General features: G+C 43.8%; 7 protein-coding genes across 8 annotated transcripts in view; 2 read left to right on the top strand and 5 right to left on the bottom strand.

The window, feature by feature from the left end:
* The window catches only part of ncor2 (nuclear receptor corepressor 2), a gene marked incomplete at its 5' end in the record, with an annotated part of 86,160 nt that extends 65,394 nt beyond the window's left edge, over positions 1 to 20,766 (bottom strand). Inside the window, 4 exons of the mRNA XM_080004680.1 lie at positions 1,262 to 1,444; positions 9,161 to 9,338; positions 19,307 to 19,419; positions 20,662 to 20,766. Coding sequence (XP_079860806.1) covers positions 1,262 to 1,444; positions 9,161 to 9,338; positions 19,307 to 19,419; positions 20,662 to 20,766 — 579 coding nt within the window. The remainder of the gene's footprint in view (positions 1 to 1,261; positions 1,445 to 9,160; positions 9,339 to 19,306; positions 19,420 to 20,661) is intronic.
* Positions 20,767 to 69,526: 48,760 nt separating this feature from the next.
* ep400 (E1A binding protein p400) lies at positions 69,527 to 105,713 on the bottom strand. The gene is made up of 54 exons (XM_080004057.1): positions 105,578 to 105,713; positions 102,562 to 103,898; positions 102,360 to 102,467; positions 102,139 to 102,214; positions 101,757 to 101,876; positions 99,558 to 99,937; positions 98,844 to 99,143; positions 98,457 to 98,642; positions 98,234 to 98,374; positions 98,060 to 98,138; positions 97,744 to 97,781; positions 97,596 to 97,650; positions 97,424 to 97,513; positions 97,026 to 97,136; positions 96,718 to 96,896; positions 95,828 to 96,005; positions 95,582 to 95,718; positions 94,950 to 95,119; positions 94,276 to 94,450; positions 93,574 to 93,710; positions 92,964 to 93,150; positions 91,663 to 91,832; positions 90,987 to 91,177; positions 83,981 to 84,274; positions 82,526 to 82,699; positions 82,154 to 82,306; positions 81,593 to 81,663; positions 81,207 to 81,496; positions 80,839 to 81,041; positions 79,895 to 80,064; positions 78,405 to 78,601; positions 78,098 to 78,209; positions 77,602 to 77,898; positions 77,388 to 77,462; positions 77,160 to 77,294; positions 77,030 to 77,074; positions 76,684 to 76,837; positions 76,040 to 76,275; positions 75,722 to 75,895; positions 75,594 to 75,641; positions 74,820 to 74,956; positions 74,570 to 74,626; positions 74,388 to 74,466; positions 74,016 to 74,201; positions 73,865 to 73,910; positions 73,645 to 73,751; positions 73,366 to 73,567; positions 73,138 to 73,277; positions 72,468 to 72,698; positions 72,066 to 72,240; positions 71,780 to 71,934; positions 70,745 to 70,906; positions 70,508 to 70,585; positions 69,527 to 70,360 (listed from the first exon to the last, which is right to left on the bottom strand). Exons 2-54 carry the CDS (start codon positions 103,864 to 103,866, stop codon positions 70,052 to 70,054), a joined length of 9,405 nt encoding a protein of 3,134 aa, XP_079860183.1. The 5' UTR covers positions 103,867 to 103,898; positions 105,578 to 105,713; the 3' UTR covers positions 69,527 to 70,051.
* Positions 105,714 to 105,900: 187 nt separating this feature from the next.
* On the bottom strand, positions 105,901 to 120,201 carry ulk1a (unc-51 like autophagy activating kinase 1a; the record flags this gene model as incomplete). The annotated part of the gene is made up of 27 exons (XM_080004285.1): positions 105,901 to 106,896; positions 107,010 to 107,145; positions 108,053 to 108,210; positions 108,345 to 108,463; positions 108,560 to 108,735; positions 108,876 to 109,030; positions 109,288 to 109,404; positions 109,734 to 109,813; positions 110,064 to 110,185; positions 110,331 to 110,416; positions 111,982 to 112,124; positions 112,423 to 112,548; positions 112,802 to 112,873; positions 113,004 to 113,064; positions 113,154 to 113,292; positions 113,898 to 113,989; positions 114,086 to 114,136; positions 114,242 to 114,324; positions 115,641 to 115,699; positions 116,517 to 116,618; positions 116,714 to 116,787; positions 116,935 to 117,108; positions 118,344 to 118,380; positions 118,490 to 118,522; positions 119,659 to 119,700; positions 119,875 to 119,967; positions 120,112 to 120,201. The coding sequence occupies 27 exons, from the start codon at positions 120,199 to 120,201 to the stop codon at positions 106,835 to 106,837; spliced, it is 2,682 nt and encodes an 893-aa protein (XP_079860411.1). The 3' UTR covers positions 105,901 to 106,834.
* Positions 120,202 to 121,263: 1,062 nt separating this feature from the next.
* On the bottom strand, positions 121,264 to 148,509 carry adgrd1 (adhesion G protein-coupled receptor D1). Of its 2 annotated transcripts, XM_080003337.1 has the most exons (26): positions 148,173 to 148,509; positions 148,036 to 148,072; positions 147,187 to 147,303; positions 146,469 to 146,567; positions 145,900 to 146,022; positions 145,624 to 145,800; positions 143,857 to 144,114; positions 142,497 to 142,564; positions 141,960 to 142,115; positions 141,779 to 141,829; positions 141,010 to 141,136; positions 140,441 to 140,548; positions 138,484 to 138,559; positions 137,534 to 137,675; positions 129,056 to 129,129; positions 127,929 to 128,052; positions 126,057 to 126,160; positions 125,518 to 125,629; positions 125,158 to 125,311; positions 123,533 to 123,599; positions 123,340 to 123,406; positions 123,141 to 123,232; positions 122,907 to 123,033; positions 122,779 to 122,820; positions 122,592 to 122,684; positions 121,264 to 122,509 (listed from the first exon to the last, which is right to left on the bottom strand). In XM_080003337.1, exons 1-26 carry the CDS (start codon positions 148,224 to 148,226, stop codon positions 122,414 to 122,416), a joined length of 2,745 nt encoding a protein of 914 aa, XP_079859463.1. In that variant the 5' UTR covers positions 148,227 to 148,509; the 3' UTR covers positions 121,264 to 122,413. The 2 variants fall into 2 exon arrangements, with proteins under 2 accessions (XP_079859463.1, XP_079859464.1); XM_080003338.1 differs by lacking the exon at positions 146,469 to 146,567.
* Positions 148,510 to 153,201: 4,692 nt separating this feature from the next.
* Positions 153,202 to 160,645, top strand: stx2b (syntaxin 2b). The gene is made up of 11 exons (XM_080003661.1): positions 153,202 to 153,255; positions 153,400 to 153,474; positions 153,819 to 153,918; positions 154,579 to 154,653; positions 154,822 to 154,895; positions 155,133 to 155,241; positions 158,137 to 158,210; positions 158,371 to 158,508; positions 158,687 to 158,797; positions 159,133 to 159,253; positions 159,377 to 160,645. The coding sequence occupies exons 1-10, from the start codon at positions 153,226 to 153,228 to the stop codon at positions 159,226 to 159,228; spliced, it is 882 nt and encodes a 293-aa protein (XP_079859787.1). The 5' UTR covers positions 153,202 to 153,225; the 3' UTR covers positions 159,229 to 159,253; positions 159,377 to 160,645.
* A 1,504-nt stretch (positions 160,646 to 162,149) lies between these two features.
* rimbp2b (RIMS binding protein 2b) lies at positions 162,150 to 262,832 on the top strand. Its single transcript, XM_080004113.1, has 30 exons — positions 162,150 to 162,208; positions 163,246 to 163,339; positions 163,463 to 163,594; positions 180,011 to 180,148; positions 220,873 to 220,956; positions 229,833 to 229,922; positions 232,716 to 232,838; positions 234,276 to 234,380; positions 236,012 to 236,062; positions 236,819 to 236,839; positions 238,757 to 238,961; positions 239,874 to 240,022; positions 241,005 to 241,084; positions 241,630 to 241,739; positions 241,842 to 242,729; positions 245,759 to 245,910; positions 246,629 to 247,276; positions 247,378 to 247,515; positions 248,127 to 248,288; positions 250,605 to 251,381; positions 252,940 to 253,048; positions 253,708 to 253,833; positions 255,082 to 255,266; positions 255,808 to 255,976; positions 256,164 to 256,226; positions 256,545 to 256,648; positions 257,130 to 257,156; positions 258,229 to 258,300; positions 259,416 to 259,550; positions 261,680 to 262,832. The coding sequence occupies exons 2-30, from the start codon at positions 163,274 to 163,276 to the stop codon at positions 261,872 to 261,874; spliced, it is 5,304 nt and encodes a 1,767-aa protein (XP_079860239.1). The 5' UTR covers positions 162,150 to 162,208; positions 163,246 to 163,273; the 3' UTR covers positions 261,875 to 262,832.
* Positions 262,833 to 271,014: 8,182 nt separating this feature from the next.
* Positions 271,015 to 288,358, bottom strand: part of piwil1 (piwi-like RNA-mediated gene silencing 1) — a gene marked incomplete at both ends in the record, with an annotated part of 20,355 nt that continues 3,011 nt past the window's right edge. The window contains 17 exons of the mRNA XM_080004579.1: positions 271,015 to 271,131; positions 271,208 to 271,355; positions 271,444 to 271,569; positions 271,641 to 271,794; positions 271,874 to 271,944; positions 272,023 to 272,126; positions 273,073 to 273,273; positions 274,395 to 274,467; positions 274,577 to 274,764; positions 277,080 to 277,194; positions 277,583 to 277,700; positions 282,728 to 282,854; positions 282,980 to 283,088; positions 285,005 to 285,202; positions 285,746 to 285,826; positions 286,104 to 286,225; positions 286,329 to 286,543. Coding sequence (XP_079860705.1) covers positions 271,015 to 271,131; positions 271,208 to 271,355; positions 271,444 to 271,569; positions 271,641 to 271,794; positions 271,874 to 271,944; positions 272,023 to 272,126; positions 273,073 to 273,273; positions 274,395 to 274,467; positions 274,577 to 274,764; positions 277,080 to 277,194; positions 277,583 to 277,700; positions 282,728 to 282,854; positions 282,980 to 283,088; positions 285,005 to 285,202; positions 285,746 to 285,826; positions 286,104 to 286,225; positions 286,329 to 286,543 — 2,267 coding nt within the window. The remainder of the gene's footprint in view (positions 271,132 to 271,207; positions 271,356 to 271,443; positions 271,570 to 271,640; positions 271,795 to 271,873; positions 271,945 to 272,022; positions 272,127 to 273,072; positions 273,274 to 274,394; positions 274,468 to 274,576; positions 274,765 to 277,079; positions 277,195 to 277,582; positions 277,701 to 282,727; positions 282,855 to 282,979; positions 283,089 to 285,004; positions 285,203 to 285,745; positions 285,827 to 286,103; positions 286,226 to 286,328; positions 286,544 to 288,358) is intronic.

Raw genomic sequence — 288,358 nt, 5'->3', positions numbered from 1 at the left:
GCTATGCATCAGCCACTGTTGTCACCAGACGAGCCTTTGGTGGTGGTGGTGGTGTTACAGTGTGGGCAGGTGTCTAGTCAATACAGAACTGCCCTACACTTTGTGAATGGTACAGTGACAAGCCCATACTACCTGAATAACATCATTAATCCAGTCATTGTGCCCCTGCATGAACAACACAGGCCTAAGTTTGTCTTCATGAATGACAATGCTCCAGCTCATCGAGGTCGCATCATTAGGGAACGGCTGCTGGAGACTGGGGTACCTCAAATGGAGTGGCCTGCACTTTCTCCAGACCTGAATCCCATAGAAAACCTATGGGATCAGCTGAGTGGCCGTGTAGAGGCTTGTAACTCCGTACCCCAGAACCTCAATGACCTGAGGGCCGCCCTTCAAGAAGAGTGGGGTGCCATGCCTCAGCAGACAATAAGTCGACTTGTGAACAGCATGAGACGTCGTTGTCAAGCTGTAATTGATGCTCAAGGGCACATGACAAGTTATTGATAATAATATAAATTGTTTGAGATGAGGAAATCACCATTGCATGCTTCTACTTAAATGCCCTACTTTCATGATATAATATCACTGGAGTGTGAATTTTTACATTTTCCATAAATGTCACCCGAAAGCCAAATATCCCTAACTTTTTGTGAGTAGTGTATATATATATAAACTTTTTCAACCTAACTTTTTCACTGGCCTTCATAATAAGCCAGGGAGAAAGGAAAGCAGAAATTGCAGCTTCCCACAGTCAAGTGTGAACAGCGCAAGATCCAGCCACAAAGCTTTGGTGCAATTACGAAACAGCAAAGATTTTGATAAAGACTTTGCTGTATTGGCGCCAACTGAAGTCTGGCCAGAAAAATTTGGGTTGGAAAACCACACATGAGCATCAGCAAGCAACAAGCTGCAATTAATCCAATTGAATGCTGATGACACAGGAGAAGACAACATCTACATGCTTTTCGGATAAATACGTGATACACAGTTCCCATCACAACACTTGTTTAAATGTGTGCAAATCACACAATTAGGTGGTAATTTATGCAGATTATAGGATAGCTGGCCTTACAGTTGCAGTAAGTGTTTTATAAAAACAACACAAACCACAATTACTTGTGGTTTTTGCCGCAAACTAAACTCATTCCAATCAGTTAAGTGACTGTGTTTGACAGCTTATATAGACTAGAAGCAAGCATCAGTCTGAAATCTCCATGTCCATCTGAACTAAAAGAAACATTTGGACCAGAAGTGCACCAACCTGCTTCTTGCGTAGCTTGCAGATCTGCTGCTCCACCATTGTGATCTCTCGGTCCACGCGGTCCATGTTCTGGATCAGCTCCTCTTTGGAGAAGCGGGCCGGCACCAAATCCAGGTCCGGGTCCATCTGAGCCGGGCTCACAGGGGAGATGGGTTCCAGCTTCCCGATAGAACTGCCACGCTCCTACAACGAAAATACAGAGACAATTAGACCTGGTTGGATAAATATTATGCCACCAAATAAATGCAGAGAAGCCTCATATCATCATGGCCCTGCAGCCATACAGTCTGTGCACCTACATCTATAATTGACACAGTTTCTCTGTTTGGAGGGGAAAATCGCCTATTCCAAAGAAAGAGCAGCTGGGTTACTTCACTAAGCACAATTCTAAACACTGCCTGTGCCTCCTTGGGGAAGGCACCACACTCCAGTAATTATGTCCTGTGGGTAAAGGAAGGCTGTGTCAGTGCCTCACAGTTACCACAGCACACTAATGAATATGAAGTTGCAGCCTCTCTCGTCAGGATTATTTAGGAGGCCGTTGGTGTCTGATAATCTGCGAGCGTCTTTGTTTAAAATGTGCAACTGTTGAGACAGCCGGGGAGATTAGGAGGAAGTGGGGCAAAATAGAGATAAAGCTCTTAGTTCAAGAAGCAATCGTTAGTCATGCTTTCCAGCTCAGAAATGGGAATTGTCTTTTGATCAAAATAACCGACATCTCATCAGCTCATCAGCTGAGCAGCAAACCTGATCCCTCTTTGGTAAACCAGAGTCACATCCCAGGGTATCCCAGGTGAGGTAAAAAAAAAATACAATTAAAATAAAAAACTTAATGGGAGATTCATGCAATTAATTTTTTTGAGCCTGAACTGTGAGCCGGTAAAAAAAAGAAATATATAAAATCTCACAACACCAACAAAAAGAACCTTGGGGCTTTTTGAGAGATAGCACCATAAATCCAGACTTAGTATGAGGGGGAAAAAATAGCCCAATAAAACACATCAGGAGGAAACAGACTTCAGGGAACTTGTTAAAATGTTTTAAAAGGCGAACAAAGGAGGAGGTAGAACAGGTCGTCTAGTAATCTGACATTTGCTGGTTGGATCCCCGAATCCTCCTGATAGCATGCTGTAGTGTCCTTATGCAAGACACTTAATCGCTCCTGATGGCTGCCTGCATCGGTGTCTGAATAATTGTAGGGTCGCTTTGGACAAAAGCATCTGCTAAATGATGTAATTTCATTTTTTATATATCTCAATACACTGTAGTGGTCTCTCTGAGACCTGAACGTACATTGCAATTACAATAATAAATAACGTATGGAGACGACACATAGAGTTGACGGTGGCAGTAAAGCAGTTGCTGTCACGCAAAGTTACCACCTCGGCCTTATTTTGAGCCAGGAAAAACCCTGCATCCTGTGTGTGAGCGTTTGGCTCGTCTTGACTTACTCGTACATACTATCGTTCTGTGTGATCAGGCCAAGTTGTTCAGGGTTATTTTTAGATGACAGGTTATATGAGAGGACTTATATTGAGGAGGCTGGCTTGACTACAACCTTACGGTCCTGCTGTGAGGAAAATGCCTGTGCCAAGGTATGCTTAGAAGAGCTGTGCACTGTTGTTTCATAACTTGCCTAAAATGAAAATATCCTCCTTTGTATGAACAAATTACTAGTATCTGTAGGGCTGTACCCGACTCAGGATTTTGTCAGCCCTAAATCTCTGTAAGAGCTCTGCATGCCAGGAATTACTAACTAGGCTCTACTGGGGCAACTCGTGGTGATGTAAAAGTAGAAATCATGACATAACATAAACCACTCTGATCCCTGAGAGATACACAACATAATATCTAACTTTAAAAAAAAAATGTATTCCTGGTTGCATTGGCAAAATATTAAAAAAAATATATATCCAAGTTTCAGTTTAAATCATTTTCATTTTCCACTCTCTTCCTCCACCCCCTCTCCCCCTCCCTGCTCCCGCGATCAGTTTCAGAACACAGTGAATTGCACTTACATGGTACAGTTTCAATGCTCTGTTTTTTTCTGGTGGATTAAAAAAAAATTAAAATTGTCATGTGTCATTAATGTCAATTGCTGATCGATGGAGTCGATTGCCCATTTCATTGTCATTCTCCTCAAGCCTACATCGCATCATAAGGCACCAGTACCCAATGGTTTTAATAAAGCAGGCATTCTTGATATAAAGTCAGGTTTCACAGCCATTTTTAAAATATGCACACACGCGGGGGGCAAAAAGACGTGCTCAGAACAAGATAAGAACAAATTAAGGGGGTGATCTGGGTTCTTGTGGTGTTCTCAGCGCAAGCCACAGAGGCAAACCTTGTCTTTTCTCGTTCTGAGAGCTCCCCCTTGTCACGATCGGTCCAAATGCTGTTGTGTTATGGCAGGGGATGAAGCTTTTTTTTATTGGAGCTGCCACATTCAGAGCATGTTATATAGATATCGTATCTCCTCAAATATAACCTGTTAGTCAAATAAAAACAGGTAAACAAGGTTGAATCCGAGTCAGTATGTTTTTTTTGGGGGGGGGGGGGTTTTCTCCCCTCTAGCACTGCGCTGCGGAGCTTCATTCCGTAAGGTTCCCGTGTCGGTGTTCCTGTGTTTTTATTTTAGATCTATTGTTTTTGTTTCTACTTGTATGGTACACACATTTGAAACCAAACGAAGGCACGTTCCGCCTGGTATCAGGACAGGGGATTGCGAAATGGAGCGAGCGAGCCCCGTGTCTTCGAACAAAAAGAGAACAATGCAAGTTTATTTTAGGTGTATTTGTTCTGAGGAGCACAGCACCCAGAGAGCAGTTGAGGTAAATAAAAGCCCTGGTCACTACTTCAGGAAATACGAGTACTGTCAATAAAGGGCACTGAATTTGATTTCCCTATATATTTTATTTTTTTGATCTATATGTAAAGGAAAGCCACTGCCAACTCCTCTCGCTGTCGAGTTCGTGCTTCTTTCACTGCTGAGTTATTGACTTCAACACTTATTGAGTGTTCTGCTGACGGTGTTCTGGGACATCCTTCCCGGTGGTTCTTACGTCTTTAAGTGTATCTCCTACTTCAGTCAAAGGACCCCTGACTTCTCCGAGTTCTCCAGGACCACAGAGTCCCCCCCCCCCCCCCCCCGGCTCCAGGCTGCGAGAGCCTCCTCTCGAGAGTAGAAAAACACATCTGTCCAAAACCACTACACCTGTGACACAATGTGAGATTACAGTCGATAGCTAATCCCCACGGGGTCAAGCTCAACCGCACTTCTCACATGTCCTTGACAACCCTTGTCACATTTAGAAGATATTATTGCAGGATATTCATGGCTGTGTGTCTGTGTCACGGTTGTTTTTCTCCGGCAGTGCATGTTCTGTGTGTGATGCGCCTGCCAGATGTGTCGTCTAATGCCTCATTCAAATGGTAGCAAGGTGCAGTTAATGGCCACCAACCAAAATCATTTTCTGCTCCAGTGTTAAATACAAGGCACTACAGATGCATAGACACTACAGAACATACATTAAAATTCAAAGAATAGAAATTCAGCCTTTGCCTTCATGTGGCACAAACCAGATGTTTTACTGGAGACAACATGCTCTAGCAATTGTAGTTAGTTTACAATGTTTTCTTCTGATTTGTAGACTAGGCAACATAATGAGAATTTGCTTAAGCGACCCTTCAAAATCACCACAGCAACACTAATAGGAAGTTTGCCGTCTTGTTCTGTAGCTTACCACTCTGGCCTTTACCCTCATTAACATGAATATTAAGGTTGATTTTTTTCATTCTAGCTGATGGTTACAGATAACTCCAAAAGGCAGTGGACATCCTGTTATCACACTCTAGAGGGTGTTCACAAAAAGTTCACAATATTCCCTCTGGTTCAGATTGTGCACACTCCTCTGCATAGCAGAACAGCACACAACAGCAGGTGCAAGAACTTCTGCAAAGTATGTGAGATTGCAAAGTATTGTTCTATATAGAAACTTTTGGCAAGTAGCAACGGAAAGCCAATCAATTTGGACGATCTAAAGCTGACCTTTCACCTCCAGCCAATTAGGTTTGTCGATATAGAAAGAAGCCCCCCGCTTCTCCCTCAAGGGAAGGTTGGGTTTGTAAACACATCGCAGCAGAGACAGAGCGGCGGTGTCCAAAGCAACTTGGAGAAGGAGAAAGATGATGGGGCGTTGACAACAGGGCCACATACATCCATAGCCTGGTGTTTTTTGGGATATTTCAGTTCCGACCCAAAGCAGACAATAAATGTCCACTGTGTCAAATATGTAGACAAGACATGCCGAAGAAGACGGGCGACACCACAAACATTATTATTTGTTTAGATTCAGGCCGACTTGCCATATTTATTTTGTTTTTGATTCAATCAAACTTTCTAAAGCAAATACTCTAAAGTGAATCAAAGAATCTGAACTTCTTAATTACATTACGAGTTCTGTGCAAGCTCATTGTATAAAATACTATTCAGCTTTTTATCGTCTTATCTTCAGATGATCGGAAGACAATCGTAATCGGACAAAACACAATATCCATGAAGGATAGCCGCTCCATCCGATCAATCGGCCCACCCCTATTCCCCATGACGTCAGTTGAATTACTTAAACGCTAGCGCTATAGCATCACTGTGGAATGAAAAGTATTCTTATTCACTGCCAGAGTGTGGTGACTCATTGCTCGGTTGTTCACCGAACACAATGTGCCAAAATAGCTATCAGCCCAGATACAGAGCTACTACCGGTGTTATGACTGGAGATAATAAAAGTAACCTTCACCTGGGAGGCAAGCAGGAATACCTACCAAGCGGACTGCATACATGCACACAACAACTATCTAACCTGCCTGACTGGTGCAGCCCACTTGGCTTCCACACCATTCACACACATTCTAGTCAGCCTCCCTCCGTGCGGCTTTCCACAAAAGCCTCACTATCCTGGCCACGCAGACAGCACCGCCCACACAATGACCTTTTTTTTTTGTGTGTATGTGTGGCACACATTGAAATGCAAGCAAGGTCACAACTGAGAGGTGTGAAGAACTGACAGTCAGTCCCGCAGTCCTCCTCCTCACCAAACACTCCAGGCTCTTGTTCAAAGACACACACACAGCTCACCCATTCCAATTTACGTTGCCCATGGGCCAGGGCCGATCAACAAGCGAGGCTTAGACAGCAGACCACCATCACCCCATCTAATCCAGCCCTCTTTCAGGAAAGAAAACAAGGCCCCTTATTGTAGTGCGAGGAGGTCTGCTGTGCTTTGTGTGATTAAGCCATAGGCTCTGCCTGTTCCCCATTATACATCAAGACACAGTAGGGTGAATCAGAGGCTTGCGCTTTGTTACCACAGGAGCCTGGTGACGGTACACTGGTGTAGGAAAGTAAAATAATTCCCTTTTGTGCCTGCTGTGCAAACAATGTGGCCCGAGTCATGATACAAGCATCCATTTAGTCTGGAGGTAGTCTGATAGTAGCAGCCCACTCGCACTTTTCCTGTTGGCCCTGGTCTCTCCATTCTTCCCTTTCCCTGTTTCTTTTTTTTTTTTTTTTTATCTGCGATTGTCGAAATGTCTAAATGATTGTCTAAATTTGCCCTTCGGCCTGCTGAGCGGCCCTGACTATGCCTCCCCCCTTCTTTGGGTTGGCTCACTCTTTCCATACAATGATTGCAACTGACATGACTTATATAATTGCTTTACAGCACGCCGTGCTCTTGTGGGAATAACTGACATTCCAGAGTATTTCTCTGCTGGCTCAAGAGTGTGTGTGTGTGTGTGTGTGTGTGTGTGTGTGTGTGTGTGTGTGTGTGTGTGTGTGTGTGTGTGTGTGTGTGTGTGTGTGTGTGTGTGTGTGTGTGTGTGTGTGTGTGTGTGTGTGTGTGTGTGTGTTTCCTGCTGCCCTTTATTGGAGTATCTATTTACCATTCCTTGGCTGCCTGCCTTCCATGGCAGTTTGAAGTGCTCTGCGTAATGTTAGGAACATCTTCCCATCAGCGGCCCCTCACTGGAAAGCTGCCTGTTTGATCTGCCGCTCGTAGAGTTTCATATCCTGGCAGTCTTTTGAAATCTAGGTCAGCTCTATTATTTATTAATTGCTCTTTCACAACTGCCTCAGCCTTCCCACTGCTGGTGGCGGAGCTGCAGCTATGCCACGGTAGAGAAATCCGCTCCTCTGCTTGTGGTGTTGCATGTCTATATTGATACCAGCAGTCTCTACAGAAGCCAATTTAGAGAAAAACATTTTATGCGACTTTACTTTTTTGCCAGGGTCCTTGAGGGTAATAAAGGTTTTATTTGAAAACATAAATAATTCATGTTTAACCTTATTTGTTTCCCCTCTGTGAAGAGGAGGGGTACTCTCTTTTATGAAATGTTATCTCATGTTAGTGAGTTATAATTAGTCAGATGGGAGGAGAAGACACAGATTTATTGCAATTGAAATGAGATGATGGCATTGTATTCTCAATCTGTACATGTTTAAAATCAATTAAGATCTCAAAGCAGCAGAGGACTTGAACAATTGCCCAATTCTGCACAGTGCTCATGTGCCAATTACTGACGCATAGTTTACACACACCAAATTCACTAACATTTCTATAATAAGATACAGTACGTTAATTTTATCCTATATGTTTAAGTTTATTTTAACAGCATTAGGGTTCTAGAGGTAAAACAGTTCTCAACAAGATGTACCTCAACATTGGGTGCTAATTGTATTGGGACTGACCAAGATGGCCACTGCAGCAGCCGCTGTTCGACTTGAAATATCTAGGTTAGGTGATAAAACTTCACAAGGTTCTTTAACACTCGCAGCTTAGATATTTGTCCCTGCAACCAAGCTCAACAACAACGTGCATGAAAATTAACCGCTTAAGATTTAAAATAGGGCTGCCCAGTGTATGGTTGTTGATTCTAATCGCAATATGAATACACACACACACACACACACACACACACACACACACACACACACACACACACACACACACACACACACACACACACACACACACACACACACACACACACACACACACACACACACACACACACACAGTTCTGTCTAAAGAAAACTATCAGAGATCGACACAGAAGAAATGGTTAACTAAAGGCCAACTCGTAATCTCATATCCAACCATAGGGATTGACACGAGAAATATTTGTGGAGAAAGACTGAAATGAGTAGTGTTCGTACCGCTCAGACTGCAATTTCTACATAAACAGGATTACGACATATGATGAATCATTCATGAGATATCTACAACAGGCCGAACCAGACAATATCTTATTTATAAGTTATGCCCCAGATTTTACACCAATTTTTTTAAGTTACATTTCACAAAATATCGAAGAGATGTCAGATGTCTGTGAAATCAAGACAGACAAATTCAATACTTTACAACTGATCTTTGGCCAAGAAGGACAGGTGAATCTAACGTCAGCCTCACTGTGCACTCCGTCACAACAATTTTATAAAGTGTTTACAGATGGCATGCTCTCCAAATAAACATACACATCTCCTAACCTTTCACTTATACACAAAATTTTGATTTTGTTTTTGGCCTCCACTTTTTCAACATCTTCACCACAAATTCTGCATGAATTGCACTGATATTCTCATTTAGAAAAATATTGACTGAAAGTTGAAGCAGGTGCTTTTCCAGCGTGTCTTTTTTATGACTGGCCTACTTAGACAAGTGGAATTCAATGGGTGGGGGGGTTTTGTTTGGAGGGGACTTGCACCCAACTGGAGGTTGGGTTGCACTGTTAGTCAGGTGTCAACACCAAAAGTGCAGACAGTGATAGATAGCACTAGTAATTAGAGTGAAAAGTAAAAAGATGGAAGAAAATAAATGAATGACCAGAAAATCCAGCACTGACCTTGGCCATGTCCTCGGCCCCGCCCAGAGGAAGTGGAGGACGATGCGCTGAGTGCCTCATCAGAGAGTCTGGCCCCATCTCCAAACGAGGCCGTTTCATCTCTGCATACTCCACCTCTGATTGGTTGTTAGGTTCCGGCAAGTATATGTGTTCATAGCGGATGTGCTGCTCCTGGCCTCTGTTGGGGCAAGTTAAAGCACAGTAGGTCAGAAAGAACCACTCAAATACAATGTGCAGCACAGAATCCAGGTATTAATACAGGATGACTTTGCTCTGTGCTATGTCACTGGACCCATATGGTTTCCAAGGTAACGCAATCAATGTAGAGGCTGTAGAAACTTTTTTTTTTTTCTGTTTGTATGTTTTCATTGAAGATTTATTTTCTCCACAATACTGTGACAAAAACCTAATATTTCAGCAAAGCCAAAAATATCAGCCCTGTGTTTGAAGTTTGGAAATGTTATCCGACATGTGCTCATGTGTATAGTCCATGCAGGTATCACAGGGCAGCTACTGTTCACGTTTAAGGAAGATTCCAGTCAAAGACAGTGCATATCAAGCGGTAAAAAAATTATAGGGGGGAAAATCAATGATTCAGATGGTTCTGACGTTGCAGTGTCATCTTTGCAGTTAAACAATCTGAGCTGTCTAGCCACCAATATGAATGTGACAATATTGATCTGACTGAAGAATGAGGCGTGCAATGGCTTTGTTCAAACATTAATAAAATTTGCCTCTTTTGGACAAATGCTGGATGTAGCCAAACAAACAGCCTTTTGCACACAAGCCAAATAGGATAGGTCACAGCCAGGTATTTGGTTTAACTACGAAAAATAATGCAACACTTTTGTGCCTTCTCTGTGCAGGAAAGAAATCAGCTGGTGGACTTTGGTTTGAACATGAGCAATAGAAAGTAATCATAGAAGACAATTGCTCAGTAGAGTGGGAACATGAAATGGGTCACTGGGAGCTGGAAGTGGAAAGAGAGGCAAAGTAAAAAAGTGGAAACAGTGACTCACTGGAACGCTACCATCTAATGGTCTTATATATAGTACTGAGTGGAGGGTTGAAGCACTCTGTGGCTTGTGCATGCCGTTATTGGCCAGCTAATGGCCAATGACAGAGGAAGGAATAATGCATTCCCTTTTGACCTATAGTGGGAGCCATTGTCCCTGCACAGTATCAAGGATAAGAAGAAAAAAAAAATCATGAGAAATTGTTAACAAGGAGTGCTAACAAATACAGCAACACAATCAATGGAGGAGGGGAAGTGGCTTGACATAATGTGATGGGCCACGATCTGCTGTAAGTGTGGTACTGCTGTAACCACATTACACACTTGTTAAATCACATTCATGAAAGTCATGGGTTTATTGGAGGGGAGTGAAAATAGAGAATGCCACACACTAGAGCGCGGCAATAAAGCATGCTCTCACCACATAGTCAAATGACAGCTTCTGAATGTTAACTTCACAAGCTACCTAGATCTGAGAAAGTTCATCAGCCCACTCATAAATGGTGCTCTGTTCGATCTGAGGAAATGGTTTTCTCAAGCTTGGCCTCGAGGCAGATGCCAGAATGTCAGAGACTTTTCTGCCAATGTCAAAATGGAAGTGGCTGCTGAAGAGAAGAGGGAAAGCTGGGAAACACAACCATAATTGCTGGTCCAGGCCCACAATGGCCTACTGTGTGGTTTTCCAGTGTGCCGAGGAGCATGGAGCCTCTCTCTGTCTCGCAGGGTGCCAGTGCTGCTTTAGTGGTTTAATGACGAAGGCCCTGTCTGATAGACCTTTCTCTAGCCGCAGAATGGGTTGTATAGCATAGACTTATGTAATATGTGGTGCAGGATTTGCATAGTAAAAGGTGTCATGGGGTGTTATGGACAGAGATTAATTGTGGCTATATTTATGTGTAATTGCCTAAACAGCGCTTGGAAAAAGATAGGTGGCAAAAAGATGAATGCCCAGATGGTGTGTGAAAGAAAGCACTTCCCCCACACAACATTTTTCATGCTCATTCACTCACACGCTTCCACTGATTTCCATAGAGGGTTGACACTTACATAATCACATCATCAAGCTGTCTCTCCCTCTCACTGCTCCCCGTCTCCCTCTCTCACTCTCCCTCTGCAGAACATGCAACATAATCTGATCCCTCAGGAGGATTTGTAAGGAGTTGTGTGTGTGTGTGTGTGTGTGTGTGTGTGTGTGCGTGCGTGCGTGCGTGTGTGCGTGTGTGTGTGTGTGTGTGTGTAGGGGGAAGGGCAGCAATAACATATCCAACAACAGCTCCATTTGTTTCTCACTGGCTTGGGCTCCATTATAAGTACAGCAGAGATTGTGCATGCCGATAGCAGCGTTATCGTGAAGCTTGACACAGTTGGTGCCTCTGCCAATCCCCACCACCCTGGCTGCTGTGTGTACAGCCATGGAGGGCTGGGTAAGTGAGATGCCCAGGCAGGCAGCACCGCAGCTGGGATGGGTGAAACTGAAAAAGCAGAGGATGGTTTAAATACCGAGAGTGTCTAAAAATGATCCAGGACGCGTATTCTTAAAGGGGACCTACTATGCTGCTCCTTTTTACACATGTAAATATAGGTCTCTGAGGTCTCCAAATAACTTTGATTTTTTTTGCTGAAAATACCACTTGGATTATACATTTGAAACACTGTGACACGCCTCTAAACCTAGAGTTTTCCAAACCAGGCTGTTTCAATGTCTATAGCTTTAATTGTGAATGAGCAGCCAAGCCTATAGTTTTAAGCCGATGAAGTTTAAGCACAAGTTCTGGATTCTGTGAGCCAATAGGGTTTGAGCTTGACTATGGGCTCCATTTTATTATTATTTATTTATTATTACAAACTTTCACTGATTTCACCTCATCAGTCCACTAAAATCAGTTTCTGAACAAATTGAGACAAGAAATAAGCAGTGGGACAGGGACACCACACCGTGACTCTTGCACACCGGGATTTTTTGTTTCATGTAAACGTCAGAAAATAAAATAAAAACATCGACAATAAAAACACTATTTTTATTGGTTTTGTTTGAAGAAACACACAGTGGATCGAGCAGATGACCATATGAAGGAATCTGTGACGAGCTGACGTGGGCTCGTGCAGAGAGGAGAAAAAAAACCTTTGAAAACTGAGGGTTCAGAGCGTCAGAAGCCTGAGTGTTCACAGCGATGACTTTGTCATTAGCTTACCTCATTATTTGGCCACGTCTAGTATGAACATCCAGCACTGTAACATTATATACATATGACAGAAAATAGGGAAAACCATAATAGGTCCCCTTTAACAAAATAAAAAAACATTGACCAGGATAAAATGATTTTACATGTCCCTCATAAGCCAAGTAAAGTAAAATAACATTCACTAGTGCTCCACCAATATTGTCCATCAAATAAGGCCCAAACCCTGCCTCTTTGTTTTTCCCAATATAGCTTTAATGAAGCTGAAATAACGGAGCTTTCTCTTCAGGATTTAGAAAGGGAATATCTTTTTTTTTTTTTTTTTTAAACCTGTGCTGTCAGCATGCTGGGCATACAACACAGAGCGTTTGTGTGCCATTGCATTCAGGACAGAGTTAGTCTGCAAGTGGAGTTTAAGTTCTCAACCTGTAATGCAACTCTTTATTAATTCTTATATCATCAAGAACTGCTGCAATAACTCTGTCCTGTGGACAACCTTTAGAATGACAAGAGCACAGTTTTTGGTTATGGAGAGCCACCACCAACCCTCATCTTTGGAGAACTATTTATCATGTTTGAGTCTATAAATAACTGATCACTACTCCAAGAGGGGGAGAATCCCCACAATGAGACAAATAAACATAGAAACAAACAACATTTACACAAAAACATGAACATTGAATGACAACATGTATCGAAAAACTGTGAATTAGGTCACGTGGCCTCTTCCTCTCATAGTTATGGCAGCAAATGAGGGAGGAAAGAAGAGGAATGCAACCAGGAGGGTGCTGGGGTGCACTTGAAGCAGGTGTGATGGTGAGTGTGTAAGATGTCCACCGGTGAGTGTACATGACTTATCCCTATTGGCATTGGTGAAGAAGGTTGGTAATATGTCGCGGCGCCTCCGAGCAGTAGAAGGGGCCCCGAAGCCCCCCTGAACTCCGCAGCTCTGTGGACACCCTACGGCTGCAGGAAACCCCCGAGTACCCTGCCCTGCGGGCACAGAAGACCCCCAGGCCCCCAGAGAAGCCAGAGGGCCATGGAGCAACCCCACGCCCAGCCTCGAGGAGCATGACCCAGTCCCAGGGAGCACGATGAGACCCCGCACCCCAGGGGCGCACACATACAACCAACGCCCGGGTGCAGGCACAAGACGCAGCCGCCGGCACAGAACCCGGGCCACAGGGGCAAGGCACGGACCGCGGGCCCGGATCCCAGCCCCACGGCGACACACCGACACCCCGCCCGAGCCGCCTGCTCCACAGGCGAGCCGGCAGGACTTCCATGCCCACCAACGGCCAGCACAAGGAGGAGGCCCACCCCATCGCAGCTGACCAGACGTCAGCCCGGCGTTAGTGCCATGTGCCCATACACGTAGCAGCGGGTGCCCAGTAGGGCACCTCGATGTTACACCCCGCCCCCCGGATGCCGGCAGGTATACAGGCCCTCCGCCACCCCCAGCACCCGGGGCGCCCACTGCAGAGAAGCCCCGCCGCAGAAGCAAAAGGCCAACAGCCGCCCCCCCACACCCCAACCCACACCGGAAAACAGTCCCCCCCAGGGGACTAGAAAGGGAATATCAACAGAGTGCCTGAGAGTTGAAAGACTCACATTTGCTGCAAAACAACAGTACATGTTCGTGCTATATTACATCACAAAGGTTAACTAAATCAGCTTTAGAGTAGAGCTTTACTCTACTCAGACAAAACACACAGGCCACTACTTTTATTGTTTCCCGGTCTCCCACAGACATTAATCAAAGCAATGTTAAAGACAGAGAAGAATGCTGTGTGATCTCAATCAATCAACAAATATAAAATCAAGCTTGAACCACATCTTTGAGTATCCATATTGTGAGAGCCACCGCTGAAAAGAAAACAAGGTTCCCAAGGACCTCTGTGTTTAATATTTCTTAATGGGTCTTCGTGGCAGACAAAAGCAACCAAAGCCACTGAGGGTCCAAACTAGCCCAGTTTGGCTGACAACTGAACATCATTTTCAAGAACTGAGAGCCTTGAATAAATCAGTACGGATGAGTCATAATTTAAAATGACACCATTAATTTACCAACCACAAGCGGTCTCATCGGTCATTCACCCACACTCCTACTGCAATGTAGAATAAAATTATTATTGGTTAGCGTGTTGTTAATTTAATAAAGATAAATGATGGGGTTTAGTTGAGAGAGCTGGAGAGAGCCCTAGACACCTGGCCCGCACTGGGTGCGTACAGTGAAAGCTATTAATTACATTAAACAGAACAGAATAACCATAGCCATTAAATATAATTTGGTAGCACCACGCAAGTAGAATGGTGACGTGATGTAATGATCTGTAACTTCAATTTCCAGCCAGGAAAAGGAAGTAACTCGCTATGTAGAATGTCAACAGTTGAAAACCAGCAGATTCAGAATCAGCCCGTAGCCAAGGATCCCATGAGATAAATTACCATAGTTAATTAAATCAACGATTACAACTAAGGCTGTGACAATAAATACATTACAGCAATACTGCTGTCACATGACGTCACCGCGGGGTTGAGCTCATTACCGTCATCACCGCAAAAAATAAAAAATTATATTAATTTAATTATTTATATTTATTTGGTTTTTGTATTTTTTTTTTTCCTGGTGAATGTTACACGAGTGCATATTGTGTGTGAGATGAAATATCAACACAATAATCATTGTTTATTTATCATCATTGACGGTTCAAGTCGCTCTGCTCATCACTTCAGCTTTTAAACATATGGGGGATTTATTTTGTGTGTGTCTGATCATTAATTATTTCTAGGGCTGTACCAGCCTTGACCCGAACTTTGTCAGTCAAATCGGATTCGGCAGTTCAATGCGAATGGTTAAATGCACAGTGCGCATGAGGAACGGCTCCGTGCCCTATCCACGTTCCCCCAAATAAAAATAAAAAACTCAGCATTATTTGGAGGAACTGTTATTTTAATGACTGAAATTTTATTTTTTATAAAAAATGAAAAAAAGGGCCCTCCACCCGTGGTAAACTGTAGTACCGCGGTGATAGTAGCTTTTTCACCGTGGTGAGAAAAAATACCTTCCTTCACAGCCCTAACTTGTAGCAGCCATAGGTCATTGCAATTTATAATGGGCAACAAATAAGATTTTAAATGACAGCAGTTTTCCTCCTGCATTTCCGGTGGCCGTTACATTGAAATGTAGCTAAAACAACAATGGAATTTCGACAGTATAAATCTCCCAATGTTGTTACTAGTTGCCAGCTAGTGGGGTATTGTCAGCATGACTGTTAATAATTAGAAGAAGCAACACCTTTTCAGTGTGAGAAATTCCATTTCAAGGAGTTTCTTTCAATTTGTGGTATATATACACTTTGTTTTCTGGGATGTACCTGACAATTCCGCCTACACTGTTCCACCTACTTGTGTGCCTATCATGCAGACACAGAATAGGCTGCTGAAAATAAAGAGTATACCCAATTTTATTAGTGCGTTTTTAGTCGAAGATTTCCTAATATCAATTAAAATTTAGTGTAAACTGTAATAGTATGCCCAGCAGCTCCAAAGTATTCCATCTCCCTTCTTTGTAATATACGCACTGTGCCAACTATCACTACTATGGGTGGGAATCGCAGAGTAACTCACGATACTATCACGATACGTTGACCACGATAACGATGGTGTCACGATACAGCGATTCTGCGATACTTGATACATTGCAAGACAATTCATCTACGATACATCACGATATCTGTGTAACTGAAGAAGAAAAAATACCACTAAAAAGGCAAAAAGTAGGAAGTATGTATTAATTCACTGCAGCGTGGTGTCAGTTTCACAGAAATTGACAACTGAGATGAAACAATGTACAACAAAAAGATGTCCAATGTTTGAATATCATCTTAAAATATATAAAATAATCAAAACTCAAATGTTAAATTAAAGTGCAATATGAGGCACGCATGATACCTTCTTCCTTTAAACATGGTAGTGAATGAAAAAATATGAGTCGATCCACCTCCAGTAACTGAATTTAATTCCAATAAGAACCCAGTATGGTTCTTATTGGAATCAAATTCAGTTACTGGTTGTACATGTTCCATTTCTCACGTTTATAACAAACTAAATTTCATGTAAATCAGTTCAGAATGAAACAGTTACAGTCGGTTTTGTAGAGAAGTCTGCATCTCTCAATACACATTGTATTTGTTTACCAGCGGATCTTGACGGCTCCAATATGGCGGAAGAGCAGCTGCATCGCAGCGACGTACAGCAGCTCATTCACCACATGTAGTGAAGTAGCAGCAACAGAGCGCAATGTACTGTAAACCAATCATTGTGCTTCAGAGTAAAACACAGCACGCATCTGTCTTGTCTATCTTCTTTTCACTGCAATGCTGCATCCAGATTTTAGGAATTATGTTAAAAAGTAACAGCGGCAGTAAAAGTGTATTTCACTATGATGGTTAAATTTTATATTGATCCAGGGTTCACATGCGTGCTGAACCGTGGGGGGCGATCCGCACGGATCATCTACGTTCCGTTACACCACTAGTTTAGAGCGCCACCATGTTTTAATAAAAATATCAATATTTGGCGCCAGTGTATTGAAAACATATTGCAAGAGGAAGAATCACAATATAATGTATTCCAGTATCAATATTTTGTCCCAACCCAAATTATTGCAACCCTTAGCATACGGTATATGCACTTATTTTGTGTGTCTCCGACTGATTTAATGAAATGTGGTGGAAATGGTGCCGAAAAAAGTGACCCTGTAATTTATAAGGTCTTTTTTTTTTTTGGGCATATGAGCCCAATGAGCAACTTGACAACTGTGTCTGATCGGCATGGAGCCATGTGTGCAGAATTATGGAGGCTTTTGTAAAAGCCTGACTGCATCTAAACGGAGAATAAACTAATGGTTTGCCAAGGCCAACGCGGCACTATTCAGAGTACGAGAAGGAGAACAGGAAAATTTGCTTTTATGAAAGAATTCTTAGCAGTCTGATATTTGACTCTAGGCTCCCACACACATACCTGGCCGGCGGCAACACCGGCAGCTCATTTCACAGTCCCTATAACTCTTAGGAAACCAGCTAACTGCTATTCACCTGATTAGATACAATTATTATGTTTGAAGTCACTTGAGAAGTAAAAGTCTTACAAGCTGTGTCTGTCAAAGAAACTGACTGATACACGTGTTATTACCAACCACTTTAGTACACACCAAAAAATTTGTACGCCTTAGTAAACTATTGTATGGTGCTGTTTTCGCAAACACACAGAACTATCAGGAGCTTGACTTCTATGTATGCCATTAGTTTGCCTGGTGCCGGTTTCATCAGTATGGTGATTTGTGGGTTTGTCTCCAAATTGGGAACATTGTTTTACAGTGACCTATAGTAGTGGCAAAAAAGTCGCCGGAAATACATCCAACATCCGTATAAATTATGGCCGACCGGCCACCACTTACATTTTAGGAATTTCATTTAGAAAAAGCCATGCATTCCCCCGCGCTGTGCCCAAGAAATATCAAATGTATGAACCTAGGTAAGTATCTGTATTTCAGTATCTGCATATTGTGTAACTAGAAGAAAACTGTGTACCTACCTGACACCAGCACCGACACAGCACCACATCCCCCATAGCCTACACATGACCTAGAGTTTCTTCACTGTTTGTTAAGGCTGGAACTAGCTACTACTGGACTTAAACAGTGCACATCCATATGCTTCACGACAAGGGCACAACACAACCATGATTCTATCAGATTGATAGTTAAAATCGCAGCCACCAAACACTAATTGTCCACGCACTGTTGCTGGAACACTCCACCATCTGCTGTCTGCAAATGTGTCACTATAGCATTCCTCAGGCTAGTGTTGCATGCTTCATTTGATATAGCATGTTAAACGCCCCCCAGGCCCCACCTAAAAAACAGAACTTCTAAATATACCCTTTAAAATTAGTAGAGACCAGAGTGGCAAAAATGAGCACTGCCTAGATGGACCTCGTAATAATACCAATAATAAAGGCATTTCAGTTTCTTGCATTCTTTAACATATACCCCAAAAATGCCATGTCAATCAAAAAGAATAAAGTGTTGTTATAATTATCTATTATTATAAAAATAAAAAATATTTGCGTCATATCCTCTGAGCATCATGCAATATTCATAGGAAGCACATCAATAATTAATTGCCCTTCATCAAGAGTCATCCTCAAAAAGCATGACTATATAAATAATAAACCACTTTAGTAGGTACAAGACCCGAAGCACTATGCATACAACGCTGTGCCTGACTTGCTCAGACTCTACTGAAGAAAGCATAAAAAGCTGCATGCTTCACTGCCCTGCGGAGCAGTTTCACACTGCATTACAGAGAAACGGTTTGCGAATGCCAATTACATAAGGATTACACTGGGCGGAGGTTAACAGGCAGAAAGCTCCATCAAATATAATACAGCACAAAACAATGCAGCATGGTTGAGGCTTTACTGTTGATTTCTTAGCCAACAAATATTATTAAGATGAAAAAACATGACAGGACAATTAAAAGCATTAACATGTGGAGACTTTCATTTGAGTGATCGTTGGGGGATTGTTACATTTCTGTGGAATTAAAATATATTTGGTATTCAAACTGTGAGCATTGCAATTATTTTTGAAAGTATCAAAATTGACATCTTTCAGATTGAGAAAAATGGAAATACTGCTTCCCGCTGTCTAAAGTATAAACAGGACCTTGATTTAGATTAGTTTGATGAATCAAGAAAATAAACATTTGACATGTTTGAGAAAAATATACACTAACACAGGCTTGGTATTTTGAACTCAAGGCGAATTATTTCTGATATGATTTTCAGGTCGTTTAATATTTCCTTCATCCTTCCTCCAAAAGGGTCTTTATTTAACCCGTATTCTAGACAACAGGATAAGAGAGGGTGGGATAAGGTGCCTACCTTTCGTTCCCAGGTTGGAACTCTGAGAGCAGGGAGGGCCGGCGGCGATGGGGCTGGGCTAGATGGGAACTGTAGTCCCTGGCATGAGGGTGGAAGTCCACTAGCCCAACCTCCTGGAACACAAAACCACAACACGCCGTCAGAACAAACCCAGGACTCGCGTATGCATCAAACCAATCCTTTTCAAGAAACATTCCGAAATCCTCTGAGAAAGAAAGCCTTCGCTCTCTCACTTCCTTTAAAATTACTCCTAAGCCTTTTCTCCTCTGTTCTCGATTCTCACTCCCTTGAAACTGTCCACTAATTCAAGAAGAGGGGTAACCCGTGTGGCTAGTGGCCCTTACACCAATTCCATATAGATTGGGGAGAGGCTGCACGTCTGCATTTGTCGTTCTGAGTGTTGATGATTCGTGATGGGATTAACTAGAAGTGCAGCTGTTGTAGAACACGGGGGGCATTCTCAGATTGCCCTGCCCAAGAAGAGACCACTGAATGACCTTCAACACTGACGAGAGCGCCCTTCTCAGAAACACAGGCAGCTTTGCCATCGCTGCTTTAAAGGATAATTGGGACGTGTGGGTGAAAACAATGCGCAGGGACCTCAATATGGCTGCACAATGACATGAACTTTTAACTCAAACATATAATGAGGGCGCCGATCTGTGTGCACAACACTGTAACATGGGAATGTTGTTTGAACAGAGGAGAGCGGGCCCTTAGAAGTGCAGGTTGATGCCCTGTTTACTAAATATCTGCCACGCTGGCATGGTCAGGACTGCGGATAAGAGTTGGACTTATATGACGCATGGACAGCGGCAATGTTGGATATCAAAGTCGATCCTGGTCGAGCCAATCTTTCTGAGTCGGAGTGATTCCAGACTCCTGAATCATTGAAACGATTTTCTTTCCATGAACTAATAGTTTGGAAGACTAGCATCACTAAACTACACGCTCAAAACGTGGCCATGCGGCTGTAGGAGGCTGCTTACCTGGCTGGAAGATTTTTACCAGGGAGCCAAATGCCTCAAAAGGTATACAACATGATATGCAGGTACCTTGCACGTGATCCAAACAAACGTTGTGTCAATCGGAATTCTAAAGTACGATATCTATGATTGTAAGAAATTGCTGATTTTACTGAAAATGACCAATTTTACTTATACTGAAAACTATATACTACCAATATAGATCATATATGATCAAAATTGGTAAAATAAAGTCAATAGTCAACATGCCTGTATTAAAGCTAATATTTCTATAAGAATACAAATACAGAATACAGAATAGAACAGTTTATTTCCAAATTCTTTGAATGGTATTTCAGGGACAAATACAGAACACGCCAGGTCTCTTACCGTGTGTGCCCGTTGCAGCTGCAACGGCAGCGTGGCCGGGTTCGGTAGATGGCGGGTTTCCACAACCCTCCGGCCCTGTGGCACCGGCTGGGGATGAGAGGACATCCTGGCACAGCCGCTTCCTCTACAGGCAGGAAGTGGGTGGGGCTACAGAGCAGATGCCGTGCATTATTGGCGGTGCCTCGGAGCCAGCAACCTGCAGACAGAGAGTAACAAGAGCCATAAGATACACATGTGATCATCATACACACGAAATAATTTCAAAGGACAACAAAAAATAAAATAAAAATATATATATATTTTTTAAATCAAGCACATTAGCTTGGCATTCCAATGATGCCGGCCTGCTTTCGATGAATGCTTGTGTCTGTGCCGTCTCCACCGGTGTCTGAGTTTTGCACCTCTATGCCACAGCTGCTCCTCAACTACCAGTGTGAATCTGCCTGCACCTGCTAGACTGATCCTTGCTCCCCTTTCTACTGAATAAGACCACTGTCCTTCATTCGGCAGCCCCGAGGACAGAGTCCTGCCAAGACAAGCAGCAAAGTGGTAAACCAGAAATGCCCAGGGTTCAATGGTGCTTTAAGGGCACCATAAATAACTCCACGGCAGATTGAGACATAGACAGCCACACACCAAGTCTTAAGTCAGGATGACATTTTGCAAAGCGAGTGTGGCCTCCATTCCTATGAGTGCACCATATACGGGTGTGGATGATTGTGTAAGCAAATGCGGGCCCACCATATGAGTGAACGCAGCCCAGCAGACTGAAGGAGAAAAAGATGGCGTGATAAAAGTTGAGGAGGATGACAGGGCTGCAATCCTGCTGCAGTTTTCATTCAAACCACAACAAAAGCTGATAAAAGCAAACTCCCTTCAGGTAATAAGCGGAAGAACAGATGAGAGAAAGGAACTGCGAACCCTGGACCAAAAAATAAACAATGATGCAGGATCTGAAAGTTTTAATCCAAATTTCAAGTTTCTGTTACTAGAGGTTTGATTTTTTGGCAGTGTCGTGGCCGCAAACTCCCAGGGGAAGGGCGTTCCTAAAAGCCTGTGTGTTGATAGTAGTAGTAGGCCAGTGCTCATGACATGTGTCCCAGTGAGTCCTGCCAAAACAGGCATTAGGACTCATGCCATTTCTCTGGGCCTCTCCGTGATGGCGCTCAGCTCTCTGCTCATGTTTCAGCGCCATGTGAGGAGGGGGGGGGGGCACCGGCGGACAGGCCTGGTGTCAGAAATATGGGCCATCAACACTGCGCTGAACTTAACCAAGACAGGTGAGGTGGACAAAGGAGTTACTTTGTTTACTTTGACAATAGAGTTAAGTTGATGTTGAGAAAAATACGTAGCCCCAATCTTCCCAAATATCATCACAGCGTGGGGGGGGGCCTTGGGTTCGAACAACGGTTCACCAGTTGTTCTTCCTTGGACCACTTTTGGTTGGTACTAACCAGTGCATACTCGGACCACGCCACAAGACCTGCCGTTTTGGAGATGCTCTGACCCAGTCAGCTAACCATCACAATTTGTCCCTTGTCAAAGTGGCTCAGATCCTTACACTTGCCCATTTTTCCTGCTTCCAACACATCATCTTCAAGAACTGACTGTTCACTTACTGCCTAATATAGCCCACCCCTTGACGGGTGCCATTGGAACGAGATGAGCAATGTTATTCACTTCACCTGTCAGTGGTTTCAATGTCGTGGCTGATCAGTGTACACCAGCCTCATAAATTCAAACATTAAATACCTTCACAATCATCACATTGATGACAGAAATTGTATTCAGCAGCAAATAAGATGGTAGAGGTAAGCATTTCTTGACATTGAAATGTCAGGTTTCATAGGAGGCCAAAAAGTTGGGCTAGTTGACTGGTCAGTAAGCAGATTTATGGTCCCATTTTTGTCATCCATCATTTTTTTTTTGTTTACTTGCTTGCTTAATAATCCCATACAAAAATACACAAACCCTTTGCCATTATATTCAGTTCCATTCCTTAATAGGTCTTAATGAAGACTGGAAGGGCATTACTGCATGAAAAAGTCACCAAAGAACAGGTCGACTAATTCTACATGGTTGGCTTCTGGACCCTTTTCTGACAAGTAAAAAAAAAAAAAAAAAATACAATAAATGTTAAACAATTAATGCTCGATAATCTTTGATCGAGCCACTGGATTCACTTTTAACCTGTGGTTTTTCTTCTCCACATGTAGCACAATATACACAGGGCTCAACACTAACTTTTATAAGTGGTTGCCAGGATGGCAACCAGGCCTCAGCTTTTATATATTATATGGTTGCCATTTTAACTCACCTTGTATTTTGCGTAATTAAGATATTATGCAGTTATATGCCAGCTTAATAATGAAATTGTAACATAAAAGAATGTTTAAAAGCTTTATTCAGTAACCGAAACAAAAGTCTTTGAAGTTAGTGTTTTATCTGATACTTAACAGAATTTGAATCTTCAGAGGGGAAGAAACACAAGACGGACAGCAGTTGTGATAACACTAACTCCTCTGGTCACAATTGGCGAAGAGTGACTCTTTTACACCCTTATGCTTACCACACAGACAATAATAATCTCAACAGTCCCGTTTGTCCCCTCAATGTTAACAATAGCAAAGGGGGGGCGCCTCGGTGGCTCACCGGGTAGTACGCACCATATTCGAGGCTGAGTCCTTACCGCAGCGGCCCGGGCTCAATTCCGGCACGGGGCCATTTGTTGCAATTCATCCCGTCACTCTCTGTCCACTGCCTTCCCTTTCTCCCCACACTGTTGCTATCAAATAAAGCATGAAAATGCCAAAATAGATCTTTAAAACAATGGCAAATTCTAATTTGCATGTTTCCATTTAAAAGTAGCTCTCTATCAGATGACGTCTGAGCAATTATAAATGCATGTCTTCAAAGATAAGAACTGGTGATTGTACTATAATGTGCTATATGTTGACAAATTTGACCAAATTGACTAGAAATACAACTGAAGACATTTCCTGTTCCTTTTGTTTTATTTTAGTTAGTTTAAGTACACAATATAGTTTCAGTTAATTTGGTTTTTTTCTGTCTAGTTTAAGCTAAAATGTTTTTTTCCACACCTAGTTTTAGTTTTTAAGTTTAGTTTTATTTACCTGTACAGGGATGCAAACACATGAATGGTGAAAAAAGGTCTGAAAAATAGGTATGGTGGTAGCTGACGGTGTTCCGGTTTCCCACAAACGCATCACTTCTGACACAATTTTCCGAGCCTATGAAGGCAGCATCGCTTTGCCAATTGTCTCAATCTGGTTGCCGAGGGCAACCGTTACTGTCATGCCCCTGATACAGGTTTGGTTTTAGAGATGAAAACAGTGTGTAGACGATAACTAGCCGAGGAATAAACCCTTCATCCACCTTAGCTGTTCGTCACTGTGAAATCACAAAGCAACTCACCACATATGGAGTCTATATTTTCACAGCAATAAATACAGTCAGACTCAACTGTGACCTACGGTGAAGTACGACTTACTAGAGTAAAAGGGCCACAGTCCTGTCTGTGTCCAATTTCACTCTTCTAAACGCACAAAGAAAAGCACTATCTGCCCTCTTTTCTGGCTGGTTGTCACAAAAAAAAAAAAAGTGTCATTTGATTTCACTGTTATGCAAAGGGCTGCATTACGAAAGGCTGAGCGTGGCTCTGTTTTTTTTTTTTTTTTTTTTTTTAAGGAACAGAGGAGCTCTGTAAACACCAGCTCAGAGTGGCCTCGAGACAAGCACAGACTGCAGTCTGCGCACGCTAAAAGACTATTAGCTTGAACTCTATACTTGGTGCAGAGGACAATGGCGATACACTTGTGTTTTTGTCAAAAGGAGCCGGATAAACAAGCCTGCATGCAAGGAAAAGTTTAAATGGCCCTTGGGGAGCTGTCGCTGAAGAAGTAGATGAAGGGGAAGAGGGAAGTTATCACATTGACGTGATATGACAAACCACTCAATAAAGAAAAGAGAAATAGGCCAGCGAGACAAAGAGTGGGTGAGATAAAGCACCACCCCCCTCTCGGAAGCTTCCCTTTGATAAGGGTCCAGGCGAGAATCCCCAGTGATAGAGAGCGAGCGCAAAAGAGAGAGAGCGCAAAAGAGAGAGCGAGCGAGAGAGAGAGCAAAAATGGGTCTGAAGGCAGTCACAAGATCTGTAGAGGACGGCCGAGAATCACGATGAGAGAGCCGACGCAATGAAAGCGCTTTGACATAAACAGTGGGGCGAGTGGGGGGCCTTTCCAGACAGGAGGCTAAACACACATGCACTGGCACTGCTACAGACACCCACAGGCAGAGCCGCTGGCTGGCTGCCATCACTGGAAATGAACTCAGTCACCTCCCCTCCGCGCTCCAGCGTGCTTCTCCTTCGACCCCCACCTCCCCTCCTGCCTCCACTACTCTTCAGGGAAAGAGTGGGCCCCAGCCTTCAATGCGAGCAGATACTTCATCCTCTCACATAGCCCCCAGCACCCCCCCTTCTCCATTTTAGGAATAGCTGTGGAAACACAAGAGCGGAGCCCATCAACAGCGACCAGCATGCCAAAAAGCCGAGCAGGAGTCTCTCTTCAAGCTGCAGCTCAGTTCCACGACGCGACGAGATAAAACAGTCGATCAAATCTCGTCTCTTCCGACCCGGTAGCTTTGACTGTGATGCTCTCAACGCGAGTGTGAGGGATTTATTAACTCCCGGCAGCTTTTTTTTTTTTTTTCTCTCCCTTGTTAAGAGTAGAAATGCTTGGTCGATTCATTGCCACAGCAACAGTGATTACACCATTGATTGTCCTGCCTATATTTGTACACAAAAAAAATGCAATAGGGTGTTGAGACAGCAGCATGAGTTGCTATAAAGAACAAAACAAAAAATCCCAAGTGCATTTCTGTAGCTCTGCGTAGTTTTAGGGGAGGTCGCTTGAAGGAAGGTAGGTGTTTGGACTCTCAGCCTAGGAATGTGGCACCCTGTCAGGTCTCATGAGGATTTATCTCTCAGGATCCTCATTACCAAAAGGAGCCGGGACGAGGAGATTCTCCCTTGCTCTCCTTCTCTCACTCACTTAAAAACCCCATTGCCCATTTAGAATTCACACCAAGGCTAAAGATCAACACATATTGTTGTGTTCTGAATTAATGCAGTGAGTCTATACACTATTTCCATCGTGGCTCCATCTTAGCCTTTAAGCATTGTATTTGTTCCATTTGAAAGACGTTTATTAATAACGGCATTGAGAACATTAGATTTAACGCAGTTTGGTAAAAATACCACATAACAATAGGATTAAATAATATTATGCAATTATGAGGACTGAACAACTCTTCCTACAAAACATTATGATTGGTAGTGGTAATATGGGTAATAATTATGATTGCCCTGCTAAATAAGTATGGATTTATTGGTCACCTTCAGTGAAATTCATTTGTATCAAGGATTAGGAGAGCAGGGTTAAATTGGATAACCCTGCATATTTGCTGTGCCACAGGTCAAGAGACACAGCTGCTCTCTATTTTCATGAATTACAGTATTCATACCGATCGCCTAAACAATGTCCACATGTTTGAATCTTCAGAAATCTTTCAACTCCTTCCATTGGCCAAAACTACCACCAATAACAACCAGTGTACGTGAAGGCCCCTTGTTATATTCGCTTTTAAAAAGGCTTTCACCGCACCTTTTGATTTATGTCAAAAGAAGCTGCAGTCTTACCAATAAATTTTTGCATTCTTGCCGTTTTGTATTCTTAGCTGGTAGGTTGTGAGTAGTCCTAACCCGCAGTGACCCCCTCCAACACCCGCACTTCATATGAAATCCAAACAATGCAATAATTCATTCGAAACCGCTATGTTAAGGGCTTTAGCGCTAGATTATTTTTCAAGGTAAGAGATATGATCAGCCCCTACAATGAATACGGGATACTGTATCTTTACAATACTGCAATACCCCAAAGAGAGGACATTTAACTTCGGAGCCTCAAAAAGATGCATGCTTTTGTGTGGGATAAAAACCCCAAACGTAATTCGTTTGTTGAGCCCATTCCTCCTGGCCAATGTGTTGACAATAGCAAGCCAAGAGCAAGGTAATCAAAAACACACCACATAGAGAAGGAAATAGCAGAGTTAAAACAACTAGTGAAAAGAAGCTGGGAAGGTGACTGGAAACTCCTTTGCCTAAGCAGTTGGGGGAACAGCAGGAAAAGCACTCAGAGCTCGGCCAAGCCGCAGCACGGCCCCCACTACACTGCCAAGCGCTGGCTCCTAAAAACAATGCCAAGGAGAAAATGCCTCGCACACTGTCACTCTCAGGGCCGGCTCACATGAAGCGCCCTGAAAACGCGAGGCGCGCCGCTGACTCATTTTTATCAAGGCATTTGGAAGGTTGCGCGCGGTTACGCCTGGAGAGCGGAGCTGCATTTACAAACAACCCAAACCAGAACTCTTGCATGAACTTCTTCTCAATTAAACCTCTTCAAATATACAACAGAAAAAGGCACACTCTTATATCACAGTATATAACTGAGCAATCGCACGTACAAATGGCTACCTGGGCCGTTAGCAACCAAGCTCTCGCCCTATCGCGACCACTACAACCTGCGTGCGCATATACATACAGAAACAGGACAATATATTTTTATTAATATCAAAATTATTCACCTTGAGTCTGCACGTAAGTACAGTGTTTCCCCTAGATTTTTTTTCAGGCCTGGTGGCATGCACCGAATAAGCCCTAAACAGACAAAGCGCGATGGCATATTGACCCGTCTGCTTCGGTCAGATGCCGCAGCGGGCGGTCTGCAGTTTATATTTGCCTTCAAATTTTTGTTTGCTCGGTTATATTCAAGACTTAAAACAAAGTTATCACAAGGGGAGGATGACTTAATAAACTGCATTTATTGAATAAAAATAAGCTGTGTAATCAATAACCTTTGCAAAACAAGAGCACATCGTGAACCCAGTGTGCATGATTCATTGCTGCACTTTATCTTCCTTGGCTTGGAGAAAATTTCATCTTGGCATCAGGATATGGACATTTTGCTTGAGAAAGCCCATTTATTGAAATCTTCATGCAGGGGCCCCAAGCGCTCTCCTTGCAGCCTGTTCCTGAGGTCTGTTTTGACCTACCAAAAGTTAGAGTTAAAGTTAAAGATTTGTCTTTATTTCGTAAGTTCTTAAATTTAGGGATAGATTGCTATCAAAAGAAATCATGAGTTGCGTGAGTTGTAGCCTGGTACCCGATACTGGTACGGTACCTGGTACATGGTGGAGAAATCACGTTCACACTGCCCACAGTGACGGCTTTAAGCGCACACGGTGAGAAAGCCAAACTCCTGCAGTGCACACTGCGGTGCAGGTGCACACACTCGCCCCCTCTCCCATTTGGAAAACAGTACTGTTCGTTTTTTATTTTATTTTCAACGTTTTGAATCAGCTATTTGGGAAAACAGTAACATTTTGAGAACGTTTTGAATATGCCATAAAATAAAAAATAAAAAATAAATAAAAAAAGATTTTCTATTTTACTGTTGACACGGTGAACACGGAGACAGTCTGTCTTTTAGTCTGCACATTTTAACATCCCTAGTTTGTACATGTGTTTAAATAGCATAAATGGACTGTAAATTCCAATAATAAATACACCCCCCCCCCCCCCCCCCTCCCGGAGACAGTGCCGTTATTTTTGGCATTGGCCTGCCGGGGGTTCTCGCTGGCCTGCCCGCCAGGCCTGTACAGTTATAGGGGAAACACTGAAGTAAAAGTGACCACTACGTTGCTTAAAATGCTGTATTGGGACATTTTGCCTGAAGCTAACGGTTACTTGGCCGAGAGCTAACGTTAGCTTAGCCCAGAGCTATTAAGTTATTAGTTCACACATATTACCGTGTGTCAAGTCAGCGCTTAACTACCCGATACAGCCTCATAACACCCTTAAGGTGGAGGTACGCTTAAAAAGAAGTAGACGTTTTTGACTAAAAACACGCGTTCAGAACAAAATAAGGGAAAAGAAATTGACGTGGTGGTGTGGGTTCTCACGGTGTTCCCGGCGCAAGCCCCTGGGGCGAACTATGTCCTTCGTATGGCTCCTGTCGCGATTGGTCCGAATGCCATTGCGTCATGGCAGGGGACCGACTTCAACCTCCTTTTCCGAGCCGCAACATTCGCAGCATGTTTTCTATATACTGTCAATAAAGGACATTGCTTGAGTTTGATTTCACTAATTTTTCTTTTCCTTTTTTTTTTTTTTCTCATCTTTATGTGAAGCAAAGCCACTGCCAACACCTTCTTAAGTTCCACAGTCTCGCTGTCACATTTGTGATTCTTTCACGTCGCCATTGTTGTTTTGCTCGGGCAAAACATTGCTTGCTTTTTTCTGTTTCCGGCAACTTGCTCTGGATATAGGTGCTATGGAATCTGCGTCGCAAGTGGGATGGAATGGCATCTAAAGAAGGTAGACAGAATACTTATTGAGGTCCTATTGAGTATTCTGTTAATGGCGTACCGGGACATGCTCTCCGGTGGTTCTTACGTATTTTGTTCTCACGTCTTCTGAAGTGCACCTCCACCTTTAGTGAATATGGCAGTAAACCTCTGAAACTCAAATCTTATCAATGGCTTCACACCGGCTTCCCATGCAATATGGCAGGCTGGTGGCTTGTGATGAGTAACAAACAGTAAGAACATCCCGAGCTGATCCAAGCCAGCTCCTGCTAACTTTTTGGACAGGATGTGAATTTGCAGTCACACCACACAGATGGCAAGTGAAAAGGACTGTGAAGGGGGGAGGGAAGAAACAACAAAAACACAAACGCTCACACATGACGGCGCTGTAATTTGCTCGAAAAGAGAGTGCGTTACGATCATCACCTTAGACCACAGCCTAGCACAGCTTTTATTTTGGCCTTACTCAATGGCGCACATGATGTCATCTTGACAACATTATGGTGAGTATTAGTGCCTGCTAACACATGTTAGTATTGTTTGATCGCAGTTTATGTGTGGAGCAGAAGAAAAAAAAAAAAAAAAAAAGGCAAAATACACCTGCAAAAGGAATTACAATATCTGCTCAACCAAAACCTTGCCAACGTCAAATTGGCAAGTACCCTCCTGACACACGTGCTAAAAGAAGACTTGGCTTACAAGAAATGGTTGTCAATTGTGATTCTTTGGATGTCTCAAATAAATACTTGCCATACCTTCCAAAAAACATTCAGAGTTTGGAAACATTGAAAAAAAACAGTTGCGTTCATTAACTTCAATATCAGACCGACTCGGTGGTAACTCTACGTGCACAGAAATATTTCAAAATTGAGCTTTTTGTTTAGTCTCTCTCACACTGGCATTGGTTAATGCATTATTCAGCAACAAACCTGTCTCACAATCATCCATAGTTTTACTTTTGAGTACTTTTGTTTATTTGCACAAGGCTTTGAACAAGCCATTATCAGATCAATCTCCAGATCTGGAGATTGATCTGATAATGGCTTGTTAAAAGTGAACAATCTACAGAAAAACAAACTGTTGCGTTTGTAATGTCAAGTGTGACCCTCTGATAAATGCATTTGTTTGGTTATGGCTCTTATTTGTCTGATGACTTTTTCTCCCCTCCTATTTGTTTTAACAGTGCCTACTGTAAACAGGAGGAGAGCTTTTCATTTGCTCTGTTGTTCCAAAGGATCTAGAGAAGGACCAGGCATACAAGTTGCCGCTCTTCTAAACCTCGACAATCAGCTTGACCTCATCCATTTTTAACTATGCTACAAAGTTAAAATACTGGGCTGACATCAACAACAGACAGCCTGTGGCTTCCGGGGTAAGTCCACCAGCCATGGGTCATGGATTATGACTGTGGTTTGAATGGCACTTTCACTGGTAGGCCTTTTCTACTTCTGATACACAAATAATAAAAAAAGATGTCAATATGATTAAGAAATGAATTAATCTATCAACCGGACTTTATGTAGTATATTAACTAAATATTGTAATGTGGCGTGGAGACTACTGATCCATGTAACACATTCTGTTTGGGTCAGAACAAATATCTTGAACTAGGGATGTCACGGTGAGACCGTGTTAACGGTAACGCCAGACATTTAGCGGTTTAACAGAGTTTCCTTGTTACACACGGGCGCTAACTACAGATGGAGGGAGACAAATCCCGATCTATACCTGATCTTAAGTCTCCTATAGCCTTCTCTCCTCCCGTGATAAACAGCCTGTGCTGCGAAACTTTCACTTTTGTAGCGTCCGACTAAGTATTGATAACCTGTTTAGTATTTTACAAATTACATTATATATATATTTTTCTATATTATATATATTTTATATATGAACATCCCCGCTGGTACGCAAAAATTAACTAAACGTTTATATTACGGTTTTATTTCTATTTAAAAAATAAAAATAAAAATAAAAAAAGCGAAACGACAGCGGGCGCAGTTGATAATGTCATCGGTGTACGCACGAACACCGTGGAACACTGGTAACACCGATAACCGCGGCAACCCTATCTTGAAACCTTGCACAGAGCCTGATGAACTGCTGTTGGAACAATTATGGCAAATGGAATAATAGAAATATGGAAAAATGCTTCTTCACAGCTGTGGCAGTACTACAGATTTGGAGCAAAAGACTGCAGAGCAGGGATGGGCATTTTCTTTTTTTGTGGTCAGCGACCAACAAGAATTTCAGTCGATTATTCAGTTAGTTGACCAGTCGTGACATCGTCACGCCTCGGCTCCCCAACATACAGACCATTAACCATACGCAACTACTAGGGATGCAACGGTACATTGAAGGTTATCGAACCGATTGGTAAGCCCCCCCCGGTTCAATACGCATACGTGAACCGCCTGTATTACTATTTAAAATCGGTCAGCAACACACAACATCCAATGAGTAATTTCTGCCACATCTGTTTACACTCGCTTCTGTTGTTCGTCTACTTTGCCTTTCAGTTTAATACTTTTGTAATGAAGTTGCAAATGACTCCGCACCACAAAAGTAGGACAGCTTCACCCCACACAAGGAGCACTCCCACAATAACACCACTTCGCTCCGTCTCGCCGCCATTAGGGGTGTCACGATTCTCGAATTCCACACTTCGATTTGACTTTCGATTTTAAGGTCACGATTCGATTTTCTATTTCAACATAATTTTTTTTCGAGCCCTGACGGCAATGCAATTGTTAGACCATTGAGTCTTGATTTGCAAACAAAAACACTTGTTTCTGAATAAGTAACTTATTTGAATATTAAAAAAAAAAAAAAAAAATGAGAATATATAAACAAGACATCTAAACAGTTAAGAGCTTTATCAAAACTAGACTTAACAATAAGTTACTAATTCCACTACTTTAAGTTAATCACCAAAATAAGCGCCAAAAAACAGATGCTATCTTTGCCAAAGGGGAATGCTGGTAGTAAAAGGCAAATTACTACCTGCAGCGCCGATCAGAGCGGTCTTTTTTCCAAACAAAGCAAATAAAAACTCTAGATGTATTTAATTTACTCCTTTTCATGCGGCTGCTCTGCTACGGAGTAGATCACAGATCGCTCCTGAAAAAAATCCCACCCACATTCTCACAGCCCCGTGGCATGTACTCCAGGCCCGGCACGGTCTGCGAGCCTTTGGTTGGGAACCTTTGTACGAGAGGACATTCCGTCGGAGATGGTCGGGTTTATTTCCTTCTTTTATCGCTACACGTATGAAATTACTGGTCTCCAGCGACACGGACTTCGCACACCTTTACCGGGGATATATCTCTCTAATGTGTGTTCACTGTGCAACAAACTGGATGAACTTATACTAGACTTTCTTTTAGTGCCAGGTGGGCAGATGCAGTGTGCGTTGAGGGATGCGGCACAGCGGACCCCTCCACCAGACGTGAGCGCAGCTCGCCCAACTCCAAACCAAATTTCATGAAGGTCGTTCGGAGCGGAGCGAGCCGCAGTCGACACCCCCCCAGTGCATGCTGCATTTGTTTACTGGCGGCTCTTGACCGTCCCAACATGGCGACCAAGTCGGACAATGTTACCCACAAAAATCAGTGATAATCGCGAACCTGCTTGTGATTTCGAGGTTCGTAATCAAACGCTCATTTTGATCGATTTTTAATTTAGGATCAGAAACGTGACACCCCTAGCCGCCATCGTTCTCTCATACAGGCACGTTCCTCTGTGTGCTATACTTATTTGAGTCTGGGCGGATATATGTGTGCTACACTTATTAGACTCCGGGCGGAGAAGTCCTGTTAAAAAAAATCCTCTCGGCCCGAGTTGACTAATCAATTAGTCAACTAATCACGCCCATCCCTACTGCAGAAAACCAAAATAATGAGAATGAAGCAATTTACAAACTTTGTCAAAAGATGGGGGCAGCAAATGTTTCCACCTGTAAACCATCTAGGCAGGGTGAGAGCAGGGAGAGAACAAGAGGGATGAAGTGGGCCAGTGATCGACTGGCCCATTGGTCCAGATGCGGTTGTCCAGCTGCATCCAGGTTGGACAGCAGAGGAGCTATTGGATTCAGTGCCCATTCCCATAATGCCAGCCACCTCAGCAACATCATGTGGATTACATAAACCCCCCACCCCCTCCCCCTCCGCGCTAGCAGGCCCATGTTGAAGGCTCAACACTCCACCCCAACAGCGACAACAGCCAACAGTGAATCCCTGTAACCATGGAGGCACAGGCACTCAGCCCAAAACACATAGGGGGAGGTGAAAACTATTCCTTCTGTTCACTGAGACACACTGACACATAACCATTCTTCAGATCAATGCACCCTCTCAACAGATCCCTGCACATTACATAGAAACAGTCGACTCCCCAGAGACACAACCCAATGGTAGAGCAGCTGACGTGCATCGTCGCGGATCTGTGCCTGCGCCACCGTCAGAGCCCACCTGTAACCCAGCTCTCCGTGCTGTGGAGCTGGAAGAGCTCAGCAGAGAACTGCTCTTGGCTATTGGGCTGACCTACTTCCTCCTTACTGCCGATTTATAATTCAGAAGATCTGAAATGTGTTTCTGCGTGCAGCCCCTAAGTGCCTCCATTTGCTCCTCATGGCAGCAGTCTGCGTCTGGCACCGCTTCCAATCATGCTCATGCAGGTTGAGGTGTGTGTGTGTGTGTGTGGGATTAAATTGACAAAATATCTTATTAACTGACTCCAGAATTATTTTTTTTTTTAAGTATCGCTCTCCATTTATCCTGTTTTGTTTTTACTCATACCTGGGTTAGAGATAAACTTTCCACAGCTTGCAGTATTCTGTTTCTCTGAAAGAGCGTGTACAGTTAATGAAAATACAATACGCGTCCTGCAATGCAATATTTATACTCGGAACTTTCAACTGCGTGGTATGTCATTTTGTGGGTAAAGATATACCGATTGAAATTGAAACCTTATATATTGTAGTCACTATTTTAACGCTTGGCATCCATCCTTGACATCCACAACACTGGATGGATTTACTAAGTTGTTTTGTGTACCAAATACACAATCTGGGATCTGGAGTTTAGTGTCCTCAAAACCTGTAATTATATGAAACATTAAAGTGAACTTTTGTTCATGTTAAATTTCACATTTAACTGTTGTGAGGAGGAATAGTGGACCTCCACTATTCGTGAATAAAGGCCAAGTCCGTCCACTAATGGCTATGGAAGGGGCAAAACTACCATTTATACCTTCTGGGGCAATACTTCAATACTAGTCTTTGAGTCCATCCACTTTTGTACATCATGAGAGAGAGAGAGAGACAACACGTCATATGTAAATTGCCTCTGTTCGACATTACTGTAAGATATTGTGGAGGGACTATTACAAAATAGCTATTAAATCCTCTATTATATTATCACTATATTGCTATGTATTACTGTGCATACATTTTGCTCTTTAACGCAACTGACTGTCTTTGTAAATGAAATTTAAATTGCCACAGAAAACTGAATTACAATTTAGAATTTGAGCGTGAGCAAAAACGTCATTTTAAATTGCAAGGGCTTAAAAAGACAAAGGTTTAACTATGAAGAGAATCAAATTGTGAGACTTATCCGCAGAGAATCGATCTAGTTAATAACCTTTATTTGTAAAGCACCTTTCCAACACAACTCAAAGTGCTTTACATTAATAGTAGGCAATCACATAGCAACAATAGTCATCATTACTGCATATAATTAAATCATCATTACTGCATATAATTCAATCAAAATGAATGAAATAAAAATAGATGGGTGTATAAGGAAGCACATAATGTTTGTAATGTAATGTAACATGTATACCAGCGGCAATATTCATTATTGCCACTGGTAGTTTACAAAAAAAAAACATTTACTTCAACTCTTACTACCTAAATGTAACAAACACAAGTTAAAAGGCTGAAAGTTTGACACTGTCCAATACCTTCGTCCTAACTTCATGGATGAACTGTCACTGATCTGGTGCATATGCCAAGACGAGCAGCTTATTCTCTGACATATGTACAATTCGCAGCTAATTCGCTGACATATGTACAATAACTTGTACACTCCACTACATACCTTTTACTAATAGTCGTCATTCAAACTCCTGCTGTGAGTTAATCAGCCCATGCCCTTGGCGCCCCTTTACAAACAAGCTTTCCAGAAGATGAAAAACAAACTGTCCTGTTGTAAACTAGAAGACAAACTTACCACAAATCAGACATCGATAGCAATCCTAAAGCGTTCATAACCAATGTTGAACAAGAGTCCAGCTAATTTTCAAATTAAAAATAACTCCACAGCTGTGGCCTACGCACAAGAGCAATGTCCTATAAAATGCTGTCATCTGTGTTGCATAACTGAGTCAAGTGAATCACTTACCAGAGAGCCATTTCTAATCTTTGCTAATCCTGTGTGTGTGTGTGTGTGTTTATCTCTCCCTTTCTGTCACACTCATCTACACATGTCTAAAAATGGGTGCCAAGTCTTTAAACTAGAAGAACGAGAACACCCTCACATGCAAATATACATTATTTCGTTTACGTTTATTGATGAAAGCATCATTATGAGGATCTCAGGCAGGGACGGACTGGCGCTAAATAATGGCCCTGGCTTTATTTTACCCAGCACACCACATCCAGCCTGCGGATACTCCACCACCCCCACCCCATCCATGCACATACAAACACACCAGGCCTTGATACCACCACGTATAAGCATAATGGATGGATACTCTCGATTACTATGACACTAAAACAGAGCCATTATAAGCGCAAGTGAAAGGTTTGTTGCCAGCAGGCCATCACTGTCAGGATACCATGATAGATTCAGGCAGTCAGTGTTTTATGAATGATTTGAACAGACTGTATAATCTATTTCAACACAGGAAATAAGTCAGTATTGTATAATGCCATTTCCAATTTGATCACTTTAACCTTGAAACTTGAAGGAGTTACTCTTCAGGGCAAGTCTATAAGAAATAAATAATTACAAACATCAGGTAATGACTCTAAACATTTGTATTTCTAAAGTGCAGTGAAGCAATACATAATATTAAAATAAACAAACTCAAAATAATATGTCAAATTGAACAAAAATTAAGTACTGCACATTTTTGGGCCTGCTGCTTAGGTACAGACCATTACTCCTGGTCTGGGTCTTACTTTTCTAGAAACAATGAAATAATACTTAAATAAACAAACACCAGCTTGTATATATTTGTACCAGTGCTAATGTATTGCCATTCCATGAATCTTAATATAAAATATATATATATTTCCAACACTTGAAGGCATCGCAACTTAGTGTTAAACGCCACTCTCACAAACCATTAATGTTGCCGCATATTTCCAAGATGAGAAGGATCCTTAAGTGTGCGATTTCATTTCATGAATCGATAGTTGCGTGGCTGGATTATTTGGAATGGAGAATTGGTAAGTAAAGTAAATAATATTTAGCAGCTTATCCCCCGTTTTTTTCTACTACCACTTACGTTTTTAATTGTATATGCGATTTACTAAGTGCTGCTGCTACTTGCAATCATTATAACTAGCTTCATGTTAGTTGTAGCATCACCTTGAAGTGATTTTATCTCTAGTTTTTTCAGTGTCGTCTTTCCTCTTTTTTTTGATATATGGAGGGATACATATAAAGAAAATGGTTTATGAGGGATAAACAAGGTCACTGGCTCTTATAGAAATCATTAGTCCTCACTGATCTACCCCAGGGACATTTCAGAATGTATAGCCCCTTTCCCACTTGCACTGAGCACCGTAAATCCACCGCCAATGTTTCGTATTGGCATAATGTGGGATCAGGAGACCGTCTCGATGTTCCATAAAAGTCGTTCCGTAAATTTCCCTGCTCTCAACATAGTATCATTTCCGGAAAAAAGCTGGTACGGCTGTGAAAGGAAGTGTGTGTGAATGGAAGCAGTAACATTGCCGTAAAGTAGGGGTGGAGCCAAATCTAAATACCAGCAAGCAACAAATTGTGGGTTTTTACGAATATTTATCTCGTACAAATATTTCAAAAGTCATTTTTTTGGGGGGAAGAATAAAAACATTTGGAAAAAGAGTCTGACCCAATCCGTGGTGCTGGACTCCAAAGACGAGAAACTGCAACACGTCCAGGCTCGACAGGGACAGGTCTTTGTATCATTAAATTGTTCCTTTTTCTAATTAAAAATACCACTCACACACTAGATGCGTTCGGGGTGCGGTGCGGGGACACAGGACACAAGCGCTTTGCCTGCCCGGCGGCGGCAGCAGAGCCAGAGGGAACGAGCGGAGAAGGAGAGGTAGAATGGGCGGAGAACGTTCCTTCTCCGGAGGCAGAGAGTGTGGCACAGGTTTAAAATGATCCCACTGATTTAATAACATTGGGTTAGGGTTATTGCGTCTGGGGACGGGGCCTCTGTACCCGCTCTGTCAGCGGAGGGAACCAGGGTCTGTCTAGGAGGGGCGGGAGACGGGGAGGTGGAAACCGAAGCACTGGTCTGTGAGAGGCAGGAAAAAAATAAAAATAAATAGATTCAGATTGTACGCTCGTAACTGAGATTATCCAAACGATCGCATCTACACTGGACATAATGTACCAACCCTAACCCATTACGTACTGTATCAGCAACAGTCATCTAATGTGGGAACAGACTCCATACAGACCTTTTCCATAAAGGAAGCCAATGTGTGAATAACTACCTACTGCCTTTGCCAGATATGTTTTATCCAGCAATGTTACGGATTCCATGTGGGAAAGGGGCTTATGAGTCTGACTTAAATTGGGTTGCATTTTTGCCAAATACCGGATCTGAATTAGACTTTTTTCTTCCAAAATGGATATTGGCAAGAAACGAGAAATGTTTGTGCGCTGATTTGCAGTGAAACATATATATTCACATATTTATATATTATTTTAAATATTAAATTTGTATATATTATTATATTCATATATTATTATGCGTGAGCAAGCACCCATTTGACTGCGATCTAGGGCTTTGGTGGGCGATCACCAAATAACTGTCTGCGACAGGAAAATCAGGCCAGAATCACGTAGTCTGAACTCGGCATAAGTAACCCACACAATGAAACCACTCTTGGGAAAACTGAACATTCCACCGCTATTGAGATCTTTTCTTTGTAAAACAGTATGTTGTTTCCAATAAGCATACAAGGGTTCAGGGTTGTCATCAGCTCAGTCGTTGGGATTCTCTGCAAGTCGTAAACGAAACCGCCCTTGTGTTTCCATTGATTATGGGATGGATTCCATCCAACACTACTCCAGGTCAGTCTATTCCGTCTGGTATGTCCACTGCAGCACTGGCCCAGGGTCTTGAAAGTGATTTAATCAGGGAGATTGGCCATATGCTTCCAGTTGTAAAAAGTAACTGATAAAGAATCCATAGCACTGCATCACTGAGATCAGGGCTCGACGCTAACTTTAAAAGTGGTTGCCAGGTTGGCAACCAGGCATCAGCTTTTGGTTACCGATATTAGACAATATAGTTGCCATGTTTTAAAGAGCCTATATTTGGAGCAATGAATATCTTATGTAACCATACCAAAACAAAAAAAAATTGATAAGGCATGTTTAAAACATATTTATTACATAAACACTTGTCTTTGTTTAACAGCTGCTTTGCAGCAATTGAATCTGTAAGAGTTTTAACTTAAAATCCTGGTATAAAGAACCACCAGTAGTGCTTGTGTTTGTTATGTTCCTCACAGCTCCACCAGGAAGGAATCCTGCAAATGACTGTTTGCTTGATCATCCGTTCTCTGCAGTCCCGCATCAGATGCCGCAAAAAAATAGTGATTTGCAGGTGCTTTGTCTTAATTTTATTTCCGGGTAAAACAAAGGGCGTGCGGGTCTACTCTGCTTATTCTGCGGTCAGTTGCTTAATTGCATTAAATACTACGGAGGAAGAACAGCAATGGCGAAAAGTAGGACCAGAGATTTCTTTGCCTGGACTCACGACGAGGTGGAGCGGTTACTTGTGTGTCGGCTCTGAGATATGACAGCGGCGTCAATCAGGGGCGTTAATAACAGGCACGTTAACTGTGGATATGTACCGCTCAATATTATGAGAAGCTAAAAAAAAAATATTCATTTAAATTGTATTTCCTAAATTTCTTCCGTTTTAATTATCTTAATTTCACATGTATAAAATGGCCCATGATGACCATTTCAAACATACTTGATTAAGCCTAACCTAATTATTTAAACAGCGATAGGATGTCCGTTTTTGGGTCGGGCGGCGGATCTTGTGTCCACAGGTAGGGTCGGGTTGCGGAACTAACTGGCCATATGTGCGGGTGGCGGGCGAGTACGGTATTACTTGTCGCAGGAGCGGGTCTTGAAAATCAGACTCGAGCAGGACGGACTGCTGTGCACGTGTGTGGAAAGTGGCCGCACAATGGCCGAAATGTGGTGTTGCGCACAAACATGATTACAAACGTAATGTCAGTGCAGTAGTAACTTTACAGAGGCAACCAAATAAAAATGTTGACTTTTATTGAAATTCGATTTTCCAAGTTTTATAGGTTTTGATGTATTGTTAAACATTAAAACATTTAAAATCCTGAAGAGGTGGCTGCCAAAGGGCACAACCGGGGCCCATGGAATGGTCGCCAACTGACGAAATCTGGTTGCCGAGGGCGAGTGTTACTGTCAAGCCCTGTGAGATGTATTCAAGGATTGGCAATGGATCGCAAGCTATTGTTGTTATCTAATGAGTTCACGTGTAGTGGCAGGCTGTAATGAGTAACCTTTGCGACGCATTATAATTTATAAATGTGTCGAATGTAAAGCACCTTCCAGGGCAAGGAATTAATTTCAAACATGACATATTGTTGTTGCCGTGTCAACACTTAAACACCACGTTGTGCGTTCTCTCAAGTGTATGAGAATCACAGGGGGTGGGGCATTCACAATTAGTGGGTAGTGCTCACACTAATGTTTTTTTAAGCATTAACACTATAAGTACTTAAATATAATTTAGTGAAATTTAGTTTGCGCTACATTAGCTAGCAAACCAGAGTCTATCTTGTCAAGTTATTGAGTTGGCTCTGTAGTGAACTCACTACACTATCGTCATAAGAAACTCAAAATAACTATGACATCCTGCAGATAAAAGTTCACCAGATTAATGAAAAAAGTAACTGGTCTTTTTATATTATTATAGTAAGACAGCCAAGTGATTTGCTGAATATTCCACAGTATTGGGATGAAAAAAAAGTCTAAACTAAGAGTAGTACCATAAAATACTAAAAACAAATTATTAAAGTTGGTAAAAACAGAAAAGCAGTAATGACTATTTTCTGTCTTGTTCCAACAGTGAAACTGTGTCTCACACACACACACACACACACACACACACACACACACACACACACACACACACACACACACACACACACACACACACACACACACACACACACACACACACACACACACACACACACACACACACACGACGCCAAACATCAACTCCTCAGCGGGACAACTCCTAGCTAGACAGAAATATAAGTTGCAGACTGCCTGCAATGCCATTGGACCATGAAAACATGCCATCCCATAGGTGTTTAGAGGATTTTCAGCGAGTACCACCAGTCCTGAAACATTGACAGCGCCCGACAAAAGAGCTCCCTCTCCCAAAATATGATGTTGCTGCCAGGGGGGTGACGGCATGATTTATTTTCTGTTGTTGGTTGCAGAGAGCAGCACAAATGTTTTAAAAGAAAGAGGATTTAATACAACTCTCCTTGACAAAACTGCAAACAAGGGAAATGTTAGTGTTCGCTGCGTTTCTTTCCGTGTGTGTGTCCACAGTAGGTTGACTGTACTCTACAGTAGGACGTGGTGCGTGACCCGCTTCGCGCTTCTCCAAACAAAACCAAAGATGTATTTATTTATTTTCCAACATTTCCGTAATTGAATGAAACAAAAAAAGGTGCCGTATCCCGCACTGCTCCAAGCTCCGTGCTGCTCCAGACGCCGCGGTGAATGTCGGAAAAAAACTTTTAAATGAGGCCTTGTAGATTTAAAGAGTGAAGATTCAGCAACTGGATTTCTTATTTCTCACCTCAAATTTGTTCAGAAACATATTTTAGTGTACTGATGAGGTAAAATCAGTGAAGGCCATGGAGTAAATACAACACGGAACTCAGGCTGAAACCCAGAACTGTTTGATGCGAAAACGCCTTACGATATAAGAGGCATATTAGAATAGCTCAAATGCATAATCTGGTAAAATGAGAGTTGCATTTTCAGCAAAAAACTTCAAAAACATGTTTTGGGGACCTCAAAGACCTATATTAACTTGTTGAAAAGGAGCATAATAGGTCCCCTTTAATAATAACAATAATAATCGGACACAAACAAAAGAACTCCCCCATATGTTAATTGGCTGTCCCTCATGCACGGCACACAACGCTGAAGTGACGAGTGGCGCAACTGAAAAGTTTTGTTTCTCCCGAAGCCCTTGAACATAGGTTGGAAGACAGTCAATGGTGATAACCAAACAATGATTGTGTTTATATTTCATATCACACACCGTATGCACTCCTCTAACTCTTACCAGCAAAACAAAACGCAAAAAAAGAAACTGAGGCGACGACAGTAATGAGCTCAAGGCTGCGGTGCCGTCAAGGGACCACAGTGTTGCAGTTATTGTCACAGCCATAGTTGCTGCTGTTTTTGTGTAATAATGGATTGATGCAAATGACACCAAAGACTTTGAAACGTGAGCCCTCAAACTGACATTATTCGAATTATACCGGGCGCAGAATACATGACTTCCAAATTGTAACGTTGCTGTGCCATTCACACTACACAACCTTTTTCTTGTCTTGTCTTTTTTTTTGTCTTTTGGATGTAGTGGTGCACATACTGTGGAGAAGCACATTATACAATCCTACAATATGAGTGACCCCCATACCCTGTTGTCTCACGCTAACAGCAGACTTGGCTATTTTGTGAAGTGACTGTGGATCGGCTACTATTTTGAAGGTCGCTGGTTCGACCCCGGCCCTTGAGTAAGACACTTAAGCCCTAATTGCTCCTGATGGCTGCATCGTGTATCAATAATGGTAAGTCGCTTTGGACAAAACGTCTGCTAAATGATGGTGTAACGATCATGTAAAGACTTTGCAAAAAGTAAACCAAGATGAAGCTTTACAATGAAGAACAGCTTGCTGTTTTAGTTGTGTGTGCACTCATTTGCGTGAACAAAAAAAAAATAGAAGGGCAAGACAGAATTTGGGGGAGAGTGATTGGGGAGATGTGGAGTGCATGGATTGTCAGAGACTGGTCAATTAGTCCTAAATTAAATAAATAGTAAAAGTCCTAAATAGTGACGTGCAATAAAATTTTTAACATTGTATACATTCTATATACACTGATAGATTACTCCTCTCACTCTCTCATTGGTTATCATTGATTACCGATCTCCAAATTTGCTGTCACATAGCTCAAACTACAAGATGCTGTGATGATAAAAATCAGCTTTACTTCATATCAATAGATTACTGATGAATTTGTAAGAAAGAAAAGCTCTGTAGGCCTACATTCTTTCTATTAATATTTTTGGCAGTAAATATCTTGAGATTACAAAAAAAGGTTTCATAAAACATCAAGATTTCCATTGAACTGAGAGAATCCAAGAAATGAATAATCATGTTAAAAATTAAGATTGCAACACCACTGCAATTTATGCATTTTAAGAAGTAATTGAAGTAGGAAAAAAATGTGACTTAACAGCTATGCAGGCCCTCGTTTTAAATATGTGTCTTTTAACTGAAGACCTCTTGCACCAAACAAAGGCAGCTCTTAATCTGCTGTAATGAAAACTCTCCATAAATCTTGCAGTGGCCCTGGTGAGAACCACCAAGTGACAGGTCCAGGGGCCATCCAGCCACCAGACCCTATTAACCTCTGGGCAGGAAGCCCCAATGTACCAACTCCCCCTTTGTGTAACAAGCGCCACAGTATAGTCATACTATACCAGCAACGACGGGAGAGGGAGTGAGAAAGAAGCAGGCAATCTTGAAAAGAAGAGGACAAAACCATGTGGCAAGCTATTGGCTGGCTGGAGGGTGTGGCGGTGGGAGCATGAATTGAGCTGTGTGCTGTCTTTAAAGTAAGCAAGAGCAGCCCACCCCACCCGTGACCTAAAAAAAAGACAAGGGCCTTTGCATCTGACAATCCCCCAAAAATTGTAAAACTGGTCAAAACCATAACCAACGCTGCTACTGGAACTGAGGTGGCAGTGTGTCCAGCTCAAGCACAGCTGGGTTTGATCATAACACTCCACTACTCTGCTGCATTCAAATATTGTACAGTACACGCAGTGAATGCACCAGGTGCAGTCCAGTCCCAGCAAGAAACACCAGGCAGCTGCTGGGACTCAGGCAGGAAGAAGCTCGATGAAAAGGAGGGATCGGTCCTGGGAGATGGTTCCAGTAACATGCCTGATCAGTTCCCTTCCCTTCTGGGTTCCTCCATCTACTTGAGGATCCTTGGGAAGAGCATGATACAATACCAAAGTTGTGTTGTTTCAATTAAAGCCGTCCTGCGGCCAGCTCGTCAAATACCAGTGACAGCTACGGATGTTCATCTTCCCCGGATAATAACCAACAGCGTCACTATCTCGGCAATCGATGTGACGTCAATAGTAGTATACAACTTGACACGATGTTTTTAACCGCCCCCAACACATTCAAATTCTTCTCTTGATTTAGGATTGAGGAGTCGTCTGAGAAGTGGTTTTTTGACACGCGTCGATTGACTGGGCACTTCCTCTGAGAAGACCGTCTCCGCTCTGATTTATGACGACGCTCTGACATGGACGGGAGGCGCTTCCCTTTACGGTTTCATAACTGCATCATGTTTCATAATCTTTGTGGAAATTGAACTCGTAGCGGAGCAGCCTCCCAAGGCAGCACAGTGAGCCCAGGATTATCTCTGCCCCCCATTACCCTTTTGTATGAGGGGGGGGAGATATCTCCTCACGCTCCTTTAACCCTTCCCGACCCAAAAACACTCCACTCTCCGCCGTGCCCCAGGGAGCGCACGCTACGGCCGAGCGGCGACCATCTCGTCTCACACCGCCGTGGATTAACGGAACACTTTGTTTTCTGAACCCTGTGGCATCTGACCCAGTTTAAGAGACGAACACTTAGGGGGAAGACAACAAACACAAAACAACATCTCTCAGCGCACGTGTTATAATGTGCGGTCAACTATTTCATCCGTTTTAAGATAAAATGACAATACACCAGCAGTGACACCTGCATATAAACTCCAAGAGGCTTTGTCGCAAGGTATGTTATACAAACAGTACAGGGGGAGTGCAATTCAGTCGAAACAAGCTTGGCCTTATCAGCTATGGTTTACATGCTGAAGTAAAGGTTTCCAAAACCCCCATGTACATTATACCGATACATCGATATTTGTTGACCAATAGGAAAAAAAACGTAATATATTCAAAACCTTGTTACTTGTGTTTCGCATATTTATTGCTGTTAATAATTAAGAGTTCCGAATGCCTGTCTTCTTAGGATTGGTGAAGTAATTAACTTAGCAAAACAGCCGTCTAATTATCTTCTCGCATGGACGTCACCCTCTCTGCACTTTTTACTCAAAACCAAAACCGCTGCTTTACAGACTTAGTCGTGTGCGAACGTTCAACAATATCACTCAGTGGCCAAGCGAGACAAACGATTCTTTCCGAATGCGTCTGAAAAATAACACCACCTCGGAACAAATCCCTGTTAGAAATATTCGAGTTAATGGCAGTTGACAGTGCCACTGTCGGCATTTAACCACCGCTGTATTTGACATGACATCGCGCTAAATGGAAGCTGAAATACAGACGCAATACGTAGACATTATACATTTCCTTTAGGAATTAAAAAAAAAAAAGGATATCACTCCATTGACAGCGAAACTCTAAGCTAACGGCTAACAGCTAACGGCTAATCGTAACTTAAAACCAATGTTTACAATCGCAGCTCGGGCTATTGTGGCTAGCCGAGTTGGCTAACTTAACGTCGACTCGGCCACTTCCATCCATCGGACCACAAACACGGGACACCGGTCCGTAGCGAGTCAACAGCGACAGTCTCCCGCCCGTCAACCGCGGAGCGCCAGGGCACCTTCACATAAAGGGAAAAAGCCCTCGGTCGCTCCCTTCGGTCCCCGGAGCTAGCGCCCCGACGCTAGCTCGACCTAGCCGCGTTAGCCGCACAGCACGTGTTCTTCATTAACACAAATAAATAACTGGCTGACGTTACCGCGCGCACGTCTCCTTCGCTGAGCGCTCGCGACGGGCGAGCGACGGAGCGGACCTCCGAGCGGTTCCGCGGACTTATCGAGGCGGCGGTAACGGGCGGAACGAACACCACCCCCCCACCACCACCACCACCACCACCACCACCCGCCGCCTCGAAGAATACCCCGAGCCCATCGTCTCGAGGAAGCAGGCGGACCCCCTTCCGAGCGGCAGCCAGCGGGTGCGAGCTAGCCTCACCGTTCCGGTCCAAAATCGTCGAGGTTCCCTCGATGGTGAACGCCTTAACGGCTTCCCCGGGGGACGCGCGGGTGTCGTCGTCGTCGTCGTCGTCCCCTCGAGATAATCCACATGAACGGCTCGCTCTCGTTTGCTCCGCCGCGTTGCCTGCTCCTCCTCCAGCGCACAGCGGTACTCTGCTACCTCCCCGGGTCAGTGGGTCTAGTGCTGGAGCCGGAGGCTGCGACGTCTCTCTGGGCCGGGCCTCTCCATAGGCCGCCCGCCGTTCGCTCCTCCTCCTCCCGTCGCCCGCTCTCCCTCCTGCGCCACCCTCCGAGAGCACCTAGGCGAGGTCGCCATCACTAGTAAACCCTTCATTATATGCATTTAATTCACTTGTTCCGCGGCAATTACGGTTATTGAATGCTCTAAAGCTGCAAGGGGTCCCAAACTTAAACAGACACACGTAAAAATTAAAACAAAATATTTTAAATATGAAATTCAATTGTATGAATTAACGAATTAATCGAAATGATCTACCCATAATAAACTGTTCTGTATATTGTGTGAAGTGAACAATCTGCAGAACAAATCTATCAACGTGCAAATCTTATAACGAAAAGAAAACATTCACCTCAATAGTGACGATGATGAGTTTACGTATTTTAAATGGAAAACAAACAAAAGCATTTTACCGTGGACCCTTGCATTTATATTGGTATATATACTGTATATATACTGTGTGTGTATGTGTGTGTGTGTGTGTGTATGTATATATATATATATGTGTGTGTGTGTGTGTGTGTGTGTATGTATGTATGTATGTCAATACTTGCATGCTTACTGCCACGTAGACCCGTCATTGCCTTTTTTGTGATGTGTGTAGAGCACATTTTATACGTCCTGTAAATATTGTCTTTGTTTTGGACTGTTAAACATTATTTTTAACGCTACTCATCTGTCTCCAATACAATTCACCAACCCTTGCCAAGACAAATTATTTGCATATGAAATGTTCCGGCCCAACAAACCGATTGTGCTTCGGCAGACCACAGTTTGAGTTTCTAACCCTGCTCTAGAAAAGCTTTTATGGGAACAAGAACCCCACCCCCATCACCCATCACCCTTTCTGCCTAAACGATGAGATTCCATTAAGGGTAATTTCAAGAACTGACACCCCAGGAAGCCTACATCTGTGCCGTTTGATGCCCACAGAGGTACAAGCTGTGAATACAGTGACTTAACGTTGAAGAATAGTATTTTGGGGCGAACACAACATTCCATGCTGGGAGCGTGTAGTTGGGTTTGAAGGGGCCAGTGCCCTCCACATGGTGTGAATCCTCTCTTTCTGGTTCAAATACTAAGCAGCCCTTCAAAGCCAGCTGCCCACGTATCGCAGCTTATTAAAAGATACAAAGAGACGCTCTCGAGTGCATTTGAGCCCACAAATATCCCAAAGAAATGAAGGGCAAATCGACACCAAAAAATTCCAAGTTCTGACAGGGCGGGTGTAGGTGTGTTTATTTCGAAACACAGACAGAGAATTGGGTTAGGATAATTCTGTTGAGACAAGGTATGCACAGCTGTACTAACTGGCACATTTCAAGCCCAGTTTATCTTGACCTAAATTTCCACATCAAGCTTTTCAATGATGTCATTGGGGATTGTTTTTCTTCCCCGTGTTTTTCTTTCTGTTCTGCGGTTTGGGAGGACCCCCCCCCCCCACCCACCCACCCACCCAGCAGTGTAAGCATCTCTCCATCACGCCATCCCAGAGCAGGAAAGAGAGATGTTTACTTCAGCTGCAGGGTTTTCTAGACGCTGGTTTGTACAAGAGTAATCTATCCCCATCTTGGCGATGCCCAATTAGTTATATCGCAGATAAAGCGCTGGTGCTTCTCACTTGTCAGTTTTGATGTCCACAGATGTGCTTCATCTGCAGCTAGAACCCCTCAAGCGTTAACCAGTACTCTAGGACAAAGCCAAAATGGGTGGATAAAAGTATCCGAGAACCTAAACTCTAGCAATTAGGGTATACTGAATAATTGGTAAAGGGAAACATTATTGTGATTGAAGAGGAATATACAGTCAGAAGGCATACGAGTAACCTACCTCTCTTTCTGCATTTTGAAGTTATTGAGGGAAGAAATAAGGAGGGTGGATTTTGGGGGGAGCCCAAAAATCAAATACAACAACTACTGAGAGTGACTGCAGAAGCTGAGCAGACTTCAAAAATGCCTTACGCAGCCGTATGATAGAAGTGCAACAGTCAGTCGTTAACTGGAATAAAGGATAAACACAAAATCCTCCAGAAAAGCAAGATGGTCTGCTCGGATGGAGGAAAAGCCTGGATTGCAGAGGTATAGTCTGATGACAACAGGCCTTCAAGGACATCGTGCAAGCCAGAGCTTGGCAGGTACCTCCGCCCCCCACACCCCTCTACTGAGGGCCAACATTTGATTTCAAATTCCAACAGTCCGTTTTGGAAAAGCACAATCAAGCTGTCATACTCATTTACATTGTCCCCAGAATCCTTAGTAGTCTTGAATGTGTTTTCAGATAGATGTCAGTGCTCAGATATTTTGCCATCAGTTTGCCTTATCTTGCTCGATTGATTTGATTATAGTAAGAGGTAGTAAAACCACCGAGTGCATCTGCATCAGTCTTCTTGACAGTTCAGTCGAGTTCATTGCTCATATCTTAAGTCTCAGAACAAAACATAATGTAGAGATAGTCATGATGACAAAAAATCATACCCAAACTCAAGATGATGCTCATATTGAAGATAAAATATTGTATGAAGTAATGGGCTACAGCCAAAATGTGACTCCTTTTTTTCCACCAGAGTTGATTGATTCTTGTCTGGCACATGTTTCTATTTATAACATGGTTATAATTACATGCCAGGTTATTTCTTGGTTGTGATGTACATTTTTAGCCAAGACATAACTCATTCTGTCATTGCGGCATTTATTATTGTCACTGGGTCTGCAGTCAGGGAAAATTGTCTTCCCCCTCAGATACTGAAGACAAAGAAGGAATGTGTGTTTTTGGGCATGTGCGTCGGTGTAGGGAGAATGATGGTCCAAATAGTGATGGTTACAGTTGTTGTATTTCACACATAGGATCTCTAGTGATCAGTCCACATCTCCCCCATGAGCCAGAGCTGATATTCATTCACAGTTACAGGGCTGTGCTTACTGGAACTGCCTTCACACACACACACACACACACACACACACACACACACACACATTCATACAATACCGCAAGGTTAAGGATGGCAGCCGAAAGAGTATAATGACAGCCTGCATTGTTGGAATTCCAGCTTTACTTCCTGCGTCTGTCAACATCGGGCCTTCATCCAACACACACCTTTTTACAAAATGTTCCCTTTTCTGTCATTTATGAAGATGATAGGTGAAACATTTGCAGTGAGGTTGGTGTTTCCGCCCAGCCACTGTGTCAGACTCTCTGTGGTGCAGTGGGCACGATAGAAATCTTCACACCTGTCTCTTGTCCAAATGAACCCCTCTCATAAAATTGGCAGTCACACGGCTGGACCGCTGGACCTGAGTGCCGTGAGCCATCTGTTAGCTTGTATGGATTTGGGCAGAGTTAACTAGAGTGAACCTTGGATGGACATGTTCCAGAATGAGAGCCATGACATCGGTGTTCTTTATGAAACACAAATATACAGATTTCCAAAAATAATGGAAAATGACACCATCTCTGTTTTTCCCTCCCTCTCCTTCTCTCTCTCTCCCTTCATCTGAGGAAAATGGCATGCAAAGAGTGTGTGATAAATGATCTTCCCTCTCCAATAGCTAGTTCAATGAGCCATTTGGACATGACGCAGTCTACACATTGTCAGCTTATCAGTGGTAAGACACCAAAGAAATATCGGTGATATTAAAGTGTGTTATCTTAAATGCAAACTCTTATGCAACATTATAACATCAGCAAACATCACTAAGAGTGACAATGTATATTACTTTTGTTATGGATGAAATCAGTTAGTGGGATTATGAGCTTTTTCCTGTTAGATTTTTGCAGTGGATGTACTGATAAAGGAGCTGAATTGACGTGATATTCTTCTGCCATGGGGATGGAAAGACTCACATTACCATGCGATGGTAATGTGACCATGCCATTAAACCAGCGCGCTAATAATGGAAATCATGTCTCACTAGATGACTGACAGAGAAATTTACATCTGACCCCGCGGTGAGGATAAGGGCTTGATTATCCCTTTAGTGTTTCCACTAAGAACATAAGGACACGGCGATGACTTCCTCTCTCTCCTCCCGGGACAAAGCTGGTTTGGGGTTTTCTCTTTAAGTGGCCAAGCCATAAGCCCTGAGGTGAATTTCTGCTGCTGCCCAGCCGTCTCAACTAGGGCTGGAAGTGCTGAGTTGTTTCTCTGTGCAGAGTACATCAGCAGAAACACGCCACACTGGATGGACTCACACAGCTGCTCCTGGCGTTAAAAGCCTGGGCCAGTGCTGATCCCTTCACCTTGAGTGCGAGGTTTTTTTCCAAGACATGTAATCTATCAAGCTCTTTTTTCAACATCACGATAGAGTGCTGCAGTCTTCACAACCTGCTCACATCTCTTTTTCCCCATAAAGCAGTCTTCCTAGTTCCCGTGAAGAAGTGTGGGAGGGAGCCAACCCGGATTTCCAGGAAAGAGGAGGGAAGAAGGAGCATGGTGTATATGGGTTGCCATAGCATTATATAGGGGAGGGAGAAGAAGAATACCAGCGTTTTTTTGGGGGTTTTTTTGTGGGAGGATGAGAGAGGGAGGAGTCCACGAGAGTGCAGAACCCCCATAAATAAAGCTAATGAAATGGCAGTTGAGTCTGGAGAGAGGTGGAATGGCTGGTTGGGTCTCACCCACTGTCTGATTTATCCTCAGTGTCCCTGCGAGCACAGCAGGGAGATCCATTACCTCACCTCATCAATAACATCCCAGGGACAGGGAAAAAGGCTTACTTTCCACACCAACAGCCACCCCAGAGACCAGCTTCACAAGGCTCACTAAGCGGGGGAGGGGAGAGAACCTGGCGTAATGTAGTCGCACATTGCAGTCACACCCTGAGTGCAGTGCAGTACACACCGACAAGCAAATTATTGCAGTTCTGTCTAATTAGCCATCTCGATTACACTTAACTTAGACAGAACTATAGTGTCACAATTGTCTGACTTGAAGGTGAAAAGATAAGTGTGTCAGAGTGAGATATCATCAAAGGGAAGTTTGCTACGAAGGCTAGTAAATGGTTGACAGGACGCCCTTTCACCCAATTCATGGGAAGCGCCGTCTACTAGATAGAGCAGTCCACATGCCTGAGATGATGATGCATAAAGAAATGTTTGAACATAAAAGTGATCGTGTAGGAGATCCCTTGGAGCAGACAAAGACTTCAAAATGGTATTTTATAACAACAGAAAGACGAGGAACGAAAGAAAAAAAGTTCTGATCACGACATTAGAGCAAAAGCAGTATTTTACTCAGAATTTAGGAAGAAGTCATTGATCAGAGTCAATTTTATGTGTTCGGTAAATAGCGCCAATGGGGACTCAGTGAAGTATTTCATCCACTGTCTTTCCTTGTGTGTGTGTGTGTGTGTGTGTGTGTGTGTGTGTGTGTGTGTGTGTGTGTGTGTGTGTGTGTGTGTGTGTGTGTGTGTGTGTGTGTGTGTGTGTGTGTGTGTGTGTGCGTGTGTGCGTGCGTGTGTGTGTGTGTGTGAATCCGATCTCTTTGTGCAGTCAGATCACAAGGTGGTGGCAGTCTCTGTGTCGAGGCTGAGTAACAGACCCTGAGGGAAAGGCCTTTCAGTGGCAGGGCTGAGAGGAGAGAAACAGTCAGTCAAACAAGCCTCGAAGAGACACAGAGTACACTCATTGTCAATCCATCTTGTTTCCTCAGCTCCCATTTCTTTCCCTGCCATGCCGTGCTAGTGTCAGCTACACAGATGTTGGACTTGGATCATGCTGCCCAGGGTTTCACAGCTTTTCTCTGTAGCATTCACTGGTACTGGCAGGTTTGAACCCAAAAGCACGACAATGAGACAGACCAAGTAGGAAGGAGAGTTCAGTTTACTTAAGTCAACAGGCCAGGTCAAAACTAGGAGATCAGTCACTCAGGCAAACAAATCCGACAAGGAGCAGGCAGGGAATGGAAGGACCAGAAAGCTGGCAAGCTGGGTCAAGAACAGGCAGGTTAGGAAAAAAACAGGATTGAATAATGTTGGAATGCTTGGTAAAACACACAAGGAAATCTGCAAGAGGGAGTGACAGCACCTGAAATGACAGGAGTGAGATGCTATTTTACACCAAAATCATGCCATTTTTTTTAAACGCGGGAAAACCCGCTAAAAATATGGGAGCGTTCCAGCTTCCAGGTTACGGCACCGATGATGCATGTCACGGAAGGACACCTTCGGGTTTTGGAGGAGCGTTTTCAGTCTGGAACTGATGGAACAAGGTGTCGGATTTGATGTTCTTAGAGCTTGGTAGGTAACAGAGAGAGTGAAATCAAAACAGTTGAAGAATAGGGCCCACCTGGCTTGACTGCATTCAGCCGTTTAGCTGAACGGATGTATTCCAGATTCCTGTGATCCGTCCAGACCACAAATGGCTGCTCTGACCCTTCCAACCAGTGCCTCCATTCCTCCAGTGCAAGTTTCACCACCAACAGTTTCCGGTTATCAATATTACAATTCCTCTCCACCGGAGACAGCTTCCGGGCGAAGAAGGCACACAGGTGAACCTTCTGATCCTCAGCGGACCACTGAGACAGGACTGCCCCCACCCCGGTGTCCGAAGTGTCCACCTCCACAATTAACTGGCTAGAGGAGTCTGGGAAGATGAGTATGGGTTCAGAGGTGAAAGGTGAGAGTTTTTTTTTAGAAAGGTTAAAAATGCATTAAAAAATATTTAAATGGGAGGACAGCGGGAGAGTTGCCAGATCCAATCAAATAGGTGTCGGTAATCTGGGAGGTCCCGGATCATGTTCCAATAGTCAAGTCAAGTCACACTTTATTTATAGAGCGCATTTCATACCAGGGCAACACAATGCGCTTTACAAAGAAATACAAAAAAGAAAGAGAGAACGTAGTTGTCAGCTGGTCATAACAAAAGAATGCCCCTGAAACAACAGCAACAACCAATAGGATCTAGCACAAATGAAGCCCTGGACAAATCCCGGGAAGGACACTTCTGAGACGTAAAACAGACAGTTTTCGGCCTTTACGAAGAGCTGGTTCTCTAGAAGCTGCTGGAGCACTCAACATACGTGCAACACATGTTCCTGTTGGGACTTGGAAAAAATGCGTCTGTCATCCAAATACAGAAAAACACAAACATTGGGCAGGTGTCGGATCACTGACCAGCCCCTGGAAAACTACGGGGCCATTGGTAAGACCAAAAGGTATGACTAAGTACTCATATTGTCTGCTAGGATTATTAAAGGCTGTCTTCCACTCGTCCCTCTCCCTGATCCTCACCAGATGATAAGCATTCCAGAGATCGAGTTTGTAGAAGATAGTAGTTCCTTGTAACAGTTCAAAAGCAGTTGATAGTGGGAGTGGGTACCTGTTTTTGGTACGGTCATTGTAGTCCTCTGTAGTCAATGCAAAGGTGTAGGGACTTGTCCTTCTTCCCCACAAAGAAAAACCCATGTCCAGCAGGGGATGAGGAAGGGCAGATGATCCCTGCTGCAAAATCTGGAAACTCAGAGGGAATAGGCAGACTGGAAGCAGAAGACAGGGCACATCTGAGACAGACAGCATGTTGTGAGCACTCCACTACAGAATAGTTCCCAAAGCTCAGTCAAAGTGTAGGTTATGTTTGTTATGTTTCATAAGCCAGTGGTACCCCAAGATGACAGGCTATTGTGGTGCATGGATGAGGTGAAAGCGTTTCAATGTGGTTACCAGACAAGCCCACTTGGAGGAGTCAGTCAATGGGTAACCCGGCAAAGGAGACGACCGTTGAGTGCAGTGGCGTGGATGGGCTTTATCAGAGCTTCCCGTCCAATCTCAAGCTGGGAGCAGAGTCAATGAGGACCCTGAACGTGTCCGGCCGAGCTGCATTGACTCTGGGAAGTGGTTGGGACCACCAGAGATGGGTTCAGAAGAGAAGAGAAGAGGATGGGATGACTGCAGAGCAAAGCCTGCAGAACAGCTGACAGGACTCTCTCTTTCCTTCATTCTCAAAAATGGCCATCAATGCAGATGGCGAGAGCGATAAGCTCATCAAGGGCCGCTGGGAGATCTGGGGCCGCCAGTTTGTCCTTGATTCAGTCAGAGAGTCCATAATAGAAGACGTCAAAGAGTGAAGGAGCGTTCCAGTTGCTCTCTGACACCATGGTTCGAAACTCGATGGAGGACGGATGGAACGCTTGGCGAAACACATAAGACAATCTGGCGGCGAACAAAGGGAAGGGGACTGGTGTATAGGGAGGGACAAATGAGGGAATGGGCAGTGCCGGTTGCTCTGTGGACCGCCTGAGCGGTCCATTATACAAAGACAAGAGCGAGAGAGATCAGAGAGATCTGCGTCGCCGACCCACTTTGATTATGCACCAGCCCTCAAAATCAAAGGGGCAGACGACACGCATCTGTCCGCCAAATGTCCCCCACATCCGAGAAGTCAACAGGAGCGCATGAACAGGTGGATGATTCATGACCAAGTTCGTCAAAATGGACAACAATCTGAGTAAAAAGAGGAAAAGTGGCGTAGGATAAAGAAATTAAGTAAATTCAAGCTGATGATACAACTTGCAAGGTAAGTGATATATCGCGAGAACTTGCAGCAGCAGCACTGCCGGTGGTGCTAACGAGGGTTCTCACAGCCTTGTTGTAGCCAGGAGGACCAGGCTCCAAGCACAACGCCAGCGGCAGCAGTAAGTAATGCTTTGGTCGGTAAAAGGTCAGAAAACTGTCCAAGGTGACTTTTACAACCTGCTTGTTTTATCTGACCTACAGAAAATATATTTGGGAACCTGAATTGATTAATACATACTTAATAAATTACTTATAAGATTAAAAGTGTAAGTGGTGGTGAAAAAAAAAATGGAGAATCAGCCGCTACATATTATTATTATTTATTTTACTTATCAATTCTCTCTTCTAAATAATCCAGCCACGTAACCATTTATGAAATGAAATCGAACACTTTAGGATCCTTCTCATCCCGGGAATATGCATTAACATTAATGGTTGGTGTGAGTGGCATATAACACTGTAAAGGGACGCACAACAGCATTTGTTTTTCCAAGTTGCGAGAGATGTCTTCTAAAGGTAGCACAGCTGCATTCATGGTCTGTTGGAAATACTACCGTGCTGCCCTTAAGCATTGAAAATATACATTTTAGATATTATTTATAATTTATGCACCGGCAATAACCTAGCACTTGTACAAATATATACAAGCTTGTGTTTGTTTATTTTAATATTATTGTATTTTTTATAGACCAGCAATACCCAGGCCAGGAGTAATGGTCTGTACCTTAGCAGGCTAAAAAAATGTACAGTACTGAGATAATATTTACAGTTTGTTTGTTTATTTGAATATTTATTGTTCCACTGCACTTGAAATGTGTACAGTCAGTACCTGATGTTTGTAATTATTTATTTCTTATAGACTTGCCCTGAAGAGTAGGCCCTTCAAGTTTCAAGGTTAAAGTGATCAAATTGGCAATGGCATTATACAATACTGACTTATTTCCTGTGTTAAAATAGATTATACAGCCTGTTCAAATGAAGTATCCATCCATCATGCTTATAAGTGGTGGTATCAAAGGCTCGTGTGTTTGTATGTGCGTCGATGGGGCGGGGGTGGTTGAGTATCCGCGGGCTCGTTGTGGTGGGCATGTCTGTGTAAAAATTTGAGGGTTTTTTTTGTCCCTGTCCGTCCCTGCCTGCAAGTGAAGAAATGGGCAGGCAAACTAGGTGAAGGGAGTGAGGTGACTGCATGGCAAGAGGAAGTGACAGGATCTGAAATGACAGGAGAGTTAATGACATGGAACTGCAACGAAATACTAGTTAGGGGAATTCATGACACCCTCAGCTCGAGAATGCAGGCTTGCCCTTGGAACATATTTGCAATATTACAGATTCTTGTGCGCCGTCCATGCAGAAAGCACATTTTTTTTTATAATTTTTTATCCTTACATAAAGCTGGCCCATATCCTTTGTTAGATCTTACAACTCTATATTTCAAGTAATGTAGTGAGCCTTGACAAATAATTGGAGGGTTACTACAGGGTTCTGGTTTGTTTTTCAAGTAAAACACCACAGTAACAGTAAACAGATCATTCAAGTTTTACAAAAAAAATATGTAATGAAGTGTGGCTGACATACCGCAAGATGATTTGCGTGATGTGACGTGCGATTCAGTCTTCTCATCGAAGTCCATCTCTCTCTCTCTCTCTCTCTCTCTCTCTCTCTCTCTCTCTCTCTCTCTCTCTCCCTCTCTCTCTCACTTCCTCCCTCTCTCCCTCTCTCTGGTGATCCATACCGAAGCGCTCCTGTGACTCACTGCTGCCCAGGACTTAGACCTCAACAGGACAATAGAAGACTGAGCTATTTTTAAGTTTCCCTGTTGCTAGACAGATCTAATGGTTTCACTCCCAGCCCCGGCACCTCCACTAGTTCCTTGTGCTGTTAGACTCTGTTGTGGACTAGCCCTTCATTCTCTTTGTGCTAACTGGTGGTTTCTGCAGCCAAGTGCCATTTAAGTCTCAAGGCTGTAGTACTGGCAATGCAGTTGAAATGTGTCTCTGAAAACTCAGGTGAGCCTTTAAGTTTGTACTGTCCTTAGCCATAGAAATTCTTTACAGATCGCAGTGCTCCGTTCCCTGCTGTAGGACTTAAAAAGACCCTTGACCTCAATCTCAATCATGATTTATATTCCTGTGGATACAGCGGCACTGGCAATTCCAAAGGACCATAGAAAAGGTCTGCAAAAATATCACTACACAACAAGCAGAAGCGCGATTCAGATCAGCAACACTTTGACGATAGGAGGCCGAATGAAGCTTCTGTGCAAACACCTGGCCTAGATAAGATTATAAGCAATGCTATCTTTGAGCAGGTAAACTGAAACAGTGTAGACGGATATCAAACACCTTATTTATATCCTGTCAGTTAGCACATATTTTAAAAAATGCATAAAAAAAGTCCAAAAGACTGGGTCAAAAATGTTTTGATTTTTGTTTTGTTTATTTATGTAATCTGCATGGATAATGTCTAGCGTCTTGCAGCCGGTGACTTTACATATACAGTGTTCAAAGTGAGACACACGATAGAGACTCTTGTGTACACATTCATTTGGCCTTCAAAAGCTGTGTGTGGAGCTTGGCCTGTTCAAACTTTCAAGATTCAAGATTCAAGAGGTTGTGTATACTAACACATAGTACGGTACAAGGACTGTCTTTTTTGAAAGCCAGTCAAAGAAAACCCCCAAAAAGTGACAGTGTCTCTGGAGGACGGTGGGGAGGAAGAGGGAGATGTGTTGCTTAGCAGCTTCTGTCTGTCTCTGCTGACACCAAGGTCAGTGCGTGCACAGCCTCGCCTGGGAGGGAGGAAAAACATTCCATCAAACCAACGACGAAGCAAGTGCCCGCATCCTGGAAAGTGTTGATGCAGGCCTACAGGGTCCGCAGGGAAAGGAGGCCAACCTATAAGCATCTACCATACTGCCCGAAAGACACTTAGGGGCGAATTGCACATCAATTGCAATCGCTATTTGCCCCGTCTCGACGCCCGATACAAAAAATATATTTTGCTAATGATATAACAGTGCCAACACGGCCATAAAGTTTTGCAACTGAGGGGTGCTCTTGTGATGTTTATAATAAATTCATTCATAGTAGTGTATGCCATGGAATGGAAAAACCACACCTCTGTGGTTGTGGTTTGTATGCATATAATTGAAATCTATTTTGACAGAAGGAGTATTATTAAAAACTGTATTTTGTTCACTTGGAACAAACAGCCACGCATAAAAGATAGGTTTGCTATTTAAAAACCCAGACCTCATTAAGATTTCGGTTCCCATCATTGATAACTGTTCATAGCACAATCTGCTGAACGCTTTGTTATCGAGAAGCTTACCAATCTGATGCAGCTTCTCACTGTTCTTAAATGCAGTCCAGTGGGGAAATTGAGTCCTTTTATGGAGTACAATGATGCTTAATCTCTTTATAATCCACACATTAAAGCTATGTGTTTCTTTTAACATATTTTGACTGACAGCTGTATCATATTTCATTTAAAACGACTTTTTGCAGGAGCCACTATAAATAAAAAACACAATATAGGCTATAATAGGTTGCAGTAGGAAGCCAGGCAACTTCCTGTTTCTAGTCTCTTACGCTAAGGTAGATATAGCCGAAAAAGCTATATAAAGACTTCCTGGTTTGAACAGGGGATTTAATGTTTGTTCAAGGTTTAAATGTTTTCATAAGTTATATTGAAAAAAATTGCTGCAAACTGTACATTCCTAGTGGTTTTATTGACTCTTTTGCACTTCAGCAAATCAGCTCTTTTGGCTATATCCGTGGTAACATAAGACACTAGAAACAGAATGCTGCGTCGCTTCCTAATGGCAAACTACTTTAGCCACATTACGCTTTGGATGTACTGCAGCAATTGCAAAAAAATTTTTTTAGATAAAATGTTACTTTAAAAATACATGAAGACACATGGGACTGTAATGTTATTTTCCTGTTTTCGGAAAGGAGATTGGAATTTTTTTTTAATAGCTTCAGACTGTGTTTACGCACGGTGAGCAGCTGCAGCAGAGCAATATGTTTCTCAACAGTAAAGCTCAGCGAGTTTGAATTACGGGAACCAACACTTTAATAAGGCCTGGGTTGAAAAACGGCAGACCTATCCTTTAAAGGAGGACTCCTCTATTGAATCCCTTCTCAAGGCCAAGAGGGAGAAAATAGGCAATGGAAAAGGCTGAGTGGTCACTGCGAGAGTTTCACACAATAGGAATTTAGTCATCCCCTGCCAAAGGTAGTGAGTCACATCCGATCGGAGAGATTCTTGTCAGATGTGGGAGAGTGGGAGGTGTGTGCGGGCTGGAGAAATATGATATTGAAGTAGCATTCCAGCCTCAAAGCGTTTATCTTCAACAGCAAGAAAATGAATCCATCCTCTTCAGAAGGTCCCTAGGCCCTGAAGGCCTTTCCACGTCACATCATATATATAATTCTATATGTGCGTGTGCGAGAAAAAGAGATGGGGGGGCATGATATAGGGAGATGAAAGTGTACAGTATACTTGCAGTCAAGTTTGTGCAATAAGGCGTGGATCAGATGTTTGTTTGAATGAACCCCAACGATAACAAGATGTACGGCTTGACGCATGTGCCCTGCGTGCAACTCGACAACACCGGCTTGGGTTGCTGTCCGGGAGCACCAGCATACCGCTCTGCACTCATTGACATCTGGGTTCATTTCATGTGACCAGAGGCATTAATGCCACTATCACAAGTGTCGTGTTTATCTCTCTCTCTGTCTGTCCTAAGCGTTTTTCTTTTCGCTCTGTGATCCTTCTGCCTCTCTTCTCACATCTCTCTCTCTCTCTCTCTCTCTCTCTCTCTCTCAGCTGGACTTTCCTCATTTGGATCTGGGTAATGATTGGTGCCCAGCCAGGTGGCAATAATGTGCCCATTCTAGTGTGTTTCCTTCCAGGGTTCAGGGGTGCCGGGTGATTAACACACAGGATGTGACCTTTAGTCCGTAAGCGGCTCCTTGCAACATTAATCTCTCCCACCCGGCATTCAGCTCTGATAATGACATGTTAATTAATGATGCTCTTTTGAGGCAGAGCCTGCCACCACACATAGCTATTTTGGCTGGTTAACCCTTCACGCTCTCACATGTCAAAGTGGCTGCTCTGACTCACAAATTGGTTGAGTTGATTATCGGGCACGCGATTTAAAGTTCCCTGAACTCGCTGGTGTAAGAAGTTCACTCGCCAAGGCACTCATCCGCTGTAAATAATCCTCCTTTGTGTCAGTGCTCATTGATAGTTGATAATTTATCGGTGTAGTTGCATACCAAACCGCCTGTGAGTGCCTGTTTTAGCAGGCAACATTCAACATTTCAGCCCATTCCTTCTTCCCACGTCTCTGCAACCGACACACCCGCTTACTCAGACATAGGCGTTCACACGCATACGTGCTCCCAGTACACCAAAAGGGACCCTCTATGGTCCCAGTTTATACATATTTCATTCAATATTTGTGTTCTCTTGTTTGCGATCCCCAATCGATGCAGGACAGAGTTGTCACTCTCTGGGAACGCCAACAAGATTTATAGATCTGCATGTTCTGGAGCGGGGGAGGTGGGGAAAAGGGGGAGGGTAGACACTCCAAGGCAGATCCCGCCCCCCACTGCGGTCTCCTTTCCTCCTCCTGTCTGTCTGTGGCGTCTGGCCGTGGCCTGTGTAACCATGATCACAGCACTGCCTGTCTGGATGTGCCATTATTGAATGAATAAATCACTGCTCCACCTCTCTTCTCCCCTCTCCTCTCCCCTCTTTCTTCTGACTAACATTTTTAAGGCAAGAGCAGAGGCCTAGATACTGGACCCCTTTTGCTTGTGTGACATACTAGTACTTGTGTGTGTGTGTGTGTGTGTGTGTGTGTGTGTGTGTGTGTGTGTGTGTGTGTGTGTGTGTGTGTGTGTGTGTGTGTGTGTGTGTGTGTGTGTGTGCGCGTGTGTGCGTGTATGCGTGTGTGTGTGTGTGTGTGTGTGTGTGTGTGTTTGTGAGTGATTTACGTGTCTTGTTCAGACTCAGGGGGAGCTGGGAGCGGAAAAAGCCTGTTACCCTCCCCCCACTCTCCCCTACGCAGCTCTCTGCAATGTGTGTGAGAGGTTTTGAGGGAGGCTCCCCCGAGAGGCAAATAGAATTAAGGAGCCGACTTGAGTCTCAAACTGCCATAGCTCATCAACTGGCAGCAGCGGCACACACCAAGCCAGTCAGCACTTACTTTCATGGTCCATAAGAGCTCTCCAAGGCTCTGTTAAGACGGCAAGTTAAATCCAATCCTTTGTGTCTCAATTCTGATTTTGTATGAAACGTCTAAACAGCAAGGACAGAAAGAAAGAAATAAGACACAATCTTGAAAACGTTCAAATGCGGTTCTGAATCCAATTCCAACCAATACTGCGTAGTAAGTAAGTAAGTAAGGTAGCTGCATCTGGATGCCCAGATTGGATTTTAACCGAATGTTGGTAATCTTTGCAATTCCACAGAGGCTGTGCTGGTGGTGATTTGAGCCAGTGTAACCAAGCCACCACAGTTCTACCACAAGGTGCTTTCGCGCACCGATGGACTTTCGTCATGCGCGGGTTTGTGTGCAACAGCAATGGGATTTGGCACTGGTACAGGTATTCAGTGGTTCCTCTACATGGAAAATTGTGAAGCTGATCGCTCTCTATGCAAATACATCCTGGTGCCACCACTCCTTAATTCTCACCATCATCCATAAACCTCTCTGTGTGTAGGCAGCTGAAAAGATCACACTGATAGCAATGGAAATAAACAACGTCACCAATTTGGTTGCATTTTGCTCCTATTCTTGTAGAGGCAGCCATACTGTACAAGCGTTGGCCTAAGATAAAGACAAAATAGTATTTGTGGATTTATGGATCATAAACACAAAATAAATTTGGCATTATGGGGGGCCAACGCAACCTTGCAAACATTATACCCACATTATAACACTGCCCACACGCCGTGGGCAAATACCCTTGAAATACCCTGCCATGCTTGCCAACATCATGCCAAAGTTTCAGAAGATTGCCAACCAAACCACACTGGCCCAACATTGGTTTGTCACTTGGGTACCAATATGGCCTTTTGTCTGTGTTTCACTGCACTTCCAATGAACAAATACAAGCTTTGCCAGCTTCCAAGGCATCCAAGGCACAAATTCAATCTGTGCACCCGGCCCTCGGGTCATTGCAGTCGTTCTCTCTTCCCACTTATGTCTATGGTTTTTCTTGTGGGCGGTTTGGGCAGTGTCATTTGCACATGACAATCTCTTCAGTGCACAGATTTGTTCATGCTGCTATTGGATAGAGGTGATAATAAGAAATATGAACAGTCCTCCAAAAAAATAAAATTGGAATCCGTTGACAATTTCGATTTTACAATTTCCCAGCATTGAAGCCTGAATTGTGAACGTAGCCTGAGTACGATTTGAGGGACGCGGTTCCCAGCGAACAGTTTGTTTTAGGTCATTACTTTCTAGAAAATCAAGCACAAACACCGTGGGGATTCGCTGATTTCACACAAACATTGTCAGGGTGTGTTTCACCGCCACTCCCACATCCAGACACCTGCTTTGGTAAGAACACGCACACGTGCACACATCCAAACACAAGACGTCTGCACACACACACACACACACACAGACACACTAACACACACACACACACGCACGCACATTCACACACTTGTGCAAAGCAGTGCTTCCTCTGACATTAATCTCCCACATTTATTCTGGCCAGTCTACTTGTGGGCTGGAATCCACCAGGACATCTCATGTTGCATATCAACACTTCCATTTCTGCAGCGTGTGGCTTAAGTAGGTTAGAGGCGAGCATGCACACTCCCCCTCTTGTCTCCGAGCCCTCCAGGCCGTAAACAATTCTGTCAGATAGGCTGCCACTCGTTATCGACGTGCTGGCAGGATGGAAGGAGGCTTTTCACGGCACCTATACAGCCTCCTCGCCAGATACCAGCTGCTGCCAAACAACAACAAACGAGACACGGCAAGGTTCCGTTACTGGCGGCCATATTGTCACACAGAAAATAAATACTGTCAGATCCAACAATGAGACCGTGACAAAGGCAATATAGCACTGATCCACAGACGGCCGTGTCACATGCAACATGTACGTCTCTTCATACCGAATACGTTGTGAGTCATCGAAGCATGCAACGTTTGTAAGGTGCTGAGGAGAAAGACTGATTGTTTATGAATTCTGCAGAGACTTGCTGATTTGCATTGTAAATACTAAAGTCTAAGCGTGAGGCCCTCCTTAGCGCGAAGACTTGAAAGAAGAAGTATAATGGAGTCTCCCTACCTGAGGCTATATCTGCTCGTCTGAGAGCACAGCAGTGTGGGGGCGGGGGTGGATGAGCAGAGGCAGTTGGCCAAGAATAGCTACAGTCGAATTCATTAACAACCACCACTCCAAATGTGGGGGCTCCACTCTGTTTTTAGACTGTCATTCGTAGATGGAATGTTTATATATTTAGAACACGCATGTCCCGGTGCTTGCTTGGGTTTTTTATACTGTAAGAATAGTGCATGTCGAGAGGCCCGCCCATGCCCCTGCTCCAACTCCCACGATATTAGTAGTGTACCATATCAGAGCATGCTATGGGGATGGTTGGTTTATACCAGACCTGGCCGCCGACCTTGATGGTCTGCGCACTGCGCCGGGGTTCCTTGAGTTCTCCGACTGCAGCCCCAGGCTTATGACGGCAAACTCCATTATCTCCTGGCAACCAACCCACTGAACACACCTGTTTCCTATCATGGTCAGGACATTCCAGAGAGACAGAGAGAGAGAGGGGGAGAGAGAGAGAGAGAGCGAGAGAGAGAGATGTTGGAAGCAGGAAAAATGGACAGGCGTAAGGATCTCAGCAACTTTGACAAGGGCCAAAATGTGATGGCTAGACGACTGGGTCAGAGCATGGTATGCACGGTATGCAGTGGGTTAGTAACTCCCAAAAGTGGTCCAAGGAAGAACAACTGGTGAAGGCTCATTGATGCACAGAACACACAGTGCATCGCAGCTTGCTGCGTATGGGGCTCCATAGCCGCAGACTGGTTAGAGTGTTCATGCTGACCCCTGTCCACCGCTAAAGCGCCAACAATGGGCACGTGAGCGTTAGAACTGGACCATGGAGCAATGGAGGTGGCCTGGTCAATGGAAGGTGGCCTGGTTTGATGAATCAGGTTTTCATGTGGATGGCCGGGTTCATGGTCCCATCCGATTGAGCATCAGTGGGATGTGCTGGAACAACAAGCCCGATACATGGGGCCCCACCTCACAACTTACAGGACTTAAAGGATCTGCTGCTCACGTCTTCGTGCCAGATACAACAGGACACTTTCAGAGGGGTTGTGGAGTCCATGCCTCCACGGGTCAGAGCAGTTTTGGCGACACAAGGAGACCTAAAATATGTTGCTACACAATCTTAGTGGTGGTTTTAATGTTGTGGCTGACCGGTCTATGGTTTGCTGAGTGTGCCCCAGACAGGCCCAACCACTCCAGAAATAAACAGTGGCGAGAAAATGAGGCCAGTAGGGGATAGGGTCCCTCCAATTTGGCCCTCGTCAAAGTCACTCTGATTTTTCCTGCTTCCAAACACATCAACTTCAAGAACTGACTGTTCACTTGCTGCCTAATATATCCCACCCCTTGACAGGTGCCATTGGAACGAGATGAGCAATGTTATTCACTTCACCTGTCAGTGGTTTTAATGTTGTGGCTGATCTCTCTCTCTCTCAATCTGCGAGGGGAGGGAAGAGGAGGCAGGAGGGGAGTGATCCACACTGTGTATGTGTGTGTGTGTGTGTGGGGGGGGGGGGGGGTGTCAAGGACAAGATCAATGGGAGTGACAGGGAGTGCAGGAGGCAGCAGGAGATTTGAAGTAGGCCAATAAATAACATCCTAGTGAGACAGCCCAGCCCACCCCCCACCCCAACCCTGCAGAGGGGGCCTCCTTGATTATCGGTGGGAGGAACGCACAATACACCTCTCATACCCGGGCCCTCACTTGCCCCCTTCGCCTCCATTTGTTGGACATCCATCTTTGCACATGCGTGCATTAGTTTGTTCAGTGGGTGGGGGTATGGGGTTGTGTTTTTATGTCTTCCCATCCCCCTAAACACCATTCTACTCCGCGGTCTCTGACTCCATGGGCTCCCCCACATCTCGGCTCTGAGCCACGCGTTCGGTTGGTGAGAGAATTGATTTAAACATTATGCGTCTCTACCCTCCTTCCAAACTGCACAGAGACATAAAGAGCTCGTCTTCTCCAGGGCCATTCTGTTGCTGATCTCATCTTCTAGCGATCCTCACATGCATATTCCATATGTATGCAATAGGCAAACATACAGTACCGGTGTGTAATGAGTTAAAGATTATTTTCCCTTTGAGGTTCTCACCAGCGCACCCGTAATATGTGTTGACATGGTTAACTTCAATCGAAACGTCAATCAAAAGCCTCACCATGAATTAATTTCTGGAAAAAAGTGACACTGCAAGCCAGATGACTCACTGCAAAGATCACAGCGGTTCAGGACATTGATGTGTCAACGCCGACTAAAGAGGCTTTTAATTAATTTGCACTTCAACAACGCACGGCAACGGATATATTTAATGATGGCAATACGCCTGGATTTGGTCTGCTCCAATGAGAGAGGGACCCTAAGTCGGAGGTTCAAATCAGGTCAGGAGACTTGGCTTCTTCCCCTTTGCCATGGTAAATAAACGATAGGAGGAGCTATAAATAGCTGCGTTAAACCCCATTGGACGGGAGCGGCCAGGCGCATCCGAGCAGATCTAGCGATTCACGCCCTACGCAGCCCCGGTGCAGGGCGTGGCAGGCGGAGCTGAGTCACACCTCAGGGAGGGCTTACCAACAAGACGAGCGAAGGAGGGACGGCAGCAGGAAGAAAAGGGCGACAGGGGTAGAATGTTGAGACAAGAGCAGGGACGACGAAGAGAGGAAGTAGAAAGCAGCGGGCGAGGGAGAAGTGAGAGCAGCTGAGGGTCGAAGAGACAGCGAGAGGGAGCTACCGTTCACCTGACCGGCACGGGCTGCAAAAGTCCAGATGACGCTCGCCATCGCACCGAGGGGAAGTGGAAGCGCGTCAGCCACCACCACCATCTTGTGAGCGGAGCGATTACCGCAAGGCCACATCTTCCCCTTCCCTTCTTCCCCACTATTCCTCGGAATCCACCGGACCTGTGACTCAACAGTCGGTCATGGTTCTGTACTGAGCTTTTGTGGTCGGAGTGAGATAACCAAATAAAGCCGAAAAGCACCCAGAGTACAAAAATATTAATAAGCGTCCAATGATGTTTGGCGTGAAGGCTCCGCTGCTCGTGCGACGTAGCCAAAGCAGCCCACCGTGGGCGGCGAAGCGATGCATTAATGGCGACTCCGTGTTATTTTCAAGCACCATGGGCGGAGGCTGGGTCGGTGGTGCTAAGCTCCTTTGTGCAATCAGCTGTACGAGAGCGGTATTAAAGGTTGCAGGACTAGGCTTTAAATAGTCTGTCTTATTGAGTGAATGAGCCCGTCATAGGTACGCATTATGGCTGCCGGTCGGCTGATGTACGCCGTGACCGCACTGTGTCACGGAGAGAGGAAGAGAGAGGGAGGAAAAAAAACCACATCTTTAATCTATATCCTCATCAAGGGGCTGGATATGCCGTGTCGATTATGATTAGAATGCTTCCAGCGTGATGCCGGCCTGCAGGGCAGAGAGATAAACTGCAGTGTATTACTTTTCCAAGCGTGTGTAAAATGCCGTATTGCCGGGCCGTGTGCGTGCGCTCTGCCAGCCATTGTTCCACCAGCACTGTGGTGTGCTCTGAAAGGGGTCGCAGAGGGTTGCCATGACAACCTTTCAGTATGGATGTAGGTCTGTTTCCTTTCCAATAACGACGGCAATGATGGGCTTTGTTGGAGGTGCGTCGTTAGCGGCAAGGCCCCCCGGGGGGGGGGGCCGTGCAATCAGAGCCTGCCGGCCCCGGCGCCGGGCGTGCGTGGAGGGAATGACAGATGGAGGATTTGCTCTTTATCATCCCGGCCCGTCCTCCGGGGGGATCCTTCGTACCTGGATGCTTCCCTTTCCCTGTGAGCGGAGCGCTGCCTCGGCTCCAGCCTCCATCTCAGACAACAACAACACCATTCCCCCTCCCCTCTGCACCCATCCCCCCCCCACACACACACACACACACGCACGCACGCACACACACACACACACACATACATACATACACAGAGTCGCGGTGTCAATGCGACGTAACGATTGTATCATTCCGACTTTTGGAAAATAGGCCGTCACTGCTGCGGCTTATATCCTTGGCAACGCGCTCAGGGCCCCATGTTCCTCGTCTCCCCCCCGTGTAAATGAAGGAAAGCGTATGAGAGCGAAGCCGCGGATTGGACACACACACACACACACACACCACACACACCACACACACACACACACACACACACCACACACACACACCAGACACACACACACACACACACACACACACACACACACACACCGTTCAGCCAGACTTTAAACAAACTGCAGAGGTTGCCGTCGAGGTGGCGGCTCTGCCTTCTGAGCAGGGAGATAAAGCGGCAAACTCTGACGACTGGAAATAAAGAAATGAAAACAGACGTCTCCCCCTCACCAAAGCATCGCCGCGGGGGGGCTCCTTCACACGTGGAACTTTTTAGAAAGCAAAACCTCTGGTTCTCAGCGGTTCCCCAGATCACAGAGCCTGAGATGTAACCTCAGATTTCAGAAAATCGAACACTTTGCCTTTGCATTTTTTATGTTTGTGTGTGGATAAAACCCCTCGTTTAGTGTGATGACGTTCAAATAAAATAGCGGATGACGCTATTCACTATGGTGCGCGAACAGTTGTGCAGCCCGTGAGGATTCCTCAACTTCTGCTTCCAAAACATGTATTCACACAAATACATTTTGTGGCTTCTGTGATTTTGAAATACCTCTAAATGCTATTGAGTTAGTTGGCTTTCTATACAGATAAATCCTCAACATCAAAATCTGATGTTGCCATACATCAACTTTTGTTCTCCATTGGTCTCCATTACTGTCAGCGAAGCAAGCCTCGTGTTGGTGGGAATCAGCTTTGAATAACGACTCATTATTTACCACGCCCCGAAATTCGGTTCTGAGAAAATTCAGCGGCGAAAAGCGGAACGTGAAATTGACTGGAGGTGGCCTTTAAAAGACTTTCCACTGCAAAGCACCATTTAACCCATTATGATGTTAATAGCATGTCAATAACTTGTCTAATAACCCGACGCAGGTTTCCTTTTGCTGTAGCTTTGATGGATTAAGGTTCTTGTAGTTTGTGTTGTCCTCAGCTGCCGCATCCTTGTGAGTTTAGGCAGAGCGACAAACCTTTGGTTCCGTATCAGCTTCAGCCGGGAACGTAACAGGGGCTGTAAAAGCGATGGCATTAAACAAGTTAATTACGCTGCATGTAGGCCTACAGATATTAAGAGCTTATTGACTTGCACCAAAGCTACCGGATAGCGTTCCCCGCTGAACCAAGCAGAGATTTAGTTCATCATTTGCCGGCGTGCACGTCACCCCTCTGAACGATGGCTTCCCAGAAACCCCTTCTCTGAATTGTCACACGCTGACATTGAGACTTTTGTTGCATCTTTGCAGAAACACGTCCCAGCCTATGTGGGTATCTGCGGTCCTGTATGCCAAAGAAACGCTTGTATCCTCCGGTGGTGAGCGCGGTGGAACTAAAGCAAATAACCAAACAGCAACAGCACACAGATCGAAAATGGAAATGTAGAGTCGGTGCAAACATTTGTTTTCTTTTTAAAACATTCTAAAACCAGCTTGGGGCTTTACACTTCTCATTTTGAGCACACTGAGATCAGTCGATGTCACATTGCCCTCTGGTGCACACACAAGTACGAAAACACCAATTATCACAACGCATAGTGGATATTCATGCTTCAACTTATTCTGCAAGTAACGTGAAGCCGCTTGAGATGAGTTCCCCTTGAATCTCGGCAGGTCTCCATGTCTGGCAACTCCTGCTGGGATGACGTGATCCTACAGTAAATTAAGCTGCCTCATATACCAACCAAATCTGTTTTGATGACTATTTATTAACCTTCCTCTCACCTTTGAGTACCCAAAGCCGTTAGTGTGGGGTCGACATATAGACAAAATATCATCCCATACAACAGCGTGGTTTCAGATAACAGGCCTGATATGTTTGCTGTATGGCGATACCGCACACAAGCTCGGTCCATCTGTTTGTCTTTCTGTCCTTTTTTCCACTTCAACTACCTTGTCTCACTCATTTAGTGGCGAAGGCACACTGACCATCCAACACGGAAGACGAGAGATGGTGGATGTGCAAGGAGTGGACAGGAAATTTCAATGAGCTGGAAAATCCTGGGTAACAGACTTCTTTGTGGCGCAAGGTGTATGAGACTGGTACCACAGCACCCCCACCTGGACACAATCGACCTTAGCTGCCTCATAAAACAAGAAATAGATTTTAATACAATGCATATTGGGATCTTTTTCACTGGACCATCGGCCTCGACTAAAGATGCAGTCCGGGATGTTGGAAGGAAGTTGCCTGCAGAGCAGCTGCCAGGGTGTGAGGTTAATAATCGGGCTCCACCGCCCTTGCACTGTCTGAGTGCACTTACTCTGCTCTGACAGTTCTGCCGCCATCAGCAACCCGCCAGGCGGCCATAAGCGTTGAGTGCTGAGGAGGCCTTTCTTGCTCCCCAGTCCTCCCTGAGACGACCTTGAGGCGAGACGCGCACAACACAAAATGGCCTATCAACCCAAAATGTTGTTGCTGTGGCCTTTGTGAAGTGTTTGTTTCCCAGATGGCTCTGCTTTTCGTTTGTGTAAAATGACAGCCAAGGATACTGGACCTCTACACTGCAAACTCATCTACAGATTACGACGAGCCGTGAGTTCGAGTTTCAAGGTATCGGAGGGACCAGGTACTAATCACAAAATAAATTCTAAAGAAAGAGAAAAAGCTGAGATTGTGTATAAAAACAACACTTTATTACAATTAGGCTGAAAAACTCTGATGAAAACACAACTACTTTACAAGTACAAATGCTTTCCATTGTTATTTACAAGGTTTTTTTTAACATCCATTTAAAAAAAAGAATACATTTATGATTAAACGCAAAATACTAAAGTACATGTTTACAGAGAATTTGTTACAATAAAAAAAACAAAAAAAGTGACTAAAGGAACGTGCATTATTTTCCATCAATATCTATAAACAACAGGGGAATTACAGACATCATAAAAAGGTACTAAGTATGAATACATTTATTCTAATGGACAGTTTACTCTCCAGGGGTGGCATTACCCACAGGTCCTGGAAAACAGGAGCTCTATGGATAACAAGTATAGTCTCGTGTCTAGGTGTAGGCATGGCTCTTATCACCTTCAGCTCTTCTGATGTTTATGAAACAGAATATCTGAAATACATTTATGGAGAAAAACCTGATGACACGTGTTCATAGTCACATTCGTTTCCTCAAATAAGATCAGAGATAAGCAATTATCTGAACATCCCGGGGCTGTATTCTAGCTCCTAGCTGCTGCCCCCACTGGGTTTGGCTGGGGTCTTGGCCCTCATACCGCCCTGGCGAGCCTGCCCCTTGGCGGGCTGCTGCAGCTGAGTGGGGGGCTGTGCCGGGGACTCGGCGGGGGGCACAGCGGGCTGCTGGGCGGGGCTGTGGGGGGTCTGGATCTGGGGCGAGGCGGCAGCCGCCGCCACCACCTGCTGTTGGATTATCTTCTGCTGGACCACCTGGGCCGTGGCAGTGCCTGCCGGGATCATCTGGACCTGTGCCGCTGTGGACGTGGCGGCCTGCGTCAGGGCAACCGTCTGGGACTGGATCTGGGGTTGGGGAGCGATAAGTGCACGCACGCACGCGCACACGCACACACACACACACACACACACACATACAGTCACTATGCTGTGTGAAAATGTTCAGAGCGGAGAAAAGAGTGTGGAAGGCAGTGCTCGGGCCGAGGTGCTCACCTGCTGGGGGGACGACACGATCTGCTGAATGTTGGCCACGGCAGGTTGCTGCTGCACAATCTGCGGGAGCTTAGCCACCTGGTGAGAGAAAGAAACCTCAGATGAGAACACAGCGCGCGGTTTGAATGGGACTTGGTCCCATGCAAGAATTCAGCGGTGAGGTCAAAATCATTTGATATTTTACATCGTCAAAATATGTGCGTCTGTTTTCAAGAGGGGGAACAGAGGAGGGTGAACCTGGATCTGCTGAGCCCCGGTGGGCTTCTGAGCCTGGGCGAGGGAGGTAGTGAAGAACTGCGTCTTGATCCCTGGTTGAAGTTGGGTGGTGGTGGCATAGGTCACCTTCTGCTGCTGCTGGGCTGGCTGGGCGGCCTGGACCGTCACCTGCTGGGTGCCGATCTGAAGGACACAAGGGCGGTCATTTTTAATTCATATTTAGATGTAGTCTGGAGTTGTTTTCTGTGTGATCGTTGCGATAACATTTTCAAAGTTTTGCGGGGATTTCTTTGCAGCGTAACTGTGAAATTCATGTCCTGTTACAATACATATTCTGCATACCACAGAAATATCTTAGTACTCATCTTTTTATCCTTTCTGAACGTAAGGAACCCTGGTTGGAAAGTTTTGAGTTTAATGCGGAAAGGTGGCAACAGTTTTGAAAACTCTCGCAAATATTGCAGAGATGAGCTGGTTGAAATAGCGTTTTCCTGGAGGGACAGTGGAACAGTGGAAAGTACTGGCTCAAAGTACTACCCAACCAATTTGTTAGTTTCAATTTGAGGCTTCGACCCTTCATTTGGGCTCAATAGAACATAATGGCTGTCATATTATTTTTATTGAGGAAGAACCATATGCTGTTTTGCACTGCAGCTTGGGCTTGGGTGATCGTGAAAAATTCCAATCTCGGATCGCCGGGGGGCAGCGATCTAGGTGATGTGGAAATGCGGTCTCCTTGTTCCAGAAGTACAGGATTTATTATTTACAGGTAAAGTATTTACAAAAAAAACCTTGTAAATACTTTTTTCGATTTTAAATACATTTTGTATATATTTTATAATAATGTTTACAGTTTTTACTAAATGAAGTCTCAAAGCAAACAAAAGCAACTGGGAGACGTGCGTCCCCCACTGTCCTGTCAGTTCGGCCGAAGACTACCGCGGCCTCAACTAAACTGTACATCACACCGGAGGAAGAATACTGAAAAATCTGATACAAGAACAGATTATTTGTAATGAGACTGAACAAACTGTCGCCATGCCACCAACACTTTACCTGGAGCGCTGTGGTGACCTTCTGCTGGACTGCGGCCTGCGCTTGCTGCGGCTGCCCTGCTTTCTGCTGGGCGGCCTGCACTGCGGCCTGCTGCTGCTTCTTCATCTGGAGCAGCTGCTGCACCTGCATCTGGGGGAAGGGCGGCACGGGCCCGCCTGGAACCAGAGGACAACAGAGTCAACACACACTCAACTGAGCCCATGGAACAAAGATGGAGCTGTGGAGCCAGTGAGAATACCCTGAATTCTACCTTTCTTATTGTGAAATACGAAAGGGTTTTGCGTGCCTGTTTTCTGGGCCTGTCCGATGGCCACGCTGATGCCCGCCACAGTCACAGGCAAAGTGGTGACTCCTGTGGATGAGACCACCGCTGGCACAGAGACCACAGGGGGCTTGGTGAGGGTCACTTGGGCTGTTTGAGCAGCCTGAGCCTGGATCTGGCCCTGGGTGGGTACCCTTGTCTTGAGCAAAGAAAACAGTCTTATTAGATTTTGATCCACTTGGAAAAGATTATTGTGTTGTACACCCACAAAAAACCTGGGGTTTTTGTGAGATGAGGCCATTGGAGTGGATATAGAATATAGATGTAGAATAACAGAAAACTTTCAGATATGTTTGGAACAACACCATGGAATCAGACATAACACGCAAAAAGTAGAATATGTGGCTGCTACTAGCCGGGTCTCACCAGTCTGGCCACCTGCAGGCTGGCCACAGTGGCGCCCGCCAGCACAGCCCCTGGTCTGGGAGCCGCCACAGCCGCCAGCTGCGGGTTGGCCTGGGCTACTGCGGTGGGCTGCACCTGGGCGGGCTGCACCTGGGCCCCTGCGGCCTGCTGGCCGGCCGCAGCCGCCACCACCGCAGCCACCTGCTGCTGCTGGGCCAGCTGTAGCTTTTGCTTGTGCATCTTCAACAGCTCCTGAAAACAGTTCACATGTCAAGTCCATCAGCCCATGTCACATTGAAAATTATAGAAAAAAAAAAAAATAGAAAAATTGTAGAAATAGTACAAGTCGAAAAATAAGTTTTCATCTTATAACACAGAAGATTGTTTCCTTGCTTTCTTGTTCGAAACACAGTATTTTAATCTAAAATTCCAGATTTTAGGTGGTTTAAGGTGTTTATGATAATATGAACTAATTGGTTCTCAATTATTTTAAGCCAGGTAATTTTTGACCTGAAATGCATTCTAGGGTTAAATGAAGGTTTATGAAGCAGGTGACAATGCAACAACAGGAGAGGACCATTGATATATATTCTTTTTATAATCCATAGCATTGTAAAGAATGTCAAGGATGTTTCCATGTTTTTTTTCCTCATTTCTTGAAGCGTTTTTTTATCATGGTGAAGGCGTTTACCTGGGGTTTGCTGACAGCCTTGATCTGCGGGGAAGCGGCTTGTTGCTGCTGCTGTTGCTGCTGCTGCAGCTGCTGTTGGCGGAGCATCTGAAGGTGGGCCTGGGTGAGGGGCTTTCCCTGGGGGAGCTGCATGCCTGTGGCTGGGGAAGGACGGCGGATGGGGATCAGCTCTCTGACAGACATGTTTACCAGCAGGTTGTATTCAGAAGACGTGTTGTATTCCACTACCTGGTGTGACCTGGGTGACCAGTGAGCGGGTCTGGGACTGCACTGGGCTCAGGGTGGTGGACACCACGGCAGACGCGGTGACTGTGGTGACTGCCCGGACACCCTGGCCTGTCGCAATGGCGACAACCTCTGCTGGGGCCGCTGCGGCAGTGACAGCCCTCTGCTGTCCGTGGACCACCTGCGCTCCGGCAGCACCAGCGGGCTACAATCACAGAATATATCTGAGTATGCAAAAACAACTGGACTATTATTTACATCTCCCATGACTAAATTACTCACAGACAGGGTGCCCGGTATGACAGGAGACGCCAGGCGTTTGTTGGCCTGGAAGGAACTTGGAGGAACTCCAGCAACCGTGTTAACAATTACGTTTCCCCCAACGGTGGCTGGGAGGAACAAAATAATTGACAAAAAGGAATGAAAACACTGGAACACCAAAGTCCTGTAATGGGGAGTTTGTACACATGTGTGTTTGTGCGTGCATGTTACATAAACATACCAGCCTGGATGGTTGTGCCTACAGTGGCATTTTTTATGGCTCCAGCCTAAAAAAACAAAATATGAAATACCATCATAGGTTTCCCCAAACAGGCAGTACAGACGAAGATGGTCCTTGTGATCTCAGTATGGAAGTGCGTTTCAGGCCTCACCAAAACGGCTGCGTTGGGTACAGCAGTGGCAGCGGCCACAGCAGCGGCTTGTGGGACCCCCGCTGCATGGGCCAGGCCTGCAGGGGGGGCTTGCACCTGGGGCTGGCCTGGTGCTGCCGGGGCCTGGGGAGTGCCAGCCTGCTGCTGCTGGGCCAGCTGCTGCGCTCTCTGCTGCTCTGCCAGGGCCTGGAAATAACAAAATGCATACTTAAAAACACTGCAGCTACCTGTACATTCCAAACATGACTAAGCTGTATGTCATCAAATGCCTCAAACTTTGCTTTCCCGATAGACATCATTGACTATTAACGCACGCACGCACGCACGCACGCACGCACGCACGCACACACGCACACACACACACACACACACCTTCTTCTCCTTGGCAATTCTTTCAGCACGTTGAGATGCCACCTGAATGGGGGGGAGGGGCTTGTCGTAGCTGATTCCACTGCAAAGAAGAAAAAAAAACAAAAAAAAAAAACAGGCATTTTAAATTCCAGACCGGATTAATTCAGATTTATACAAAGCACAGTGCATTAAAGATCCGTCACCTTTCAGCCAGGACAGAGGCATGTTTGGGATTCTTCTGGAAAGGGTTCATGCCAAGCCTGTTGATGACAAACCAGAAGGTTAAACAATGCTGTGTATTAACAACAAATGGTTTTGATTCTCTTAATCTTATTTAGATCTTGTTTCCTTGAACAGTCTTAATTCTGATGTCACTTAAACGTGTGGGTAAGGGTTGAGATCATTTCGGGGTTCTTATTTTTTTGGGGGGTGGTGGGGGAAGGTATTGCTTACAGTGGTTTGATGGGTGGGCTCCTCTTGCTGGCGATGATCTTCATCAGCTCAAAGCGGCTGTTGTAGAGCTGGATGTGTGTGGTGTGGTCATCCTGTGTGTATATCTGACATGTCCGCAGAGGACGGCTGTTCTTGGACTGGAGGAAACACACACACGTCAGCTACAAATATGGATGTAATGGTTTACAATTTTAAGGTAAACCGCCATATCAAGCAACCATGGTTCTGAACCGTAAGCCTTTCCCTGTAATACCGTGCCCACGGAATAAATGTATGTTTCAAAATTGAAGATGCGTGGTAACCAACGGCCAATGCGTGTGCAAGTAACGTAAAGCAAAGTTGTCATCAAGTATCGCTATTGCAAATCAGCAGCAGAACTGCTTTACGGAGGAGTTATTACAATTTGGCCGTCTGCTACCGCACAGCGGCAACATAAGGTGAGGTGAATAAAAAGTTTACATCTTCAATTTTGCAAAGGATTTTGATATGTTGCTCATTTTGCCTCTCCCGTGAATTTCAGAGCCCCGACAAGCGCCTTCCTGTGCTGCATCATGTCAGAGTCATAACGATGTGTTTTTCTTTTTTAATAAAAACTATTTATAAATTGACTGTACAGAAAACAAAGAGGGAAAAATGTATACTGTGAAATACCCTATACTGCGGTATTTCGGTTAGATACCGCACCAGACTGTGAAAGTTCATACCATTACATCCATAATTACGGAGGTTAAAAACCAGCAGAAAACACACCGCTGCAAGAGATTCATGACATACCTTATATATGCTCTTTGTTTTCTTCTTGGGGTTAGCTTCATACACCAGCTGGAATCGGTGAGACATGTCGGTCAAGTAGCCATTTTAAGCTGTGAGATCAATACTGCTCTGTATAGTGTGTTCCTTACCTTGCCCTCCTCTCTGGGAATGATAACGTTCTCATAGCGGTTGCGACACTGTTTGGGCGATCGGTAAATGCGGCTGCAGGAATTGACCACGTCACTCACCAGGTCCCAGTTGGGGGTGTGGGCGGGAGACACGATGGTCAGGTTCAGAGGCAGCTCCAGCAGCTGCTTCACAGCCTGCCGGTCACACAGCAAACGTACATTATAGAGCAGAACTAAAAGTGATCTGTTTGATAATTCTGTTAAAATCTGTTTTATACTTTTTTCAGCTGGCACTTTACATGCTTTTTTCTCATAAAACTGTATCTTCAAAGCCAGTACCTGCAGGAGAGCCCAGTCCTCACTGATGAGCCACTCTGGGTTGTCCTGGCCGGCCTCCATGGCTGGCTTGACCAGCGAGGGCAGCGGCTTGGCAAAGGGCGCCTGCTGCTTGAGGGAGAAGTTCTTCTTCTGGTCCTTGCCCTCGCGGCGAACCTTGAGCATGCTGGCCTTTTCAAAGAGGGAGCGCGGAGGAATGACCGTCTCCCCATGGCCCTTCTTCTTCTTCCTGGCTGCTACTGGATACAAGCACACTGGTCAGAACAGTATTGATACAGATACAGAATATGTATAGTAGTTAGTTTAGTAGTTAGTAGTATATAGTTTTGTTCATTTTATGGCACTATCACAGTCTAAGCTTATAATAGTAAACACATCTACCCAGTACAGAACAGCTATATATTGAACATTGGCATCTAAAAAGATAGGTTGGAAGACAGTTCATTCGCCTCAACCCAACTGATGGCATGCACATTGTATTTATTGTGACATTTCCAAGATTGGTTTCAAACCCCTATGACAATTGGATGGAAATATGATTGTGGAATCGAACAATTTAACAAAATGATCAGGGTCTGCTCAAATAATAGTTATAATTACAATTATTGTAATGTATGTAATAATGGTGACAGCTTTTCTCTGCCCACCTGATGGGTCCATTTTAAGTCTCTTATGTTCCTTGCGAACATAGATAGGAGGCAGCTTGGACTCTGGCATGGGTGTGTTGTCGTACATCAGACACATCACAGAGTCAATGTAGATGTCATTGTCATCTTGGGGTGGAGTGGGTGGAGTCCAGAGCTGCATTCAGAAAGAATATGTTAGAACATATTTGATGATGTTCATAAAAAATGTATATTCCAATTTTTTTGATGAAGTTTTATCGGTTATTTTTGTGGATGACTATAGCTGCGTTAATAATATATTTACACACACACATATTTACACAAATGAATAGTTGCTGAAGGTAGAAAATAAAAAAAATCATCCTACCGGCATGATTTCTGTGTGGCCGTCCTCTGCATCGAATACATATTCCTATAAGGACAAGCAGAACAGAGCTTTGAAAGCTTTGCTTTCTGCGTGAACAGCAGAGGCGTGATTTGACAGAGAGATTCTGTACCATGTTGTAGGCGTCCTCTCTGGTGTAGGTGAAGAGATCATCGTCTCCCTCTGTGATCAGCCTCTCCTCTTCCTCTGTCTTCAGCTTCTGGAGCTGTTGCAGCTCCCAGCCCCTCTTGGCACACTCCAATCGCTCCTGGGGTGGACACAAATGCAGATAAACCTCACTGTTCAATTCACACCGAGATTACTACAACGTTTTATTTTTAAGTTCAGTATTGTTGGTTACCTTGACGATGCTTTCATCATCGATGACGTGAATGTACTCAAGGTAATGCAGCGCGTACCTTTCGATAGGCGTGAGCTGTATGAGAGACAAGAGTTAGTGCCGTTATTGGCAGCATCAGTTCCTGAATTTCCCCTGGGCGATTACAAAAAAATCATAATAAAGTGTATTTTAGTGTCTACTTTTCCCAAAGGTAAAGGAAAAACTGATCAATCACCTGGTCCATGACGGCATTGAGCTCCTCTATCTGGGTGGGATCTTCTTTGGGCTGCATCTCCTTCTCCTCAAGGTTTTCTGCTTTTCCCTCTGCACCTTCCTCTTTTCCCTTCTGCTGCTGCTCCTCCTCCTCCCTGTGTGGGCAATCCAGGTCGATGCTGTGGAGGGCCTGGATGTAGGGTCGAGCCACTCGGGGAGAGATGGCTTCTGAGGGGGATGGCTCCTGGTGCAGCACAACAAACTCCTCCACCTTTTCCCCTAAACCTGTCTCCACCTCAAATAGGTCCTGGATCGTCCGCTACACATTAAGACGTGCGTGCACACACACACACACACACACACACACACACACACACACACACACACACACACACACAAGCGCTAAAACCAAACCTCCATCCTAGAACCCCTTATGTAACGCATATTATGCGTTACATAAACACACAAATGGTTTGCATGTGAAGTATAATAGGTTGGTGACGGTGACCTCAATGTACCTGCGTGAGAAAAGCCAAGGTGTAGTCCGTGCCTTGAGCAGCCACCTCTCTGATCAGGTCCTTGGTGCCGTTCTTAAGCAGTTTCTCTTCAATGGAGTTTCCGCTCTCCAGCCTGTGTGACAGGCAACACAGTAAGTCACAGCAAAGCAGCAACGTGCTTCCTGAACATTCAGTCATTAAATGATTGAAACAGAAAGGCCAATCTGGAGCATAATCAGGGACACGGCCAGAAACACCAAATACACAAAGTCAATCTTCCATTTCAGCTGGATGAATGATATCACGGCAGAGTAAATTCAGTTGTCACCTGTATATGTGCACGTCTTTAGAACGTCCGATCTTATCGCACCACTCCTGGGTGCGGGCGTCTATGCTGGGGTTGAGATCCGTGTCGTAGAAGATGATTGTGTCAGCATCAAAGATGGTCCCCACAGTGGAGCAGCAGCGGTTAGTGAGGATGCCACAGAAAACCTGCCGGTTCCTGTTGAACACCTTCATGTTCTCCTGCAGGTTCAGAGTGGACAAAACCCTTATAAGAGCAGTTGAAAACTGTGAAAGTGTAACTGTGAAACTTCAGATGACGTGCCCAATTTTACACACACACACACACACACACACACACACACACACACACACACACACACACACACACACACACACACACACACACACACACACACACACACACACACACACACACTTTAAGGTACACCTGTTCAAATGCACAAATAGCTAATCAGCCAATCACATGGCTGAGGCTACAATTCACACAGGCCTACCAAAAATGGACAAAAGAAGATTGGAAAAACATTGCTTGGTCTGATGAGGCTCGATTTCAGCTGCGACATTCAGATGGTAGGGTCAGAATTTGGCGTAAACAACAAGAAAGCATGGATCCACCCTGCCTTGTATCAATTGTTCAGGCTGCTGCTGGTGGTGTAATGGTGTGGGGGATATTTTCTTGGCACACTTTGGGCCCCTTAGTACCAACTGAGCATCGTTTAAACGCCACAGCATACCCGTGTATTGTTGCTGACCATGTCCATCCCTTTATGAGCACAGTGTACCCATCTTCTGATGGTGACTTCCAGCAGGATAATGCACCATGTCACAAAGCTCAAATCATCCCAAACTGGTGTCTTGAACATGACAATGAGTTCACTGTACTCCAATGGCCTCACCAGTCACCAGATCTCAATCCAATAGATCAACTTTGGATATGGTGGAACGGGGGATTCGCATCATGGATGTGCAGCTGACAAATTTGCAGCAACTGTGTGATGCTATCATGTCAATATGGACCAAAATCTCTGAGGAATGTTTCAAACACCTTGTTGAATCTATGCCACGAAGAATTAAGGCGGGTGTGAAGGCAAAAGGGGGTCCAACCTGGCACTAGCAAGGTGTACCTAATAAAGTGGCCGGTGAGTGTGGGTGTGTGTGTGTGTGTGTGTGTGTGTGTGTGTGTGTGTATATATACACACACACACACACACACACACACACACACATATATATATATATATATATATATATATATATATATATATATATATATATATATATATATATATATATATGAAGAAATAAATAAGTAAATATTAAAATGAACAAAAGAGCCTAGCCTAGTGGGATTGCTTCCCTGACCCATGATCAATGGAGGAAAGAAGTACAAGAGGCTAGCTAAAATGAGATCGCTTCAGGATTTAACAAACAAATAAATAATAATAATTTAACAAACAAATAAATTAATAAAGCAGATAGACTGACATTTGACATCCTAAATGGATGTCTTACCTGTCGTTCCCCTGAAGAGAAGCTTTCATCCACCCGCACATAGGGGAGGTGCCTATGGTCCAGGAAGGCCTCCAGAATGTCCAACATCCTCACCATCTGAGTGAAGATAAGGACCCGGCGGCTCTCCAAACGCATCTTCTGGAGAAGGATTGCGAGGGCTTCCAGTTTACCTTTTTAGGGAGAGGTTGACAATATAGAAATAAATATGAAGTGTCAAAGTCTTTGAAAGACTAAAAACAAAACAAAAAAAATAATAAGTCCCGCAACCAGACAGAATGTCCTTCATTTGGACCAATTGTCCCGCATCCAGACGGAATGTCTCGCATTTTGATCAATTGAAGCTTGTCAATTGAAATACATACATTTCTATTATATTGACATATATTCCCATGCATGCTGCGCAGAGTCAGCGCGGTGTCGGGGGCAGGAATGGGAGAGTGATTTGCTATAGTTACAGGGACGCTCCGCACGCACGCATGCGCACGCGTGCACACACGCACACACGCACACACACACACACAAACACACAGTCTCTCAGTCCCCCTAACGAAAAATGTAGCCTACTGAAAAGTTCTTAATTTTGCATCTACTGAATAATTTAACCGAGAGAATTATTTCTGAAAAATTATTCATATTTTTGAAAAAAAAAAAAAACATAAAACACATTTTCCTTCATGTTTATAACATCATTTGGAATCCCCCCAGGGGTCAGGAGCCATAGGTTGAAAAAACCTGAGCTAGGGTAAAGTTCGAATTTTGTAACTGTGTGGATTCTAAGCAGCACAACAATAAATAAATATAACAGTTTCTCCTTTTTACATTTTTTTCAAGATTTCAATATCCTTTTACATTTACCCATACACCCGATTACATTTTGGATACCGTGCTGCCCATTCGTGTGGCAGGTGAAGCTTGAAGGAGGTACGCTGTATTGCTGGGCTAACCTGAATCCGTCTGCATTAACTGGAGGTCAGGAAAGGGAAGGAGGTGTCTTGATGCCAAGTTATGGATCTCAGCGCTGTGCGGGGAGAGGGCCTCCTGGAGCCTACGGCTGCTAGACTTCTGCTCAAGGGTGTAGGCCACAGGGGGGTTGGCTGCGTACAGGTTAGGAAGGGGGGCTACAGCAGCAGGCACCACACAAGATAATCTGAGGGACGGATGGGACAAAATGGACATGGAACCTATAAGCATTCATTAATTCATTAATGTGATCATGGTCATAATTCTTTACACCCTTACCCCTATTGAGGGTCACGAAATAGGGGTTGTAATTATGGTATAAAACTCCTCCAATTAAAGTATTTCCACATACCTCTTGACCAGGCTACTGCCAGCCTCAAGGCGCTCGCCAGCAGAGAGCACGGTAGACTGCAGGTAGGAGGTGGTGGCCACAAAGGTCCTCTGGGCCCTCAGGCAGCTCTCCCTCCCCACCCACCTCCACCCCCCAGCTGTGAGGGCGGAGCGGCCAGGCTCAGAGTCCATGGTACAGGCCTGCAGCAGATCTGAGCCGTAAAGCACACTGCGAGCGCAGCGCCGCTCATTGGCCGAAAACAGGCATCTCAAACGCTGCTTCAGGGCCTGGGTTTTCTCTTCGGAAGACTCCTGAACATAAGAGGGGAAGACAGGAGGATGAGCATTTTCCAATGCGCTACATCTTTAGACAAGAGTAATTTCAAACACACCCTTGGTTAAACCTACCTGAGGTGCAGCGGGAGCAGCACCAGCAGGCTTGGAGGGGGCTGTTGTTGTGTTTGTGGTCATGCCCGATGCTTTGGATAGAGAAACAAAACTCTGTTTCAAACAAAATCAGTTTGGGAGGATAAAGTTTATTAAGTGGCATTAACCAAGGTTAGATCTGCTACACTGGAGTAATAATGCGTGGTTCAAGGGGTGGTTTGTGCAACCGGTTGCTAGTTGTTTGAGCAGATATTTATGAGAAATAAGAGATACTGAAAACGTTTGTCTTCTCAGTTAAACTTCAACCAAACAAGCCAGTGAGGATGCTGGTTAACATGAAGGTATATCTACAGTTAAGGCATCAATACAATGATCATAGAAATGTTTATTAGCACCAATAAGAGTGTATGATTCAGAGCTCAGTCTACTCTTTTTTGACCTTCTAAGAATCTTGTAATAAGAGGAGATAAGAATTATAGGATGTAGATGTTTTTCCTCTGAAAATGGAGAAAAAAAGACAAGACATGGGAAGAAAGGGTAAGACGGCAAATGCTAAAAGGTGTTTAAAGGTACAGCACACACCTTGTTGGGCTGCAGAGACAGCGGGCGGCGGTGCGGCCACTGGGGCTGAAGAATTGGAGATGGGGGCGGCTTGTGGCACTGTTTGCATGACCATAGAGCCCTGCGGCCTGAGGATCTGCTGACCTGGGGCAGACACGATCTGAAGAATGTTGCCTAGAAACCATAAAATATGCAGCACACAACCATTAGACCACTGCTCACATCCAAGTTTTTCAGCTTTATGGAAATGAGGAATAGGAATGTGATCCTTAAATCACAGCAGACTGGAATAAAAAACAAATGAGGTTGTCTTTATTGACCTGAAAAATGACAAAAGGAAGAAAAGAAAACTAGACAGATGAAAGGAGAATATGACAATGGGGTGTACATTACCGAGTGTACCTTGGAGCTGCAGCGGCTGCCCGGTTGTGAGCTGACGGAGCTGGCTGGGAGACAGGGTGAACTTATTGCCCTGGAACTGCAACGTGACGGGGGTCTCCGGCTGGGAGATCCGGTTCTGACTGCCTGCTATATTGGCCAGCTGGGCAATTTTCACCACGTCTCCACCTTCAGTGGGAAAGAACAGATTCACTGCATCAAATAACAGATTCAAAGGCAAGCCAGCAAGAGATCTAGTATCACAACATTGGATTAGTTAGTTTTGAGGGTGAAAAAGGACACATGCAGAACCGGGGTGGGTTAATCGGTGGAGCAAGCACAGCTGCCTTCCACAACAGAACCAAAATGAGTCCTATTCTTTAGTGAGCCTAAGGGGGGAACAAAATGGCTGTCAGGTGAGACAAAGAGCCTGAAACAATGATTAAAACACATTGATTAAAAAGTGTTTGGCGCTAAACTGCCTTTTCAACGGCAACACAACAGGAAGACTGCTGGATGGGTTTCATCAAGGACTGGGTTATGAAAACCATTTCAAGCCTTTAAAAATGAAAAATACTGGTTTGCTATAGATTTAAATGACATGATAAATGCTTATTTTTATAGCCAAATATACAATGATTAGGAAGGCAAAAAAAAAATTGAATCTAATATGAGGACAAATGTCTAGAATAAAAAAATGTCAACTTCCAACAATGCAAATAAGCTCTGTAGTTATTTGCATGGGGAAGATGTTTATTTCACTGTGAGATGCATCTTTCAAATTTTGTATTGTTATTGAAAAGTTTCATATTTGAGGCAGCGAGTGATCGTAAGCCGCAATGTGTGGGGACATTTGTGCATGCTTTCAAGGCAACGCTCACCATCCAAATGCAACCATAACATCAGCAACAAAGACAGATAGATAAGAACCAAAGCTTTGGTGTTTCTTCCTGTAGCTGGGCTGATGCAAGAGAAAGGAATATTAGTAAACTGGGGAGGAATAAATAACATACTTAACAAGTAGGGAGAAAAGGGTAAATAATCACGTTTAAATAATGTCTTGTGAATAAAAAAGTTGACATGCAGCTTCCAAAAGGAGAAACTTGGGCAAACTGAGGCTTTGGTGATGCTACTGATATGACCACAGTTTTGACTTTAAAGCATTGAGGAGCTGACTTTGTTTTTATGTATCATAGAGTTTTAGTCGCCACAAAGGAAAACAACACATGGATGGCTTGAAAATTGTGAAAGTGTAAATTTGTGTCTTAATTTCATAAAAATTTGTACTATTACTACTAAAACTATTATTTGAAAAACATACATTTCACTTTGCGCCTCTTGAGAAAAGCCATGACTGGAAGCCACATCAGCAGCATTAGAGGGAAGAGCCTCTTAGTGGAGCAGCCCGTTCTGCTGTGCCAGAAGTGGAGGGAAACATTGAGAGGGAATGGAAGGGTGGAGGCCACTTACTAGGCAACCGTGCCTGGGCCTGGGATGTAAGAACCAGCCTCTGGGACAGCAAGCTGGGCTGGATGGCATGGCTGGGGGCTAGAGCTGGCCTGGGGACCTGCGCTATGCCAGGCTGGCTTATGGGAGCCATGGGGCCGACAACAGCGCCTGCCAAAGCCTGGCCCAGGGGCACAGGGGCAGCCCCCAGCACATGCTGCCCAAGGCCAGTGCTCCCAGAGGGGGCTACGGTAGAGGCGACAGTGCTGCTGCTGACAGAAGAGGTAGCCTGCGCTCTCTGATTCACTGTTCCGACTGCTGTAAAGCACAAGGGGATTGGGAATGGTACTGTCCGTTACAGGCTACTCAATGTTTCCAAATTGTCAGCACTATGCCAGCATTCCCTCTAGATTCAAACAGCACTGGTGGGCAACCATGGCAGACATGGAGCCAACATTGCCTGAAAATAGATATTTATGCTTTTGGCTTGTCTCCACACATCATACAAATGAGCATAAACTAAATGTCATGGAATAATGCTTTTAGTATTAGTACAGGGACACAAAAGCGAAACCTTATCAAATCGCTACTCAAGGAAATGAATAACAGAGGAAAAGCTGCAGCGAGCTGAGCAGGGGGTTTATTATGAAGGATTACTTTTAGGTTCAGGTTAAAAAAATTATTAAACAACTCTGTAAACAAACAAAAGACAGCCTGAATTTCCCTTTTTTTTCCACTGGCTGCAAGCAATATCAACTGTATTTTAATGATATGCATGTTATTCGAAGAATACATTATACATTGTCTACATTGCAATTAATATCTAAAGACATATAATTAAGGTATCAAGAGAAATACAGATTGGATCATATACATTTAAGTCTACACATGCAGCATAACCATTAGAGACCAAAAAACCTCCTTAACAAAGCAGTAAAACCAAGACAGGAAAATAATGCCAACAACAGACTAACTACCGTTGTTTGGTAAAAGGGCAGGGCAATAACTTCATTATACCATTTAATTGTGGTCGACCTATTAATTGGGCAGATATCTGGCATTTTGAGATATTCTACACTAGCCGATGCCTAGGCTCATGGGGCCGATAAATAAAAAATGTCTGCAGACATCTGCAGTTTGGCCTACCAGAGACATTTTGATCTAATATGAGTGAAGATTCAGCAACCGGATTGCTTATTTCTCGGCTCAAATTTGTTCAGATATATAATATGCATACAACAGGCTCACAAACTGGAGCAAACAGTTCTGGAGTGGGTGTGGGGATTCATTGGAGATTCATTAAAAGCAACATACACTGAAACAGCCCATTGAGAAACAGAGCGTTACATGTTAGAATGGCTAGAATGCATAATCGGAGTGGTATTTCAAAGACATAAAACTTCAAAGACATGTTTTGGGGACCTAAGAGACCTATAGTAACCCATTGAAAATGAGTATAATAGGTCCCATTTAAATTCTAAGCCTTCAAAGCCAACATAACATTTTTGCATTTGTGTGGGTCTCTCTCCCTCTCTGTGCCTGTGTGTGTGTGTGTTTTGCTTCAATACACCAACCAAACTTGACACAGTGTTTAATGAGAGATAGTAGTGAATTTGTGGGACAGAATCTCCACTCTATCACATTGTTGTCACCGTTAGTCACTTGGTAGAGGATATGAGCAGGCTGTGCGCCGCGAGTGAACAAAGTTATTATTTTTGCATGTGTTTGATCGCTTATATTGGCTATTTGGGTTGTAACTGAGTCTATCAAACATAAACAAAAAATATACAGTTTTGGGACAGTTTTGGGTAGATGGTGAAAAAAATTATTTCCGAGCCCTGTAGCTACTCTAACTCTAAATGTTAACAGGTGTCTCCCATCCTAAATGACAACAATTCTAATCTAAAACCGTTACTGGCTAGTGTTAAATATATATTATGTTATAATTTATAGAATAATGCAAGAATAATAATAGAATAGAATTATACTTCTGACATACTGTACCTCGCGCTCCCTGAAATACCAGTCAAGTTCTGAAATGTAAAGCATAACCCATGTCTTTTCCTATTTCATTTATTAACACAAATTCCATCTAAAATAATTGTGGTGTGGTTTACGCAGCCACACCTGCCTTGGATCTAGGTAATTGGGCCAGGGATCAGGGTCATTGTGCGCCTGTTGCTCGTTAGAGCAATCAACGAGCAACAGCTAAAACCCCCATCCTCAAACACACGCCGGGAGCGCCTCTGTCATGACAATGTTCCATCTGCTCCTGGCTTGTTGAATCTTGCCCGCTCTCTGTAATAAACTGGTGTGTTTGCAACATCTCTGCCTGTATCGCTATGTCGGAGGGCCCTGAAAACACCACTCGGGTGGCGTGTGACAGGCGGATCTGCCACAAACATGTTACTGGCTAAGATAACCATGTACATTAGATTGTAATGTGCATGGAATAATTTCATTATACATACCTTGCATTTTTTCTATTTTAATAATTACAGATGGCTGGGCATAAATCAAGTCCTATTTGGCATAATTTCACTGAGTCAACAACAACAGGGAAGGCCAAATGCAATACTTGCAGGGGATTGGTGAGCATGGGGGCTGAAACAGTGGGAAAAAAAACACAAACATCTGGAATCACCTGAAGTGTCACCACCTCTCTGCTTATAAAGAGGCAAAGAAAAAGTAAGATGCCGCTAGAGCTGACTCACTTCAGCCTACTATAACACAGATGTTTGATGCTCAAAGAAAATGGCAAATATCTGATCCCAGGTCAAAACACTTAAATAACAGAAATGATTGCCACAGACAACCAGTCCTTTACGGTTGTTTCAGAGGTGGGCTTTCAGTGGTTGTTGAACAAAGGTACATCCTTAAAGTGAGAAGTACTACCGCACAGACATGCTGGACAGTGTGCACACAAAGGTTGTGAAGAAAATCAAAGCACTGACTGCATCAAACAATGCTGACCTCCATTTGTCTTTCCCAACACACTGTTTCTAGAGAAACTGAATCATTCTTCTTTCTTCTTTTTCTTTCGGCTGCTCCCGTTAGGGGTCGCCACGGTGGATCATCTGCCTCCAATACCTTCTGTTCTGCGCGTCTTCCTCCTTTACACCAACCGCCTGCATGTCCCTCCCTCACCACATCCATAAACCTTCTCTTTGGCCTTCCTCTTTTCCTCTTGCCTGGCAGCTCCATCCTCAGCATCCTTCTCCCAATGTAACTCATCTCTCCTACACATGTCCAAACCAACTCAATCTGGCCTCGTTCACTTTTCCACCAAACTGTCCAACCTGAGCTGTCCCTCTAATGTACTCATTCTTAATCCTGTCCATCCTTGTCACTCCCAATGAAAATCTCAACATCCTCAATTCTGCCACCTCCAGTTCAGCCACCTGCCTTTTTGTCAGTGCCACTGCCTCTAAACCGTACAACATAGCTGGTCTCACTTCCGTCCTGTAGACCTTCCCCCTTAACTCTTGTTGGAACCCTTCTGTCACAGCTCACTCCGGACACTCTTCTCCACCCACTCCACCCTGCCTGTACTCTCTTCTTCACCTCTCTTCCAGACTCTCCGCTGCTCCCTCCCATTCAGGCACATGTCTTCTGTCTTACTCCTGCTGACTTTCATTCCTCTTCTCTCCAATGCATGCCTCCACTTCTCCAGGCTCTCCTCAACCTGCTCCCTACTCTCGCTACAGAGCACAAGGTCATCCACGAACATCATAGTTCACGAAGACTCCTGCCTGATTTCATCTGTTAACCTGTCCATCACCATTGCAAACAAGAAAGGGCTCAGAGAAAGAAAGAAGAAGAAAGAAGAAACAGTCTTTAATCATCACACGACACTCCACAACACATGCTTGCACACACACACACATGCACATGCTTGATGGTGGCCGGTGAAATGGCTCCTCTGCTTTTGACCCATCCTGGCTTGTCCTTCCTCCGGGGGCACAGCCAGGAGCAGTGGGCAGCGTACGTGGACGCGCCCGGGGACCAGGTGATAAGTGTCCATCGCTGGTCAGACGATGATGGGTGCATGTTTTTGGTGGGGGTCCTTACTGACGTGAGGTGGAGGAAACCCCATGTGAGCACGGGGAGAACATGCAAACTCCACACAGAAAGGCTCCTGTTTTTTGGAAGATAACCCACCGGAGCACGGTGCCAACAGCGCCCCAGGCGGGAATCGAACCCAGGACCTTCTTGCTGTGAGGCAGCAGTGCAATGCACTGCGCCACCGTGCCACACGAGAGCCGATCCTTGATGCATTCCCAGCTCCACTTTGAATGCCTTCGTCACGCCTACTGCACACCTTAATACTGTCTGACTGCCCTCATACATATCCTGTACCACTCTTACGTACTTCTCTGCCACCCCCGACTTCCTCATGCAATACCACACTTCCTAGAGAAATGGATGGATGGATGGAGAAACTGAATAATTAATGAGTCTAAAATGTCATTTTATAGACAATGACTGGGAAAATAAATGGGTAGTCTTAAATGTCAAGGCTATGTCTGGCTCCCATACTGAGAACTTCATCAGCACGCTGTTTCTTAACATGATGGACCATTGGCATATGAAAAGGAAAAGTGGTGCATGATAAAAGGCATGAGACTGGCAGAAATACTGGAGCTCAGCTACAGTGCACAAAAATTGTAAATTGTGGTAAACGAGGGCACCGGCAGTCCGAGCAGTGGGGGACATTATCAGAAAGGTGAAGACAGTGCAACGCACTTCAACCACTCTGTGCTAGCAAAACAGTGTCTGAGAGCCATTAAAGAAGACCTTGGCCTACCCCAGCATGGGATCATTAAAGCTGTTCCCACCTGCTGTTACTTCACTCTGCACATGTTGCAGAGGATGCTGGAGCAGAAGGGTTCCCTGCAGGTGTGTTCAGGAGAACATGGGAAGTTAACACATCCAACCGTGGAACAATTGGATATTGCGTCAAATTTTATTGAGACACTGGGCCCTATTGAAGAACTGACTCTTGAGATGAGCAAGGCAGAGGCCTCTGTCTCCTGTATCATCCCAAGCATTGCAGTGCTTAAGATGCTGCTTCAAACAGTGGCTCCCACTACTGAGACGACCAAATGTTTGGTGCTGGCAACATTGCTGGATCCTTGATACAAGGGCCATGTCTTTCCAGCAGAGGACACACTGAACAAGGCAAACAATGGCTAAAAGAGGATCAAGCCATTGGCTGAACGACAAGCGACCACTGGATACTAAGGATCGGATCCTAAACGAATAAGGATGGAGGAAGAGGAAGCCTCTGGTCTTGCTGACCCATGTACGCACAGTTATCATGGAACTGCTGAGTAAGGACATCTGACGAGCTGAACATAAAAACTGGTCTGCTGCTGGAAAGGTGGAAACAGAACAAACCCCACCAAGGCGGAGGTACACTTAAAAATAGGTCAAAGTTTGTCACTAAAAAGATGTCTTCAGAACAGATAAGAACCAATTAAGGCGGTGATTTGGGTTCTTGCGGTGTTCTGGTGCAAGCCCGAGAGGCAAATTTGTCTCTCTCTTGTTCTGAGTGCTCCCCTTGTAGCGATTGGTCCAAATGACCGTCCCCCTTTCCGGGTCAATCAATCTTCTCCTTTTCCTGGTTCAACAAGGTATCCCCCCCCCCCCCCGGGTCGCAACATTCGGAGCATGTATTTCCTCAAATATAATCTGGTACTCAAATAAAAAAACGGTAAAAAAGGCTGAATCTGAGTCAGTGTGTGTGCTTTTTTTCCTCCTCCAGCGCTGTGCCATGTGCAGCACGCGCCAAGTGCACCACACCTCCTGTGCCGGTTTTCCTGTGTTTTTATTTTACATCTATTGTTTTCGATATGTTTGTATTTGTATGATACAAACATTTTAAACCCAACTAAGGCACGTTCCACCGGGGATCAGGACAGTTGCTTGCGTAATGGAAAGAGGGCGATCTCTGGTCCACTACGCGTCCCATGTCTCTGAACAACAACAAAAACAAACAAAAAAATGTTTTTTTACGTTTATTTTAGATGAAGAGCACTGCACCCAGATGGCAGTTGAGGTAAATAAAAGCCCTGGTCACTTTGGAGGAAATATGGGTACTGTCAATAAATGACATTGTGTGACCCATTGTTTGAGTTTGATTTCATTATTTTTAATTTTTTCATCTTGCAAAGCCCCTCCCAACTCCTCTGGCTGTCAAGTTTGTGCTTCTTTCACCATTGAGTTCAAAATGAGTGTTCTGCCGGCGTTGTCCTGGGACATGTTCTTAGGACTTTTGTTCTCAAGTCTTTAAGTATATCTCCTTCTTAAGCCTTCTTGGACCATTTATGAGAAGAAGAAGAGGAACAGGCTCAGTTGAGAAAATGCAGAGAAACTTTGGCTCCTGCATTACAACTTCTAGCTCATAAACTGGGACTACTGACTGACCATAAACAAAGAGATGCTGAGATTCAGTGAGGGTAGGGCCATTTATGAGAAGAGGAACAGGCAAACTGGAGGAAATGCAGTAGAGAAACTTTGTTTCCTGCATTACATCTTCCTGTTGTTAACTGCGGACTGGGACTAAAGACAAAGATGCTGCTACTGTGTACTACACTAACATTGTTTTTTTATTTTTAAGTTATGCAAATATTTCCAATTGTGTCTCATTTGTTATTATTATTATTAAACTGTTTAATTTTATCAGATGCAACCCCCCCCCCAAAAAAAACCCATTATACATCATAAAAACATTATATATCGGCATCGGACATTGAAAAACCCATATCGGCCGACCACTACTATTCATAGCATTTCAACAATATACAACTGCGTTATGAATTCTTCCATGACTCTGGGCCTAATTAGTAAATGGTATTTCCCTTTAGTTTGTACACTTATTGAGCTGGTGAAAATTTTTTAAACAGAAACATCTGCCTCTGCAGCATCACTTGATGTTTTCCTACCCCTTCAGATTCACACCACTAGATCTCCCCCATTGTGACCGATACAGTGTAGGAGAGGGTGGTGAGATGCGGTGTGGACCTACCGTGAGTAGTAGTGGTGGTAGTTGCAGGGGTAACAGGGGCCTTCCCCCTGCTCTGTGCTGCTTGGCTGGTGGTACTGGCAAGGGTGGTGACAGCAGCACTTGTTGTTGTAGGACGCTGGTGTACTGCTGTACTCGTCATGGCAACAAGACGACCTTCTGGTTTTGTACCATACTGCACTGGCTGGAACAGCCTAATAGAGGGACAGAAGAGTTAACAGTGTAACAGCATTATATTACATGTATATACAAGAGCAGTGTTTCTCACCATGGGGTTCAGCCGCCCCCCCCCCCCCCCCCCCCGCCCAGGGATTGTACAAGAGATTCCAGGGGGTCCTCAGCAAAATTATTATTAGTTAAACTTCACCATTATTACATACATACTTTGTCCAGGACAGGCAGCCAAAATATGAGTTCTGGGGCCACAACCACCAGCATTTTGTGGAAGCTGGTTATCCAAATTCAATCACTCTACTCTTTTAAGGAATTGAATAAATTGCATCAACACAATGGAGCATAGAAAGAATCTAATTATTTCAATACCAAAGTACATCTCCTAAATACCAAAGTAATTTCCTCAGTAGTATCCTTTCGGAAGCGTTTAAGGGCATGGTAGTGGTAGCTTAAAATGCTCAGCTTTAATCTTGTGTCACCAATGGAGGTTATGGTTAACACTGACCTCGTAGGTTTGATTTTGCAGGGCTTGGGTCTGGGTGGTGGATCCGGAGCGCTGTGGATCTCCTCTATGAGCTGCTGAGTAATCTTCAGTTTGGGAACTGCCTCTTCAGTCTGATAGCGAGTTAATCTGTTTTCATTGCTGATCAGGTCAAATATCGACAGGTCCGCAGTCTAAAATGACAAATTGGTGAAGATACACATCTTCAGTGCTACACATTTTATGTAGCACATCAAAGCCCGGAACACACAATGTAAAAAAAGGTTTTCTGTAGGTATCAGAGAGTTAAATGTAATACTTTTTAAAAACCTTTTTAAGACAAATGTTAACAATACTTAAGACAAATCTTTGGACAAATCGTCTGTCAAGTATTTGATTCAGTGGTCGGCTTAGTGCAGTGCTTCCCAATATTTGTTGTAAAAACATCCCAAACATGTATAACTGTGTTTATCACGGTGGCCTACAAGTAGTGATAAAAGCCTCGCAAACGATTAGTTTGTGTCAAACAAATATTTTAAATGACTCGAGATTTGGGAGTCACTCTGTCAAGAGAGTGAATCTTTGACTCAAACTGAAAATATATTAGTCAGGACAAAATTGTCCAAGTCCAAGGTGGAAAAGGTCAAGGCATTTGGCACAGTTACATTAAATGTGACTGATTTACTCTTTGAATTCCACTAAAATAAGCAATTTTGGCAGAATTAAATGAGTATTGTGAGAATTCCACAACTCAGATCCAACCGACTTCTTACTGAGACTCGTGAAGAAGCGAATCTCAAAAGAGTTGAGCCTTTGTCATTACGAACAGTCCTCACTCCTAAAGTGAAACTTGCTCTACTGGTTTTCTGTCTGGAACTGATGAATTAGTGCAGTCTTGCAATTTTGATCTTGCAACACAAAAGTTAGTTTTGATTCTTTATTTTTTAAGTGTAATTAGAATTGTTTTCACGGCACACCTGGCAACACTGCGGTTGAAAAGCACTGGCTTAGGGTTTTATAAATTAGAACTCTGAAGCAGAAAAACCTAACCAATTGTGAAAAAATATATATGGATAGATAAAATATGACAAAATGCTCATGTTGAAATTGACTCCTTAAATTCAAATGAAGGACTATTTAAGGTTTAATATTTGTAAGACCTATTAAGGATCTACGGACAACCTGAAAAAGAAGAATAAAAGTTAAAAGGGGCAAAGACGATGAATAAATTAGGAAAAGGCAGCCGACATTGTCAAAAGCTATTCAATTCCCAGAAATCCATGGGGGAACCTAGTGTTGGCTGTTTGTGTATGACGGTGGTGTACCTTCCAGCGGTCATTCTGCAGAGCTCCAAGCACCAGGGACGGGGTGGTATACTGCAGAGAAGGGCGCCAGTAGGAGCTGGCCGTCTCTCTGGGGGCCACCAGCTCGGGATGGTTACACACCCGCTGTAGCTGCATCAGCACCTGAAGCACACTCACAAAGTGGCCCGTCTTCAGAGCCTCCTGGGCCCTGCAGGAGGACAACACAGCCAAGTTAAACGACGACAAGAAGGCCTTTTCATGTCAATCATTTTTTAGTTATATGTTCCCTACTTAACAATATCCTAGTAGGTTGATCCAACTTGTCTGAGTGAACAACGATGTAAGATAATTCAAATTCTGACATTTTTCACCTTCAAAGAAACCTTCAAAGTGGCATTCTGCTGTTCCTTTTGGTTGTATAAAAAAAAAAGTTATAAACTGACCTCTATGCATTCTTCTCAGCTACACTCTACTACTCTACTTTGCAGAAAGAATTAGAACATCTCAGTTGTGGAACATTGAAATGTTCTAACACAACCCACAAATTGTAAGTTACTTTGTGAAAGAATTCATGTTCTGAGTAAATCTTCTGATCAAGTAATCAAGTACTGAAGCAGGTGTCCAATCTCACCCTGGTTGGGTGAGGATGTCTTCATAAAGGCTCTTCTGTCGGCTTGAGAGGCGGCACTTGAGGATGTGCTCGTATTTCTTTGGGAGTTGCTTCTCCACGTCCCTTTTGGAGCGTCTCAGGATAAATGGCTGGATCATCTACAGAATTGCAATATCAATATTTTATTCAGAAGCTATCCAACCATTTTCCAATTAAATCAAATACCAACAGTCACAAATCTTATTTCTGTATTTGACCAAATTAGTTCTGTGAAATATTTTTGTATCGTATGTAGCAATGAAGAATTGTACCATGAGCCATCTCATAGGCTTTTTTTAGTTTCTTACTTTCATGGAAAATGAAAAACATAAAGCTAAATTTCTCCGCAAGACAACGGTGTGGCGCGCTCGCCAGTATACAACTCCTGTGCCAGTTTTCCTGCGTTTTCATTTTAGATCTATTTATTTTTGTTTGTTTCCGACTTGTATGAAACAAAAATTTTACAGAACTGAGTCAAGGGACTGTCCGGTTCCTCCTGTTCCAAAAAAACGTGCGTGCCCCCCCCCCCCACCACCCCCACTGTCCCGTTCTGCGTCACACACGTCAGATCCTGATCCTTTGTATCAAAATCAAATAGAATGGTGGGATAATCCACAACACCCAGCCCTATTTAACAGGGATGGCAGAGGAGCAGGTGTGGCATTGGATGGGCGCTGCACCCACCCTGTGCAGGCGGATGACCAGCTTGTGGCAGTAGTCCTGGTTTTGGTCTGTGCCCGGTTTGATGGGGAAATCCGAGTAGGACCTTGTGATTCCTGGCAGAAGGAAATGGATCATGGTCCACAGTTCCTTTAGAGTGTTCTGCAGAGGACTGTTGATGAGGAGTATCCTCTGCACACTGGAGAAAGCAGGGAAACCAGAAAGTTAGCTATACATATTACAGGGTGTCTGCAGGTGTCAGAGAGTTAAATTTAGTAATTTTTAAAGACCGTTTCAAGAAAAACTTTGGTCAAATTTGTAACTGATTATTGGACAAATCATCCCTCTCATTAAATGAAGTATTGAAGGTAGTGTATAAAGGTAAGTACTTTATATTTGGTACATTTTTATTTATTTATTAGAAATAATGTAGATTATGAACTGGATGATTCTATGAACTGATTTTATAACAGTTTCCTTTAGATCAGACAGCAAGGAAAGTGATTAGGTACTAGCATTTACAAAAATATACACATAATCAGAGATCTAATAGGGGTGCACCAGTGTACCAACCATAATGTGTCCCTAAAACCATTTTTGCGCTACTACTATTGATGTCCGACAAAATCATTATAATTCTTATAAATATTTCTACAGCTGTGATCAAACCCACAACAAGGCAAGGAGATCACTCTGACCTTTTGAGAGAGAAGACTGTTTCCCAGTGTTTTTCTGACATGTTTTTCAGGTGCTGCACTTCGTCGAGGACCAAGTGCCTCCACCTGCGCCTCAGGAAGTGGCTCTGGTCCTTCAGAAGCAGCTTGTAGGAGGTCAGGCACACGTGGAAGCTGTTGGGTTCTCCCCACCACTGGAGATAAACAAATACATGGTTACCTGCCACATTTATCAGAGGTGACAGAATCACTCAGTCCAGAACACTGAAGTTACTGGACATTGCCCTGCTGCTCAACCTTCTTTGGAATTTAACTATTCCTTCTGATATTAATATTTGGTTTAAAAACATAATTTAACAAATGTGCCTTTGTAGCACAGAGGGTTTAAATGGAACAGATTTTCCCAACACAACGGAAAAAATGTGGTGAGTATGTAGGAATAGGCTTTAGGTTTTTAATGGAGAATAATTCAACCACTTGGGCCTTTTGATTAGTGATGCAGGTGCTAGTAGGAGTAGGCTCTCCAGCCTTTGTAAGACCGCCGGGCCCACTCCACTCACATATTGGAGCGAGGAAGCATACATTATCGCAAGGGTTTTGCTACTTAAATGAGTATGTAGCAAGGACAAAAAGAGAAAGATAGTGCCAAACGTTACCGTTCTTTTAGATCTGCGCTCCCGCCCATTCCCAAGATAAAGGAGAATCTTAAGGCCGGGACACCAACGCTTGAACTCCATTTCCCAATTTAACAACTTGCAAGTCCTCACAACGATGAGGTGGGGTCCCCAGATCCCTGTGGTAAAAAAAGAAAGAAAATAATGCGTTCATTCCTGAATAATTAAGCCAGATATTCTTGAAGAAGTCAAATACTGTTTGATTGTTTTTTTTTGTTCGACTCCTACCATCTTGAACAGCTAAGTGGGCCATGTAGGCCACAGTTTGGACTGTCTTGCCGAGGCCCGCCTCATCTGCCAGGATACCGTTCAGGTGTTTCTTGTGGAGGTTCACCAGCCAATCGACACCAATTTGCTGATACTCTCGCAGCGAGCCGTGCAACAGGAAAGGCACTGGGCTGTGGGTCTAGTATCAACACCATAAAGATGACAGCTTACCTTTAAACTATTAGTACAATATATACACACTCTGTGAGGCACGGTGACACAGTGCACTGCACTGCTGCCCCACAGCAAGAAGATCCTGGGTTTGATTCCCGCCTGGAGCGCTGTTGGCACCGCGCTCCGGCGGGTTATCTCCCAAATAGGAGCCTTTCTGTGTGGAGTTTGCCCGTGCTCACATGGGGTTTCCTCCATCTAACATCAGTAAGAACGCCCACCAAAAACATGCACACATCATCGTCTGACCAGCGATGGAACCAGGTCCCCAGGCGCATCGTTGAATGCTGCCCACTGCTCCTGGCTGCCCCCCCAGAGGAAGGAGTAGCCAGGATGGGTTAAATACAGAGGCCACATTTCACCGGCCGCCATCGAAAAAGCATGTGCGTGTGTGTGCGTGTATATATGCATGTCTTGTGGTGTGTCGTGTGATTAAAAAAGATTCTTCTTCTTCTTCGTACTTTACTTTAGCGTAACTTCCACCTGCTCATATTGGGCTTACTAGGCAGCACAATGCTACTCATTATTTAATGTCTTTTTTGATCTGTCAACCTCTGCTGCTGCAAAAACTGAATTAACCACCAGGGATTTAGAGAGTCTTCACCTTAATTTAGAGCTTTGTCTTTCTCCTCACTAATAACTTGCATATGCATCTGTGTGTGTGAGAGAAGGCGACTTACAGAGGAGGTGGTCTTGGCGCTGCCCTTGGGCAGAATAAGTTCTGTGGCAGCTGCCACCTCAGCGATATCCCTAACGGGCTTGCCATCGGTGTCTGAGGTGCTGGCCTTATACTGGTCCACACTAAGCAAAGAGTCAATAACCACTGCCTCAGGAGGACTGGCCTCAGGACACTCCGTTTCTAAAGAAGACAGACAACGACAATGGAAATACATCGATAGACAAAATATGCCTCAGGGCAAACATTAAGACCTTATTGCTATATAATATGAAGACATCCCCAAAACATGTCATATTATTAAAAGGTTACCTGTACTCTCCATGTCATCCTCGTCACTTTGGGAACTAGGCCGTGGCCAATCAAAGTTGTCAGTATAGGCGCCAGCATACTGCTTTGCCAAAGCATCAATTGGCATGTCAGCTGGAAATAAATATCATGGTGGCTCAAGATTTACAAATACACAAACAGTTCAGTTATTTCTATCAGCCCATTGAAACAATAGTTGTGCCAAAGCGCCAAAATTAAATCACTCAAATTATTAGAGATAAACCAGAAATATAAACCAAAAATTAAGACATGGTTTTACAAAGGAAAAATGTTCAATGTTTGAATGACAATTTGTATTTCACCCCCTAGCCCACCCTTCCCTCAGCAATGGAAACAAGGACACAGCAAAAGACAGAAGCTAAATAAGAGAATAAAAATACCGTCTTTGGCCAAGTCGGCCAACTCTGCCTTGTGGTCCGCTTCCTGCTCCATGGCTTCCTGTTCCTCGATGGTGCCCTCCTCATCTGGCACTATGAGAAAATACACAACAATTAAAACACAAAGGCACATAATAACTTAGACGCAAAGTTACAACTCTAGTTTGACACCTACCGTCTTCATCAAGCAAAGAACTAAGTTTTCTTTTCCTGGTTGAGATGCTCGGCTCCTGTAATATATGCACATTATGTGTATGGATACATCCACATATTTACAACACTAACAACAGTTTTTCAGTGAGAGGATTTAGTACAGCACTTACCTCTTTTTCAGATTTCTCTACCTTCAACTGAGCAGGCCCTGAAAAAAACAACAATTATTGTTATTTACTGTATTTAATCAGGCATGGATGGGCCAAATTCAGACCAGAACTTATCATTTAGTTTCAACCACTATTGAACTGGTGGCTAATGCAGGGTTAAAGAAAAGCTAATAGTACAGTTTATCTTCTAGCACAGTTACAACATAGTAATGCCAACAGAAGTGTTATTATGATCCCAAGAAACATAACAATCTGATGTTTTGAGGGGCACAAAAATGTCTCAACAACTGTCTTTGACTGAATCTGTGGGTTATACCTTTGCTGGAGGCTTTCTGTAGACCGAGGGCTTTCAGCCGCTTGTCATAGATTTCAAATTGGAGTTTAATTTCAACAACCTAAAAGACAAAAAAAGAGAATTACTCATATGAACGTACAATTATTTATAAATTCGAACATATAAATTGCTATATTGGTAACACAAAAGATATACCTGTTCAATGTTAGACCAGAAGAATTCCACCTCTCGGGCAATGGTGCTGGCAACGTGGCGGAGATGGATTTCCTCCTCTTTCTTGGAACTCTCTTTGTTTTTCCTCTGCTCTTGGTGGTGACGGGCACAGGTACGTACAAGCTGGAGCACATGAGTGAGATGAGCTTTATAGACGGCAACACTGTTTCTGAATAATAACTGACACAGGCCTCTGCAGCCATACCTTTTTGGCTGCTGCCTCTTTCCACCTCCTCTCCTGGGCAAAGTCAGCCGCCATCCACCGCATCTCCTCCAGGAGGTAGTCCCAGTGGGACTTTGGACGTGTGGCCTCCATGAGTTTGGGGAGCCTGCTGGCTGACCACTGGCCCTCTTTCCTCAGCTCAGAGATACGTTCGTGCACCTGGCTCTCCTGGGGGGTTACAGAATGTATGAGAAAATGAAAATAAGAACCTACAATTAAAAGAGAAATTATTCTCCAGGTTCTCCAACATAACTGTTGTAGAGATTAGGCTTACGCCACTAGGAATCTTTGTACTGTCACAACATTGTGAATGATTTTGTTTCTGTGAGTAAGAACACAACATCAGCGCTATAAACATCTGTTAGTTACCAGTTTGGCCTGCTCCACCTGCTTATCCTGGGTAACCTCCTGCGGGGACTGCATGGCTGGGCTCTGACCAAAGCCTCCCATCTTCATCGCGGAGGTGCCGTTGGTTCCAGCTAGTTTGGACTGGGTGCCTGGGTTGTTGTTGGAACCCGTTATTCGGAGTGGGCTCATGGTATGCGGGGATGGGACAGAGTTTGAAGTGGAGAGAGGGGCAGGAGAAATAGAGGACATGGATAAGGAGTTGGTCATCATCCTCTGTACCGGCTGCGCAGTCTCTGTCATAGGTCGAGTAAGAGCCACGGTCTGAGGAAGAGAGACAGGGGATAGCTGAATAAGACGATGTGTAAAACATTTTTTTATACTTTTGGCCTAATTAGAAAGGAATTTGGCATGGATTCAATAGATATTGAGATGGCTCACGATACGATTGTACATCTATATATGGACTTTTACATGGAATAACAATTGCTACCAATGTTTCAGCATACCATGAGATACATTGCTAAAACACATTTAATCTAATACAGACATTACATATTTCTGATTTCTGACTATGGTGGTATTTCATTTAAGCAGAAAACGGTTGCATAAGTTCCAAACAAATGGTATAACAATTTTCTAAATCAATCAGAAATTGAAACAATATGAATTAATTGTATTGGAGTATCACATTTCTAACCCAGCCCTATACATTGGGTTGGCTTCCAGCAGACTGACCGCTTGTCCTGATTGCAGCAGAGCCTGAGACTGCTGCTGCGCCTGAATCTGGAGGTGCAGGCCAGGCTGCATCTGCTGTTGAAGCTGGGCCTGCAGCTGGGTGTGGGGGTTGACTTGGGCCAGGATGGGCCCAGCTGCCTGGACCCTCACCTGAGCCTGGAGCTGGCCTGTGTTCTCCATCAGCTGAGACTGTTGGGAGAGGGCCAGAGGCAGACCTGCCATGGGAATGGCACCCTGGGGCAGCCTGCCAGGCAGCTGTGGGGGAGGGGTGTGTAGGCTGGCAGCGTTCTGGACTGGAGGCCCCTTGGATGGGTCATACTGCTGCTGGTTCTGTTTCTGTCCTGCAATTTGGACTGCTTGGGGTGTTGGCGGCATTCCGCCTAGGTTACAGTAAACCAAATTATAAGAAAAAATAAAAGGGAAGTGTGGAGAATGAGATAAGAAAGAGGGTTATAATCCTTCTTTAAGTAATCATCTAATCTTTCTGTTAAATCTATTATCATCATATATTTGCTCCTTTTGCTAGATTAAAATGTTTTAAATGCAATGAAATGTTTGTTCTGGCTTACCGTTCAATATAAAAGATCAGATAAAAAATAATCGTAATGGTTCAAACACAACTATTAAATTCGAAAAGATAAGGAATTGTTCATCTCAATTCAGTGAATCACTGTTAGCTTCGGCTATTAGAGCTCCTCAGAACCTCGCCTCCATGAACTACATGTACTGTATGAAAAACCAGCAGGGAATTACCTCCTGCTGGTTGCAGAGTGGAAACTAATGAAAATCATACAGCAAAATGATTACAGAAGAAATGAAATCAATGTGACCATCTACAAATCTCAAATAAAACACTACTTTGATTAATGCAAAAACCAAAACATTGCATTTTAAAATGCTGAGAGGATGTGGTTTTAAAACATCAAAAGTAGTCATGCAGCAACACAGGTTTTAAAGGGAAGGTCGGGGAGGGGTGAGCGAGAGAGAAATTTGTTAAAAAAAAAAAATTATAAAAACTAGACAAAGTAAAAACACAAGGGGAAGAAAAGCAAAAAAATTTTAAAAAATAAAGAAAAGAGGAAAGGAGCAGACACTCACGAAAACACCATGTTTGGCATGCATGAAGCAATGTGGTTCTAGCGGAAACCGAGGCATCTGAATGCCTACTGGAGGACGATGCACAGCGACAGAAGCACAGAGGCGAGCAGAAGGACACACATGGGGTCTTGCAGATAGCAGGCCTAAGCGGAGCTGTGCACACTAAAGCAGCGCCTGCCTTACCTCCCTGCCCGTCAAAAAACCACCACCTGTCCTAGAGGACATCAACGCCTGCCCCCGACACGCCCGCATCGCCAAACACGCCAACAACGACAAAAACAACCTGGGTCGTAAACACAACTTCTCCGTATGACTGCCCGTATTTTTAAACCGAGGGAAAGAAGCCAAGTCAGAACAGAATGCCATGGAATAACACGTTGTGAAACCGACAAAATGAGAATGTGATCTTTAAAAGGAAATTTAAACAAAGATAAAGAAAAAGACAGCACTCCTGGTGATGAAACAGATTTAACTGAAGATTGATATGATTTTGAATCCATGTTGACAATGCGAGGACGGACAACGGAGAACAAGGAATGAAGAAGTGACAATGAGAAACCAAAAAAGGAAGCACGACAAGTGAACTTGTCGGATGACGAAAACACCCCCCGCTGGGAGGAAAATCAGTGATTTTCATTTGTCCAGCGTTTCCACTTTCCCAATTTATGTCTATCTGCCTCCAAATGAGTTGACAAAAGCCATTGGACCGGGAAAAGGCCGTCCAAACAGAGACGACTGAGAAGAATAAACTTGGGATGGATAAAGACTGATGAAAGATAGGGAAAACTAAAAAAGATAAATCAAATCATAAGACATGGCATCTTCCCAGTGTGTGGCTACTCTTCTTCAGAGTTGAAATGTCTTCTTCCCACATTTTGACAAGACTGCTGGTGCTGGTGGAGCTAAGCCTGAACCCGTGGCCTTTCGGGAACTCCAGCACATGGATGAAGATCGGTTTGTCGATGCTGCTTGGAGAGCTTTTTTTGTTTGTTTGTTTTTGGAGACGATGCACGGACTCAAGTGTTTAGTTTAAGGAAGTACTGGGCTACGTCCTGCAGCATCGATAAGGAACACACAGCGGCCTGGTTGTAGCACTCCTACCTTGCGCAGTTGGCATAAGCTGCTGGAGTGGAACGCCAGGTGATCCTAAAGGAGCTACACCAGGATGCTGGAAAATCAGCCCATGGCGACCAACTTCAATCCGGGACCTCTTAGCCTGATCTGGGATTTAAAACACACAATACCCTCAAAACGCACAGAAAGCACTCGGTACAGAGCAATGACCTTCTTCAGACCACACAGGTCACCTCTCCTTCCTCGGGTTAAGACGTCTCTACACAGAGCCCTAGTAGAGGATGCCAATATCTAAAAGCAGAAGCAATTAGAGGGGGAGAAAAAAAACAAAAACAAACAAAAGAAGAAAGCAAACAGGGGGGAAACAAAGCAACATATGAGACACAGGAGTGTAGGATCCTTGCCCTACCTGCTTGCATCATAGCCTGTTGCCTCTTAAAGGCATCCATGTCTCCTGGGTTGGTCAGCGTACCAGCAGGGTGACCCTGTGAAATACAACCTCTCGAGAAGTTAGTGAGGGACTTTCTCTATCAAAAAAAAAAAAACAACTCGATTCCATTCGAGAGGGATTCATTTAAATAACATCTTCAATTCTGTCAAGGGCTTTCAGACAAACATTGCTACTGTCACCTGAAACTGCTGCTGGTTTGAGAAAGCCGCAGAGACATTAGGTGGAAGCTGAGTTGCTATAGCAACTGGCGTTACTGCCTGGCCATCCTTTCCAGTAACGACTTTAACCTGCAAGAAGCCCAGATTTAAAAGTGGCATCACATGTGAGATTAACCAGATAAAAAATATATATTCCCCCCATGAGAAATAACCACTGGAATACCTCGTCATTAATGACCTCAGATTGTTCTTCCTCCTCTTCTTCATCTTCAAGGTCCAGGTCATTTTGTCTCAAATAAGTGTAGAGTGGAACACAGGGTTTCTTCTTGAAGGCCAGATAGTCCATCATGTTTCCCTGAAGGTGCTGGAGGAAGAACAGCTCAATCAGGTAGTCCTTGAAGACCTCCTTCAGATTCTCCATTTTCTTAGCGTGGTGCTCCAGGCACTGCCTTCTCAGCTGGGTGACCTCTGGGTTTGAGGGGGCGACTTCCTCTAACTTCTTGGGTGTCTGCTTTTTGGTGGTGCCCACAGTAATACTGGTGGGAGTGAGAGGTGGGTTGGGGATCCCCTGGGAAGGATTGGAGAGTGGAATGGAAGAGGGCACAGTGAATGACGCTGTGGTTGCTGCCCCTACTCCTGTGACGACACCCTGTGGGGTCTTCTCAAATATCATTGGCCGTGCCAACTGTCCTTGAATGATACTGCTGATCTGTGGAGGTAGGTTGGAGGTAGTGATGTGGCCAGGGCTGCTGAGAGTAGACAGAGCTGTGCTGGTGGCAATAGGGCTTTGAGGTCCTAGGTGGTGGATGGTGCCGCCGGTTTGAGAGTGGGGCTGAGAAAGCCGACGTTCCCTGACAGAACCTGGTCCCCCTGACGTGGCAAGCTGAACATGTCCAGATGTGGCTGGAGCAATCTGGGCCAATCCCGTGCCATCCTGGTAAACAAAGTGGCCAGTTCCAGATGGACTACCTAGACTGATTTGTCGCACCAACATTCCAGCCTCAACAAACCTTGTTGGACTCTGTGCACAGACACCCAATGCTGTTGCAGGGGCTCCCGGTCGTGTCACTCCCTGAAGGGGGACGGGGCTGTGCTGCGTGGGGCTCTGGGGCTGAATGGGCTGTGGTACCGGCGAAGTGACTTGAATGTAGGAGGATGGAGCATGCTCAAACCTCCACTGTTGAGTGGTATGCTGAAAGCCAGGAGATGCAGGGTTCTGGAGTGGGAGTGGGGTTAAGGTGATCTGTTGGTTACCAGTCACCATTTGACCCACATTCTGTAGAGTGATATTCATGTTCTGGCCTGTGACAGGACTCCTACTCATGATTATTTGGTAATTGGGGGACTGTGGGGCTGAGGGGCTGGCTGCAGTGGTGAATGTAGTCACTGGTGACTGAGGGAGATTGACAGTAGCCTGCTGTTGAGTAACAACAATAGCTGGCTGCTGCTCCTCTGCTTCAGACCCACTGGCAGACTTCGATCTCTGGAGCTGGCGTTGCATGTTTTGTGATCCACTTCCATGGTGCATTGCGTTACACTGTTATTGTGCCTCTGTACAATCTGTGGACAGGGACAAAACCATATAAAATGTCATAATCACTGCAATATTTTCACCTCTGCCTAGGAGACTCAGGTTTTGACCTGCTTTAACTTGATGGCATAGAAAGAAATATATAGGAAGAAGGCAGGGGTGGATTTGAATCACATTTTATGGAATGGCACCATCAATGATGAGGATGAAATGACTACAAAACGGTACAAACCCAAAACCTGTCGGTACACAGGAATTTTGTTTCAATAGTCTCTTCATTGAACTTCATTCCGATTTGCATATCATTAATCAACGGAATGCTTTTAATTAGATAATGACCTATTGTTTACACCTAAATGTGGTGGCAGTCCTTACTCTGTTGTAGCATCTCATGCCAAGAATATGTATGTTTTTAATGTCCCCCTAAATGTACAGCTATCTATGGTTTGACAGCTGTCACATTTAAAAACAAAATCACCATGCACCGGTGCAGGTGATGAAATAAAACAAGGTATTGCACTTCCACTGTTATTTGAGAGTATACCCAACGTCTATATACAATCCCTACAACTGAGGTTAATTTATATTTACATGAAAAATATTGTATTTTTCTTGACTGTGTAAAAGCAACAATTAGGACTGCCACACTTACATAGGCATAATATATCTCTTGTAATAATACACTTCTACCTACTGAGTGCGCCAATTATTGGAATTGAACAATGGAACAAACATTCAGGTAGCGATATTTCTAACATTGGTTTAAATGTCCATTCAGTTTGGATGGAAACTTTTTTTTAAAAGCTCGCGATTTGCTCAAATAATGACGATCAGGCGATTATTACATTATCATTATCATTATTAGTGACAGCTTTAGCGGCGATTGTGTCGCCTGATCGCTGGAATCGCAGTATGTCACAAAAATGTCACAAAGGATGTTTCTAATCGATAATGGCATTCACGACGGAACAAATATTTTCTTCAGAATAACTGGCTTCAGAGTACTAATAATTGTGGGTCATGTCGTAATAACAGAATAGTTTAGACCTAAAATCCTTTGTTATCCGTGCCCGCATGTATACATCCTACATCTTCTTATGGATCGAAGAATCCATATATACATCCATAGCAACCATACTGCCACCCAGTCCCTGCCATAGCCTTTTAATTTGATGCAGTGAATAGAACGCATTATGTATATTTTATAAAGGTTTCTATATTTTAATAATCTTCATTACCTTTTGTTTTTCTTAGATTGGCAATCATTGTATGACAATTGTCTGTACAACAAGGCAACAGCTTTTCACAAGACATTCCTTGTGTATGATGATGTACTTGGGCTAATAAATATATTTTGATTGGAATTCTGACTTCAATTTTCTACAGTCTCCTGCTCAGTGGGACGTTCATTGTTTGCTAACGGCGTTGACTCCCACCTCAAAACCGAAACCAGCGATACAAATCCAACATTGCGTGGTAGACGTGCGTCTCTGCGACATGTTACGGTTAAGGCAATACAAATACGACATACATGTTGTAAATATTGGGACGCTCACATCCGTAATACTGAGATTCATGTCATTCCAGTAAATAACACCTAGCCGTGCTACTGGAAGCGTGCTAGCTGATGCTAGCTAGTGTTAGCTTATTCCCGCTAACAGGCCAGCGCTGGATAATTGTTTTAAAAACCACAACAGAGGCAACTTACGGGGAGCGGAGCATCAGACGTCGTTTCTACAAGTCCTAAATCATATTTACAAAGAACTCCCAGCTATGACCGAGGGGTGTAGTGTGAGAAATAAAATATCGCTATTGCCGGTAGCTCCTCAATGTTTTGGGCTGAGCTCATTGAGAAACATGGCGACGGTTGCTCCCTCTCGCGCGACCCGGATGTGCTTGTCCCATATACGGGAAGTAGCGCAGCCATGAAACGGGGCTCTAAACTATAGAAAGACAGAGACAGGCGGCGATACCATAAATATTTATTTCCATCAGCCTGCAGATTTAGGGCGACATGAAAACGTTGGCATATTTGCGTGGCAGTGCTAAAATACAGTAAAAAAAAAAAAAAAAAGTCAGAAAATTCAACATCTCTTATTTGCCAAAATACTGTCTACAATCAGTGCAGGGCAAAGCTGCTCAGCCATGAATGCATTTACAGACAATATTTTCCATCTCAATAAAACACACACACACACACACACACACACACACACACACACACACACACGTCAGCTATCCTACAGGGAGGGCGAGTTTCAAACATCTTCATTAGAAATTAAACTCAATTAGACATTAGACATTCAAACACAATGAAATAAATACAAGATAAAAGGTGAAAAAAACAAAACAAAACCCTCCAGTTTACTCGTACGGTACTAGAAGCCATGAAGAATGTAAACTCTACTTATAATACCTTATTAAAACCTTGTTGGCGGGCCAACACGCTGCTGTCCCGCTCTTCATCTCACGCCTCGCAGTCACGGACATAAACAGCAAATCTGAGCAGCTTTGCGACACGTGGCATTATTTGGTCTTTGCAACATTCTGACTCTTATTAACCCATAGATTTTATACAGTACACGGAATACACCAATGTTCCAAACACACGTAAAAAGAATCAGCAGTTTAAGGCTCATTTCAAGTAATACAATTAAAGAAAAAATAAATAAAAATCTTGCGGGGTCATTGTCCTCTGTACAAAACGCTAGCGTCCCGTATCCAGTTTTAACAAACGTAAGCCTCAGAAAAATATCACTCGAGGGTAGTAGGAGAAACAAAACAAACATTTCGACCCCCAGCAGCCCCGTGTCACGCTCCCTCTCAGTCGACTGTGCACCACCAAGGGAAATGCTGATGCTGGTAGCGGCCGTCTTCCCCGCCAGGATGGACAAAAGTGCCTTTTTTTTTTTTTTGGTGAATCAAAGACTCATACTCGCTGGGCGTGCGTCGCTGCAGCCTCAACTCAGGGCACCGAGGACACAGTGGTCTGCAGCGTCAAGAGTCGTCGCTCAATACACTGTTTACCTGAGGGATGATAACACTCACAACATTAGATAAGCACCACCGGTTAAAACAATCTGCCGCAATCAAATAGCATCATTTGGATTCTTTTTTTTTGTGTGTGCGCCGACTCGTACATTTCTCGACGCTGCTGACATCCTGCTGCTGTGTGAGGATGCGGGACAAGCCCTCCATCAGCACCAGGGCTTTCTGGTAGTGCTGGACCGACTCCGCTCCGGAGTGGAACATCTCATCGAGCGCCGCAGACTGCACCTGCACACAGCGACGACACGTGTGTGTATGCAGATCCCAATGGCATCACGACCACTAATTTCACATTCTGTCGATACCTTGTCGCGTACTAAAACCTCATTGGGCAGTTCCTGGGGAGTGGATTAGGCCTAATCTTGAAACTAAATCACACTTTTAATCTGGTCTAACCGAAATGGCCTTTCACAGTCATGGTTTAAGATAGTCTCAGACTTGCCCTAGTCCTGGTTTAATAGATCTGATTTCCAGAAGGAGGATTAGAGATAATCTAGTTCTAAGTGAAGTCTTGAATTAAACCTGGCCAGAGGCAGGCTTATCTTTGGATGAATGGATGTGGCGTCCAGATTGACCTTGATAATAGAGAACATGGATGATATGGACTAACAGCCGCACCAAGACCAGACAGAAGGACGACATGACTAGTCCTTCATGACCTTAGTCTAGGACTTACTAGTCTAGAACTAATTCATCTCAAATCAAGCAATCTCTCAGAAAGGCGTTTTTTCCCATTTCTAGATTGGATTATATTAGTCCTGATTTAGATAAAACCCTGTCTGTGAAACCGCCCCAACATGTTCAATAACAAACAAACATGGGCGCAAATGGTTCGCAGCTTTTAATGTTCAAAGAATGTTCTTTAAGTTGACCTCCCTTTCAGTATACTTTACAGTACACTGAAAACCTCGTCTCACTGTTTGTTTTCAACAAGCAAGTTCCTCACATTTTAAAATGCTGACATGGGTGATCCAAAATCATCCTGTCCTGACAACTGAGGACCCTTCAAAATGCTGTGTGGTAGCATTTTAATTCGATTTTGGTCAGAATAGAAAATGTCCAGGCCTATCCCTTCAGGATTCATTTTGCACACATCAGTTTTTAAATCCTAACGCTACTTGTGACGTGAGCTCACCATGTGCACAGTGTGGCTGTAGATGAGCTTCTCGGCTGTGATGCCGTCGAAGCGATCCATCAGCTTCTGTTTGCCGAGCAGGAAGCTCTGCAGCTGAGCGTTGAGGGAGCGGCAGAGCGTCACACAGGTCTTGTACAACTCGTTCAGCTTCCTGATCACTGCAGCCAGAACACACAAAGTCTTTAGAAACACTGGATGTTTCAAATGAACCAATCCGGTAACATTGGATATACTATCAAGCCTTGTCTTTTTTCCCCCTCTGAATATAACCATTGCAATAACAGTCGCTTACCTTGCTTTACTGTGGCTGAGGGGACGAGTTGGCCCTGTTGTATATTCTCTCTAGCCGTGTGCAAGGCTGAGGATAGAAATTCCTCAGCCTTCATATACAACACCAATTGCTCTGCATGGCTGGGATATGAAAAAGAGAAATAGTAAACCACACTTTTTCCAGAAAATTGGTTCAAGATTTCGGTTTTGTGTGCAATGCCTCCCCATGCGCCTCACCTCCACTCTCTACTCAGGAGGCTGATTTGATCGGCCACCAGGCTCTGCTCCAGGAAAGAAACGTCGGGACTGGTGCTTGCGCCCAGCCCGGGGTCTTTGAAGGACGCCACCTCCATGATGCAGTGCACAAAGGCCAGCGTGAAATAGAGATCACTCAGAGTGTCCGTGTGCACCTGCTGTGGTAAGCAAGTGAAAAGCCGATGCATTACTGTCGATATTGAAACCGAACCGCTGCGGAAGAAGTGCTATTACTTCCACTATGGCAAATTGCCTCATCTAGGAAAAAGTTCCTATGTAAGACTGTGTGTATCACTACCTCCATCAGCATATCTTCTTGGAACTCTGGAGGATGAAATTCCGGAGCGCTTTGCGGAGATGCGTCCATGGCCTCGCCATCGCTCTGTCTGCGCGGCCTCCTCTGAAGGAAGTGGCTGCTTAATAGCCAGTTCGAGCTCATGTAGCTGGGAGACTCTAGGGACAGGTTGACCGCACACAGGCTGATTGGAAACTAATAACCATGTTACGATGACTTTATAAGCGTAAAAACCCAACAACCCAACCTAACAATCTAAATTCTAAAACATTTAATCTCAAATAATTTAACAGATTGATCAATCAATCAATATATGATAATTATAATATTCCATAAATAGGATTTGGACATGTTGTTTTGACCAATGACATTGTAATAAGTCTGTGTAAACACAGGATAATGTCTAGGACTCTACCTGGGAACATCCTGGCGTCCGGGGGAGTGTTTCCTCTGGATGGGGTCCCCACAGTAAACACCAAGGGTGTGGGACTGTGAGACCCTTCCAGTACTCTGAGGTAACCACTAGGTGGAGCTGTAGAAGAACAAAACATGAGCCGCGATGAGTCACGAGTAAAGCTGTGGCTGAGGATTTGACCCGTAAGTACACACGGCCAAGGCCACGGCCCAGGTCAACTGCAAATTGGCAGACTCACTTCTCAAACCGCTGATTCACTCTCCATGGCTAATGTTTACGAGGGTCAAAGCGAAGACAAGGCTTTCAAGGCTCATGTCATGTTGTGGCACTTCGTTTTTTGTTTGTTTTGCTTTTATCTATTACCACCAGAAGTTGTCGCTTGGTTCTTATTTATATCACACTACACATACATAGCATATCATATAACAACCGACTTCCTCCATTACCTGTCACGGCTCCTTCCGGCAGCTGAGTTCCAAAGGCGGCCTTCAGAAGCATATCAGACAGCCGGCCCGCACTCAGTGACCTGGACATCCAATACAGCCGTGGAGGCCATCAGAGGCATTTTAATGATTCATTAAATGACATACGGTACACGCAACATCTCCAGGCCCCAATGAGTGTCTTTCCAATTCCAATGATACACTTATAATTAAACACTTGTCCAAGTCAATACACAAATGTCCAATTTCATGAGATATTGATTAAATCATGTATTTATTAGAATGCCTCAAAAACAGCATGACATTTAATTGTAATTGGAGAAAATCTCTAACCTTTTGAAGGGGCCCTTCCTATTCTCCTGTGTCCGGATGAGGACGGCCTGGGAGCCGGGAGAGGAGCCGTGGACTCGCAGGTTTGGGACTGTCCTTGTTCGGCTTGGAACTGATGGTAAAGCCTGCTCGTCAACAGAAAATTCCAAGTTACAGAGATACATGTCGTTGCTTTGTGAAGGCATAATGAAACATTCATTCTCAGTCATTTTAATGAGTTGCTTGTGTCTGTGAGCTGAGGAGAATGGACTGTGTATTCTTTATGTGCACCTTATGCCTGCAAGTGGAGCTGTGCTGCATTCCAGTCCTGGTACTGAACGGGCTGTTGGCTTCGAAGCTCATAGGGGTGCTTCCCGCTTAAGACACAAGAGAGTTTCCAAAGGTGATCATTTAGATTAGAATAGAGATGAGAATTGAATGAGCACGGTGTGTAAAGCAAAAAAACAAAACAAAACATGAGAAAGTCCTTGTAGCCTGCTCAGCACTTTGATATGTGATATCTAATAATTTAAACATATGTTTGTTTTTAGGTGAAAGGTTTAGAATTTCCAGCACTCAACAGCCCGATAAAATCATGGCAAAAAATGGCATGGCAATCTCAAAGATTTCCGTTTCATTGTTTTTTTGGCGGCAAGTATGGCAAAAAGTGGTAATTGCAGGTGTGTTTTTGGACCTCACCTCCCAGAGATCCAAACAGTGCCTCACCTGTGTGACATCAGTCAGGTTGGAGGTAGTATCTGGGTCACGCCTCCATAACAATTTTGAGGTTGCCAGTACACATGAATGCCTGAATTTGAATGCATGGCGGGAAAGTTGCCAGACCCGCTTCTTAATACTCAGAATACTGCCAATGCAAGGGCTTTCATCAGTGGGCCATAGGGTCAATCGCCTTTGTGGTACCTCATTCTGCGATAATGACTTAACAGACATTTAAATTAAAATCTTCGAGACTAGCACTTTAAGACAGGTCATTAAACCGTCATTGTGAAGTCAGGGGCCATAAGCTCAAGGTTAGTAAAGCATGTTAATGACCAAAAATAACTAGAGAGGGTATAAATGTTAAGGCTAAAATGGCCTTTTCCCTATGAACTTACTATGCAACTGTACACATGTGACAAGGATAGCTGGAAAGTAGGCTTGGGCGATTGTGTAAAATCCAAATTTTATTGGGAAGGTGGTGTTGGTGGTGCGCCCGCGTGAATTGAACATAAGGTAATGTGGCAAATGGGGTCTCCCTGTTACAGAAGTGCAGGATTTACACAAAAGCATTAAGTTCCACAGCAATAGGAGACGTGCGTCCCCCGTCAGGACAGTATGTTTTATTTTGGAACGGGGCGGAACGGGACAGTTCCTTAACTTGGCTGTGTTTAAAAATTGTGTTTCCTACATGTAGGTAACAAAAGAAAAAAAATAGACCTAAAATAAAAAGACAGGTATGGGGAGTCAGGAACCGGCAGGCGTGCAAGATGCACCGCTGTCTGGAGGAAAAGATTAAAATCTGCTCCAATTCTGAGTGAGGTTTATGTTTTTCATTTTCCATACAAGTAAGAATCTAAGGAAATCAAATAAATCAAAATCATTCTCTATGAGATTATATTATATAATGCTATATTAGAATCACAAAATTTGAATATAGAGCGAGGAAGTGAGATCCCATCACAAGTGGTTACTCGACAGCGCTGAGTGGAGAGGGCGAGAGCCTCCACCCCCTCTCTCCTGCCCTTACACCATTTCAAAACTCTTCTTTCTCTTTACTTTCAATACAAGACGTTTTACCCGGCAGATAAATAAACTGTCTGTCATCAATGTCCATTGCGATCGATGGAGTCAATCGCCATCGGTGGAGTCGATCGCCGACTGAATCGTAAATCCGTCCGAGCCTACTGGACAGTAAATAGAGCAACAAAACACCACGGCCTACCTTGTGGAGAGGACTGCGGAGGCTGAGCCCCTCCCAGCTCCTGCCTGGGGGAACGGAGGACAGGACTAGGACAGGTCTGATTGCCAGCACTGGCTCCTCCTGGGGAGCGTCCACCGCCGCTGCTGGCACAGTAGAGTGTGGCCCTAGTAACAGAGGCTCAGAGTTATAGTCCAATCGTTTGTGCCATTGTAGCCATTCATCACACACACTTTCTCTGAGGACTTTACAGGCCTACGTTTACAAGACAGTTGGAGAACAACCCCCGACGCTTAAGCCATCAGACGGACAAGGGAATCCCTCAAATAAATCCCCATCAGGAAACAACCCTCTCTCCCTTCTAGGATTATCCAAGGTGCAACAGTTGACAAGCGGGTGACATATCACTCCAATAGAAAACAACAACCACAGATAGAAGAGTGAAATGGGGGGGGTTGTCCATGCCTGGTGGAGCCATGCAGGCCAGCAGGTTGTAGGTTGTGCTCAATGCGCTGGTAGTTGTGGATCTGGGTTGGGACGGGGATAGGCACCGACTGGTGGTAGTTGCTGCCGCCGAACTCCACTGGCTTGCTACACAGAGAACCAGAGGAAGGATAAAAAGACAATGAAGAACGGGCAGTGGAATATTTCAAGGGCAGTCCTGAAACAACCATGTCATTAAGTGCAACTGAAATATAAAATATAAGAAATATAAAAACATTATTGAAGGAACTAAATGGCACTCAACTTGATTCTCTCTATTAATGATATATAATAATTCAATGCACACAACACTATACTATATTTTACAATGCCTATTTAGTCTCAAAGACCTTTCTCTTACCTTCTGGGTTTGTTGACAGAGGGAGAAGTCCTGTCTGCAAGGCTGACATCTCTCTCCGACTGCACTGAAGTGCTGGGAAACCACACAAAGCAACACCTTGACCCACTTGTGTATCAAGACAACCTCACTGCATTTATGCTTTTACTTATTAGTTGTAAAGGGGTATTGTATGGGTAGTTGTAAAGTATTTTGTATAACTCACCCACTGTATATGAGGCTGCCTTCTAAAAGAGACCCATCTCCCATTTCACAAGTGTATTCATCTGCAAAGCAGTGAACATAGTGAGTGACCACAGGGGACTGATGCAAAGGGAGCTTCATGGTAGAACATTTTGAATCAAAGTGATCTTACTGGCAAGGTGGGCCGGCACCATGACAAAGTCTTCCGTGTAAGATGAACCATTGCTGCTGTCCTGCTTGGCCGCCTGCTTTGGCAGCGTAGGGGAGGGCAGGGTTTTTGGCTTGACTTGCTGCAGCTCTCCATCGGAATGCTACGGAGGAGTGGAGAAAAAAGTAAAGGGGATGTTCGATTGCAACGCCACTTCCAGCAAGGTTCATTCAGGTGAAGTGTATTAATATTGGGTCTTAAACAGACATCCTTCTCCTGATCCTAAACTACGACAATCCCATAGCAAAATGTAACTAAATCTAACATAACACCTAAACATCACAATTAATTTATAAAGAAGGATTTCCACAACTAGGATTCACACTTTACATCATCACAATTACTGTTACGCCACAAGACCCAATAAACGTAACTGACTTTAACCATAAGCACACTGGCGATGTGGAGGGCAGAACAGAGATTGTTTCTATGGTACAGTAACACCAATTGCAGTCCATGTGTACAAATTTCTCAATCCATGACGCTCGATAAGGTGAACTAAAGACACAATTTCACCAAAAGACATGAACATGATAGTGGAAATTATGTCACAAATGAGTATGTTCCAAGGTATGGATAAAAATGACACGCGAGTGAATAGTGGGACCTCACAAAATGATCATTGATTCGATTTCATTTGGTATGAGGTTCTGTGCCAAGCCGCTTTCTAAAAACCTTCCAGTAAATGAATACATTGGGTGTACATACTTGAGGGGAGGCTAGGTGGGAGGTGGATGAGCCGCTGCAGGAGCTACCAGAACCCGAGCTGGGGTAGGACGGTAGCATGGGCACTGGGGAGGCTGCAAAATGACGCAAGGAGGTATCGGTGTTAGGGATCAGAAACTCAGCACCTTCGTAGATCCAAATTTATACCCTTGGTCAATGCATCTACGTACACTTCTTTGGAGATGGACTCAATGCCAGGAAAGGATGATGGAAAAACTCATCTGTTGGAAATGGGAATTTAGAAATCGACACAGATTCTGCAAAATCTGTGAAATGTGGGGAATTCTTTGATATTTTGAAGTCTACGCCTGGGAGGAAAGGCGTACCGAAGTTCATGCGTTCCTTGTGGTTCCTCTGCAGTAAGCCCAGGAGCAAATGTCGCAGGTTGCTGGAGGTCTCCTGCGGGATGCTGACAGAAGGACATGCAAAGTTTGTCGTTCAGGTTATATTTTCACTGCCTGCTAGTCCATATTAAAAAAAACAAAAAACTCTTAAGGAAAAACAACCGTACAGGATACATGCGAGAAACCAAACAAACCTAACAAAATATATACTCTGCTTTAGAGGAAGTTATTATGTGGGGTGAGACCTAGGGCAGGTGGGGAAGAAGGTATCATTCTCAAGAAGAGCTCAGAATATAGGAACTGTAGGGGCTGAATCGTGCCGGTGTGGTTAAAGAAAGGAACTAATGACCTTTAGTTTAAAGTTGCAATAACATAAATGACCTCTCTGTGCAGGTACACATAATATGCATTTAATATACTTCAGCTGCTATTCCCAATGATTCAATCACACAATCAATCTTCATAGAGCAATTTAAAACAAAAACGATTTAGCCCCAAAGTGCTTTAGACAGGACAGGGATACAATTACAATTTTTTTCAGGTTTCTGGGGTTTCTTTGTATTTTTGTGCTGTGTTAATGCAGCTCAGAATACCATTGAGGTCAACATGAACTTCAAGTACAGTTATGTATATGTATTTTGTGTTTCTAAATAAATTCTCAGGGCACCATAACACCTAGAGTTAATATTTTGTGTATTCTGTTTACATCTGCTAAGCTATGTGGGTCATGTGGAAATTGATCGCAGTGCAGGGCACTCGCTGACAGCTCAGAGCAGTTAAAAATAGAGTGACAAGAAAACAACAACACACACACACACACACACACACACACACACACACACACACACACACACACACACACACACACACACACACACACACACACACACACACACACACACACACACACACACATTATCATGGCTGTGAGCCAAATATGTAATCACAAAGCAAACAATGTGCACAGCGGGCCATTTGAACAGTTTCCAGCTAGGAGGAGAGAACATCAAAAGGTGAAGGATTCTCAGAAGGAATCTCTTATAAAACCCAAAGCAGGCCAACAGGAATTTACCGCGGTGACATTGATGCACCCTGCAAGGTTTACCACATGAAATAAGCCATCAGTAATGCATGAGGGATTAAAGCAAGAGGTCCCAAAAAACCCTTTTAGTTGATGTAATGATAATGTGTTGTGGTGCATTACTACTGTGTAGGCCATGTGAAAGTACTGGGAGAAGATTGTCTGTGCATGTGCGTGTCAATACATGTGCTTGGAGACAAAGGACCCAACCGCCCATCAACCGGACGGTCTGGTAACATACTGTATTACGACATCATGCCCAAAACACCTGCGTGTGGGTGGGACTCCGGAGGCACTAACCTGGGGATGGGGTTCCTGTTACTTTCATAGAAGAGACGGAGCTCCTGGGGCGTGCTGGCCTACACACACACACACACACACACACACACACACACACACACACACACACACACACACACACACACACACACACACACACACACACACACACACACACACACACACACACACACACACACACACACACACACACACATACACGATCACTTACGTTTGAAATTCATTGGTTTAAGCCGCAGCTAACCCCAAAACAAACAAGTTGGTTAATTTCTGTCAATTCACTCTACCATAGATCGGAATGGTAGCTAAATGAATGAAGTCAACAACACCGCACCGTGGTGGACAGCTCCAAGCTTGCTGTCAGGAATAGCGCCCTGAGTCATTCTCAAGGAATACGCATTCAAGGAAAACTGCAACATGAATAACCCCAACAGCTAAACAAAGATTGCGAAACAAGAACCGTTACCTCCGTGTTGACTCCTGACAAAGATAAAAAATGGACTTTGCAATAAACGAAGCTAGCTCACTTGCCAAAACCATGCACATGTTTCCAACGGTCTTGTGGCAGAAAGTAATACTCAGAGCTGTGAGACAATATTTACCCTGAGTTCACAGTCTTGGCCCAAAGCCATTTCCGCATGTTCTGTAAACAAGGCTCTCTCCTAGCGAGTGGGCAAGTGGTTCCAGCATTTTCCAAACAACAAGTCAGGGGTGGAGATGTGGGGATCGTGACACCAAAGATGGCAGGTGATGTTTGCTGGTTATAACTCGGATTTTGATTGGGATTCATGTTTTTGGACTGAAAGCAAAATAATGATGTTAAGGACTTTCTGTGTGTGTGTGTGTGTGTGTGTGTGTGTTGTGTGTATCACTCACATAAAAAGGGGCCTTTCCAGTCAGACACTGATAGGCTACAGTTCCTATACTCCACAGATCAGCCTTGGCATCATAATTCTGAGACATGATGACCTCAGGGGCCTGCATCCAGACAAGCACAGATTAGAGTGAAGGAACAGCATGACACTCGTACCTCGCTGGCAAGGTAAACTAGGCCAATAGGCAATAATCCTTACCATGTACATGGGAGAGCCGCACAGTGTGGCCGCCATGGTGTTGGTCTGGAGGTGGCGTGCAAACCCAAAATCGGCTGCGGACGGAGACAAGGGAGGTAGAAATCATCACCAAACACCCCCGACACCAGAAACAGAAACTCACTAATCCCACAGCTCCATTTTACGCTCCAGTTCCTTTAAAGGGTCGAGCCAGTGGAGCAGTCTGCAAACAGCACACGCACCGATCTTGATGCAGGTGGTGTTAGGGCTAGACCGGCGGCCCTCTGGGTGGCAGAGCAGGATGTTCTGGGGCTTCACGTCTCTGTGGAGGATGCCTTTGCTCTGCAGGACCTTCATGGCCCGGGCGATCTGCTGCAGGAAGACGCGGATGGTGTCCTCGCTCAGGGTTCCCCGCACTACAGGGTCAAAGGGCAGAGAGCACACATGGACATCTGGCATGTTGGTAAAGACTAACCAATATGTATATAGGGAAACATTACTGCACAGAGTTCATAGAGACCTGTTTAAATCACATTTCAGCGTTTGGCTATTTAACCAAATCCAAAGGGTCCATATCTACCCATATCTATCATGGCTGTGTTGCCATGAAAGGCTTTGAGTCTCCCAAAAATTAACAGACTTGTGAAAGGGTAACTATTATTGCAGCATGGCTTCAGGGTTGGCTCTATTCTGTGTGACCATGTGACCACATCAGACATGCTAGATTCACAATATTTGCTCACAAGATGCAGTAAATCTAAGATGACGACGGGTGAAAATACACAACACTTAGCGGAACAGAATAACAACCTCTGAAGCAGTCATTTGGAAAAAGGTCACCCCCCACCCCAACCCACACAATTCCCTTCCTTCCCACCCCAACCCCGCCCTGTATCTCTATCTGCTGTGTTTTTCCACCCCAGGAGATAAGTGAGTGACAGATGGTACAAGATCACCCGGCAGCTCGAAGAACCTTTCCCAAGCATGACCGTGAGTGTGAACGGCAGAATGTGTCTCCTGGCACAGGCAGGTGGCGGGCACATGCATCCAAAATAAGGCGCGCTGGCACGCCGGCAGAATTAGACGGGATCAGCCATTTAAATAGACACATCGACAACGCAAGTGAAGTAATTTTAGTCCGGTGGATACCTTCCCCATGGCCTCATTCTTATTATTATCATTCCTGGGGAGGTTGTGTGAAACTGGAGCGGGGTTGTCAGGGACTTAGTTCAGAGAGAAAGCATTAGGATTCTGTGAACAAGGAGCATCCGTAATGAACGGCAAAAACAAATCAAGGTTGTGACATAGTGTCGGCAGATTTGAGCATATAGAGGGAAAATTGTTCACAATGCGGCGCACAGTGAATCTCAATTCCAAGGTGACACCGTCCTGCCTTGCCTGACCCGACGCTGTGTGCTCAAACAGAGTTCATCAAGGCTACGGAACACAATGACCCAACAACAAAGGTAAAGGTAACTTGCCAACAGATTGTTCTACAAGTGACGACCCGTGAGTTCCATCAGCAGGTCAGAGTCTGGTGAGAAGGCCCCCCTTGACACCTTTGCCTTTGACCGTAAAGCCTCGAGCACAACGCCGCAAAGAACCCAGAAGATAAACAATGGCGTGGGAGCCCAATATAAAGAACACTCACAGTGAAGATACTCGGCCAGGTCACCTCCATTGCAGTACTGAAAGACAAGAAAACAAGCAGTCCACGCCGGAGCATTGATTCGATTGTACATCATGCACAGAACCATGACAATGAAAGGAATTATTATCCATCTACATGCAGCTCACCTCCATCACAAGGTAAACACATCCCCCAATTTCCTGCGGGTTCAACCAAGGAAAAAACAAAAGTTTTCAACACTGCAAAGTACCTTTAATACACTTTGACTGGGCATCACATTTATTAACTATTCAGAGGGTCGTTATGGCAGCCCATACATAATATATTGTTTTAGGGAGAACCCTAAACACCCTTGCAATGTACAGTATATGAACAATCCATCAACGCCTGGTGACTGCACGCCATGTTACACAACACGTAACGTCAGCTCGCCACGATCCTATTTGGCCGAGCTCCATGGAATAAGTCAACGAGAGGTCCTCACCAATTTCACTTATTTATAGTGCCTGTGTGTTATATTCAAAGGCAGGTTGGTTTTATTTCACAGGGCAATGGACTTCTTCTAAACCTGTCTATTATACAAGAATACTCGCCGCTTAAATAACAGAAGAAATGAATGAGAGATTTTAGATGCTGGGTCAATTAACTTTAATCAACTTAGGCCTGTCTGGGAAGGTTCTTCCGGCCTCTCTTGGGACAGGTGTTAGATCTCCACATTGTGAGCTGACACTTAATAAGCCCATTTCATTTAGCAGCCATTGTTGAGCCCGGTAGGTTAGGGCTGCACCCGGCCATCTGTTGGAGATAGTGTGACCAAAAAGATCACTTCGGCTAAATGTCTGGCTGTCTGACAGGTGGCTTACAATTAAAACGGGACGGCAAGGACTCCTAAAACCAAGCACACTGTAAATGCAGGAAAAGAAAGAGCGGCCCTGTGTGAAGTTAAAGTTTGGAGGCAATACGCATCGGAATCTTTTTTAAATGTAATAAACGAATACTCTTCTTTTTAGATTAGTATATTTGAATGCTTGCTATTATTTGAACGCTCGCTGTTACATAGAATGTCTGCTAGTTGGCCTACAAAACCTACAAAAAAACTAAAAAACCCAGTGACACAGTATTGCCAGATATGCCATGACTTGCAATGTTTTGCACGTGTCAGCAAGTGTTTTGTTTGTTTTGTGTGTGTGTGTGTGTGTGTGTGTGTGTGTGTGTGTGTGTGTGTGTGTGTGTGTGTGTGCATGCGTGCGTGTGATCACGGCAGGCGATTGTAGTTTGTTGGAAAAATAAAAACGTATTAAAAAGAAAACACCAGTGTGAGGCTATTGAGGAGTACCTGGTAATCAAGGAGACCCACGATGTTCTCATGCTTGAGTTCCTTGAAGAGGGACACACACGCGCGCACACACGCACACACACACACACACACACACACACACACACACACACACACACACACACACACACACACACACACACAAACTTATCACCATAGATTGAGACAATACGACGCACTTCTTATGAGAAGACAGGCCTATAAGCATCTGGTTACCTTGAGTATCTTGATTTCTTTACCCAGCAGAGACTGGGACTTGATCAGGTTCTTCTTGTTGATGCACTTGATCGCAACTTCCAAATCGCGTTTCTTCAATAGAAACCACGTGGTAGCAGAAAATACAAGACGTTATTCAATTATAATTGTAATTATTACCATATGAATATAAATAATAACAATCATAATGACAACAATAATACAATTATAATAATGTTAATAATCAAACAGTCCTACCTCTCTGTGTCTACCTCTGAACACCACTGCAAAGGCTCCATGACCAATCAGGTCTTTCCTGTTGAACTCAAACTTGCCAACAGCCTCCATGGATTAAAAAATAAAAATAAAAGATAATAATAATAATAATAATAAAAAACGAGTTCCAGTGAAATCAAGAGTTTAAAGCAGCCAGTGAAACAGATCCGTTACTCCGCGCCTCAATGGTTCCCAGGCCATTGGTGAGATATTGCTCTGCACTCATGACCGAGCGGCTCCCTGATATATCAAATCAACTGGAAAGTATGGAGGGGAAAAAATTAAAAATTAAAAATAATAATAATAATAACAAATACAACGGTTGTCTCCCCTGACTATAGCCCGGCACACTGAACAACTTGAATGAACAAATGCTTTCCGGAAATCTGCGCTTCTTCAGACTGGAGCTTTGGGCAAGTTCCTCAGCGGAATCATGCGAAATTAAAACTCTTATTCCGGCTTCGTCTGTACTGCGCTTTCCTTCCTCGCCAGCCGGCGGCCACTCGAGTTATTCATACGGGACGCGCATGCGCACGCAGCGAAACCGCGAGTGCCTTTATGAAGTGCGTCTGCTCGCTGCTGCATTCCAAGGGGCTCGGAAATCAGCCAGTCCCCTACCAGTGTCCCTACCTCTGTTTGGGGGCGGCCGCTGCGTGTGTATTGGTTTGGCGAGCGTGCGAGCTCGACGCGCGTCCGCACAGGAGCCCAGGGGCCCAGGAGCCCAGGAGCCCAGGGGCCCAGGAGCCCAGGAGCCCAGCAGCCCAGGAGCCCAGGAGCCCAGGAGCCCAGGAGCCCAGCAGCCCAGGAGCCCAGCAGCCCGCGGAGTTGTCTTCCTATCGACGCCGGGCGCGTTTTTGAAGTAACAGAATACACGCAACGGTGAGAGCTTCGGACGCCGCTGCGGGTGTGCGCCGCATCGCTGCTGTGACGTTGGGTCCTCTCATCTCGACAAACTCGGGTCAGGGCGATCTTGCGGTCCCGGCCCGACATTCCAGCTGGGAAATTCCGGGCTCTCCGAGAAAGAAGTGGATTTTCCGAGTTGCGACCTCATAGGAAGGCGGCACGTGTCTTTCTCAATACGTTTGCAACGCCATGGATTTTTTTTTTCAATGAAACAAAGTCAGTCGATTATCTTACATCATTACTGGTTTTTTAATACACATAATGTTGCAGAACAGTCTCGGGCAAGTGCCTTCAAAAAATAAAATGAAATGGGATAAAGACATTATATCAACTTTGATATACTGGTAATTTAAAAATGACTGTTATATTAACAATTTATATATATAAAAAAAAAAGATGACATGGAAAGTGAGCACGGTGTGTTTTTACAGTAAAACTAGTTGCTGGTACAGTGTAAGATCAATCGAGAGACCAATCTCCCTTCCAATCCAATCTCACAGTTTGCTTAGTGGAAAAAAAAGTATGGACTAAAATTAAAGCCCTCTTCCTATTTTATCATTTTATTTTATTAGTACATAAAATAGGTATTTCCTTCAAATCAAAAGTAACAGCACAAAGGACTGAAAAGACACGGCAATAATTCACAGAACTGTGTCTAAAAGACAGGCATGTATTCGCTCATTCGCTCATCAAAAAGCATAAAATACTGTAGCTTGCTAATATTTGAGGTACTGCAAAATAGCAAAGTCATTCAATTAAATTCAAGAGGAATGAAAACATACGAGTCGCGAAACAGTATTTCACTACATTTGATTCTTGAGCTGTGGTTATATGCGAATGATACAGAACAATGATTTTTAAAATAAATAAATACACTGGAATGTGTGGTTCAATTTACTGTTAAATCATCCACCATTATCTGATTATTATTATTATTATTATTATTATTATTATTATTATTATTATTATGTTATGCTGTTACAAACATATGGATCAAGTTCCATTTTAGTGAAGCCTGTATTGCAGCCTGAACCAGAAAACAGGTAAAATAGGCATGTGTCATTGTAGATTATATATCTACTAAATACTATTAACAGCTGTTTTAATCATTATTATTATTACTTCATCTTTCGAGTCACTACTCAAACAATATTTCTCGTGAGTGTTTCATTACTCCTGACGGTGATTTTTAACCATAGACAATAGACTTTGAGTCTGGCTGTCCCACTAGGCAGCGATCGGCACAACACACAACTTTGTTTTACTCAACATTTCAACTGGACAACAGAGTGGCAGTCTTCAGATTAAGTGATACCCCGGTCGACGGTTGCGGTCGATCCACTCTACGGAGTCGCAGGGTCGCTCACTTCCATCCGGTGCGTCAGACGGCGGAGAGGTCGATGCGATTGGCGGAGTTGGTGCTTTTGTCCCATGTGTTCATCTTGGTGGGAGTGACGCCTTCCTTGTTCCCGTTCATCTGGAGGTCGGAGGGGACACGATTAGACTCGGGCGGCAAGGAGCGAGAGCGGCGATTACAGGCCGCGGCGGGTGACACTCACGATGTCGGAGTTGAACGGCTTCACGTTGATGTTGCGGATGGAGCTGCTGGTGAGAGACCACACCTTGGTTTTGTGTTTGAAGGCGGCTCTCACCTATGGGAAGAAGGTCCGTATGTGAGAACAGGTGCCGTAAAAAAAAGGGACGATTGTGAGCTCGTCCAACAAACCCAAGAGCACCGGGTCTTACCTCGGAGTTGAGAAGACAATGAAACAGGAAGACGAAGAAACCCTGCGCGGATTGAAAATGCAAAACTCTCAGTGGAAATTTCGCAACCGACATTTTATATAAAGAAAACTTTGTATTTGAAAACCTACTTGTAATGAGTTGAAAACAGCGAAAATATAAAGGAACGGCAGAGAGTGCGTGTTGATGGCGAGGACGCCAAAGATCCAGGAAATGCCGAGGATGGGCAGCAGCACGGCCACCGCCTTTGCGGTTAACCTGTTGGGAACCAAGGAGACGGATCCATTTCAGTATCAGTGTTTGTGATGTGGGAATCACATGATTTAGAACAGCATCTATTTAGTCATGATGACGAAATAACTCACTTGACTGCGTTGGCGTCTCCATGAATCTTGTAGCTCTCCGCACTGATGCGAGATATAATCCTTGTCACGGATATCAGGATGCCAATGTTCACCTGAAGGAAAACAGACGCCAGGTTAAATATAGATATCCGATAATGGACTGAATTCAATTATGAAAAAAAAATCACTTAAATAAAAACACTTTAAGTCAATTTCTCACCGCAATGACAAACAGAGCCGGTGCCACAAATGCCCAGATGGCTCCGTTTTGCAATGACAGCCAACAGCTAAGAGAGGGGGGGGAGGGGGATGTAGGGGTTAGTCGGGCTTTGAATTTCTTAAGAGAAATCTATAATATCCATGTAACGTACCTCCGCACACCCTGATAAGTTTGCTCTGGAAGTGCTACTTACTTATCGACTGTGCCGTAGCTGTTCATGGATGAGGTCATGGACACGACGCAGATCACCAGAGGAGAACCTGACGGTACGCAGAACACAGGTGGAGGGGAAGCAAAAGGACTTTTTTTTAGAATTTCAAAATCGGAAACTGGTTGCCAGACGTCGCTATGATCATTTATGAGCAAATCGGCGGGGGGGGAAAGAGCTAAAACAAGAATCGTCGCTGGAACAGCTATCGGTAAATCCCCTTCCTCACCCAAGGGGGACGCACTCCAGCAGAAGTATTTCAGCAGATATTGAATAGGTAGCACAGAGACGGCAAGAATGTGGCTCCCCTTAAACGTGGCACAGACCGAGCGGTAACTTTGTCCAAATCTGCAGCACGGAAGCACTTTGTACCTTTATTAGGATCCTGAAAGGGAAAAGGGCCAAAGCTAAAGCAGCCTTTTGTTCTAGTCTTTAACCATTTTAATCCGATTTGTTTTTTGTTTTTGTTTTTTTTTCCTATTTGGAAAAAAAACAAACAAAAATAACACCTTCTAGCGCTTTTCTGGTTTCTATGAAGATGTATTTGCAACCTTGTAGTAACAGATAGGTGGGGTCTTGGGCCTGAACCTTCTGGCATTCATTACGTCGTCCTGCATTGGCCTGCCTCACCCATCTGGCACAGGCACACGCTGAAACAAATTAAGAGACGCCTTGAAAATTCACTCGGACGCCCGATCTGTGTTGTAACACTATCTGAAATGTACTGTACCCCGTCTCGCTCACTTAACCACGGCACAGCTCTCGGTACTATGACGCCTTGATCCTTTCGCCATTTCAAGTTTCAGGGAAATTTAAATGATACCTTGGAGTAGGGAATCAAAGCTAAGCAGGTTTGCCGGTGTTTATCGCTCCTCACAACAGGAGCCGTTAATTACAAAATGAGCTTTCTCCTCGTGCATGTCTAACCACCATATGAGTCCCCGGCACTCAATTTGCTGCTGGCCACACAACATGAGGAATTACTTTGGCCAAAAAGCGGGGAAGTCATAAAAGAAGGGATCTTATTTCCACTAATAGCTTCAGCGTGTGGAGGAGAGACTATGCATTCCCCGCGCAGGAAAACACTTGATATTGTACAGTGCGTCGCCATTTCTCTCTGGCGCGCCCCACGTCCACCCTGGGAGAGAGAGCGGCTGTCCATGTAAAGAAAACAGCTCACTTAACTGGTCTATACTGGAGAAACGTTTTCATGGAACATGTTTTTCTTTTTTTTTTTTATAGTTTTTTTTTTTTTTGTTTGATTTTAAGCATGAAAATCAAGCAGAAGCCACTTTTATTTCAATCCACCGCCGGGAAACAGTCGTTACAGGAAGGGCGAGGGAAATTAATATATGCACCGCTTGGGGAAAGATATTATGTTTATTCTAGGAGACATCACTCGATGGCTGAGCAAAGGTTCGGGTTCCAGTTTTTGTTTATGCAAGTGTGTGTTTGTTAAGTTTATGTGGGTTGTTTCTGTTTGAGTGTGGGTGGAGTTGATGTGTGTTTATAAGGTTGGCCTTTGCTTTGGCCTCTTTTGTGGTTATCCTTTCCTGCGCCGTGGACAAGGAAGTGTGTTGTTTTGAATACAGGCGGCAGTTAAAACCTACCCCAGCCAATGCCGTAGTAGTACAGGTGCTTGCTTCCCTCCGAGCCAAACACCTTGACCACCATGCTGTAGAGGTGGAGGCCCTCCACCAGCATCCAGGCAAAAGCACTCAGGAAGAAGAAGTGGAGCAGGACCGCCATCACTTTACAGGGCAGCTGGGAAATGCAGACACATATTAAGTGTCAAAAAAACAAGAGTAACACACAAATAGAATATGAATTTCCTTCATCCTCCTCTTCATAATTTTGTAGCTTGTCAGGCTTCCAGTTATCCAAAGCAGGGACCAATCAGTGGTCTTCCAGCGGTTCAACATCATAATTACTTGCAATAAACACACAGCCGCAAACTGAGAAATACTTACCGTGCCCGGGTCGAACCGGGAGCTGATGAGCAGCAAGATTTCCGCCATTAAAATGGCGAAGGACAGATTCGCGTGGATGTGGTAGCGCTGGTTGCGAATGGTGCTTACGGACCTGCCGGACAACAGAGGGGACGAGGCTCTCACAGCAGACCAACTACAGTACAGCAGCAGTTCAACTGCTTATGTAGTTATTTGTATTTAAAATATAGCATTACAATAATATGTCAGCAAAATAATGTAAAAATTATCAAAGTTGTAACAAATTTGAACAAAAAAAATAAATAAATAAATATATATATATATATATATATATGATATATATGTATATACATTTATATAATCTTAATGAATATATAATCTAAATATAAACATAAATAAATATATAATCCATGTTATTGATATAAATATAAGAAAGAGGGTAATCAAAATATCAATTCAATCTTAAAAGAGATTGAGTAGATAGGAAGTGTACATGCCAGCATGTACACTTTCTACTATAATATAATATAATATAATATAATATAATATAATATACTCACGACAGGATGGCAAAGGTGACCAGAGTGATGGCCAGACAGAAGATGGAGATGGAGCAGCCCACGTATCCTATGGTTGACAGCGCCACCCGGTGGCCATTGGTGAGCTGTACACAAACAAGAGAGAAGACGTTACTAATGACAAAGTCAGATAAAATGTAAATACGCGATTATCTTGTTACAAGCGTTTTAACAATCAGTCACACTGCCAAACCGCATGCGAGGGCCGAACAGCAAAACAAGCTGGAGGGAAGTAGTGCAATGCGCTGTTGTTTTCACGCGACACATGGAGGCACTGCTACATTCCAGGAGGCATGACAGCCCCTGGTACATCATCGTTTCAATGTGGCATTGCCAGCGTGTACAGAAGGAAGCGTTTACAGTGAGGTCTGACCCTGTGTGTCATTAGCCGGTCTACCCCCTGGCATGTTTCGTCCAGTCTATGCAGACAGACGGAGTAGCCAGGAAATGTAAAGCTGGCTCTGAGGAGATTATGTTGATGATGTTGAGGACCATGACAGTGACCCTCATCAGCGCACTTGGCAGATGGTTTCTCCAGGCCTGGGAAACGCCACATCATTGTAATGAAGTTTTCGTAGCATGGGATGGATCTTATATGGGTCTGATTGCTTCGCCAACTATGAGTAATGGCCACATGTTGAGTGGAATGAAGTCCTGTTTTATAGGAAGGAATGGGAAGGAAACACTAATGAGAGAACTCTTTTCTGGAATATGTCTACGTAGATCAACACAACGTGAGATGTTGAGACCCTTTGGAGTTGCTGATTCACAGTATCGAGGGCAATAGAAATATAAAGGTTTATCGTGTGAGCTGACACTGTGAGTTCCGACGGACACTGACAGATCCTTTGTCAAAGTTATAGTTGTTGTTTTATATGCAAAATACACATTGTCATAACCAAAGCCTATGATAACCGAGGCATGGAGCAATGTTGTTGTTTGTTTTTAGACCCAGGCTATTTCAAGGCTTTGGCTTTGACTATCCATTAACCCTCTTCGCTGTGCGCCTTGTCATTAGGAGGGCCTAGAAGCTGTAGCAATCCAGAAAAGGGATCTGTGGGATGAGGTAGCCCACTAATTAGAGACTAGCCAAGGGAAAGTATAGCATCAAATGGACTCCTGGTGCCTAAATACAGCGCTGGTACCACACAGTTGCAAAAAAAAAAAGAAAAAAAAGGACATCTCTAGCCTATTTAGAGAAGCCATCTGCAATTCTGACCGTACTCGAAAGGTGGGAGCACCGTCAACATCAGACTGGGACAACAGCAGAAGGTTGCTCTGGAGAAGATCCAGCTTCGTGAAGCAGCTATAACGCCAAACTGGATACACCGCAGGGTGAGGGAAGGGCTTGTTCTCCCTTTTTAGAGTAGTGGCACATCATGGTTGTTTAACCCAAATCTTGCAAAGTTTGGAGGTTTTGTCCCTTGAGAGACTGTGGTCCACAGCGAGTGGGCCGCCGGCCTTTTCCTACGACCTGAGCAAACCACGCTAAATAATGGTTTTCCCCACAGTATTTCCTTCACAAAACCGCCAGTGAAACCGACAGCATACCTCCCCAGGTCCGCTCGCAGTTCACCTACGGGGAGTTAGAACCAATTGTCCCCAAGCAGCCGGCGCGGTGGGTTAGTGTCTGGTGGTGAACCGCGGCTGCCTCCTGTCCCATTACCCTCAAAGGAGTCTGGCGTAGTGCAAGGAGACACAGAGGAAGAAATCCACTCTGATGGGGCGGGGGGGAAAGCATCAGAATCAGGGTCAAGGGACGGAAAAGAGGAAGTGGAAGCTGCCGCCCCATCAGAGCGATCCGAAAATGTCTCGTGATCCTTACTGGCTCGTGCAGTGCCGTGAGGTTCCTACCTTTATGGGCACGACTTGCATCAGGATGGCAAAGTTGGTGAGGTGATTGCACAGACACACAGAGTAGCTCATGTTTCCACTGGAGCGCACACACCCTTGGTTGGACCACACCCCCTCCTTGGAACTGACAGAGTGAGAGATCGGAATCAGGATCTGTTTATTGAGCCAGGGACATTTTTGATTGCATCCGGTATATATAAGGAATTTGCCTGGTGTAAGGAGTGGTGCGCTGCTATACAGACAATGAGCATGACAAAAGCTTAACAGTCTAACGGCAAACAAAATATACAGAAATGTACAGAATATACAAACTGTGATTCTATGCACAAGATCAATTAAAATGCTATTGCAGCCAGTCTGGTTGCTTGTGTTGGCTCTGGGTATAAATATAAACATAGATATTTCTTTACAGGATGAAAAAATATGTTCACAAGAATACAGACATGGATAACTATAGATCTAAATAATTATGATGTTATTACTATGTATAACTATGTTAATACTATGTTATTACAGTGATTTATGGAAGAGATGTATGGGGTTTGTTCATGGATACATGGAGACGTGCCTACTCATACAGAGCACACAAGAGTATGCAGGATTGACACTTCTAGAAAAAAGCTTGAAAATTCACAAAACAAAGTGAATTACTTATACTCGGCACACAGATGGCAGAGGCACATCTGACATTTATCACTTTGGGAGGCGTGCTGAGTGTTTTTCTGAATAAAATCTTTGACAGGACAATCCAATAATTCACTTTTTTTTTGAGACTCAAAAATTGGATCAGGGAGAGGAAGCCTTTGAGTCCAAAGAAAACCCGCTCCCTTTTAAAATGATTGATAATGAGTGCTCTAGCTCTTTTTCTTATCAGATTATACAGTCTTTAGAGAAGGTGGTTCATTGGTTCACTAAAACTTTTTCGGGGCTTTTCGTTGCAATTCTTTAGGTGGAGCTCTGAAGATTCGGAAAAATGTCTACTTGGGACGATGTCTTTAAATTGAAAAATGGAAGAAAAAAAATACAACCTTTCAATCGAAACAATATCTGTACTTTGGGACTATGCATTCAAGATGGATATAATTGGAACCTGCTGAATCAGTGTAGAGCAGTACAGTGAGACCCACCTATAGTCCAAGAAGGCACAATAGAGGAAGACTTTATTGCTCTGGTTTTGAGCTTGCTCTTGCTGGTCTTTGGTCTGAAAAGGGGAAAGAAAAAAACAATGCATCGGTCGTCACAACACAACAACAAAAGATTTATCTCATCGCTAGGCTCGGATATGCGGTATGGACATGTAGACATTGCACTACGTCAGCTGATTTGCGATCAAAAAGCCACAAGCTTTTATTTATCTCATAGTGATTGAGAAAATGTGCTTTAATTTCAGAGAGGGTGTGGATTGTCTTGGATCCAAATGAGTCTCTCTCTCTCTTTCTCTCTCTCTCTCTCTCTCTCTCTCTCTCTCTCTCTCTGATGGCTGGCACACCAGGGTCATTACGGCGTACTTTATTGAAGCTAAAAATAATGTTTTCTTTTGGATCTAGCGGCGAGGATAAACCAGCTCACTGCTTTTGTTTCAGGTGAGGAAAAAAAACAACAACCCAAAACAGCCCCTTTGACTCTTTGTTGCTGTTAAACATCTACAGGCTCCATAACTATCAGAACTCCACGTGAGAAGGTGACCGTCACATCCAAAGAGACTCTCGACTCGTCTTCATAGAGTTTCATTTGATTACAACTCACTTTTTCTGTGTTTTGGTAATTCCTTAATATGCGATTTGGAGTCCCCAGGGGCGGTGATCTAATGGCTAGAGTGCCGGAATTGGGTAATTGGGACTTGGCTGTGCGGTTCCAGTTTAACCTCTCCCCTCCTCGATCTGTCATCCGCGGAAAACAAACATTCCGAGCGGCTGGCCGGCCGGGGCGTACGCTCGGAGAGACGACGCACCTCAGGCCCAGACTCCCGAGGCCGGATAAGTGTACGTTGAGATGGTTTGTGACTGCACCGTTTCCTTCTGGAAAAAGTGAAGAGTGAGTGAGACGCTGACAGGCAGGCTTGTCTGTTTCCTGGCCCCATAGGCTCCGCGATTCGTATTGCAAAGCGCGGCTCAATACGTTCCCCTCATTGCGTAACCCGAGAGTTGTTCTCATTACGTCTGCCTTGCACAGGCAGGGTTTTGAAGTCGTCCAGCCCTGGTGACCCTCAAGGTGAACGTGTCCATGAATATGCACGGCGGGCCCCCTGGGTCCAGTCGAGCAGGAACGCGCTCTACCCACCACGGGGGGAAGCCGGCTGTATTTTTCAGAAACACGGATCGGCCTGGCGGGTGAATTTATAGGGCTCGAGGAACTCGCATTTCTTGTTGGGTGTAAATAAAAACAGATGGAAGAGCGGCACCCATTCACAGCCGAGGAGGGCATTACATTTCACACACTGTAACCCGCTCTTTACAGTCACACATTCGCTCTCCGCAAAACCGCGAAAAACCCTTTTAACGTTGTATTATTTCAGAGAGACTAATTACTCCCCATTGAGCTCCCAAGCTAAACTGCTCGTCGTGGGGCTCGATCTCTCATCATCGGACCTTTACGCTGAGAGGATGGAAACTAAAAAAAAAAAAAAGAAGTAAAAGGGGGAAAAAAGAAATACATCAGCCGACAGATCATCGCATATGTGTGGAGTGCTGCTTGGCCCGCGTCCCTCTGTAGCAACTGTCTGTTTGCGATACGTCCCACACGTATTTTTTTTCTCAGGAGATATCTCAGGAGAGAGAGGGACATGAATCCGAAAGTCGCTGGTGAGTGTTAGAATGCGCACAGGGGTCTGGCTTGGCTCCACCCACCCCCACTCCGCTTGCCCAGAGGCCTCGGTCGCTACCAGCCAAGACCACGGCCGTCCCTCCAACTCTTTATTAACAACAGAGAGATCAGCAAAGGTCCATCGCACCAGGAGAAGCAATGGAGAGCGGGGAAGTGCCAGGAAGGAAGAAGGGAAGGAAGGAACAGCCGAGCGGAAAGGGAGCTAAAAGGTGGACAGTCCATTAAAGAGGGTGCTGATAACCCAGAGGCAGCCAAGGTGCTTCTGGAGCTTCTGCTGGGCTCTGTCTTCCTAGGACATCTAACAGCGTTTCAGTCTTTACGTGCCTACAGTATAACAACTGACAAAGTCTGGATTTTCCTCAATTTGTATCATCTCTTTTCTAACTTTTTTTATAAGTGCACCACTAACCAAGCATGACAAGCGCATTCGGTCGAGACTCAGGTGCAGTGATATAACATGAAACAGCTGCGGGTCAACGCTGTTAGTGATTATGGAACTTTTTAGGGGCTTAGCCGAGTGCTCGATGATGTCACCGCTATGTGCCCGTCATGTGGCAGCTCGTTGCGTAACGGTGAATTGTGGACCTCCGAGACGCACTTCAGATCTGACCATCCCGCTCTGGTGTTTAAAAGGCAAGAAGGCCAACAACCCCCCCCCCCCCCCCCCCCACCCACCCCCCCCCCCCCCGACACGACTAATTTATCTGATGGTGAAAGTTACGGCCCTCGCTAACTTCTGGTAAGTCTATCCCTCTAATGTAAGGCAAATGTTGTCCATTGGTTGCTGGATGACAACATTGAGAGCAATGGAGAAAATGTTGGTGAAATAAATCCACACTTTTATTCAGCACATCTGTGGATAATCTCGACATGACATACCCGGCAATTTGTGTGAACTCGGGGAGCTCCTCTTTTTCGGTGTGGTGTCCTCCAGACGGCCAGATTCATGACTGGCAGCCGCTGGGTGCCAAGACCCCAAATACCGACGCCAAACGCTTTTCCCCAATCTGAAGATATCACAGATATTCCGGGGCCAAAATGAGTCTCAGCTCCTGACAGCTGGTTCTCAAGCGAGGCGCCAAATGGAAAGGCTACGGACGAAGTGCCAAGCGTTCGTAACGCCATTCCTCATTTACATACACCACTTTATTTGAATATATATATATTTTTTAGGAGAACTTAAGTCTAACTCGCAATATAACAATGTTGAAAAGCATAATATCCAGGATTATACTATGGGGAGTGACTGAAATGAGAATGATGGAGTGATGAATGAAGTATGCCCACGTTGTTTTACCAGCTAATAAAGAGATATCCACACATCACCCGCACATATCCCATAACTACGAAGCAAATACCCACAACATGAGGCAATGTATTCAGCAGGAGAGGGAGAACCTTGTACCAAGACAGCCCATTAATCTCAATCATTCAATCAACTTTTTTCCAGCGCTGGTTGAAGTCCCGCAGGCGCCCACTCATTCCACGCCGACACTCTCCGTACCTCTGTACAAGGCATCTTTCAGGGCCAATGCATTCTAAATGAAGGCTGCTGTTATCCTAAAATTGATAACAAAAACAAAAAAAAAACAAAAGAAACACTCAAGAGTTACTCAACGCATTTTAAAACGGTGAGCTATCTTCTCTTCTTACCCTCAACCTACAAATTATGCTAGAAAGCCAGAGTATAATTTGGGAAAGCACTTTTCTTAATTGTCTACGTTGCAGATATCATCTCTGAATAATCCGGCAGCCGGCGGGGACCCAAGGAGCAGTGAAACTCAAACCTCTGCTTCATCAGCCTCTCCGTAGCCAATTTATTAAAACTACGATGCACATCGCTCCACAGCACAGAGTGTTTACGACAACGGGGGGAAAATGATTTGTTCGAGTGATTCGCTTAACAGAAAAGAGATGGAGATGTCGGCGTTTCCTTTCGCATTGTGTTACACCACTAGAAAAGCTCCAATAATTTCTTCCAGACAGCGACATGAACTAATGGTACATTTAGTAAGGAAAGCCGAAACATTTCTTTTTTCCTCTGTAGGTTTAGGGGCACGGCGACGTATGGTGAAATTCGAGCAAAGGCCCCGGTTACGGCACGCGGTGCGGTGCCTACATGCGGTTACCATTAGAATTAAACTGCGCTGCTACATCTGAGCAATCTGACCCAAGGTCTGTTAAAGGACCCTCAGGAATTGCATTCATATTACTCACTCGACATAACTCGGTTGACTTTTCTTCTTTTTTTTTGTTTGACGAATGTATACAATAATGGACACTTTAGGAAAACAACATATGCTTTTAAGCATTCCCCAAAATCAGATTACAACTCAGAAAAGACGTACTCAAAACCTCAGCCAGAGGTCACGAAAGGCCACTCAGCACCCCGTAGAGCAGGTAAACCGACGACAGAGCGACGCTCGGTGCTCAGTATCTGGAGGGGAACGTCCTCGAGCACTGTCGGAGAGAAAGGCAACCGGCCATCCGGTGAGGTCATGATATCAAGGGAAATGTAATGAGACACGCAGCTGTGGTTTTTCAGCACCGTCTCCCAGCTAAAGCCTCAAAACAACCGTTTCGGCGCTGATAGGTTTCAAAGGGTGCGAAGAAACACCCGCACCAATTAAAAAAGTTCAATCCAGTTTTCACGGTCGGGCAACAGCTAAGGGCGTGCAGTCACCCCCTAGCGTCTCTCTCCGTGGTTGAATCCATTCAGGGGAATTCAATCACCAATTGATGCTTTCTTCTGCATGTGGTAATGCTATTGTCAATAGGGTGTCCTCCATGGAGTGGCTGCTACTGTAACTACCAACCAGCACGGTTCTTCAATCGCCTGTGTTGGCTTGCATGTTTGGACACATCTTGATGGGATTGTCTTGGCCCTGAGTCGGCGATACGACGATGAAGACATCCTGAAATTGATAAGTCCATTAAAAGTACTGGGAAGCCGCCAAAAACGAAGCATTGATATGACCGTACTGTACAATCTCTGTACCGCAGACAGGACTGCGGCTGGTTGCAAGATGGAGGGGGAGTGACAGTGTATGGAGAGGTTGGGGGAGACCTGAGGGTGGAGGCTGTGGGGGCCTGTTGGTGGTAAAGAGAGATTCAATGCTGGCAATACTTTTGGCAAACGGAGTCTCGCAATTGCCAGACCTCCATCTGTGATTGATCAACACGCTGGCTGAGAGAGAGCAATGGGAAAAATAGAGAGAGAAAGGATATGTGTGTGTGTGTGTGTGTGTGTGTGCGTGCGTGTGTGTGTGTGTGTGTGTGTGTGTGTGTGTGTTTGTGTGTGTGTGTGTGCGTATGTTGGTGTATGGGTGGGTGTGGGTGTTGAGAAATAGAGAGAGAAAAAGAGAGAGGGGGGGGCGGCACAATTTGCCCAGCAGATTTGGGATTTGGGCGTGTGCTGTAGGAGTTATAAAAAGACTGGCAATAAAAGAGTGGTTATTATTGTGGCAGAAGGGACTGATACCGGCGGAGGCTTACACGATTCAGGAGAATGGATATCAGAAAGCTTTAAATAGCCGCGGTGTGTTTACTTTCACAGTTGCCGACAATGAATCTATTATTTTCCTCACTAAATAGGAAGCCCCGACCAGTCTAGACATCCCCGCTCAACACGCCGCCCCTATCCCTCTTTCTTCCCCTGACCTCTTTTCAGGTTCCCTCGAGAAACTCCACCTTTCAGGGCCATTTGAATTACTAGGGAAAGGGTGGATGAAACCGTATACATAATTTAAGAGTATTCTATAAGAAGATTGGCAGTGCAGCCTCTATCAAGTGTCGATGAGGTCAATCAAATTCAAATTCCAACACAATCCATTCAGGAATTTCCCTTTCTAAACGACAGTCAACGAAATGACAGTTATGAGCACGGTCACATGCTACTCCAACTCCAACTTCCAATTGGAAGTCACATTTCTTTATAATCACATTTTAAGAGCAGGTCCTTCCCTGGTCGTTAGGACACACTCGGGCTCCTCAAGCTGCAGAGTCTCCATCCCTCTGTCCCTCTGCTCCCGTCGGCCCTCGTCAGAAGCCAAACTAACAAACGGCTTTATTACCCCGTAAAGTCAGGTCCCGCTTGTCAAAATCTGTTTTTTAAATCCTCTCGGTTTTGACCCTTGAAAAGAAAAGAAAGAAAAAAAATGTGGCCTCGCTCGTGAAATCAATCTTTCCATTTGTTCATTTCATTCCATCGGTATGATGCTTAGAGAAGAAGAGGGAGAAGAAGAGGAGGAGAAGCGAATAGGAGGAGGTGCCGGGAGTTTTTTTTCAATGTATGTATTAATGTTTAACTACAGAACCCCCACCCCCGCCCCGCCTCAGTCACCCACCCTTCCTTGCTCCCCTCCGCTCTTCCCTCTGCTACTCGGTTTCTTCCATCAGCCCCTCCCACGCACAGTCCAAGTCGGGGGTCCAATCAGAATGCCGTGAGAAAGCTGAAGCTGACCTGATAGCACCTTTGCCGGGGTATCAGGACCCACTGCTCCGCACCCACCCACCTCGGACCTTGACGCCGGCCGCTGGGAATGTCCTAACCTCGGGCCGGCTGAGCTCAAAGGGCATCAATCACCAGAGCAAGGTCACACAGACGGGGAACGCGAGGCTCTGACCTCGGATGGACGCACCGCTACCTGCCTCCACACAAAGCCGCTACGGGTCAGCGGATTCAGCGCTGTGGATAACGGCTTTTAATGGCGGCGGGTGTCAGGTGAGGAAAACAGATGGCCATGGGCATCTTCTGTTTGAGTTTGAGTCATGGCCGTTAGCCAACAGTGTGTTTTGTATGTGTGTGCCCAATGTGAAAAGCACACAGGAGGACCTGTTGTAACCATGACAGAATGAGGAGAACTAAGAAATATGGGCGAGCTGACGGCTCTCTGCCTCCAATACGCGCCCCCCCCCACCCCCGCCGTCTTTTAATGAAGTAACTGGGGGATGTCTACTCTCTGGGGCCACCTTCTGAAGTCCAAGCAGAGAGGTCAATAACAAATCACTTACTCCCAGCCACTGGACCGCGGCCATGGGAGGCCATTTTGGAGGCTTGGACTTGTGCAGATAGTAAAGAGGGACATAAACAATGAAGGGAAAGGTCTGCCGCACACTGTGTGAGCTGTTCACCCTGCCTCCAGGCTTGGGGGGGCGGGGGGCTAGGTAGAGCCCAGCTGCCAAATGCATTAAAATTCCCGAAATAGTAAACTTTCTCCAGATCCGTTTAGTGGACTCCGCGAGCGGACCGGCGATAGCAAAATGACCCTTATTTCTGGATATGGTCAGTCGAAAAGGGATTCCTGCCTGAACACGACACAACTTCCAAATATAAAGTCTAAGCTTGTATATACGCCACCTTCAGCTGGAGGCTCGATACGTTCCAATCACAGCGCGTTAGCCGTAAGCATAACAGCACCTCATCTTATTTGTAATGGGCTCGCGAGGAAAGAATGTGAGAAACGCTGATTTATCCCTCCTTCAGAAGGTGAGCGTGTCCAACTAAAATAGAAACACCTTGACTCGCCGTGAGCATCTCCAGCGCTTCCACAACAAAGGATAATACGAGCCCCCTTCCCGTGGTGTCGGCTAAAACAAACTCAGTAATCATTGTCACAGGCACCGGGCCAGATAATTGCAGCATAAACATTTTTTTCACCAGGGAAAACGAGGGCAAACAAGGCCCCATTGCCATGGTTTCGCAAAGACGCATGGTTTTCATTTGCGCCCCTTAAAGACCGAGGCAGGAAACAAAAGAATATTGGTTGTTCACTCTCACACCAAGTGAATTTATTTTTCAGTGGAGTCCATAGACGGCCTCATATTCCTGGATGAAATGTGCTGCGTAGTTAGTATTTCATTTGATGCAACGGTTGAACAACAGTATATGTTAGTCCACTGACTTTATGTGATGGTGATGATGTACATCTTCATCATATCATGATCACCATCATCATCATCATCACATAAAGTCATCACCATGACCATCATCATCATGACCATCATCATCATGACCATCATCATCATCATCATCATCATCATCATCATCACAGAGTCATGATGATGAGGACATACGGTAAATCATGAACAAAATTAGTAGAGTAGTACCGGTCACAGGTCTATGAATCGATCCACTGTGTAGGCTGACTTTCGAAACAGAGGCAGGCAAGCACAATACACATTTTATAAGTTGATTTTCATTTCAGGTTTCCAGTTGCATTTCCCATGGAAAACTGGCAACATGTCCTCAAAGCGGCTGCCACATAGCTGAGCAGAAAAAATATGTTGTTCATAAAGGCGAGTTATTGTTCCCTTTTAAAGGGCCCTGAGCCTGCGGTTCAAGTATCCATAATCACTCTGCTCTCTGGAAGCCACATGCTTTGTAAGGGAACATTTAGACGGGGTTAATGAAAACCAAAATGTGTTTCCTTCACCGTGTTGGTGAGCACGCCCAGCTGTACGAGCCGGCGTCTGTCACACTCAGCCGGCTTCTTACATAAGAGAAAACCCTGACTTAAGAGTAGATGGATTCTATGAGAGAGGGGTAGGGGTATTTAAACCTAGTCCCTCTTCCTCCTGATAAGGTGAGGGTCCCACACCCCAAAACTATGTGGAAACTATCAAGACAACAGTTTCCCAGCATGAATCACTCGGAAAAGGAACCTGACTCAGTCGGCACGACGTGTGGTTTTATTTTTAATCGATAAGGAGGCACCGAGGAAATAAACCATTTTTGAGCACGTAGACCCTCCTTTGTCGTACTGAGCGTAAAAGGCTCTCACCAGGACGTGAGTGAGGACGATCTTGATGAGCGGCGCCCCGGAGAGGTTCACTGACAGGGCCGGCGAGGGCTCCACTTTCAGGGAGATGAGGTAGCTGGCCACCTGGATCTTATGGTCCATGAAGCCCGTGGTCTCGTTAATCCTGAGGGAGAGACGAGGAAAGACGCGAGGGAGAAAAGACAGCGAGAGCAGTAAAAGCGTCAGAGAAGAAATGGTCACAGAAATGCAGAGATGTACTGTACGCGGTGTGCGGCTGGTCTAACAGTCCCTGTCCAAATCACTATGGCAACACGCAATGTGGAAACAACAGCTTTTTTTGGGCTGCCATAGATCTTAGGCATTAAGAGTCATTCTTTCATGATACCGAGGAACCTTGGGACCTGGAGTGGAGGCGAGCACAAGAATGCACAGATTGAAAACAATCAATCATCATTCTCGCTATCAAACCCAAAAGTTGGCACTGTGCTGTCCTAGATAGTTTTCATTTTTTTGTAGATGGCTAGAAGAAATTTTGTAAACAGTTTATTGAGTGTGCCAAGTTTGCCCACTAATGGAAAAATAACTGAGAGACCAAATGGATGCGTGCGTGGAGCTAATAGCAGGGTGTATCAGTCGTTGGAGGTTAAGTGGTGAGATAGTAGATAAGAAGGGGGGAGAGGAGGGGGAGCGATAAGAGCCTCGCCTTGGGCATTAGCCGTCCTGAATTTCAGGAAACGGAGGGGGGGGCTCTGCACCAGGGGACACAGACCTCACCACTCCACGACCCAACCCCCTGAAGACGATGACACTCAGGGCGCCAAAGGCGGTGGCTTCTTTATGAAAAATCATTTTGTTTGGAGGACCCTTTCCTGATTCACCCCGATCCCCAAAAAATGTAGACCACAAAATATTGGGTAAAAAAAAAAAAGGAACAGGACTTGGAAGTTGACGTCGGGTGAGGCGCCGCCTACCTGGTCTTGGCCGGGCTGATCTCTTTGTAGTAGTTGTGCATGTTGTGGTAGAAGAGGCCGACGATGATCGTTTGAGCTGTGGAGATGAGAAGAGAGAGAGAGAGAGAGAGAGAGGAAGAAGAGGAGGAGGAGGAGAGAGGAAGAAGATGAGAGCTCAGCCAGAGGTCAAAGCCATAGGCGGAGGGGCTGAGAATGTGATGCGGCACTGCGAGAATGCTCACGGGGGAGGGAAGTTAATTAACGCCGCCGCGCTGCTGCAGGTTGGCACCGGCGGGCTAATGGGAGAACTGTGTGCTCACATCAGGGTGAAAGGGAGGGGACGGAGACGGGGACGGGGAGGGGGGCTGCGAAGACCACGTGGATGTTGGGAAATATTATGAAAAGCTCCATGACTTAACTGGTGGAGCAGGAGCCCCGCCCCCCCACACACGCACCCCGCATCCCCCACCCCCTGTCCTCTGATCCAGGCCAGGATCCAGCTCGGTCCGGTCCCCCTTAAACGCTGAAGATAAACAATAAAATGAGAGGAAGTCCTTGATGGTCTTGTTCCTCTTCCTTTCGAAAGGCCTTAAAATCCCAGGCCGCGCAATGTGACTGCAAAATGTGGCTAATGTCTAACAGATGCACTGCGTATGCATATGTAACCAAAATATAAGCGTTCTCCGAAACCCTGCCACTTTGAACCCACGGCACTGAGAAAAGAACGATCCTACGGGGAGATTGCCTGATAACCGGCGGGAGACTGACTGTGACATTTTTTTAAGTGAGCGGAGAAAACAGAGAAAACTCAGGAAAGGATTTTCATGGGTGAAATCACCCTGATGTTTAACACTTTCTGCCCTTCGTTAGGAAATAAAACCCCCTTCTAACCCCCCTTGGAGCAGTTTCTACCAGCAGCCCTGTACCCAACAGCTTCGGTCCTGGCTGTACCGTGCCGGCGATAACGTCCACATTACGTCTGCGCTAATGTTCTTTTAATAGATTATTAAAACAGGTTTTTCACATGTAAGTGCGGCAACTCTGGCCGTGGCGGCGCCAAGGGAGTCAGAATGGAACACAATGTTGAACAAACACTGAGTTTTATTTCATAATTACTCCCCTTTTCTCACTCACACCAGTAAAAAGTGAGCTTAGTAAGTACATGAGCAGAATTGCTTTTTTTATGGGAGTTACTGGCTTTCCTGTTTTTCTGTTTATTAAACAATAAGCATAAAACATGTTGCCGGAATATGAAGTGTACCATGAAGCTGAACAACGAGAGACGTCATGGTGCTTTTGTCCTCTACTTTCAGTCCTAACTCTCAGCGTATAATATTAACAGGCATGGAAGGGAGCTTTCCAACTTGGGTAATTATTGTCTTTGGAGTTACAGCTCAGGATCGACCTGCGGTATTAACCCTTTATTTATACAAGCTACTGCCTCCTGCTAGCCCAATGAATCCCGAAGATCTGGGGCCGCTTTAATTTCTTCAAGTGAAAATTCACAAGATGTGAATTTTCTGTGTTGGGTGGATTCCACTACAAGTCCCGGAATTTTATTTGAAACATCTTTTCGCTAAAGTTGGCCTTCTTCTGATGATTGTTTCTTGGTCACTTGCGGTGGTAGGGATCATTTTTCATTCAAGGGTGATTCATTCAAAGGTGTTTTCAGTGAACGTTCTTCCATATAGACAGGTTACTCACCACAACTAGCTACGCTGCCTTATCAAACTGTCTTTAACATTCATTGTCTTGAACATTTAACATGCCTTTCACATTCATTGTAAATGGCAGACCCCACCATCAACAATGGAAACAGCATATAGAGGAGCACATATACAATATAACATAAATACATTTAATGACTATTTAGTGCCGGCTAAATACAGTATCAAATATGGGCTTTTTTTTTTTTTTCTCATGGATTACCACTTTGAAGCGTTAAAAGCCTAAATTAAGGTTCGGCTACTATACTCACACTGCATGGTGAAGGCCTCTCCGGGCACAGAGATGTAGTTCTTGCCTTGCGTGGGGAAGCGGTAGTGCTGCAGGTTGTAGTTCTGCGGTAACTTCATCAGAGAGTAGTCTGCGGGGTCAGACGTCATGAAAGAGGGAAGATCTGTTGAGTCTAGCAGCAGCAGCAGCAGCAGCAGCAGCAGCAGCAGCAGGCTGCTTTATTTTTTATTTTCCGAAGGGGGAGGCGGATCAAAGATGCAATGAAAGGCCTCGGGAGAAAGACGCCGGCACACTTGTCTAAGTTGGCAAAGAAAATAAGAAAATATTGTGCGAATGAGAGACCCACACCCAGGAAGGGGGTCGGGGAGGAGGTGGCGGCGGGGGGAGGTTAAATGGAGGTTTCATGCTTATCTGACCCTGTCTGTGCTGCGTCAAGATTCAATACTGGAAAACACATGAGGTCAGTTTGTTGCTCGGTGCTCCTCCACAGCCCCCAACCCCCCCGTTTCCTCGTCACCGTGTCTCCCACGCGACACAAACCGGGTCCGAGTCCTTAAGTGACCGTATTGGGGGAGTTGACCTGGCACTAACCTGCCACGAAAGACGTTCCGCCCAGGGAGACGAGGGACTGCAGACTGGGCTGGAGGTTCGTCACCATGTGCTCCATCACTCTGTCCACCGTCTCGATCAGATCGCTGACCACCAAGCTGGAGTGTTGCTTGACCGTGTGGGACAAATGACACTTTGAGAATCACTCACATTATGATATGCGGGCAACATTATAATAGGTAACCAAGACCAACCGAGATCTACTCATCATGGAGAACGCTTTTCCATCACGTGGAAAAAGCCCCAGGGCTCTGAACTTCTATGATTCACACGGCTAACGTCAACGGAGAAGGTGATTAGCAGGGACTGTATCAAACGGCATACTGTATCTACTGTCTGAGTCCATTGTTCTCAAACATCTGTTTCAGCTTGTCTCCATAAAAACAAGCGTATGTGTTCAGAGCGCACAGTACACTTGTAGCCACAAACTCCCCTAAATTGTCCTTCTTCAGACAGCGAGCATGGGAGGGAACAAAAATATTCTGTGTGAACATGTAAACTATCTTTACAAAAAAATTGGACCATAAAAAGTTTGACCAGAAAAATGTTTTGTGGCTCGTCAAAAAAAGATAAATCTCTCTGAAAGGCCTGATCAAACTTACTGAGGGTATTTCAACACTGTCTGGAGGCAGTGTTGAAATACGCGGGTCTCCAATACATGCTTGTGCGGTAAGGTAGGCACTTGGGCTAAACGCGTGTAATGAACAGCGTGCATTCTGTAATGACCTTTTTCCAACGTGAACTTATTTACCTCCGGCACCGCTGGAGAAGACAGCACTTCCTCAACGCTTTTGAGAAAAGCCTGGTGGGAGGAAAGAACACAGGCCATCATGGAACACTCACATCATTGAGTGGGCACAAGTACCATTGTGTGAACTGGATGTGAGTGAGCCTTTTTGGGGGGGGGGGGGGTCGTATATGTTCTCCGGTACCTGTGTGAGGTTGTTGGCGGTGTCGTGCGGGATGGTCTTATTGGGGAGGCTTTGCGGCAGCGTCTTCAGGAAGCCCAACATGGGCATCGAGTCACCGGGGCTCGGGACCTCCTCGCGCCGACTTCCGTCCATGACCAGACTCGCCTCCGTGGTTCCCTGGGGAGACGAGGGCACGAAGACTTTATCATGCAGAAAAAAAAAAGAAAATGGAACAAAAACTTCTCCCTTCTCTACTCTTAAGAAAGAAAAAGGACATATTTCATTGGCAAAGGGTTCAATATCCCTTTTTCGCTATTTTCCCTATTCCTGAATCTTCACAAAGAAAAACTATTGGTTTTGTGAATGGGCAGTTACAACAAAAAGCCTCGACACACTTTCAAATGTTATCAATTATCATCATGGTAATTTCACCACAGTTTCATATCAGAGCATTTCCATTAACAGATATGTGTGAATTAAATGAGAATGAGGGGTCTCCTCCTGCCTAAAAGCCTTTATTCATGAATCACCACAGAACCCTTGGAGGTAATGACTCACGGGCGTCGCTGCATCCAAAGTGATTCCCTGGGAGACGCTGGGCGTTGTGGGGGAAGCCAAGTCTTGACCTGACGCCGATAAAAAAGACACAAGTGGACAATTGGACAGTGTGTACCGTGGTACCATACACACCAATTTGAAGCATGGTGGCATGTCATATAAAGTATCGTCTTTAAGATAAATCTGGTTTTATGTTACCAGGCTCGCTGATGCGGAGTGACGATTTATTTGACGTCTAATTTACTACTTTAGAAATAGAAGCTCAGACATAAAAGGCAACAGAAAGTTACCGATAATTCCACTCTGTTCATTTTAACACTAGTGGGAGCTACCGTAAAAGTAACACATACTGGATACATTTTACGCCTTTGCTGTGATTTAATAAACTACCCCACCAGCAACTAACTAATGGCCATATATGGATGCAGATTGAAAGCCTTGCTCTCACCATTCCTTTAGTTTTTTGGTTATTTTCAATGTTTTATATGCATGCTGCGAAATAAAAACATTTTCTGTTACCACAACAGTCCTACTCTTCATGTCTGGTAATGGTCTGTGGAATATATTGCTTTTGGTAACGACTTCAGAGAGGAACTTGAGGCCGTGTGCTCCTTAGGCTTAGCCTTCCTACGTTGGACCCAGTTGAGGCTCTAACAGCACACGGTGATAATCTCACACCATCAGGAGAAAACGCCGCGGATTAGGAATCCCCTCGCTCTGGCTTTCTGTTTTGTTCCAAACAAAACAAAACATCTACCGGCACAATGAAAATTTCAAAGGTTTTTGAATTTATAATCCAGGCTACTGGCGGAGAACAGTGGTTACTTTTTGTATGTTTAAGAATTACTATGCAGCAAAATAACATTTCTTAGCTTGTAAATACTTTTCCTGTCCATTTATGGCTCTCTCGCATTCTAAGGTCTACAGTTCCACATTTTGAAAAACACTAAAAGTCATTTGTTTTTGTTGAGGTGAAAGTTATGTCTATTAGAACCCTGTCATTTTAAATAAAAACGATCCAACCCCTGTAAATCTCACATGCGTGTAACCTTCCTACGTCCTAATACATACTTATATGGCAAAAATATGCAGGACCCCGGGACTTAGATGGCGGAAGGTCATGAAATTGGTTTATGCAAGACGTACGAGAGATGGCTCTCAAGTGAAGGGAATATTTGTACAGTTTAATGCCTTGTTGTCATGCACGAATGCTGCGGATGGAATGCAGCAGGGACAGCGACGGAAATTGCCTGTTAACCCCTGTCGGCCGCCTCAAAGCCCGGGCCGAGGGGAAAGGGTCAGGACATCAGCAGACGTTTGACATTGCCGAATGCAGAGCGACACTCTGCGGTCGTCCTACCTATGGCGGCGTAGTAGTACATCAAGATCTCAGGGGGTGAGAGCGCCTTCTCCCAGATGACGAACTCGTCGAAAGCCCCGGTGACATAGTGCCCGTAAGCATGGTCGTTGCGGGTTCCTATGACCAGGTCAGGGTAGGGGTCGCCATAGTTGTCCGACTCGTCGCCGCTGGGGTCTCCGATGCTGAAGGTCCCGTTGATGTAGACCTTCAGGCCGTCGTTCAGCTTCCATGTGAACAGAACGTGAGTCCAGAATGGTCCTGGAGAGGTAATCGATAAAATGGCAAAGTAGGGTGAGGTGGTGGTTCCAACTGTGAAAAGCTGCATTTTGTGGAATTAAGTCTAAGGCAAAGGACCACCTTTTATGTCGCCAATTCCCCGAAACCCGTCCCTGTCATTCTTTCTCACTTGTCTATAAAATATTGCAATTCACATGGGGAGGTAAATGTGTGTTATAAAATCTTGGGGGGAAGTCAGGAAACTTAGCAGTTTAGTAGCTGCTGTTCGAGTCTGACAACATTTTTGAAAGATGAAGAGAAGAAGAAGGCCATATCATAACAGCCTGGCCATGGCCATGGCCGGTAAGAAAGACCATACATGACAATTTGTTTTGTAACTTAAAAAGTGATGAACACAAAACAACAAAACTTCATATAGAGCTCCAAAGTACTTTCTAAACAATAATATAATTATACATCAAAACCCTCCAGAATCAATGCACAAAAATGCAGTGACCGCTAAGGCCTATCTGGAAGTCTTAACGACTAATCTAATGACGACTTCCTTTCCAGCTTTCTACGTCTACAGCCTTTCAGCCGTGATGGTTTTCCGGTCCCATCCGACCCCACGCACCCCTGGCTTTCTGCGTCATCGCAGCTACCCCTCCGGGCCTATGACGGCTGGCCAGGGTTCGGACCTGGCCCCGGACGCGCTCGGCGATCGATGTTTATGATTTCAAAAATCCTTCTGAGGAGAAATGACTTCGCCCCTCGCTTCTCTGATGTAAAAATTGACAATAACGGCGCTCCCAAAAGACAATACGTTCACTGTCTGAAAACACTTCTGCCCGAGGAAAACGGCCAATACGCATTTATGCCTGCGTGGCTTAGCTGAAACACAAACCATATGTGCTGCAGACCACCCCTCATTTACACATCTCGGCTCGAGCTTTTTTCATTTTCGGCAAAAAAACTAAAAACAGATTCCGCGCACGGCGTCATATTCGCAGCCTCCAGTGACATTCTTATTATCCTCGGGGTGCTTTAAGGTTTCACATTCTATGAATTTCAAAAAGTTTTTCTTGCGTCTTACTCACAAGCTGCAAACCAAGACGGAAAAAGAACTTCACATTTTTCTGCTCGTTAAATTTCTTTCTTATGTGCAATCACAGCTTTACTTGGAAGCAAAAAAAGATGAGCAGTTGTGTGTATATATATATATATATATATATATATATATATATATATAAGAACATCGACTCGACATTACAGAGCTAACTTCTCTTCCCATCCCTTGTATTTGGGGGTATTAAATCCTCACTTTTTCCAGTGAAAAATGTAAATGACAACAGTAGATGCGCACTCTTTGTGAAATCCTTACTTTAAAAATGGTTTGTCAATCTATTTCAAATGAAGACGATTAATACCACATGTGAAAAAGAAACAAAATGATCTCAGAGATTTTGCATTGAATTAAGCTAAATTTGTTGGTGGTGGGCTGGTGTAACGGGAAAGGGAAACGATCAGAATCAGAAATCCATCCCATGGTACCTGGGATGATGATGTTGGCTTTCCATCTCTGGCGGTTCCGCCTGGTGTAGAACTCCACGTAGCCAGCGTAGGCGTTGGCGTAGACGGAGAAACCGTTGGAGATCACCTTCCCACCGGAAGCTATGGCAAAGCGGGACTGTGTCTCCTGGTTTTTCCAAAAGAAGGAGAAGGTAATCCCTGCGGAAGAAAAAAGACAAAACGATGACCAGGCCAACTTCAAGTATAACGAAACGATGCAGTTTGGACGTGAAGTTGGAGCGGTAACTTGGTCCTTACCTTCCGGGCCACACAGAGAAGGGTCGCTGATGCAGGAGTTCTGGTAGCTTCCAAAGTGAAGAAATGTGCCGCCGTTGTCTCCGTTTAGGAAGATACCCTTGTTGACCATTCCTTCAACTATATCTATAGGAAAGGTAAAAGGCCAAATAGATTTCCAAAAGGGGTGTTTTACCAACGGAAGCACAGGGTTCAAACTAGGATTCAAACCTTAAGCTGTCTGCGTATTTAATTGATCCGTAAATCAGAACTCTCACATTTAACAGAACACTAAAAGTAAATACACGTTCTTAAAGTTGATTTACTTTAGGACTGGATCTGACTGCGTTGACTTGCTGTAGACTGGACACAACTGCCTTCCATGGCCAAAGAATCAAAGCTCATTTCAAAGTGAAGATACCTCATCCTTCACCGCTCTTCCCGCAGAGACCACAACGGTCTCTCAAAAACAACAGCGTGACACATTGATCCGTACAGCTTGCAGGTTCACAGACAACAGGAGACGAAACGGCGCGTGACAACAACAAAAAAAAGGCATAAATGGATTTTCAGTGAGTAGGAGTGATCCTCACCTACGGTTGCAGAAATGTTAGTGTAGGCAGAGTCATTGGTATACACATAGGAAGAGTTATGGGAGGAAGGTAGCACAGTGTGGTTGTGGATTCTGAGAGCTGGACAAACAGAGAGCGGAGAGAAAAACAATGATTCGCACGTGAATGGACAACGGGAACAGGAGACACAGGACGGCAGTGACAAACATCAAATCAGCCAAAAACGAGAGGGATGTGGTGCGCGAATATGAGACTGAGAGATGCTGAGCTCAGGGCCCGGTGGCGGCATCTTAATAAGGTTCATTCCTCTATGGTTGTCTTTTTAAGCAACAAAAAAAATAATGAGTTTTGAAGAGGACTCACACTCTACAATATGATTTGGAAGGTTCATACCCGATCCCTCTTTGAATTCATGTCTCGAGAACAATGTACAATTAAATGCTGTGTAATCCAAACGTCTCCCCTCGACTTCTCCGCCTTGAAACATTTCCCCAAGATTAAGATAAACATAATAAAAAATATGTAATAACAACCGTATGTTTCCACAAACATTTTCACATTTTTCTATATAATTCAATATATGTCCTCTACTCTGAGCTTTGAACACAGCAGCACTCTCTGAGGAGACACTTTGTGGCTTGAGGGCAGTGAAGTGACGGTGAACATCAGCTGAAGACCATGCAGACCGTGAAGACACTGAGGCGTTCTCTCTCCCCGTCCTGAACCCACTAACACATACTTATGTTGCCTCCGTTAACATGACCTGGCCTGTTGCCTATCCGGTCCCACAGCTCATGGATTCCGTCCACGGTGTCCAAAGGCCAGTAGTGGGAGGCCGTTTCCAGCACCTTAAGGCCTGGAAGGAGAGAGGCCATGGATCAGCGAGGCTCCACAAATCCGGCCCAACCACATACAGTAATTTAAAATCTGGCATTTTCCTTGTCAGTGCAGTCATACAACTGCACCTGGACAACACTTGCACTGACCTGTCTCTACCTATCTCATCAGGTTTGCTCTCCTTTCTTTCTAACTTACTTTCCTGTTAAAAAAAAGAAAAAAAGAAAACTAACTCTACTACAGTGGCTTATTCCTAGATAATGTTTAGCGGACTGTGACTGTGATATACAGTGGTTTAATTGATATTATGACAAACTGTACTCCTTGTAGGTGGCTTTGGACAAAAGCATCTATTAAATGACGTAATGTAATGTAATGTAAAGTAGAGCACAGTGAAATGATAAAGGATAAACTCTGAAGACTGTACAAAGGTAGAAAAGTAAAACGAAATAATGTAAATATGAATAAATATACAAGAAAAACAAAAATATAAGGAGCTATACAGTACATATATATATATATATATATGAACAATGACATACAATGATATATAACTATGAACATAATAAAAAATGGAACAAAAAAACAGGACAGAGAAAAAGGTAATATAATAAAAAGAAAAGAAAATAATAATAAAAGTTGTATTTTCTTTTACCAGTTTGGTTGCATTAAATATAAACGGGCAACGGAAGGCGAGAAAAAGAGAACAAATAATTACGAAGATTCCATCCCAAAAAAAAGGTCTTGTTACCTGGATGCTTGATAGTTTGCAGTCCTTGAACGTACACCTGCAAAAAAAAACAACAACAACAACAAAACAACATATCAGAACAGATTTATGCCGAGACAAGAAGTTTCTACACGTTCTCCTTCTTCTTGTGCGCCTACCGTGACACACGACACGAAGGCTGCAAACAGGTGGCAAGGAAATGATCGTTCCATGGTGCGGCAAAAACAAAATCTGACATCAATTATTTCTCCTTTGTCTTTTTTTGGGGTTTTTTTTTTTCTTTGAAAATCAAATCGCCCGAGAAAGTTCCACCCTGGCCGCGCCGCTCATCATTCCAAGCCGCCGCACGCCTCTCGAGAAGTCCAACACAGCAGAACACTTATTGACAAAAAAAAAAAAAAGGTGGAACGTAATTGAAATATGTCTCTGTTATCCGGCGTCAAGCACTCATGACAAAATGTGTTTGTCCAGCAGACCCCTCTATTCATTCAGGGGTTTGTCAGCTCTCTCTGTGTCTTTTAAGTGATTTATTTCCCCTGGTGAAACTTCTCTCCCTTCTTTCTGGGGAGTAACGGGACTGAGACTCAGTTTGCGCCTGGACTGGATGTGGGAATTAGCAATGCGAGACTCCGGAACGATCCGTTCATATCGAACGAATCTTCAAAATGACTCATTTCATCTGACATGGAGGGTGGACGACACTTTCTCCAATCTGACATTCTGTAATATCCCTGGTATTGTTTCAAAAATAAATGGTTAGGTTCCAACCGGGTTTATGTCCGAGATTTGGAACCCTGAATACCCATGCCACTTTAATGCACATATCTGTATATACATAGGCATATTCCCTCTATCTATTCCATTTTATTTCATTTTATTTTTATTGTATTTTATTCTATATATTTCTATCTTATTCTATAAGTATTCAACTTACTGTATTACGTTTTAGGAGTCAGTTAGTCGGTCTATTAGAAAGGAATTTTTTTACTTTTATTTTTTTCCTAGGACATATTGTGTGCTATCACCGGGTGCATAAATGTATGAAAGTATGTATATGTATGTGACAAATGAAAATCTTGAATCTTGAATCTTGAATCTAGTGGGGCGAGCGAGTGAATCTTTGATTCAAACTGAAGCAGAGGGGTTAAATTCAAGACCAAGGCAAAAAGGTGAAGACATTTGCCAGAATCCAATTGGTGGAATGTGAGTGATTGACACTTTCACATCCCACCAAAGTAAATACATTTGACAGAAGTTGTTTTTTTTAATTATTTTTCGTTTTTTTTCCTGATTCACGCCTCTGCATTTCTGGGACGAAACATGCATCGTCGAGAGAGGGCTTAGAAACAGTCTTTATTCGTCACGCAACACACCACAACACAACACATGCTTGCACACACACACACGCACATGCTTTGATGGTGGCCGGTGAAATGGATCCTCTGCATTTGACCCATCCTGGCTTGTCCTTCCTCCAGGAGCAGTGGGCAGCATACGTAGACGCGCCCGGGGACCAGGTGATAAGTGTCCAACGCTGGTCAGACGATGATGTGTGCATGTTTTTGGTGGGGGTCCTTACTGACGTGAGGTGGAGCAAACCCCACGTGAGCACGGGGAGAACATGCAAACTCCACACAGAAAGGCTCCTATTTTGGAGATAACCCGCCGGAGCACGGTGCCAACAGCGCCCCAGGCGGGAATCGAACCCAGGACCTTCTTGCTGTGAGGCAGCAGTGCAATGCAGCAGTGCAATGCTCCGTGCCACCGGCTAAAGGATATCCCTGGACCTGTATCTCACTTCTTCCGCCTCAACAGGCAATTTCGACAGAACTGAGTGACTCCCGTGAGAATTCAATTCGCAACTCTCGTCCACGGCTCACCGGAAGTCCTCCCGAACGCCAACTGTGTAAAAATGAAAGTCGAACGACTCTTCTTAAAAAAACCGAGTGACTGTCAGGGCACCGAATCTAAAAAAATGGGTCGAACCTTCCATCACTAGCGGGACTCCGGTGCGGGGCGTCACCGCTGGAACAGCAGAGGAGGGGCGTACACCTCGTGCGTAAAAGTCATTATTTGTGTGTAATTACAGGGTTATACGCGGCGCACGAATGAGATCAGGCTCTGCACAACGTAACCCGAGTGTTATTTAGACAAAACGCATGTAGCCACCAACCCCGCTGACTAGTTTTAAGAGTTGGATCAGTTGCACTTGAACTTGAGTTACAGGACGAATCACCGTCACCGCACCGGAGTAAAGTTAGCTCCATATTGGAGGTGGGAGCGTACGTTCCGCTTTGATAGTGAGCCCTTCAAAATTCAATCGCTTTTGATCCACGCAATATTTAAGTCAAAGCGAGAAGAGCTATGACTAATAAACCAACCAGTTTGGAAAGTTCGTTTTTTCCTTGAACAGTTCTGTTGTCTGTCATAGCTTGGCCCAATCAGCTCAAAAATGGGTGTAAATACTCTTAAGACTGACATTGGCCCAAACAGCCACTCCTTCACCCCACTTTTATAGATCAAAACAGAATTCACTGTAATTCGACTTTGCATTCCTTTATTTTGTGTTGTGGTTGAGTTCAAAGACTGAGTTTGAGCCAGTGTCGACGAAGCTTAGCAAATTGAGTCAAGTCAAACTCTGACCGACATCCACCCTGTGGCAAACCTTTCCAGTGAATGCTGGAGATCACAGTCTGATGAGGTGAAGAGGACAACGTCATCTGCCAAAAGCAGAAATTCCACCCTCGAACCCCCCAAAACTGCACACACTCGGGCCCTTGGCAACACCTTGGTATTCTGTCCATGAAAATCACAATCAACATAGGACACAATGCATTATATACAGTATTATACTGGGAAAGGCAGAGGAAGGAAAAGTTGTGTAAAGCTAAGAGGGACAGAACATTTTAACAATGAGGTGGGAAAGGAACAAGGAGAGAAAGCACAGGGGAAGGGAGGAGGTTTTTAAATTTTGTTTAGTTAACACAACTACCTCCTCCACCCCCGACCCCCCCTCCCCTCCACACACACACACACACACACACACACACACACACACACACACACACACACACACACACACACACACACACACTCAATTCATTATTTTACCGTTGCTATGGATACTACGCCATTAGGATGTCACAGCAGAGTAGATGTCTAAAGTACTGATGGCCACTCGTCAGATTTCATTTGCAGTTCATGCACCTCATGCACAGTTCGCTCAGGGTAGTGCAGATATACCCAACTTGAGCTCTTCTGAATGCAAGTTAACAAATGTGGAAGTGCATCAGTTAGTCTGGATCTATATTTGGGCTTATTGATGTTCATAGTGGAGTATAGCTTCTTACATTGGCACGTTACCTTTTCCCACAGTTTGGACAGTTCTGAGTAGGTGGTAGGTCTCTCTCTCAGGAATGGTCCAATACGCTCTGTTTTTCCTGCCACATACTGTATTTAAACTGGACTTTGTGGTCGGAGCTGGACTGCATTTCTGTGAGCTCCAATTGGAGCTCAATTGGAGCACTGTCCACCTCACCTGAGAAGTAAAACTATTAAGTCTTTCCTGCTCCTGCTTTAGCCTTTCAATGGCAGCAACAAACTCTGCACATTCATCTTGGGGGTCTTGCACGTTGGAAAATGACTTGAGACTTGTATCAGTGAGCTGGGATTTCCATAATCTCATTTTTCTGGCGAATATTTTCTCTGAACCAGCCACCAGCCCTTGTCTTCTTGTCACTCATGGGGCTCCATCCGTGACTATTCCCATGGCAGCCAATTTATCCCAGTGGCCGTAGCCCAGCTCCGCCACCTCAAAATGATCTCTTGACGCCACTGACAAATATAGCCATTGTCGCTGAGAATAGTGCTGCAATGTGAAGCTAACTTTACTGTAGTAGAGATTTCTGTGTTGGGGTCTAGGGGTTCTGAAATTGATATTTACCCATGCTGTTCCCATGTAGACCGGGGGGTGTTTTTTCAGCATTGCACCGCTCCATTGTCTTGTTTACAATGGTGGTTCTCAACGACCAATTATCAACAATCTCAACCTTCGAAGGACCCCCCGGGGGGTCCTTCGAAGGTTGAGATTGTTGATAATTGGTCGTTTCAGGGGGGTCCCCAGTAAAAATGTTTAATAGTTAAACTTCACCATTATTTCATTTACAAGATAAGAGAATCTACAATCACCCCCCGGGGGGTCCTTCGAAGGTTGAGATTGTTGATAATTGGTCGTTTCAGGGGGGTCCCCAGTAAAAATGTTTAATAGTTAAACTTCACCATTATTCCATTTACAAGATAAGAGAATCTACAATTATGACTGTTTTGATCGTAAATTCACTGCTATGTACTATAGTATCGACAGGTGTGGCAGTCCGGATGAAATCCTAAAAAAAAAAATCGTCTCCGATTTGGTTCCCCCAGAGACGAAATCCTGTCATCAAATCGAGGGTCCTCGACATGGAAAGTGGGTTGCGAGCTGTTCGACAACTGTCGTTTCACCCTGCCGCTGGATTCAGACGACGGTCGCCTCCGCGGCGGGTTCCGCTCGTCGGTTACGTCCAATGCAACGCGCCTCCCCGTCTCAGTGAAGGCAGGTCACTGGGTGAACGGCGACACCGTGCGGTCGGAACCATGTTCTGTCGCGCACAGTACTCTTTTATCTTTTATTGATGGGAGCGCTTCCAGTGTCACAGGGTCTTGTCGGTGCGCGGCGTGTCCCGCAAAGCGGCATCCTTCGATTTAGGACGTGCTCACATCAGGGAACCCGAGGCTTCTCTTTTCTACTTTGAGGCGAAGAGGGAGAAAGTAGAGGAAAGGGAGAGGGAGAGCGCCGTGCGTGCGTGCGTGCGTGCGTGCGTGCGTGGCGCGCTGGCTCAAGAGGCGTATCCAAAGCGCCAACAGCTCCAGCGGAGCCGTCGGTGCGTGCTGTCCGCTGGGATAGTTCTTTAAAAGCGTCGAGCGGTGGACTAATAACGGCAGATCATCTTTTCTTTTTCTTTTTTTTTCTTCTCCATTTTAGAGTCCCCCCTCTTCTGGATTCAAACTTTGATCATTCGTATCACACCGAGACTTGCAGGTACATGGTTGAATAATCAGCCTTTAATAATAATCATAATAATCATAATAATAATCATAATAATAATGAGGAGGTGGGCATTTTAATTATCATGACCGGAGGATTTAAATGGTCTAAACAAGGTGATCGGTGTGATGAAGGACCGACTTGGAGAATTGTCTGCCGTGAGTAAACCTGCAAGAGTTGTTTTTGTTTGTTTTTTTTTAATCCGCAACCTGCATGCACCCGCTTCTCGAAATGTTTACACATGCTTTTTGACAACACTTTGTCCATTATTATTATTATTATTGTTATTATTATTAAAACAGAACAGGACAACCGGGGAGGAGGATGTTGTAATGTCGGTGGACCGAGATGGGTTCATGGAGGCCTTTTTCAGAAAGGTGAGTTCAGTGGGTGGCGCGTGGTGCGTTTCACGGCTCGGAAACAAAAGCTTCGGCTGCTGTAACCAATAGTGCGCTGGTCACAGCGATTGTTTGATTGTTTGTTACCTTTATTTGTTCAGGGAATCCCGTTGAGAACATAGTATTTCTAGAGCACAATACAACAACTCAAATTAAAAAATTGACCAAAGAAAAGTTCATCAAATTCCATGGCCCCGAGGTTTTGGCACTAAACAGACGGATCAAATAGTCAAACAAAGCAATGTCACTGATTTGATAGAAAACACACACATCCATCCAAGTGGAAATTTAAAATAAGATCTTTATTATGTTTAATGTCTTAGGTCGAGGAAGTGAGGGGACTTATTGACAAGATCTCCTACCAAGTGGAAGAGGTGAAAAAGATGCACAGCACCATCCTGTCTGCGCCCAATCCAGACGACGGTAAGTCACGCTGTTTAGAAACTTCCAAATTAGGGACAAAGAAAGATACTTATTGTGTCTTAAACTGTGTTCCTTTTATTGAGTCCATTATTGATCCCCACTTCCCCTGTTGCATTGTCATCCTTGTTATTAATAAATAGCACGTTTGGGAGGCAATACTATATGGAGAAAGCAGTGCTATTGCTCTGGTCCACACAGTCCATTCAAGGGGTGGTTCCTAAAAAGGTGCAGAGTAACATTTAGGGGACACTCCAGTGTACAACCTTACTTGGTAAATCTCTAAGTCTATTTGTTCAAATCTTTTTGGGGAAAATACATGTTATACCGACTGCAATGGCTACAATTTGAAATTTTCTGTTGCAATTGTGTAAGTCGCGGGAATTAAAATTATGATTATCGATATCATTACAGTCCATAAAGTACACGTCACAGGACATATTGGAAAATTAGTCATTGAGTCATCATCAATGCATCACATGGAAATGGTCACTATGAACCTTGGCTATATTGCTACAATGATGTTGCCAAGTTACAGCAGCAGTCTAATCCAATATTTACTATGAAAGCCCCAGCAACCCGTAGGACAACATTATTTCACGTCCACAATGGCCTTTGCCAGACACGTACAGTATTGTATTTACTTTCGCCTTTTCATTCAAGGAACAAAGGGGCGACTGGACACATTGACCAACGAAATCAAAGGGAATGCCAACGTTGTGCGGTCTAAACTCAAGAGTAAGTTCAGCACCAACACCCATCCCTCAGTAACCTGTGGTGTTAACGCCATGTTCATCAAATTATCAGAGAATCCCCAACACTAATCCATATATTTAGACGTTGGGTGAGATGTCGGGTATTGCTCTGTTTCTGACAAATACGATATTTATCTCCGTCGTTCCGAAGCCATGGAGCTCAGTTTACCCAAGGACGACGTCGCTAATAGAACCTCGGTCGACCTCCGGATCCAGAAAACGCAGGTCAGGAAACAAATTGGCGGTGCAGAGTTGTTTCCCTCAGCATGTTCATCTTCTCTGCAGGGCTTACATGATCTGTGCCCACGTTAGACTGGAGACCCGAAGAGGGAAATATTTAAATCAACGGTTTTGTTGGCTTTAATGTAGACTGAGAAGTACACACAATAATAATAATAATAATAATAACAACAACAACAATGATGCCAACAACCCATGTGTTTTTTCTCCCCTCATCCCCAGCACACAGTTCTATCCAGGAAGTTTGTGGAAGTTATGACTCAGTACAATGAGACTCAAGTGTCCTTTCGGGAAAGGAGCAAAGCCAGAATCCAGAGGCAGCTGGAGATCAGTGAGTAGTAACATGGCCATGTGGCCCTGACCCACATGGTCCCCGAGAGGGGAATACGGGTCTGTTGTTCTGTAACATGAACCTGCGTTTAATTTGAAACCCTTTTGAACAATGTCGTAATAGTAACTTTCCTCTGGGAAAAAAATAACTAAAGATGGCATTTATTATATTATAATGAAATATTACATGCTACTGAAATTCCTATGCTGGCGCAAGTGTGGCTTTTAGGAAGAACGATACATACATGGATCTAGTCTACAACTGTTTAGATCCTGTTTTTAGCTAGGAAATCTATTCAGTGCCTTTCATTGAAATTGAATTGTAATTTTCTTAATCTGGAAATGTTGTGGAACCGAACTAAGATATTGGATTGAAATGTGGACCGAACCCCTAAAAGCAGATCTGCGTGAATAAGAAATAAATATCCTGGAGCCCGGTCAGGACAGGAATCAGGAAACACACCACGCCTAAAAGGCTTCCTGGCAGTACCCCTGGACGCCGTTCCTCATAATAAATCCTCTTTAGCATCAAAGAGTCTCTTTCTTGATATTTTCTTTTGGAAAAAAAAACCCAAATATATATTAAAATAAACAAAAAGGAGCCAGCTGCTTCCATGCTGTCTTTTCTTTTTTTTCTTTTTCTCCTCCCCTGTTGTGATAAATCAGGAGACGTGATTTATATAATTAGAAGAATCTCAAGACATTCATTTGTTGTTGACCCTTTCAACCTCCAAAAATACAGCCACGAATATACATAACATTGTACAACAAGCGTGCTTCTTGTGTGCATGTGGGCAACATAACATTGCCATGCGACAAAAATAGTATTTGCCTCGACGGTCCCCATGGCCCGGCATTAATGAGAGCCCTGTACAACTCCACACTTCAGACGGAAGAGCTTGACACTGGAGATGCCTCTTAGTGTTTGCGTTGCCGTGGCGACGTGGCAGAGGGCCGCGGGCCGGAGTAACCCTCGTTCACCCCTGTCTCCAATGATGCCCCGTGGCCGTAAACATCTGCCGCGGCTCGTCCACCTCGGGGCAGTAATTGCCCTCGGTCGGTTTCCTCACGCGCTGTCGGTGGTTATCGACAACAGGTGGGAAAGTTCAGTCGTGTTTGCCGGCGTAGGTAGCTTGTCCCCGAGGGAAAAGCCGTGGCAGCCGTGTGTGTGTGCGCCCGCGTGTGTGTATGTGTTCACTACATGGGCACCTGCACAGCGACTCCTTCCTCCAGGGAGTGTGTGGAATGGCAAGTGGGACAACTACAGGAAAGGAGAGTCTTCTGTTTATAGCGTTTCACCCAGCTGTTTCTCGGTGAGGGGCGGTGGGAAGGGGATTATTCCTCTATTCAGTGGGGCTAATGTTGTCTTCTTAGTCCATAAACACACCCCATATATCCTCAAAGTCTTACTCACAAATCCCAGTTGTGTGGACAAAATACTAATTTTACAGGAGATTCATCATTAGTCAGTAATATAAAACAATTCTCACACCAGCACAGGGGTGTCTTTTTTTAGGGCTTCAACATGTAATGTACTGTATATTGTATTATATATTTTAGAAGGTACATGTTGATTGCATAGTAATAATAATAATAATAAAACATATATATTTGTTTTGACAGTTTATACCATAGCCTGATACTGGATTCTGATTGGCTGGGGGGGGATGCCTTTTATTTTTGGCTTAAAGGATAATCTTTTAAGAAGTTCTGATTTGCTGTCCTATCGCACTGTGGCACACATTAATATGTCATGGCCTCAAGCCTATATGGAAAATAACAACTTTGCATAGCATAGGAAGTAGCTGGAGAAGAAGGAAGAATTTAAACCTGGAAAATGAATGGAATGAAAATATAATTTTTTTCCCTATTCATTTGGTATAAAATTATTCCATAGCTTGTAAACTAATGGCATATTTATTTGCAAAATAATAATGGCATGGAATAATTGGAATAAAATGATTAAAATTGGTGAACAAACTCTTTTACAATATAAAAACGCTACCAATGTTTTATGTTACAAGCCTCAGGAAATCAGTCAAAATGTACTGTTTGTTAAAATCCAGCCTGTTAAAGGAAAAAAAAAAATCTGTGCTTATAATGTAGGTGTCCAGTTGGTGCTGGTGGCTTATATAGTCTATTAAATTCATAAGCTCTTCAGTGCCACTCGTGTTGACGGAGAAATGAGCCCCTGCTGCAGAGAGAGACTGTCCAACGATGACTACAGGCATTGTGTCAGACTTTGGTACAGCGGGAGTTTGAGTCAGCCACCTACGCTGGCTGAGTCACGACTTTGCGGAAAACACAACCAAACTGTGGTCAATTATGTGAAATTGGGCAGGGACAGGAGCAACAATGAGCATCCACTCCGCCAGCTCTGCTCACTGGCTGCCATTAGCAGCTGGAAACACTATAAATTAAATGTAAGCTCAGATGGCCCCTGTGCTCCCAGGAGTCTCCCTGTAGCTGTTCCTCCCACTGACCTCAGCAAAACGTCAGTGGGAGGCAGAAGGATAACAGTGGCAAATATTGGGACGTTAAAGATAGGCCACCCCCCTGCGGCCAATAAATGGAAATATTGTTGGAAATTGGCAAGTCTTTCCTTTCATACAGCGAGTGCCCTGCTGCAGAAAATGTCCAACACCATAAAATGTTAAACCCAAAGCAGCTGTTTTCAGCCTTTGCATCGTCCATTAATTTAGGATAATGTACACCGACATATTCTCCCGTAGATATGTCAGTGTCTGCAGCAGCTGCACCAACATGTGCTGGATGCCAGACATGTCATAATATCATTCTTCTTCTTGTGTGCTTGTGGTTTCCTGGGTTAGAATTAACAATGATTTAACTCTCGTTTGTCGCCGGAAACTTAACCGCACGTCACGTGTCATTTCAGCCGGAAGAGTCACCACGAACGAGGAGCTGGAGGAAATGCTGGAATGTGGAAATCCGTCGATCTTCACATCCGATGTGAGTTCATGCTTGTTCTCCGCCTTCCATCGGGGCTCATTAGTCCATTAGGTTACATAATATTACCATCTGGTGGACAGAGGTGAGCGAACGGCCTCTGACGCCTCTACGCGGACGGCGGGTCGTCATAATCTCTCTTGTTTACCCCCTCCGTCATCAGATCATTTCAGATTCTCAGATCACGCGACAGGCCTTGAGCGAGATCGAGTCACGGCACCAAGACATCATTCGTCTGGAGTCCAGCATCAGAGAGCTCCATGCCATGTTTATGGACATGGCCGTGCTGGTCGAGACTCAGGTAGCTGCTAATTGTAATGAAAAAAGCCTAAGGTCTCGTCTCTCATTGAGTGACATGGATCATCTCCTGTCTTGACCGGTACCCTTGTTCTGTTATTTCCGCTGTCCCCCGGAAACCAATTCCTCAGCCCTCTTTTCAATATTCCTGAAATAAAGGCATTATGACTCTTGATTGACAGGGGGATATGGTCAACAACATCGAGAAGAATGTCTTCAATGCAGCCGAATACATCGGCCGTGCAAAGGAGGAGACCAAAAAAGCAGTGAGATACCAGAAGAAGTCCCGCAGGGTATGTGTTCTCTCCTGACCAGCGGGACCACCGAATCCACATTGACTCGCCCAATAGTGTCTCAATCCCAGCAGCTAATGCGCTCTCTCCGCGCGTCATAAATTGCAGCCTTTAAAGGCAATGTTGAGCTTTTGTAGCACATTTGACCGTCTATTTTCCTCCCCGTAATGTAAGTCTTGGACTCCAGAGCGGAGATTCTCCCCTTTCCGTTACCCTAATGTCCCGCGGAGTCCAAATGTTTTGCAAAATGTGCATAACGCCTGTACGTGCAAGTCGATCGTCGAGGTGAGTTTCGTTCAACGGCAAACCTGACAAACTTTCTCTTTGCTCGGCAGAAATACACTATCCTTGCCTTTGCTCTGTTGATCCTGATTGCTGTCATTGCACTTGTTGTTGGCCTGTCTGTCGGACTAACCAAGCCCCCTGCGTGAGGGCCGCTCCGATCCCCTTCCAGAGGTAAACAACCCCGTTCCATCGAGCGTTCACTCATTCATTTAACCTACGCTAGAGACACGCGGGGCGGGGCTGGGGAAATCACTGATGGACTGTTCCTTTCGGACTTTTTTCCCCCATCTCCAGAAAATTCTCTACCTCATGGTGCGTGGGGTGGAAAGATTCCTCCTTTTTATTCGTCACATTAGCCGGAATCTTTTGAGCGGTGGCCCGTGTGGCTGGGGACCACGGGGACCTCGGCCGCACCCGAGCAGCGCCGGCACGGGGGAAACCAACTACCGTTCGACAAGCAATAGCCTGAAGATGGGGAACGCTGCTAAAATTTGACAAGAACGGGTCCGACCGACACGACCATTTTCCTGGCTTTCTACCACAGACTTTGTGATGCACTGTTTCACCAGACAGCCTCTCAGACATATAATTTGGTGTACATTCCGTTATTGCCGTTGTTTATTTATGCTGCGAAGTCGCCGAAACATATTTTTCCTGGCGCAAGGTTTGTTCACAACCTGTGAATGTTTTTTTTAACGTCGCCATAATCGGCTAAGTAAATAAAAATCAACTGTCTGATTTGTGTTGAACTGACATTTTAAGTATGTTCTGCTGCAGATTTTTTTTTTTTCCCCACAAAATTGACGTAATTTTACAAGAAAAACTAACAAAAACTAGACGGGAAATTGTCCACGCCCTTGGCGCAATAGATTTAAGTGAACGTGTCAAACTCCTGGGAAAATTATTGATCGGTCAAATGCGATGTTATAATTGGGTGGAATACCCCAACATCAAGAAGTAATTCACAAGTAATATATGTTGGATTAGATTTTTATTCTTACATTTGAGAACCCAGAGGGCCTTTTTTTTTTTTTCTAATATAAACATTGCAACCTTTCCTTGTTTTACTAACCTTAAAGTGGTAATCCATAAGATCGTCCGTGTTGGGTGGACTATACTACAATTCCCAGAATTCCTTTGGAAACTGCAACATTTGTTTTCAACTTCCAAGTTTACCAATTTCTTCTCATTATTTTTCTTACTTTATTTTTTATATTATTTTTTTGTGAACGTTCATCCATATCGACGGCAACTAACCACACCTAACGACGCTGCTTTATCAAATTCACCTTGGTTGCCTTTGAGTTCATTCACCTGCCCCATCTTTGCAGTCTTGCCGGGAAAGGCGGACCCAGCCACCAACAGCGGAGGCGGCATATAGAGGAGGACATGCATAACCTAAATACATTGAATGGCTGTTTCTCATAAAGTGGCAGCTAAAGAAAAATGTGATTTCTTTGACAAAATAATCTGATGGATTTCTACTTTAACTATATATGGAGACTAGTTGTTATTGGTGAAAAATGGATGGCTGTACATTAGAGCTTCGGTGCCGTGTCTCAAGTTCACACAATGCATGTTTTTTGTTATGCATCTTGGGTCTTTTTTCCTGTTTACAAAGTTATATCCTACTGTATTTTGTGTCAAAGTAGAATAATATGTACGGTGTAAGGAAAAAATAAACAATCAGATCTCTCACAATTTCCTCAGTTCATTTTCATATTACTTCATGAAATCGCCTCTTGGACATCCATCGTGTCCCACTGGTCTGAGGATTGTTTTGGGGGGAAAACAGCGAGACGGGGCGGAGCGCTTGACCAAACAACATCAGTGAAGAAAGTGGAAGCGCTTGCCCAGAGGCCTTGCTCTTTCGGGGGAATCGGGATTCAGAAAAAAAAAAGTTCCCAGGTGCGTTTACGGCAAAATGCCAGTGAACAATCGCCACAGTTTACACTATGGGATGGTGAACAGGTGACAGGACGGGGCAGCGCTCCTAAATGTCACTTCCCATCCCATCACACACACTGATTTGACGTGGGATGACAGATTTGAATGGTGTAATTAATGGCTTTGTTTGGATTAACTGTCCCCCTCTTCTTTATTTTTCCTTGTTGGAAGTGATTGGAAAGCTTGAAGCGTCAAACCAAACAAGGGGAAGAACCTCGGATCTGTTTACATACAAATGAATATCTACGAGCCAAAAAAACGAGCCTTGTGGAATGGAAAACAGAATGTCAAAGTACATTTCAGGTCACTCCCCGGTCTTCCCCCGGTTTATCACATACATACTGTATGCATTTATTGAGCAGCACCTCAAAGTACCTCGCTCGCTGTATTTCACAAAATTTTTCGAGTATCTGTACTTAAGTACATCCATTTCAAACTTTGGACTTTTAAGCACCACCTTTTAAAGCAGATAGCTACACTTTATCCTGCTCCACATGCCGAACACAGCGGCCTTGGCTTAACTTTTATATTTCATATTATCTTACATGATATATTCAAGAGGTATTCATATTTATGTTATATCTATACACACACACACACACACACACACACACACATATATATGCTGTATACACACACACACACACACGCGCATATATATATATATATATATATATATATATATATATATATATATATATATATATATAAAACTTATTTTAGGGCACTGGGTCAGACAAGTACTTTTACATATTAATAGTTTTGGTACATTTAAGAGGGAGTACTTATATGGAAATGTCAGTGTGGTACTTTCACATTGACTGGATCAACGAGATTAAACGACGGAGACGGTGGCAAACAGACCCCAAAACTTAATCTGAGCAATTTTCTCAACATAATAGACAACACAGATGAATTTCAAGCCGACCGTACCTTCCTTGGTTGGGCTGGATGTGAGTGGACAGCTGAGTGGGCAACATGATATTTATTGTGTCTGAGGCAGGCAAGATGCCATGCACAAAAATAACCCTATTTCTACTGCTAGATAAATTTGAAGGCCGACATGATGCACAAGTTACATCATCCTCCTCATCATCATCGGTACAAAGAGGAGAGGAGAGGAGTGGAGCGACCAGGACGCCAGCGTGGAGGAACAAGAAGCAGGGAAGACCTCCTCGGGTAAGGAACACTGGTGCTTTGGATCTTTACTGTACGCCCTCTTGATTTGAGAGGTCTTCTCATTCAGTTTTTGTATCGGCCAGGGGTAGCACGGCACTAGAATTGAACGGGTTCGTTAAACAACACACCAGAGAAAATTGGATTCAACACTTAAACCACTGGTTCAGATTGGTAGACATGCTTGGGCTAACGAAGCCTATACAGCATTAGCGTTAGCATTATTAGCAACATTAGGCTAATGTTGAAGTCACTCATTATTTTATTTAATTGTTTTATTTATTTATTTATTTTATTTATATATAATTTGGACACTCACTCACTCACACACGCACACACACACACACACACACATATATATATCCTTATCCTTGTGCACCTGTCTTCAATTAGCTATTTGCCAAACACTGGGGTGTAGTATAGAGAAAGTAAAGTTTGTCTCCATTTTAGCCCTTGTGTGGTATAGATAACGCCACAAAAGGCTCAAGAGCTATTCAGAAAAAATCAGGATATACTTTTTAAGATGACCTAAAAAAAAAAAAAAAAAGTTTGGGATGAATCTAAAACTACTGTAACACGGATGATAGGCTGATTAAGTGTAGTTTTCCCTCTCATGCAGAACATAACACAGCTGCTCTTCCTGTGCAGTTCAACTACATGTCCGTTGCAATGTCTCTTTATTATGGGATATAGGCATACAGTATGCGTACAACTATGGAGTTAGGACAAGGGATTTTCCCATATTTACATCACCACTCTGCTCCATTGTTTAATTTGTACATTTTCCATAAAGCACCGGAGGAAATGTAAGTATTTGTCAAATAGAACTGCCTCTGTATTATTTCCCTCCCTAAAAAAAAAAGGGAAAAAAAGCACTTTGGTATAATCCTTTCGTCCTTTTTTATTTTAATAACCAATAATCTGCTGTCGGATGGCTTTATATTTTTAGGTATTTTTACATTGCAGGAGTGACATCTCTGCTCTGTCCGTGTACCGACAGTAATCCCACATTCATTATTATGTAACTTCACCGAAAACAGATATTAATAATCTCAACATGCTGGCGTTATGACATCATCTGTCTCTGCTGACCATGAGTGCCGATGGGGGAAGCGTGCAACCTGCATTATCATGGTAGGTCTTTTATTTTTATTTTTTCATGTGCACAGAAGAGCGCTGTCGGAGGTCCATCGCTGAGATTTGACGCTGCTCCAGCATGACATTACATCTGCGGGGTCTTTCTTCCTTCCGCGCCAGGGCACGATGGGCTGTCAGAAGGCTTGCGAGGTGGAGAAACTCCTCAGACAGTCTCAGAGGGAGCTGCTGTGGAGCCAAACAAACCGGTCCGCCATAACTCAGAGGAGTGGCCGGATGAGGGACCGGAATAAGGTGAGCGTGTCTTTGTTTACCCCCGTCCCACCCCCAACTTCACCCGACCACCGCCACCGCTCCGTCCCTCGGTTCCCCCGCCCGCCTCGGTCAGGAGGTCCTGTGCGACTTTCGATGAACAAGCTCCAGCCAAGCGTCCAGCCATGTCTGGACTTAAGCAGGATCAGCCTTTCGCTGTTGCCTGGAACCCTGATCTGACCTCATCCCCGCACCCCCCGCCGCCCTCGCTCCCTTCCAGCTATCAGGGCTTGTGACAGTCAGAGGCCATATGTGACTTTCAGCAGTCACATGATGAATTTCTTTTATTCCTTGGTCATTGTGAAGCGTTGTGGCTATGTGGTGCTATTGGTGGTCTAAAGGGTTTATTCAACGTGAAATTATGTAACATCTTGCCTGTTCCCTCAAATGTGTACACCTAATCGACCGGTTGTCAGTATGTATTGAATGTCATCTTATTTGAGTCTTGGACCACAAGCGGGCATCAATGCTGTAATAAAAAGACGAGTGCAGTGAAATAAGACTCATGACATGCAGCCACATGTGGTTGATATCCATCCAAACATATACACTGTTGACAAACCAAATATGAATTTACAATGGAATAGAGGTTTTATATAGCCTTTATTCAAATTTACAGATGACTAATGTATAGTCATACATTTGTAAATCCAAGTGTCTATGAACAGAAGAAACATAAGGTCACTTCACCGACTTATTGTAAATGCAGTTTCCCACCCTGTTGTTCATTTACCAGCAAACTAACGGCTGCATGACATGCTGGACTGTTTAAGAATTTACAGTAAATAGGCAAAATGTAACCTCATCAGGAGGCTCGGACCACAATCTTTAATAGGGCTGTACCCGACTCAGAATTTTGTCAGTCGAATCGGATTTGGCTGTTCAGTACGAATATTCAACTATTCGTTTTCAGAATTTCCTGTGAAGACGGCATCATTTCCGAAATTAATTCCCGTTTTCCGAGTTCCCATGAACGCAGCTTTGAACGCGCTTTCAACCGGAGAGCGTATGACGTTAAATTTATCTCAAAACCCGAGAGCGCATAGAACGGTATCCGCGAGCGGAAAACCATCCTCCCTGAGTGCATTTCTGCTCCACGTGCACTAATGCGGTCCTGTGAGCATGTGGCTATGACAAGCCTGAGCTCGTGACTGCCAAATGCCTCGCAATTGCTCAACACTCGCTTCTTCGTCAAGTTGACTTTTAAGACGTTGGGCTGGGGACCGAATAGACAGTCTCCGCTCCTTTGATTGGTCACTTTGAATACTGACCATGACCTTTGATTGGATGTTTGGTGTGATCGCTGACACAGTCGAAGACAGGCAGCTCCCTGAGAGAGCAACTAAACAACTAAACTACATGGATCATACAGTATTTGCCACTGCTGTCGACACAAATGCCGAATTTACATTTTGGTTATATACACGACACAATTTACTTGTGTTAAGGGCATTGCAGAGGTGGCTATTCCTCACTTTACCTCTTTTTTTTCTTCTTGATGATTCCTCTGCAAAAAAAGGGGTCAGAGACAGACTGGACATTGTGGGCTTTGGAAGTGAACAATCAAAGGAGGGGAAACATCAAACACTGTCTGTTCCGTCCTCGCCTCCAAAGTCTCAAATATCTACTTGATGATCTATTGATTGTTGAGCAATTGGGAGCTCGTTGAGCAATTGCATAGGGAGGGTCGAGCTCACGCTCGTCATAGTCCTGTGCTCGCGGGACTGTAATTGTGCACACAAAGTAAAAATGCATTTGCATAGGATAGTTTTCCGCTTGCGGATACTTTTCTGTGCGACTAATTTAATGCCATAGCCATGTCTTCGTCTTCTAACATAATTTCAGGGAATGAGTCTACTAAATAATAGATTGCGGATGCCGTTGTTCTCTTGGATGGATTAAAAAAATAAATAAAAATAAGTTAAAATTAGTCGCCACACCCGCCCCCCTTACCCCATAAAAACCTCTTTGGATCTGGACAACAAAAAAACCCAAAACTGCTCGACTTGAAGAATCTCAGTCGACTGAGTGTTCAATGGAGGATTTGACTCATGGGCTTTTAGGGGGAAGCCCTAATCTTTAGTATAGCACATTGTTCCAAAAAGGCTTCGGCTTCTCAAGGTTTTCTTTTGCGTACTTTAGATTAAATTCTTGTTGAGGTCATAGGAAAGGCTTCCTTCTGGCAACTTCGCCATGGCTATCTCTGGCTTTCTGTTGGCTGAAGTGCTTGTTGCCCTGTGAACAACTTTGTCTACTACTGTTTTCTGCAGCTCATTTGCAGTGATCTGTGGGTTCTTCTGAGCATGGAATCCCCCTTGGTTTTCCAGACCTTGGCTTGACTTGAACACTTCCTTTTATCTTCCATTTTCTGATGAAGTTCATGATAGTGACCTTCCTAGTGGAAATAGGTACAAATTTTTGTAGCCTTCTCCTTGTTAGTGAAAGTTAACCATCTTCATTCTAATGTCCTTGGACGACTCTTTAGAGGAGTTCCTGGTTGTTAACCCCAGATAGTTTTCAAGTCATGGTGTGACCTCAGAATACCTAGTTTAACCCTGTTATTACATTCATTTGATGCTCAAACCTAACTGAGTCTGGGCATTAGTCTGGGCATTAGTCTGGACATGCCTAGTGAATTCCATTCACTTAAATATTCATTGTAACATGCATTTTTACCTGGGGTGCCACATTTATGCATTACACTGTAGGTGCAATAGCTTACATCGGCAGTGAATTCTCATGTCACACTTGTGTCACATTGAGCTCTCTTGGTCCTTCAGTTTTTATTGGTGACAGAAATGTTAAAGGCACAGAGACATTTGAACTGGCAAATTGTATTTGTCCAAGCAGGGAAATTGAGAATATTCCCACCAGAAGGAGGCTTCATTACAGCAAAATAAATAATTTTCTCGCATGAGGCACAGTAAATCAGCAGCAGTTGTCTATGCAAAATGCCAGGAGGCTATGCATGATATCTGCAGACATGCACTGTAGAATTAAACCAGGTTAATGAACCTGGTTTAGGTTAGGTTTCTTGTGCCTATTATCACCCTGGGTGAAGATCAAATAGTTATGTTGACCATAGTGCCTGACAACATTCAGCAGGGCTTTAGATATTTTGGCAGTAGCTCTTAGTGATAGGTTCTTGTAGCCTTTAGTACAAATAGGCTTGCTCTCTTTCCCAACTTGGTCTTGTAGTTGATGTTTTTCTCATGACCACATTAAGTGTGCTGCTCAGCATTGCTTTTCGACAGCTCCGCTCCTCCCTTCCTTGTTTGCTCTCAGCAGCAGAGGACATAATCAGGTGCGTTTGACATCATTTGCACGTGTGATGTCACAGCAGCACGTGCCAAGCAACGTCTGCGCTGGATGGAAGCTCTCAATTGGGATTGCAGAGAGTGTCCCACTGGAGGGGGAGGAAAGACTCCAAACATGGAAAGGAGCCGCTGCGGTTGCTAGGCAGCCATGCTAAGGAAAGCATCTCTATTTGGACTCCTGATTCCTCTGTCCTCTGCCCACCACAGGGTGCAGAGCTGCTCATAACCAGAGAGGGCGCCCAAACTGCATAATATGTAGCCCCTGCCTTCCACACTGCCATCCAGAGGAGGAAAAACCTAGGACAGCCCCAAATAATCCCCTTTAATACCCTTCTGCGCTTGATTCCCTGGTCTATGATTGGAGGGCGACATTCCTGCTGCTGTTTGGGGTGCCTGATTGGTCCGGTCCACCGTTCAGTGAGCGAGGGTTTGTTAAGCCGAACCTTAGGGGAGGCTCTTTAGCATATTGGCCCGTGAGGAGGCCAGGCAGAGTCTTAACATCAGACTGCAAACACGCTGAGAAGAACTGGCCTGGAGGCTGGGACGAAGGAGCGTGGGGGTGGGTGGGGGGGTGTGTGGGGTGTCAGAGACTGCGAGAAACCTCACATGGTCTTGCCAGTATCAGTGATGGATGGATGGATGGATTGGGGGGGGGGGGGGGGGGTGCTTCAGGGAAACACAAGGATGTATTGACAGCATTCCTTCTGATTGGTGAGAAAAGGATGGAGCGGAAGACAGATTGGTGTTAAGGAGGACAAAAAGCATCCAGAAGAGGGAGCTCTGCCCTGATGCTGATGCTGTGCACTGCACTGCCTCTGCACCGCTGCGTGCCTGTGTCTGTGTGAGTAAGCGTGCGTGTGTGTGAATGAGTGAGAGAGCAAGAGAGAGAGTAGAGAGAGAGATAGAAGCAGAGAGAGCGGGGGCGTATTGGATGTGTGTGCTCTGCTGCACAACCACGGTAGTGTGAGCTGAATGATGCTTGCTGCATGTCTCTCTCGGTCTCTCTCTCTCTCTCTCCCTCTCTCTCTCTCTCTCTCTCCCTCTCTCTCTCTCTCTGTCTCAGCGCTGCCTGGCTGCGCCTCTCTCTTGCTGTGGTTGGATGAACCATTTTATGCTCCGGAGCTGCCATAGCTGCTGATCTGGCCCCACCGCTGGCTACTCTTGTCTTTGAAAACCCGGGAGGAAAGCGCTGCCCTCCGTACTAGTCTCCTGCTGCCGCCACTGAGGTACAGTGCTGTGTCCTGACGCCTGTCAAGCCCTGTGTTTTTCTCAGACAGGGTTCATTGTGCTGGCTCTGCTGCAGGATCCTGGCACCGCTGCTTCTGTTGGGGGCCAGAACGGATCATAATAACATGCTTCTGAGTCCCAGCCTGTTTGCAGTTTATGTATTTTGTAATTGTGAGTTTCTGTTTGTGTTTCTCAAAGAGAGACGTATTTTTTTTAGGGAATGCAGAATGCCCTAGCTTTGACAAAATCACAGGCAGGAGTCAGAGGACATTGCAAATTGTTTTTACATTTAATAGGAACACACTGTTATTTTTACAATATGTTATTTCTTGAGTAATCCTTCTTGCTGAAGAGGAATTGTGTGCTTTTACACAGCATCAGCACTGTGTTTGTGGTGGCTGGTTTGACATGGCGTGAGGGGTTGATGTTAGTTACCTTCATCACTAGCACCCCTGTGTATTAGAGATGCCTACTGGATATACAGCAATTCGTTGGAGAGAATTAGTAATGTACTCTGGAGTGGGAGATCATTCATGAGTCAATAGGAAATTCTAATAAGAGAGTTTGCGGGTTGGTATTTGTCAGTAAATTATTGTTTATTTGGCTTTGAATTTTGCATTTATACAGATTATCTGACAAATTATGAACACAGTAGAAAGACTATTTGTTCTGGGTTATGGGCACAAACATATTTTGCATATTTAGTATTTATTACTTGTTTGTATTACTTATAAAGCTTAAAAAATGTTTTGTGTGATCACATTTGTAAAGATGAATGGTATTAATGTGTAGTTTCAAGCATACGTGATATGTGCACCCAGGCATGAGTGTGCATGCAGGCTTGGGTGTGCAGCCATGTGTGCATGTTTCAGACATCTCCCAAGGTCACTCATTGAATAGGGTTCCATAATTAGGGCTCTCACTTTTGACCAACACCTGGGATGTGTGAGGGTGCTCTGCCCAAAGTCCCATCCATACTGCAGCTCCACCTGGCTACCTCGACCGGCAGGAGCAGCCATTCATCAATATGCTATCCCTGAACTGTGGGAAGGGCGCTTTTATCTTCACTATTCACAGCGCGCAGGTATCCATATCCCTTGAATTACAAGCAAGAGAGGTTAAAGCAAGAGATAAAGAATTGCATTGTGCTTCAGGACTCAACCAACTGCCATTTGTATAAAATTCTAAGAATTGTTTTCATGTTATAAGGACTATTTAATATGGAATTACAATTACAATTTAGAGGATTTATTATTAGTTTTATTACAATTTTTAAATATAACATTTTTATTTTATTGCAATGTTTTGGCATTGTGCCATTGTTTTTTTGGGGGGCAAATCCCACCCATCAGATGTAGCAAACAGTACGACGGATGAATAGATAGAACTCTCTAACTTGGTTTATTTAAACCTCTGTATATATATATTGACATATTGACATATTGAAAGGTCATTAATCATAATTTTAAGACTAAAATCTGGTCAATGTGTGTAATGTAACTACTCCACTTCCTTTACATTCTTTGTTGTGCCAAACTGTCTCAAGGAAAGTAATTTCAACATTCTGTCAGTGTTTTCTTCTGGTTTAAAGAAAACATTTAAAATAACCAAGAGCAAGATAGCAATTCACTCTGTACCACAATACATTAAGTGGTACCAAAAGATAGCTTTTAATCTTTTTTTTTCCAACAACATTTTACAATATAGGTGAAAATGTTGAAGCACTGATATAATGTTCAGCGTGTCAGCGTCTGTAACTTTTACACCCTGTTTGTCCACTCGTGGATGAGCTGTGGGGTGGTTGCAGATCAAACCGTTGGACCCTCCAGTGTTGGTGAGCTTGAATTCACTGTGTAATCTTGCAGGACTGATTCTGAGGTGCTGGTTGAGTGCTGGCTGTCGAGAGAGAGAGAGAGAGAGAGAGAGAGAGAGAGAGAGAGAGAGAGAGAGAGAGAGAGAGAGAGAGAGAGAGAGAGAGAGAGAGAGAGAGAGAGAGAGAGAGAGAGAGAGAGAGAGAGAGAGAGAGAGAGAGAGAGAGAGAGAGAGAGAGAGAGAGAGAGAGAGAGAGAGAGATCCACAGTGACCCAGGCTGTAGTAACAGCTGCTACATAGATGCTGCTGCCGCTATTCCCGGCGCCTCGATGTGGCCTGGATGAGGCACGTGACAGCGTGCCGCGGCGCGAGGCATTAGTGATATGAACAGCAGTGTCCAAGGCTGCAGTTACATAACAGTGTCTTCACTGGGAGATCTCCCTGAAGACGATGACTCTAGGAGACTGACAGCAGAGTGAAAGTACATTAGCGCTGTTACTGTGTGGTCAAATATCATCCCGTCCTAAGCATGACAAAGCAAGCTTGTTTTCTTTTGATCTTTAACTCTGTCTTATACTCGTGTGTACTCAGGATATTCTCATGCAAGGGTAGATTTATGTAAATACTCTGCAAACTAGATTATAAACCCTGGTGCCTAGTTCCTCTCTACAGCAGATCCTCACTAAGCATATAATGCTCAGTATCTGTACGTGTGTGTTTGTGTGTCTCTTTGTGTGTGCATGCATATGTATGTTTACATAAGGTGCCTATGTTTTGGTTACACCTTGCTCCCCGAGCGCAAATGTAATGTAAGTTGATATGTTGTGCCAGCTGTCATCATGTTCTGGCAGCTTTGCTGTTTGCCGTCGTCGTATTCAGACGTCAGGGAGGGCTTTTGGCTGCTGACCGCTTCGGAGGTCAGTGGAGAGTGGCTAGTAATCACCTCAGGGAGATGACTGCATTCATAATTGATTGTTTTTCAAGTTGATCAGGGCTGCCCACTCTGTCAGATGGACCACACTGATGTGGCTTTAAAAGCAGAGATTAGATTGCCGCTCCGAAAAGTTGGGTTCCATAGAACGTGGCATCAGAGATTAGGCATTGCCTGCTTTTAATGATAATGATGTTTTATGTCCTGGATAGAGTCCCAAGGTCATTTAAAAATATAGAAGTATATATCCTTACAGTTTACAATTTCCTTAAAAGGTCACGTTAATTTGTCTTTTTCGAGACAAATGCTTGACATAAATCTGGTGGGATGCTCCAACTTTTTCATTGTTAATGGGTTCCAGTCACGTCATTGATTGTTGTTATGAGTGTTAAGGCTTCAAGGCAAAGCAGTGCTTCTGGGGGACCAACACAGTTTTACTCAGCATTAACCAACCTTAAATTTGCATAGCTGTTAATGCCTCATCTATCATTTAAAAATGGGCATGGAGAAAGTCCCCAAAACATTCATAATATGATCCTTGGGTGTGAAACGGTGTATGCGGTGTCCAATATGTATTGTATTTCCTCCCTCAAAGTGATAAATATTGGTTTGCTGTTCTATGTGTATTGTCCACCTGGCCTGAAGTTAATTCGAGACACAGCACAGTACTGGCAGGAAATAATACAGACATACTCCGCCAGTTTTTTTTTGTTTTTTTTTTTTTTTAAGGCACATTTGCTGTTTCTGCATCACTTTCAATGCTACTGTAATGCACTTGGGTGTTAATACTTTGTGTTTGTGGGAATGTGATGGACTGTAACATCCTGATCAAGTTGAATCTCACACCAGATTATGATGCTCTGTCGTACAGTGATGTTACACAATGATTCCCACTGTGGAGGGATTCTTCTTTAGTACCTGTTTGGCAGCAAAGGCCAAACTCCATTCTCACCGGTCTCCATGGGTTTGTGGGGCTCAGGTCTTCTCACTGGGCCATTGACAAACAGGGGCACAGGGTAATTGCACTGGCATTGTCTGACTTAAATAACATAAAAGAGGCTTACATGACATACAGAATCCTAAACTGACTCATTATGCCTGCTATGCCAAATTAACAGTAGCATGATAGTTCATGTAAATATCAACAAATCCAAGAAAAGCTAGGATAAAAGTTTGTTAATTTTGACATATGAGTCAGGACCACTCTCATCAATATAACTTTATTGTATTAAAGGCATGGTTTCTTTATGGAATATTCCTGCCCATCAACACAAGCGGGCCTTGATAAGCAGGAAAAAAATCACAAGTCTCCCAAATGGGGACTGGCAGAACAGAACCGGCCACAGCAGGAGGAGTAGCAAAGGAGAAAGTATTGAAAAGTTATGAAAATTAAACCAGATTGGTTAACGGCATTGATCACATGAGTAGGATCAGCTTAACCATTGTGCTCTGCCGGAACTGACCCTTTAGTGTTTACCGGGGTGTTGATATGGTGTGGTGTTTTTTCTTTCACCCACTGTAGTGCCATGTTTGTAAGGTAGAACCCTGCATTTGGTTGATAAACAGCAAGTTACCTGCACAAATATGTGCTGGTGTGTAGTTTAAGATCTGTATTGAAACCTGCAGTTTGCTTTGTGGGTGGAATGAAGCGAAGCACCAGGTGGTTCACATTTGAAAAATCTTGTTACATTTGTGTGTGTGTGTGTCTGTGTGTGTGTGTGTGTGTGTGTGTGTGTGTGTGTGTGTGTGTGTGTGTGTGTGTGTGTGTGTGTGTGTGTGTGTGTGTGTGTGTGTGTGTGTGTGTGTGTGTGTGTGTATATATATATATATATATATATATATATATATATGTGTGTTTACTTTTTATGTTAAACAGAAATAATAATAATCAGAATTTGAATGGTTTCAAATTACTTTTCAAAATGCAGCAGCCGAATGACGGGTTATGCTTTAGGTTTGTGGTTTCATCGCCCACTCAGTTGCCCACCCCACCCCTAGTTTAAGTTTTATGTACCCTATAGAAAAACAACAAAAATATTGGCCGAGATACATATAGCAGTAATAACACTACTTTAATATTTAATAATTCATCGTTAATAATTGTCTCATAAAGGGCACCACCCCCATTTTTTTTAGTTTTGAGAAACAAATGTGTTTATATTAAGTAACTCAATCATTAAGTGGAATTAATCAGTCTCGTACCTAAAGTGTGCAGTTCGTCTCTATTTCAGGGACTGCTAGTAATTACCTGAAGCTAAATATCACAAAACAATGTCCTTAATAATAAAAGAAGCATTTATTTATTCTAAAATACTTGGCAAATAAAAGGTAATATAAAGAAATGGGCATTAAAGAATAAAATAATAGAAAATCAATAAAACAGATAAGAAAAGCATTAACTGGTAAATAAAATCGTCGCTAAAATCGTGTGTGATTAAGGATATAATAAAGGTACTGGGAGATTAAATGTAATTCTAAATTATAACCTAAAAGTTTAGATTAGACACAAAATCCCATTAAAGGCAGAGTAGCAGAATTTGAAGAATAGTATATAATAGAGTAGCAGAATTTTCGAATTTCCGCCTGTTCAACTTACCCAGCGGCGCTTCTGCTCTGCTTTTCAGCTGCTGGAAGCTCTGAAGTGGTCGCGTGTTCCGCCCCAGGACACAACGCCCTTCAGTGGGGAAGATCCACTGTAGTGCAGCGTTGGGGGTGATCCGTTGGGATGGATTGGGAGTGGTTCGGTTTAACTTTGGTTTTGTCCATAATGGAAAGGGGGCGTGTCTTTGAGCCAGTCCCTCGGGGTGATGTCCATCCTCCGTTTCAATTTTACAATCCTATTTTATTCAACTGTTTCAGTATTTATTTTAGACAGACATTTCAAGCACTTCTTCCATCCCCTTCAATTCAACGATTGAACATCATAACTAGACTTTGTCCTGAAATTAAATCATTTCCAGGGATTAATGAAAACCTCCAGGCATTGCATACTTTCTAACATAGCACTCATGACAAATTCAGTGAACAATAAACATTGGTTAATAACAACTTGGCTTGACACATTTATACTTTACTATACTTTACTTTAAAAATTAAAAGTTATTAAAATACAAAACTTAATTTGAGGGAAGGAAATACAAGACACATTATGTGAATCCAACACTTGTCGGGAGGTACTTATCCTCTGCCACTCGATAGCAGCAAAGGTCCATGAAATACATTGAAAACAGAGCCTTGAGATCTACGCGATCGATAATTTGGTTACCGATTAACTTCATTAATAACTCATGTTGATACCGTTCTTGTTTAAAAACAGAATGATTTGCCGAGAGGTCCTCAGGAGTTTATGGTCGGGGATCTGGGAGAGTTCACACCTCTGTGTGACTTCGATGATAAACATTAGGGGTGTATGTGTGTGTGTGTGTGTGTGCGTGCGTGCGTGTGTGTGTGTGTGTGTGTGTGTGTGTGTGTGTCAGGTGAAGGGGTAGTCAGGTTATCAAAATAAAAGGTTGAGAGTAGGGATATTAACAACTAATTGACCATCGATTAATTGCTAATAAGAATTTAACTGATTACGATTTTGTCTTATCGATAACACCTGAACAATCTGCGGTCTTTGTGTAATTGTAGCAAGGGGCGTCGTTGTGGGGCGCAGGGCGTTTAAAAAATAAATACCCAGCCAGGAAGTACTAGTACTCAACGGAATGACAAGGGGCAGTTGAGAAAAAAAAGAAATCCAGCGGAGCAGGAAATAGTAGTAGTCGTAGTAGTAGTAGAAGTTGACGGAGGCTTCCAGAAGAATGACACACAGCTAACATGGCTGCGCTTAGAAAACGGGAGCTTGTAGATGCCGAGGAGGAAACTATATCTTTATTGTTGCTCAACAACTAATGCTGCAGTCAGATTGAACGGTAGACAGGAACGGGATAAAGGCACTTTCTGAACGGCACGGGGGGCATGGGGAAAGGTACAACAGCAAAACGAAACAAGCGTAGGTTGCTATGGTGATGACGCCAACAAAATATATTAAACTGAATTATTTATTGTCTGTTATTAGATGTCAACATTTTAGTAATGTGTAGTAATTTTATTAGCGTCTCGTTCTGAGTCACCCTTTTGTCTCGTGGGGTATTCAGACTCAGAGTTTGTTGTTGTGCCTTTGAAGTGTGTACAGGTACTCCTCACTTAACAACTGAGTTCCATTCTTAGGACCAGGTCGTTAAGTGAATTGGTCGATAAGTGAGGACCCATGTTATTTCACGGTAAGGGGGCGTGGCCATTGTGAATGCTAGTGTATTGAATACTGACCGACTGCAGGAATGAGACTGAGACTGAGCATTGTGATGAGATGAGATGTATACAGTGCATATAGTGTATATAGTATATAAAGGGTGATGTGCGATGAGATGCTTGACGCTGAGATGCCGCACACGCAGCACGTATGCCGCGGTATTGTACACAGCGTACAATACAGACTGGTCAGAGAGCTGGTCATAATTCCAAACAGTCATTAAACAGTGAGGTCGATAAGTGAGGAGTACCTGTATTGCATGTCCGTCAGAATGAGATGGGGAGAGAGGGGGTCGAGTTTGACATAGAGTTTTGTGGCCCTCCTTGGATCAGTTGAGGGGTTTCACATTAATTGTTTTTCAGAATTGGTGATTGGGCTGGAGCCGGTGAGAGACACCTTTCAGATACACAGGCTTTAATCTGTTCCCCTTCTCAGTAGGTGAAGATTAATCCATAGTTCTGGGATAAAGTCCAGGGTTATGAAGGACTGTTCTCTACATACAAATGTCGTAGAGATGACAGTAATGAAACACCTTATTTGAAGCTTCTTATCTGATCTATTTTCTCAGCATGCAGCGCTGAATGCAGAGCACTGACAGCTGACACCAATTCCACCAATAAATACTCATTTGGACTCGATCAATGAGGACACGTTCAGAATGTGTGCATCATGAATATTCATATCTTCCCGAGAAAATAAATTTGCTTGTCATTTCCTTTTTCCTTTTTGTGGTGTGGGGATGGTGTGATTTGAGCAGCTACACTTGACCTCGGTCTAGGTACCTGGGAGCCCAGGATCAGGGTGGCTGTATACCTGTTGCTCATTGGTCTAACAAGCAACAGGTAAAACTCCCATCACCACACACACTCAGGAGAGGAGCCGTTGTCATGACACGTGTCTATCTGCTCCTTTAACCTGTGCTGTCAGCATGGGGGGCATACAACACGGAGAATTTTTTTGCCATTGCATCGCGGACAGAGTTAGTCTGCAAGTGGAGTTCAGCTTCTTAACCTGCAATTCAACTCTTTGTTCATTCTTTAATCATCAAGAACTGATGCAACAACTCCTGTGGGATGACAAGAGCACAGCTTTTTGTCACACAAAACCACCACCAATCCCCGTCTTTTCTTGATTTTAACATGTTTTGGTCTTTAAACAACTGCATCATCATTACTACTCCAAGAGGGGGAGCATCACCAAGGGTGGCACAAATAAACATAGAACAAAGCAACAACATGTACGTGGAAAACATAAACATAGAAACATCGGATGATGACATGATCGACAAACAGAATTCATTAAGTCCAGGCAATTTGGAACAGCAATTTCGCACGTGGCCTCTTCCTGTGATAGCTATGGCAGTGAATGAGGGAGAAAAGAGGAGGGATGTAATCAGGAGGGCGTTTGGGTTAGTGTTCAAAGCAGGTGGTGTGTGTGTGTGTGTGTGTGTGTGTGTGTGTGTGTGTGTGTGTGTGTGTGTGTGTGTGTGTGTGTGTGTGTGTGTGTGTGTGTGTGTGTGTGTGTGTGTGTGTGTGTGTGTGTATTTTCACCGGTGAGTGCAGGCGACTTAACCAAATTAGTTCTGGTGTGGTGACTGAAGTCGGGATTATATCATGGCACCTCCAAACAGTGGAAAAGGCCCCGAAGCCACTTTGAGTCCCACAGCCTTATAGACACTCCATGACCGCAGGAATGCCCCAAGCACCATGCCCTGATGAAGACCTCCCAGACACACCCACGTATGGCCCCGAGGAGCATAAACCAGTCCCAGAGAGCACGAGAAGACCCTGCACCCCTGAAGCGTACACATTCAACCCACCCTCACGTGCAGGCACAAGACGCACCCACAGGCCCAGAACCCTAGACCTATTGTGTGGTGTATATACTGAGTTTGAGTTCTGGCACTGGGAGAGATAGGCGAAGCACAACCAGATCAAAGCAGGGGTGCAGTAGACCGGGCAGCGGCCACGCAGTCCCCACCCCGGGCCCAATCATGCCTCAGCGCCCCCCACGTTTTGTTTAGGTTTTTCTTCCTGCACAGGTACGGTTAAAAAATCAAACCAGACCAGAATGTTGGAGTCTTTTTGCCATTCCCTTTTTAGTTGTTACTTTTATCTGTTGTTTCTACTTCCCTGTGGGACTTCCTGGCTATTGGCAATGGATGAGAGCCATTGCTATGTGGGCTTCTTGCTTCTGTTAGTCTTCAGTGTATTTTTTTGCACTCACTCAGCTAGTAGGCTCGTTTCCCCTTAGTCTTTTTTGTATGAACCTCAAATCATTTACTCTATTTTGAAGACTGCAGCAACCTATTACTGTTAAAGGAGCAATAGACAACTTGATTGCACAGTGAAATGGCTATAGAATAATGACATCATCGTGTTTAGATTGGTTCCCTGTAAGCTTCACTTTCACTATGCAAGTCTCTGTGGCACCGGGTGCAAAACCCCGGGAAATGCTCGATTAAAGGCAGTGCGCGCAAGAAGTCGAATCAACCAATGTGCAACCATTAGAGGAAATGGCGGACGGCGTAGCAATCTACTACACGTAGATCATAAACCCTTGGCTTCAATATGAAAACGACTCATTGAAATCAGTTGAGAAATGTAAAGTTATAGTGCTTTTTATCCAGAAAAACCAAAGCTCCCCTGTTTACTTGTGTTTGTTTACAGGCGGATGTTGAAGCAGCGGGCCGAAGCAGTCAATGAGTGTCTATATATATATATATATATATATATATCTGGTTGTGTAACCAAAATAAATAAAATGTAACTAAAATTGTGACAATTTCAATTTAGTGAACATGCTTCTTTCTTCTGTTATTTCGTGTGGTATTGATAATTTCAACAGTGTTCACAGGAAAATATAAATCCATCCAGTTGTCTTTGTGACAATCATAATACCACTTAGAAACGCTAGGGGGAAGTTAAAAAGTTGTCTCCTTTATTATTAATTTCGATCTAAACTGTTAGAAATAGCTATATTCTCCATTTTAGTTGTGATATCTATCCTAGAAAATGGGAATTTTTATTTAATGGAAAGGTTTTTCGAACATAAGAAGTCTGACACCGCATCATTACCGTAATTTCCTGCTTTGACAAAAAAGTAGATTAATAATTGTATAAATGAACACTCAGCTTCAAAGAAGTTACTTAATATTTAAATGTAGGGTTCAGACAGCAATGCGGGAAGGTTTCTGTCTTCGATCAACGCTGCAGTGTGCACTACATGAAGGAGTGGAAAGTCTAATGAACGTGTGAAGAGCCCAGGATGTCAGAGCTTTAGGCAGGAGCTTCTGAATACCTAGAAGAAGCTTAGGAGGGATGAAAGTGTTCTACAGCAGAAAGAAGAGTGCCCTACAGCAGGAAAGCAGGACAGGACAAAGACAGCCCGGGCCAGATGTCCACTTGCGTTAGGAAGTTTACGGAACAGCTTCCTGCCAGGAGAAACAAACACTAATTGTCCGTTGGCCTGAGGTTGGGAGATGTGCAGCTGGGGACAAGCAGCTCAAAATAGCACTGCCTGTTCTCATGAGCAGTGGGCACATAGCACCGTAGCATTAGTATTCGGCACTAGAGCACAGCATGGAAAAAAAAATAGAAAAAAAAAAAAGGTCATCTTCCAGCCGTGGCCGCAAATGTCAGGGTGGGGTAAAGAGCGACACCAACATAGGGTGGGTGAACTGCAGGCAGCACCTCCGGCAGAGCCTCATATGTAGCAACCTACTGAGCCATCGTGTTGTGGACATTTGCAGAGAAATGTCACGTGTAAACAAGCCGAGCTAGTGTCATGGTACAGTATAAAATGTTCTGTCTCTGGCCCAGCGACATCCAGGCCGATTCCTGTGAAGTAGACCCTTTACATAGGGAGATGGGCTGCCCTGCTCAACTCAGGTTACAGCTCTTCCTCTATGACACAAAAGCAGCATCTGGTTCCACCTGACTGGAGCCATGAATTATTTAAGAGTGGGAATTATTATTTCCAGCTAGCTCCGCTGGGCAAGCAATAACAAGCAGTTTAGGCAGTACTTTCAGCGTTGCTTTCTAAATGGTTGAACATGGAGAGACAATGTTGTTTTACCACGTTGGCATCTTATACTTGTGTGGGTTTGTAAGTATATGGTTGAGTGCTGAAGTGTTGCCATGTCAAGGTGTTCTTTGCTTCTTAAATAAGGACAAGGGCATAGTGGAGCGTGTGGAGTTGATGTGTATTTGGCCTTAAACTATAATTTTGGAGTTCTGTGGATATGGTGGCCATTCTGTTGCACGGTATTAGAAAGATCAATTCATTTTCCCTGCTCTTTGTAGGAAAAATATTTAATAGATTCCGATTGCAAACTTCAGTTTATCCAATTGCTGCCCAGCAGATGTATGTTGATGAATGTAATTGTAGTTTATTTTACGTATTGTGTAAATCTTTTTCTGGAGCACTGTTGACTCAGCACCGCAGGTGGCTAGGTAGTCCAGTCAATAGCTACTTAATCATTTGTATTGTGTAAAGTAGGAAGGAAGAGGAAGGACAACACTCAACATGCACTGCTTGATCATGGCTGTTGGCTGCTTTCTTTCCTCTGACCACCTGCTGGCCTCAGGCACCGACTTAACTTGCCTAATAAGGGTATCAAGAGACAATCAAGAGATAAACGTAGCAGTAGTAGCAATAGTTGTGAACCTCTGCAGTCATTAAGCTTAGCCTGCTACCAGTTGACCAATCGAATTGCACAACTGTGCAAAAGTGTTAGCAACAGCTACCAAAAGATTCATCTTTCTGGACTCAGCAGCTTTAACTGAAGCTTTTGTTTTCTTTTTCCCTCACACCCACAGCTGAGAAATGAAGTTTTGCCACTCCAGTCGGCGGGCATACAGCGTGTGGACAGCTTCCGTCTTCTAGAGGGCAACAACAGATCTCTCAGGATCCACCCAGACACCCTCAGCCATCACAGGCTACAGCACACTTTACTGGTAGGTTTTGACAGACAGACATGCACTTGTTGAAGCCATATTGAGTGTGTGGCAGTAACAGCGGTTCTTCTGCCTTTTGCACGCTTCACCCTCTTACAGTATGTGTGCTTTTCCCCACTCTCATACTGTATGTTACCTGGGAACAGGTCAGAGCTTCTGGTCTTGAGCTCATAGTATTCTGGGATCAATTATTGTGTCAACTTAAGACACACTGTTTCCAAACAAATGCTTTTGCCTGTCCCTGTCACTTTTAAGATTGGTTTGCTAAAAGCCATGGTTACTTTGCTGTGGTGAGAGACGGCAGCCGTGTTGAATAACACTTCAGGACAGCAGGTTATATCGAAGCAAGAGATCTTCCTATTCCTCCGGCTCACTCCAGCCTGTAACTTCACAGCAGAGGTTGCTTGTAATTCCCCGGCTTCCCCTGACGTGTGAGGCTCAATATGAATGAGCTGCATTGATTCGTAAAAGGGATGAGCTGTGCGTGTGTGTGTGTGTGCGTGTGCATGCATATGTGTGCGGGTGTCTGTGTGTGTGTAAGAGCTTGTCCTGTCTGGCTCTGTGGGCTCTCTCTCTCCTGTGTCTTCTGCTCATCAGGATGTTTTTCTTTTTTTGCACAAGGCAACATAATGAAGAACACCTTTTGACTGAACCATGAATCAAAGGTTTGTGCTCAGCATGTATTACAAACAGCTGATTGCTAGCATTTGATATGTAGGGGTGATGTTTAGGGATGCAACTATCAACTGTTTTGATAATCAATTAATCCGTTGATTATTTATTTGATTAATCGTATAAAAACACAAAAACAAATTTTGTTTCCATAATTTTATTCAAGAAAAAAAATGTTCTTCCAAATTGACAATATTAACACGAATAACAGTTCTAAATGTAAATTATGCAACATGTGCAAAAGATATATGCTGTTTTTTTAATGAAGTGCACAAAAAAACAGGTATTTTTTACGTTACTTGAATGGACCTGAGCTGGTAAAATAATAATAAATTATAAATATTGAAAAGGAATGTAAACGAAATAAATCTAAAACACAAACAAAGTGTTAACAGACTTTGCTACATCAGATTCCGTCAACAACAGGCCACAGATAGTGGTGTAACGGAATGTAGATGATCCGTATGGATCGCCCCCCCACGGTTCGGCACGCATGTGAACCACGGATCAATATAAAATTTAACCATCATTGTAAAATACAGTTTTACTGCCGCTGTCGCTTTTTAACATAATAATTCCCTTAATTTGGATGCAGAGTCGCAGTGAAAAGAAGATAGACAAGACGGATGCGTGCTGTGTTTTACTCTGAAGCACAATGATTGGTTTACGGTACGTCGCGCTGTGTTGCTGCTACTTCACTTCATGTGGTCAATGAGCTGCTGTATGTCGCTGCGATGCAGCTGCTCTTCCGCCATATTGGAGCCGTCAAGATCCGCTAGTAAACAAATACAATGTGTATTGAGATATGCAGGCTTCTCTAAAAAATTGACTAACTGTTTAATTCTCATTTAATTTCATGTAAAACTGATTTACATTAAATTGAGTTTGTTATAAACGTGAGAAATTGAACATGATACTGGGTTCTTATTGGAATTTAATTCAGTTACTGGGGGTGGATCGACTCATATTTTTTCATTCGCTACCATGTTTAAAGCTAGAAGGTATCATGCATGCCTCATATTGCACTTTAATTTAACAATTGAGTATTGATTATTTTATATATTTCAGGATTTTATTTAAACATTGGACATCTTAAATGTTGTTTTCATTTAAGACCATGGGCAAAAGTTCCTTACTTTCAGTGTTTTACAGAATAATGGATAGCAAAGTTATATTTTGCTTTTAAAATATTATATATTTTAATATTATTTTAATATTTTATTATATTTTTTTATTATATTATTGTAATATTATTATTATATTATAATCTATAAAATATTTTATATTTTTATTTTTGACTCAAAACCGTGATACGAACCATGAGTTTTGTAATTCGTCGCACCCCTAGCAATGGACTAGGTAGATTGTTGCTGCTTCTCACACACTCACTCACACACTCATTCTTTCTTTCACACACACTCAGTATCCCTCACTCACACACACAGACACGCAGAGAGCAATTTTTCTGTTGTTGACTTTTATTGCAATCTTCACATCCTGGAATGTCTCTTAATATTTTCTCTCCATCAGCTCAGGAAAATGGGTCCTTGAGGGGAGAGTGTAACCATGGTGGATAGTGTTGATCATTGCTCTGAAGCCCTCAACTTCAACCATTTATAGTGGCCTCATGTCAGTGACAAGTATGTTTAGTACACTATCTGTCAAAACAGCTGCTTGCTGTGGTGTGCATGATGCTTGATTCCCATAAAGTAGCCACTCATGGTGAGTTGTTTGTTTCTTTTGTATGCATAATAACACATTACTGGTAGCGTTTCACTCTGGAACACTTAGTATCACTTACTAACACAAAATAACTTAAAGATGCTTGTGCACATACTTTTTGGTCTCTGATGGGCTTACTAACACACAAACTGTGAAATACAACAACCCAGTAGGTTTTTTTTTCTGAGCTATCTATTTCAGAAAACATCTCGTGAAATATGCCGTTCAGATTTGAAGCCCCTTCATCAAGTGGGGCTTTGGTAGAATTAGAACCGCCCTCCATCTGAGTTACTCCACCCACGGCTGGAGTGCGACCGGACCCACTAGCTTACAGACCAGCACAAATCTTTTAAAAGAGAAACGAATTAAAACCAACTGTCTATGACAAAACTGCAGACGATGGAAATGTAAGTATTTGCTGTGTGCGTGCGTGCGTGCCTAAGAGCTTGTCCTGTCTGGCTCTGTGGGCTCTCTCTTACCTGTCCACGTGAGGTTGACTGTACTCTACTGTAGGCTGCGGTTCACAATCTGCCCCGCATTTCTCCAAACAAAACCGTAGATGTATTTATTTTTATTTATTTGATCTTATTTAATTTTCTGACGTTTCCATAATTGAATAAAACAAAAAAAGGCCCATGTCCCGCTGTATCCTGCGGTACTCCAAGCTCCGCACTACTCGGGACACAGCGGTGAAAGTTAAATCAGGCCTTGTAGATCTAATATAGAGTGAAGATTCAGCAACTGGATTGCATATTTCTCAGCTTAAATTTGTTCATAAACAGCTTTTACTGTACGGATGAGGTGAAATCAGTGAAAGTTTACAGAGAAATTCAACAAAATCCGGACTAAAGCTCAAACCCCATTGGCTCACAGAACTAGGGGCCTCAGGAGGGTGGCTCCACCCACAAAAAAACAGCCCGTTTTGCAACACTTTGGTTTTTAGGCATGTTACAATGGCACGAGTGAATGGTATTTTTTAGCAAAAAATTCTAAAACACATTTTGGGGACCATATAATAATTTGTTGAAAAGGAGCTCAATAGGTCCCCTTAATAATTAAATTGCTATAATTGTAATAAGGTTAACTGTACCCAATAGTGTTATATAGCTTGCTAGACTAATGTTAGCTATACCACCTCTGCTCTACCATAACGTTAGCCAGCTAGTTAGGTAAATACACTTGTCGTGCAATATTGAAGTAAATTTGACTTTATAGACCATTCAGTCTGGATCCTGAGCAAACACTGGCTATTCGATAAACAAGAAAACTACCTGCTGTATGCAAACAATTTCTCACTTCAAATTACAACGCTTGCATTTTGGGTCTAAACTTTTATTAACTAAAACTTTGTGGTAACTGTTAAAGTTAACAGCCATAAACTTTGTTTGGGGACGGACTAATCGTTACAGAGGAAATCGGAGACAAATACTTAAGGTTAATAAAGTATTTAATCTTGTACAAGAGGAGCAGTTTCAGTGTAACAACACAACAGAATGTCACAGAGGAAGTGCTCGGTTCTAACTGGAGAGCTAAGCTTTTTATACAGTCTTCTTGGAGTGGTGAAACTGAGGAGCCGCTGGTATGAAGGTCAGCAGATGTCGCAACGCACCTGCATAGATCATTGATGGGGCAGTTTCGTTGAGACCGACTATCTGTTGAGGTTACCTTCCTCCTCTTTACGGCACAGAAAGTGACTAGTTTACGTCCTTTTTACGACAGGAACTCTACTTAGCCTTGGGAAGGATAAACCGAGTACACATATGTGGTACAAGAGTTCACGTGAAATCCACAGCAATATATATACATATAAAATTCTTATAACAGTTACTTACCCTGCTGTTGATCCATGGCTCCAACATATTTTAGTTTCAGGTGCATTACCGTGGTGCTCCTGGGCCAAAGCAAGATCGGTTTTACATAGTTTGTAACAAACACACTTTTTAATTGAATGTGAAGTGCTATAGATTATTTTATGAATTGATTTTGGAACAGTTTTCTCCACCTCAACCATGTTTGAAATGGGTTTTTTTTCCTTGAAGCCATCTCTGTGATAGAATGGAAAATGAAATTCCTTGCCAACTATTATACTACTTTTCTAATCAAATTTTATCTATTTCACTGATTCGTTGTTGCAGCCCTGGTGACGTTATATCGTTGTTTTATATCTGCATGTGACACTAATGGTAAGATGACATAAGGTGGATTGCGTGAACAAATAGAAACACACTGGACGACATGATGACACGCTGCACTCTCACACTCTCCAAGTCTTCCTGTCTCTGCCACAGTCCTTCAGCTACAGATAACAAGGGTGTGAGGATAGAGTTAATGAACATTGATTGCTCACAAAATCAGGGCGGGATGGCTTTTATTTTTAAACTCACAGCTGGCTTTGACAGGGCCACTTGATAATTAGCGTGTCAACATATCTAAGCATGGCCTGCCTCTGTGGTCTTAAAACCCCAAATCATCATCAAAGAGGCCGGATGAGAGCAACAACGATTGTACATTTGTGTTTGTCCCACCTTGAAAACTCTTTCTTAAACTTCTGTTGAGTCTGTGGGAAAGACTTTTAGCCCTCGTCCACGCTTATATGGGTATATCGTAAAGCGTATTTTTTGCCCTCCGTTTTCAAAAGTGTTCCTGTCCACACGAACAGTGTTTTTGAAAATATCTCCATCCACTAAAGAACGCGAAGACGATTTTAAACACTCACATAAGCATGCCAGGCCAATAGGTGGCGATAAAACTTTATGTCAAACACCACAGAAGAACATTAGGAGTGTGCGGATTAATGGGCGTACTTCATGGTGTACTTTGAACCGCAGCTGGAGAGGTGGATTGAGAACTGTTGGGTGCAGTGTACAGTATTGATAAGTATTTATAGTAAGTTAAGTATTAAATATTTATAATAGGGCTGTCAACATTGGCCAGAAATCACGTTCAAATATTCTTTCTGAAAAAACACGTAAGTGGGAATATATTTGAATATCTATTATAATTTTTTAAATGTGGAGGGGGGGCGTTGCGTATCTTTTCTCCAAACAAAGCAAATAAAAAGTGTGTTTTTATTCTAGATGTATTTAGATGTATTTAATCTATTATTTTCCAGCTGCCACTCCGATCACAGATCACAGATCACTTCTGAAAAAATTACCGCCCGTGTTCTCACAGGCCGGTGGCAAATGCACGGGCCGCAGCCTGGTGGTTGGAAACCACTGCACTATAGAGGACATTCCAATTCTGTCAATGATGGTCGGGCAGCTTGGGACCGTGTACCTCGGCTACGGTCACCAGACGTCCCGGTTAGTCCGGGATTTTGCCTGTTTAAGCTGTGTGTCCCGAGTCTCGACAAATATTGGTAAAACACTAAAATGTCCCGGTTTCAACATTCACTATCAAATCATCCCGGCTTTCTCTACAATAATAATAATAATTATAATAATTATAACAACATGTCTGCGTGAATGAATGTGCGGTACACTTAAGGATCCCGGTTTAGGGGTTTGAAAACGTGGTCAACCTAAACCTAACAGTACTAGCCACACGTAAACAAACCGGCAGTCCATCGTTGTTTGTAGGTTTCTGGCGCATGCTCAATGTGTGAAAAAACAATTGTAAATCAAGGACATGATGTCATAATTTTGGGAAACCTGTGTTTCAGCAGTCCACACAAATACACAGAAAACAGAGTTTTTCAAAAGCTTCATTTTCAGTGACCTGAAACGGCCTTTTGGTGTGGTCAGGAGGCCAAAATGCAGAGAAAATACTACGTTTTTAGAAATACCCATATGTATGTGGATATTTGTGTGTTTTCTTTCCTTTCTGGTTTGACAGTAAACCGGTTGACCCATTTCAGGAGGGGGCGTTAGCCATAAGCCGACATGTGCAGCCTCCATCAGTCTTAATGTGGTATATCTCCTGACGATCGTAACACTCTTGAATGCGCTGTTTGCACAAAAGCTCTGCCCCTGCACCTGGTCGTTGCTAGGAAATGACTGCTCTTGATTTGGGTGTGTGCCCTATCATGTCATTAACATGCTTTTTTGGCTGGGTGGAGCTGGAGCTCAGAGAGCCGTACGTGTGCGTGTATGTGGCGATGGAATAGATTTAAATTGAAGATGGGGATTCCTGAAGTGGAAAAAACAGCCGATTATAGATCCCAAAACATTGCCAAAGCATCAGCATAATTGCCAATCCCGAAAGCACCCCATGCAAGAGTGCCTGAGGTGCTGATGAAAGCCTGACAGAGCGTTAGGTAAACTTTTGTTCAGCTCCGTGAGCCTCAAGCTCTCTTACCTGCTGTCAACAACAAACCACAGCCCCTTTCCAGCAAAGGTTTTTCCATTCAATATGAATGAGTGCAGTGCCCGATCAAAATATGCCTGTTCCTGAACGTTGCAGCGAGTGAAAAACACGGAGGAAATACACTATTTCTCATGGGGAAAAAACATACCCAAGTCGCGCTTTTGGATAAACTCTGTATCCGTTTGTTGTTTATTTAAAGTTGATTAATGCTACACGTGTGACGTGTCCACACCAAGCATGCCTGTTCAGAAGAGGCTTTCTTAGAATTTCTTTCATGGGTAGCTCCGCCCCTCGCTACCTTGCTGTTCGCTGTTTATTGAAAGTTTATCAATATTGCACCAAATTCAACACTGCACATTCTTGGTTCCCCAGCAATACACCCTGATTGTTGAGATAATCGAAGGACATACATACATACATACATACATACATACATACATACATACATACATACATACATACATACATACATACATACATACATGCAGAGATTCTTATATCTTATCTTATTATAGTTATCTTTAGACATCACGGTCCTGACTCAATTACATTTTTTGTTTCTTTACGCAGTACAATAAGCTTTATTTCAAGCTATAGAGAAAAAGTGATTTGGTTTCAAAAAAATCAGGACTCAGGCATCAGCTTTTGGTTGCCGAAACTGAAAATAGGATTTCCATTTTTTATCACCTTATATTTTCAGTAATCAAGATACTGCATCTGCATTTGCATTTACATCTTTCCATTTAAAAGTAGTGCTCTACTAGATGAGGTCTGAGCCATGCTCATTATTAATGCTGTCTGTCTACAAAGATAAAAACTGGCTAACGGCTGTTGAATATATATTGATAAATTTGACTAAATTGACCAGAAAAACATCCAAAACTAAAGACATTTCCTGTATATATTTTTTTAATTTTAGTTAGTTTTCGAAGTACACAATATTGTTTCAGTTTGTTTTCGTGTAGTTATAATAAAATGTTTTTTTCACACCCAGTTTTAGTTTTTAGTTTAGTTTTAGTGAACTGTACAGGCATGCAGAGTTGCAAACACATGTATGATGAAAAAAAGTCTGAAATATACGTTTTTCCTGGTTCCACGAATGCTTCACTTCCGACACGAATTACAGTTTTTCAAGCCAGTGAACGCAGCATCGCTTTAGAGCTCTTTCAACTGGAGTGGACCGTGTCCGTGTGTAACATAATATCAAGTCCACTAGTTAATCGATTCCGTGATGGTGATGAACTCTACTATTTTGGATGCAGCAACTACTCCCTCCACTCGACCCCCCCCTTCTCCGCTCATAGGCTCCTTTGCTCATTCAATGGTGGGGCCAAAAATGAAAAGAGCTTGTGTGTATCTGTGTGTCTCTTTCTCACTTCTATACAAACACAGAGAGCGAAGGAGATTAGAATTGCCAACACAGTTTTAAATTTCACTACACTATTGAACGATAACTATTCTTAATTTCCGTAAATCATTGCACCCCTACACATTTCTATCCTGTGTTGTGGTGACAGGGTCAATTTTACAGATGTGGAACCTCTAAATCATGAACAATTCAGGCCATCTCATTTCAAACAAGACAAAGGCAGTTGTCTTGTTTGAATACTGTTGATGCTTTATCTGATAAGCGACATAAGTATTTGAAATGTGATGGGGGGGAAATTGTCATGGGGCAGGGGATTCTCCGCCGAAAGGTTTTTAATGTAGATGTAATAAGCTCCTTTCCCACTGACACTAAAAGCTGTTCATCTACTGGAAATGTTCTGTATTGGCGTAATATGGGAACAGGAGCCGGTGTCAATGTTCTGTAAAAGTCGTTCCGTAAATTTCCCTACTCTCGACCTAGTATCAATTCCGAGAAAATGCTTGTATGGCTGTGAATCGAGGTGTGTGTGAATGGAAGCAGTAACATTGCCATGATGTAGGGGTGGAGCCCAATCCAAATAAAGCACAAATAGTGGGTTTTTACGAATATTTATTTTGTACAAATACTTAAAAAAAAAAAAAAAAAATTCAGGAAGAGAATAAAATGCTGGGCTGCAAAGACGAGAAACTGAAACACGTCCAGTCTCACAGCCAGGTCTTAATATTTTTAAATGTTATTATTTTTCTTCCCTAAGATCCTAGATGTGTCTTTTAGAGTTAGGGGTGCAGTGTGGGGACATCTGCCACAAGCACTTCGCTTACCCGCCATTGGGGAGGGGCTGAGAGACAGGGAGCCTAGCACTGGTCTAAAAATGAAACGTTTTCACTCTGTTTTCTAGTCTTGCGCAATATTAGACACCTCTCTTGTGAGCATTATGTAATGTAACGTAACAGTCATCTATTTGGGAACTGCATACTCCATATGGAACTTTTCCACAAAGGAGGCCAACGTGGGAATGACTACTTACTGCCTTTGCCGAATTTTTTTATCCAGCAATGTGACAGATTCCATGTGGGAAAGGGGGTTCCTCTATTGAAGTGGAATAACTCTGATATGGATTATAGAGATTCTGCAAAGTAGCTGAGACTGGATAGAATGATTCACTGATATTCAACATGGTAAATGTGTGTTTTGTATGTGTGTGTGGGGGGGGGGCTATGACAAGGGGCTACATACTTCTGCTGCTTCCTCTCTGCATTGTACCTTGTGTTCCCTCCGGCTGTCCTCAGTGTATAGAGCTCGTCAGAATATTTCTCTGTAAAGCTGCATTTCCACCGCAGGAACTTTCCCCAGGAACTAGGAACCTTTTGAGGAACCCAGTGCGTTTCTACCGCAGACCTACCTACCCTGCGTCCTACCCCCTGCAGGGAGAAGGGACCAAAGAGTCCCTGCTCGGGAGTTGTACTTTTCAAAGTCCAGGAACTTTGGGGGTGGGCCTTGCAGCGCTGAACATATATGATTGGACACCATTATTAAAAATCTGTAGTTGCAAACCGACTCGTAGTAGTCGCATGCAAAATGACGTGTAAAAACAGCCGTTGCTTTTTTATACGTCAGCATACTAATTTGCATAATACTTGCGGGTCTTTAGGCCGTGTTGAAAACACAGACAAGAACGGGCTGAAGGTACCTTTTAGTTCCTTGAAAAAAGTTCCTCATCCTAGCAGCCAAAAATGGTGAGGCGCAAGACCCCACACAGGGGACGCGAGGAAGGGGTTACAAACTAGGCTTGCTATGTCTACTCACAATTCTAATGAGACCTTGGTCTGCTTTCACGCCTTACAGTGGGCCTTATCTGTCAAGTCGGTATCAGGCCAAGGAGTGTTGATAAAGGAGCACTCATAAATACATGTTTAGCATATCTGGGAGATCACATATTCATTGCTGAATTTACAGAGGGTCATGCAGGGCTTTTTTGTGCACTTCTACACAAACAACAGACCTTGAAGAGCTTTATGCATTTAACTCTTCCTCCCCTCACTAGTAGTCGTTCCACCAATGCTTCCTGTAAAGTTCAGTGTATGAATACACCTAATAAGCAGCTGAGTGAAGATGAAAGATGGTGAAAACGCTGACTCTGCTCTGACGCTGTGCTCCTGTTTTTCTCGGTCCACATCGCGCCGCACTTTCCCTTACATCTGTCTTTGTTGCTGCGCTGGTGCACAGTCAGAATTCGCACAAAGGTGCTCAGAAGGCAGAAAACTCTCTGCTGAGACTGAATGTTACTACGCCAAGACAATCACCTATTGATGTGGGTTTTGAGGGTTGAAATTAACCGCAAAAGCATGTGCGTGTGTATATGGCATTTGTGTCTTTGCCAGCGTTTGTTCGGTGCGTGTGTACGTGCTGGTGTTTCTGCGTGTGTGCTTATGCGTGAATTGATGTGGGAGGCTACTGCACTGGGGGCCAGCCTCCAAATGCCCCGTGTTTACATCACTTGTAATGAAATTAGAGCCACGTGGCACTCACACTACAGGCCTCCACTGATCCCCTAATTCAATTACCCCCCCTTATTAACGCTCCGATGCTGCTGGCTGACCTGGGACTACACTTCTGTTTGTGCCACACGCCATTCAACTCAACAGCACCCTATTCCTAGCCCTCCGCCTGTCTAGCAGGCTGGCTAATACATGCCTATTGTTGTTCAAAAGCACAATGACTGTCTAGGTGCTTGTAGGGCACAGCTAGCTCATTAGCCGTGCAGCCAGGCTCTGTTCTTGTTGCTAGAACCATCAAACAGTCTGCCAGCAGACACAGCCAAACATGCAAACATTAAAGATAGGATGGCCTACCTCGCGGCCAGCCAACAGACACCTGATGTTTAATTTGGCGGCAGTCAAGCGATATGTTGGAGGATAGAGGTTGTATTCTTCTGCTTTTTTGGTGTATTGTGTACAGTGAAAGTGAAACAGTTGTTTTTCTTGATACTTTGATGAAAATAGGAGACCCCTAAATAAGACCCTTTCGCAGTTGTTAACTGTTCATAGTAGCACACTATTGATGACAACAAAATGTTACGCTGGTGGGAGCAGAGCCTTAGTGTGCAGGGAGCAGGTGAGCAGGTCTGACCAGCATGACCTTAAAACACATGGTGGTACAGGGAGGTTGGTGTTATGCCAGGCTCCACACCACAATATTCAACATCACGTGCCACTACAATCATGCCTGCCCTCACGCAAGGACACAAATGGCCACACAGCACTGTACATACTGTAACTGGTGGGATGCTGATAACTGATATGCTTGATATGCTTTAACAGTGTACTCATGATGGTAAGATAATGTTTTTCACTGCCTCATCAGTGAGGGAGAGCAATAGAGAACATGTGTATAGCATGTACAGGCCTCTCTCATCTTTTTAAGTGGGAGAACTTGCATAATTGGTGGCTGACTAAATACTTTTTTGCCCCACTGTATATACAGTATAGAGCATGCAAACTCACAATCAGTAGCTCAATTTCAAAATAAATTGTTTTTTTAGATTGTATTTTAAATTGAAATATTTATGAATAAAACCCATCTAATTTTAAAAAATCTGATGGTTCAAGTTTTCGCAGTCTACGTTCTGCGGCAGTCACCATAGCCGGCATTTTATGATGGCATTTTACCGAACAAAGACACTGCAAGGTTGGTATTCTTACCAATGAAGCGTGGGCTTGGAATTTAAATTCGAAATATTTTAATATTTTGATACTTTTTCCCAAAAAGACGCAGTGCCAAGTGGTAAAATGTACACACAACAAAACTAAGGACAGCTGTGCAAAGTTGCAAGAGGAGAAACTCCCCAAGTACTGTGTGGACTGTTGAAATAGGATAACACAGGAAAAGAGCGCATTGGCGTTGTATCTTTCTAAATGTAATCACACTTAACCAGTTTTGATACTAGATTGAGAGGTTTCCGACCCTAAACCATATTTAAAATGGTTTCACACGAAACAGTTGACTAATATTCAATGGATGTAATTATGAACTTCAGGCATTCTAAAGAAATGGACCATAAAAAACGAATACTATGCAAAGTATTACAGAGAATTGCATATCAAGATGTGGCAATGCATTTTTGTCCTCTATGCCCTACCGCCTGTATTGGACCGCTACATACAGTACGTTAATAAGTACATAAGTTAAGAAGACCAAGACATTCAGCAACAGTGTCAACAATTAAATTTGTTTGTTTCTTTATTTATATATATATTTATATACCATTTTATTTTAAAACCAGTCATTATGTAGCAGTCTCTCAAAACTAAAATGTTATTTTCCCCAAGGCCAATGTCAGAGGCAATTTTTAACCAGTGTTTTTTGTATTAAATAACATCACATCACATCAGCTGCCTTGATCTGTCAGTGGAGGCCACTGCCTAACATCATCTATCCACTCCATTCAGTAGTGATTGCCAACGACTTTGCACAATGGTGGCCTCGCTAGAGGGCCAAACAAATAGATCATCTATAGAGTATAGTCAAATATTGAAATGATAATAACAGCATAATTCATCCTAAAACATTCTCACATTATACAGATGACAGAATGAAATAAAACATAGTTCTCAATTTTTTGTTTTGCTCACCTAAAATCATCACCAGTCCCTCTGCTATATAAACTGATAAGAATTGTTAAAAAAAAAAAAAAAAAAAAAGACATTGCTTAAAATCATGGATGAAATGTTAGGGATAATGCCACAAGTTGGAAAGGATAATGGATTTATCAGAGGCTTGTAGAATCCACTGTCTTTTGACCCACTGGAGTGTACGCCTGATACCATCAGAGCTAAATCATCTCAGTGCCCCTATTCACGATTGCAAAACTTAATCTCTGTCAAGTTCCTCAATCTCCAGCCACCGCATTGAGCTTATTAAAATTTCAATCTGCTGCAGGCACCCTTTCTCGCCTCTCAGGATGAATGTGCCCTTTCAATAATGTAACTGGTTTTAACAAGATCGTAAAATGTTCATCTAACTTTCATAAGCCCTGTTAGCCAAGTGACAAATTCACGCTACAGAGGGGGAATCACTTTAGAAGTCCCACAGTTTAAGAGACGAGGGCACAGTTTGTGTTGTATTGCTTTTTTTCTGTTGAGGCATGAGCGTTGTGCCTAAGTTTAGCCTGCAGGGAGGGAGGGCCACTGCCTCTGCTGTGTCACCCCCTGCCGTGGTTCTAATCTAGAACTGGAGATTGGCCTGCTGGTAACTGATACTGCTCCACCAAACACTTCCCTCTCCTCCAGTCTCCTCCGCCTCATCCATAATGTACACGTGTTACAATGGGGCAAAATGCTGAGAAGTCGGCCTCTTCAAGTACATTTAGAGCGGGTGCTACATGTGGCACTTTGCATAATCCATTTATAACCCGCAAGATTATTTATTTGTTAGTGTTTGGACACTTGTGGGTACAGTAGGGGGAACATCCAGTAACGTTAGCTGAAATGGGGCATGCGGCAGTGTTAATTCACAGCCAGCTGATAAGTGATTGTTTTGTGTCCTTCTTTCTCTCGGGCTCTATAGCGGCGGTAATGTGACCCTCAGAGGGAGATTATAATATGTAGCACGTGTGCATTGATTTCTGATCTAATGACTGAGATTCATGGACTCGGCGAGTGCACAAATATTGATACTTGCTCTCCTAAAAAGAGATCTGATTCTGTGATAGTACGTGCATGTGTCCGTGTGTGTCTGTTAGGGGTGTATGTCTGTGTCGCGGTTTGTGTGTTGCTCTGGCTCCACTTTTTGTATGTATCCAATATGATGGCACCTCATGAAAGAATAGTCTGCATCACATTATCTCTGGTAACCAAAATCTGATGGTGATCTGGCAGAAACTTAATAGGGTCACTCCCATTAAGTGAGTGCTTATTACGCCTGCCAGGCCTGTGAACTCCCCGAGTGGCATTATTATGCACTTTTAAGATGAGAAATATTTAGACTTCTCTCTCTTGGTTGAAATAGATTTTTTTTTATAAAGGTAGATGCTTTTCCAGTGTAGAATATAAAAGACATGTCAATGCCTCCACAAACTCGAGAGCGCTCTAACACTCCGCTGGATTGTGTAGGCCAGTCTTCATTCATTCATTCAGTGGGCAATCGATCATGAATCTTGGTGTTAAAAATCATAAATATACTTGTCCAAAAAGTTGTTTGTATGTTGCAAATTTTAAAGGTTGTCGCGTTTTTTATTTTTATTTACTTTTTTACAAGAAAGCCTCTTTTGAGGCTGCAGTAAAGCTTGTTTGCACAGAGCTCTGAAGGATTAAAGCATCTGTTCCTGACCGCTACTGAATTCTCTAATGCTCCTGAAGCAATACTGTCATGAAAAAAATAAAGGATAGTGAATTCTACTTTATTTTCTTGGATCTGTTATCTTTTTGATAAATGTCCACCCCTTTCATCCATTCTTATCATATTTTTTCTCTCTCCACTAGGGATGCAAATTTTAAAACATTTCCTGATAAATTGATGGCCATGTTCAAAAACAATTGATTAAATGTAAAATGCAATTATTTTCTTAATTAGTGCTTAATTTAAACATGTGTGATATGGGCCTTTAACAGTAATCTTGAAATACCATACATACGGTTACCTTTTTAAATCTTTCCACATTTAATTTTATGCCACAGAAAGCAAGCACGGGCTCAATCTAGTTGTCATTCTAGTAATTAAATTGGTGTTATGATTGAAGAAAAGGGCAATAGCTGCCAGCATATCTCAAGGAGTTATAGTGGCTTGCTCTTGTTCTGGCCACATGAGGGGGAGAGAATAGCTGGATGGGGCGGCGATTGTGCTGTGGAGTTGAGTACTGTTGTCATACTGTGCCTCTAACCCTCTTCATCCTCCTCAAATTGTTCCTGAGTTTAATTCAGGATTGCTCGTTCATCTAAGCGCTTTTTCTCAGACTCTGTGGCCCTGTGACTTCCCTTCAAACTAGTTGGTGACTGTTATGCTCAGAGCCTTTTTTCCCTTGAGTGGTCTAGATGGCACAGTTTGGGACCCTGTCTTTTTGTGATGCCTTGTTCTGAGGAGATGGTTGAGGAAGAGTCTGAGGAGCGAGTGGACCTGACAGGCCGACTGGGGTTGACTCACACTGCCAACGTGGCTTTTTGTCTGTGGCATTCACTAAAAAAAGGTTGTTTTCTGGGTCATTTGCTGAGATTACGTCAATCTCTCTTGCTCATTCTGTCCTTCTGATAGTCTCCCTGCATCTCTTTCTCTGCTCACCGATCTCTCTCTCGATCTATCTCGCTCTCTCTTGCTGGCTCTCCCACAGTCTGGTCCCACCCTAGTGTTGGCCAGTTTGATGTTTTGGGCGTCACAGGCTTTTCTAGTGAAATGAAAACCAGAGCAGGATCCCCTCAATGTAAAAGGGAGAGTCTTGGTGAGAGAAGCACTGGAAGAGAAAATGTCTTTCGGACAATATGCTTGATTCTGGATCAGCATCCCAAACAAGATGTCACTGTATCGGGCTCTGGCTCTCTGAAGCGAGTTTCCCATTGGTTCTTCTAATGCTTGTTATTTAGTCAGTGAGCAGCCAGCAAAACCATGAATGTGGAATCAAAGACAACTCTTGGCTGACGCAAAACAATTAAATTATGAACTTTGTTTACATTAAACAAATCACACTTAGGGGCCAATTTACAAAAGGATTGGACAGCTTTTGCGGCCTCTAAACCTGCGCAAATAACAGGAAAGCAAGTGTCTAATTCACAAAGCACTCGCAAACAGTGAAATGCACTGCTAACTGCACTGCCGTGCCAGTGCTTTTTTGCCTGTATTTAAATTATGTATTATGCATACAGTACAAAGTTTTGGTGCAAAATTGGCCCCTACACAGTTTCCTCAAATTATTACCGTCTGCAGAGAGCTGGTGGTAATTGCATGAAGCAAAAAGAAGGGGGGCCCCAGGGGGGGTCATCGGAACACACACAAAAACCCACACATAGAGACCCGTTTCGCACGCAAATGGGGTCTCTACCCCACCGAACAATTTCCATTATTTTTAAATCCCAATCAGCGCTAACAGAGGGCTTGCAGGTCCTATAGCCCCATCAGGATTTTGCATAACACCGGCGCAGCACCCCCAAGGATTTAATGAAATCCTTTAAATCAAAATAACTACTGTCCAACAATGATTATAAGTTTTATATTTATTATTATTTAGACTGATAATTCAGTAAACAAGCAAGTGTACAGTGGTGTAAATGCGTAATGACGCGGACTAATTACGCACTTACACTCTGCTGCATGTGCCTGTTCCCCATTTCTTCAAATAAAACATATAAATAACAGTGTGTTTTTATTATTTCGGGTGTATTTATTTTACTTCTTTTCCTAACAAAAGACATGTATGTTAGGGGTTAATACTCCTGTAGGTGCCCCTGAGGCACTGACAAAAGAGCTGGAGTGGGTCCCCGGGCACTGCACTGCGGCTGCTCCTAGGTATAGGATGGGTCAAATGCAGAGGATTAATTTCCCCAAGAGGGATTAATAAAGTATAATAAATAAATATAAATTGAACGAAACAAAAACACCCTGTGTCCCATCCCATGTCAGGCTCCGCGGGGCCATTGATACCCCCCTGACGCACGGAAGCACCGGTTATTTTCCTTGCCACTTGGATGATTACGATCAGACACAAAACAAGCACAAATTTGCAATGTCATATCATTAGTGCAATATCTTTGTTAATAGGACACTGAGAAGGTGCAGATAGTGGGCACAATTGATGTGCAATTCATGGTGCTATTAGCGGCCACAGTCCATTCTTTGTGAATTTGCCCCTCAGTGTGAAATGCAGAAAGTCGATGGCCATTGATAGTTGAGTTTAAGATTGATTATAAGTCACTGTGACAAGTACACTGTTAGATTTTAGGGCACTGCTATTGTTATAGTTTTAAGTTACGTTTTTTAAAACGGCTGAATACCACTATGTAAATGTATTTAATATGTGTGTTGCAAGTCCATAGTCAATTATTGTACCAAAAAGCACTTCATCAAACACTTGATCAAATTGTCCAATTTTGCCCATTGCTGGGTAATGACTGGATATCTGGGCTTGGCAGCCAGTCGTTACCTAATCTGAGAGCTCTGGTAGCAGCAGGACAGACTCCGGCTGAACTTGAGGATCATGTTGCAGAGTCCTGCTGTGTTTTTGTAGGGCGCCCGTCTCTTTGTGTACCTCTACCTCGCGGTCCGGACAGCTTTTTCTGAACTGGGTCGGTCTGGACCTGCCGCTCAGACCACTCACTCCCCTCTCTGGATATGAGGGAACTCGTCTTCCAGTCATGCACTGTCTGTGTGTGGGAGGAGGTAAGGCCCAGGAAAATAGCCATGATAATTTGTTGGTCTTTCGTTGCTCTTGTGAGAGACTATTTGATTATTATTCGATGCTGCTTGTTCGTGCTCTGTTTCAGTGTTACACGACTCCATCACTGTCGTTGAGGATTCATACAGGGAATTTAACAAACTGAGACTGTGAGCAGTTGAAACATTTAAAACAATATTTCAAAAAATCATTTGAATTCAGAATTTATATTTTGATGACTACATATGTTCTCATAAATGTTCCGGCTCAAATGCCGTTAGCATAGAATAATCATTAGAACCATAAAGATTACATATTTTGTTTAGCAGCATTATTAAAAGACAGTTTTACTCGTCTTAGGATTGTTGTACAAACACATGCTTTCAGAAATACAAGACAGAATAAAGTCCATACTGCACTTATGCTTCACATAAGTGCAGTATGGAAGTGTGATTGTTATAGAGCTGTACACGCCGGGTCGTGTGCATATCTTTCTGTCATACGAAACAAAATTGAATTAAATTGCTCCCAGCAATTAAAACGTCCTCCTTTTGAAGGAGTAGAGGGGAAATGGCTGCTGGGTGAGAGCAGGCTGCTCTGTGGTATTAGATGTGTAGGCTTTGGTCGATTTGGTTTCGACCTCCTGTGATTACCTGAGTGCCTAGAACACCCATCAAGATCTAATTTGGACAGAATTTTTTTACCCCCTTTATCTGTGTAACTGAAAAGCCATCTGTAACTACTGAACAAATAAAGCTCTGTATTTTTCTAAGTGAATGAGGAACATTTTACATGAGCAGTTTCATGGTATCTTTGTAGTTTGTATGTTGTACAATGGTGTTCATGCTTCCGTAGAAACACATGGAATCCGTTTTAAACAATTCAGTGCAAATAATTCACACGGAAATCCACGCTTGGTATAAAACAGCTTGAGGTGAGAAAATTCTAAAAACAGGTTGATTTCCATTTCAAGACGAGGGAACAACCTTCCCCAATCAACAGATGATTTTGCTGTCTACTCGGTCTTAGGAAAATAGACCATTTAGGCAAGAGGTAAATGCAAAAATGAAAACCAAACGAGATTTTTCATCAGGTGCTATGATATGGTTTACTCAGTGGGTGGCGGTGATGGTGCGGGAGGAGTGTGTCTCCATACGGTAACCTGACCAGAGGCGTCAATGGAAAGTGGCCCTTCAAATTATTCAAGCAACGATCCAGAGCCGAGTCCAACGGTGTCTCCATGGAGCTACTGCTCTGCTGTTATGTAACAGCCAACAGGGATGCATGTAGACTAGATCCACCCGGCGGGAGTCCATTACCTGCTGTTTGATGTTTAGGCTAGACTCTTACCCCCCCACCCCCTCTCTCTTTAATAGGTTTGAGAAACGCCTTATAGTGTTTCCTCGCTGCATCGCTGCCGTTAGCACTGTCTTATACTTAAAGAATGCCTCCTTTCTGTCTCTCTCACTCCCCTATTTCTCTTGCTCTCTCTCTCTCTCTCTCTCTCTCTCTCTCTCTCTCTCTCTCTCTCTCTCTCTCTCTCTCTCTCTCTCTCTCTCTCTCTCTCTCTCTCTCTCTGCACTGACGATGACTCATACTAACACACCCCTGCAGAAATCTCCTCTCTGGCGAGGGAGGGAGGAGGAGGAGGAGGAGGAGGAGGAGGAGGAGGAGAAGGAGGAGAAGGAGAGAGAGAGAGAGAGGGGGAGAGAGAGAGGGAGAGGGGGAGGGGGAGGGGGAGAGAGAGAGAGAGAGGGTTTTGATGCACATTATATCTCTACAGAAATACCTTTACTCATCATTATTCCCATTGGCTCCTTCCAGCTCTGGAATGCAGCTGTACCGCCCACTCCAATATTTGTATTAAATTCTTATATTCATTGAACTAATATAAATAGTTCTTTTGGAGGCATGCATCCATATTTTCGATATATTCAGCAGGACTCTTTATTTATAAATGTACATAATGTGCAGTTCAAATCAGGCCAATTTTGAGTGAGGGTTGTGTTGTTGGGAAGAATTTGACGTACAGAGCTTCAGAAAGAGAAGGGAGCCGAAGCGTCCATTTGTAGTTTGACCTCGTGATACCTAAAGTGTGTTGGAGCGGCCATCTCAGGCAGCGCCCTCCGGCTAGCGGGCTCAACACGGCGAGTGGTGAAGGCCTGTTTTCCACACGTGCTGCAGCGCCTTAGGGCCGCTTCCTCTCCTGCCCCTAACCCTGTTCACGGCCCTCCGCTCCACTGGAAATCTGGCATGACAGTGTGGGGGGAAGGGGGGGTGCGCGGGACCACACGTGATTAACAGGCATGTATGCGTATATGTATACGTACGTGTGCGGCAGAGTACACATAGCAGACCTCTGCTGCCATGTTCTACTAACACACTACCCCTCCATCACCCCCACACACACACACCACGCTTCTCCACATGGCTGAGAATTGCATAACAGCTTGGCAGAAGTATATACTTGTACTCCTAACTGCTTCAAGTAGTTTGTTTTACCTGGTTATGGCTGTGGAATCATGCGACCCCTTCCGAATACAACAGAGCCGACCGTTAGGTCAACGCTAAGTGCTTACTGTCCACCCCCCCTGCCCCCAAATGCCAGGCTGAATTTTACTGGCACTCTTAAAAAAATCTATTAAGGATTCTGCTATTTTTAGTGCATTGTGTCGAAACAGAGCCGTGTCATTCCTTGCGTATGTGTGGGCTCACTGGATTAACTTCTCTCTCTGCCCAGAAGGCAGGGGAAGGAGAAGGGGGGTGGGGGGTCTTTTCAGCTACATGTGCTCTGGAGCTGCTGCCGTTACGCAACACTGTGCACCAGGCCGCCGGGCCATGATGCTATCCAGCCAGCTCTCTTCCTTGCCCTCTCTCTCTCTCACTCTCCCATACCGGTATCTCTGTCTGACTTCCTTTCTCCCTGTCTCTCTCCTATCGCTGCCTCTCTCTCTCCTCCTAATTATTTTGTTTCTTCGACCTGATCCTCTCTTCTCTTCATCCTGCTCCTTATTCTGTTTTAATGAACGCAGGGTGCGCATATTCATTTGCTGTTCAACAAATCATATCCGGCTGTCCGGACAGCCATAGATGTTGCATGGGTTGCCATAGGCTGTCCCCATCACACGAGTGTGAACACAGACCTGTGGCAGGGGTGAGGTGGGGTGAAGGACGACGGTCTGAAGGTCCATCTGCTCTCTGCGTAGTCTTCCAGCGAGCCTTCCAGTCTGGCTCTTCCTGGTTAACGGCCGAGTTGCCCCTTGAATCATCTGATGCGTTGCGACGTAACAAAGTACGCCACTGTAACCATTGGAAGAGTTTGGTCTCCAGCCAGCAAGCAGTAGACCTACGTTATAAATATACATTTTAAACAAACATGTAGACCACGACAACACTCACATTTGTGAGTGAGAAAGTGTTTTAATTAGCCTTTAATTAGAGATTAGTTTTCTCTCTTTCCCTCCCCCTCTCTCTCTCTCTCTCTCTGTTTTTTTAAGTTATGTTCTGTTTTTTTTTTATTATTTGAGTATTATTTGAAGTATTTTTCAGCAGCCTAGAAGCTTCAACATCAAACACACACACACACACACACACACACACACACACACACACACACACACACATACTGTGTGTGTGTGTGTGTGTGTGTGTGTGTGTGTGTGTGTGTGTGTGTGTGTGTGTATAAATTTGTGTGTGCGCATATATATATATATATATATATATATATATATATATATATATGTGTGTGTGTGTGTGTGTGTGTGTGTGTGTATATATATATATATACACACACACACATACACACAGTATATACTGTATATGGCTGTAAAGCTAGCCTCATGAAATTCCACACAAATAGCAAAAAAAAATGTGTTATCTAGTTCCGTCCAGGCGCTGTCTACAGAGACTATCACTCCGATGTTGAGGTGACTCTGAGGTCTCACACGGCATCATTAATCCGAGATGATACAGAGGGGTCAATAAGTACAATAGCTTATCTTAAATAGGAACTTGAATAGCTGGTGAGGTTAATTAAACCAACGGGAATCACTATAACAATCCCTTCTTATTAATTAATTTCCCTTTCTCTTAATTAATACCTTAACAGTCTCTCTCCGATTTTCAATTTTTTTCCTCATTCTGCCAAACTGTATATTAAAAAAAAGTTTTTTTTGTAAAACAAACCTTGGCATTGTAAGCCAGGCTTTGACGTGGGATGCGACGCTATTGTAGTTTTTTTGTGGAGGAGTCACGCCTTTTAAAACCCCTGCTTTGCATCGTCATTTCCATCTGCTTGTTTTTTTAAACCGGCATCCGTGTGATTTTAAATGGAGGGTTCTGCCGGTTTTGTTATCTTTATCCTTGTTAACAATGTCTTAGTAAGATACTGGCCGTCCTTATTTATGCTTTTTAATCGTATTTTGAGGTATCTGTAGCAGCTGTGTGGAAAGGGCTTTTGAGAGATTGTATCCGTATACAATCAACTCTTCTATTTGGATCCATGCTAAACTTGGCTCTGTTCCCTCCTAGCCAGCCTGGCCTTGCACATAAACCGTAATCCACTTATATCCTCCACTGGGGTGACAGGCCTCCTGACCCATCGTCCATCAGGTCCGCCGGGTCCCGTTTTCTCCGAGCATAGGTGGTCATCTTGTTTTTGTGAATCTGACTGTCGCAGCCATTGACAAACCGGTAAGGATCACTATATTGATTTCAGATGCATTGCTCCAAATAAGGATACCTTTTTTTAATAAATGGTGATGATATAATCGGATATATAAAGGGATCTCTTGTTTGTTCTCTATTTTAACTGTGAACAAACCAAAAGACAAAAATCAGAGGCATACATAAGTTGTCACATTTGTTACATAATCGTCTGAACGCAATTATTTGAGTCGACCAATGATTTTGTAAAATCACAGATTTCATCATCATGTTTCCATCCTAATTAACAGGAATTTAAAGGCAATATTAGAAAGGTTGTAATGAATAGGTCCGTTTCCATCAATTGTAGACATGAACAGTAGCATTACGCTATTATTGGCTTATGCATTGATAGTTACATGAAATGAACAAAAAAAACAATTTGTTTATTTCTTCATTGTATGTCAACAAAAATGTATTGTTCGTGACAGCCCTAGTCATAGTAAATAGAGCGGTCATTGATCATATTAATTATTATTAATTATAATGACCAACTTGGTGTATTTCCGAACTTTTTTTTTTTTTAATTTATTTATCTTAAAGTTTGAATGAGAAGAAGAATACTGACATTGTTGGGTAACCTCACTGTTGGTTGGATAACTTGGAGTCAGGAGAGTTTGCGTCTTAAAAAAAAAAAAAAAATACAGGCTTCCTGATACTATGCTTTAAAAAAAGGTTTACAGTGTTACGAAATTGCATTTGCCCGGCTCCCCGACTCCCCTGTCAGTCGGCACTATCCATACTATAAACAAAACTGAAATTGCAGCCTGATTTGCGCAAGCAATAGAAAGGGCTGCGATTGATGGGAGGGGAGCTTGTTTATCCTCTCCCCAGCGTGCAGGAATCAAAGTGCTGTCAGTCGCCTCTCTGATCCCTGGACGACGACCAGCAAGCATATTGACAACTTGTGAGTCCACGCTAGAAGCAGCGGAGCACATCCACTTTGGGGGCAGCAGCTTATATGCTAATGCACCTGCACGACTGACTCCTTGCTCCACGTTCCACCGTCTGTCACAAACAACGGCCGCCTCCCTAATCTCCGCTCTGGTCTCTCCCCTGTCCCCTGGCAGAAATGTTTCCTGTGACGATCATCTCTTTCAGTGTGGAATGCCAGACAGATCACAAAGGGCTTATACAATACCTGCTTAAATTTGGTTTACCGGTGATGGTAGGTTGATTGTGAAATTTGTTTCCCCGTGGCTTATGGGGGCGGCGGGTGTGGTGGTGGTTGGGGCGGGGGGCGCTTTCACTGGCTGAGAGAAAATTTGATTCAGATTTGCAGTCCTGGAAAAACCACCATGGAGTTATCGGGCTCTCTTCTGTAAAAATAAAGTTATTTGTTTTCAATTGCGGCTCGGCAGGGATTTCTAAGTATTTGTTCCACTCCGCTGTGCGGGTGTGACCAGAGTGTCGGTGAAATTACGTGTTCCTTTTTAATTCTGTGATATTGTGCATACATTAAGCTCCATCAATTTAATTGCCCAGGCCCTCTTACCACTGAGCTTTTGACCCAACGACAACCAAACGACAAAATAATAACTGGATATCGTATGGCGGAGGCTGCACGGTCAATTACATTTTTAAACAATTGTGTGAAATGTGCTCAACGGTGCAACGATTTGCCACCGCACTGTTTGATACTAACAGCGCTAGAAGCTCCTCCGTCTGTCCACTGCTGTGATTTTGGCAGCTGGAGGTTGCCGACGTTGGCTCCTCGGAAATCTCCAACCAGGTAGTGACCAGTAATTGAGTGTCGTGTAAATTGGTGCTGACGGTTTGGGAGTGTGCCCGTGCCTGGGTGGCAGTGGTGGTTTTTGTCAGACTCCTGTGGAGTAAAAGCCTCCCTCTTTTATCTCCCCTTTCTGGACTCCACCTGTCACTGGCTACAGTACCAAAGGCCATGCACAACAATGCACAATTTGTTAAATAAAACAAGAAAAAAACCTTCTCCAGTCATACTGTCAGATTTTCAATCAGAAGAGACCTTTGGTTACCAGCACGCTCTCTGATCACCCACTGGCATGACACTTATTATTTGGCACTTTTTGTGCTGCTGAGGATGGGACCTTAATATCATCTTTTAAGGAATATGAATCAGAAAGCCTGCTGCAGGAATGTCCATAACAGCATTGTAGATTGTCATTTATTAACCAAAATATAGCTCTAGCTCTTGAATACAGCAGTTAAAATATAATGTTTTTCAGTTTTCTGCTTTGGCACAAAGGTTGTGAAGATCCGGATTTTGTTGTATTTCTTTTGCAATCTGCAGAGCAACTTCAATGGTCAGGAGCAACTGAAAAGAGTCTAATGAATGGAGTGGAATGGAGTGCCTCTTGCCCGCATGCGGTATGTCTCCCGCCTTGGGTGTTGAGTAGGATATGTCTGTGGTGTTGGCATGGGATCAAAGGAAGCAACCTCTGCCAGAGAACAAACCCTTCGTCTATTACGTGCCTCTCGTTTTTCTAGGGCCGGAAGACGGTTAAATTAGCCTCGGCAGAGAATAAGCCCTCTCTAGGAGTTAAGCGTGTGCCTTGGCTGAAGGTGCTCTCCGCAGGAACGGGAGGCACCGCCGCAGCATATGCTCGTCGGCACAGCTTGACTTCAAAGGCTCCGGATGTCGTGACGCGAATTCCAATAAGAGCACAGAATCAACAGTGGAGTACGAGCGTCGTCTGATAGGAACATAGACACTATCGCCTTTATCTCTAAGCTAAGCCATATAAAATGAATCCGGATTAAAGAAAAATGGAGCAAATTGTGACAATAAATGACCAGCTTTCTCGCAGCACTAGTTTGGTTGTGAAGAATCCCTAATTATCCCTCTTTGGCTACCTTGACATTTCATAGGTCAGCGGTTTCATTATTACCAGGGACACTGATAACGCTGGATCAGAACAAATAGGACAGCATGTAATATTTTGTGTTATAATCAGCTTATCTGGTCGGGGCCCAAGTGTACAGACAAACAGGCGTCCTGGTTTGATGTGAATTAATGTGCTCATGGCAGGTTTATGAGATGGCCCGCCTCTCCATGGGCCTGTGACTGAGGGGCGATCAGATGTTAGAGCACAAGTCCCTGCAGATAAGAGTGAGCAGATTTTGGCATGAGTCATGACAGCTTGGAGTGATGGCTTCTCTGTTTTCTCAGAAACCAAACACAACCTTATAAAGCCAGGGATACTATACCTGTCACCTCATTTTTTTAAGAATCTAAATGTATTTAATCATTTTATTCAATTATTATTAAATATGGTTTAAATATTATTAAGTTAAATATTATGCAGCGGAATGGTCAGGCTAAAATAAAAGCAAAACTTCACTTGATCTTGTGTGCTTGATTCAAACATTGTAGGAGGGCTGCCGCCAAATAGTTGACCAAACCTTAGTCAACTAGAAGAGTCAACCGAATTTTTCATTGGTCAGTTGGTTGCAGGAAAAAAACAAACATTTGGGAGCTGCCCCTTGTCAAAATTAACCTTTAAATGTATATGTGTATGAAGCGCCAGAGGCCTTTAATTTGAAACAAATTTTACCAAAAATAAATGTCCAATCTTCTTGCTGGTTGTTCAGACACATTCAGAAGAATAATTACAGCTTTTGAGGAGCGGCTTTTGCAAGTAATTAACAGGCGGCTCGCTTCATATGTATGCACTGCACAGTGCTTGTGAATTCATTTCATATTTTAAAAGCTGGTTATAAGTTATTGTGTTGGTGTTACTGATAAATTAACAACATGTTCAGTCCGGGGGTGGTTGTGCCGACAAATTCAGAATAGGGATGTTCCGAACGACTAATTTCCGTTTTTAAACGGAAGTTTAAACTTAGACTAGTCGACTAGACTAGTCATTCATTCATTCATGTTTTTTATTGATATGACCCCAAATTCATCGCTGGTACGGTGTGCTTCAAAGATTTGGAATTTAAAAAGTTTAAAGAGACTATGAGGAGGAAGAACAGGCTTTTGCCTTAATCGCTCATTGTAATATTATACCATGAGAATTTTTTATCATAGATAAACAGATAGAGGTAAGAATTTGGTAAGAGGCTGCTGCATTGACATTGTATTGATAAAAAGCATGATAAAAAAAAAAGAGTTGGTTTAAGTAAATAAATCAATTGCCGAAATTGAAAAACTTGGATGAAATAAATTATTCTATAACAACATTTGTTGTCCAGTCACGACAACAGGAACAAAGTGAGCCTGGTAGCATCACTAGAAAATTAGCTGCAGCATGTCAGGACCCCTAAAGGCCTATGTGCATTTAAGGTTGTGTTGCATCATATTGCTGAGTCTCTATTTATGGGGTGTTGTCAAACGCCTCAGTGACATTGGCTCTTCATTCTTTCCCCCCCTCTACCCACCGTTCTCCCCCGTGTTCAGAGCCAGCCCCAGGCTCCCGCTGTGCCTGACAAGCCTGTTTCCAGCACACACTGCACACGCACCACGGTGCCTCTGGGGGCTTGGCCCCATGAACACTCTGTCCCTGCTGCTGAAAGAACAGTCCAACACCCCAGCAGCTCCTTCACCTGGCTGGGGGCCACTCTGCCGTACACAGATCAGGTGTGAGACACTGGACACATTGGTATCAGATGTGCAAATAAACCTAGTCTCACTAATCAATATCTCATATTGATACCTTTAAAAAAACCCGAAACATTATCGTCAAATATTGGGAAAATAAATTGTATCTTATGTCTGTTATTCATTCCATAACTATTAAATTTGTATATTACCAATTAAAGAATCTTATTGTATTATATACTGTATTTTCATAAATATATTGACGAAAATCATGGATTCCCTCACTAAGTCCTTGTAGAGTACAGGTAGAGTGGAGCAGGGGTCTATAGAGTGGGGGAGGTAGGGGACACGGATTAGGTGTTTTCTGTGGCGTCATCGTGGATTCACGTCAGTTCCCACTAAATTGTTGCGTTGACCGAGGCAATCATCATTATTTTAACATAAAAATAATCCAGTCATCATAATGATGAAGAATATTTTAAGCGTATAAGCGGCACATTTTGATGACAACCCATGAGATTTTGCCGGTTCCAATACATGCCATGTGAGGGCCTGAAGGATATAGCTCCCTCTTGACAGAGGCAAGAAAATAATAAATTCTTTCCCTTTTCACCTTCTTTCCCCTTTTCTACCCTTCTAACAATTATATTTGATCTTAGATGGTAATGTAGAAAAATTGAATCCTTAATGAAGAAATTTCAATGTGAAGATAGGACAAACGTTGAATATTATTTAGTACATAAACACTTGGGCCCACGAGGAAAAATAATGATCATACAGGGTTGTAAGACCACCATGATTCCATCTGTGTGGTCTTGAGCTGGGTTTATAGAACAAAATATTTGTGAGACAGTGAAGTGAAGGATAATGGTAGAATTTGCTTTGTGGATTCAGGTAATGCTGAGTTCAGACTACGTGATTCTGGCCTGATTTTCCACTCGCTGACAGGTTTTGGGAGATTGCCGAGCACAGCCCCAGATTGGAGGAAAATCATAGTGCGCTCCCGTGAGCGACGAGCGTGTGGTGTGACCTTCTCACAACACGATCCGACCGTTCGCTGAGCACTTGCCGATGGCTCGCAGACCCTGGTGAGATATCAAGCAGGTTAGATATCTGGTCATGTCGGGATGGAGTTCGGAGTGATGCAACGAGCTACAGCCAATGAGAGCAGACACAGAGTGAGCGAGAGGGGAGGAGTCGAGAAGGGGAGACAGGAGTGCATGGAGCAGCAGCCAGAAACACACAACATACCTATTTTACTTTTGTTCTCTAGGTTTTTAATACATTTCTTATTTAAATTCTGCTTTTATTTGTTTATTTACAGTGATCAAGAAATGTGTGTCCCGTGCATGGTATCGCGTCATTTCCGGTGTCACTTCTCGCGTGTGTTGTAGTGTGAACAGTCCAGCGATCTGACGACTTTCAAAGTTGTGTAGTGTGTCCATGGCATAAGCAGTTGATTAACAAAGGTATTATAATGAAGGTCCCAAGGAGACAAGTATGGTCAGGGGGAAACCGAAAATAAACAGAAGATATTGAAAATGTCTCTCAAGGAGAAAGGTGGAGGAAACAGTATGGGTTCAGTAGCAAAGGAATTTTAAGGAATGTCCCAAGGACTGTGGTACGGTCAGGGAGGAAGTAGTTGATTAAACAAAGGTAATGTCCTGAGGAGCGAGGAAGTACAACAACAAAGGGTATAATAATGAGTGGTGTCATACTTACAGTCTAGTGGAAAGGTTAGAGTTATACCACAATTGATATTACATTCCCATGACAGTCAGAGAAGTGGGGCACCGTGTCTGCTTCCACTTAGGCTCACACAATTTCTCTATATATGTCGCAATGACTTAGGGGGTGTACCGCTACTGTGAAGGGGGACGACACGCAAGCCAGCACAAACACTTTCTCTAAGTAGAATCTTTATTTGTCACGTGGCACACACACACACACACACACACACACACACACACACACACGATGGCCAGTGAAATTTGTTCTCTGTTTTTAACCCATCCTGGCTTGTCCTTCCTCCGGGGCAGCCAGAAGCAGTTGGCAGCATATCGCAACGTGCCCGGGGACCAGTTACAAATGTCCATTGCTGGTCAGACAACAATATTCTGCATGTTTTTGGTGGGGGTCCTTACTGATGTTATAACCCCATGTGAGCACAGGGAGAACATGCAAACTCCACACAGAAAAGCTCCTAATCGGTAGATAAGATGCCAACAGTGGAATCGAACTCAGGACCCCTGCTCTGAGGCAGCGGTGCAATGCACTGTGCCACAGTGGGTTGTGAAACCGTCTTCTTCAAATCTTTTAAACTCATAGGGCCAGTCTCAGTACACATGTGTGACGCCAGCCGCAAAGTAAAACAGAGCAGGGCAAATTTGATTATCTTGTGTTTACTCTTTTGCCGTGAAAGATATACTGTTCTGTTTTGGAGTTACTATGTAAACTGCGTGGCTGTCTGCAGAGGTTTTGGCCGCCAACTCCAGTCTGAGGATGAGTAAAGGCTCTCTCTCTGAGTGGGCGGCAGCAGCAGTGGGCTTTTCAACGCTATCGGCCATGTTGCTAATCATCAGAGGCTCCCCTCTGGGTCCTGAGTCAGCTGCACATCTGAATTCACCCAAAAAATAAAATAAAATAACTAACTAGTAAAATTAATTCCCTGTCTTATTGTTGCTGCCATATGTAACGCATGTGTAGCAAAGTGCATTAGCGATGCCGGCATTGTCGCCCGCCACATGGTGAGATTAAAAGCAATTTTCAGCAAACCCCTTATCCTCTTCTGCCATGGTCCCTGGCGGCTCTACTAGTTGTTGTTTGGTTTCCATTAAGGTAAAAACTCTCCTCTGAAAGCTGTGGATGGGATTATCAGAATTACAGCCTTCTGCCCAGAGCCACTCATCTGATATTTATTCTCTTCTCTCGCCCATATTTGCCCCCGTTTTTTTCCCCAACATTCCCCCGTTCTGTTGTAGGCCAATGTACACCAATTTAGTGTTTAATCTCGTCTTTTCCCTTTTTTCCCCAATTTGAACCTTTACAGCCGTTTTGCTATTTAATAAAATAGAATTACATAAGAGCAGTGAATATATAGCCAGATATTCTTCTTTTTCTTTCAACCTGATCTTCATCTTCTCCCTCCCTATTCCACTCCTCCTCTTCGTCTTATCTTCATCTCATCACTGTTGTTGCCCTCTATACATCTGCTGCATAGCATCTGTTCCAATCTCTCCCCAACCCCCACCCCCCTCTCTCCGTCTCTCTGACTGATGGGTACGTTGGCAGGCAGGTAGTGTGTTGCTGTGTGGTGTAGAAAGGTCAGACCCTGGCTATATAGTGGCACCTTAATTAAGATTCTGCCGCGCTGCCGCAAGGTTCTGGTCTTTGGCGGAGGGTGGCGTAGTCACGCCCTTATTATCATCGTTATTGTTATTTAGCGTTTTTGACCTGTGTGCAGACCAATGACAGAGAGACACATACAGAAAACAACGATAAAGGTGGACAGGGTGGAACGGGCTTGAGGCCACTGCTGCCTGATGTCTGATTTGGCCAAACGAGGGTCTAACCCGGGGCTCAGACACTCTTAGAGCCACAGGGATACAATGCTGCCGCAGCTTAGACAGTAAATCAGTTTTTTTTATTTTTTTCTCCATTTTCCTTTTTTTTTTTTTTTTTTTTCAGTTTCCTCTTGCCCTCTCTTTCCGTCTCTGGCTTTGTCTCTCCAGCTCAGACGTTCACTCCCCCAGTCTTTTCTCCGTTTTACTGACCCTTTGCCCTTTTCGGCTGCACTCCTGTCATTTCTCTTCTTTCTTTCTTTGCCTCCATATCTCCTTGGCTGCATGAACTCCACAAGGCGTCTTCTTATCGTCCTAAGTAGGCGCTCTCTGAAGCTGCAGTTAAGGGAGGGGAAGATGGTGTGTGTGCGTGCGTGTGTGCGTGTGTGTGTGTTTGTATATGAGATATACCGTATATTCTGCAGTCCGATTCAGCAGTCAGCATTAACATTTGAGCACACTGTCTCACACAAAACACACATACACACAAAACAAAGCACTCTTGTGCACAGCAGACAAGTACAGTATTAGCGGAGTGCATGCATCTGTGCCTGCACACACAGACTTAAGCTGCACAGGGTTATGTAACTTACTCTGCCATTTCAAATTATTTGAGACCACGACTTCTCGCTGTAGTGGGTTAGATTACCGAGTGTCTTCGCTGGTCAACGCTGTGCTGGACTATAAGAGCAAAGCCTGTGCAGTTTCTGCTTGGCTGTTAGATAACAGGGGAGATCCTCTCTGAAGTGCTTAAAAAACGGCTCGGTGGCATGTCAACACTAGTGCGAACTGGAGATGGAACAACTGCAATATTCGTGGTTTATTCAGATTTTTTTTTATTAATCTGACCTGCTGATTCCGATTTTGGCAGATTCTGATTTTCATTCAATTGTATGTTCATAATAAAACATTGACTATTAAATAACTTTTACATTGTCGTTTGATCATTTTGAGTTAAGATCCGTGATCGGAGAAATCTAATTTCCTTATATTTGGTCCCATTGGGTATATCTGATGCACATCAATGGCAAATACATTGCATGATCTGATCCCGCTCACATATGGACTACCGCCAAAATTTTCAGTTACCACAGTTACCACGCTGATTGTGACACGGTGTATTTATTATTGTTCATTACTCACTATGGAACAATATTAGAACATGAAACTCCCTCAGTTTCAATAAAATAAAATAAAACATCATTGCAAATAAATAAATGAATGTCCGACTCTTCTCACTCTCGTTCACTGGAAGTCCTCCTTCGCTCACTGTGCATTAAACCAACTTAATCAAATCGAACAACTCCTTTTACTGAGTGACTCGTCAAGAACAGAGTCTCAAAAAAGAGTCGAACCTTTCATCACGAGTGAAGCTCGTGCACTATAAACAACCAGAGCAGACGCTCTGCTGTAGTGACAGCAATAGATACTCAGTCTGTACAATTTTGGAATATTGTCAGGCAATAGATAATTAATCTAATCTTCTTTGTTTACCTTGGCTTACCTCCAAAGCCAACATTTTCTTCCTTTCGCTCTTATTTTGAGGAACTACGTTACTTTACATTGATATTAGGTTTGAGTATGGGAGCATTTCTAGGAGTACATGAGCTCAGTATCGGACGTGTAAATTTGAACGGCACAGAATCGGAAATATCTGACACTGGTCACTGATCACCAGTCATGGTCAATCAAGCTGATAACCAGCCAATTACTCTTGCATTTGAAAGGTAGACTTTTAGCTGTGAGCGCCACGTTCAAGTAAAAAAGATTTGTACTCCTCGTTTCCCTTTCAAAGCATTTCAGTCAGTTTCAATATGAATATGAACCACAGCATGTTAGCTGACAAAATATCACTTTAACCCAAGACATTGGGGAAGTCTGGAGGAATAAGCCCAAAAAAAGCATAAAAATAGTTAAACTCGCCAGGGATCCCAAAACTGGGATCTAAGATGGATTTTACTCTCTTTGTATGCTACAAATATCTTCTCATTTATGCCGTGCAAATCTTGCATTGATCATATCATCCACATTGAAAGCGAAATCGATAACCAACATGATTGCTTTCAGTAAGCTACAAATGGGAGAATAACTTCACTCTGCTTCTTGCAGGTCTTTTATGCTGAGTTTGAGATATGTGATTTTAGCCTGATTTTCCACTTGCTGTCAGATTTTTGGAGATCACCGAGCAAAGCCCCAGATCGGCGAAAAATCATAGCACGCTTCCGTGAGTGATGACCATGTGGTGTGAACTTGCCGAGCGCTCGTCAATGACTCGCAGATGCCGGCGAGATATCAAGCAGGTTTAATATCTGGTCATATCGGACTCGATTGGGGACAGACGCAATGAGCTATGGCCAATGAGAGCAGACACCGAGTGAGGGGGTCGACAAAATCTCGAAAACTAAAATTGGTCACAGAAGCCGTTTTTCGCACGGTACGAAGTTCTAAGAACCTTTGGAGCAGCTGTCCCTTTCCTTTGTGTCCGCATTGCATGATCCAGCAACAAAATCGTTATTGTTAAAACACCGTTCTTGAGGGACATATTTTGCTCCTACCCCAGGCCAAGGACTAAAGGACAAATAGAAGAACATTTAGTGACGTAAGTGCACAGTGATTGGTCCAGATGTAAGTCCATGCTGATTGGATGAACACATGAGCCACTGAAGCGGCGGTAACCAACATAATTAAATAGGATAAATGCAACTGTAACATTAGTGGCACTCTAGAAATTTCAAATTACGTAGTGCACCTAACCTGGATGTTACAGTAACGATTACAGTGTCTGCCCTCCACCATTACTAAATAAAATACACAATTACCCACTTAATGATGGATTTTTCAGCCATCCAGCCACAATTTGTTACAGGGGGCAACTTTTCGACACCTACATTAATAACAATATGGTGACTAATATTACGAAAGTTGAAAAAGTCTTAAAAACAGAAAATGAAGGTGAATAACTGATTTATTTAACTTTCTGAGGAGGGCCTTGTTTTTTTTAATCTTTGATTTAGTATTAGTTACTGTTTAGTTGACTAAATATCTGGCCAACTGGTCAATTCAGTGTCATTTTAATTTAGTCATCAGTTCATCATTGCTTTTAAAAGTCGTCTAGACTGAACTAGATGACTTTTTTGTATGAGCTAATAAAGACAATGAATAGTTAAAAATCATTCACTGACTTTTGAAATAACTTTTCTATTAATAAAGATATGCCGCTAAAAAAAAATATACTTCTAAAAAAATTGTCAAAACACGGCATCAGAAATAAGGCGATGACTCTTTGCAAACAAGGGTGAAACAGCTGTAAATGGAAAAGAAAGCATAACTCACTAAACATTGTGTCTAATGATCAGTAACAGTGGGACCAGTGCGTCCCTTCACATACTTTATCCAGTCATTTGTGTGAAAAAGTGTAATCACGGAGGAGAGAAAGGACACCTCTAAGTGTTTGTACTCTGCACAGAAACTGCTTAGAGTATCTCTACTAAACTGAACACCTGCATTTCCCCCTGAAAATAATTCCAGCATCGGCACACGCCACAGTGTCTAAAGAACTGCATAAGTTAAACGAAGAAACCAGCAGCCAAGTAGGCTTAATGCAGTGAGCCGGTGAATTTAAGCCAGTTGTACCCACTTTGATCCATCACATAGTGTGGAAATTACAAATTTGTCCATAACTGGATATAAGTGGAAAAATAAACAATTATATAATCAGTAATAGTGTTTTTGTTAATCACTGTTATCATGTTTCTTGCACGCTGTGCAAGAAATTGGTTATGGGTGTAGTTTTAGTTCATTTTTTCAGGGTGATTTAGTCAATCATCAATTAGTTTGCAAAAAGGTGTTTTTTCGTTGACTGGAGCACCAAAGGGAGTCATAGGAACTACAATTAGAGTACATTGGCAAACATGTCTCCTCCACGACCCAAAACCGAACCCAGACCTTTCTCACTCTCACCCTTCCCATCCCTCTGAGCTATGGTCTTCTCAAATGGACAGAAGGTATTGACTACTAAATTAAACTTAAGTTAAAGGTAATATATCCCTTATCCCTTCCTTCTTGTGAAAGACACACAAACTTACGGAAAGTTTGTAGTAGCTAAAGATTTTGGAACTATATATGGTAGCTTTTGTGACTGGGTCACTTACCTGTCTAACTCTGCATCGGTCCTTTGTTCACTCAACACTTGTTTTGGCACGGGCTCTGTGATTGGCTTGTTTGCCTCAGAACAAAGCTTTTTAGGCTTCTGAGAGGGTCTTGCATTCCAGTCGTCTGGTCGCTGAATGTTCATCCATGTTTGCAGAAATTAAACCGAAAAGATTTGGGGATGCAAGTGGGGTAGTTCATGGGGTGGGGATCGAGCGGAGATTGATAAGTCTGTGGATGAGAAGTCTTTCCTCCTAAACAGAGTCTGCCGAACTGCCTGTTTTAAGAGTTCTCAGCAGCCATTGAGGTGATTTCACTGGCGTTGATCAACAACATTTGCAAACCCCTGCTGATATATCATGATCAATTTGCCCAATGAGCAACTATTACAGATTACTCCTTTAATTAGCATTGGCTCACGGTTTCCTGAAATTCACCCATAGGTCAAGAATTTAATTCAATGCTGCATAGATTTCCGTGACATAATTAGATGCGAGGGATATAATCTTTCCACCATCAAAGTAAAGTGTAATACCTTATTTATAACAGGGCATTCCGCGGAGCATCAGCACTCCCTCATCTGCATGCCTGTCTATATTTGATATCTTGGCCCCGGCATCTGTATGTAGATCGCAGCATGATAAAAAACATTTTGAATATTTAACTCAGCCATAGGCAACATTATGATCCATCATTATGCATCATGCATATTCAGAGAGAGGGAGAGAGAGCGAGAGAGAGAGAGAGAGAGAGAGGATTAATCAGGTTACCCCTCCTTTGCAGAGAGCAGAGCTTTTCCCAACTACAAAAGATCACTCTACAGAGAATAGCATCAGGGAAAAGTATCCTGCTTTGATTACTAATTGCTGAAATAATAGTGTCATCCCCCATTTTTTTTGCATGTTAGTGTGGGTGTTTTAAAACCAGCAACACGCCCACCACCCCCTAAAACAAACCTTTAAAACTATTCTGACTGGAGTGTAGTGTGCAATATGCTGTTGCTCTCAAAGGGAGCTGTCCAACGTGCTGAACACCCTTGTCATTACTCTGTTTCTCTGAGAGGCGGTTCTTTCCGCCTTGTCATCTTTTGAAATAATCTGCTCTAAATTCTGCGGTTAGCGGTTGGAATGCTTTGGGTTAATGGGATGCTGAGATGGAAATATGATTTATTTAGTCTTCGATTAGTTTAATGTCAAAACAAATGTTATCAGCTATACTGTTTTATTTATGGTAGTGTCAAGCTTTTGTTGGTTTCTAGACAATCCAAGGCCAGTTTCATATAATTCCTCTTTGTGGAAAAAGATTTTGACCGACAGAGGAGAAAATAAGGACAGACAACAACAAAAGAGGAAAAACGTCAAGAAATAATAAATAAATAAAACGCGTACAAATTTTTAAAACAAGAATACAGAACAAGGGGAATTAACATGAAATACAGTAATAACAAAGAGCCAGGAAAGTATTCAAAACCTGTGCATTTCCCAGTATGTTAAATGATTCATAAAACTATGTTTTTCAGCTGAAGCCATACACTTATTTATCTACATTTTAGCCTCATTGGAGAGTAATTGCCCATCCCTAACCCTATTAGCCAAGATAAAAAAAAGTGCTCATTAGTTCGCAGGCTGCAATATTTTACTTTAACATTTAACTGTCCCTTAATTTAATTCTGGGAGTCGATTTTTGAGCCACCATTAGCCAATCAGGTTCTGCCTCATCAAATCCACCTCAACACATTTGTAATCTCATATGCTCTGTAAAAATCCAGCGGGCCAACAGACAGCTTTGAAAGGGTAATGAAGAATTTATATAGTTGAGTAATACAAATATTACTCATTCAAATTATTTTTTTTGTTTATATTTGCAATATAATCTTTTTATGGGGAAAAATAGCCACTCCATATTACCCACTCCGCGCCATATCTTGTGCACCATATCTCTGCACCATATCGCGGACCCCACCTCTCAAGGTGGGGTCCTTCAGGAGGTTCCAAGGGCCCCCTGCAAAATGATAAATAGTTAGACCTCACCATTATTTCATTTACAAGACATTAGCACCATTAGAGAATGTACAATAATGACTGTTTTGATCAAAAATTTTCTCAGATTGCGGTCCCAGACACAAAATCTTATCAGAGTTAGTGGCCTAATGGGTAAAGAAGTAGGGAATCACTGATCTAATGGATGGGTCAGTTATTGCAAGCGTTGCAGTCATGTGTTTGCTGGCACTTAATGCAGTCCTGTTTCAGGTGTACTGTGCAATACAGTTTCCCATCAAAGTCATCCAAAAAGCCCTAAATGTTATCTGCAATCAACAGCTACACCCCTGTCTACTCCAAGGCAGCCTTGAGTAAAAACTAGGCCATTGCCTTCTGCACCAATCCACATACTAGTAGTCGTGGAGGGAACATGGGTGGATGTGGATGCTCCCTCTATTGTGCATGCATTTGCATTAACGCGCCACTGAGGCACAAATGCTAGATCCAGCTTAAGGGTTTGGCCTCCCTCATCTGTCTTCATCCAACGTGCAGTAAACGCCTCTTCACTTTATCCTGCAGCTCATTACTCACAATGGCAGCCGGCTGAATCTTTTATCAGCGGGATCTTTAATTGAACATTGGCAAATGTGTTTCAAACAAATGGGCCCGAGCTGCCTGAGAGCTGTTTGCGTGTGTGTGTGTGTGCGCGCGTGTGTGTGTGTGTGTGCGTGTGTGGGGGTGTGTGTCACAAGTGAAAAATTCATAGCACAGTTTAGCGTGATGTCAAGCCGTCTGGTTGTGTACACGTTAGATAGCAGCCCAAAAGGGAGAGGCAAGCTGTGTGCTGAGGGGGCATGCAATGGAGATCAACTGTGGAAATACTTCTACGTCTATTTAGCAAGGTCACCGACGCTGCTCATGTGTATAACTAACACTTTTATTTGGGTTTCACTTATTCTGTGTGAAGGGAACAAGGTCAGAAACTGTTAAAAAAAACGGGATGAGAATGTTCTCCTTTTTTTTTTTTTTTTTTTTTTTAACAAATTCCCATAGAAATGTCTTAAATAGCTGCTTCAATCGCCCTGTTAGCTTGCTTTCTCTTGTATTAACTACTGCCTTAACGTTCAATAAAAACAAATAATATGGGATAATTTGTTTTATTTAAAATGAAAGCTACATGCAAGCTCTTTTTTGTGTAAAGTTATACAATTGATATTTTAACCGCATGTGTCGTGTTTTTCACAAGACAACGAGACTGCCAGTCTTAAATGTTGGTGCACTGGATAGCACAATGGAGAGAAATACATTATTATAAATGCTGGAAAATACTTATCAATAACAAAAGAGGGGTCAGTTTCTCTCAATATATTTCCTCACTTGCCCTTGCTTGTTTCTGGTGTATGATGAACGGGAGATTCTTTCCGCACTGCACGTTTCGTGAACGCCCACACGCAACACTGGCAGAAAAGCGATCAGTTAAGGCGATCAGTGAAAGTGATCCGCTGTGCTTTCCTGTTCACCATTTCCCCAAACAAAACCATTAATAAGTGTTTGTTTTGGGCAATTCTGGCCCTGGTATTACTTGGTATCAGATCGACAACCTCGCAGACGACACCGAAAAACATTTCTTCCATTTGAGTGGATTTCAATAAATATTTGAAGTCTGTTAGCCAAGCTGTTAGCGCACACTTCAGTATTCTCAACTGTATCTCTTGTGCCTTGGACTTCTGTGGTCCCATCTGGGGAGAAGGCTCCATGCCGCCCAGAGAGCCTGTGCTGTTAGAACACAGTGACACAGATAAAATCCCTTTTAATTCTTTGCACTAATCTTAGAACATCCAGCTGAACTTTAGCACCCTTTTACCCCCATCCTCAGTTCCTTGTACAGTGATACCAAGCTCAGTCTGCTCAAGTCCAGCTTCGGCTGCCTGGGGTAAGAATTATTCATGCTTTGTATGTTGCAGAAGTGGAAATACTAGTTGGTACTTAGTAGTACCAGTAGTAGGTACTGAGAGGAAAATGCACATGATCAACTATTTGAATTATGTTTTACATGTTTTATAGAGGACAAAAGCCTTTTCTATGTTACGTGGTTTTAAAAACATTGCCTCCGGGTTTTAATGAGCCTCTCAGAGTTTATATGTAGAGACTGTTCTTTCTAAACAATGTAAATTGTCCTATTGAAAAACCAGACCACATACCATCCTCACTCAACCTTGTGTGGAGATAAGGATAGCCCTAGGGGGTTTGAAAGAGCATTGTGTGTTTGTTTTATGGCATAGTAGGATTTTATCTGTGACCAGAGTTTGACTGTTAAATCACTGTTTGAGGGTAACACCTGGAGATATAATTGAGGTGCACAGTCTTGTAAATGACACCTGACCAATGGCACACAACCTCCCTTTGGTATAAAACTCAGTAGTTGGGGGTAGACTGATCAGAACGCTACTTTGAAGAATGACTGAGTAACTTTCTCTTTATTCTGCAGAATATATATCTTTAATACTCTCAGTTTTGTTTTCCTGTAGCAGGCAGATTAACCTCACGGACCACGTAAGAGAATTTCTCCAACATACTGCCAACTAAAAAATCAACAAACTCAACAGTCCCAACAGTCAAAAACTGCAACCACAATATGTGCTCCATTTCAGTCATTCGAAAAGTTACTGTTTGGGTTTAAGCCAATTTTAGCTTTATGACACCTAATATGTTTCAAGGCAGCATGCTGTTCTGCTTGGGAGGGAGAGAACAAAAAGTGCGGGAGACAGAGAGAGCTTTCCTCTTTCGCTGTCAGACAAATGTGGCTGCCTCCCCGTTGCTTCTGACCTCCATGTTTTCCAGCAAAGAATCTGATTGTTGTTGCACTTCATTTGTGAAATGCAACAACATTTCACATAGTTCAGCACAGCGCAAATGCAGCCACATGTCAGGAGCATGTGTTTCTTTTTTGTTTGTTTTTTACATTATTTACAACAAATCTGCTATTCTTTTATTTGAATTTTGAACTCTTGAGATCAGTTTCTGCTTATTTAGGGGTGCTTGAGGCTCCCCTAGGGAGGCTTTATCACCCCACTGCACCCCTGGCACTGTACTCCGGCAACAAGGCCATCCCGTAGCCAGTACTTCATTATATAGTGGTAACTATTTAAACAATGATGAGTATGAGGGTATCCTCTGTGCTTGTGTATAATACCGCCACACATTATCATGGTGGATCAAACTGAAGAGGGGACTCTTGATTGGATTAGAGCTCCAGCTATGGACAGGATACCCCGCCATCTTTGATAGTGGCATTTCTATTGAGTTGCCTGATTCCACACAAGAGACTCTCTAATTAACACAGCGCCACGCCCCTGGATAGTCACTCTGGATAATGATGAGCCAATGAGTTGAAGAAAGCTCAACCTCTTCACATTATTACACTGGGGAGCTCATGTACTCATAGCCTCAAATTCAATATGCATATGAGGAGCACGGGTTGCTCTTGAAAACTGCACAGCAAATTTTTGGGATTAAAAAATCTGGAGTTTGACAGTTTGACAGTGTGTAAGATTTCCGGAGTTTATTTTCCAACCCCTAGTCCAGCTTGTGTTCAGGACTCATCCTTTGTGGTGTATTACCCCACGTAGGAACGGGGGGGCAGTGCTTACACTGCTACCTCACAGCAAGAAGGTCCTGGGTTTGATTCTCGCCTAGGGTGCTGTTGGCACTGTGCTCCGGTTGGTTATCTCCCGATAAGGGGCCTTTTCTATGTGGAGTTTGCATGTTCTTCCCGTGCTCTCATGGGATTTCCTCCATATAACATTGGAAAAGATGTTATATGGAAAACAAATGCAAAAGGATTATCGTCTGACCAGCGATGGATGTTTGGAATTGCTCCCTGGGTGCGTTGCTGTATGCTGCCCACTGTGTGTGTGTGTGCGTGTGCATGTGTGTGTGTGTGTGTGTGTGTGTTGGTAGCTGTCACCACATGAGTGTGCTGTGTGATGAATAAAGATTATTCTTCTTCTTTATTTTTCATTCCAAGAAAAATTCATTCCCAGGGTTAATTTAACTCTGGGCTAGAGTTTATTCAAGTTACACTGTACTCAAACTACGTTTATGTGATTCCCACAAAGTTTATTCCAAACCCAGAATACATTGTGTGCCCTGGCAAATGCTTCCTGGCAGTCTAGAATAGACCAACATTGTGTAATGAGTTACAAATAATATCTCATACATTCAGACAGAGACAGAAAAGGAAAAAAAAAAATGTCTGAACAATGCTGAACAGTGACACGCTGTGCTTGACTGCCTGGGCTCACTGTCCGCCAAGTTCTCAGAAGAAGTCACTGTTCCTGACAAACCCCGAGCAGCCGTCCTCTACTTTTTCCTCTCTCCTCAGGAGACTGAGATCAGCACCAGGAGGAGGGAGTGTGAAGCACTTGAGGTGGAGGTGAAAAAAAAGATTCAAACATGTCAGACTTTGGTAAGTGCTCTGAAAATAACACACACCGAGCCTCTCGGTACAAAGGCTGAGCGCCAAAATTGATTTTTACCTGAGAGTACCTCGTGCCTGCTACGACCACAAACACAATGGTCCCGAGAGAGGGTGAGCTGCGGAAACGAAAGCTACCGAAAACAACGCTGAAAAAATAAAGAACAGGAACCCCTGGATTAAATATGCACGTTTGTCTAAAATACAGGTTTACGACATGTTTTGTTCATTTGCTGTTTATAGTTAAACACAGTGGGAATTGTGCTTCATATTCTGTGTACCCAGGCTGCTGTGTTGTTGTATACAGCATGCAGTTTGCAGGGGTTGGAGCAGTACAATTTACTTATGTACATAGTATATGTAATGTATATGTGGATGTAATGGTCACCCATGGGGTAAAAAAAAAAAAAAGGTCATGGTCTGTGCCGTTTCATGTTTCCGGAGGGACATTTTCTAAGAATGTACTAAAAATGTCACTTGCCTTGGGGGTTGCCCTTGACTCAAAACAAAAGGCTTGGAGAAGAAGGAGAGACGAGGTGGAAAAGAAGCCACTAAGCCGCCAAGTGGAAAAAAAAAAAATCCTCTCTTTCCTGACTTTTCTGAAGGTCCTTTCTAAAGTGGTGCTCAACTCCATGTCTTACCTTGACATTTAAAGGCATAAATTGTTGCACAAAGGGCACCCGAGCTGCAATTACTGTAATTAAAGAACACCGTGTCTGGTTAGCTGTCATAGCCAATGCCACCAATACGACAATATCAAATGTAACAGTTCTTAGCCATGGTTGGATTAAGTTCTTGTGTTTTCGCCACTTGATGAAGTTGAACATTGAATACTGTCACTGTAGTACCTTATTGTAGTTTCAAGTTCTACTGTTAGTTTAGTGTCTAAAATTCCTTACCATATGGTGTTACTAGTTTCAAGTTTAACTGTCAAATGAACTACAATACAACCAGTAGCATTGATTGCTGGCGAAGAAATGCTTGGACTTTGTGACTTGAGCTCAAGTGAAAGAGAAAACTGAGGAGATGAAACAATTAATTAATTGAGGGTTAAGTGCATAAACACTGGATGGATAGAGCTGATTAAAGCAAGTGCAAATAAGCTGGCAGAAAGGATACACACACACACACACACACACAATCCTGAGATGAGAGCAGTCATAGGGGCCGTTTCGATATTGCTGCCCCTCGTTCTTGACTTTGACTCTGATCTCTGCCGTGAGTCACAGCACGGCGCTCCTGCTCAAGTTGACGGTTGTGGTCTGAGGGCTGGTCGCCGTTGCGGCTGTGATCCCAGCGTGTACTGGAGACTTATCACTGGCTGTCACGCTGGGAAAAAGAGAGAGGATCTCAGCCCGGCACATAGGCCTTTACTGGAGAGCTCCTGCCATTCCAGGGTGATTAGGCTTTGTATTTGTGACCCACTGCAGCAAAACCCGCATTGCCGCAAATTTTCTAAAATCGCCAGGAGCAGCCAAGTAATTTGAAAAAAACTTTCTAGAAGGAAAATGAGATTTGTGGTCCTTTGTGGGTTTTATCTCTCAATGTATTTTAAAAACCGAGTTTGATTTATAAATAGTAGAAAAATATATTCCCCTTAGATTACAATGGGGAAACACAGTTCACTTACAAGACACTGAACAAACGCGTTCGATCGTTTCCTTTAAAGCGAACGTCCAGTTGAAGATCATTCCTCCATGTTCCATGTGATGTGAAGTCACAATGTGAAGATCTAAATCATATCGCGGACCTTAACCTGACCAGTGCTATAGATCCAAGTCAGTGTAAGCAGCGCCTACTGGACTTCATTTTCTGCAATGATAGTCATTTCTCTGACAGCGATGCTGAAACTGATACCGGCATTATCCCAGACTTGGAGAACATTTCAAACAGTAGATTTCAACCTGAATGTGACCATGAAACACAATATTTTCAAGAACCACCGGAGGAGACCGACGATACGCCCGCTGTTTTAACAACCAAAGATGTTGATGATGTTTTGAAGTCCGTTGAGGTTGGTGATGCAGATTATGAACCAGTAGCAATGGACAAGATTCTCAAGTTTACCTGCAAATGCAGCCAAGGGCGAAAAGAAAATGAAAATAAGTCCCAAACAGGCTCTCAGAGTGTAGCTGGTGTAAAGAAAGGGCAACACCCCTTCTCCAGGGAAAGTCTCGCGACAACTACAACAACCAATGTCGATGGCCGCCGGTCCCGCCTTCTCCTGAAGGGATAAACAGGCCGAACGGACAACCACTCACGCTCTCTTGCGACCATGAAATTTACCCGAAGAACTTACTTTCACTTTACCTGGCACGGTGGCACCTGGCCTTTTTTTTCTTTGTCCTTTGGAACCACGTTTTTGCACCGTGATTTCCCCAAAGTCGCAACGACCCTGAGGTACGCATCGTACCTTGAAAGCCTTTACTCCTTTTATCTTCCCTTTTACTTGGTTGAAGAACGACCGTTTTAAGATCCCTCCTTTCAGCTCGAATAACCGTTTTGTGCGAGTCACTTTACCTGGGTTGAACAAACGCACCAGATCCTCCAAAGCGCCGACATGCCACCCAACCACCACCTCACTCGCTCACATCTTGCTGTTCCATAACCCGGCAATACGGAAGGATATGTGACCTTTCTACCAGTTCCAGACCAGATGGCCCACGGGAATCCCAAGCCGAGTCAGTAACAAAGACGAGACACGACCCATCGGAGCCCATACGGATACGCTGATGCAGGAAAAGATTAAACCAGTAACCCTGGAACTCCGGTAAAGCATGGCAAAGTGATGTTGGTGTGGCACGGCGATAATTCGTTCCTTTCTATTATTCATCTTAGAATACATTAGTTGCGCATTAAAGCGCCATTAAATACAATCCCTCAGTCAATAGATTCGTCTTTTCATAGCAGCTATCATATCACTTCCCAGATGTGTGTTTTAACTTATTTTTACGTTGTTTTTTTACCTAAACCTTTTTACCATATTGTAGAACTTTGTTATTATAAAACATTCATTGTTTGATTAAGAAGTAGTCAGGTATTTTCCTGATATATTTTGTGAGAATTCCTGAATGTAGAACCTACCCCTGAGACATACGGACCTCTGTCGCCGCCCATGCGGCCATAGGCTAAATTGAATTTTCCAGGTTTTATCAAAAACCTGTTGCCGCCCAAAGAAAACTAAACTCAAAATATTAATTATAGGTCACAATTATCATGCTACAACAGTCAGGAGAGAACACTGAATTTGGAGTATATTATGTTGCTATAATAATAATAATGATAATAATTTTATTATTATTATAACTTATTATTATCGTTATTATTAGCAGATGACTGTATTGAGTAAAAAATTGCTTAATGGATTTGTCAGTGAGTTAAATGGCTAACCCATCTGACTTCGTTCTCCGATGCCTGGAAGGCTCCTCTCTTTAGATAAGCTGTCTTTGTCTGTGGCTCTCTCTGCCCCAAATAAACACTCCATTTGGGCTGTTTTTTATTATTTCACCGCTCCCGTCCTCTGCTCTCACGCTCTCCGCCCAGAGCAGCGCTTCCACTCTCCTTCTATTGTCAGCCCTTCTCGGACTCGGGAAAACGACCCAGAGGACAAACTGTCCCCAAATGGCGTACAGAAATGACAGGTTGGTCTCGGCAGAGCGCCGCACCGCTCTTATCGCACAAACACAAACAACACCAGCGTGAGGGGTCGACCGCAAGTTCACTCTCTGTTTGCTCCCTACTGGCTTCTCTTTTACTTTCTATCTATGTATCTTTGTATGTATGTATGAATGTATCTGTTTATCTGTCTGTCTCTGTCTGTCTGTCTCTCGCTCTCTCCCATTTCGTTCTCCCTTTTTCTCCCGCTCAGGTGAAAATAACTTCTGAAGGCTTGAGGGAATGCACGGTTAAGAGCAGGAACATCTAACAGCTTCCCTCTGCAGATTCTCTCATGAGTGTATAGGATAATAATACCGTGTGTGTTTAGGGGCCAAGCTATATAAGGAACGCACGTTTAATGTTTAATATCGAACATAGATGTCATAGCTGGCGTCAATTCTGTACTCTCGCCGTCTTGTATATTAAAACAGTCTGGGCGCGTGTTGTGAGTGACAGTAAACACTGGCAGAGCCATCTGGCATCTCCACCTTCCTGGTAAAATCCTCTTCGCGTCAACAGCCAGTGTATCGCTGGCGTTTAAGGCGTGTTACCATGGTGACAGGCATTACTTGCGCCAACAGGAACCGAATACAGAACACAAAACTGCTAATCGAAGATCAATGGCAGACGATGACTGAAGCACCTTAAACAAGTCGAAACGCACAACTCTGGGTGTGTGTGTGTGGGGGGGGGGGCATGCTCAATAATTCAGGGAGACGAAGTGAGTGTGAGCTGTCTGACGCTCTGCTCATGAAGGGCATTTTACCTCTGAGCTTTCATTAAGGAGCCTTTGCAAATGCCTCCTGCTCAGATCGTATCTTGCCAAGTGTTTCTTGTTGCCTTATGGTTGGGGATATGTGTGTGTGTGTGTGTGTGTGTGTGTGTGTGTGTGTGTGTGTGTGTGTGTGTGTGTGTGTGTGTGTGTGTGTGTGTGTGTGTGTGTGTGTGTGGGGGGGGGGGACATATTATTAATATTTTCACGCAGTGCAGTAGATTCAACTACACAAGAAACACCGCTGCACTTATATGCAAACTCACTGCTACAAAAGAAAAAGTGGAATATTTTAATTCTGCACGACAGATGAAAGGACCTCACGGTGCATGCATTATTCCAGTGTACCTGTAAAATTGGCTTCCATAATAGAGAACCTGCATGGTATTACAATCCTAGTGTAATATATATTTGACTTGGCTTCCAGTGTTCTTTGTTGAACAAGACTAATGCGCGGCACCGACAATGAGTAAGTCAGGAGAACACGGAGTCCTTGTGAAAAATGTTTGTTTTGCTCGTCTGCGAGAGAGGAGCGCTGTCTCGTCCGTCAGGCTCGCGCTAATTAGAAGGGCACAGCGGCAGGCCGGCACTCCGGGCCAAACCGTGCCCGCTCGGAACCGCACGGCTGCCTCCGGCCTTCAAACGGAGCCAGACCTCAGGTATTCGGCACCACGGGCCTAATTACAATGAGCCCCACTGCAGCATGCATTATTCACCAGAACACTCCAAATAGTGCATAGAAGATGTTCTAGTGACCTCCCCGTTGGTATGGCATTAAATGTGTTATCTTCGTCTCTGAAATCTACTTTCTAGACTAGCGTTAACACAGTTAGATTTTTTTTTTTAAGTATTGTATTTTAGGTGAATGCTTTCACATAGATTTACTAAAAAGTGTGGCAAATTTCTGAGTGTGCTAGAATTATTCTCTAGCGCAGTTCCTCCTAGTCTAGCAACTGATTAACAATGACCTCCTATTCACGTCACGTACAGCCCAATTCTCCAATTAGGATTGTGGAGGTGCTAATAGACTCTTGATAGTGTGTGTCAACTGAGAAAGTAGGACAACGGAAATTACATCTTTGCCACATGAACTAGAAAAGCAAAAAAACTATAAATGGAGATAATAATAATATTTCCGTGTGGGTTATTTTTTCTATATATTATTTTATAGCATTTGACAGAGGGTTAATTGTAAGATGAAATACCGTCCTTTCACTGTTGCTGTCTTTGCTGCTTTTTGGCCCTTGTGACCGCTGTCAAAGTGACGAAACATGCACTGAAGAAAAATACTTATTTGTGGTCAGTGATTGTGTGAATGATTTTGGGACTATGAAAAACACATGTGGAATCTCTTCTCTGAGCTGCAACTGCTTAAGCTGCTTGTAATAGCATTTTACCGTGTGAGAGACAAACATGTTATCACACTGTTTTTTGAGACCCCGAAATATATTTCAAATATGATTTAAATACTGAAACACTAAGGTTACACAGATAGAGAAGCTGTGGAACCTGACCATCCTCCTCTGTTACTTAACACCAGTCAGTGGAACATACAGACAGTGGACCTGCTAGCTGATGACTGTTTTCTCACAGTCAGTAGAATACCAACCACCTGCCATTCTCACTCAGTTGTTTCAAATAATAGTTTACATCATTGTACGATGTGGAGTGTGTGCCCTCTTCAGTAGATGTTTGTCATTTGGAATGAACACCTGAAGGCCCAGCCAGTGTGTATTAGCTCTGAATTGAAGAATCAATGGATACGAATGGGACTGCCAATGCAATCCAATGCTTATACGGGAAATATTAAAATTGACAGGACACAATTGATGCAGTTTAAAATGGCAATGATTTATTGGGGTGGGGGGTGACAGTGAATTTAAATGAATGACAAATGCAGCAGATCAAACTAACTGGTCAAACGACAGTATCCGAGCAGAGTTTGCTTTCTTCAGTTTTCTGTTTTCCCGAGAAGTCCAGGTATCTTTTTCATGCAATGTACTGTATGTAGAATAAAAATGAGTACACCTCATAATAACACATAATAATCTCCACGCAGACCTGCAGACCAAATTCTGGTCTTGGGAGTAAACTCCCCCTTGTCAATTTGGCAAAAGTAAATGTCAGTGTACCATCAAATAAGCGCCAGCCCTTAGTTAAATGAAAACCAAAATAATAGACAACCATGGATGAATCCTAATTGCAACTGGTAACTGGACTATAGGCTCAAATAAATTCCAGAAATCAAACCCTTTCAGAGAAATTTGCTGTGTTTAGTACATAGTATGCTCAGAGTGTGATATTTTGCCTTCTCATTTATTGGTACTTTATTGGTACTATTGTCCATCTGCTCCGGGTTTGTTCCACCTTGCCCACTCACTACAATAAAACTGGTACTTTTCAACCCCATTGCCTGTCTCTGTGTCGGATGGCCCTGAAAACACCACTTTCCGGCACGGGAAAGGAACACAGAAAGGCCATCCGAAGGCACCCTAGGGCCACCAGTGGTTCAACAGCCAGCCACAGCACCAGCCCTCTCCCAGCACCCAGGGTGTCCGGCGGAGAACCGGGGGAGAAGCAGTCGCCCTTTGGGAGGGTCACCCATGGACGTGCTGGGGACCAGTTCTGTTTTGTTGGACATTTTTTTTGTTTAAGGTATGGGAACCCTGTTCCAGAGTCCAGTATTTTATTGTGGTAAGGTATAGCAGCACTGTGTCAGAGTCGGTCGTTTTAGGCATAGGAACCCTGTGTCAGAGTCTGTAGTTTTAGGTATGGGAACCCTCTTTCAGAAGCCAGCATTATTTTTTTCCTTTTTTCCCCTCTCTGCATGGCTGGGGGGGAGTAGGCTTCAGTTTGGTGTTGGGGGTATGTGGTGTGGGGGTTGTGTTGGGCCCACGATCAGGGTGGCTGTATGTCTGTTGCTTGTGAGAGTAATCAACAAGCAGCAGGTAAAACCAGCATCCCCACACACACACAAAAGAGGAGCCCTTGTCATGACATGTATTACATCTGCTCCGGGCTTGATCCATCTTGCCCACTCTCTAAAAAAAAAAAGTGAGGTGTGGGGATGGTGTGGTTTGAGCAGCCACACTTGTCCTGGGTTTAGATAATTGGGGCCCAGGATCAGGGTGGCTGCATACCTGTTGCTCGTTGGTTGGTCTAACGAGCAACACGTTAAACCCCCAACACACACAGGAACCCTTGTCATGAGGTGTCCATCTGCTCCAGGCTTAGTCCACCTAGCCCACTCTCTACAATAAACTGTGTCCGAAACCTCGTCGTCTGTGTATCTGTGCCGTAGGTTCCTGAAAATGCTACTTGGTTCGCGTGTGGTAGGCGAAACAGCCACAAACTGGTACCTTTCAAGCCCATCTGCCTGTGTCTCTTATTCGGAGGGCCTGGGAAATGCCACTCTGGTGGCGTGTCGCAGGCAGAACTGCAACAGTGCTCATAATGCTTCATAATTCCCCATGAGTGGAACACATTACATTTGCAAATGTGTTGTGCGATTGTGTACAATTGGATCCATGTTAGCATTAGTGCCCACGGCTACATTTGCACCCCGTCGAAGCATGGTTGACCCTCATGAGTCAAACATCAGGGAGAAGCGGGGCAGCGGCAGGACAAGGCAGTGCTGCACTGTCAGCCGTTAGGAAGTGCTGTACTTACTGTAAATCGACCGTGCATGACCAGGTTCCTTCATGCACACACACACACACACACACACACACACACACACACACACACGTACCCGCGCAGGCACGCACGCACACACACACACACCTTGCCCGTTGCTGCGGCTCATGTAAAATGCAGACATAGAGAACAAGAAAAATGAGAGATAGAAACAGAAAGACAGAGGTCTTTCTGAGAGCGAGTAAGGGAGGGAGAGAGGGCGAGAGAGCGAGGGAGGTGGAGCGAGGGAGACAGCGAAGTCTCCACCTGACACAGCAAATAGCAACCACAGCACGCCTCGTGGCTGGTGATTGAATGTAATTAGGTTTTCCCAGTCACCAATGAAGAGATGTTTTTTAATCTCCCGCTGACACACTTGGTGGGAAAAATGATGCGGGAGGAGGATGTGTGTGCGTGTCTGCGTGTATGTGTGTGTTTTTGTGAGCTGTTTTGAAGATGGGATGTACGCAAGTAAAAAATCTCATTTGTGTCTTGTGACGTTCCCACGGTGTATTATTCTGCTTGTGTTCTTATTATTTTCCAGTGCTGGCTATTGTATCATGCCAGTAAAATGGCAGCTTATTCTTAGTACCCCCCCCCCCGTCATCCTTTCTGAGACAGATGAGAGAACCTCAAGCAATCCTTCCAGAGGAATACTTCTTGGCCTACTGCTAACACTCATAGTGGAGTTCTCTGCTCTGGTCTAATCATGTAGTCCAGTGTGGGGTCTAAATACTCCATTCTTTCTCCCTGTGGCCCCCAGGAGAATGAGCTTCAAGATGTCCTCCAGGAAAAGAAGCAGTTGAGCCTCCAGTTTTTCGACAATAGCCAAAAGTCCTCAGAGTATGAGAAGGTAAGGTGTCGCACGTACACTACAGCTAACTTCTTCCCTTTGGTTACGCCCCTACTTGAACTACTCAAACAGTTTTCATATAACTCCAAATAATCCTCACAATAGTGCAGGGCCCTTTTCGATTTATTAAACTTGGAGACATTTGACTACGATATTTCTGAGTCACGTAAGCAGGAGTTTTTTTTCTCCTCGACAGAGCAAATTCCCTTTTGCCTTCACATTCTAACACACTAAAAAATGGGTTTTCTGGGTCCCACCTGCTCTGGACCAGAGCTGTGGCGGAAGATGTATGTGTGTTGCGGACGCTTGGCTGTTTTCTGCAGCTTCTGGAGCCGCACGCCTCCAATTCTATTCGAGCCCCATCGACTCACCTCTTAGCCCAGAGACCTCCGAGGCCTCCTCAGCTGATAAGGCAGACACTGTGGAGATCAACCAACACAGAGTGCCAGGCCTTGCTGTGGACAGCAAGGCAATTTCCTGCCGGAGTTGATTGGCAGCTAGCGGCTGTAAGGAGGATGGGGGGATATTGATGCCTTATCAGGACCGGGAGCAGCTCTCTCTGAGCAGCTATCCCTCACTGTTATCACTTGCGCGGATATGAGAACAGTGCTCTTCAGGGCAGTGCGGATATTAGCCCTCACTCCCCGCATCCCCATCCCCCCACCCCCATGTTCCGATCCTTATCTCCCTAAACTTGCTGGGTGTGGGTCGGCTGGGGATGGTAAATGATCACTGCCCTTCTTTTATCCAACACAGCTCGACTGTTCACCCACCCCCCAGGGGCATCCCCTGGTCCGTCCACTGTTTGAGAGAATAGGGGTGTCTCGAGCTGCATGGATGCTTTTTACCGTGCCAACGTAGATTGCTCAGAGGTGGAATCATTTCCTGCTGCTGTTGTTGTTGTTGATGGATTCATAAGTTTGTCATTCATGGCTCATAACTAATCGCTGTGCTGCCTATAAGGGACAGAATAATGAAATAAAGCAAAGCAGTCCCCATTCAGATTCTTGTAGTTTTGGCTGTCAAGCCAGCAAGGAGGACCTCTGAAATAATGGTTATAATATATTGTTATAATAGTAATAATTGTACATTTCTTGTGAAAAAGGTCTCACTAGTTTCATCCAACTTCACAGAGTTGAATGAACAGAGTGAATTAAATGAAAGCTGAATCCTGAAAGAATCCCTCCCCTTGTTTTTCTGCGACCATGGTTGGCAGGGCATGTTTCTTCCACAACATGACAACATTTAAAAGATTTGATGGGGGGTGGTCTGATTTAAGCAGCCACACCCGTCTTGGGTCTAGTTAATTGGGCCTGGGATCAGTGGTGGATACGAACCATCAAAATGGTTTGTCTTCAACATCATCCCCTGTGTCTCTGCGTCGGGGAGCCCGGGAAAAGCCACTTATGTGGCGTGTGGCAGGGGAGCTGCTGCCCTGGCGCCTGAACAGTGACTCCCCGGCACGGGGAAGGGACAAAGAAGGGCCGTCTGAAGACGCACTTGAGCCACCAGCAGGTTAATGGGCGGCCATAGTACCAGCCCTTTCCCGACTGGCAGCAGCAGCTCCCAGGATGTCCAGCAGAGGATTGGGGAGAAGCAGCCGCAGCAGCCACAATGGGTAACATTCTGCAGCTAGCTGCTCCTCACAGCAGCCACCACTGGGACCATCCAGAAGCCCAGCAACCAGGCCACCCCTCCAAGCAGCCCCGTGAAAGCCAAACCCGGCTACACCTCCACCAGCACAGCAGTGGAATTCCCCACGCTCCGGAAGGGAGAAGGGGAGTCCGTCGTCGCCCTGGGGGAGGGTCGCACATGGACCGTGCTGTTCTGGGGAACCAGGTCTCCGGGAAAGGGGACTGTTTGTGTTTTGTTGGACATTTTTTGTTCAAGGTATGGGAACCTTGTTTCAGAGTCCAGGCAGTTTATTTTGTTTCTTTCTTTTTTTCTCTGCTTTGTTGGGGCGGGTTTCGGCCATAGTTTGGTGTTGGGGGCTTGTGGTGTGGGAGTTGGGTGATTTATGCAGCCACACCTGTCTTAGAGCTAGTTAATTGGACCTGGGATCACACACGGGAGGAGCCTTTATCATAACATGTTTCCATCCGCTCCGGGCTTGTTCCGTCTTGCCCACTTTCTTCAATATACTGGTACGTTTATTACCATCATCTGTGTCTCTGTGTTGGAGGGCCCTGAAAAAGCCACTAGGGTGGCGTTTAGCGGCTTTTAGCGTTAAACACATTGAGGCTTTCCTGTCGTGCTTGAGCCAATTTTGCATTGGTTTGCATATAGATGGAACGCCATCCACATAAGTGGGAGGGTTGCAGATACTGGTTAGCATCGGTACTCAATGCTCCAAAACCAGTCAGAACAAAAAAAAAAAAAAAGAGTCTATTTTCCATTGAAGCAATATGCTTGAAAACATTATTCAGACTCTGGGATGTACATGCCTGTTTCAGGGAGATACTGAGAGTCACATTGATAAATTGAATAAAAACAGACGCGATGTAGATCCGACATTTAGGATTGTGGAAATAAAAAAAGTTAGCTACAGTCCTTGAAGACAAAATAAAATTCTTACTATACATTAATAGGCATTTCAAAATAATGTTTTATTTCTGGAACAATGAAATATGATTATGTTTTCATTTACACTTTTGATCCTTTTAAAAAAATGCTTAATTCCAGTTCTCTTTCGAAGCCCTGGTTTAAAAAGAAGGCTCTGTTGTCTGGTGCTATCTCCATAACTGTGTGCTGCTGCCACGTCATGCTCGTCCTCCTCGCCCGTTCTCTGCGCAGGTGAAGTGTGAGTATGTCCAGCTCAAAGAGGCCCTCGGCGCTGTGACGCAGGAGAGAGATTCAGCCGTGTGGGAGAAGAACCAGCTCCAAGGCAAACTGGAGAACCTCGAGCAGGTGCTCAAGGTGAGCTCACCGATAGCTTGTCCTTACGTACTCATACTAGTGTGTGTGTGTGTGTGTGTGTGTGTGTGTGTGTGTGTGTGTGTGTGTGTGTGTGTGGCGCCCGGCTCTAGTTTCCCCCCTCCACATCCTCTCTCAACCAACGCCCGAGCTTGGCGTTCTTCCTCTGTTCCGTCTAACGTCCCTGACCTGTCTGTTGCTTTTCCAGTCTCTCGTTGAGGAGGAGGTCTCATCACTGTCAGCTGTGAAAGGGTAGATGCTTGGAGTAGCCCCCCCCCCCCCCCCCATACACACACACACACCCACTCCCTCACACACACATACTCTCCCCACCAATCTCACCTTCCCCACTCCACCCTTGAACACCCCATTCCTTTCTCCCCCCTCCTCCGCCAGAGTTCAGAAGTATCACAACATGTGACAATGTGAATGAACGCGGCGCACCGTGGAATGCGGTCGTGCATGAGGCAGGACTAAGAGTTTGACCTGTGTGTGTTGTTTCGAGGAAAAGTGACGTTCGGGAGGTGTCGGGTAGGGGTGAGGGTTGGGGTGGTCACTGTTCATGATGCTAATGTCAATCTCGTTAGATGGCATTACATTTCCCAGACTGCGTTATTAGTTATTGTACCGGCATGGTCATTTTTATTTGCCTTTTAACTAACAATCTTTGAAATTTGTGTACACGTGTATTTTTTTGTGAATCTTATTTCTTTGTTATTCACAAATGAGAAATAACATTGGCCTGGATAGCCTGGATACCACTGCTATGCTTGGTTCCAATGAGCCTGGCATCCAGTCCTTATGTATGCTATGGCTTTTTATTTGTTATGGATGACCACGGGTGATTGAGCACGCATAAGAGTTGAAAGTTGAATAAAACCCCCCACCCGCCCTCCTGTTGAACATGCAGAGATTTCATTGTTGACGGCAGCTCATCGCACTCAGAAATGTCTCAGTAATGGCACCTTTTAATCGGCATTTAGCCACCTAAAGGGGGCAGTAAACTTTACACTGTGGATTGATGAAGTATTTATTTTCTTTTCCACACAGCAAAGCATCTCTAGTCCTCATCCATAAGCTCGTACTAATGCAAAAATTCAGTTTGATCCCTCAAACAGGATTGTGCACCATGAACCGATTAATCGCGGCAACCACTGCGCCGTAGTTCATGTCTCTTTTAGTTTCTCTTCTTCACCAAGAGAGTTTCCCCAATTCTGCACCTCAATAAGCTGCCCCATACGCAGTACAGTCTCTCCTATTCGTTTGCACGCATCACTTCTGACTTTTGGAATAGAAGACTGGAGATGCGTTTTTTTTTTTTTTCATTTTTTCATCTCAGTGCCACAGGTTTTAAGTTCTACTAACAGCAGCCCTCTTTGTGCACCCCCACACTCCTCCGCCCCCCCCTGCTCTCCACCCCCCGTCCTCCCCTGCGAACAGCATATGCGTGAGGCTGCAGAGCGGAGGCAGCAGCTAGAGTTGGAGCATGAGCAAGCCCTGGCTGTACTCAATGCAAAGCAGCAGGAGATTGACCTTCTCCAGAAGGTAAGGGTGCTCACAGTGCGCAAACATCAACCCAAAAGGGTTTGTCGCTTTCCCCCCGCTGCAGCTTTAAGAGAGCTTTGTGTGTAGCAGCAGCGCTATCTCACGTTCCTTGCGTTGCCTCTTAAAAATGCTGTCTGTCAAGTCCCTCTGCCACCGCTCCAAGACAGAGCTATCCGTTATCTAAAGAGTGCCTTACTCCCTTTGTCAGAGCGAGCCAATCAGTGAGCCTGATTCGTGGGCATGATCTGCCCAAAGTAGATGTTATATTTTTTGGGGGGTGGGGGGGGTGAGGTAGGCTTGCTTTAAAAAGAGGCCCCTACTGTGGATCATCTGACGGTTTGTCTGTCTCCGGGGTGCAGCCTGACTGTGTTGTCTAGGCACGCGAAGCAGTGGCTGAGGGTGTAACGTGATGGGAATTGTCACTCATGCCTTGTTGTTTGGTATCAGAGCTGAGAGGCTGCACCGCATCTCCAACATCGACATTAAAGTTGTATCCGTTTCTCTCATTAGCACAAGCTCATTACTGTGTTATCCCCCTCCATAGTCACCCACTGGTCCCTGTGTTCTCTGAAATTAATCATCCACCAAATGGATTTATGATATTGGAAAATCACAGATGCTCTCTGATTTGCATGGAGAGTTTGTTTTCCTCAACAGATGTTCCTGGTTTATTGGCACCCTATCATTTTAGGAATTTCTATGTAGTGGTTTTGTATTACCCTAAGTTTTTTTCTTTTTAGCTCCTTGGCAGGGTTAATATTTGATCTGTATCCAGATAATATCTGGATAGTTAAATACATATGTTAATACAAGGTGTGAACTCAGGAATGTGATCAGATCGCTTACTTTGAGGTCTCAGCCACAGTCAGGTGGGAGCTCTAAACAGTGCGTGTGCAAAAGTGTTAAAGAAACATTGTTAAATAAATGGCTATTAATTGCAACTCATCCTAAAAAGTTTGCCACTCACTCGGAGTTACTTTTCCTTGTGCACAGTGATTGATTCGCCATTCCACCGTTCACAACATCAAAACTGCAACAAGATCGCTGCAAAAAACCTTGACTGTTGTTTCTGTTGCCACTTATTTGTGAAAAAAAACATCTTGTTACGCAGCAAGACAGAAACAAATTGTGTACAGACTGTGCTCAACAACTCACGTCAGTATTTTTTTCATGGCAGTAGATAAACTTGCCCATCCCCAGGCTACTTCCCAGTTTGCATACAGCCCAAAGGCACAACGCAGACTTAACAAACACGACAAGAACTCAAGGAGCAAAAGCAAAAACCTTTTGCTCCAGATAGCTGAACTAAATTGGCAGACATTAAACTCACATTAAAAATTCAAGATCTAAATGGACGTTATATTAAGGGTTGTAGCGGAGCAAAGTTATTAAATGACCTAGACAGTGACCCTCAAATGCTATACTATCTAAATATTGTTCTATGATGTCAAACAGTCCTGCAGCTAAATCATGACTATTCAAAGTGCAATTTCTCCGAAATTGCACTTTGCCTTGATACACAATTATAGAGACACATTGAAAACCAAGATAGAGAGGAGTCCAGCAGTTTACTGAGGCCTCTCGCTGGTGCTTTAGCTCTGCAGCTCACTCTGCTTCCCTGTGTCTCCCAGGCTCAGGTTGAGGCTAAAAAGGAGCATGAAGGCGCTGTCCATCTGTTAGAGGTGAGTTTCAGGACTCTGGTGGCGGACGGGAGGTGTGTGTGGTCGGGTGGGTTGGCTGTGAGTCTTAAGTGTGTTGTTGTCGCTGGGATGAGTGCGGCAGGCCAGCCTGGCAATTGAAGCCATTTCCTCTCTCCCCTGACCCTATTGGCTGAAATCCCTGATATCTGTGTGCGTCCCATGGCATTTACATAGAAAAAGAGTAATGAAACGCGCACATTTGAAAAATGCAACTTGGGGAGAGACTGCAATGGCAAAGGGAGGGAAGGGGAGACTGACACCTGTGAGTGCTGTGTGAGTGCCTCAGTCTGACGTCACGGATCTGGGTGGGGCCGAAATGTGCCTGCTACATGCCAGAACAAGAGTGCTGCCTGTTTGTCTGGCTGCATGACAAACACAAAATGACATTTAGACCAGAATTACAACAGGTTTTTTTATATAGAGATGACAGAAACTACAATTTAGTGTTTAAAATTATTTTCTAAAGACATCTCTGATCTGAAGAGTGTATTATTCAAACCACCTCATCTTTTTTACCCGCGTAATCTATAATTCACCAAACACGTCTTTATTGTACATAAGACGGGAACATTATATATTATTTTACCTTTATATGAAGGTAGGACCTTGATTTCCTTAAAAAAAAAAAAAAAAGTGCTTTTCTTTTCAGAAGTGTATAGGTGATGACATGTGTAATTGTGCTGAATTTCTTTCCTATATCTCTTTTCACTGTATTGATTTTTGTTTATGCATATACAGAACCACTTGGACAGCATGCAGGTATTTCACAATTGTTTTTATTTATTTATTCTTTTTTTTTTTTACCTAAGAGAGAGATACAGGAATATTGGCTGTACTGTATCCTCAAAGCATGTTCTTTTTATCCAGGAGGTAAGGTTATAGAAAATGTCACGAATGTATTGTCCATCAGAACCTGTTTTAATGCACTCATTTGGTTTTTAGATGGAATCTTCTACGGTTGCTGTGAATACACAGCTCGTCTCTTACATCGACAGCTATTTTCTTTATCACTATTTCTATTAAGGCAAACAGCTTTTCATTACCGAGTCACAAGTAGTGGATCAGATCATCTTTGGATCAGAGGACATAAAAACCTACACCACACACACCTGCACAACGACCAGCAGCACATTTTTAGGACGATATTTAAGTTTGCAAATATACACATTTAGACATCATGTACATACTTGCTGCATATACAAAGATCCCAGAGGCCATACTGCTTTCCACATCCTCAAGACCTCGGAATGTGCAAATTGGGGCTTTTTAAGCTGAGCAGTTATTCTTGGGATCCCTGAATGCAGTGCTTCTCAAACTTTTGCATTCTAACAGGATCATTTACACATGAAACGCTCTTGCTTTGTGCCAATTAGGGGGAAAAAGCACTTTTACCTGCCAGAAAAAGATATACGAGGTAAAGTAAGATAAGAGATAAGATAAGATTCTTTATTTGTCATAGAAGGAGACGCCTTTAATGTTTGGGACGCCTATTTGGCACTGCGCAGAGTGTGTTCCTGCTGTGATGGATGAGGAGCAAATCTCTGTCACTCTCTGGATATGTTGTTTTGATTGCGATCGCTGCAGAACTAAAGGAAGCATTGCAGAGATCAGTTTTAAGCAAACTCTGTGGGGTCTTTCTGTGATTCAGCTCCGCAGACCTCACACTGCCTTAATTGATGGACATGAGGATTCAATAAGCTAATGACCCAATCAATTCACTTCATTGTCTAAAGCAGTAGTTAAATACACTTTTCAATCTGGAAGCCCTCATTTATTCCAGTCCTCTCAAATCTAACGTGTTGAAAGGTCGTACTTTATTGTGAAAAATGTCTAATTTTCGTATTGCATGTTTTGTTTTCTGGCATGTGTTTCAAAAGTTGTCTTCCTGTCATACAGCTGAAATCTGTATGGTGCTAACATGCTACTTCACTAATTCCAGGAATTAGACTGGGTCGCCCTTTTTGCTAATAGCATGTTCATGCTCAGTCTGATAATCCCTTGCATGAAATGCCCTGATTTAAGAGAGCATCTTGGATGCAAGCGCAGTAGACCCTGCTGCGCTTTAGGCAGCCATGGAAATTCCATGATTGCTGGTGTGTCTGTGTGTTGTCTGTGGATTAAATGATTTGATCTGTGTGTACCTTTAGATGAAATACTGTGTTGCATATAAAGGTGGCCTACGGCTTACAGTACAAACCACACACTAGCGCTTGGAATTTCCACTATGCCAGCCCATGTTATATAGTGTATATAACCAAGCGATTACCTGCATGGTTCAACGTGTCAACCTGAGCTACTGTGTCCTCAAATTGTCAGATTATGATAGACTATCTTGCTGTGGGTCATTTCCTGCGCTTTGAACACAGGGCAGTTTGATATGTACAGAACGTGTAACCTCACTGCAAGAGGCTACTCGTATGAATCATGTGCACTAACTGTGCTGTAGTTTTGCATGGGATTGGCATACTGTCAAATTGTAAGGCTTCCAGAAAGTTTTCTCTTTGATGAATTATCCATATGTCCCAAAGTCCAAGGGTGTGTGTGTGTGTGTGTGTGTGTGTGTGTGTGTGTTAGCATTTTCTCCTGATATCTAATTTTCTCTCAATTTCTTTCCTTCTCCCTCCCTCTCTCCCCCTCTACTTCCCTCTCTTGTTTCCTTCCTAATAATGTCATCAGGCCAAAGTGCGGGAGCTGGAGGAGAAATGTCGAAATCAGAGTGAGCAGTTCAACCTGCTGTCCAAAGAGCTGGAGAAGTTTCGGCTGCAGGCTGGGAAGTTCGACATCCTCAGCACGGAACCTCTGACTGTGTGCGAATCTCCCGGCTCGCCCAACAAGTCGCTCTCCCAGCTCCTAAATGGACTGGCCTCCCCAATGGGGAAAGGTGTGTGTCCTATACGTCCTTAGTGCACCTGCTGCTCTGTAGGGCGCTGGACATACAATACTGATACAGTTTGGGAATGGAATTTTTTATTTTCTATTCTATATTGAATGGCCATACTTAAAAAGCTTCAAATGAGGTGGCATATTTACTCATTGAAACGTATTAGCGTCTTGGTAAGGCCGTGTTTCATAAAAGCTTGACTCGCATGATTAATTTAGCCAGAGTACGAGTCACAATTTATACATGGTGGAAAGTTTCAGAACAACATGAACAACAAATTTTTCATGCTTGAAAATTTCGTGTTGGAAAGAGAATTTGTCTTTCCATTTGACTCTAAAGGCAAAAGCGCCTTTAGAATCAAATGGAAAGACAAATTCTCTTTGAATTCTCAGTCACTTTATGAGGCTGGGAAAAAAAAGTGTAAGACCTTTCAGCGCAGGTACAGGGAGGCTATTCGGTTAGAATGAAGACTGAGAAAGATATCGCAGTTGAAATTTGAATTCTGGATGGCCGCTGTTGTGACGTACACTGAAATAAACACTCATTATAAATCAAATAATCAATCATAGGGAGAAATAGCCTTAAGCCATTAAAGCTTGTGTTTAAAGCCTGTTTGTATTTGACTCCACTTGCTGAATACACAGTGTACTCTGGAGTTTAACTTTGTTAACCCTTCATATTTGCATATTGTGATGTATATGTAATTGTAGGACTGTTTCTCCTGTAATGTGTTTCATTTTCATACAGTAAAAGAAAGTCATGAGACAAAAACTTGATCACAATCATAAGCAATAATGAACACAAACTAATTGAGCTTTATAATGTTGTAAGTGGATGTATACCGAACGTATAATCGTTGTATTATCTAGCTCGGCATTTGATCTCATGAAATGTCCTTCATCCATTTCCCAGGCAATGAGGCTCCAATGAGCAAATCATTGATCTCAGAGTTCATCCGCCCGCTGCAGATCAGCGGAGACAAGCCAGAGCTCCTTTCTGTCAAGCCAACATTCCTCACTCGAAGCCAAGACAGCAGCACCAGACGAGCCCTACTCTCTGAGGTGTGTCTTCCGGTCACACGCCTCTTTACCTATGTAGCCCGTTTCTCCTCACATATTGTAGACCTGTGACTGCAGCCTCAAAGTCTCAAATTACCGTGGCTTCAGTTTTCACTCCACACACAAAGTGCACAAAAGATGTGCCGACAGTTGATTAATTGGAAATTGAAAACCCGATGAAACCTTTTTTCCAGCTGAAACGTGTTGATTTGAATATTAAGTGTCTGTGTTTGTCCTTTACAATTGATTAACACATGTTCCTGTATTTGAATACAAAAAATGAGTGTGCGTGAGAGTAAAGTACCAGACACAATAGTATATATGTAATAGTATGATTTCCATCCTTTGGGTCAAACATTTTAAATTAGACGCTCATTTAAACAATGCTTCACTCACGTACCTACACAGCTTCTGCACACTTGTCGGGGCAATATCCTTTTGTGTCACGTTGACTAATGAGCTCAGTCCAAAGCCAAATGCACTCAAGTTTTCTGTGACACAGCAATTAACAGGACAATACAGTGAATTGCTGAGAGCATACAGTAGACACAAAGGGATATTATCCCTGCTGTGGTCCTGTCGCAACCCTGCTTTCCAATTCCTAAAGCACATTAAATGAAGCAAGAGCAAGAGGAGCGAGACTGACACAGCACAATGAGCGCAAAATTTCAGGAAAAACTTGGTTGCTGTGTCGAACTTCAGCAAAATGTATTCAGAAATGAGTTGAATTAGTTCATAAACCATAAACCAACTGTTACAGAGAAAATTCTCTCATCTACTCTTGCATTTCACTTTTGAGTTTTGCTTTTCAAAAGAAGCATTCTGGCCGCTCAACGGTCCATTACTATGTGGTGTCTGCGGTACAACTGTCTGTGCTGTGAGTTATGTGGTTATCCAGCAACCCTGTTCTTCAGAGAAGACTGCTTTGGCCTTTCTTATATTAAACCTGAAAATAGTACTTATGGACTCACTCTTCTGCCATCAGATGGAGAAAGAACTCACCTCAGCGACAAGAACAAGGCAGAGGTTCACAGGGAAAGTCCGTCTGTGCATCGCTCGGTACAGGTTTGTATACACAAATATCTAAAGCCAGTCACATTCTGCATTCATATCTTAACAAGCCAAGAACAACTTTGTCGATCGAGTCCAGATCTCCAGGTTGAATATAAAAGTATTTTTCATGAGTATCAAGCCACTGTCAAGGTGGTCAACAAGCATTTCATGCAAAATCCTCTCTTTTAAATTGGACTTGAAGCTGTAAGGGTATTATTATTAAGACCAGAGCTTAACGTTTTGTGGGACCAGGCAGTGTGTCTCAGCCCAAAAGGAAATTACTTGTCAGTGAAAACAATGACTCCAACATGTGGAGAGTTTCATGTACATTTTACCCAAACTGCACTTATCATCCCTTTTACAGGTTTTCCCCTGGCAGCAATTCGTACATTCTCTAGACCCCTCACTATTAGTATGGCCCAGTGTTGAGATCCTGTTGTTTTTATGCTTGGCTGTATTGTATTTGGTAATTTTTTTCTTTTTCTAGTTAATTGGAAATACAAATACTGTTCAACAACTGTGACGTTTGGTTATGTACATATTTTTTGTCGCCACAGTTATAATCCATATGATGGGCCCAATGAGCATCCCGAAGCAGAGCTCCCCCTGGTGGCAGGAAAGTACCTCTACGTTTATGGGACGATGGATGAAGATGGCTTTTATGAAGGTGCGATATTCCCGTGTCCATGTCCACACATTATTCATTCCCATCTTATCCGTTTCTACCACAGCATCACTGTCACTCTGTCTTTCCCTCTGTGCTACCCAGGAGAGCTGCTGGATGGGCAGCGGGGCCTTGTCCCTTCCAACTTTGTGGACTTTGTCCAAGATGAGGAGACGCCCGCTGTGCAGCACAGAGACGGGGCCAAGGAACCCAGCTATCTCAACCACAGTAGCCTGGCCTCCCAGAGACTTGGAGCGGGAGTGGGCCTGAGCACGGGCTCGAGCATTAGCACGGCCATAAGCAGCCTGCTGTCGGACAGTAAGCTGGATTGTCTCAGCACCAGCACCTTGGCTATGGATCTTCTGGGTTCCTGCAGCAACGGGACGGGAACCCTAGATGTCAGCATCGACGAGGTCGGCGAAGACATTGTGCCTTACCCCCGCCGCATCAACCTGATCAAACAGCTAGCCAAGAGCGTGATTGTCGGCTGGGATCCCCCTGTGGTGCCGCCCGGCTGGGGCCCCATCAGTGGCTACAATGTCTTAGTGGACAAAGAGGTGCGCATGAGCGTCCCGTACGGGGGCAGGACCAAGTCTCTCATTGAGAAGCTCAACTTGGCCACCAACACCTACCGCATCTCCGTGCAGAGCATCACGGACAGAGGCCCGTCGGACGAGCTGCGCTGCACCTTGCTAGTGGGAAAAGACGTGGTGGTGGCCCCTTACTACCTGCGGGTGGACAGCATAACGCAGGTTTCCGCTGAGCTGTCCTGGATGCCCAGCAACAGCAACTACAGCCACATGATCTTCCTCAATGGCACGGAGTACGACTTGGTGAAGGCTGGAGGCTATAGGTACCAGTTCTTCAACCTGAAGCCAATGACGGTTTACAAGGTGAAGGCGGTGGCACGGCCGCACCAGGTGCCTTGGCAGCTTCCCATGGACCAGAGGGAGAAACGGGAAATCTCAGTGGAGTTTTGCACTCAGCCCGCAGGTTGGCCTCAACATCAGTCTTCAAATCAAACCTTCAGATTTGCATGCAGTTTAATATGCCTATTTTTTCTTAATGGAATTGTCCTCAATTTAGATTTATTTTTCATAGGGTGGTTTAAAGATAAATTGCAGTTGTGTTTGGCTGAAATCCATTCAACAAGCTTTGAGTCTATTGCAGTTGCTGCCAACCTGACAAACATCTGAGCCCTGTTTTCAGTTTTGATTTTTCTTTTTTTTCTTCAGACACTTTTAGAAGTACCCTCAAGGATTTATGTGTTCAACTACGATAACAGCCTTGCATTGCGGAAAAAGCATGGTGAAAAATAGCAATATAGAATAGAAAAACTCAGTGATTAGACATCCAAAAGGTTATGCACTGAACAAGGCGGCATATTGTCAGAGGCAAGTGACGGGAGGGAAACAGAATGAGTGTTTGGGGACAAGGAAGCTCTTGTAGCCTAATTTGTGTAAATAATATGTGTAGATCTTTGGGACTCGTCTCCCACGAGCCTCCTTTCTGCTTTGCCATTTAAACCTGGGTCTCACAGCTTAGCTTTTTTTTCCCCGTCTCGGCATAGAAATGATTCCAGAACGAGAATGTAATGAGAGCGAGCCTCGTCACGGCCAGCTGAATCTCTGGCGTTGGTATATTTTGTGGAGGCGTGCGGAGGTTCCTGCCAGACACTTGTGTGCGCAAATGAAGCACAGTAGGCCGAGATGCTAGTCTGTTGCTATTAAACTGACTAAGTGCCGGGGAGGATGACACAGGAAAAGAGGTGTGGACGCACTGAGGCAGGCAGATCGGGCATGTTTAGATAGCAGTGGTGTTGCCTGGGCAGGGATCCATTAGCAGCAACACTGGGGTAGGGGAAGGAGGGAGGCAGGGGGAGGGTGGGTTGTTTCCTCACAATGCCATGGCGGCATGTGATAAGATGAAGACTGCTTTCTCTGAGCCATTCACTGACCAAGAGCTCGTTGCATTCCTGTGGATGAGGTCCCCAATTATATGACTCACTCACACACTATTCCAGTCCTCTCTAATTAGTCGTCTTGGATGCCTCCCTCTGTTGCTTTTAGCATGTTGCTTTTAGCTCACAAAGCAAAGCCTTTTGGAAGATTGAATTGAACACAAAGTTTATGGATTTCATTTCCGGCACCTGCAAAGTGGGCGCAATAGGCAGTCCTGTGAATGTGAGGCAGACTTTCAGCTTTCACGTGCAGCCTGTGTTCTTTACACAAAGTGCTTTATGTTCTTTTTGGGGATGCACCATGTGCATTATTAGTCACACTGAACGGAATCAATCTGTTGATTAGCAATCATCTAAAAGTCAATCCGCTGAAATGTAAATTGAAGCCTCTGTCATCAGCCCTACGCCATACACAGTGGAGCTTCCTTTTCCGAAATTCCGTATCTGCGGTCCACTGACAGTGGGTGTGAAAATGTGATTAAGATTACATCGGTGAGTGTTCTCTGCCATAGCTGTAGGTGGTGGCTGTGAACTATCGCTGACTGCATCTGTTGACTCAGACTGTGTGATCGCAGGGTGTCGACGTCACGGCACAAATGGGGCTCCTTGGTTGGTGTGCAACACCCGACTGTGAAAACAGCAAACTGTTGTATAATTTTTACGCTCACTCGCTCAAATATTGCGAGTGAGCGTCCAGAAGTATGTAGAATATTGCTGCAGATCTATTGATGGACAAATTTCTTATTCCCTAGCTAGATATACTTATTGATAACTGTGATACGATAGTAATGAAGGCATAAATGTCATACTATATCATAAGTTCAGTGAAATGTGTAACATCTTATTGCATTAATAAGGATGCACAATGCCATTTTTCCAAACACTGATTCAGAGCATTACATTTTCAATCTTGGTCGATAGAGTACTCAGCCGATCCATTATTTTTAATTGAGTTAAAAGACGTTGGAGTAAATTAGTCAGTGATGATTTACCTAAAATGATATTTATCCATTAGACACATAAAGCATTATTTTCTGTTAAAAAAAAAAAAAAAAAAAAAAAAAAAAAAAGAATTTTTCTATTATTATATATTCTATTTAGAAATGATAACCCATTTGAGCCAGCTGTCTATAGAATCACTATTTTTCCTGGGAAATGTTGCTATCTCAAATTACATGTTTCAGCCCGAGCGCTTTGTGTTATAACTGACATTATGTGTAAAGAGGTTAATAGCATGGAATGGAGCTAGATCACCTTCTAAACACTGGTCTGTCTGATCTTATTCTACCTGTGCACACCCGAAACCGGGTGCTCAGAGTTTACGGTTTGTTGGTCTGTTGTGTTTTATCCAATACAAATCACCTGACATTCCTGACTCCAGAGTGGAAGTCAGAAACATATATATATATATATATATATATATTTTTTTTTTTCCGGGTTCATGGTCCTTTTTAGAGTAGTACACAGTAGAGATGTAATGATATACCTTTAAAGAAAAATCGTAACAAAAAATAGTTTAGAGATAAAATAGGTTTGTCTTATTTATTAACGTAAAATGTAGTTTTACGTTAATATTGTAAGTAATTTGCCGGAAGGATGCTTCCAAGTGGCTCTAAATATTAAGTGCTTATATTTGTATTTTTCGTTACGGTCTTCGTCTTTCTTTACTCCTCACAAACAGAAAACACATATAAAGCATCTCGAATTGTAAATGAATTCTGTTCGTCTTCATTATTTTGAGCTCATTATATTGCTGGAGTATGTGTTTGAAATATGTTTGCGTTATAAAATATGTTACAATACCTATTCCTCTAATTTACATTTATTTCTCAATGTGACATATTGTCACTCTAAGCACATACATTTTGCATACTACTCCATGACTGTAGCTATCTACAAGGCACATCGGCCTGGATACTCTCCAAGGGGGGAAAAAAAGCATATTATCACAATTTTCTGCTGTTATCAACCCTATAATTTTATCAAACAAATAACCAGGTTCCAGAAACTGTACTGTTTCTTTTCTTCTCTCCTTATCCAGTGTGTGTGTTGTGCTCCTCAGGGCCCCCCTTCCCTCCCCACGAGGTACAGGTGCATTGTGGTCAGACGCCCGGGGTCCTGCAGGTCCGATGGAAGCCCCCGCCCCTCACCCCTGCGGGAACCTCAAACGGAGCCAGCGTGATCGGCTACGCCGTGTGCACCAAGGGGCAAAAGGTATCACTGTCCAAACAAGTTATTGTACAGACTCCCATAATGCACTGTGCAAGACTCAGACCTCTCTAAATACTTAAATGGGTCTGTTTGGGAGACTCTATTGCCACCTTCTGGTGATAGCTTTTCTATTAGTCATGTCTTCCCTGTGGTCATATCAGGAATTATATAACAAGATTTGGTAAACAAAGTTGTTCTTGTACAACCTGGGTGAATGGAAATGGATTTTGTTTTCCATGCTACTACACACATTTGTGTTCATGTTTGATGCCTGTTGTGTCCATCCACTATGATCTCACAGTGCAATAGCATTCAACAAGAAAAATAATAATATTTATTAGAGCTTTGCAAAGACAAGACCAATCTTTTGCCATGTGTCAATTGACTTTAAGTGGATGCCGGATTTAATGGTAATGGTTTTAATGTTTGACCAATGTATTGAAGCTCCCACAATCTGGTTCTTATTTATTTCAAATTTGGTAACAATTGATAATGGATTGCTACTGATATTTGCCAGGACAGCAATAGGAGTCAGGTCACATGACTTTATATGACAGTGTTACAAGAGTACCACGATGCAATGCCACATTTGAAAAGAAATGCAGGTGAGGACGTGTGTGTGTGTGTGTGTGTGTGTGTGTGTGTGTGTGTGTGTGTGTGTGTGTGTGTGTGTGTGTGTGTGTGTGTGTGTGTGTGTGTGTGTGTGTGTGTGTGTGTGTAGATAGCGGAGGTCCTGTTCCCTACGGCGGACTATGCGAGTGTGGAGCTGAACAGGATCCAGTGTCTGGAGGCCAGGGAGGTCATTGTAAGGACGTTATCGGCGCAGGGAGAGTCCCAGGACTCTCCGGTGGCCGTCATCCCACACAACCTCCTGGGCTCCCCGCGCCTCTCCCGCCGAACCACTGACCCCCCCCACCCACAGCCTCCTCACCCGGCACACTCGCAAACCCACCCCCCCTACCCCTCCACGTATCCCCCGAACCACCCACAGCCTCTGGTCCAGCCCCTGCCGAGGTCCCAGCCCCACACGCTGCCCCACCCGCAGCCGGCTCACCTCCACCACCCCCCCCACCTGGGGCCTCACTTTCAGCCGCACCTGCCGTCCAAGTCCAAACCCTTAGTAAGTGCCAGAGAGCCTGAAACCAAAGACCACGAGGTGGGGCTGCGGCCGGAGCAGCCCTGGGAGCGCTGCCCCTCCCCGCTACCTCCCATGCGGGGACCAAACCTGGAGCCGCCCCACTTCCAGATGCGCCGCTCGCCCTCCCCTCAGAGGATCCTGCCGCAGCCTCAAGGAGTGCCCATCACCAACACCATCGCCAAGGCCATGGCCCGGGAAGCCGCTCAGAGGGTGTTCGCGGAGGGCAACCGGGTGAGGAGCCAGATAAGGAAGACCAAGACTTCACATCGCACCCTCAGTTTATTTCCTCCGAGCAAAGACAAAGATCCATTTATATTTGTCTTGTGAACCAGGCGGAGAAGAGGAACATCTTCGGTGAGCGGCATCCGCTGAACTCGGACGAGGAGGAAGACGGCTACGACTCCCCCCACGCTAGGAGGAGAGGAGCTTCAGTGGATGAGTTCCTGAGAGGCTCGGAGCTGGGCAGACAGGTATGTTATGGAAAGACCAGCTGGGAGCCAAGAAAAACTGCACATTTGTCATGTCATTAGAACATTTCCCGGTGGAAAAAAAGAATGATGTATAAAAGCTGTTTTTAGTACAAATATGGATAAGCTGGAGATAGATTTCTCTTTAAATGTTGCGGGTACTAAACTGACTCTGGTAACACATTTGTACTTTACCTTTTACCGTAGTTGATATAACTCCACAGTACATCGATGATAAATCACCAAATCATCCGGGACCATCAGACACTAATGTGTGACTTTTGACATACTTACAATAACAATAAAACAAAGCTATTTCACTCCCTGGATCTTCACAAGTCATATTGACTATTTCAAATGATCAAATCATTATCTGATTATCAAATTTTCGGTGGCTGCCTTTCTCCTGCACATGCCAAATATTTGGATTATTTTCAGGAAAGGGGGACCCCGTCAACAGCAATGGAAATGCAAATGCAAATACATTCTCAAAAGAATCTCACGGATTACCACTTCAAGGACAGGCAAAATTCTAGAGATCAACATTGATGGTGGATGATCTCCAATTTAAATTTGCCTGCTTCTAATTCACTCTCTCGCTGTCTCCCATTCAGCACCATCACCACCACTACAGCCACAGTGAGGAGTACCACACGGAGAGCAGCCGGGGTTCCGACCTGTCCGACATCATGGAGGAAGACGAGGAGGACCTCTACTCTGAGATGCAGCTGGAGGAGGGACGCAGGCGCAGCATCAACTCTCACAACACCCTCAAGGTACCTGTGCCCCCCCCATACACCATCACCCTCTTCACCCCCTGCCAGCCGCTGGTCTGTAATTGGTGGTGGAGGGTGGGGAGCGGTGGAGGGTCCGCAGGCCCAATTTATACTTTGTCACAGACGCTCTGTGACGCATTTTCAACACATCCGAAAGTGTAAGTGTGTGAGGCTTTCTGTGCTTCCTGTTATAGAACTAAGACCGCACGGTAACAATGTATATGATATTTTATATTATATGGACAATTGCTAAACGACATGCCCTATGACACTCACAGTACTATGATACTCCTCCTATGTGCAGGAGGTGTGCATGAAAAATGCGTTTGCAAGCAGAAGTGTAGTATAAATTGGGCCTGTGTGCTTGCGTGTGTGTGTGTGTGCGTGCGTGCGTGTGTGTGTGTAATGGGTTGTGGAGGCTCTGCTCTCTCTCGCTCTCTCTCTCTCTCTCTCTCTCTCTCTCTCTCTCTCTCTCTCTCTCTCTCTCTCTCTCTCTCTCTCTCTCTCTCTCTCTCTCTCTCTCTCTCTCTCTCTCTCTCTCTCTCCTCTCTCTCTCTCTCTCTCTCTCTCTCTCTCTCTCTCTCTCTCTCTCTCTCTCTCTCTACACTCAGGCCTGCTGTGGCCTTGCCTGTCTGAGCCCCCCAGCACTATTTTAGATAACGCCTCCCCCCGAAAGCACTGCTTTTTCTGTTCTATGATGTATTTATGTGAATGGTTATCGAAACCCACTCTTCAGCCTGCAAATAGATTAGCCGGAAACTGAAGATGTATTTATTGTTGTTTCTTTCTGGTTTGCATTATTGCACTGAGTGGGTGTTGAAGTTTTACAGACCAATGCCAAACAAAAGTGTGACGATGAGCTGTGAAATGTACTGTATCATCTGCCAAAAGTGTAATGGCATATCAAGTGCAAATGGGAATCTCATTTAAGTGAGTACTTAAATGGAAAAAAGTCATTTTCGGTTACGTCTGTCTCATGTACTAGTGTTTAATTTCTCTGTTTTCAATGTAGATCTTGACTTTATTGTCAGTAATATGATTCTGTCTTCACCCAGCGTGCGGAGTGGATATATACTCGGCTAGTGCTCCACTGTGATGCACTTTAATACACATGACGAGAGCAAAGGGTAAAGTAGTTAAGGCCATAGACCGACCATGTGAGGACCCTGAACTTCACTGATGGACATTGATAGTGTAGATTGGGTCAGGATTTTGGATATCTGTCATCTGAGCTCTGTGCACACACTAGCATCCCGTGTTTAAGAATGTTCGCTGGTGCTTTGAGTTTTGTTTCAATGCCCTTTCTCCCTCTGCATTTCCAAACCGCTATTGGACATCATAATCCACTCCTTAAAATTGAATTTAAAAAAATGTGGCTTATATTTAAGCCTTATAATATCAGGCATTTTAATTTAGATATAAAACACTTTTTGGACCTGAGAACGGAATTGCACAGGTACAATAGGTATTCAAATAGGCCAAAAACAGTCTCTGATTCAGTGTTTGTACAAGGGACATTTACACAAAAAAATCCAGTTGAAAAAATGAACAATCGGTTTGACTAGCAGCCTTTCTAGAAATATGTGCAATATTACTGTAGGAATGTATTGCTTACTAATATGTACTTACACATACACCACACATTCGTATAGCTGAAATTGATTTGTTCTGTCAACTCTGCATCACTTTCATTTGTTTATATTGCTACTGGATGGAATCATGCAGTATTTTATGAGTTGGAAATTTTCAGATAACACATTTTGACCCTCGCTGTCCCAAAGCTCCTCCTTTTTTAGCTTTGCATAGTCATTGCAAGGCCATTTTCTCTTTGTTGTCAACTCCTCACATCAGTTTTTTTTGTGCTGTCTGCATTGCTGTCATTTTTTTGTATGTATAGATAACTGTTTTTAATGTATAGCTTTTTCTTCTTATTTATTTTTACATTAGACAGATTTTCTGTTCTCTCACAACACACGACCCCTCCCCCAGTTTGCCCAGTCGGAGTGTTTGTCTCTCCATGTATCAGCCTCCACAGATTCCTGTACAGAGCCATTTCCTCTTCACGGAATGAGACTGCATGTTTTATTGCATTGGCACAATTAACTAATTCTGTCTTTATTTTGTCTTCCCCCCCTGTTTATTTCTACTCACACGCTGTCTTGTTTCCTACCTGCGTAATATAAAACCTCTCAAAAACTATACAAACATCCCCCTCCCCCCAACCCACAAACAAAATGTAAACGGAACTTTTTGAATCCAACCGAATCTTACACAAACTGAAAAACGCGGGATGTCGCCTCTGGCTCATGGCTGAAGGCGTATTACAGACGCCAGGACCTGGCGGAGGAGCGGGACTGCTGGGACCTCCAGCGGGAGGTGGTGAAGCAGAAGTCGCTGCGGAGCAAGCGCCTCCACAGCATCCCCGAGGTGGCCGAGGAAGAGCTGGAGGGTTCGGACGGCTTGGGCCAGCGGCTGTGCTTTGAGGAGGGGGATCGCCCGGGGACGCCCCACACCCAAAGGAGAAGCCCCCGGGCTTACCACCAGGACCCTCGCGCGCACAACCCCCTCTCCCCCAGGAAAAACCCCTGCCTGCTGCAGCGCCAGCGCTCTTACCCTCGCTTCACCGACAGCTGCTACAGCTACGGCTACGGCGTGGAGGAGCGCGGCCTCGGGCGACTGAACCGCCAGAACACCAAGAGCCCCGACAGCGGCCTGGACTGCGGCAGCGAGGAGGAGGGCTCGCTGGGCCACGGACACAGAGGCTACTACGCCTACGGCAACCCCATGCGGGGCCCCATGCGCATCATCCACTGCGAGGGCCCGGTGGAGCGGCGGGCCTTGGCCATGGGTCGCAAAAGGACTCTGACCCGCCAGTGCAGCGTGGAGGAGGACTTCTGTGATGGGCCCATGCCAGCAGCCAAGTCGGTCCACACGGGCGACCTCAGGAACAGGGAGCACTTTGGGGGTGGTCGGGAGTCGGACCCCAGAAACTACTCCAGGGAAGAGGTCCTGAACGAGCTGGACAGGGTGTGTTACAGTCCGCACAGAGAAGCTAGGGCACATACTATGTCCAGACTCCGGGACCAGCCGATGGTGTGTGGTTTAGACCTTCTGCTGTACATTTCATCAGCAAGCGGCAGCCATTTTATTTTTCTCAGTGTTGTCTTTTGTTATTTTGTTATGGGTTTTCCTCCATTTCTTTAATTTCCCTCCTTTCTGTCTCATTTTTGTAAATACTCTTATGAGTTTTCACATGTTCTCAGTTGTTCTTATTCAATGTTTTGTTCTTAGATTTATTGTTTTGCTTGTTTCTGGGACACCAAGTGGTTGTTTTTTTGTTTTTCTTTTTAGAGTGAAGCTTTTGATCACCTAAAGGCCATTTAACTTGCGTTTTGGTTTCTCATGTCTCTCTAAGGGGAAAGGTTCCATTGAAAGGAAAGTGGCAGCTCAACCTGCGGTTGACTCTCTGTGCAAAGCATGGAGATCTGCTGCTCCCATTTCCTCTTCCAGTCGCAGGCTTGAAATGTCTACTTTTACTTGTAGCACCCTTGCAACCTTATCGCTTCATACCGGCGCCAGTATCTGTTTCCCTGCATGTTCTGCCTCTCATTGCCTCACGAAATACAGGCAGAACAAGCCCTCTCAGTCTGCGCTCATTCAAGCTGTCTGAGGCCATACACCAGTCATGTCATATGTGTGCTTGGCAAACAGTCATCATCGCTCTCTCAGTCTTCTCATCACTGTAGGGGCTGCTATGAACAGTCTCCACATATGTTCCAAATGTGAAGCCTTCAGTCCTGAGTCTGTGGTGAAAATGTTTCCTGGGCTGAAACTGGAAACTTTGTTTACTGCAAAAAAATACCTCCATTCCTTATCCCATCTCACTCATTTGCCAAATTCTTGTCCATTTCTGTCCATACCGCCTTTTTTTGGGTAACACTTTATTTGGATAATCCAAAGTACATACTCATCTCTGATACTTGATACTTAAGTCAATGATACAAAGTTAATTTGATGCTTAACTTAGTTTCAACTTAACTTAGTCTGCACATTGGGGACTTGGCATTTGGATGCGTTTGCTTTGGTAACCACCTTAACATAAGCTTACCCTGACCTCACCACATCGAACCCATACCGACACCAAACCATTTCTAACCTGATGACTCAATTACAAGTAAACTTGTAGTCAGGTTATTACCTTTGGATTCTTCAAATAGTGTGCAAACCTTTTTCTCTGCCTTTTCTTTCTGTCATTTATTCCTTCTGCTATCACCTGCTTACATTTTGTATTGTCACGCTGACATGCACAAAACAAACAAAAACAAATGGTCTTTAGCTAAACATCTGACCCTGCCTAACTCTAAGTCCATGTTGCGTTTTGGGGATGATTCAATTTAGTTGTGTTGATTGCTTATTGGTTTATTGGGTTGTGTTTCTTGTTTTATGGGTCTATGACTCTTGTTTTACCTGCCTAAGTACAAATGGAAGCCACAACATTTGCTCTTATGGTTTTGTAATTGTTTTTGCATTGTTTTTTATTTTTGTTTGTTTTTGTTTCCTTTTATTGTTTATCGAATGTTTCTATTTGTTTATTCCGCACGGCAAGCACTGGGTTCTAACCTACCGCCGTGTGTTGTCTCTGACCCTAAAGATTATCGGGAACTCACCATCGCACGGACGGTCGGATCGTCTGGACCACTCAGGGAGGAGGCCCGTCCACGTTGGCACCCCCCCGCAGAGGCGGCCCATCCCGTCCATTGGTTAGTGAGGTCATGGTCACGCGAGGAGATGCCCCATCCCCCGGCACCTGCGGGTCCAAAGATGTGGTGTATCTGAAACCGTGTGTGTGTGTGTGTGTGTGTGTGTTCGTCCCCACTCAACCCACGTGAGCCAAACTGTACATCTCTGCCCCCTCAGACACATGGGCATCAACAACCCTCTCATTGTAGTGGGTACGGCATTTAGCAGTAGTTCATCATTCCTATATGCCTCAAACGTTTACCTGCAGTCGGCGGTAAACACAAGAAGCGCCCTGGATACAAGACACCCGTCCACGTCCCCACATCAACACCCGATTCGACCACGTTGCTTAAACCGCAACCATTGCTGTTTTACACCAACTAAACTCCAGAGTAAAAAAATTGTGCCTTTTAAGCCCGTGCCCCACCCTCCCTTTCTCTTCCTCCTCCCACTTCTCCTTTCTCAAACCTCATCATCTCACCCTCTCAGCGAGATTGAATTGGCCAAATGGGGAAGTGTGTGTTTGTGTGTGTGTGTGTGTGTGTGTGTGTGTGTGTGTGTGTGTGTGTGTGTGTGTGTGTGTGTGTGTGTGTGCGCGCGCCTGGAAGGGAGGATGGCGGGAGGGGTTGTGGGGTGGGGGGGGCTCTGACCGTAACGTTGTGATTGGTGTCTTCTGTAGAGATCACCATGGACAGTAACAGTGAGGGGAGTGAGGGGAACCTCTCACCGGGCAAGGAGGATGTTTACTATGGCAGTGTAGCTCGGCGCAGGATATGGCCGTCTAAGTCCTCAGAGCATCAATATGGTATGTGGAGCGGCTTCTCTCCAGATGACACCTTTCACCTTGACCAGGGGACAGAAAGGGTTAGGATGAAAACAAAAAACAAACAAACTCTGCTTTGAAAATACAGGCAGTGGCATCGAAAGGCGGGGTAAGGGGAGAAATGGTAGGGGGAGGGGGGCAATGGTGGTGCTGCTTGTCCCGGGCAGCGAGTGGACTTGTTCAGCCATAGCTTAGCCTCGCCGAATACCACGACTGAGAAATCTCAGCCAGAAAAAGATAATCCCCTTTGAATTTCAACCGACCCCACCTCCTTCCCCATTAACACTCCATATCAAGACCACTACCACCTCCTCCTCCTCCACCTCTTCGCCCTCCACCTATTCACCTTCCACTAGCCTGTTTTCTCCTTGCTCCTGGTTTTTGCATGACCTGATCACGGTGCAGCGAGAAAGAAAAAAACGCCATCGGTCGGCAGGAAATTCCTGCCATCTCATTCACACGTTCACAGCAGCTGAAGTTCAGCACTAGCGTACTTTCGATTCCACTCATGACCTACAAGGCCATCCCATGGTGCGGAGGCTCGATTATGACCCAGACCAGGGTTTCACCAGAAGTAGTGAAAGATATCAGGTTCACCTCCCCCAAACTGATATCTGTACAGATAGGAAGTGCTTGTGGCATCTGACACATTTCACTTCTGAATATTCCCTTTTTTTTGGGTCAGAATGAATCTAGATGATCAGCATGATATAACCCCCTCAGCATTGGTTTTTGAATGTATACATTGTCAGTATTGCACTAGTGAAGCATGCACGTCAGCCTCTGCGAGATCAGGCAGTGAAACAGCAATGAACAAATGTGCTATATGTCCTACATTTCCTTCATTCTCCTAATGAGCACAGCCATTTTGTTTCCCCTTGCACTAAAAGTCCTCGCTTGACAATTCCCTCCCTCCTCGTGTTGTCTGTATGTGCATCTGAGTGTCATAGAAACTGTTCTGTAACACTTGCCCTGACACACTGTCTTGACCTGTGACCAGAGATGTGTGACTAGAGATCCCCACTGTGTTATCAATCCACTGCAGCCACACATTCTGTAAAAGCTGTCTTGGTCAGCCGTTCACCAACAGGAAACAGTGGAAAACGTAGTTTCAGGATTTAAAATAATGAAGTCACCGGCACCTTTGTGTCTTAATACCCTCCCTATCAGCTCTAACACAGAGACATCTAGTAGCAGGTAGTAGCAGCAGAAGCCTCTTGTGTCTTGCAGATGGCTACGGCAATGTGCGGCGGCAGGGCCGGGGCCGTCGCTCCCCGGACTACTACGAAGAGTCCCAGCCCGAGGAGCTGACCCGGATATTTGTCGCTCTGTTCGACTATGACCCCCTGTCCATGTCCCCGAACCCGGACGCAGCCGACGAGGAGCTGCCCTTCAAGGAGGGCCAGATCATCAAGGTGGTGGCTTCACTCCGAGTCCTTCTTGTACATTGTAGAAATACGGAAATATTTGGGAGGCTTGTTTTTTTTTTTTTTATCTTAAAGGACCATTCAGATGTAATTTTATCACATCACACCATTTCTGTTTTTCACAAACTTCATGACCAGTCTCGGCCAGCAAGAGACATTTTGGCCAGTGGGCACAGCCAACAAAACCTGGAAGCATAGAACGGGAAGATTTGATACCATAGTGTCTCTTCTGTGCAGTAATGGAGACATGTTTTGCGAAGGTAAAGGTGATCAAGAGGTCTACTAAAGCACACGTTGTATACACCACTATACATAAAGTTTGTTGGGGAAAACGTCCAAATTCCACTGGTCTGGTCCTTTAATATGAACTACAGTATATCTCCAATGTGATTGCGGTATTCTACCCCTTTCAAAAACATACATACAACGAGCAAAACATGGAGTCATCATTGGTCGAGTTGCTGAGTTGCTGCCACCCTGAAACAAGACTTCCGTCCTGGTGCCTGACACTTTTCTGCCTTTCCGCCAGGTGTTTGGGAACAAGGACACGGACGGGTTCTACCGAGCCGAGATCCGCGAGAGGTTGGGTCTGATTCCCTGCAACATGGTGTCGGAGATCCAGACAGAGGATGACGACATGATGGAGCAGCTCCTCAAACAGGGCTTCCTCCCACTCAACACCCCCGTGGAGAAACTGGGTGAGACGCCGGCGCCCCGCCTCTCCTCCACTGTCCTCTTGCCCTTTACTTTGTGGTGCTGCGTCTGTGTCTGCTGAGCTGTTGGCTACACTGAAGTGTCGTTTTTCTTGTCTTCTTCTAATTATGACTTCTTTCTCTTCCCCTTCTACCCTCTCGGTAATTATTGCCTCTCTGCTTCCGTTTGAAGTGAACTGCGACCGTTTCAAAGATGGCCGCGCAATAAATCGCAGGTCCAGAAAGTCCAAGAGAGGTCTGTGTCTGGCGAGACGCTGTTCTTCCCTTCTTGCCCTTTCATCTCTCCATCTCCAGCTCTCATTAGCGCTGCATCCTTTTTATTTCTCTGTCACCTCTAACTTTATTTCAGTTCACTGCAGGCATGGAATAGTTGAAATTGCTTTGGTTTGATAATCACTGTGAAGGGAATCATAGTGTCTTAGGCTTAGGGTATTCTATAGTCGTGTGTTATTTCTTTAACCATTCCATAATAATGTCTTTCAACTTTTTTTTTTTTTTAATCAGTTCACCTGATGTCCTACTTCTCTGGTTCTCTTTTCTCTTTTCTGCCCAGAGAGGAACAGGCGCAGCGGGCGTCAGCACCCTATGTCCACGCGCAGGATGGTGGCGCTCTACGATTACGACCCCAGGGAGAGTTCTCCTAACGTTGACGTAGAGGTATTGGCCCTCGGGACTCTGGCTCTGGCCTTAACTCGGTTGCCGCACTCACAACACACACATGAAAAAAATCAATACTGTATATACGCAATATATATATTTAACCACTAGTATTATTCAGAATTTCTCTGAACTGAACATTACTTCGACAGAGCAAAAACTTGCCAATAAAATCACAACCTTTAATTTCTACTTTGAAAGTATAGTGTTTGAAAATATTGAATTCATAATATGTACTGATGTCCAGATGAGGTCTGCGGAGTTGAACAGCTTAAGTTGTCCAAGTTGTGCTTTATTTGACAGACTTTTGGGGCCGAATAGACTGCCAACAAACCAGTGTGCCAGACCTCTCTCCTATGTTAACTAACTAGTTTGCCGATGAGCCAGCTTCTCTAAATGACTCTCCCGTGCTGTATTTGTGGCCCCTCCCCCTCCGGTTTCACTTACTGTCACCTTTCTATTGGCACTACCACCGACACAGTATGAGGGCCACAGGCTGAATGAGGAGGTGAGTGAGGAGGGTTCGCTATTGTTTGCTTTGTGTGCGTGTGTGTGCGTGTGTGTGTGCGTGCGTGCCTGTGTGCTCCCACCCCTGTTTGTTGGAGTGGTGAGAGGAGGTGGACTTCTTCACACTCCCCCCCTGGTGGTCATGAACCCAGCCCTCCCCCACCCCCATATGCACTGCCTGAGCCAGCATCTCCCCTCCTCAGTTTGGTCTGTGTGGAGCCTCCTGGTGCCGCACAGTGGGGTCGGACGTCGTCTCGATATTTACACCCTGGTCGTTTTGTGTCCGAAGCACTTTGATAATACTCCTGTTCACTCCTTTAAACACCTTATTTGGTGGGAAACAGTCATCAATTGCTGCGAGTGGACCACGAATAAATATGTTGAGTTCTGTGTTGAGGGAACGTTTACGCGTAGATAAATTATACTTTCAGGTTAATTCACCCGTCTGACGGAGTACGATAGAGGTTGTCCTGCTGGGAATTCTCAGCTTTAATGCAAACATAATCCACTGTGTATCTGGCTCTCACGTAACGCTAGACACTATTTCCTAAATGTCATGCATAGAAAGAAGCTAAAATTGTATTTCTTTCTGGGTGTTATAGCATCGCTCCCTAGCAGAGGATAGGGCCTAACCAGGAAGCCTGTATGCTGCTGTCAGGCGGAGTGATTTGAGGATTTGAAATCAACATTTGACTGAATCCCAGTTTTGGGAATGAGTTCTTGATGACAAGGTTTGAAAACACGAAACGATGTTGCGATGTGGGGGGAAAAAAAAAGTAAAAAAAAAAAAAAAAGGTCGACACCGTCCAACCCCACTGTACAGCTGGCGTTTATGTTTTGCGTGTTTTGGGAGGGACGTGCTGCGACCAAACACTGTTTGCCGTCCCAGCAATGCCGTCTTCAAAGTCTCCAACACTCGCATTCCTTACGGGTGCTGCAGTCCGAGGTGACGCTCAGATCTGCCATGCATCACGCCGCGTTGGAGACGGAAGCGCGACATTCCACGCGCCACGCGCCGCAGGAGGAAGGACTGCGCGAATCTGCATCTCAAGACCTCTTCCCTTCTTCCTCAGGCCGAGCTGACGTTCTGCGCCGGCGACGTCATAACGGTTTTTGGGGAAATCGATGAGGACGGCTTTTACTACGTAAGTGTGGAGGATTTCCTATTTTTTTTTCAATTAAGGACAACACACTCCACGCCTCCGCGTTTTCAAGACTTAACATCAGTGTGATTCTGCGTGTCTGGAGGTAAAACACACACACACACACACACACATTAACGTGCACATAGTCAAAGTCCACTGTCACAGCAAGTCGAAAGCTAAAGTGTCACTGACGGCACAGGCTGCATGCTGCTCTAGTCTTGTCCACATGAGTCAAATGAGTCAGAATTTTTATCAGGGTTAGGGTCAGGGTGCCATCGATGCTGTGACGTTCTCTTACTCAATTTATTCAGTTTATATTATTAGTATTATTATCAAGTTGCCGGTAGCACCGCGCACTTACCATTATTGCACATCTTATTATTATAGCTGCACCTCCACACTACGCCCAGAGCTTTCAAGCCACATACATGTGAAATTTACCACAATGCCCGGCTCGACCCTGACAAGTGTGCCATAACTTTGTGGAAGGTTTTGAGCACAGTTTACAAAATATACCACTTTTTGTGCCATCATTTTGCTCGGCTTTTCTATTGGAAAAAAATTTGTGTGGCAAACAAATCATGTCCTCAGGGAAACATATTAGAGAAGTTCCCTACATATAGTATTCTGTATAGTAATGATAACAATAATAATCTATATATAATCTATAATAATCTGTACCTTCACTCAGTACTAGTAGCCCTGCCATAGCCATTCATTTATCTTGTGCACAGAGCACATGCTGTACATTCTGTATGTTTTGTTTTTTAGATTGTTGAAGGAAAACTCTGGTATTTTTTAACCTTTTATTTTTATTTTTTTACCTAAGTGAACCTAAATTCCTTATTTTCAGATTTTTCGACCACGTACTTCAGCAATGCAATTGCCCCATTGGCCGAAGCTTTTCTCTCAATACCGGATCAATGTAAAAGAGTCGGATGCCATCACTCGGGTCAACGCCCAATGCTCTAAAATATACGGCTTAAAAAGTGCCTGAGTTTTCCTTTTCACCTTCATCTTGTCTGTGTCTGATACAACAATGCACCGACTCAAATGAAAATGTACTAAAAACCAATTGAAATTCATGTTCAGCTCTCCCCACCCCCCCACCTCAGGGCGAGCTCAACGGTCACAAGGGACTCGTCCCCTCCAACTTTCTCGAAGAAGTGCCTGACGACGTGGAGGTCTTCCTCACCGACTCGCCGTCTCGCTACCCCCAGGACACGCCGCTGCGGATAAAGACCAAAAGGGTACATGCTCCTTCGCAGTACTAGCCCTCCCGTCATCCCATTCTGCTCTTTTTATTTCCTCCCTCTCAAACTCCCTCAAGTTCCGTACCCCCCCCGTGCTCGTGCCTGTGCGTGTGTTCCATCGCTTGAGAAAGTTTCTAACGACGGCGCAAATTCTGACTCTGGAGCGGTTGCTGTTGTAAATACTGTAGATGTCTCACATCTAAAGGGAGCGAGAGCGAGAGAAAAGAAAAGAAAACAAGAAAAGAGAATGAAACTTTTAAAACCAATACTTGACAGAGGTACCTTTATTTTTCATGTTTACTGCTGTGAAAGGGGGCGAGATGTGAATTGTTACGGCAGATGATTGGGTGTATTCATAAAGCATTCTAGAGAGATCACCATCCCAGAGATTTCTGTGACTTTCTATCACTCGTTCTGTACGGTCTTTGGACTTGTTTTGTTTTTGTTTTTGTTGCACATGCATAATTTAGCATCGTAACAGATGCTTTATGAATATATTCTGTGTTTGAGCCTAAAAAAAACAAAAACATTTCTAATAGAGGAATTAGTTTTGATGTACTGAGAGATGAGTTATGTAGACGGTAGCGCCGCATGTTCTATATTCCTGACGCATGAAAACTTGGAGCATTTTCTATTTGCGAGGATAATACAGAGTTTTGTATAAGCTCTCCTGGAAGCCCTGTTTTGTATATTTGCTTTCTTGTAAAGTAGCACGCAGAACATTTACCTAGCCCAGAGAAATACTTTATGAAGTTAAAATATTTACAGAAAAATGTGAACGACGACAAAAAAAAAAAAAAAAGAAATGTGATGCAAATTCTGTGTTTTAACGAATAATGCAACTTGTTTAAATATCAACAGGTGACATCAGATGCTTTTCTCCGTGTTTTGTGACTCGCCATTCTCATGGTGCGGATTATTGAAATACCATTACATTTTTTTGTTTTTTGTTTTATTTCTTTTTTTTCCTCACCTGCTTGGCAAAACAGAAGAAGAGTGTTCATTTCACACCTTAAAGGCTCTGTTTCCGTCACGTAAGTGAGCAACTGAGGATACCACAATTACGCTCCCCTTGTCTAATGCAGATGTCATGGGTCCCCTTAGTTTCTGGTTCGCAACACGGACACCTTCCCACCCTTTCAGCCAGGACGGGCGTCGATCGCTGCTCTAGTCGTGTGTTTTCCCTTTCTGTCATAAAGACTGGATTCTGTGAGACCCTCGCCAATGCGTTAGACAAGAAGTATGGTATCTTCAGTTGTTTCTCTGAGTGTTGTACCTTAAAATGTCTGTCTCCTGCAACTAGTCTCCTGTTGTAGCTCATGCCACGCTAAAAGGCCACTAGCGCCCACGCAGATGATTATGATTTAATAATCATAATCTTCTGTAACCAGTTGCATCATATCTGTATTGATCCTGCAAAGATTCTTCATAATGAAACCTTTTTCAATGCGGTTGAATTGGTCCCAACAACTTGTTTTTACCTTGATCAAAACCTACACGTAGCTTTCGATCTAGAATTTTTTTTTGATAATTTACAGTCACATATCAATTTTGCAGAATCCTAGGACTTGTTGGAATGGCACAGGGGATATGAAGCCAATACTTAGACAAAACCATGTTGAAGCTCGCGGCTCTCCCCAAAAGTGCAACTCAAGACGAGCCTTTTAGTTCATGATTACAACAAAGGAGAAGAACAGAGTTTCTCTGTAACCTAGCGGTATGAGTGAATAGTTATCTATATATATATATATTTATCGAACAGAAAGTAAGGTGAATGTGGTAGAACGTGTCCTGATTGTCCCAAATACCTTACAACTGTATCTCTTGTTCATGTGTGAACTCCCCCTGCCTTCCGTTAGTGTTGACTACATAGAATCGGTTACTATGTTAAGTAGTGATTTGTGCTGTTTAGCTTATTCATAGAATCCTTATAAACTTTCTACATGCCAGAGGGTGGGGTTAGGAGGGTGGGGTTGTACCTGGGTGCACAGGACGACGTAGCCTTGGGAGTTGAGCTATGGTGGCCTGCATGGACAGGAAGGACTGGGTGAAGGGCGGTAGGGACTGAGGTGTGCGTCGCCTGGCTTTTTAACACCCTGAACTGTCCCCTACGGGTCTCCCATTAGGTTCCATTGGAAAAATCGGGCCCGCCCAGAAGAGCCTCCTCTCCCACAGTGCGCCCACACGTCCCTGGCTCGGGCCCTGCCACCGTGGGGCCTGGCAGTCCCGTCAGGGGCCCGCTGGACATGCACTCCAAAAAGAAAAAGGGACTGCTCTTCAAAGGGAAGAAATTATTCAAAAGACTTGGTGCCGTAAAATAATTTAACATACTTCAAAAACATGTCATGTCGTCGCCGCCCTCATAGTAAGATAACCTCCAGCAGCGTTTAGTTCAATTCAGTTCTTAAAGAGAAAAAATATTACGGTGGACCACTGGCATTTGTAAGTTTGGCAAATGCTCTATTCTTGTACATCTGTTGTATAGTATTTTGTTAATCAATTACAGTACATATTTTGAATAACATTTCATATTATGGTCAGGAGATGTCATGCTGTTGGCTGATATAGTACTGTTTTACCTCTACATGTCTTTAGTTCATCCAGTTTTGCCGTTATGGCGGTGGTTGGAAACCCAATCTAGGTAATGACGAGGCCGGAAACAAGGTCAAACTTTAAGAACGTAAATGTGATGGCACGAGACCAAAACATGGGTCGGAAGATGCATTTGTGACCGTTACCTCTGTACATAGCCAAGATCCACTGGGATAGCAGAATCATGCGACGACAACTAGACCGTTTCGGAGGGCTTCGACTTAAACCGTTTGATTTGTTCCAGGGGTTCGCATTACTTCGGCACATTCCCTCCTCACACTTCAAAGCACATGCAAAACGGAGGGGTCGTTTCTATGGAGTTTGAAATATGCAGTACTGTACTTAAAATATGACATGGCTGATTCGCAGTGCTGTCAGTCCACACATCTCCCAGTGTGTAACGCTAGCGGATGAAGGCCAGAGGCGGGACATTTATTGGACAAATAAGCACATACCAGTTGCAACAGGGTCTGGAAGGTTAATTCAGCGTTATGGTCTTTAAAATTCAGTTAAACGTTGCCTCATAGATCCAACCTCCATGTATTTGCCTTATAAATGCACAAAGGTTTGTACTTTATGTGGAGCGTGGTTTTATGGCTGGTATTTATTTATTCATGTGTTATGTTGCACATCCAGACCTTTACTGTGCAACACGCCGTTGCGTTTCCTTAGCGGCCAGAGCTCACACGTCCGAGTAAGGCCTGGATGGTGTCACCCAGGTGAACGGTACCAAGTCAGAAATTACTTCCAACAGAGAAACGTTGAAAAAAAAACAAGCAATTGAGAAAAGTAAGGCACTTTATTTTGTCCTGTGACATAACCCTCAGCTAGGGGTCGGTCTGCAACTCCGCTTCGGTGGACGAGTGAATAACGAACGGACAGCTTCACCGCTAAAGATTACAACACTTTACAAATTTCAGGGACAGATGCAAGAAAACAAAATGTGAGATATATGTAAGGGGACGTGCTATTTGAATCCATTTTTGCACCTTTTTGTAGAGCTTCAGTAAGATGTTAAGTTTGCCAATTAAATTGTGCAAATGGTAATTGGTAAGGTTTATTTTTTCCAGTGTTCCGAATAAAACACAAGACTACCTCTACACCGCCCCACTTGCTCCCAAAATTCTGGGTAATCTGGACAATTCATGGTTCATAGGAGCCGAATTTGGGTTTCTGATAAGAATTGCTGAAGCTCTGAGTTTAAAAGGTGCAGGTTACACGTACTGTATGTTTCTATATCGACTCCCTAGCACATAGAGTAGTGAATGTATGATCAAGTGAAAGCCAATGTAATTCTCAAAACTACCCACAAGGATTGTGCAATGTCCATGTACGTGAAATTAATTCCATATTTTAGCTCCCGACACTGTTCTGTTCTCCATTCCACTCATCCGTTTGAAGATGTACTATATTTTTTTGATATATAAATATTTTAACTGAAACTGCCAAAAAAGAATGTATTAACATTCTCCAATACCTTCTGTACAAACGTCAGCCAGTCATTAATCTACAGTGAATTGGTGTGAATATTTTCCCATTTAAGGACCACATTATCAGTCATGGCTTCTGTTCTGTTTGAGTGACTGTTGCTCTTTTTGTACTTTCTCCATTTGTAAATTGTTTCTAAATGTTTATACTTGATTTTCAAACTGCCTTTTTTGTACATTTAACTTTATAATCAAACAGTGCAAGCTTTCCCCATGGTGTCTTCTATACCATATCGTTCAAGTCTGCAATTGTGTGCTAGCTTTATAAATATCTGCCTATATTGATGGATACAAATTATTGTGTGGGTGTGCATGTGCATTTTTAAAAAAAGAAAAGATCTAAATAAATTTGATATTTTATAATTTGGGCATAAGATTGGTTTACTTCTATCACAGACAATATATACACACTCACAAGCGTGCATTTTCTTCTGCTTCATAGGCTTGATTTTCCTCATCCAAACAATGAATGGGTGATTAAAGTGATTAATTTCCACTTTAGGCCTGACTGCACCGATGGTCATTAAGCGTAAATGAGTCTAGGTTCCACTGCTGATTGACGCAAAACACATAAATGTGCCGCTGATGTAATTTACTCAGGAATGTTGCACCTCGACACCAGATGAAAAAGACAAATAGAACTGTAGTTAGAAACCACAGCCCCTTCCCCACTTGCACTGAAAGCAATAAATCTACTGGCAATGTTCCCTATTGGAGTCATGCGGGAACAGGAGCCGGTGCCAATGTTCCATAAAAGTCGTTCCGTAAATTTCTCCAATCTTAACCTAGTATAATTTCCGTAAAAATGCTGGTACGGTTGTGAATGGAAATGTCAGATTTCCGTAAGGTAGGGCTGGAACCAAATCCAAATAGGGCACAAATGTGGGTTTTTACAAATGTTTTGTACAATATTTTAAGTTATGTTTTTAGAAAAAAAAAAAAAAAAACATTGAGGAAAAAGTGAGTTGAGTCTTTGAATTCTTAAATTGTATTATTTTCCTTCTACAAAAAATGCTACTCAAACCATGTGCAGACCTGCCGACCTTGGAAAAATATTTTGAGCACCATAAACAGTGTAACAGGGAGTCTCCGTGGCGTTTGAGTTACTGCAGCTAAATGACTCCATCAGTTATTCACAGCATGATCCGATCTCGCTCATGTGATTGGACAGCTGCATGTACAGACTACTGCTGCAATTTAGAGTTACCACAATAGTGAGATTGCAGGTTTTGACACTGTTTATTGTTCATTATTCACTATGGAACAATAATAGAACAAGAAACTGTCACTGGGTTCCAATAAAACTGAATATGGTACTGTCACCAAGTTTCAGTATAATTCAACCAGTAACTCTCACTGACTTTTAGTAGGACCCAACATACACTACTTACAAAAAGTTAGGGATATTCGGCTTTCGGGTGAAATTTCAGGATGAACCTAAAATGCACTATAACCTTTACAGTTGAACTTAATTTGACCTTCTCTGAACTTTTGAATGCACATGTCCAACTGTTCAATGCTTCAGTACTTTATGCACAACTTGCTGTTCTCTAACAAGGAGCTGAACGGCAAAATTCACAACAAGTGTTTGATCCATGAATCTACCAAGGCACAGGCATCATCGTCTTGCACGGGCCAGGGAGCTTTTACGCTGGACGAGGGACCAGTGGCCTCAGTGCTGTTCTCTGATGAAAGTCGATTCACGTTGAGTAGAAATGATGGCCGCCAACGATGTTGGAGACGTCAAGGAGAGCGCTATGCATCAGCCACTGTTGTCACCAGACGAGCCTTTGGTGGTGGTGGTGTTACAGTGTGGGCAGGTGTGTCTAGTCAATACAGAACTGCCCTGCACTTTGTGAATGGTACAGTGACAAGCCCATACTACCTGAATAACATCATTCATCCAGTCATTGTGCCCCTGCATGAACAACACAGGCCTCATTTCATCTTCATGGATGACAATGCTCCAGCTCATCGAGGTTGCATCATTAGGGAACGGCTGCTGGAGGCAGGCCCTAAGGGGGCAGCCCCCCCAGCTGGCTATCTGGCAGTGGGCTAACAACCTACTCCAGAGAACCTCTCCTTGTTACGAAACCAATCAGAAAAAGCCGGACTGCCCCTTGGTATCGACCCTTGCACGCCCCCGACTCACGAACAATCAATCTCCGACATCCCTTCCGGGTTGCTAGTGCAAACACTTCGACGCACAGGACACGCTACTCTTCTGTCTCGTGAACTGTCTCGTTACATTTCCATTGCGGGACTCTGCGAATCACGCTGGCGCGATAGCGGTGAGAGGAAAGAGGGAGACCACAGCTACATCTGGAACGGCTCAAATGACAGAGGACTATATGGTGTCACCTTAGCAATGCCATGTTAGGAAATCCCTTATAGGATGGACCCCAGTCAGCGAACAGCTGCTAACCAACACGGCAAGTTAACAGTCATTGTTGCCTATGCACCAACAGAGGTCGCAGACGACCAGGCAAAGAACGCTTTCTTTGATCAACTACATCTGGTCATCCAGCAGATACCCCCTCATGACATCACTATTGTGCTAGCAGACTTCGACGCCGCTGTCTCCTCTGCTTCACGGGACTCAGACCAAAAACATCATTGGCCCAGAATCTCCAGATCCCATCACCAACAAACAAAGGTCTCCAGCATCTATGCAGTGCTGGGGCCCTATCTATTGTAGACACGTGGTTCCCCAGGAAGAACATACACAAATGGACATGGTATAGCAATGATGGCAAAACCCGCAAGGCCTTAGATCACATCATCATCTCCAGTCGCTGGAAATCCAGTGTTACCAACTGCCGTGTGTATTGTGGAGCCCAGCTAGGCAACACGGACCACCGATTATTGGCTGCCCAGTTGAGACTGAAGTTAAAGGAGGTTCCATCATCACGGGCACCACCTCGACTGAGATCCTCTCATCTCCAGGATCCAACCATCACCTCAGTGTTTACCCGCTCCATCTCCAACCGGTATAATGCCCTGGCTAAAGAAGAGCTCACCAACTGGAACCTTTTCGTTTCCACAATTAACCAGGCAGCTGCTGACTCCATCCGACGCCCTCACCATACACCTAGGCACCCCTGGATAACACCAATAATGCTAGAAATCATAGTCTTAGGGGCGACATGACTGAATACCGTCGCCTAAATCGCATACGCAACACCGCGATACAAGAAGACAGGGAGAGATTCTGGCAAGGAGAAGCAAAATGCCTGGAGTCTGCCACCGAAAATAACAACTTCACCCAAGTGTATCGAACCCTGAGGCGAGTGAAATCAGGCCCCCCAAAAGAAAGCAGTCCAGGTAAAGGACGCACAGGGTATCATACTGAACTCCGAGGATGAATGCATCAGCTGCTGGAAGGAGCACTTCAGTGACCTTCTGCATCACACCGCACCCCCAACTGACCCCACTCTCACTATTTCAACTGAAAATGCCAGCGCAAATGACAACTGTCACCAAAGTAGAGGTCATGCAAGCTCTGACCAAACTGAGAAATGACAGAGCCCCTGGTATCTGCAACAGCACAGCTGAAATGATGAAATTGGGCGGTGACAACACCATTGACTGGCTCACCGAAATCATCAATCATGTCTGGATAACTGAGCACCCCCCGGAAGACTGACCAGGGGTATCATCCTCCCCTTCTGGAAACACAAGGGTGATAAAATGGTCTGCAGCAACCACAGAGGCATCACACTCCTGTCTAACCCAGGCAAGATCTTCACCCGCATACGTCTCACCTGGGCCCTTCCGGCAATTAGAAGCGAAAGATGCCCCCAATAGGCGGGCTTCATGCTAAACCGCTCCACAACGGACCAGATCTCTGCCCTCCGCCTCATTGAGAAGGTACACGAGTTCCACCAAAACAGACACCTCTACATTGCCTTTCTTGATCTTAAGGCAGCTTTTGACACCGTGGACCACTCCTCCCTCTGGAAGATCCTCACCATCCTTGGAGCTCCAAGAACGATTACCTCTCTCTTCCAAAAGCTCTACAGCGATGGCGAAAGCTGTGTGCGTGTCAATGGCACAAACTCTACCTGGTTCACAATCAACAGCGGAGTGAGGCAGGGATGCGTAGTTGCACCAGACCTTTTTAACTGCATCATCGACCACCTGATGGAACGGATATGTGCACGTATTCCTGGGGTTAAACTTGGCAGTTACACCATCACAGATCTGGAATATGCGGACGACACCACACTATTCTGCTCCACTCTTGACCAGCTAAAAGAAGCCTTGGAAACCTACCAAGAGGAAGCCAACAAACTGGGTCTGAAGGTCAAAATTAAAATTAATGCACAAAACACTGCATATCAGTGGAGAGGAGGTTGAGTTTGTGACCTTCACTTACCTTGGGTCCATAATCACCAACGATGGCAACATTTCACCTGAAATAAACCAGACGTGCCCTGGCAGCCAGTGCCATGAAAACATTTTGGAAGCTGCTGTGGAGACACCACTCCATATCCAGAGCGACCAAACTAAGGATTTATAACACCTCAGTCCTCTCCATCCTCCTCTACGGAGCAGAAACCTGGCCTCTCAACAAGACCCTGTCTGCCAGAATCGATGGCTTTGACACCAGAGCACTGCGCTCAATAGAGATAGGGATAGGGATAAAATGGCAAGATAGGGTTTCCAACATCATGCTGCGGTAACGCACCCAACAGCCCTCTGCATCCCACCTGGCAGCACAGCGTCGGATGCGCTGGTATGGCCATGTCAAAAGGCTCCCCTCGGAACGCCCTACTCGCGCTATCCTCCACTTCCAACCTAAAGCTGCCGGCTGGAAACACCCCCGCGGTGCCCCCCGCACCCGATGGATTGATGCCGTCACCAGGGACCTACACCAAATGGACCTGTCGCTTGCTGAAGCCAAGTCCCTAGCACTGGACCGACCCAAATGGAGATTAGTTAAACTGATTGGCTCTACGCATGGCGTCACCCCCGTCGCCAAGCAAGAGACCTGATGATGATGCTGGAGACTGGGGTACCTCAAATGGAGTGGCCTGCACTTTCTCCAGACCCGAATCCTAAAGAAAACCTCTGGGATGTAGAGGCTCGTAACTCTGTACCCCAGAACCTCAATGACCTGAGGGCCGCCCTTCAAGAAGAGTGGGGTTCCATGCCTCAGCAGACAATAAGTCGACTTGTGAACAGCATGAGACGTGGTTGTCAAGCTGTAATTGATGCTCAAGGGCACATGACAAGTTATTGAGACAGACATTTTTTGTTGTGGTAAACCCACCACTGTTGTTGGCTTTTGTTTCAATAAATTGTTTGAGATGAGGAAATCACCATTGCATGCTTCTACTTAAATGCCCTACTTTCATGATATATCACTGTAGCGTGAACTTTTTACACTTTCCATAAATTTCACCCAAAAGCCAGATATCCCTAACTTTTTGTGAGTAGTGTATAACTAACATGGAAATGTCCAGTTCAAACTTCAAATGAAAGTCTCTTTCCCTTTAAGTGCAAATATACATTTTTATGATATATGCTACTTTACAAATAAATCGCAATCATTACAAAAAACAAACAAGTTAAATTAATGGCCGACTCATCTTCCTCTCGTTCACTGGAAGTCCTCCTTCCCCCACCGTGCGTCAAACCAACTGAATCAAATGGAGCGACTCGTTTTACTAAATGACTCGAGGACCAAGTCTCAAGAGTCGAACCTTTCATCACGATCGGAGCTCCACTGTGACAGCGATCGATACGCACTCTGCACAATGTTGGAATGTTGTCAGACGATAAATATTTAAATTTTTTACTAATTATTACAAAGTTATTCATCAAATCTTGGTTTACCTCCACACAGCTGCCATTTTCTTTTGTTTGCTCTTTTTTGAGCATCCACTTTACATTTTGTTGTATCGGGTTTGAGTATCAGAGAAAAGTACAGTACATGCGCACAGTATCGGGCGGCTAAATTTGATGAGCACAGAATCTGAAAATATACCTGACACTGATCAGCCTTGTAAACCGGCCGATCGTTGCCTCTCACGTTTTATATATTAACATTACGGTCACATTTTTGTGCTTTATTCTAATTCTCCCAATTTCCCATTTTACCTCCAGCACCGGTGGATGTATCAGTGGATGTTGAGTGAGAGGAGTGGGAGGGGTTACAGAACCACAGGTCGTAGCATCTTGTCCAATCCAAGGGATGTCGTTTAAATACCCAATAAATGTACGGTACTGTTTTGTATTGATTGATTTCTGTCATTAAACTACAATTTTACACACACACACACACACAGACACTTTATTTATGTTGTTTCAGCTGTCTGCATGTCTTTTACAGGTAGGGGTGCGGTGATAACAGGCACAAGCGCCGGTTGCACCGGGGCGTAGTCAGAGGCAGCGAGCGGACAGGGAGAGGTAGAACGGGTGGAGAACATTCCTTCTCCGGAAGCAGAATGTAGGACACACTGAAAATGATCACACTTAACTTCAGGTTACAGTGATTGGGAACCAAGACTGTCTGGGAGGGGCAGGGTGACAGGAAGCGAAGCGCTCGTCTAAAAATGAAACCAATTCTGTTGCCTAGTCTCAAGCAAGCCTTACAGAATGCATCTACAACAGTCATCTATTTGGGAACAGACTCTATACGGAGCTTTTCCATAAAGGAGGCTAATGTGGGAAAGAGCTTCATACCAACGAAACATACATTTATCTCTATCAACTGTGAGCCTTTTAGTCATTAGTTAACTAGTTGGACACCTCAGAACAACTATTTGTCCAGTGTCAAACTCACTGAAGGGGCCGAATTAAGAAAATCACAACCAAACGGTATTTATTGCACTTTTGCAAACAGTTGACCTAAACTGGTCATTCTTTGAAAATGTGTAAAAAATAAGGATTCTTACAAACAGGAACTTTACATGAACCATCTCTCCCAAAAAGGTCTTTCTATAAAACAAACCAAGGATATCCAAAAAGTTAACCAAATACACTAGAGTGAGAAATCACATAAAATGAGTGCCCCGCATCATTCCTCATATTCTGTTTCTGCAAGCCAACACCAAATCCTTTCAAATGATAAATAGTTTTATCACAGAATCAAAAATGAACTGATAATTGAAGAGAAATCTACAGTCATAGATGTTTTACTCACCGGAACACAAATCCAACCACAACTGAAACTAATACTTCCATGTTAAACCACGAGTAATTTGGTCAAAATATTCTCAAGTATTTACAAAGTCAAACATCATGTTAAGTGAACCGCTGCTGATGAGCTTGTCAGGGGGCGGAACTGTCCAACAGACGTTCTATCCAATGTTTCAATGGACGCAAAGAAAAAGGAAATCATTTAAAACATGAATTGAACAATCCAATCAAACAATTTAAAGATAAAAGAGGTAGTCGTCCAGCCTGGGACTGGGCTCCCTGTGGATGCTCTGACCCACAAGGAAGGCCAGCTTGTGGGCATACTGACAGGGTGCGGGAACTCTGATGATTCCCTGGAAAGGACACGGTTTCACCATCAATAAGTCACACACCTGATTTCACTAAAATCCAATGCAGACCGTCTCCTACCTGCCAGTTGTAGTACATGTGGCACAGCTTGTAGGTGAGCCTCTGCATGTGGTCGGGCTTCAGGCCACTGGTGTCATACACCACGTTGTAGTGCGTCGGGGAGACGCTGCCTGTCCGGACGGCCTGGCTTACGATGAAGAAGTCGTACCTGCACAATACCAGAATGCAACTCAGGTATACAACAACTGCACCTGAGCGGCAACAAAGTTTCTCAACAGAACAGACAATTGGCGCACCACTCCGGCCGGGTGACCGCTATGTCAATGACTGTTCCAGGCGGAGGGTTGGACACCTTGCCGCCGATGTGCGCGAAGAACCTGCTGGAGACTCGCTTCTTCACCACCACCACTGTGAGCTTGGGTCTGGGAACGACATGCCACTTTTAGCCCAACGGTGATGAAAGCAACAGAATCAAGATGGCCTTGTAGCTTACATGTAGTCCTGCCCGATGGACTTGATGGACTCCATGATCTGCGGCACCTCATAGCTGACGACGCTCTGCAACATGCCATCACCCACCCCGTCCCGGTACACGATGATGCGCGAGGGCAGGCAGCTGTTGAACTTCAGGTAGTCCTTCAGCGCACCTGGAGAATTCAAGACTTTAACTACTGTTGGCAGACATAAATCATCCATCAGATTTGATATTTGAGGAAAGGACTGTACCTATCAAGGCCATCTTTAGTCCATCCATGATCTCTTGACCTTTTCCCTGCAGCACGCACTTGGAGTACCACCTGTGGAACCATGCCGACCAGTTAAAAATGTCTGGGTGAAATCTCCGGCACTACACCATTTAGACAGCAGAGACCCACCTGGACATTCCCTGGTTCAGACTGGCCACCAGAGCACCAATGGATCGCTTCCCAGCAACATTATCGTGGTAGCAGTCGATTCCCACAATCATCAGCTGCTTGAGCTGTTCAGCAAGTTTGTTCCAAGTAAAACATTAAAAAAATATCAAATTATTGTAATGATTAAATTGCTACTCAATGGCAATACATTTAATAATTTAATTAAAGTTATTTAAGGGAGCTCAAATATCCAATTAAAAAACCTCAAATGTAATTTGCTGTCCGGCATGATTATTGCAAAGACTGTGTAAGGCTTTTATTAGACTTGTGACAAACTACCTCTTATGTGGCATCGGTTTCTTCAAATCCAAACCAACTCCAAGCAACTAAATTTAAATCACATTGAACAATTACAGTACTTCACCACGTTCTTTAGAGGCACAATCAGCTACCGTATTTTTTTATTAAGAGTAATCACTCACGAAGCTGAGTTTTAAGCTGTGCTGCATGAAGGTCACATGTGAAGCAGTGGCTAAGTTCACCCACAGGAACAGCGTATTCCATTTCAGGCAATCAACAAAAATAATTTGTTAGGGTCAGATTTTTTTTTCCCCAGTTCTATTATAATTATAATTATAAATACTTACAACTTATAATTAGAACCACCTGCTAATGACTCACTTTACCCAAGTCTTGTCATACTCTATTTTGACAATTAATGTTTCGTAGCCATAATATAACAATGATACGCCGTAGAGCCCTTACCTCACAATGCACATTCATTCAACATGGCTCCTGATAATATTATCTTCTAATAGTAGAAGTAGTAGATTCCCGGTAGAAAGCAATGAATGCGTGACTAAAACCAGATCAATGCCTCTGGGATTCACAAGCTTTGAGACAAATCTTCCTTTGGATAATAATAATAATAATAATAATAATAACAATAATAAAGCAGGGAATTCACAAAAGTTGCTGCAGAGACTTTGATTTGTGTCATAAGATCTGTCACATTTCAAGCTGAAACCTTAGGGCAGTAGGGTATTATTTTAAATTCAACTGGGCACTTACAGGGATCTCCACGCTCCATAGCTCTCCACCCATCTTGCAGATCATCTGCAAGGCTATCTTGGTCGCCACAGTCATGAGTGCCTGGGGTCGGCTAAGAGTACGGGACACCACACACTGACTGGGGGTGGGGCAGTCCACACACAGGTACTTCTTAACGCTGTCGTACTTATCTTTTCTATTGCTGGGGAGGATCACTACCACCTGGGGAGGGGCGCAGTGAAATGAGCCAATACGATATGATGTTGAGACAAAGATGCAGTTACGTGCAGGAAAGGGATGCAACTGTGAGGAATTTTTCTGGACAACACTGGACAATTTTACAACTGGGGGGGGGGGGGGGGGGGTACATGGTGCTGCTTTTGTTTCGGAGTGAAATAAAAAGTAAAATGAAATAAATCTAAAGTTAATTTTTTTTTTCTCAATGTGTTATTGAGAGAACAACAGCAGACAGGACTGCGACCGCAAATTATGCATGGAGAAGGAGACCGGTCCTGATTTAGACCTGATCCAAGGTCTTCTATAGCTTTCTTTCTCTCCTCTCGTGTTTAGTGGAATGTGACTCCACAGATCGCGCTCTCTGCTGTGTACTCTTAAAGCTGCTTTCACACATGCACTGCAACCCTGAAATTATCCAGGCATTACCCGGAGGAGCTGTATGTGTGAACACAAATGTCCCAATCATTTGGACTGGACCTAGCCAGAACCCTAGTACAAAGTCTGTGTAATGTCCGATTGAGCCCATGTGTGAACAGAGCAGAATGTTGATGAAGTCTACCGCACGTGCCAGTTATCCCTTCGTGCGGATCTTCGAGTGTGGAGGGTAGCTGCTTTGTACTCCTTTCTGCTTTCCATTATATTCCTTTCCACTCTTTCATGTTTATTATGTCCAAATACATGGAGTATCTACAGCAAAAAAAGTTAAGTCTGTAGCATCGTCCTCCATCTTGGGTGTGCTGAAACTCCACAGCGTCATGTCCTGCCTCCTGCACGCTCTAAACCAAGTATTTACAGGTAGCGTAAACGCGTCTGACACGGACAATCTCCAGCTGTGTGCTGCATGTGTGAAAGGGTAACCCATGTCCAGACCTGATCATCCGGATAGCATGTGTGAGAGCAGCTTAAGTATTTGTACTTGGTATTGATAACACGCTTAGTATTTTACAATTTTTTTTAATTGAGGAATGTGGGTGCTGATATGCGGAACTTTATTGGTTTTAGAAAAGAAAAACGACAGTGGGCAAGTAATGTAATCTGTGTTATGGTGTATCGATGCCCGGTAACCGTGGGAAGCCTAGTGCACGTAGTATGTCTTGGGGACAAACCATTTGAGATTGTGGTCCAACATTGTGCTGCAGGGCTCGGAGGAGAGACTCTTGATGGTCCTCATACTCCACCCTATTGAGATGTGGTGACAATTAACCACCCAAGTTGGCACTAAAATCAATCTTTCCTCACTAAAATATTTTAGACAGTGGCCAACACACAATTCTTGCCAACAACTCACATGATGGGCCTCTGCATGTGAATACCCATCGGACCGGAGACCTTGCTGAGGCTCTGCAGCAGGTTCTGAGCTTCATTGATGTTTCGACGGGAGCTGAACATCAGCCAGTTTTCAAGTTTGGGAGCAGTGATCAGAGGCAGCCCACGCATCTCCTTAGACCAGTCAGCCATCCATGGGTTGTACTCATACTGCTCAAAAAAAGATTTGGTATAATTTTGTTTTTCAAAACCAAAAGGGCTCAGTAAGCTCCTGAAAAGAGTTTAGTGGCAACAGGCAAGATCGGTGAAATGCAATTAAACAGGTTTCAGTTGATCAACTTGCAACTATAGTTCCTGCCATCCCCCTGGCAATTCACAGCAGATCCCCCCCCCCCCCCCCCACGCTACTACTTAGCATCAGAAAGGCAAAGTGAAAATGAACCTAGCTGCCATTCAAGCCAATGCTTCAGGGTGGAAGACTTAATAATAGATGGTCTACTTGCATGTCAATACTGGTGCAATTTAAGGCAAACCAAGGCAAACAAAGTTATAATTTGCATAAGTTCATCTGACTGGAGGGGAGGTGTCCAGGATAGTATATATACTATCCTGGACACACTACTCACAAAAAGTTAGGGATATTCAGCTTTTGGGTGAAATTTCAGGATGAACCTAAAATGCACTATAACCTTTACAAGTCAACTTAATTTGACCTTCTCTACACTTTTGAATGTACATGTCCAACTGTTCAATGTTTCAGTACTTTTTGCACAACTTGCTGTTCTCTAACAAGGAGCTGAACAGCAAAATTCACAACAGGTGTTTGATCCACGAATCTACCAAGGCACAGGCATCATCGTCTTGCATGGGCCAGGGAGCATTTACGCTGGACGAGGGACCAATGGGCCCCAGTGCTGTTCTCTGATGAAAGTCGATTCACGTTGAGCAGAAATGATGGCCGCCAACGATGTTGGAGACGTCAAGGAGAGCGCTATGCATCAGCCACTGTTGTCACCAGATGAGCCTTTGGTGGTGTTACAGTGTGGGCAGGTGTCTAGTCAATACAGAACTGCCCTACACTTTGTGAATGGTACAGTGACAAGCCCATACTACCTGAATAACATCATTAATCCAGTCATTGTGCCCCTGTGTAAACAACACAGGCCAAATGGAGGACAACGCTCCAGCTCATCGAAGTCGCTTCATTAGGGAACGGCTGCTGGAGACTGGGGTACCTCAAATGGAGTGGCCTGCACTTTCTCCAGACCTGAATCCCATAGAAAACCTATGGGATCAGCTGAGTCGCCGTGTTGAGGCTCGTAACTCTGTACCCCAGAACCTCAATGACCTGAGGGCCGCCCTTCAAGAGTGGGGCGCCATGCCTCAGCAGACAATAAGTCGACTTGTGAACAGAATGAGAGGTAGTTGTCAAGCTGTAATTGATGGTCAAAGGCACATGACAAGTTCTTGAGACGTTGACATTTTTTGTTGTATATCCACCACTGTTGTTGGCTTTTGTTTCAATAAATTGAGAGAGATGAGGAAATGACCATTGCATACTTCTACTTAAACACTCTTACTTTCATGATATATCACTGTAGCGTGAACCATTTACATTTTCCATAAATTTCACCTGAAAGCCAAATATCCCTAACTTTGTGTGTATATAATAATAATTTTCCTTAATATTTATTTATATAATATTTAAAAACATATCTCATTAAAATAAATGAAACCAGTACTTTAGTTAGTTATTTTGTGTAGAAGAAGGTATGAACAGTGTTTTTCCACACCAGTAATAGTATAATAACTTATTAAAATAAACAGTCAGACCAGTGTGCACGTGCCTTTGCTTTGTGAACCTGATGTGACAGTGGGTGCGCTCCTTTTTAGCCAGGGCACCTCGCAGCAAGGGAGGACTATAGGCTGTCTCTTACAGAGAGGGAGAAACATTTGCCGGCGGCAGGAGACGGAAACTTAAAGTAACAACACAAAACTGAAAAAAACAGAGGGGCTCATCACCAAGTGACTGTTCCCTTTGTACCAACAAAAGAGCTGTTCAAAATACTGTAACTGGATCATTCGTGAACGACGCAACACTAGCTAGAGCAGTCTGTAATAAAGAGGGCCACCTCAAGGGTTTATTTTCCGACTGGACACCTTGTTTAATTGCACTCTTTACAAAAACATTTCTATGTAGTTTTATCTCCTGTTTCTATTATAAAGGCTTCGTAGGCACGCGCAGTTGAGAAAAATAGACCCCGCATGACTGATGCGGCGCTCCAACAGTGGATTCAATAGGAAGCAGCCCTTACGGCACGCCATACCCATACGCTGCGCCAATGCGTCTGGTGGACTTCTACACGATACTGCAGTATGTATTGAGCTGTAGGGAGCGTATCGAATTATTTGATATCACACACCTAGGCTAAATTCCTCACATCGTGAACTGTTTTTATAATAAGCCTTCAATATTCTCATTGCTCTCCATTAGAATGCTTAACAAAAAACATTCGATGATCTACCGTCCGTGATCCCTGGATCATCCTCTCAGCTGGGAGGACTCTGCCATTCAGATTGAGAAGTTCATTATCAAAGTTGAGACCCCAAGTGTTCAGCTCTGACTGCGCTTCAGCATTTCTGGAAGGATAAAGTGGAAATCTGTAAGATTTAGTTAAAAAATAAATACTCCCACATTTGATCTTTTTTTTTTTATTATTATATCGACTTTTCAAAGCAGAGCCGCTCAATTTAATTGTGTTATGCATGTCTTTTATACGCCATTTCCATTGTTGGTGGTAGGATGTGCCTTTCCAAGACATTTTTTAAAAACAACACACAGGCAAACATGACAAAGAAAAAAACATTGGATTTTATGGATCGCCGCTTAGGTTCCATAAATTAAGTTCATAATTGTTATGAATTTCAATTAGTATTTTGAGGGGTTTTTTTTTTTTCCATTTTGTTACCCAGCCAGCACGCCCCAGGCTAACAATTTAGGATGTAGGGCCATCTCGTCATGACTCACCTTTGAATGCTGTTGACAAATGTGTTGAGGCGTCCCTCCCTCTGTTCCGGGGTCAGCCTGGTGTAGGTGGCCAAGTCTTTCATAATGTTGAAGTCAGTTCGCATCTTATCAGTTAAGCCTGTGGTGGGGAGGGAAAAACAAAATCAAGCACACTTCTTAAGAAACACTGCAAACATTAGACATAACTGAGAGGTCAGATCACCGATTTTGATGACCCTGTGTGTGTCACGGTTATCAGTACAGGTATGCCTCATTTAACGACCAAGTTACGTTCCTAGGACCAGGTCATTAAGCGAATGGTCGATAAGCAAGGACCGGAGACAGAACAGTGATGAGATGTATACAGTCTATATATAGTACATACAGTAGGAGAAACTTGGAGAGGACAGCTGGAACAGAGCCCAGGCAGAACTATTATTGGGGCGTGGCTGAGCCATGCAAGGACAGTGACTGTCATTATATCCCCCTCAATGACATAATTTTGCGCCGGTGCCTGGAAACGCCCCCAGGCTGCATTTGTGGAAAAGCAGTTGCAATGCTTTCTGTCCACTGGGGGGGAAACCAATGGTTTAAAATGTAAGGCAACTGGTGTATGTTCTGTACATCTAATAGAATCAATATATACATCTAACATTAAAGAATAAATGGTTTGAAAGAATGAAGTGGGGTTTTTTTGTAGATGTATTTAATGGAATAATCAAATGAAAACACTGTGCGTAACAGGTGTTTTAATTTACATAAAACAAATGTGAAATATTGCAACAAATTTAATGGCAATACTTAATGTATCGCAAAGCGCAAAACTCTCCATGTGTTTTCATACTGCAGGAACTTTTTCCATCGCTCTAAGGACTTTTTGGAGGAACCGTCCACTTTGTGTCCGCACTGCAGCCACTACTGTAGGAACGATCGTTGTTCTTAGAACACTGTTTTGAGCAACTCCCGCTCCAGTCCAGGGACTGAACCTTCAGTGATGGATGTGCCAGGGATGGGACAAATAAAATAAAAAGTATTTTTTATTGTTGATGTATTTAATTTTACAAAGTAAATTGAATGAAACAGAAAATCACAGAGCGAGCCTGTGTGTTACGAAAGTGGGAACAAATTTTTAAATTATATCTTGTAGATCTAATATAAGTGAAGATCCAGCAACTGGACTGAGTATTTCTCGCCTCAAATTTGTTCAGAAACAAATTTTAGTGGATTGATAAGATGGTGAAATCTGTGAAAGTTACGGAATAACAAAACGGAACTCATGCTAAAACCCCGTTGGATGACATCACATCAGTGTCAGGTTCTCCGGGAGCTCCCCCAGGTCCTAATGCCCCCCAGGGAGTCACCTCATGTGTGAAAACGTGTCGTATGGTGAGGTCCCAGATTATATATATTCCCCATCCACACATACAAATAGTGTGCCATTCTCATCTGGTTTCATACTGTGCTTGAATAAAACTTTCAAAACAGATTCCTCTGTGACGATTGAATGAGCTTGAGACAATGAATAAAAACAACAACAAATAGCAGGGTAAGCATTGAGGTGACAATGTACATAATAGCAGTATAAGGTTTAGAAGATAAGGTAGTTCATTTATTTGAGTTACCATATTTCCTCAAATATAAAGCGTTACTCAAATAAAAACCGGGCTTCTAATAAATGCCGGGGATGTGGTCAACACAAACAAATAAAGGCCTAAGCCCTACCTCAGATAAGACCAGGGTTAGAGGAAAATCCAAGGATGAACTACCGGTGCCTGTTGTACAGCATGTGCACAGTATGCCGATAAAGCATAATGTACATTTTCGCTGCTTTACTGTAAATTGACAAATTCATGAATACAAACATACTATCTTCAACACTTTGTTGTCTTCAACTGATTGTGTGAGAGGTAAACCTAATTCTGAAAATTGGAGCAGGTTTTTTTTTTTTGTCCTACGGTGTGCCGTTTGCGCACCATACAAGTTATTACTTATTACTACTATTCTATGGAAATACTTATTGGAAGTATATTATTAGTATCTATCGATCCCTGTTGCTTTTCAGAACTACAACTAATGTGCACGCACAAGTGTAATTGACCGTCTGTGCATTAAGACTTGATTGTATGAGATTGTTTTTATCTGTATTGTTACATCACCCTTTACTGTTTCACATGTTTTTGCTGTTTTACCTATTGCTTCCTACTTTGTTTTTTGTATCAGAGCCTCCCAGTCTACAACTTTTACAAAAGGCTACAGTACTTTTCTCTAATTGCCGCAGTACCCATTGTCGGAGTGACTACGAAGCAGACCGCAGATAAAGCCTTGGGCCATCTTTGCTTACACTTAATGGCCAGTCATTGTGTCACCAAACAGGCCTGGAAGCCCTCACACCTAACCCATACATATGCCAACACAGACCCATTGATGAAAATCTCCAAATCTCCACATCTCAATGGAGCAATCTACTCTTTTCTCACTGAGAGGTAAAAATTCCTCTCTTTAGAGGGGGAATCAAATATCCAGTTTACCATCTATGGTGATTTATTTAATAGTTGGCAATTAATCCATTAAGTAAACCATGGAGCTTAAACTGTATCAACAGAAAAACAATCTTGAGTGTTCAGAGGGACCCATAAACTTTTTAGTCTAACGTTTGTAAGTTATTATATCCCTGGTGTTGATTTGTTGATTCAATCAACTTTTATTGATTTAACATTTTGTGCCAGTAATTTTTGGAATTTGGAAAATCAATCTTTTAGATTAGGGGGGGTGATGGTGGAACCGTTTCTCCGACAGAGGCTCAAATGCAGAAATTTGTCAGTCAAATAAAAATTAGATCGTTAAAAAAAAAAATCATTTTTAAATCAAAAGGCAGAAAACTAGAACCTATAAATACACACACTTGGCCACTTTAAAAACTTCACTTTAATGTATCAAGTATTGCATATCTGATTTGTCTTGCCTCTGAGTAGTATATTGCAGTTTTTGTCTTACAACACTGTCTCTTACCATTCAGTGAAACACTGCATTGTTGTGGCCCACAACTATTTAAGATGTCCACTATGCTCACTGTCATGATTGTCTGCATTTTATTTTGTCTTTCATTTAGGTAAATACTTTTATATTACTTATACTACTTTCCATTTTCGATTTTTAAATTTTGTTTAAAAATGAACTGTATAAATACTCTTCTTCTGTTTTTAAATACTGTTTTATTTTAATCACTACTATACCCTTATTTTACATATTATGTAAAGTTGAATTAGCTCTGAGACAAAGAATCTCATTACTGGTAATGCTTGCATTGTTATCAAGTATTTGACAATAAACTTGAAACTATAATTACATAGACCTAGTTTGAGTGCTCTCATTACAAAGCTATTGATCTTTGTAATTTAAAAAATTTAAATTAAAAAACAGCTCCCATTTTGAAATTAAAAAGCTGTGCAACATGTAGATTAAAATAATTAAACCTATCTTTATTCATATGACAAAAAGACAATTGAACTTTGAAAGATGACCTCTGGCCAGGGTTCAAAGAACAATCTCTCAGGTAATGAGTTAGGGGTGAAAATCTGAAATCTCTCGGGAATGTGATGTTTTTTGTGATGTTAGCGCCATCTCATGGTGACACTGCAATTGAATAAATGGGCCTGTTCACAGTCAAAATTAAACAGGCCCTGTCAGGACACATGAGACTGTCAGCCAGCTGGAAGAGCCCTCTTCAAGTGGGTCCTACTGTATAGTGTATATAAAGGGTGATGCACAATGAGATGCTTGATGTTGAGACGCCACGCACGCAATGGCACGCCGGGGTATTGTATGCCGCGCACAATACAGACTGCTCAGAGAGCTAGTCGTAAGTCAGAACGGTCGTTAAACAGGTAGGTCGTTAAGTAAGGAGTACCTGTATAATAATTTATAAACAATCTATTCACCGTTACTATTGTCAAGACTTGACAGGTGCAGCTACTTCACTTTGGTATTGGCTTCAGTTCTGGAAGCATCTTTACAAGTACAGTGGTACTTTGACTTACGAGTTTAATTAGTTCCGTGACAGAGCTCGTAATTGCATCTGCTCGTATAGCAAATCAATGTTCCCCATTGAAATTAATTGAAATGCCATTAATCCGTTCCAGCCCCCCAAAAAAAATACACCCCAATTTTTTAATAACAAATATTGTATAAATACATAATAAAACACTATCAGGCCATCTCCTGCGAGCTGCTTCTCCATCAACCACACCAACAGCAGATCCTCCATCTTTTCATGGACAGCGGTCCGCAGCTTAGACATTTTAACGCCCTTGGCTTGCGTAATACCCTTTATGGCCTCCTTCTGCTTCAGTATGGTACATATCGTAGAAGTACTACGCTCGTACTGCCTCGCCAATACCATCATATGCACACCTTGCTTATGTTTTTTTATGATTTCATGCTTTGATTCAATAGACATCATCCACGTCTTCTCAGCACTTACTTTCTTAGGACCCATGGTTAGAAAAAAAAAAAAAAAAAAAAAAAAAAGGCAAAATAACTGCATAAAAAGCACAAAACACGAGCACAAAAGAGATGTTCCCACGGTCAGGTAACCACGTGAAGTGAACGCATGAGACGCGGGATGCTGGCCGGATTTGCTCGCCAGGCCAACTAGTGGCGGCGTACCAGAAGCTCGCTCCTCGTAACTCACATTTTTGCTCACAAATCAATACAAAAACAAAATCAACGGAACAGCCTGTAACTCGGAAATCTCGTATGTTAGTGCACTCGTAACTCAAGGTACCACTGTACATCAATGCAGAACTGGAACAAATGCCAGCATCAGTATCTCTGCATCCCTAAATTATGATCGTCCTCCACACATACAAACACAATATATTATTTTTGGAACTTGTCATTTCAAAGTAGCCTTTGTTTTTCACTTCTCAAGATGGCCTTCAATGTTATTGTGCAATACAGGTGCTCCTCACTTACCGATCTACCTCTTTCACGACCGTTTGGAAGACTGAAACAATGGTAAGGGGGCAGGTCCTTGCTTATCGACCAAGTCGCTTAACAACCTGGTCGTAGGAACGGAACTTGGCCGTTAAGTGAGAAGTACCTGTACATTATGCAATCTAATGGAAGGTTTCAAGGGCCTTCACCTGTACCTGTGAGAGCCTTTACCTGTGAGGTAGCAGAACTCGGGGACCAGCATGGCTGGACCAGGTGGAGCAGCCCCAGCATGACTGAGCCTCTTCACATGGCTCGCCAATAAGACCTGGTTGCCATCACTGATGTCCAGGCCATATTGCTGATGAGACATTGTGCATCATTACATAATAGGGCCAATGTCCTGCATAAAAATATTCAACAGCAAATACTATGCAAATCATCCCAAAGCTCCTTGTGTAAAAATGCTTACAACAGAGGACTTACAGTCTTGTAGTAGTTCTTGAAAGAAATATCTGAATCTCCTCTCTTGAATGTGTTGTTGGGCGTGTGATCCCAGGCAATTTCATCAATTCTATAAGTCTTGTTGTTATACCTGAGAATGAAAGGGTTTGTCAAGACTTCTATATATTGCATTATGCTCTGCAATGACATTGGAATGTCATGTCTTAGAGCTGAGTTTTTGATAGACTTGGGTTTAGAACCACAGCGGGGTAACAAATCAACAAAAGCAAAGTTATTTATTTAGCTTGCTCAGACAATTAGAATGCTGTAGGAATACTTCAAATGATACAGACACTTCTATCTCCAAGTATCTTTCCACTTAAGTACACTCCCAAAAATAACAGTCATTGGTAGCAGAGTTCACACGAAGGTTTTTTTTTTGTTTGTTTGTTTTTTGTTTTTTTAAATTGTGGCAGATTCTTTTTGATTTGTTTGAACTAGGCTTGGAACCTACAGTGGGGACACTTTATTTAAAAAACTGAATTATAAATAGTTCACTAGTGCCCCTCTAAGGCAACATGTTAAACCCAATGGATAAGAAATATCATCAGATCCAATATTCAAGTGTATTTTGTTTCCTCTGCATTAAATTCTCTATCTGTGGATTACATTTTGAAAGCCAACTAATAAAGACAAGTTTATTATTCAGAAATCAAACAGGATATGCCACCATTCCTTCACCTGTTTCAACCCTGTCAAGCCAACAACAGTGACAGAAAACCAAAATTGCGCATAATACACGTTTGTCTCCACAACAAGTTCTTTAGGTCACAATATTGTTTAATAGGCTACTCAGTTGCCATATTTCCTACCAGACATTTTGACCAATGACATTTTGATCAACATTTGACAGCTACGCTTGATACCGGCTCATAGCCGGCCAATGCAAACTCTGGTTGGTGGCATTTGTAAGAAAGGATTTACAACCCTACTGCGTTGGAGAAAATGTTTTCAGAATATGATCCATATACGAGAGCCTCGTTTGAGTAGTGCTCTACTCAACTTGCAGTAAAGTGATGGTGGTTTGTGGTTTCTTGTTTACAGAAGAGAATACTTGTTTAATACTGTATATAACTTACATATTATTATTGATTTGTTTGTTTTTTGTAATGCATGTTAAACTGTATTCCAACTTTCAATTCTTGTTATGAATAAAAAGGCTAAATATCGATATTGTATTGCAGACCTGGCAACCTTGGAAAAATATTCAGAGTACCACAATAGTGTAACAGGGAGTCTCAGAGTTACTGCAGCTAAATTACTGTTATTCACACCGTAGCGTCTCGTAACAAGGCTAATCACCGCATGTAAGCGGCTATCGGTAGCTATATACACAGTATACAAATTTATCTCATTAGTATATACACACCTTGAAATGCATCATCTCACAAAATTACCGAACATGTTTACCAACTAGAGATGCACCGATTGCAATTTTCTTGGCAGATTCAGTTTTTTGTTTTTTTTTAAAGTGATCTGCCAATTCTGACAGATTCCGATTTTCATTCAGTTCATAATAAAATAGACTTAAATATCTTTTCCATTGTTGTCCAATCATTTCAAGTTTATATCCATGATCGGATAAATTCTCATAATTTGGTCTCATTGGGTACATCTGCTGTACGTCATTGACAAATAACGTTATCTGATCATGCTCACGTGAAAGGACAGCTGCACATACGGACTACCACCACAATAGGGAGATTGTTGATTTTGACTGTCTATTATTCACTATGGAACAATAATACAACATAACTGTCCTTGAGTTCCAATAAAATAAAAAACAAATCTTGATTTCAAATACATACCTGCGTATTTTGACCAAGAACTCTAGTTGGTACACAAAATGCATAAAGGTTGGCAGGTTTGTTATTGTGAGACTATTGTGCAATCCAATTGTGAGATCCAGCTATCCCGGCACAATATAGGATGGTAAACTAAACCATGCTGAAGAATGATCCATCAAAACTACCCGAGTGAGAAATAACCCAAACATGTCAGCCATACTTTGTGAGGACTATGAGTCCAATCAGCTCCTTTGCGCAGGCCTCAGGAAAGCGCTGATTTCCACACTGTTGTCTCAGGTTACGCATGAAGTCCAGCACCGTCTCACTGCGCAGCACCTTGTGGCTTACATCGCTACACAGCATGATGCCGGACTCATACTGCAAGATGGTGGTGGTGAAGCCTGGCCAGATGGTCAGCCTGGGGGGGGCAGAGACAAATGTTCCAGGTCTGGCTGATACAAGTATCCATTAAAAAAAGGTCATCACTGGAAAGATGATTTAACATCAAGATAACATTGTCTCGCTGATGAATAAGGGATGGGTTCATGAAACACACAAATAAAAAACACTATACTCCCATACAATCGTTTCAATTTTTGAATGGATGAGAATTGTAAAGGCGATACTTTGAAGTTGTGCAAACATTCTCCATTGAAATTAAACACCATGAGCAACGGACAAATGAATTTAAATACAATTTTGTTCCACAAACACCTTTTGTACTGTATGCCAAGTAAATTTTACTGAAAGGTTGGTCACAATTATCATTACGTACAACATGCCAATATATAGCATAGTGAGCCATCCAATCAATATGTTGAAACAAATAGTGACCGTTTGTATCAAAGTCAAATTGTGAGAAATATCCAGCATTTTTATTAATATCCAACAATTTAAGACTTTTAGTAAGATAAAAGATTTATTAGCTACGGTCCTTCACTTAAGGCTGGTGACATTGTACCTGTGCTGTGGGATAGTGAGTGGATCACTAGGGCTATAGTAGTGACGTCCAATCTGCTGCATGTTCAGTATTCTCAGGATCCTGTGATGTAAATAGTGTAAGCCAGATCAGAACAGCACCTCAGTTGCAACTTCGTTTTGACTAAACCACATTGAAGTCTGATAAAGGTAACCTATAATACATTTCGGCAGAGGCATTTATACCAAATGTTTGTAAACATTTAAAATCTGAAAAGAAACTATGGTAACTGCATAGAGCTGCTATGAAAGTTACAGGCAGCATAATTTTTTATACCATCACAAAGATTTGTGACTTGTGACTTTGTGACATGACTTGTGAGGATCCTTCCCAAACGGACCTTCTGAAGATGATGTTGTAGAACTGCAGGCACACTGGTGAAGTAGGAGGGAGTTCGTTAGTGAGAGTGATCTTCACTTGAACCTTCTCTCCGTGCCTGGTCTCACTGTGCAGCACTGTCTCCTAAAACACCAGGAAAGATCACCATTATTCTAGATGGGGGAACTTCTCTGTGGTGGTCAGAAGAATTAGTTTGTAGACCGAAATGAGCCCCAGTAATGTGTACCTTGCTGTGCAGCCTGTGAGGCAGAAACAGGATGCCTCCATCGAAACAGCGTGCTGAGCCGAGGGTTTCATCGTGCTGAAAGAGCAGAGCTGAGCGCAGACGCCGAGATTCCATTGGGGGTTGAAAGTCGACGTGGTACTGATACAGAACCCACTGGGGGCGTGACACGATGTGGAAGAAGTTTGCCCTCAGTGGAATGATGGAGCCAGAGGTACCTAAGAACATTCATCAAACACATGCTGTTCAAAATGATTTATTTTTAAGTTATTTGTTTTTGACACGAGGGCGCCTTTACACTTTCGAGCTTTACCTTTCTCCTTATATTAACTTTTTCCAGGCCTCTATAAATAAATACTTGCTCACTTCACACAGGGATATTTTAGCTGCTGTTCAGAAATGGCAAGGGGGCCCTGTTGTCATTTTAGTCCTGTTTACTAAGTCTAATTGTATTAAGTTTAGGTCACTCAAGTGTTGTGACTTGTGCAGTCACTTTAAATTTGAGCAAAAGTTCTGTGAAAAATAAACAAATCTTATGTTTGAACTCAGCACACGGAGCTCTAATCGAGCTGAGCTGTCTTGGAGGAGTTGACCCATTACATGTACTACTGCTCCATCAGTAACAGAGGCTCTTGTAAACTTTGATAATGATAAAAATGTAGGAAATGATTGAAGCCCAAGCCGTGCCGAATGAATAATCACAACAGCAAATCAGCCGCGAGGTACTGCATGGAAACATTTGGTCTTCTATAATGATCAATAAAGAAAAGGCTGTTTGCTTACTTTGCAAGAAGCAACATCCTTACAGTCCCTCAACAAATCAGGGCCATTTATCGACTTGATCAAATAAATAGCCTTCTTGTCTTGTTATTACTTTATTTGTTACGCAGGTTTAAAACTTTTTGGGATAATATAAAGAGAACACAGGCTAGTTGCAATGCTTGATTTTAAATAACTGCACAATAATGAGATTATTCATCATAATAAATCGACAATATAGTGATCATTAATTCCATGAAGTACATTGATGTAATTACATAAATCAATTTGTACTTCTTAATCATATTTGCAATGGGGTGGAGGATTTGTGGAAAAGTGGCAAAACAACACAGTCAACACTGAGCTCCACAGTAGTTGCACATGATTGTTTAGTAGACCCATTATGAGTTGTTGGATTTATTTTATTTTATTTTTTTTTTAAATCAAAGGCAGTGGACGGTAGGCTTGGGCAATAAGACAAATATATCCGGAATTGATGTTTGGCTGGGGGATTTGTCCTTTTATTTCACTAATTGAATGACCTGTAAAGCGCAATTCAATGCGTGCGTCCTTTATGTCCTTCGGCTAAATGGCAGTGTCTGGTTTAAAACCAAGATAATCACATATAGGATTGCAGAGGGGGACAGGGGCACATGAAAAGGCGCATTGCGGCGCCCGCGATCCGATCCCCCTCTCCCTGGAAAATATATCGACAATTGCCGGTTGTTGGGCTGACTGTTGCCGGTAGGAATGTATTGACATATCGCCCAACCCTAGTGGACAGCTACATACAGTTAATGTAGATGGACATACTGTATAATACAATGCATTGTTTAGAATGCCTAGTCATTTGTTATGCGAACTTGCTCATGCTGGCAATTCTCTCCTCTTACTACAAAGTGCAATTTCAACTAAGCGATATGCAAGTGTATTTTTACATTTAAAGGTGCAGTGTATAGAATTTAGTGGCATCTAGCGGTGAGGTTGAAGAGCTCAACCAACTGAATACCCCTCCCCATGGCCGAGCAACATGGCGGCCACAATGGAATACTGTGGCTACGAAACTCACGAAAGACCCTCTCCAGAGCCAGTGTTTGGTTTGTCCGTTCTGGGCTACTGTATAATAAACACGGCGGTGCGGCATGGCGGCATCGGTGAAGCATACCTACTCCCTATGGAAAAAAAAAACAAAAACAGCTCATTCTAATTAAACGGAAAGTCGCCAACATGGCTCTTATTTTCATAGGATTATACAATAATTAATAAAAAAATAC

This window comes from Zeus faber (assembly GCF_960531495.2).
Source record: "Zeus faber genome assembly, chromosome: 7".
Classification (NCBI taxonomy): Eukaryota; Metazoa; Chordata; class Actinopteri; order Zeiformes; family Zeidae; genus Zeus; species Zeus faber.
This window is presented reverse-complemented; position numbering and strand designations above follow the sequence as displayed.

What these genes read in the sequence shown, in the direction of transcription:
- ep400 (XM_080004057.1), bottom strand. Translation starts at nt 103,866, where the DNA reads ATGCACCATGGAAGTGGATCACAAAACATGCAACGCCAGCTCCAGAGA. An exon ending in AGGTGGAGCAGGCCAAACTG is followed by an intron (nt 98,643 to 98,843) that starts GTAACTAACAGA and finishes GTAACCCCCCAG; the next exon opens with GAGAGCCAGGTGCACGAACG. An exon ending in ACTTAAAATGGACCCATCAG is followed by an intron (nt 76,276 to 76,683) that starts GTGGGCAGAGAA and finishes GCTTGTATCCAG; the next exon opens with TAGCAGCCAGGAAGAAGAAG.
- adgrd1 (XM_080003337.1), bottom strand. Translation starts at nt 148,226, where the DNA reads ATGGAACGATCATTTCCTTGCCACCTGTTTGCAGCCTTCGTGTCGTGT. An exon ending in AGAGGCCTTCACCATGCAGT is followed by an intron (nt 138,560 to 140,440) that starts GTGAGTATAGTA and finishes TCATCTCCACAG; the next exon opens with CTCAAACGATCATCGTCGGC. An exon ending in AGCTACGGCACAGTCGATAA is followed by an intron (nt 123,407 to 123,532) that starts GTAAGTAGCACT and finishes CCCCTCTCTTAG; the next exon opens with CTGTTGGCTGTCATTGCAAA.
- stx2b (XM_080003661.1), top strand. Translation starts at nt 153,226, where the DNA reads ATGAAGGACCGACTTGGAGAATTGTCTGCC. An exon ending in TGCGCCCAATCCAGACGACG is followed by an intron (nt 153,919 to 154,578) that starts GTAAGTCACGCT and finishes TTTTCATTCAAG; the next exon opens with GAACAAAGGGGCGACTGGAC. An exon ending in CGTCGATCTTCACATCCGAT is followed by an intron (nt 158,211 to 158,370) that starts GTGAGTTCATGC and finishes CTCCGTCATCAG; the next exon opens with ATCATTTCAGATTCTCAGAT.
- rimbp2b (XM_080004113.1), top strand. Translation starts at nt 163,274, where the DNA reads ATGACATCATCTGTCTCTGCTGACCATGAGTGCCGATGGGGGAAGCGT. An exon ending in TTCAAACATGTCAGACTTTG is followed by an intron (nt 220,957 to 229,832) that starts GTAAGTGCTCTG and finishes TGTGGCCCCCAG; the next exon opens with GAGAATGAGCTTCAAGATGT. An exon ending in TGCGGATAAAGACCAAAAGG is followed by an intron (nt 259,551 to 261,679) that starts GTACATGCTCCT and finishes GTCTCCCATTAG; the next exon opens with GTTCCATTGGAAAAATCGGG.